General features: G+C 40.2%; 5 protein-coding genes and 1 long non-coding RNA gene across 11 annotated transcripts in view; 3 read left to right on the forward strand and 3 right to left on the reverse strand.

The window, feature by feature from the left end:
- ROCK1 (Rho associated coiled-coil containing protein kinase 1) overlaps positions 1-65,442 on the forward strand; it is an 87,487-nt gene extending 22,045 nt beyond the window's left edge. Inside the window, exons 2-34 of one of the 4 annotated variants that reach the window (XM_035316644.1) lie at positions 8,653-8,734; positions 12,805-12,905; positions 13,691-13,828; positions 15,046-15,221; positions 18,053-18,137; positions 19,743-19,887; positions 20,177-20,315; positions 21,571-21,662; positions 21,890-22,049; positions 24,652-24,718; positions 28,749-28,837; positions 30,158-30,206; positions 30,787-30,922; positions 31,264-31,355; positions 31,490-31,736; positions 33,391-33,497; positions 34,652-34,802; positions 35,727-35,887; positions 36,367-36,551; positions 37,209-37,278; positions 38,712-38,806; positions 40,442-40,607; positions 41,395-41,488; positions 42,935-43,023; positions 43,620-43,808; positions 44,353-44,518; positions 51,046-51,116; positions 55,248-55,336; positions 56,800-56,878; positions 57,003-57,264; positions 58,034-58,241; positions 62,046-62,123; positions 63,905-65,442. In XM_035316644.1, the coding sequence (XP_035172535.1) occupies positions 8,653-8,734; positions 12,805-12,905; positions 13,691-13,828; positions 15,046-15,221; positions 18,053-18,137; positions 19,743-19,887; positions 20,177-20,315; positions 21,571-21,662; positions 21,890-22,049; positions 24,652-24,718; positions 28,749-28,837; positions 30,158-30,206; positions 30,787-30,922; positions 31,264-31,355; positions 31,490-31,736; positions 33,391-33,497; positions 34,652-34,802; positions 35,727-35,887; positions 36,367-36,551; positions 37,209-37,278; positions 38,712-38,806; positions 40,442-40,607; positions 41,395-41,488; positions 42,935-43,023; positions 43,620-43,808; positions 44,353-44,518; positions 51,046-51,116; positions 55,248-55,336; positions 56,800-56,878; positions 57,003-57,264; positions 58,034-58,241; positions 62,046-62,123; positions 63,905-63,908 (4,062 nt within the window). In that variant the 3' untranslated portion in view covers positions 63,909-65,442. Of the gene's footprint in view, positions 1-8,652; positions 8,735-12,804; positions 12,906-13,690; positions 13,829-15,045; positions 15,222-18,052; positions 18,138-19,742; positions 19,888-20,176; positions 20,316-21,570; positions 21,663-21,889; positions 22,050-24,651; positions 24,719-28,748; positions 28,838-30,157; positions 30,207-30,786; positions 30,923-31,263; positions 31,356-31,489; positions 31,737-33,390; positions 33,498-34,651; positions 34,803-35,726; positions 35,888-36,366; positions 36,552-37,208; positions 37,279-38,711; positions 38,807-40,441; positions 40,608-41,394; positions 41,489-42,934; positions 43,024-43,619; positions 43,809-44,352; positions 44,519-50,512; positions 50,562-51,045; positions 51,117-55,247; positions 55,337-56,799; positions 56,879-57,002; positions 57,265-58,033; positions 58,242-62,045; positions 62,124-63,904 lie in introns of those variants that run through there. The other 3 variants (XM_035316646.1, XM_035316645.1, XR_004747968.1) reach the window with 3 other exon arrangements.
- Positions 65,443-71,427: 5,985 nt separating this feature from the next.
- Positions 71,428-90,515, forward strand: USP14 (ubiquitin specific peptidase 14). The gene is made up of 16 exons (XM_035317623.1): positions 71,428-71,611; positions 73,214-73,359; positions 73,953-73,985; positions 75,882-75,986; positions 77,130-77,233; positions 79,536-79,594; positions 81,458-81,588; positions 81,880-81,960; positions 82,738-82,817; positions 84,360-84,474; positions 85,837-85,902; positions 86,107-86,199; positions 87,150-87,278; positions 88,795-88,855; positions 89,557-89,664; positions 89,788-90,515. Exons 1-16 carry the CDS (start codon positions 71,596-71,598, stop codon positions 89,937-89,939), a joined length of 1,479 nt encoding a protein of 492 aa, XP_035173514.1. The 5' UTR covers positions 71,428-71,595; the 3' UTR covers positions 89,940-90,515.
- Positions 90,516-91,917: 1,402 nt separating this feature from the next.
- Positions 91,918-113,363, reverse strand: THOC1 (THO complex 1). Of its 2 annotated transcripts, XM_035317620.1 has the most exons (22): positions 113,230-113,363; positions 112,536-112,609; positions 112,375-112,435; positions 111,609-111,675; positions 110,627-110,745; positions 108,725-108,773; positions 108,126-108,221; positions 107,871-107,953; positions 107,278-107,351; positions 106,594-106,702; positions 105,277-105,408; positions 103,820-103,920; positions 102,225-102,291; positions 102,003-102,053; positions 101,315-101,385; positions 100,474-100,497; positions 99,959-100,054; positions 98,999-99,064; positions 96,264-96,347; positions 95,846-95,993; positions 94,365-94,443; positions 91,918-92,333 (listed from the first exon to the last, which is right to left on the reverse strand). In XM_035317620.1, exons 1-22 carry the CDS (start codon positions 113,275-113,277, stop codon positions 92,038-92,040), a joined length of 1,995 nt encoding a protein of 664 aa, XP_035173511.1. In that variant the 5' UTR covers positions 113,278-113,363; the 3' UTR covers positions 91,918-92,037. The 2 variants fall into 2 exon arrangements, with proteins under 2 accessions (XP_035173511.1, XP_035173512.1); XM_035317621.1 differs by lacking the exon at positions 100,474-100,497.
- An 18,253-nt stretch (positions 113,364-131,616) lies between these two features.
- Positions 131,617-226,452, reverse strand: COLEC12 (collectin subfamily member 12). Of its 2 annotated transcripts, none has more exons than XM_035317010.1 (10): positions 226,224-226,452; positions 215,787-215,837; positions 149,539-149,661; positions 143,365-143,463; positions 139,788-140,834; positions 137,928-138,416; positions 137,348-137,484; positions 136,435-136,544; positions 134,591-134,736; positions 131,617-133,407 (listed from the first exon to the last, which is right to left on the reverse strand). In XM_035317010.1, the coding sequence occupies exons 1-10, from the start codon at positions 226,228-226,230 to the stop codon at positions 133,388-133,390; spliced, it is 2,229 nt and encodes a 742-aa protein (XP_035172901.1). In that variant the 5' UTR covers positions 226,231-226,452; the 3' UTR covers positions 131,617-133,387. The 2 variants fall into 2 exon arrangements, with proteins under 2 accessions (XP_035172901.1, XP_035172900.1); XM_035317009.1 differs by having other exon boundaries at positions 226,218-226,452.
- On the reverse strand, positions 143,883-145,035 carry LOC118161546. The gene is made up of 2 exons (XR_004748080.1): positions 144,702-145,035; positions 143,883-144,600 (listed from the first exon to the last, which is right to left on the reverse strand). It is a non-coding gene; the product is annotated as an uncharacterized LOC118161546 (long non-coding RNA).
- A 46,551-nt stretch (positions 226,453-273,003) lies between the features above and the next one.
- CLUL1 (clusterin like 1) overlaps positions 273,004-277,836 on the forward strand; it is a 14,131-nt gene continuing 9,298 nt past the window's right edge. The window contains exons 1-3 of the mRNA XM_035316235.1: positions 273,004-273,137; positions 274,040-274,149; positions 275,460-275,608. Of these exons, the coding sequence (XP_035172126.1) occupies positions 274,047-274,149; positions 275,460-275,608 (252 nt within the window). The 5' untranslated portion in view covers positions 273,004-273,137; positions 274,040-274,046. The remainder of the gene's footprint in view (positions 273,138-274,039; positions 274,150-275,459; positions 275,609-277,836) is intronic.

Genomic DNA, 277,836 nt, shown 5'->3' on the forward strand with positions numbered 1-277,836 from the left:
GGGTGGGTGGGAGAGGGAATAATGTTAGACATGAGAAGGAAGTTGTGTGTTTTTTCTTACCATTGAATTACAGTGTTTCCCAAAACAATATCAAATAGAGCCCAAAGCTTTTCTGATGAGAGCTGAAGAAACATCAAGCAGGATGAGCTAAGCTTTGTAATGAGGTCTGCCTCCCTATCACTTGCACTAGTGATAGGGGGTTAAGGATGTTTTTAAGATGATTAAGTCCAGAAACTACCTTTATGCATACCAAAAGCATAACTGTAGTCTTGAGAAAGAAGGAAGGAAATTTTGGTGCTGGAGAAATGGAATCATTAGGTTGGAAGGGACCTCTTGATTGTATCACAGACGTACTAGAATGAGTCTAGAGGAGGGCCACCAAGATGATCTGAGGGTTGGAGCACCTCTCCTATGAAGAATGGATGAGAGAGCTGGGGATGATCAGCTTGGAGAAGAGAAAGCTCCGGGGAGGCCTTGTAGCGTCCTTCCAGTACCTAAAGGGGACCTACAGGAAAGCTGGGGAGGGACTCTTTGTCAGGGAGTATAGTGGCAGGACAAGGGGAATGGCTTTGAACTAAAAAAGGGTAGATTTAGATTAGATATTAGGATGAAAATATTTATTCTGGGGGTGGTAAGGCACTGGAACAGATTGCCCAGAGAAGCTGTGGATGCCCCATCCCTGGAGGTGCTCAAGGCCAGGCTGGATGGGGCTTTGGGCAACCTGGTCTGGTGGGAGGTGTCCCTGCCCATGGCTGGGGGGCTGGAAATGGGTGATCTCTGAGGTCCCTTCCAACCCAAACCATTCTGTGATCACCTAGTTTAATGCCTCTGCTCAAGCAGGCTCAGCTAGAGCAGACTGTCCAGGATCATGTTCAGATAGATTGAGAATTTTTCCATGGAGGGGAAAGACTACATCCTCTCTGGGCATTCTGTTCCAGTATCTGACCACTCACATCTTTTTAGTTTCTGAGTTTTATTGTATTCAGAGGGAATCTTGTTTTTTAATTTGTGCCTGTTGCCTCTTGACCTGTTGGTAGAAAACCCTGAGAAGAGTATGTCCTCTTCTTCATTCCCTCCTGTTTCATACACATGGACAAGATCTGTGAGCCTTCTCTTCTCAGGCTCTCTCAGCCTTAATAATTTTTATGGCCTTTTGCTGGATTTGCTCTCTTCTACCAGTGTTCCAGTGCTGGGCCCAGCACTCCAGGTGTAGCCTCACCAGTCTGAGCAGAGGAGAAGGATCACCTCTCTTGTCTTGCTGGCATTGCCCTGCGTAATGCAGCCCATGGTGCTGCTGGCTGCCTTTGCTTTGAGGGCTCATTGCTGGCTCATGACCGCTTTGTCCCCTGGTCCCCTGAGGTCCTTGTTGGCAGACCTGCTTTGCAGTTGGTCAGCACCCAGCGTGTGCTGGTGCCAGGGGTTCTTCATCCCCAGCTGCAGCACTTGCCATTTACATTTGTTGAAGTCCACGAGATTCTTCATTGCCAACATTTCCAGCCTTCCCAGGTCCCTCAGACAGCTCCAAGATCTGATCATTCAATTCAAAGAAACTTCCGATATTACTTTTTTTTTTTTTTTGATGCAGTTGAGGTACTAATTCTCATGTGAGTTGGAAAGTAGGATATAAAAACTTCTTATACTACTTAAATAGGCTATTTCTGTTGGTAATTTACCACAGAGATCATGCATGTATGATGGGGCATTGCGATGAGTTGTGATGAACACTTGAAAATGAAGTTCAGTCAGGTTTGTTGATTTTAAGTAGGGGAGGAAGCTTTAGTACTATAGAAATAAACAGGAAAATAGTTACAATACAGGGAACTAAACCAGGGATGGTTAGAGTTGTAGCTCTTAAGACTTACTGTGCTCTAGCCAAAAAAGGAAAAGTAGCAAAGACTTGAAGCTTGGAAAACTGCCAGGCAGTCCAAGGAATGCAACTTTTGTATGCTGATAACACCCATTGAGTGTTTCTTAGTTCTTTGAATGGTAGATAAATAGTAAAATAAACAGTTGTCTCCCTAGCAGAGTTTCAGATGGATTTAGTACATTTTTCTTTATCATATGCTTCTACTAGATGATGATATGTCATAATGAAATGTGTATTAAGTAAGGAAAAAAAAACAAACGCGAAGTAGAGCCTGTAACTGTATCCTGATAATGTAGGTCATATATGTTTGACTTTGTATCACTTACAGATCCTGAGATGATAAATTTTGCTACATTGGAGTTGCTTCCTAGAGTATATTTTGAAGCATCCTAATACTGCATTTCACTATAAAATTGCATTTTAATGTTAGTTTTTTACAGCTGAATAAAACTGGTATTAGATATATTGTAATGAGTTTTGTGGTTAGGAATGTATTTACAGAGTGAGGCGGCCCAATGCAGTCATGGTAGGACTGACAACTTGATGCATTAAAACTCTGGGGATAGGTGCAGACAAAAGTGTGGGAAAAATGCCAATTGATGTGGAACTGCCTAAGCGATTGAAGAAAACTCTCAAATTTTAAAGGAATCTTATGAAAAGAGGTTCGGGTAGCAGTCTGTGGAATTTATTGCTAATAAATTGTGTAATCATGTTACCGATAACTTCCATGTTATTGCATTCTATATGTATAGAAAAACAGCAGGGAAAAATTAAGGAAAAGGCTACAGCAGAAATTGTTCTGCTCATCTCTTCATGAAGAAGCTTACAGGAGCTCCCACAGTGGAGTCTTTCCCTTACACTGCTCTACAAAAGGGTTTTATACATATTCTTACAAAACAGTAAGATTGAGACTGGTTGATATTTATCCATCTTTTTTTACCTGATGGTGTCTCATTAAGGCATGTGGCGTGTTTGTGTGTGTGTATAACCTTACTGTTTATCTACGTTACTGCTTAAAGCTGTTCTTAAAGCGCTAGGATAGATGGTAAATGTACAGCATTATTTTTGTTCTTTCCCTGAAGAAAAAAAAAGGGGGGGGGGGGGGGAGAATGCTGGAGCCCCCAGCCCAGTGGCAGAACAAGTGAGCCCACGTGTGCTACGATGAGCACAATTTAACTCAGTGTGTGGAAAGAAGTCATGCTTTGCAAACCTAGTATAGTTCCTTGAAGTAACTGCTGAGTATGAGGAAGACAAAGCTTTTGACGAGGCTCTTCATTTGAGCTTTTTTATCAAAATGAAGTTGCTTTGAACTCGGGCTGTTTTGTGGGTTGATGGATGAAGTAAGAGTTGTGTGGTGGTTTTACCGTGCTAGGCAGCTGAACACCACAACTGCTCTCTCACTGCCCCTCCTCAGATGAGGAGGGGAAGAAGTAAAGGAAAGAACAACTCACGGGTTGAGATAAGGATGATTTAATTAAAGAGAAAAAATATTATTAAGGAAATATTATTATTAATTAAACAATTCAACTAAAGGGAAAAAGGGTAAGGGGGAAAGGCAATAACAAAACAAGTAAAGGCTATGTGGAAGTGCAGAGGAAAGAAATTACTCTCTGCTTCCCACTAATGAGCGATGCTTGACCACGTCCTTGAAGCAGGGCCTCAATGCACGTAGCCGATGTTCAGGAGGAGGACAGACGTTTTCACAACGAGAGCCCACCCCTCCCCTCTTCTTCCTTTTTCCACCTTTTATTGCTGAGTGTGACACCGTATGGTATGGAATATCCCTTTGGTTGGGTTAGGTCAGCTGCCCTGCTGATGTTCCTTTCTCACTCTTTGGCCCACCCCATAGGAGGGTCAGAGAGAGTCCTGATGCTGTGCCAGCACTGCTCAGCAGCAGACACAGCACCGGTGTGATACCACTGCTGTTCTAGCTACAAGTGCAGAGCGCAGCACTGGATGGGCTGCTGCAGGGAAAGGCAACATCCCAGCCAGACCCAGTACAAGTTGGTGCTCAGTTTACTAAAAAAATAGCGATCAGTAATGGAGTCTAATAGGCCTGTGCTGCTGCTCAGAAATAAGTGATCTAAAATGGTGAATGTCAAGATGAGAAAATGAGTGATCAAAGAATAAATTAATATTTGTTGGTTCCTGGGTGATTAAAAGTAGTAGGTGATAGATATATCAGTTTCTCTCCCATACTAAATTTGGGTGGATGTGTTGTTGAGTGTTGAACTAGCTCTGACTTATAGTACTTAGTTTTGTGAAAGAGTCGATTTAGTGTACAGTGACAGTCAAAATTACCCAAATAGTTCAGGTAATAACTTAGAACTTAATGAAGAACAGGACAGGAAACACTATGCTGCAGTGTATGCTTATGGTGTGATCACAGCTGAAATAGTATTTGCAGTTTCCTCCCAGTTTGGAAAGTATAAAGTAGAAAATAAAGACAAAACAAGGCATTGGGTGAAGGTGAGAATTGGAATCTCTCTTATACAAGCATAACTAGAAAAGAGAAGGCCAAGAGAAAAACGATGGAAGTGTGTAAAATGGTGTCATGAAGCATCTGGATGAAGTTATTGTTACTTTAGTGACTGAAGCATGGCAAGCTCAGAATGAGGTATGCTTTCACATAACCTGTAGATACATAGTTATGTAAATGGAAGTCACTTAAGCAGGTACAGAAAGTGATTAGAAAAAATGGCTGAAGAAAATTCTCGTGTGAGCTGCTAAGTACAGCACTGCAATTTCATACTCACAAATACATCAGAAGTATTGCCATATGCGGGACTTCGTCATATTCTCTTTCCTAGACATACTAATCCTCATTTTTGGAGAGGGTGTATGAGTCCATGCTGACCTTTCGTTTCACTCGGCGTGTCTGTTCTTTTGAAACTTGTAAGTGTGGTGAAGTGATGAACAAAACCAATGAGGGTATGTGGAAATGTTGGTTTGGTATGGAAGATCTCTCCGCATGTTGTACTGGTTTTCTAGTATGCTTTATTTTTTTATTTCAGGATAAAATGAGGTATTTTAAATAATGAAGATATTGATAGTTTCCTTAAACAAATGTGATGTAGAAAAGATCGTATATTAGACCACGAAACTGAGCGAAGGATGGTAGGAAGGAAGCTTTTTCCACTTTTTTATTCACCTCTGAAATACTATTACCAGAGAGGATGGAAGTGGAAATCATGTGTTTGCTTTTTCAAGCTAATGTATTCTAGTCTAACTATTAACATAAAATGAAAATGTCTGTCTGTAAACCTCAAAGCTAAACAGGAAAATTGCTCTGTAATGACTGAATAAAGTAGGGCTTAGAGTAAGCTGAAAATACCTCTAAGCTACAGTACATGTTTCTAAGAAATGCTGAATGTTCTCTATTTCAAGAAGATATATATTAAAACCAGATTTTTCCCATTTGCATGTTTTCAATGTCATAAACATAATTATTTAAATAAAGCATGTTAAATTATTGGATGTATGGCTACCAATTATGATGTCTTACTATACTGTCCTGTAAGTTCTTTTTCCTTTAAGAAGGAGGAGGATGTGGCTACTGTAGGTCTTGAAGGAAAGCTAGCCCTTCCTGTCTGTATCAGGAAAGAAGTCAGACGGTATGCTTGAAAGATTGAATGAGATGGAAACAAGAAAGCTGAGAGATGGGTTCTCTCTGCACACATCAACAGTAATAGTTGTGCCTCCTTTCAGTCAGCCTTTATTTTTTTTTCTTCTCGTAGCTGTTATTGCTAAAACTCTGCAGGATATTCTGATTTGTCACCTGCACCACTTCCAGTGGGCATTGCCATGGCACTGTGCTCCTTCCTGTTCATTCACAAGTGATATCACTTAAAAATAGCTGTGCTTCTGCATTTCCCTTTGTACTGGGACAGTTTGTCAAGTTCACAAGTTCTTCTCCTTTCGCTAAAGCAAGTGAAATAGACTACTTCATGTCTTGTTATACTAGGTATCCCAAATGCATGATTTCTGTTACTCATAAGGACTTAGCGTTTTCTACTTAGATTAAAGAAAATATCCCAACTCTTTGAACTCCCTTAAGCTTACTATTTTATTTGCAGTCCACCATTAGAATAATACTATTCTATTTTTTTCTTCAGAAAGCAGATAATTCCTTCAGTTCAAGTTTGGGAGTGAAATTTGAGAGTTAAGGATTTACAAGTTCTAAATATTGTAGCCCTTCCTCCACCTCCACCCCCTTTATTTTTTAAGAAAGATTTGTACCAGGACAGTTTCTTCTCTGGATATTGTAGTAAAGGGGAACTTGCTGTTGAAGAGACTGTTTTGAGTAAGGAATTCCTGGCCTGCAGCTCCCTGAGATGGTGTTTGTGTAATTTTGAAGTGTGATTTGAAATGCATGTGAGATCATGAAATAGTTGGAATTTGTATTTCAAAGTTTATTTTTAAGTGTTTTACTTGAAAAAGTTCACATCTAAGATCCAAAGGGGGATATTTTCGTGGTTAATTCTAAATTAAGCAGTACAGAAAAGATGCTTTTGCCTGTTACAAGTGAATTTGCATGCATCTTTATTGTAGAGCTTTTTTAAAAGACACAACAACAGCAACAAGCCTGACAATGAAACTGTGACAGTCTACACTTACTGTTTTTTTTCTTGGTAGACTTAACATTCAGAAAAGTTAAGATGCCAATTAATACTGATGTTAAAAATGTGTAAATATTCCCATTAGCCCTAGCTTGTTGCATTCAGTTTTTAAAATTTTCCCTTTCCCGAGGGAGAAAAATAAAAAGACTAGACGTTAGCTTTTGGAACAAACCTTGAAGTGAAGAAGCAAGCAGTTATACTGCCCCAGAGCAGATCAGGATTGGGAGAATTGTGTTTTGCTTTTGCTTGGTGTGTGGAAAAGTTGTGTGTCAGCTGTGGCCCCAGGAAAATGGATCAGTGCCTCAGATCTGAAGGTTTACAGGTAAAATGCTCCCCGACTTGGGCAGTGCATCCCCATCACTCGTTTGTGCTTGAGAACGACGGGAGGTGGCCCAGCGGCCTTGTGGATGTTGTGTGCCCCATGCTCCTCACAGCCTGGGACTCAACATGGAGCTACCGGTGGCCTTTGTCCTGCTGCCGTGGTTCCTCCGTTGAAGCTACCAAAGAAGGGAGATTCTTTAGTGGATTTTCTGGATGTTTACTGTGTATCTTTGGAAAAGGCATCTTTTAGTAGGTTAAAAGTTTCTCGCCAAGTTGCATTTACCCGGCATAGCTTTATTTCCACATCTGTCTTGAGTCCAAGTTGTTGTTGGCCTCTTACTCTTGTTTATATTATGGACACATTAAGTAGTTAGTCCGTTATGTTTTATCCGTTGTCATTTGCTTTCCTTTTTTGTCATCAGTGTAAGATCAAAATGATCATCCTTTAATACGCTGAGGATGCAGAAGCGAACTTGAAGTGCTGTGAAAATAGTGTGATACTTTTCTTTATCATTTTCCTTGTAACATTTTTAAGAGTTCAAGCTAAGGCACTGTATGGACTTAACAGAGGAATGTTTTAATGAAATTAACAAATAGAATAATATCAAGCCATTAAAGCAGTTCTGATTATCGTTGTATTCTTAGCCTGTATTCCTTACCTTGAATTCTAGCATGATTTTACTTCGGGAATAGTCTCTCAAAGGAAGGAGTAGTTAGGACTGATGGATCAGCTTTCAATCCCACGCTACATGATTTTATAAAAGTGGATTTTATAAAATGGTCAAACCTAGATCTACTCAGATCTGAACTGATCAGATTGAAGATGTCTGGTCTAATACCTCACTCCCAGCGGGTCAGTGATAGATAGCATGGACATGTAGGTGGCAATGGGACAAGTAAATACTGGTACTTCCCAGGCATACTTTGTTAGCATCCAGCAGTTTGTGTTTCATGACCTTCCCTCTGTTTTTGCTGTTGTGACTTACCACCTTGTTGACAAAGAAAATGCCCTAATGCTATTTATATGATTCCTCATAGTGTGACTCTCTAGAATACTCGATCGTTTATCGTTAGATACTGTACCTGTGGTTTTCAACCAACACTTCATCTAGTTCTTCTCTGAGAAGATACAATCTGCTGAAGAGTCATGTATGCCTGTTGTAAAATTAATACATAATAAAATTTACATAATAAAATTTACATAATAAATTTACATAATGAATTTTAAGTCAGGAAATTTATGGCACTTAACAAGACCTTTTGTGGGTTTTTTTTGGTCATAGGGATGTATTCAGTGAAAGATCGGTGAATTTACATGTGTATGCAGCATTAAGTTTTTGGTTTATAGCTCTGTTATCTTAATTGCTATTATTAAAAAGGACAGAGGGAGCTGATTGTTGGAATTAGCATCATCGTCCTTTTTTTTTGCCAGTGACTTCCTAATATTCAGGTGCCTCTTGTGTAATATGTTGAGACTTAACAGTGAGCTTCATTAGAACTGCTATCTGTAGTTTTTGTATTTGCAAAAAAATGCTACTTTACACGTAAATGTGGGGCTTACAAGGTTAATTGTAATTCATAGAAGTATATTTGTTTTGAGAGGGATGAAGAATAAGTTTTGAAGAGCTCAGTGGAAGAGGAGTGACAGCTGTTTCACCTGTCCTTTACAGATATATAACTCCTAATTGAAACTTTAAATATGAATAATTTCATTTGTTTGGAGAACTGATGGGGAAAACCATTGCTATCTTCTCATTGACTGGCAGAAACTTTCTTTCTAATTATTTTTAATTATTAATTGTTTTTCCAAATGCTTAACTTTGCCTTCTTCCTCCCCTCCTCCAGGATGGATTAGATGCTTTGGTATATGACTTGGATTTTCCTGCTTTAAGAAAAAACAAGAACATTGATAACTTCTTAAACAGGTGTAAGTATTTAATGTTTTGGTTACTAACTAACAGACTATAAATACCAATCAAAATAAAAGATGTTCCAGGTTTTTGAAAGGTTGTTAGAGAATTTGGGTGCATTAAGTTTTTGGATGTAAATTGTTTTAGGAGTCATATTTATTTCCCAGTCAGTACTCACACAGTTACTTACAGAAATCTGTTCGTCCAGCAACTGTGCGTCCAAGTTAATATAAATGTTGTTGCTTTCAGTGGTACAGAACCTTTGAAGAAAAAGGCTTCTATCTTTGTTCTTGGCAACCTCCTGGATTCACATAACTTGCTTTTATAATTGCATGTACTAATATATTATAAGCTGTTAACAGTAAAATGCCATAATACATCTGCAGTGTCAAGAAGTCATTTTGAAATGTTCACTGACAGACTAGAACGTGTGCTTTGTAGGCATTTTTCGTGTAAAAGGTCTGTTTTCATTATTGCCTGAGAATACTGTGTAGCTGCTATATTTACTTGTACATGCCACTGATGTGTCCGTAGAATTATTCTTTTTTTTTCCCCTTTTTAAACATACATAAAATTATGTTAAGTCACCATGGTATTTTTCATGATCTTAAAAAAATATATATATATATATCAACAGGTGCAAAACCATCTTTTGGGTTTTATTGTGTAGACAGCAAAAAGAATACTTAAAAAGTGGTAAACCATAATGTCAGCAGTTCTTCTGTTATCTGAGTTTTGCAACTGGAAGAAAACAATGTCCCTATTTAATTTTTTTTTTGTTTTTATTAATTTTTTTTTTTTTTTTTTTTTTTTTTTTTTGTGAAAGAATTTCAAAAATCACATACTGTTAATTTTACTCTTCAGATATAACTAATTTTAAAATTAGGAAGGAAATGACTTTATTTTTTAGCATTTTACTCTGCATTTTTCCACTACAAGTTTTCCTGCAGATTCTCATCTGTAATAATATTTGTAATGAATAAAGTTGATTCTTTTAATAGAAGCCATGTTTCCATAATTTTCATATTTAAAAAGCAAAAATGAAGCAAAGAAAAACACTTACTAGTTTTTTTTACAGACTACTGTCACATTCTGGAAATAACGGCAGATATGTTTGCTGATTCCAGACTTGCTGCTGCCTGTGGATTGAATGGCAAGCCTTGAAATTAAATTAACTTTTATTAGATTTTTACAAGCTTAAACAATATAATTAAACGTAATAAATGTGGCAAATATGAGGTAATTTTATTAAAATAATCTAATTTTTGTCTTCGCTTCATTGAAATTTTTGTTTCTCTTTCCAAGGCATTTTTACATAGTTTACTCAGTCCATGTGTAAGCCACTATAGTGAATTTGTGGATTTTATTTTACTTTATTCCCTATTTCTAGTAATTTACGAGTCCAGTAGATCTGGTGTATGGCTTGCTTGCATGTAAGCTGGTTGCTGGAATACCTAAGGTCAAATGTTTAACTTTTCACAATTCAAACTATGTTTGAAATTGTACACATTGTTACACGCACATTTTGTATACTTTATTTACAGAGAAGGTGTGGTGAAACTGGAGAAAGGAGAAGTTGGATTAGGCAAAGGAAATACTTATTTCAGCAGATATTTTGAATGCAGTTCTTATGTATAGTGAAGTCATCAGTTTCAGAATCTCTTCACTTGTGCATTTGGGGATGAGTGAAGGAAAGGGAAACTTTTATTTACAGTCTGATAATGAGTATATTGTAGGTGTAAATTATACCCTGTGTAAAATGTAACCTGAAGCAATGTGAAAGTGGAGAACAGACCTATTTATTTCACTTCAGACTACTTCTAAAACTGTAATATTGCTGTCTTTACTGGAATATAAAAACAAGCTGTGGGTATAAGTAGTGACCTTAGAGGGAACTGCGAAATCTAGTTTGTCTCAAACTGCTGATTTAAATAACAATAAATAAGGCTTTATGTACATACTCTAAGATGTTTAGGAAGGTTTTCATGTTAACTTCAGCGTCAATAGAAAATCATTTAAAAATCTTTTTGCAGTATTAGCTGTCCAAACAGTTTGCAGCATTATTCTAGAACTTACAATGAATTTTTACATTGCAGATCAGAATTTGCTTACTTTATTTTATGGACTGATGATTGCCATGTGAGCCTGTCCTTATCCCCTCCTATATTTATCTGGGTTTATGTTGTATGTTTGTGGAGATTGTCTTCAAAATCAGCCTTTGTTGCCTAAGGTTGTGAGGGTTATTCGCACAGACATGGAACCTCATTAATTTTCTACCATATATGATTTAAAGAATAAAGAGATTAGCTATTCAAGATGCTTGGTATGGGGACTTGATTTATTTCTGGACAACGTATAGGCTTTATCATCAAATGTCAGGCCAAGTTGGAGTTGCTGTTTTTTGCCATGGGAGCCACCCCACCTGGTCATAAAGTGTAAGCTGGTTGTGTCCTCCCCTGTTAGCAGGACATTGGGAGCTGCCTATTCAAATATGTTGCAGCCTGATAAACCTTGTTTGACAGATCTTTGAATATTAAGATAAAATCTCCAACGCTGTTTTTAGTGTAATGTGTTGTCTGAAGATACTGGGCATTAGTATGTCTCTCAAGCAGTAAATTGCAATTTTGCAACTGTTCACAAGCCTGGTTTACGTTACTTAAAAATATTTGGCTTAAATTGCTCTTAGAGTATTTTCCTTTATTCTGTTTTGGCCATGGTTGAGGTTTTGTAATTGAAAACATTAATGCATTTATATTGTGGCTAGCTTGTCTTTTCAAGAATGTAAAGGTTTTTCATTCAGAATTGGTAGACTTGCTGGTAGGAGATTATTAGGCAGTAAGTTAACAGTAGTTGGAAAGCTGTCATGAGAATTGCTGCATATCAGTTCTGTGCAGTCCTACCCATCCTCTGCTATAGGTCAGCTTTTCACCTTGCGGTGGGCAAATAGGGCAATGCATTATTTTTTCAAATAACTGAATATTTTGATCCTTACGTGAAATAATTTGTCAGAATTTACAGATTTAACATCATTTATTGAAATCAGCTTTTGGCATGCTGCGTTGTAAAGGGATGGCTTCACATTAGTAATTCAAAAGATTATTTATTTAAAAACTGTATTTGTTTCTTTAACATTATAAAATCATAACGGATCTTAATTGTATGTATGTTGCTTTTGTTTTAGATAATGACCTCTGTATATTGAAATCTAAGGGTAGTCTTCTGTTGTCTGTCAAATCTGTTTTTAAAACATGAACTCCAAAAATGACATTTTTCCTTCTTTCTCTTCCCGTCTGTACTTTTTTCTAAAGTTTGCCTAGCATATTATTTTTGAAAATAAAATACTGTTGTATAATGTATTTTATTAGGAGTGTGTCCGTTTTAGTAGCTGCTCCTTCTTTTTAGAAATACTGAAATGTGAAGCTTTTCCATGTAATCTCATGCCAGTGTTGACCCACATGGATTAAAATAGACTGTTTTAATCTTTGACCAAATTTGGAATTAGAATATCTGCCCACTGGGAGTTTGTAAATTATTGTAGTTTATAGAATGACAGGTTTATATAAATAATTACAGTGATTCCCACTGCATGTTTTAAATTAAAATCTACTTTTTTGAGCAATAGGAATAATAAAATTGCGGAATACGGAAAGCTTATTTTAAAAAAAATATAGTTTCTTCAAGCATCTCCCATGTATACTGTATGATATTTTCTCAGATGTATTACACAGTTATCCAGAAATAATCTTTTTAAGTAGATTTGCTTGCAAGCAAGATCATGCTGGATATGAAGTTTTTGCTTAGCTCTTTTTTTTCCAGATAAATATTTTAAAAGAAATTCCCAAATTAAGATCTCCGGTAACCTGATTGTACAGTAGTTACTGCATTATTTTTGTATCAAGTTTTGATTACTGAGGTAATGAGAATGAGGTCAAGCGTTCCGCAGCAAGGTTTCCAGTAGGGAGGTAGGTTAAAAATGAAGTCCCTTTTAAAGAGGAATATATCTTGCAATACTTATGAGAAATAAAAATGAGATGAATGGGTTTAATTAAATTGATTATATATGAAATGTGATTTTGCTTTCGTACAGATAAAGACACAGTAAATAAAATGAGAGATCTGCGCATGAAAGCTGAAGATTATGAAGTGGTGAAGGTGATTGGTAGAGGGGCATTTGGGGAGGTTCAGTTGGTAAGTTATGTTTCTGTACATTTGGATGTATGTCTGTCGTATTTGCTTGTGTCTGTTTCTGAATACAGTGATCAGAAGATGAAGTCTTAGGGTTTTATTTTATAGCCTTGAGCTCAATGAAATTTTGTTTCTTTTTATCCCATAGAAAAGTTTCTGAGAATCTTGCATTTCAGTACTGTCAGTCGCACTTACTTTGCTTTGTAAGGCATGCTTCTCCTGGTAAAGTGGAATGTATATCAATCATAATCAACAAAATTAGTCTTTGCCACTGTGTATGGACACTTGAACAATTCTTCAAGACTAGAAGAATTTCTGCTAGTTCACGGAACACAGCAGTCTTGTAGATGTCTTTCAGAAGATGAGAGGAGGTGTGTGTGATGTTTGTGACAGATGAACAGACTTGTTCGTGTTGCTTCATTAAACTGAGAATGGGTAGGAGAAACTAGAAATAGACAAAGTCTTCATGTCTGTGAATGATGTCTGGCTTATGTATTTAATAGGTGCCATTATTTGTGCTTTTAGAGATACACACCTACAAGTCATGAAGTTACTATTATGCCTGTGGACTCTGGATAGTTTTAGAAAGTAATTTAAGAATATTGTGTATATTGTCAGAAAATGCAATGTAATTATTTTGTAGACCTACAATATGCATTTCTTCATAAATGTGAAGAATCTAATGAAGCTTGTTAAACAGTGAAGCAGGAAAAAGACATTCAGTGATTTTTTTCATATATAAAGGTGGGAAACTAACGTGGTGTTTTATGTCATACTTGTCTTCATAGGTAAGGCATAAGTCGTCAAGAAGAGTGTATGCTATGAAACTTCTAAGCAAATTTGAGATGATAAAAAGATCAGATTCTGCTTTCTTCTGGGAAGAAAGGGATATTATGGCTTTTGCTAATAGTCCCTGGGTTGTTCAGGTATGGTGAGATTCCTTTTAAAAATATCATGGTAGAATGGTTCCATTACAGTACTGCACAACTTACATTTACGTGTCTTAGTTGTTCTAACTCCCATTTTGGTTACATTGATCTGGATCTGTCAGGGCAATACGTTACTAACAGTAGGAATTGCTGTTTGCAACATATAGCTGATATTGTGCTTTCTTCAAAACTGTGTTTTGTCTTAAATACAGGATAAGCTATTCTATTTGTTAGTAAAACTATTTGCCAGAGATAAATTGAAACTGATGAGTCTGCTTTATAGTACTTTTGGAAGTAGCCAACATATCAGAAATCTGTGCTTAAGATGTAGCTTTTGTATATTCCAATTTGTGTGTGTATATGACTGCAAATTATGCCTACTCTGGTTACGTTTTCCTCATTTCAGTTTTATCACTGACAATTTTTTGGGAGGCATCGCTGCCTTTGAAGTTTATATGGATAATGCCTGAAGCTATCATCATACATTTGTGTGCACATGTTAACTTGTTCATTTAAACTGTTCTTACCCTTAAGCATGTAAATACTTTTTTTAAGGTAGAATTAAAGTCATTCAAGAGTTACCTAAAAATCATTCAAGACTTACCTAAATCAAATATATAACTACATTACTATCTGTCTGGGAGTGATTGTGCAAAATTATTTTATGATTTTCAGAAATGTTTAAGTTACCATGCTTAAACCTACTTGCACAAGTCATTTACTGCTGTAAGGGAAATATTTTTCTCAATTGTTTAAAGTATAGGTTCACTTTCTAAACAAAGAATACATTGACTGTAGAATAATAAATATTTTCTGATAACACAAATAGAATCAGGCAGATGTTTGAAATACAATAGTTCCATGTTTACATATTTGTCAGTTGGTGTCCCGGGGAGTAAGGAAGCATCTTGTCCTCTTATGCAATGAGCTTTCTTTGAAATGATTACAATTTGGTGCAATAAATACCAAAATCTGTAACCAGAGCTCTGCTGCTTCTGTAGTAATATAGAGATAGAAGATCTGGCAGAAACTGACTTGAGATTAATTCCTTTTTAGGAGGTCTACTGGATGACGCAAAGCTACTGCAGTAATTGTAGCAACTCTTTTACTTTGTAAATCAATGTGCACTGAAATTCTGTGGACTTCGAACAAGCTAAAGATTAGACAAATGGAGCACTCCGTGACTTGTTCTTTTGTTTATGTTCTTTTTACAGTTATTTTATGCATTCCAAGATGACCGTTACCTTTACATGGTCATGGAATACATGCCTGGTGGGGACCTTGTGAATTTAATGAGCAACTACGACGTTCCTGAGAAATGGGCAAGATTTTATACTGCTGAAGTTGTTCTTGCATTAGATGCAATTCACTCAATGGGTTTTATACACAGGTGAAAAAGAAAAAAGTATTGTTAGTGTTGTTTTAATCCCAGGGCTGTCAGAATGACTTCAATTGTTTAAGGCTGTTTTAAAATTGCTGATATTACTTCATTATTATTTTTATTGCTATTTTTATTGCTACTTCATTATTATTATTTATTGCTGATATTACTTCATTATTATTTTTCCATCTTACAACTTCAAAACTTTTTGTCATCAGAAGGTACAAAGCTGAGGTGACCCAATCAAAGTAAAGGTTTTCACCAGGATGATGTTCCTCAGTTTAGGGAATAATAAAATTGTACCACTTTACCAAAAGATGTAGCACTGAAGTGACATGAACAAGTTGGCCCTCAGAATAATTCATTTTTCTTGACTAGAAAAAACTGTTTTGAGAATTTGATAGCAGTAGCATACACTATTAGTAATTATTAACTCTCAGTTCTGCATTTAAAGCCCCATCTGGCATCAGTGGCCTGCTAAGACACTGAAAAGGGTGAGGAAAATCTCCCTGCCACCTGTTTTCTTATAAGGGGCAATATGGAAAATAGGGACTTAAGTTGTGAAGGGACTTAGGTTGGTTTGATATTATGTACTTGCCCTCAAGTGGAGTGTAGTCTCTTGTCAGATAGTGTTCTCTTCTGTTGATATTTGAACTTCTGTCTGTTTAGCTTTTAACCATATTTACTAGAAGCAGGAGAAGAAATTTTTCAACTGAAAATACACAAACAGCTTGAGAAAGACTTAGTGTATATACTCTCAATTTGTAGTTTGGCCAGAAAATCACTGTTAACACTTCAATATTTTTCAAAAAAAAAAACACAAAAGCAAAGCAAAAAAAAATATATTAATCCATTGCTTGAGAAGAATCTAGAGCATCATTAATTATGAAGCTACTATGCCACATTTAAGGAATAAATTGTCTGAAACCTTAATTGTATGTATAAACTGGCTGAACCATTTGTACAGGTGTGTTGGCAAGCTTTACAAAACAGAGATTTGAAGTTGCCAACAGCACTGTCAGTCTTTTCCTCAAACTCCAGATTACTTTGACAGCAGATTTTTTGGAATTTGTTTTTAACTAGTTTACTCAAATTTGAGGACTGAACAGAAGCTGATGAAAATATGGGCTTATGACAGAGAACATGGAAAGGTCTGAGGCTGCTGCTTTTGCCTCAGCTGTTGTTTATAAGGTCTGCTTTCAGGTCTCTCAGGTCCCTGTGCCTACTGGCAGGCTTTTTGAGTGTAAAGGATTCATTATGTTGGCAGAGAAAGGACAAAGTGGGTCCCCTGTATGCAAATGGGGCATACGTGAGTCCAAGGCTGGTGGGATACACAGCGAGTTGTGAGGAAGGTAGCAAGTGTCTTGATACTGCTCTCTATCACCAGTGAAAGGCTGCAGCAGTCGGGAGATTTTGTTGACTGGAAAGAAAGAAATGGTACTCCCATCTTGACCTGAGAGGTCAAAGAAGGGAGGATCAGGGGACTGCAGGCAGATTATGGAGTAAATTCTCAGGAAACTGTTTCCAAGCACATGTGCAGGAAGGTGATTGGGAACAGCCTGCATGGATTTACTTAAGGGTAAATAAAGTGTGCCTGCCTAGCCTGATTGCCTTCTGTGATGAGGGGAAAGCAGTGTATGTTGTTTGCCTTGACTTAGCAAGGTTTCCAGTGTAGCTGGAATGGAAAGATGGTTGCAGTGAAAGGATGAGAGGCAGTGGATGACACAAGTTGCAGCAATGGTTAACTGAGCACTGGCACAGGTTACCCAGAAAGATTGTGGAGTCTCCCTCTTTGTGAATCTTCAAAAGCTGCCTGAACAACCTGCTCTAGGTATCCCTGCTTAAGCAGGAGAGTTGAAGCTGATGACCAGCAGATGTTTGTTCTGTGAATATCCAGTTATTTGTTAGGAAATAAATTGTCACTGTGAGGGTGGTCAAACAATGTAAGAGAGTTGTAGAGAGGTTATGAAATCCCCATCCTTGGAAAAAAATCAAAACTTGACTGAATTTGACCCTGAGGAACCTGAATGCAACTTTGAAGTTTGAACTGATTTCCTTATCTGTACTTTGATCAGGCAGTTGGACTAAGAGTATTTCAAAAAAATAAATAAAAGATGCCCAACCAAAATTACTGTGTGTACACTGATACGTTTCTACTGCACACCCTGAGGTGAGGTAATGCTAGGACTTCATTTCGTTGTAGTGGCCAGAATTTTCTATTTGAGGTCCCAGAAATATACTTTCACCTGAAACCGTTATATTTGATGATTGTTTTTTTTACTATGGTTCTGCTATAGTATACTTAGTACCATTAGCATTACTGAACTTTAAAGTTACTTCATGAAAACTTTCTGTGTGGAAAAGACCGTACAGCAACACTCCTTTTGGGCCACAGAAAATTATTTGTTCACATGAATATACTTCAGAAAACAGCATGCATTTGTTTCCTGAAAATAGAATTGATCCAAAATAAAAAGTTATATTTTCAAGGCTGGTTTGAGATGGTTAACTTGCAACCAGAATGGATTTCTTTTGTGTAGCTGTATCCTAGTAGAGAGGGACTTCAACAAGTTAGTGGTTTTTATGAAAACTTGAGGTTTGAGGGTAACATCCAGATTCGGTAAGTGACTTGAATCTGTTCCCACATCCATTATCATTTTTTTTTCAGTTCCGCAGTCTGTATGTGGGACATGGTACTATAAGAAGGAAGAAATTGAGGAAATAGTTGTGCTTTCATGTTATATTTTCCTTGTCATGTTACATCTGAGAAATTGTTGACTTTTGTTTTCCTAAGTTAAATTGACTGATTTACTCTTATACAAATGTTTTTCTCTTTTCAGAGATGTGAAACCTGATAATATGCTGCTAGATAAAGCTGGTCACTTAAAACTAGCAGATTTTGGTACTTGTATGAAGATGAATAAGGTAGACAATTTATTTTTTTCCCTTTGTGAAAGAAGGGCATATGTAAAAGTGAAAATAAAATACACTGAAAAAATTAGCTAGATGAAAAGTGTCCAAGATTCCATGTCCAAGTTGCTGAATTCTGATAATACTTACTAGCATAAGCTGACCTAAAAAAGGGCAAATCTGAAGGAAACAGGTTAAAAGAGTGTCACAGATTTTTGTTTTTAAAAAATGTATCTTGAGGTCATTTAAAAAAATATTTAAATTCTGTTTTAAGTACTGTGGAGCATTGTTGCTCCCTACACAAAATTCTGATTGATTTGTGCTGCCCTCCACCCCCATACCAGGAAAACAACCTGAAATGGGTGATACTTTAGTAGAGTCTGGGTAATATATACATCATGTTCTCAACCTATTCCAGGAGCTTTAAATAAATTGTTTTTTTTGAATAAATCAGCTGCCTTGCCATAAATAAAAAGCACCAGTGAAAACCAAGTGCAAGTTATGTGTACACATTCAAAGTTTACTTAAGTCACAACCAATCTAGTTCCAGTCCCCAGTGGAACAGCTGACACGTAATTTGGCTTAATACAGATTCATCTTTGATTTTGCTCTTAAAAATTATGACTTTTGAAATACAGAAAAATATCCTAGTTCTTAAGCTGTAAGTGCCAAAAATCAAGTAAAAATACTATGAAACTTTGCTGTGTATTAGTGTCACAGAAGTAATCTCATGTCAACAACACCTTACATTTTGTGCTGTACTAAGTAAACTGGTTATGTATTGAAGAGCCCAGTCTTGGGTTCCTTTTGAAAGAGGAAAGTGGCTCCGTGGGAAAGAAACTGCTCAGCATAGATAGAAGTTTAATATAGGTGCATTCTGCATTTGCTGTACATGCAACACTAAATTTGTGCATTAGCTATATTTGTTCCTTAGTTAAATATTGTGTAAGTTTTCTACTAATCCATTTCTAGGATTGTTCCAGAAGTGCCTGAACACTGGAAAGGGTCAGGTGATTGCCACTTTTGCATTCTAGATGCCATCTCCAATGCGATTGATCTCTTCTGCTAGTTCTTTGTCAAGAGCATGAGGAACGCGAAACGTTCCTCTCATCTATCACCCATTTTGAAGTCTTATCTCATTCAAGTTTCAGGGCCTTATCTGCATTGCAGTCTTCCTGGCATTAAGTATATTGTGTTGGAGGACAAAAAACTTAGTTTAGCTGATCCTGTCAGCAAAATCCTTGATTTGCTGACCTATTTTGAGAGGAGCTTTCCTTGTTTACTCTATACCCTGCAAGTATATAAGACATTTATATTGGCATGAGTAGGAGAAGCTGTGCTGTGTTTACAAGGCTGAGATGCAATTCTGGTTACTTCTTGGATATTAACAGAGGTTTTTAAAGTAACTTCCACTGTGTCAACTTTGACAAGTCCAGTGCTTTGCTTTGGCTTTAGTAGTTTAGCAAATAAAAATGTTTAATTACCCATTCAAAAAAACTCACCCATTTGTTTATGAAAGTTGTTGATTTGCTGCTGTAACTTAGGCTTCATAAACTCTTGAAAACAGCTTGCAATTTTGGTTCTTATATTTGGGCCTGGCTATTTTCCTTCTCTTTGTAGGAAGGTATGGTACGATGTGATACAGCTGTAGGAACACCAGACTACATCTCTCCCGAAGTATTAAAGTCCCAGGGTGGTGATGGTTACTATGGAAGAGAGTGTGACTGGTGGTCAGTTGGAGTCTTCCTATATGAGATGCTTGTAGGTGAGTCATAGGCTAATCAAAATTAACTGCCGTACTTAACTGCACTCTATAATAAAATATCAGTGCTGCTTGTAACTGTTTATTACTTTCTTGACATAACTTCTGATTTACTCACTGTGGTATTTGCAAAATGTCTTAAAAATAATCTAGTACAGTTCTCAAACATTTGTCCTTGCCTCTTGTTCAATTAGTTGCTTACGTTTTGTTGCATGCATAATTGAAATGTTATAAATCAAATCTACAATACTGCTGATCTACTTATTAATTTTTTGCATTGCTGCCTTTTCAGGTGATACACCTTTTTATGCAGATTCTTTGGTTGGAACATACAGCAAGATTATGAACCATAAAAACTCCCTTACCTTCCCTGATGACAATGATATCTCTAAAGAGGCGAAAAACCTTATTTGTGCCTTTTTAACTGATAGGTGAGATGTAAACCTTATTCAAAATGAAAGTGAATCTTCATTAAGAAAACTTATGTTGAAAGGACATGTCTGTATGTGTGTGTACGTGTATATCTATATATATATTTTGTGGGGGTTTCTAAACTGCTGAACAGAAGTGGAACTTTGATAGTATTGACGTGAATGCATCATAACTCTGTTCCTGTTTAGGTGCTGCTGTAGATAAGCATATGCGCTCTGAATGCACTTCTGTTAGTTGAATGTTCTCCTTCATAGGAGTTGGATTTTATTTGTCTGTTAGCTACAAAAATGTGAGAAAGTGTTAGCCTGTTGCTTAAAATACGGCAAGTCTGTCTTAAATTTAGTCAATAACTCTTTAAAACGTTGGTTGCTTAGGGCTTTAAGTCACATTGCCTACTCCGAATCAGTGTTTTGTTTAACCTGAAGCAGTAGGTACTGCAGACTGGACAGGTGATATTGTCAGATTAATATTGCCCAGTCCCAGAACTTGGGAGAGGAGTTAAGTGGTTGCTGCTGTTCTCTGTGGTAGTATCATGTATATTGGGGGAAGGGAAATGGTGCTAGGATGAGTGCTTATCAATTTAGTTTGCATGTGAAGTATTACTCCTAAGTATCAGCTATTGTTACACTGGTATATATTGCAGAGTGTGAGGGGCATGGATTCCATTGGGACAAAACTAAAGCGAACCGTGCATTTTGGGAGTGCCCCTAATGCAATCCCAGCTCCTAGTGGGTGTGCAGTCCAGCGGGTCAGGGTAGAGTCAACCCAAAGAAAGCCTGTGAAATGTTGGTGTTAGGTTTGTTTCATTTTGTGGGTGCAGTTTAGTTATACCCACACTGCTTACTAATATAAACATAACTTTTGCAACCTTTGCTTGAGACCTGAGGCTACAAAGGTGGAGGAGGGCTGTTGTATTTCCTGAGCTTCATGGGATTCAAGCAACAGCATAAACTCCTAGTAAGAGTGGAATCTAGTTTCTGCTTGACAGCTGCCCAGCCAGTCCATGACGGTGGGAAGTGTAGAAGCAGGAGTTCTTATAGGCAAGTCTTAAAACCAGATTGTGTTCTGAAATATACCTGCTGTGATGCTGTAGTTAGCGTCATCTGAGAGTTTTGAGGCATACCCATTTCATGCCATAGTTTGAGAGTTTGGCTTTTTCCCTTTTGTTGTTAGATGCGCCTTATGATATGTCTTTCCTTTGGAATGATATATTTAATCTTACATATTATACTGAAACCAAAAAACTTTTTACAGGGAAGTGAGACTAGGGCGCAATGGAGTAGAAGAAATTAAACGGCACCTTTTCTTCAAAAATGATCAATGGGCTTGGGAAACTCTCAGAGACAGTAAGTATAATGTTCTTCTCAGAGACAATGATCTGCCTTACTTTATGTATCATGTTAGCAAAAGAACTGCTATATTTCTTTTTAATGAAATTTAAAATCTTAGTTGCACTGCAGGATGGAATGAAATTTCTTAGACACCAAAGAGAAATACCCAAAAAACTCTTGGTTGTGTCACTTGAGTTATAAAATGATTACCAGCATTTAATTATTCTCCTTTTTTTTTCTAGCTGTAGCACCAGTTGTGCCTGACTTAAGTAGTGACATAGACACTAGTAATTTCGATGATCTTGAAGAAGACAAAGGAGAAGAAGAAACATTTCCCATACCAAAAGCATTTGTGGGCAACCAGCTTCCATTTGTAGGATTTACTTATTACAGCAACCGTCGGTATGTACAGACAAAGGAAACTGATGGTATATTCTCTTGCCAAGACTCCTGTCTGACTCTTACGTAAATACAAGCCTATACAGATTCTTACTTATGAGTCAGAATCCGAATAAATTACACTTTGATAGCCAGTACTACTAGTCAGCAGTACCTTAACATATTACACTGATTTTGTGAATGTTTTGTCCTGTATTAAGCATGTTACATAGTGGTGTGGCAGAAACTGAGTAAGAAAAATCTGCTGTTGTGGTTTCTAGGCAGAGCTGCCTACAGAGCACTGAAGTATCCATGTAGTTGTGAATTGGGGATGTGAATGTCACTTTATTTCATTGCAAATCACAGTTTGGGAATTTTATATAGGGATTCCACACTTCACATCACTGCAGGCATGTGATAAATTAAACCTTGTCTTAGCTTCTCTCTGGCTTGCTAGAAATACTCAGTTTTCTACTTGCCTGTCACCTGTGATAAATTCTTCTTTTTTCAAAGTGCTCATGAGCTGCAGTGAGATTGTGATGCTTTACTGTTTTCACTGTTGCTTAGGAAACTTTAAATGATATCAGTTGAAATTACATTGATACATACTTTACAGTAATAACTGTTAGGCACTGTCGATAGCTCTATCTGCATTGAAAAATCTTTAACTTTTTCTTTGAGAGATACTTTTAATTGTTGTGTGTGTCAGTCATGCTTAAAATGATCTAAGTCTTCTAGTAGACCATGTCAGATAGAGACCCGTAGATGTTAGTTTTAATGGTATTTCAGGATAGGAAAGCCTTAAAGGAAATAAATCTCTTATCCATCATTGGATAGAAGAGGAACAACTTTTCTAAGCCTGTGGTGAAATTATTTCCATCTCTGCAAAGAGTTTGATTTGTTGTTGCTTCTGCATAGTAAGGAACAGAGGGACTTGCAAGCTTTGCAGAGGGTTTGTGTGAGTTCAGCAATTTTACTTATTGTTCTAATTTTAGTCTATAATAAAAAGTCCTAATTTTTGCATTTTAGGTAGACTTTGGAATGTGCTATCAAGAAGGTGAACTAGCATACTAAAGCTTGTTAATAACAGTAATTCTTCTCTCCCCTTTTAATTCTTGGGGTGGCGACAGAACCAGAAATTTAGAGAACTTAGACTGTATTTTGCTGTTGTGGAAGAAGTCTACTAATTACTATCATTACTTTGTATACTTACTGGAATGGAAAAGCTGTTTAGAACTGATTTTGATCCCATAATACTCTGGTATGACAGTCTTGAAAAGTCTGAAATGACCATTTGCACTTGCTAAATCTCTAGTCCTAATTGTGATTCTCTTTTTATGCTGCAATATGTTAAATTGAGTATTTAGGAAAAAGTTCAAATGTCTTCCATCTGCTTTGATTTTTGTCATGCTTCAAGTATGCTGTAGAGTTTAAAGCAGTGGGAATGTAGCAACATGATGTGACTTTTGTCACTAAAGGAAGTCTTACATCCTTTTAGGATAGGATACTTTCTACAGGTGTAATCTCACTGATTGCAAACTAGAAAATATGGTGGTTTATTATTGAACTTCACTTAGAACACAGTGACTTCTGTGTTCTCTTCAGGATTCTGATTTGTTCAGAAATCTTCACGATTCAGGTTTCTTCCTGCTCTGTCTTCTCTGGTGCTCTTCCTGCTTCAGTACCACATTTTCTCTGCTCTACTGCCCTGGTGTGCAAAATATTGTGACTTCTTATACTTGAGACCAACTCCTTTCTCTATAGGGAGCTGTAACGTTTTTCTTTGTCACTTGATTGTAAGCTGTTTAGATTTTTAATTTGACCTGGGTTTTACAGGGTGTCTTCAGCTTTTATTTTGGAGGTTTTTGTTCATGTGAAAGAAAAGATGGGATGCATCCATCTTCCTCAGCTCATGTGTTGGAGATTTCTTCCTAACATAATCTGATGGGTTAGGAACCCTTCATGTCTCTCTAGATCAGTTATCAGGCCAAGAATATCACACCAAATACTGAAGGAATTCTCAGGCAGACACTTTTATTTATTTACATGACTTTTAGAATCATGATAAATAGAAATTTGTGGTATTTTTAGAGAACAGTTATGTAAAATAACTCTCGCTTCAGGACAAACTGTGTGTGGGACTCCTGGTAACTTTGGAAGCTACATAACAACACACACACACACAATCTCTGCAGAGTTTGCTTCATTACTACTTGTTTTATAAGTGCCTGAATAAATATTTATGGGATGCAGGCCAATGAGAGTGTTGTAACCATGGAAAGCGAAGATTTTTTTAATGGTTATTTAAAAAAAAAAAGAAAAGTGGTTGTGTTAATAGTTGGCAGAAATCCTTTTTTCAAGAGGTCGTCTTCTGCAATTTACCGCTTTATGCTTGAAGCCAATTTTTACAATTAATTGTGTTTATTTCAAGTAAATGTGCTCAAATCTTGAAATGTAATAAGTACAGAAGTGAAAAATCTGATTGTTACTATTTGGTTACCCACACTTCGGAGCAAAAATCCCTGAGGGTTTTATTTTTATCATGGTTATATTCTTTTTTTTTTTTTTTTTTTTTCATAACCTTGCTTTTAAACAACTCTTAAAATAACTTTTAATGTTGTTACAGGTATTTATCTGTCTCTGCAGAAAATTCCAATGACAACAGAACAGGCTCCAATGTGGATAAAAGTGTGGTATGTCTCACTGGTTTTCAGTTTTATTGTATCCCAGAAAAGAATCTGTTGCATATATAAATTCTTTGAATTTTAAATGTCTCAAACTGTTTTACTGTTTGAAATATGGGAGATAAGTAAATAAAATTATTTAGTATGGCTCACCTATCAAAGTTTTTGAAAAGACTAAATTTCAGTTCTTCCTAAAACATAAGTTTTCACAAATTGGAATAAAATAGCTGAAACTGCATACTCTTCTTGTGAAACAGGATTCACAGTTTTTATCTTTATAAATATCTAAGAGTTTGTGCAATGTTTTCAGAGTGCCATATCTATCCCAGGTGTACGCTGGCTTTGTGGTGATTATCACACTCATGGCTAGATTAGATAGGCAGGAAGCCTGGGCTTTCCAGCAACCCACTGTTTCATCGCTGGAGCTAAGGTTTCTCAGTTTCCTGTGAGCCAAATGGGAGGTGGCAGACAATATGGCAATGTGGCAATTCTTCTTAAAATTTTATTTTTTCCAAATAAAATATCTAAGCTTAGGTGCTCTGCTCCTTCCCAAGGGTGCCCCACAATCTTTTCGAATTCAGGGCGCTGAGAAGCTGCATTTGTATACCAGTTCACCTAACAAGCTCTCAGGAAAGTTCAGAAGCTCTTTCAGTTACTGCTTCCTCAGCATCTTGGCAATCAGGTTACCAGGAAGATAAGCCGATATGTTAGAAATAAGGTGTGCTTGGATTTCGTCTAAGTTCCGGTGTAAATTAAGATAATTTCCTTAGACTGCTTGATGTTTTCCAAATTGGCTTTCTTTCCATTACAAAACACAGTCAAAAATGATAATGAACTCTCAAAGCTAAAAATACATCTTTTATTGGTTTACTATGTTAGTATCTTGTTCTATTATGTTGTCCATTTAGAGTCAAAGAGAAGCAGATGTTGATGCATGTTCCTTTTTCTCTTAAACTTGTAATATGTTTTAGTGGTGTATGGTATTACCCAAGGAAAACGTGTAAAGGGCAGGGGAACTGCTTATGTATTTTATTGGGTTAACTGAATTTATTAAGCACTGAATTGTTTTGATTTATTTATGTAAGTTGATGTCTTCCATAAATTTTGTTTTCTTCATCAGTACGTGGCTGTTGGTATGGCAAAACTTAAAACAGAGCTAGGCTTGGGAATATTTTCAAATATTTAAAGCTATGTGCTGGTCTTTGGTTGACTTTGAATATAGCTATTAAATAGGCTTGGCAGAACTAGTGGGTTACCTGGAATGGCACCTGCACATGGTTAAAGAACTCTACAGCCCTGTCAGTATTGCTAGGGGTATTTGAATGTCTTCTGATTTGTAACAATTTGGGGAGGGGAAGCTGTGGAAGGGTATGGGTGATAGGTTTAAATGAATGTTAAGTCTTGATTACAGGGTACTTTTATCTCCCAGTTTTTCTCAGCTGTTTTTCCTTTCATTACATGCTGCAATGAAAACGGTAATGTTGACACATGGTTAGCAAATTAATTAGTTCTGGAAATATAACACAATGTTATCTACTCTGTCTGTGTTTTGGCATGTTACTGAGGCTCTTTTGGGAGGGATTGAGTGCCAGAAATTTCCAAGAAATTCATTGGGTTTTTCAAGAGTGTAAAACTTCACAGAACTACACCTTAAAGTTGGAGGAAAATGGAATTCAACGTCCTTTCACTGAATATCAGGCCTCTTTGAAGATCTGGTTATTTTGTTTGATTTAGTGTTACGCTAAACTCCTCTGAGCAGTTCAGATATTAAGGAGGAGATCAACAGATTCTTCTGAACTGGGTCTTCAGGTTTTTTCATTGTTCAGGGTACAGAACCAGATGCGTAATGCTGTGGTTTAACAACAGCAGCAAAAAATGGCAGCTTCAGAGGGATTTTGCTTAGCTTCTATGCTGTAGTCAGACCAAAACATGCAGGAATGCTTTTATTCTGTGTTAACTGTGACTCAGGGTTTTCGTAAGGTATTGTTTAGGTTTTAGTTATCCGGTTTGTACAAAACTGCTCTGGAAGCCTGTTGTCTTGCACCAATGTCGTTTGACTGCTCAGCAAGCTTAGGTAGGCCCCTTGGGGTACACCACTGTAAAAGCATTGAGAGAGAGACGGAAGCAAGAGGAAGCAATGGAGGTATGAACCAGTAGGATCCAGTACAGGAACACTTCAGTTGCCAGATGTCGTCTTAGTCCTGTTCCTCATCCATCCCATTTAATTCCTTTATGCAGTCTGTCTGGAAGGGGCTGTAAAATGAGTAATCAGGAAATGGAAGAGTAATTATGTTGAAACTTCTTGATCCTTTATTTTTGTGCATTACATGTGATCCCTTTTCGCTAAAGTGAGAGCTAGCCTTTAAATAGTTGTGCTTCATTTCCCAGTGGTTTGTACCAATGGGATAAAAGCGTTGTGTACTTGCAGTCCTTCCTTTTTCCTCAGTGTTTACTTTAGTAGCAGTCTCTGTGGTTTTTGACTACAACCATTGTCTCTTCCAAATGGTGTTACGTTGTATGTTGCACCAGTAATTAATACAAGTGCTGAGAAGTCTTTGTTCCAATATTTCCTTGTTCTTCCAAGGTGTTCTGGTAGGTAGTGTTAAATACGTAGAGTAAGGAATAGTAAATAGATAAAATTTGTTGTTAGTCTCCAGTTGTTATGTCTGTGTTCTTCCTCTGCAAACATGAGAGCTGCTTAAGAGTATGGAAGAAAGGAAAAGGAAGAAATGAGAAAGGATCTGTGGTTCTTGGGAGCACCATGATGCTCCTACCTTGGAACTGGAAGGAGTAGATTGAAAGTAGGGATTAAGGCTAACGCCTACCTGGAAGCACGCAAAACCAATCTCAACTATAGGTTTCCCATTTAATATGGATAAAGCATGCTATAACGTGGCTCCAGACTGTCCTAGTTTAGGACTGAACACAGGATAGTCCTTTTTGACACCCCTTATTGTTGCTATCAAGAAAGAATGAAGACGAGCGTAATTTCTCCTCTTCATCATCACTTTTAGTTCTTGTAAATGTACTTTATGGGGGAAAAAGAGGAAGAGGTGGACATAGGAGGAACTGTTCTGTTGCTCCTTTTGCTGGGATGATTGTGCAAAATGAGTCAGGCAATTGTCAGAGTTTTTGAAGTTAGAACAAGGAACAAGACGACAAAGTGTCAGAACCACTTGCATATATTGCTTTGAAGAGAATCTAGGTTAGGACTGTAATTCTCCTCTATGCTCTTCTAAGGATGCTGAGGGAAATGTGGGAAAGCTAAATAAGGCTGCAGCCCTTACCAGATCAGTGGAGAAGTTTTAGAAGAGTGAATCAGCACAGGCTTGATTTAATGAGCTTCCTCAAAGTCGATATTATCTTGTTGTTTACTGAGGATTTTGCTGTTGTTGGAGTGAAATTTCTGTGCACAGGCATCCAGTACAAGGTGGATATTTTGAGACTGCATGGAAAGAATGAACTTGTGAATTTATCTTGCTGGCAAACAGTAAATGCCATATAGTACCATTCTGTATTAACATCTGGAGCCTGTTACTCCTTTCAAACCTTAGTACAATGCTAGCTGTAAAAATTCTCCCTAACGGAGTAGAGGTTAAGAGCATTTTCCTCCATTGCTAATAATTGATACGCCTGATTCTGCTCCCTGAACTGAGTACCTGAAGATGCTTTGTGAAATATTTTCAATAGCTCATGCTAGAAAAAGAGAACTTTTAAGGCTAATAAAATGGTTCTTTATAATTTGCAGTAATACATCTAATTCTGAAAATACTTGAAATGCTAGCCTAGCCCCATGAATGTTGACGAAACTATACACAACCATAACATTTTATCTGCAAATGATATAACTGTGTAATATTAAGTTCTTTCTTGTAACTAACTTGCCTAGATTTTTAGGGGAGGGGAAACAGCTAAAAATACAGTGCTTAGGTAGAAGTAGGCTGTGATACAACATAAGTAGCACTGAATATTCTGGAATACTTTTTTGAAGTTCATCAATTTAATGCGTGTTCTTTCATGTACAAATATATATTTAAAGCTGGAAAATATGCAGAAAATGATCTATGAGTTGGAAGAACAACTACATAATGAAATGCAGTTGAAAGATGAAATGGAGCAAAAGTGCAGGTGAGACTTTGAACTTTAATTGTTTATATAATTTAAATACGTCTAACACTTGAGTTCTGTATTACTGCTTTAGGGATTACCAGAATAACATTAAGAATTGTGCTATAGTTCTCCAAGGGAGCTCCAGGCAGAGGTTCAAATCATTCAAATATTGTTTTAAAGTGGTTTTCTTGAATATATCATTAAGGAAATCCTTTGTTTTCAGTACCATCCACGTAATGCTTTTTCTGAACACTTGCATATTTAAGTTTACCTGGTATCTCTGGATTCAGATTTTTTTTAATGGGCCAAGGTATGCATTGATAAGGCTGATTTTTGAATAATGTAAAATACTGAATATACTGCATATATTGGACTATTAAAATTGTCTCTGTGGTTTCTAAATATGTGGTTATTGTTACAGAACCCCATTTATTTTCTTTCTTGTGACTGATAGAAAGAAAATCATTGGTTTTATCTAAAGGCTTGTTTCTGCCATGTTAAAGTAGCTACGTGGGAATTTGCCCACTTCTTGCAGCTACAGTTATGAACAAACAGTAGATTTTTTTTTTCTGATATCAGAATTTTTTACTCAGATCCATGCCAACTGAATTCTTTGAGTTAGCTTTTCCTTTTGAAGTCTTCCTGATGGCCTGAAAACAAAACAAACAAAAAAAGGAGGCAACACTTAGGTATAGGACACGGGAAGAGCTAAGGCTAGAATTAGGACCCTAGTGTGTAACTGTATGAGCTATTTAGGTAGGAACTGGTAGCCAAGATGATCCAGTGTGAACTTAAAGTGAGACCCTGTCCCTTACTTATGCACAACATGCACTTGCCAGTCAACTGGAGGTTTTACTATGCACTTAACTTTCCTCTAGGTATAGTACTGTGTTCTAATACATTGTTTCAACAGAACCTTTTGAATAATACTATTTAATGTTTTCATACATAGTTGTGAGCTGTCTACTATTGTATTAACCATTTTAGCTATTTGGGGAGCTCAAAAGTAGAGGACGTTTTTAGCAGTTCATCAGGGTATTCTGATTTTAATGACAGCCTGTTGTGTACATGCACTGTTTCTACATTTCAGATTTAGGGACAAAATGTGCTACCTAAAGTTTTGCATATATAATCTGCAACTAAGTTTATACTTGCTGTATTTTACAAACTATTTCCAATGAAGTTTGAATGTTTTCTTTGATTTTTAAATGCTTATTACAAAAGAGAATTAGTTAAAATGTAGCCCTTTGGTAATGGGCACAAATTATTTAACTAGAAAAACACTTGTCATGTATAATATATCCTCGTTTTACTTAAATGGTTTTCTTTTCTTTTTAGATCTTCAAACATAAAGCTAGACAAGATAATGAAAGAACTGGATGAAGAGGTAACTGTTTTTCCTCATTGAAGCCTTTTTAGTTGGGTAAAGAATATGGATAGTACTTTCACAATTTAAGATATTTCTCCCATGACAAAAAAATAACTGTTCTCACTACAAGTTTGAGACCAAATGATCACATTTCAATACATAGTGTTGGGAGATGTATATTTTTATTTGCACGCATTTTCAAAACCTTTCTGTTTCTGCATGTTGCACTGATTTAAATTGTTTCCTCTGCTAAACATTTGACTTACTCTTGTTCATTGCAGTTTTTCTGGAGTTATCAAAAGGAGTTTTTCTAAAAACTAACGTGCTGGTGATTTTCTATTGAGTCCTTATGTCATCTCTTAATACTATTTAATGGTTACTTATATAGCATGTTAAAAAAAACTTCTTCAGTAATTTGGTATATTTGTAATGTAGAAGTTTAAAGAAAACATCTTTTCTGCAAGTTTTTTAAACGGAGACACAAACTCTTTCACTGGAAATGATGCATCAGTGTCCTTAGCTAGTTAGTTGGAGAGATGCTGGTTTAGGGATCATTCATTAAAATGTACATAGAAAATGATGATGCTTTTAATTTTAGGGAAATCAGAGAAAGAACTTAGAAACAGCAGTGTCTCAAATTGAGAAGGAAAAGATGGTACTGCAGCACAAGATAAATGACTACCAAAGAAAAATTGAGCAAGAGAATGAGAAGAGGAGGAATGTGGAAAATGAAGGTATGCCATGTTGGCATGTGGTAGCTGATGAGGTATATTGTGTGTTTTTTGGGAATAATTTACTATGTTAGAATATTAAGTGCTACTGAACTTTAAAAGGGATCTTTTCAAATAGTGAGCACAAATTTTGAGTTTATTTCTATTTGAATTTCAACAAGAACATGTATTTGTCTTATTCTGTCTTCTCTACAGTGTGTTATTCTGCAGGCACAGAATTTGATCTAAAAATGTACATAAGAAAAAAGCCATCAAAGGACTTATGTGCCAAGAGTTTGAATGTGTTTATGTAAAAACTAAAGATTTTTTTAATCTGTTCTGTTAATGATGTAATTTCTCTTCAGTTTCCACACTAAAAGATCAAATGGAAGACTTGAAAAAAATCAGCCAGCATTCACAAATTACAAATGAGAAGATAACACAATTACAAAAACAAGTACGTTGTTTCTGTTCATTGCTTTCATTATTTCTTAGATCTGAGAAGCAGTTTTGTGCATTCAGATATAATAAAACTGGTTCCAATAAATTATTTTTATATTTGAGAATCTTTTTTTTTTTTTTTTCCAACAGCTAGAAGAAGCCAATGACTTGCTAAGGACAGAATCTGATACAGCAGCAAGACTGAGAAAGGGTAACACAGAAATGAGCAAGTCATTAAGTCAGGTAGAATCACTGAATAGAGAACTGCAGGAAAGGTGCAGAGTCCTAGAAGGTGCAAAACTGCAGGTGGAGAAAGATTACTACCAACTGCAAGCAGCATTGGAATCAGAACGACGGGACAAAAGCCATGGATCTGAAATGATTGGAGAACTACAGGGTAAATTTTCTCTTATACTTTTCTGTAAAAAAAAAATAATGCATATTTATAAAAGACATGAAGAGAAGAAAAGGCAATCTGCAATGAGTGTGACTTTGTAAAATAATTCCTGAAGATGTGGTCATGTCTGAGGGGCCCTTGGGAGAGGGAGTGTCAGAATCAGAGCTTGCTGTAGGAAGCCACTAAAGTCTATAGGGCTGCCCTATGTAAAATTCTGAGACCTGTGGTACAAAAATATGAAAAGCTGGTAATGCTAGAGAAGACACAACACTGTGTTATACCACCTTGGTGCAGCAGCCAAGTTGATGTAACCCTGTTCTGTCTCCTCTTGTGTTTCTAGAGAATGTTACTTTGTTCTTAAATTGCATTTGTTTTCTTTCTGTGATGCTTCCTTGTGATTTTGTAATTAAGATGAAAAGCACAGTAAGGGATACGGATCTGGATACATGGAACACTTTACCATTTATATTTATGATTCTTAGTACTACAAACTATTCGGATATGTTAGCTCATAATAGACTATGCTAATGGATACCTCACCTTAACTTGCTGTTCTAAATCATCTGTCAGCAGTACTGAGAATCACTGCCCATGAGGCACACTATCTTTTGCTTATTGGTATAGACTGAAGAGAAGTGTTGAGGGCTTTTGTGTGCGTTTGTTTTTTAAGGTCAACTTTACATTCTTTGGCTCAAGGGAAGAACTATCAAGAATCAAGTTGCCTGTTTACTATGCATTAAGTATAGTAAATTAATTTCAGTTTAGTCAGTGTATAATTCCTCTGACATGGGAGTGTAGTTTGGTACAGCCTGTTGTTAAATGTAAGCCGGAGGTACAAAATGGCATGAGAAGTCTTCCGTGCACTGAGAGAGGTGTTTTTTTTGACCACATTCAACTCAACAGTCTGACCAAAAGGGAGGTTCTTCTGAAAGGCATAGGAGCAAGGTACTTCGCTGGTATACACACAAATAGCTTTATGTATTTCAAACACTCATACAGCTGATTTTAAAAGTTACTGTGTCTAAGGTACTGAGTGTAATATAGAGTAATCAAAATATTTTTGTAAGATTTTCTTTGTTTTAAAGGAATTAGTACAGACTTTTCAGTCTAGAAATGCATAGTATTACTTAGTGTTTAATATAAACATCTGATACCTGACAGGGTCTCTTGGTAGATGGTGGGAGATTAATTAGTTGATCTATTCAGGGAAGATAGATGGTGGGAGATAATTAGTTGATCTATTCAGGGAAGAATGCTCAAGTCAGTTAGGTGAATATGTATTTCATTAACACCTGTATATCCATTTGAGATTGCCTCTGTGTAATGCATTTTATTTTACACATTAGTGGAGTTAACATTAGAAAAGGTGTTAGCATAGCACAGCAGAATTTGCATTAATGGAAAGAAGTTTTCATACTAGATATTGGGAGTGATGGAAGGCAGGTACCAGGTTTTGCATGTGATTTGTTTTCTGTGAACCATTTCTGATGGTTTAGCTAAAAAGATCAGTTTGCTTTACAATGTATAGCATTTGCATATATGAAAAATTTGAAGGCAAGAATATCTTACAGTCCCAGAAATCAATAATGGTTGTGGAAAGAATATTGATTTAAGTCGAGTAACAAATACTGAATGATATTTCATTTTTTGACAGTTCGGATTACAACTTTACAAGAAGAAGTAAAAAACCTTAAAAATAATCTCGAAAGAGTGGAAGCTGAAAGAAAACAAGCACAGGATCTGCTTAATCATTCAGAAAAGGTATGGTAAAATGATGAGGCTAATGTTCGTTGGCAGTTTTGACTATTTTCTAATAGTAATAATAAACGTTGCTAGGTTTATGTCCTGGATCCAAATCAGTTCTGTGTTAAAATGATGAGCTATATAGTGCTAACTGATTTATGATCTCATCAGGATGGTAAGGTCTTGTAGGTTCTCAGATGCTTCTTGTAGCTTTGGGAGTAACATTCATGTTTGTCATTCACTATACAATCAAGGTTCCAGACCTTTGCAAATAGCAAGTAATTCTTATTCTGCCTTCCTGACCACTGCTGCAGAGACTTGCCTCCTAAAAATCTATGAAGTGAAATTAAACAAACAAACAAAAAACGACAAAAAAAGAAACAAACAAACAAAAAAAAAAAAAACAACCTGTTTTTTGCTTGATTTTATATTTGGCTGGATCAGTGCCAGACCTTTATCAACTGTGGAGCTGAGCCATTTCAATTTTTACCTTCCTAAAGAGTGGCAGTAGCATGTTCTCCTAATATCTGTGGTCCCTGCTCCAAGACAGAGACTCAGGTGAAAAAGAATAAAAGGAAATCCTGCATTGTTATTTCCTGATGGACTGCATGGCTCTGTGTTTTGAGGTCAGGTAAAGATTTTCAGTGCTGTGTATCCTATCCAAATAAACCAGAGAAAGATGATCACTTCTGGAAGGTTAGGGAAGGTGCAAGAAGTTTTCTTTCTCATTTGGAAATATATGAAGTGGTGATACAAAGGCAAGTCCTGTCTCTCAGTGCTCATCTGATGTGCTAGTTTTGTGAGTTACTGTTAATGGCCGGGGCTGCCAACAATGAAATAACAATTGCGTTCAGGTGACAGTAATAAAAATACCTTTGTGCTCTACAGTTGTCAATGACAGTTATATTTCTAATTTAGGTGACTACTAATTACACAAATTGACAAGTTTTCATTATCTTATGAGTTTGTAGAATAGAAATTAAAAATAGTGGAGTTTTCTTCAGAGCACTGAATACAGATTTTGTCTCCTAGCTTTCTTTATAAAAGTGGAAAATAACATTGAGAATTTCTTCATAACAAGAAGTTAACACTAAAAAAGGAAGGGGGGAAATATTCCTTCAGATATTACAGAATTATTATAGAAACCTGGTAACTTTTTTTCTTATCTTTAGGAAAAGAATAATTTAGAGATAGACTTGAACTACAAACTCAAGTCATTACAAGACCGGCTAGAACAGGAAGTGAATGAACACAAAGTGACAAAAGCTCGGTTAACTGACAAACATCAGTCAATAGAAGAGGCAAAATCAGTTGCAATGTGTGGTAAGTATTTCTTGCAAGTTTGGGATAAATAAATAATAAACACTATTTTAATTGCATAACCTTGAACCACACGATCTAATAATGTGATACTCTTACACAAGTGTTTAATTCCTAATATAAAGAAAATGCATATCAAATTTATGAAACATAGTGAAAACTACAGTTTTAAATGATTTTCTCTAACACAATACCTCTACAATACAATTTCATAATGTTTTGAATAGCTTACTGCTTTTGCAATTCAGAACCTTCATTGGCTTCTAAAATGTTATTTAATCCTATAATTCTGGCTAATGCTAAATGGAATTGAAAGAATGTATTATCAAGACAGAGATGTCTTGGGGCATTCACAACTATGTAACCGCATTAAAAATACTGATATTCTACAAGGGTTGTCTCAAGTGGTGAAGTTTCTTTTATAGATAAGCATCCACGAATCAAAGAAGTGTCATGATAACTCAGTTGCATATATCAGGTTTTATTAGTGAAGGTCATTGGTATCTGCATGTGGAGTTTATAACTTTTCAGAAAGCTAAGATAGCATTTCTTTTCTTTCCCTCTACTATCCATTCATGGAAATGAAACTTTGTCTGTAACATTTCATAGTGATTACTTCAAGAAACTGAATTTTGGAATTTTTTTTTGCTGTTTATTTTTCAGTTGTCATGATAATATTCCAATGCTTTGATTGCAAATTGGAATTAATATTTCTTTTAAAATGTTTCTTGCAACAATGCCAGGAAGCTTTTATTCAGTAGTCAGCTCATCTAACAGCTGAAGAACTTAAATAGCTGAACAAGAAGGTCAGAAAAATGTTAGGGTGTAAGACTGTTTATAAATGTAAATGTAAGACTGTTTATAAAGAGATTCTTGCAGATGCTACATATTCATTTTCATTGTTTTTCTTCCCTTAATCCCATTTAGAAATGGAAAAAAAAGTAAAGGAAGAAAGGGCAGCAAGAGAAAAGGCAGAGAATCGAATAGTTCAGGCTGAAAAACAGTGTTCCATGCTAGACTTTGATCTCAAGCAATCTCAGCAGAAACTGGAACACCTTCTTGAGCAAAAGGAAAGACTAGAAGATGAAGTAAGTAGAATTTTCACTATGAATTTTCAGTATAAATAAGAAATTATAGTTCCATTAGGAAATAAAAAATAAAATTCACTTACACTGAGCTCTCTTCTAATACGTGTCTTGGTAGAACTGGAGTGGTTTGCAGGACCTTTCAGCAGACAACTTGTTCCTTTGTGAAAGGAACAACTTGTTCCATTGTTCCTTTTAAGATAAGATCAATAAAATACATTTGGGCCTTTGAAATAAACAACGTATAGTAAAGATTTATCATGCAGTGTTGTACCATTACATTCTGTAAGGACAGAAGCTTTCTGTAAGGTTGTTGTACTGAAATGTTTGGAGATTTAAGAATATTTTCATACATTGTACAATATGTAGCATCTGGGCAATAGTGTTGAACATGTAATCCATAAATGAAACTTTCAACTGCATGCAATTAGCTATTCAGCAAACGCTCCTAAACCAAAATAACTTCTCAACTTCTCATTTAGGTAAAGAATCTGTCATTTCAGCTAGACCAAGAGACGAATAAGAGAATAATGGCACAGAATGAATTAAAGGCACAAGCTTTTGAAGCAGATAACTTGAAGGGTTCTGAGAAGCAGCTGAAACAGGAAATCAATACGTTATTAGAAGCAAAGAGGTTACTGGAAGTTGAGTTGGCTCAACTTGCGAAGTAAGTAAAAATCTGAAGTAAAATGCAGAAAGTTGCTTAGTTGTACATATATTATTTTGCCTGGTTTTATTAATGAAAATAGTTGTCTGGCATACAGGCATTTCTTCCTAAACTAAAAATATTTTTAGCTGTATATTTCCTATATGTAGCTTTCAGTGTTGGAATAATCTTGTTTTGAGCTATGCTTTGGAACAGTCCTTGGCTTATTGTTTACATCACAGCATAAATGCCATTTTGTTAGAGATTTGACTTCCTTGTGGATCGAATGGGATGCTATTTACTGATATCATCTGGGTCTTGTGGTTTTACTGCATGGGAGTCAACATCCTTATCCTCTTTAACTACCTTACTCTTTTTCTTACTTTGTCTGACAACATTTTTCATTAATCATGCTTCTATCATAGCTTCCTTCAGATGAAAATATAACTCACATTTCTCCGTTTAGAGTACTACTTTTCTTCTAACTTACATAACTAAAGCAATCATCAGGGTAGAATGAAGAATGTAATTAGATCAAAATTTTAGGATAAAGCAAACTGTAGGTCTCGGAAATAATGTGTGTATATAAAATCATTGTGGGATGCTGTTTTGGTTAGAAACAGCTTTTGTCGTTTGTTCGTAGCTTTTTACACTGTTTCCTTTTTTATTCTTTCAAAGACAGTACAGAGGAAATGAAGGTCAAATGCGTGAGCTTCAGGATCAGCTTGAAGCTGAGCAGTATTTTTCGGTAAGGATCACTAAGAATCTTGAATGTTCCATTTTGACATGGAATCACTGAACAGTGGAATAATTTTGCATATTTACATTTTTTAAATGTAAATCGGAATAACGTGGCGTAAGACATCAGTTCACAAAACTGTGCTTGAAACAAAAAATGAACAATAAATTAGAGAACATAAGTATAATATTACAGACAGTCTGTTTGATATGCTGCCTTTTAGTTGTTTGATTGTCAAATTCAGTGTGTTAAGATGAATAGCTCAATCGTCTGAATTTATTAGAATAGTTGGTATCTTAACCTTGGAAAAGAGGTATTTTTCTAACATAAGTGCAAACTTTCTACAGAGTCCAAAATCTCCATATATACTGGAATATATTCCATGTGATTGATCTACCTATTTAAGAACCATAGATCCAGTAGCATTCTGCACTTAGTCCTCATCCTTCTAAAAAGATTCTCTGCACCCAAGTCTCTGAGGGGAACAGAAGAGCCTTATTCTGTACCCCATGTAGCTAAGATGTGTATTTTATGGATTTAGTGTGATATGTTCTATTTCTGTGAATAGAAAAATAGCATGAGATCCTCTGTAAGGCCTGAACTTTAAATACATCTATGAATACACACAGATCCATTGCACTTTGGGAAGTACTCTTTAAATTCAGTTCTTCCTTGGAGGTAAAGTGAGAAAAAAAGGCATTTACTACACTGCATGTCATTATAATTTTATTGTGTGTTAAAGGTTTTTGTGCATTTCTCTGTCAGTCTCCCAACAATGAGATCCAGTGCGTTGTGTCATTCTCAGTTGTCTTTTTTCACAAGCATGTAGTCTAAACATTCATAATCCAGTCTGAAAACTTAGTAAAAGTACTTTATTGCAGAAGATCAAATTTGTATGTACAGAATTAGTGATGGTGTTAATACAGTGATTAGGAACACAAGTTATTCACATTAGTAAGACTTCTGTTGAATCAGTTATTAATACAAAGTCTGTCTGTACACAAGAAATTCTTTCAGTCTAAAAGAAAAGATGTATAGATACAAAAAAATAAAATGGAAGCACAGAACAGTACTAAATAAGCTTTAGTTTGACTTAAATTTTGAGATAGGGATGCTAAAAGATGATGCAGTTGAATCCTATTGTTTCCAAGAGACCTGCTCGGTTGTTCCCTGGGTGCCTTTCTTCCCTTTTGTGGGTGTCTGTATGTGTATAATTGTGTAGAAAAACAGACTAGCAAACTGAAAACTATCCTGGTCAGATCAGGTCCCAACACAAAGGCTACCAGGAAAGAGTGTATTGCGCAGGTGAGGAGGAGGAAATTCCATTAAAGACAGTACTGGCATACATTGGTTTGACGGATTAAAACCAACCAAGCACCAAACCCATAAATTTTAGTATGGAACTTGAATAATGATTCTCTCTTTTCTGCTTTCTTTTGCAGACACTTTACAAAACTCAGGTTAAGGAACTGAAAGAGGAAATTGATGAAAAGAATAAAGAAACTCAAAGAAAAATGCAGGAATTGCAAAACGAAAAGTATGCCCATTATGTTTGTTAACTAGACATAAGTTTTCCACAGAGTGGTCTAACTCATGAAGATTTTGAATCAGATGTAAAATGTTAAATTCTTTCAACCCCAAACAGGCCTCAAAGCTGTTCTGTAACACCTTTTAAGATGGCAAATACACAGCATGTTTCCTGTGCTGACAGAGACAAATATGACTATTCATATTTGCTTGAACTTGATTCATATGTGGAAGTGGTAAAAATTTTGAAAAAGTGTTCCAGTCTGTGGTAGTTGTCCATTTGCTTGGAAAAAAAAATCTTTTTTGATTTGATTGTACCATCCTGGTAAATATTTTGTATATTTCTAGAGCCAACAGAATAATTTGAGAGAAAGATAATGAATATACTTTGAATTCTAAATTTAATGTTCTGTAGTTGCTTACAACCAAACTAGTTTTGTAAATCCAGTATTTTGTTAATAGGGGTGTACTGCTTTCTAAGTTAGGAAATAAGGAAATAATTCATCTAAGCTTGTTTTTCCAATTCATTGATTTATATGTATCCTGAAGAAGGAGATTTAGCCTTACTCATGAGTCAGAATTTCTTGAAGATAAGGGTCTCCTGTTGCGCTTCAGCATCAGCATTGCAAAATAATCTAAAGGGAGAAGTTTTTTAGTGTTTCGTGTATTTCGGTCAGCCAAGAAAGGGAGAAAGCAATGATGTGGTAATAAATATGATAGGAGACCTATCTACACAAAGTTGTCAAGAACAATATCCAAGTTAAAAAGCAAACAAAACAGGGAAAGGAAGAAGACTTCCTTCTATTCTCTGCTTTGTTTGCTTTTCTTACTATCAGTTATTCTTATAGATTCCTTCTATTTGATTCCCTCACTGTTCACCATAATCTTGTTTTCATTAAAAATTGTTTTTCATGTGTATAATCTGTGGGAACTGTGACAAACTTCAAATATACTTGAACAGTTAACTTCTACAGTAGAGGCCTTTATATGCTACAGATGTATCAAATCAATGATTCCATGGCAATACATACTTCATGGCATAAAGCACATTTTATTTTGCAGTGCAGGAAGGACTTATGAGTCCATACTGCAGTAATGCGTTGCCACCTTTATTTCCTTCCCCATGCAGTAAGCCATGTTGCATGTTGCTGAGTACATTTGACTCACGGGTGCTAGACTGGCCACTGTGCTTTACGTGGGTTTCCTTGCAAGCAAATAGAAGACCTTACTCCAAACAAGAGCAGGAAAGTTTGGCTTGTGTGCTGAACTGCCTCTCAAGCTCTAGATAGAATTTGCAACTCTTCCTGCAAAGAGTTGCATAGACATAGAACCACTATATATGTTTAGAAACTTTACCCAGTTTTACTTTTTTATTCCTTAAAGGCAGGAGAACTTGACACACCAACCCTTCAGAAACTTAGTTTCATGGATGATTGAAATTTGAATTGAATTATAGTAAGCTTACTGTTGTAGCATGTGTAGTTCATCAAAATATAACAAAAACAGGTTGTGGTCTTAATCTTATTTTTCTTAGGAAACTAAGATAATGACAGCTAACTAGATGATATAATCTGGGTTTGTTCACTTTTTCCTGAAAGTATGGAATATTTTGCATAGCAAAGGCAAAATCTTATTCCTTTTACAGAGAAACACTCACTACACAGCTGGATCTAGCTGAAACTAAAGCTGAGTCGGAACAGTTGGCACGAGCTCTCCTTGAAGAACAGTATTTTGAATTGAGTCAGGAAAGCAAAAAAGCAGCATCGAGACACAGGCAAGAAATGACTGATAAGGACAGCATCATTAGAAGGGTAAATTATTCTGCTCTAATTAATATCTCTATATATCCTCCAGCTGGAAAGATAAATGTGTATTTTAATTTGTAAGGTCTTGTGGGCACAACTGATGATTATTTCAGTATCTTAGGTTTGAACTCAGTTGGGATTTAACTGTTTTGAGTGTCCACCATCTGAACTCTCAAACAAATGTAGACATATGAAAATCTGAGGTGAAGCCAGGCTGAAAATCAAGCCAATGTCTGTAATTAGTTATTAAGTCTTTTCCAGTCACTCCTTGTAATTGCCCAATATATTTTTAAAGTCTTGTAAGTTTGCGTAGTGTTACAGAATTTTATTGCAAAATTATTTACTCTTTAAAAACAAACAAAAAAGAACCACCAGTATTTGGAAGTCTTGAGTTTTTTTCCCATTAATAAACTATTTCCTTAAAAGTACCCCTGGTACTATTTTTTCCAAAGTGACACAAAACCTTGAACTGTCACATTCAATAACTGCAATCTATCTAACTTTGCCTGGATTTATGATTGTTGTTATGATGTTGTCAGTTCTGCAAAGATCATTTTAAAAATGTTTTCTGGGACAGTGATATTTTTATCCTTCTGGTAAATCAAGACAGATTAGAAGTTTTTTTTTTATTTCAGTTTTGAATGATAAGCAGATTTTTTTGGATGTACTCAGAGTAAGACATTCCAAGTAAAAGACTGTTACAGATTAAGTGTATTTAAAATGATAGAATTATAAATACTTTTATTATTTATGGAAAGTTCTTTATTTTAAAATGTGCTTGTTTTTCATCTAGCTCGAAGAAACTAATAACACGTTAACCAAGGACGTTGATTTAATAACAAAAGAAAATTCAGAGATCAGTGAAAAAATTAGGAAGCAGGAGGAAGGTATGTCATCTTTGGAGTTTTAAATCACTTGTTATGAAGCACAAATGAACTGGAAGCATGTGGCAAAATTAAAGTGGGAATTTTGAAAGGACAGTCGTGTATATCTTCCATAGTAGTGAAATAGCTTGATGAAAAAATAAGTCATTGCTTTCATCTTGAAATTCCATGTAAATTGCCACTATTTTTACATTCTATTCCCATGTACTACCTTTACTGTTGGCAAATGATTAAAATCACAGCTTTGGTGGGCAGGAGAAAGTGATCTTCAAGGCTTTGTTTCCCTCAGTTTTTAAAGCAAGTTAGCACATAAGTTCCTGCAGGTGTTGCAGAAATGCGTGTTCAGTACAGCCTTTCCACATACTGTCTGTCTACCCTTTTCTGCCAGCTATGCACTTGAGTGCATGAAAGTTGTTAAGGACTCACTTCATATTGCATAAAATATACTTAATGAAGTGTTTGTTTCCATCTCCAGTATGTACAGTAAGGCTGCATTGATATTTCAGCTTCCTTAAGATGACACTTGAATTCAGAATTACGATCTTGTGCGTGTCAGTGGATTTGCATTTTGATTTATGCATTTGGACTATATAAGAATATATAGAACTTACAGAATATATAATCAGACTGCATATTTTAATGTACGTTGACTATGAGAGGAAAGGCCTTCTCAGTTGTGTTGCCAGTGTTATTGCAAATCTATGTAAGAAGAAGGCATACTAGAATGTTTTCCCTTTGTTCTGCGTTTTGGTAATAGCAGGGATTTGCCAGGAATAGGGCGAGAAAGCAGTTTTCAGTTGCTTGGTGTTTGTTAGTTTATGAAGTTTTTTACTTCATAAACTTCATAAGTATTTGAAAATTATTCTTCAACTGCTTGTAGTTTTTGTGGAGAAATCCTTATCAGTGAAATGCATACTTTCATAAATTTTGGAAACAAATCAGGAGACTGGCGGTGTGATACAAAGACTGATAGAATTGAGTAACCGGTGTGGGTGGATGGGTTGGAGAAGTAATATAAAGTCATTCTTTGCTTTAAAAAAGTCTTTTCCTCCATACTTTCTTATGCCTCACTTCAGAATCTGTGCTGAATGTGTGTCCAGATATATCAGTACTATTCTGTATGGCTATTTACTTAATGTTTTTGGTATGGCAGAAACATTTTTGGTAGAGCAAACACCAAGGGAGTGGAGCAACAAACTTAACAGGAAACAAACACACTCATGTTGTTTGTAGTAGTTCATCTTGATGCCTTTCTAAGATATTCTTCAGGTAATTTTTTGTTATTACAATAGCAGTAAGGCAGTAATACCTATCATTGCAAACTGTATTTTGCACTTTAGATAACATAATAGAAATACGGAGAAATAGAATGCTACAATTACAGAATTGATTAAGTTTAGGATTTCTTACCTTGTCCTAAAATCTCAAAGTTCAATATTATTTTAACAGAATACAAAATAAAAAAGGAGGAGGAAATCAATAATATTAAAATGCAATATGAGAAGAGTATCAACACTGAGAGAACTCTGAAGACACAGGTATTACTCTCTATATAGTTGAATAAATTAATGACAATATTAAACTAATAATATATCAGATATATTCTCATTCATTTTTTGTGCCACTAACTCTTTGAGCTTGAGATTAAATTTTTTGATGTATATGTATTGGTATTTACAGTTGAAAGAAAGTTGATACTGAGTACTTTTCAGGATTACTTCTAACATGAGTAAGGAACATTTATGTTGGTGACGTATTTTGCGGGGGCAACAGAAGTTCTGCTGTACTGACTTTCTGTAATTTTGGGAAACCTTTTTAAAGACAGATGGAGGTGATGGAGAAGTTGGATTTGAGGAGGAGGAGGGTTTTTTCAGCTCTTGTTTGTATTTTTGCTATTTAAAATGGGCATCGGTTTGATAAATTCAGTAACTGAGTTACACATTTTAGCGTATCCATGAGGACGCATTTTTGGTTTTGGAATTGATAGTAATGATTTATTGAAGTATAACTCCAGCATTCTTATCAAAAATGTGCAAGTCTTTGATCTAAACCTCTAACAAGATGAACTTGGAAGCTTTGTATGAAACTTGTTTGCATATATAATTTTTCTTACTGATCTTCTATTTTTTTACAGGCTGTCAATAAACTGGCTGAGATAATGAATCGGAAAGATTTTAAAATAGACAGAAAGAAAGCAAGCATGCAAGATTTGAGGAAGAAAGATAAGGAAAACCGAAAGCTGCAATTAGAGCTTAATCAAGAAAAAGAAAAATTCAATCAGATGGTAGTGAAATACCAAAGGGAGGTCAATGAAATGCAAGCGGTAAAATAATCTTAATTTTCGTCACATTATGAAGTTATCTGCACAGGAAAAATGTTAAGCTCCTAGTCCACTTGAGAAAAGGAATTTTTTTCCAGATGTACTAGTCTATGGAACTTTAGTGAGGTGGAGAACTTGGAAAGTGTGTAGCTGTCCTTGTTCTCATTCATTTTCCTTTTGTAAATTCTTAACTGTGGAAGCTATTGGTACATCATGAAAACTGAATATTGTGTAATATACAATTTATACATAGCTTTTCTCTGGTAGGCAGTGGTCTTGTCAAAAAAAAAAAAGTAACAAATATTCTACTAAAATTCCTATTAAAATTTTCTACTTCATCTATCTCTTATTAAATATTTTTTTCCTAGATATCTTTGATATTTAGCATTTTTCCTAGACTTCAGGAACATTTCTATTAGAAAAGTTTGTTAATTCCATCAAAAGTGTTTATTTCTTTTTTTTCAAATTCTAATGAGTTTTGTTTTTAAAATACTTTGATACCAAAAATACGGTAGCAAGGTAACTATGTATGTGTATATAAATACAGCAACTAGCAGAAGAATCTACATACAGGAACGAGCTACAGATGCAGCTGGATAGTAAAGAGAGCGATATAGAACAACTACGAAGGAAAATTTTGGACCTCCAGCAAGGAATGGATTCCACCAGTGTTGCTAGTCTCCCGACAGATGAAACAGATGGAAATCTTTCAGGTAAGAGAAAAGCACATTTAAGTACTTGATTTTGCTCATTCGTGCAGTTTAGGAAGGTACTGTCTGTTTTTATTTGTCAATTTCATGGCTAAGGTGCTCATATTTAAGTCTTAACTTCTCACATCATTCCTACTACCTTATGGTGTAGTATTACCATAATTTTTGTCCACTTCTGTGGAAACAATATCTTTACAGCTGTCATTATTACTGTTTGAATATAGTGACTGCAGTGTGCAATGTACAGTGAATACAATAAAGGGCCAGTATTTACATACAATCTTGATTGTATCTTATATCTTGAACCCGAAATTGCCTTAATCTTGTCTGTTGGTCATATAACACCTTTATGAAAAGTGGTAACTGCCTGTGTGGGAAAAAATAACAGTTGAAATTTCCATAATACGTACCAGAGTATGGTCCTCTGATTCAACAGAATAAAAGAAGAAGAAATAGTACAGAACAAATAATAGCTAACCATTTCCATATAGATTCAGTTACAGGCACTGTATTTTGAGACCCACTGTTACACTGGTTGGTGATTTTTCCACCCCACAATATTTGAAAAGTATAACTAGTTAGCATATTCACATTCCTGTATTTGTAGATAGGGGCAGAAAATTTTTAGCAACAATAATCAGTGCTTTACAATTTCTATATGTTGGAGCGAGGCTTATTTTCTGTGTACAGTTGTGTAATTTTTACGTCTTTTTGAAATAATAAATGCTTGTCTTGCAAATTTACATTCCGATTTCACTGTAGAAAAAGAGATTCAAAAATGTGAAATAAAATACTATTTTAGGTGTTTTAATACCTCAGTCGATAAGCAATTGTGTATAAGCAGATAGAAATATTTTAGGTGTCTCTTTTCCTGTTAATGCATCTCATGCTGCACAGATTGCCACATTCTAGAACTTTTCCAAGGGTCTTAGAATAATTGAAATTTCAGGTAGGTTATGGAACTTACTATATACTTTTATGTAGTTATTCTTTTCTGTGTCTATTTTTGTGTCCTGTCTTCCCCTCGTATATTTTCAGACGTTCATTTTGAAATCAGTTGTGTTTTAGAATGCGTTTCTATTCAGATAATCATATGGTCTGTTCTTTGTAACTTCCACTCGTTCCAAGAAGCCTTTTGTATTCTGACAATTCCATCTGTAAAAGCCCTCAGGATATTGCCATATTGTAATGTAAATATATTTTTACTTATGTCTGAAACATCTTATGTAGCCAGACTTCCACTAAAACTCAATATTGAGAATTCTTAGAGTTATTAGATTGGTGAAGTAATTTTCTTAGCTTGTACAGAAAAAAAACACCACTTGCCTTCATCTGGTAGAACCTTCCTTATTTTGTTCTTAGGAGTAATAGTATGTCAATATGATGCGCTGCTGTCTCTTAGATCTTGGAAAGTCTGTAGGTGTATGCTCTTTGTCTGCTTCATAAAGTATGTTATTTCCAGTTTTCCCTTTGGAGACATTCATAAGCTTCATAGAATCACCGGCTGGGGTTGGAAGGTACCTTAAAGATCACCTAGTTTCACCCTCTTCTGCCATGGGCAGGAATGCCACCCACTAGATCAGGTTGCCCAGGGCCTTGTCCAACCTGGCCTTGAACACCTCCAGGAATGGGGCATCCACAGCTGCTCTGGCAACCTGTGCCAGTGCCTCACCACCTCCTGAGTGAAGAATTTCCTCCTAACCTCTAAACTAAATCTCTCCTCTTTTAGTTTAAAAGCATTCGCCCTTGTCCTGTCATTATATGCCTGAGTAAAAAGTTGCTCTCTATCTTTTTTATAAGCCACATTTAAGTATTGAAAAGCTGCAATGAGGTCTCCCTGGAATCTTCTCTTTTCCAGGCTGGACATCCCCAGCTCTCTCAGCCTTTTTCTTTCTAGTGACACCAACTAGATCAGAGGTGCTTCAGCCTTCTCATCATCTTTGTGGCCCTTCTCTGGACCATGTGACAGGCTTCTGTCTGTCTGACCCTCCACTTTGATTTTTTGGGGCAGAAACTACTGTATATGCCAAGTGTTTTCAAGTCAGCAACTTTTTCATTGTTAATTAGAATATCATAATTACAGTAAGAAATTCTTACTGTCTTTCCCTTTGTCTTCTATACTTTTTTAATTTAGAGAATTGTGACATTAATATAGTCATATTTAACACATTGTTAGTTAAGTAGAGGGCACGGGAGTGCACTAGCATTATTGGCAGGAAAAGAAAGCCAGTTTTCAATGTTTAAGTATCCCATGCCATAGAAACAGGATATTGACAGAACCATAGAATGGTTAGAAGGAACCTCTGAGGGTCGTATGGTCCAAACCAACTGCTCAAGCAGGTTGCTCAGGACCACATCTGGGTGGCTAGCTGGGTGCTAGTTTCCCATCGCTTCTGTAGCATTTCCATTCTTGTTCTCAGATGTTTTCTGAAGTATTTGGTCAGTGTTTTTGGTGAGGAACTCATACGCAGACATTTCTTCAGAGCACGAATAGCTTCTTGTTTAAGACATGGATCTGAGGGGTAGTCAACAAGATTCTCTAGCTGATGCATCTGCTTTTAAGGGAAAGACATTCCTTGAAATATTTAATGCAAACAGTAGAATTACTAAATAAATAAGTATGATTTATTTGGTTTCCTGTTTTCTTAGTCACAGTAAAAAAATATCACCAGGGCAAAAATGAAAACACAAAATAATGTAAACATAGAATGACTCCATGGTTTCAATTCTGATGATGGGCAGTCTCTGGTTTAATTGAGGGGGAAAAAAGTCTTGATATGAAATGGTGCAATAGTAATGTTGGCAGCATTCCAAAGAGACCCCTGATTGTTAGGCATTTTCCACTATCTTGCATGCCAGAGGTGGAGGGATCAGGCTATTGGACAGTCTCTTTTCTATTCAGGGAGCTTAGGGTACTAGTCACCAGAGAGGCTACAAGAGAATTCATAATTTACAGGAAGAGCGTCTTGTAAAATTTTGGGGTCAGAAGACCTTGAATAAGTTCTTAGAATAAGCTCAAGGTAATAGTAAAATGTATTCTTTACATCTACATCTCACTTGGAGGTGGTCTGTGTGTCACCGAACTAAATAGCACTCCCCTTACGTTATGGTACCTCCAGGACAATTTACACTGATCCCAAGATTAGGCTTGGGTTACTCAGGTGATCCAGGCTGGTCTCTCCTGATGGGAAAGATAGAGGAAGGTCTTGTATTCACTTCTAAGCAATTCATACAATTCTCACTTTAGATAATCAATTTGGACACTAGCTCAGGTCTCGGTTGATATTAGAGTCCTTGCTGGAACAGCTGAAATCTGTGCTTTTTTATGGTGCCTTTAGAAGGCCTCTTCCTCCTGACTAGACTTTACAATCATGCAATATTAAGACTTGCTAGTGGAATTGTTCTTTGTGAAGGTAAAACTTAATTGTGAGCTTCAAGGGTTCTTTCCTGATCCTTATATGGCACTTAACCTGTTGTGAATTAGTTCTTTTAATCTGATTTGCAAGTTAATTTAAACAGTTGAGTTGTCCTGCAGTTTTAACTGGAAGACAGAGTAGTTTACAATGTATGTTTTGAAGTAATGTCTTACATGGACAGGATAGAATAATGTATGTGGACCATCTGGGTGAACAATTTTTTGGAATATGGACTGCAAGATGTTAGTGAGGTAGTAATCTCAATTTTTTCTGTTATTATGGCAAGAGTCTGAGGAACAGGAAATCCTGAAAATTGAGAAGATACTGTATTGATTATAAGGGCACCTCAGCTCCAATACAAGTAGTCTCATAAATCAATACAGTAATGGTTGTCTTTTGCAATTTTATTGAAGACGTACTGTTAGAACTCCTGTTTAATGCACTGAATCACAATTACGACAAATGAATAATAGCCATGAAGATACTTAGAATGCAAATCCATGTTCTAATATATTTGGCAGATAATTATAATAACTGTACCTTTCACAGATATTTATTTCTTCATATACTGTTTGAATCCAGTTAGCCATCAGATATTTTTGAGGCCTATCTTGTTTTTTTTTTTCTGGATTGGGAATACTGGGTATCTGTTCTGGGATTCTTTCCAAAATACAGGGAAGTTGTCAGGCAATAGGTTTCAGCCTACTTTTGGAGACAAAGCTGGAAGATTCTTTTTTTTTATAGTCTAGATAGCCCACATTTCTTTTAAATACTTAATCTGAACTCTCATAAATATTATTCTTCTGGATCAGATATTTGTGAGATGTCCAGATGAGCATTTGCAGTTGTGTTTGCTAACTCTGTCAAGGGAAATAAAAATGCACTGTAAATAGTACTCAAGACAAACCTTTGTGGCATGGCTGGAATGAAAGGGCTCATCTGCTCTTTCAAGAGTACATTTAGTTCCAGACAAATGTTGGCTTTGCTGAAAAGGAGTACATTCAGAAAATATTTCAACTGCAAGACATTATTCACAGCTCAGAAATTATTCCTCATTCAAATAGTATTTGATCACTAAAATAGTCTTATGGTGAACAGAAAAGAATCAACCAATTCACTTTTAACAGTTCGTCCACTTTCCACTTCCTTCGAAATTTCTTTCAAAACATACTGAAATAAAGTGAACTTAGAAAAATGTTCCTCCTTATGCTATCTGTATAAGCATTATAGTACCTGATGCATCTTAAAAACATGTCATTACCTGATCTCTCTTCAAATTTTCATTTGCCTCTGTTTTCCCAGATGTGTAGTGTTCCTCTTGAATCACAGTAGTCTGTAGTATATTCTTTAGCAGTGGATAATCACTTTGTTTTGCAACGGAGGACTAGAGCTTTTGAATATTTCTAAAATGTCTAAAAATGAAAGAATCTTCTCTTGATGTAAAATTAATCATTAAGGAACAAATATTCAAAATAAGGTAAGAATTAGCTGTGATGCCTGCAAACATGAAGAAAATACATTACCTGTTCCAAAGCCCCTGAATATCAAGAGCTGGGAGAAGGAGAGGCAGTCTCCCAGCACCCTGCAATTCTTACACAGATTTGAGAGGCAGGGAAGTATATTTCTTTTTTTTTTTTTCCCAGGCAGGTTTCATGTTGGAAAGAGTTCTGTTAACATGCTTTTCTCCCAGTTGGAATTTTGATAGCTCAGTGCCCCCCTCTCCCCCCACCCAGTATTTTGAGGATTTTCTGTATGTGGAGAAATGTTAAGAGGTGATTCTATTTTTTAAAGTGTATTCCACTTTTAAATATTGTATGCTGTATAGCTAATGTTGTAAAGTTGTATTTTTTTTCAAGCCTAATTTTAATGCTTTGTAAAAGGTTGGGCTGTCAGTCTTCTTGTAATTTTACAAAACAAAGAGTATGGACAATATCTTTTGCATATTTGGGTGTATTTTTCAGAGCTTACTGGGATGAATCTCACAGAATTGTCATGGATTATAAAGCGAACCAGTAGCTCATTTTTACACGAATATTTGTGGGGAATGTTTCAGCAAATTTTAGCCTGATTTCTTTAAGTTTTTACTGCTGCTGTTCAAGTTAACTAATGTATGCATTCTTTATAAGCTATGTATCTGTATTTACGCTTTATTTTACAGAATCACACTTTTATAATCATTAGAATATTACATGATTTTTAAAAAATTGATGTTTGTTTATAGTTCTGGAGTGAAAATTTTCATTACTTCATTCTTCTATTTACAAAACTCTGAGACTCCTATGCCAGTTTAGATTAGCAGAGTCAAGATAGTCAGGATAGCTTCTCAATTCTATTACCTGGCTACACAATCTTAAAAATATATATCAAAAAGTAAAAATAAACTGACAATATCAGCTGGAGGAAGTTTTAAGACCACAGTTCACCTTAGGCAGACTTAGTTTTCTTGCTGCCTTTCTTTGTGTAATTGTTAAATGAGTCGTTTTGTGATAGCAAAAAAAAAAAATGGTTATTACATGAATCTTTGGAAAACTGTCCACTGAAATTTTGAATAAAATGCTTGTCTCTTATTCTTTATATCTAGTTGATTCTTCCTGCATTCCTTATTTATTTATCTCCTATGCTTATCTTCTGTGAGTAATGGAACACCTGTGTAGCTTTGCTTGCTCTTGTGCGCTCTCCTTTTTTGTTTCCCTTGGAAAATGTGGTTCTGGTGTATTTGCTGCATCTTCCTGCTGAATATTTTCATGTAGCCCCTATGAGTGTAAATGATATTTACACTGAAAATCTCTTAATCATCCTCTATTTAAGCTGTAACACATTTTCAAAGCAAAGTTTCCCTGTGCCTGACCCTTTGCAAACTATTTATGTTCAGATGTTGGCATCAAGGAAAACAGTTTCACTTTATTCTACAGTAACTATATAATAGTGTTAGCTTGTGAAGGAGCATGAAATAAATGCTTATCTTCTTTTTATTCAGCTGTGCTTTTTATTCTGCTTTGCTAAATAGGTAATTGCCTATTACAGCATGTAGTACATTTTCCTTTCTAGTAGTAGTTTGCTTTGTGTTATTTTTATTTATTATCATTATATAATATTTTTTTTCTTTTGAACTAGAATCAAGACTTGAAGGTTGGCTTTCAATACCAAACAAAGGAAATATAAAGCGGTATGGCTGGAAGAAACAGGTACGAATGCATTTTTTCTTCCCTAACTCCTTTGAAAAGATTTTTAGGCATATAGTAATGATGGAATTTGCTTTACAACTCATCTCTCTTAAACAAAATTATTGGAGTAATTTATTGCCTAGATTTTTTTAAGAAAAAATCTAGTGCCTAGATTTTTTTAAGAAAAAAAAATCAAGAAAATTCAAGTTCAGTGTGATAATAATGTCATACAAATTTGTAACAGGTGGTTGAGGAAATGCTTTACACTGAGCATCTTAGAATCATGAATCCTCTTTGGATTCTACTTTACCTTGGTCTTCATTCTTGTTATAAAATGTCATGGATAATTTTCAAAGACATTTCCTTCTCCCTTATTTTAAAGTGGTTAGTCTCTTGAAAAGACTGGTTTATTCTCAGAAACTGGACCTCTGTGATGGAATTCCCACTCTAAAGAAAGTACTATTGTTTTTCCTCTGTAGAAGGTGGTGTGTCTGTCAGACTACTATCTGTCTGTCTACTACTATCTGTCAGACTTACCTGTTATATTTTGTGGAGAGTGAGTGTTAAACTCTACATTATTTCAACTAACAACTGCTTATAGTATTTCCCCCAGACCCTCAGATGAGAGTCAGTGCAATCAAGTACCATATTGAAACTTCTTGATTACTGCAGTTTGTAACCTTAGGTTTGTTACAGATATTTTAAGTGCTTTTCAGTTGGTTTCTAGTCACTTTGTCTTTCACTATCTCTTTATTAGCAGGACTGGATGAAATTTACAGGGCAAGATCAAAGATGTTCTTGGTGCTATATTTGAGTCAAATGACAATAGTGTTAGAATGTTCTTTAGATGCCTCAAGAAATACACCTGTTTGTAAATTTATGGGGCTGATGTAATGGATGTGCAACATGTATCAAAAAATGTTTGATAGCTAAGGCTGTTTGACTTCTGTTGTTTCAGGATCGATTTATCCAGCTTGCTGTCAGACTTTTGGCAGTGCCTTCGCCACAAATCATGTAGCTTTATTCTGCTCTGGATTATCTAAAATATTGCATCCTTTTTCTGTCAGAATACATCTGGCAGCTTTATCTACTTGTCACCTAGAAATGGGGAATATTCATTCACCCTGTGATGATTAACTTAGTAAACTTCTGATAAATGCAGCTTCTCCACTGAAAGGCTATCTGAGCTTCTTCAGGCATGCTTAGATCCTTCAGGATACTGCAGGCAGTCACTCCATTCATACTTTACTATTTTAAATAATAATTCCTGCACTTAGAAGGAATTTGAGCTACAAATAGATGCCTCTGTCATAAAATGAATCATGCTGACAAGATCCTTAAGCTAGCTGAGATTCAAACCACTGAGACACAGTAATGAGGGCCCATGTTAACTTGGGTGTGTGTTCTGTTCGCTGAACTATGCTGCATCTGAAACAAGTTGGCTTGTACTTAACCTCTTCATGTGCTGCTGCTCTAATTAGCTTTCAGTTTTGGGGTTAGTGGGAGGTATGGAACCTCAAACGTAGCCATGTCCAGGTTAATTTAAAGAGAAAGCTGCAACTGTATTAGCAGAAGCTGTAACTGCTAACCATATAAGCAGAATAATTGGATTGAAGTCTGAGTTGTTATAAATTGAATTGCCACATTACTGACTCAGATGTCAGTTGCTCTGATTTTTGTCCCATGCCCTCCGTCATTTAGCTTAAGTTAGAAAGTTTTGAGTGTGGAAAAGATTCGTTTGAGAAGAAAGACTTGAGTTTAGAGGTCAAGCTATCATTAAAATGGGTTAGCTATATTTTTATTTGGAACTTCATCCCAAGTTGAGATGATGATAATATTTTTTGCATGGCCATAACAGGATATTGAAGCTGTTGCTTGCCTTATAGTTAACTTTTCTTATGTGAGGTTGAATTGTTCTTTCACCAACACTTGAATGCAGAGTGATAACTGAGTTCAATTGCAGTCAGAATTTGCATTTGTTAGCTGTAGTCATTTTAAGGCCTTTCTCTTATCTGTGAAAGGCAGAGGTGTGTACTTCAAAGGCAAAGAAGGCATTAGATCTCTGTTGAAATAGATCAAAGGAATACAAGCACAGACTCTTCTTCTTCAGTGGAGAAAATCACAGACTCAGACCACTACTACTCAGTACTTACTCAAGTTGATCGGACTTTGTATTAAAGAATCCTGAATGAGGAGGTGAAAGCCCCTTTTGTCAGGGGGCAAAAAAAAACACGCCTTTTGTGGGTTTAGATGCATTTCAGTAGTTTATGTGTACAGCTGTAGCATGCAGCTTGAGCAACACGTTTTAAAAGCACTTTTCTGTAAACTTGTTAAGGTAACTTGCATATTCAGATTGTGAGGTCAGACTCAGTCCCCTCTAATGAGGAGGCTCAACCTGCTCTTGTAGGAGGAGTAAACGCCATTTACTAAACAGTCAGAAACCCATTCACTTACCTTCCAGTAACTGGAATTCAAGATGAACTGTTCTTGTGTTCTCTTTTCTTTCCTGTGCATGTGTGTCATGTTATACCTGAACACGGAGCCGAACTTAGACAGAACAGGCTTTTTAATTCTCTTTTAAACCTCGTACATTTAAAATCTTGTTTCTAAAACAATTGAAACTCCAGGGAGGGAACTGTCACAGCTGTCAGTGAGTTTATGCTTACGGACAGTTGTAGCAAAGGCATTGGACTGGTAGGACCTACTGAAGAGCAGCAAGCAGCAAATGCTAAAGGTCTGAATTCACTGGGAAGTGCTTAGGTTAAAGATGTTTAATCTTAACTTGCTTGTGGGTTACAAAACTCTTATTCTGTCTGAACAGCTTGCTTTGTTTTTCACATCATAGGAACATCTTTTTCCTTCCAGTACCTAAAGGGGGCCTACCAGAAAGCTGGAGAGGGGACACACTGTTAGGGGGTGTAGTGATAGCACAACGGGTAATGGCTTAAAATTAAGAGGGGAGATTTTGATTAGGCATTAGGAAGAAATTCTTCACTCAGAGGGTGGTGAGGCCCTGGCACAGGATGCCCCGAGAAGCTGTGGATGCCCCATCTCTGGAGGTGCTCAAGGCCAGGCTGGATGGGGCTTTGGGCAACCTGGTCTGGTGGGAGGTGTCCCTGCCCATGGCAGCAGAGTTTGAACTAGGTGGTCTTTAAGATCCCTTCCAACCCAAAGCATTCTGTGAAACACTCGTAATTGTGTGATTATGAGCAGCACTGGAAAGGTGTCTGCATCCTGTAGGTTGAGGACTGTATCTTTGCGCTTTTGGGGACAGGAAGGCAGATGCTGCAGGTATACTCAACATTTGGGTATTTTCTTGGAATTGGAGCCTAAAGCCCACTCCTGCTCTAAAACTCTCAGTGCCTTCCCAATAGCTCTTCCATATTCCCCAGAATCCCATGCATTCTCAAGTACTCAATTTTTTCAGTAGCATGGGATAGTTATATTAATATGTAGGTTCTTAGCAAGAGCTTTAAAATACTAAGGAAAAAAAATAATCTAATCAGAACATTATTTAATATTTCTGTTTCTTAGCATCTTTACAATTCTGGAAAGTACTTTGTGGTTTGACCTTTAAAGTGGTATGCAGCAAAAGAATGTCCATTTCTTTTTTCTTTGTCTGCAAACGTTTACTTTGCTGTCTCAGTTTATTCCTGCATCTGAAATATATACCAGAGTGTGACTTATTTGCTCTTACTGCTGGTTTGCTTTTGCTTTTTGTTATACTGGTCCGTTAAAGAGAAATAGTAGGAAAGGCTACCAGCAGTGAGTCCTGGAGGTTTCTAGACTAAGGGAGGTGTTTTCAGCTCATCAGTAAGTGATAGATTCTGTGCTCCAGGAGCTGCTCAGGGATGGAGTAACTTTTGTAGTAACATCCCAGTAGCAACTGAAGTTTGGGTTTTGTGTATACATAGACTTACGGAGTCGTCATGGGCATTTCAGAGTTCTCTGGTGAAAATACACAATCACTGTGGCTGTAGCATTGCATAGCTGTCAGTAGTATACCTGTCTGGATGATGACGTAAGTATTTGCTGATATTAGTTTAAAAACCTTACCTTACTCAGGCTTCTATATGCTTTTGGGAGTACGGTTGGGTAAATGTTCCTTTTTAAAATGCAGTTTTAAGGTGTTTTTATTCTTTCTTTCCCCAGTATGTCGTGGTGAGCAGTAAAAAGATACTGTTCTATAACGATGAAAAGGACAAGGACCAGTCTAATCCATCCATGGTACTAGACATAGAGTAAGTAAAGTTATCATTGACTTTGCATAAAGACAGGCAAAAGAGCAGTGTCTGAGATCACTGATAACAAACCTAGGCGCTTGGAATCAGCATTCCATAAATAACTCTGAATTTTCCGTACTAGTTGGAAGATGTCTGTCTGTATTTCAGGGTGCTGTTATCTTTCGTGGAAGGTCCTATGTTTTCTTTGTATTACTATGGCTAAAAGGTAGAGAGAAAATGAATTGCAGTATAGCATGTCTCTGTAGTCACCGCTTTGATTTTATAGAAGAGATGAGCCTTATTATGAGGAGGGTCAGAAACATAGGAACCTGTGTATTACATCTCTTTATGATTCAGTGTTACCTTTTATCTGTGCTGGCTAAGTTATACAGCTGAGTGGGAAGATGTGGATCAGTCTCCCTGACACTGTATAATTAAAAAAAAAATACCTAGTTTGTCCAGTTGTTTCAACTGTTGCTTTCTAAAGCAGGTCATGATAGCTGTGGGGCACACAAAAACAAGGTATAGACTTTGGTTTTGGATCTCATCCCTTTGCCTCACACCTTTTTCTTGCAGTCTGAGAAGGGATCCGTATTAACAGAGCCCAAAGCATTTTTAAATTTTCCAGATGGTTCCTATTTATTTTAAGTGAAAAAAAAAAGAAATAAGTTGTGTTCCCTCTGCATTGGTAATACATAAGGAAAAATGTGTCAAATATCACTGAAGCCCACTGCTGTTGCATGCTTGTGATGTTTGAACAGCTGACCAGCATTATGGGACATCGTAGAGTAGTAAGTGGAAAAAGGCTTTAAAATTTATGAATAGGTCTGCCAGTGACTAACGTAACAAATGTAGTGGTCTGGAAGTAATCACAAACTCAGGAAGCACTTAAGCTGCCAATTGCTTATAAATAGGAAAAGCATTATTTTCTCTTTGAGCTTTTTCTTATTCTCTTTTCATAAACATCTGTTATGGCTACTGTTGAAAAGAGAGCGTTTGGCTGGATGGACTTACAGCCTTTACCCAGTGTAGGATGATGTTTGTTCCAATTTTAACAGCATTTTCAACACCTAGCGCCCCAGATTGCCTTTTGTGATCTTCTTGCATTGATTGATTATCAGTTAATCACATGATTTAGTGGAAAAAAAAGTATTGCTGTGCTTGATATGGTTACTTCTAGGGCTATAAATATGCTTTTTTAGCAATAATCAGACTTCACACTGTTCTAAGGAAAAACTTGAAAGCCTTTTTCACAGGTAAATTTGCCACAGTGGATCTTTAATCTGATTTAAGATCACCCTCTTTCTCAGCTTTGATCTTACCTGGATAGACAAGATCTGTATGATTTTAGTGAATTCCTGAAACCATACTACAGCCTTGGAATATATAATTTTGCTTGCATAAACAGGATTTATAAGAACTTCAAAGTAATTTGACTGTAACCTTTTAGCCTTTTCTGATTTATGTTTCTTTTAATCTAGTAAGCTGTTCCATGTCCGACCTGTAACTCAAGGAGATGTGTATAGAGCAGAAACTGAAGAAATTCCTAAAATATTCCAGGTAAAAAAGAAGTGAATTGTAATTTCTGTTCTAATTCCCTTCAAAAAGTTAAGAGTTGTCTTTGGAAAAACATACAAAATATGCGGTGCTTCAGCAGTAACATGCTAGTATACCTTTTTTTTAGATTCTGTATGCTAATGAGGGGGAATGCAGGAAGGATTTGGAGGTAGAACCAGTACAGCCGACAGAGAAGACAAATTTTCTAAATCACAAAGGCCATGAATTTATTCCAACAATATACCACTTCCCAGCCAACTGCGAGGCCTGTGCCAAACCTCTTTGGCACGTCTTCAAACCCCCTGCTGCCCTGGAATGTCGAAGATGCCACGTGAAGTGCCATAGGGACCACTTGGATAGAAAGGAGGAATTAATTGCACCATGCAAAGGTACACTCATGTTTTTTGTAGCATTCCATATTCTCTGCATTTTTAGCCAGACCTCCTAACCTAAGGGATAAAAATAAAAGCACTTTAGATTAAGTGTTGTACTCCAGTTTTACGTTTTCGATATGAAAGGGAGTGTTATAGTAATACTGTTAATACTGGTTATGGACAGGCAGCTATGGAAAGCCTGTGTAGGGAAGGCCTTTCGTGGTGTAAATGATGTGGCTCTGCTGAGAACCTGGAGAGCACAAGGGTCCCTAGGGCTTTTTGCCCAGGTACTGGTCAGCTGCTTGGTTCCCAGACCATTTTCTGTCCCTGTGCATAGCCCAAGTTAGTGACAATACAGTAGCCACATCACCAGTCCATGCTATGACCTTTGAAGAGTAGTTCTCCAGCCACTTCATGGATTGGAGTGAAGATTTCTTTCCTGTGCTCCTGTGAAATGGAGCATTTGGAGTATGTACTCTGGAAGTCAGTCATGAGGTACCCGTGAAACTTTTCCAGCATAAGACTGAAATGAGTGTAAATTGTCTCATTTCTTGAGTATGAACGTTAGAATCAAGAATTTTAATGAAGAGACAACTATTGGAAAAAAAAAGGTATTTATAACTTGTTCTGCTGTTTGTCTTCTAAAAATACATAAAACGTTCAGATACAAGCATGTATATAGATGCTGTTCTTTTTTCCAGTGGTGCAACTGGTATGTCATAATTCGTTGTTCTGACAACAAATCCTAATTTTTCCTGAATCATCTTCTACCTTTTATGTACAGTGAGTTACGATGTAACTTCAGCAAGAGACATGTTGTTACTGGCATCCTGTCAAGATGAACAGAAGAAGTGGGTGACTCATTTAGTAAAGAAGATCCCTAAGAACCCACCATCTACTTTCGTTCGAGCGTCTCCTAGAACAATGTCTACAAGATCCTCAGCAAATCAGTCATTCCGAAAAGTTGTTAAAAATACTTCTGGAAAAACTAGGTGAGAAATAAACTACAAAAGCTATGGATCTTTCTAACTTAATAATAATAATAAAATACCTCTTTATAAGTCTTATTTAACAGGAAACTGTGAAATAACTCTATTGTTAACACTGTTGAACTGGTGGTCTAAATCTCTGCTCAAATCCTGAAAGGAGGAATAGACAGAATTCTCCTGGTATTCCTATATTTACCAGTTTCTATTTGGAAAAGTACAGTAGAGATGGCAATGCCAGGCTTTCCAGTGCATGTAGGGGAGCTGTTTGCATTTTTTCCCTATTTAAAAGCAAGGCTCAGTAAATATATCAGCAATGGCATATAAACGCAAGAATGATGATGATCCACATTCCTGGACTGACTCAAAGCTTGAGGAAGCTAGAAGTTGTCTACAAATGGGGATGATATGAGAAATTTACTCAGTGATTCATAAAATCACAGAATAGTTTGGGTTGGAAGGGACCTTAAAGGTCACCCGGTTCCAGCCCCCTGCCATGGACAGGGTCACCTCCCAACACACCAGGTTGCTCAAATCCCCATCCAGCCTGGCCTTGAAGACCTCCAGGGATGGGGCATCCACAGCTTCTCTGGGCAGCCTGTTGCTGTGTCTCACTTCCCTCTGAATAAAGAATTTCTTCCTAATGTCTAATCTAAATTTCCCCTCTTTTAGTTCTAAGCCATTCCTCTGTGTCCTGTCATTACACCCCCTGCCAAAGAGTCCCTCCCCATCTTTTCTGTACCCTTTAGGTACTAGAAGGCTACTATAAGGTCTCCCCAGAGCCTTCTCAAAGCTAAACAGCCTCAACTCTCAGCCTGTCCTCAGAGGAAGGGTGCTCCAGCCCCCTGATCATCCTCTTGGCCCTCCTCTGGGCACACTCCAACAGGTCCATATCCTTATGCTGGGGGCCCCAGAGCTGAATGCAGTGCTCCTGGTGGGGTCTCACGAGAGCAGAGCAGAGGGAAGAATCACCTCCCTCGACCTGCTGGCCACGCTGCTTTTGATGCCTTCTGGGATATGGGTGGCTTTCGGGGCTGTACATTGCTGACTCATGTTGAGCTTCTCATCAGCCAGAGGTCCATGGGTTTGTGTCAGAAACCACCAAGAAACTTACGGATTCTCAGACTGTTCATGCAATTTGTTAGTGTCAGGCGGGTTAAATGATGATTCCATTCCTTCTTCTTGCTCACTCATTCTCTGTCTTCTCCTGTCTCATCAGTTGTTTGGTAGAGCTATTAGTGACCCTGTGCATTAACCACGGCCAGATTTAAAATATACTTTTTTTTTTTAATTCTAGGACATTGTACTGACCTTTAACTTGCTTTCTGACAGTAAGTGTGTTCCTTTCCCCAAAAATAACTAAATAGGCAGACAGTTAGATGTGAGATCTTGTCAAATTGTCTTGTCTACAGAATGTCCACTTCTCCCAACTTCCATAAGTGTTTCCAAACTTAATTTTCCTTTAGTCCTCAACTTTTTAGGATTTATTAAAGAATGTTACCCCTCTCCCCACCAAGATTAGCTATATCTTTTACAACTTCTGGAGCTAAGTTGTATCCGCTGATATAAAATATGCATCATTAATAGTTGTTATTTAACATCTTTATTTACAATAGAACTGTTGAAATACTCCTGTTCTGTGATTGTGAAAAATATCAAGTGATTTTTATGTATCATATGATACTGAAATAATCAGAGGATTCTAGAAACTAGTTACTAAAGGCAGACCTTAAAATGTCTGCCTTTAAGAACAAGCAGATAAAAGTTTAAAAGTTGAAAAACAGGCAGATAAAGGCAATAGAAATGTTTAGAACTGGCTAAAAAATGCTGTTACTGATCAGTAAGATTTTTCAGTGAGTTTTGGACTACCTAAGACCAAAAGAAAAAGCATATTGTGTTTGCTACTTAAAGGAAATGAGTGGAATGATTTTGATACTGACTGACCATTCCAATGTCAATTCTGGGGAAAAAAAAAATCCATTTAATGTAAAATTCATTAATATAGTTTCAAGAGTTTTTAAAATGTGTTGGTGAAATGATATTAGGCAGCATCACTTACTGAAAATGTCAATTGAACAGAGTATCTTCTGAGACAGTATTCTTGGTCTGAAGAAAAGAATACATAGTATTTATATTTTAGGACGATACGGAGTTATTAGGAAGAAACTAGAATGATACAAACCCAACACAGCATATGTTTCATAGTTTAAATTGATAGTTAACCCAGCTCAAGGTGGAGAGGGTCACCGTTACCATCTACCAGCAGCTAATGTGATGCTGCAAGACTGGGATTCTTGTCACCTGCCCTATTACCGACTATAGTCATACAGGGAGTTGATAAGTAAGGAACAGCAAAAGTAGTGATTGATTTCGTAAATCAATTCATTAATTCTTTTTCATTCTGTCTTAATAGAGATGCTCTTCATGGTAGTCTTCAGCAAGACCGAATTTACAGCTAATTTCTTACAGGGTGAACAGTTGCGTATATGAAACTTTACAGTAGCTCTTAAAAGAATGGGTCTGTTTGGGGAGATGAGTTGAACGATTTCTGTAATTAATCCTGCGGGCCTTTGCCTTGTTAGAATGTTACAGAGTCATAGAAACATGGAGGTAGTGAACAGGAACTTTTTCAAAATGAGAAAACATTATTTTTAAAGATGCTAAGGCACTAGAGATAAATGATCCTAATAGCTCACCAGCACTAAAAGGAGGAGAGCTGCACACTCCTGCTTTTCTATCTTCCGTGAGCTTCACAGATTACCTCAGTAAATGTATCTGTTTCCAGCAGAGAATTAATCCAGGAATGGTTTCAATCTAGTAAAACCCTCAGAAGGAAGCACAACAAGAAAGAAACCCTTACATCCCTTCTCCCTCTCCCAGCTCTATGTCCCCCAAGCAGTGGCTTTCTGTTGGGTTAAGAAGTTACTGTGGTTCATGGAAGAGTCCAGAGCTCCAGATCTACCTCAGGAATGAGAGGAAGGACAAAGGTGTAGCTGTTCACAATACTGCAGTCTTGCATTTTCTCCATCTGCCCAAGCTTCTGTTCAGACCTTTCTTCATCACCAAGTGTGAACTCCTGGGTTCTTGGGAAGAAATAAAGCTCCTAAGTTTTCTGGCAATTCAGAATCATAGAATGTTCTGCGTTGGAAGGGACCCACAAGGATCATCGAGTCCAGCTCCTGGCTTCACACAGGTCTACCCAAAATTTCAGACCATATGACTGAGAGCACAGTCCAAACACTTAAACACAAGCTTGTCACAAGCTTGATGCTGTGGCTATGTCCCTGGGGAGCCTGTTCCAGTGTGTGACAACTCTCTTGGTGAAGAACCTCTTCCTGATATCCAGCCTGAACCTCCCCTGTCACAGCGTGACCCCATTCCCTTGGGTCTGTAAAGAGAACAGATCGGCGCCTGCCCCTCCACTCCCCCTCATGAGGAAGCCATAGACCACGATGAGGTCTCCCCTCAGCCGCCTCTTTTCCAGGGTGAACAGGCCCAGTGACCTCAGCCGCTCCTCATATGTCTTCCCCTCTAGGCCCTTCACCATCTTTGTAGCCCTAGAAGTTAATATTCGCATGGTATCCTGCAACTTTTTATATTCTTGGATTTTGCTAGCACAGGCAGTGATAAGAATCAGTTAACATTTACTATGACTGTTCACAGGGTTAGCCTGTATCCATTAGTGAACTTGGTGACATAATTAGTATGTGACCTTAGAAATCTTGTTTCTTAATGATGTTTAATATTGACATAGTTTCTTAGAACACGTGATGATTTTACAGTAAACTGTTTTACTGCTGCATATTGTAGGCACCGAGTGTGGAGGAAGAAGCATGTTGAGCATAAACAATTTAGAGAGGCACAGCTCTTGACCAGCGAGAGCGCTAGGTATGTGCGTGCTGCCAGCCTGTTGTGCTGCATGCCGGAGGCAGGTGGGGAGCCCACACACGTCACTGACGCTTGAGGAGCTGCATGAGCGGCTTTGTGCACGCTTTGTGCACGCTCCGTCCCCACTGTGTAGAGGGGAGACAGCTGATGCTGGGCTAACTGCAGCGTAACGGGGCTTGCGTGGCACTTGCAGGCAATGCGAGTGAATGATGGAAGGATTTGGAGTTATACTAGAACTTCTTTCAAGCTGTTCTTCTGTGGATGGTTTTCTGACTCTAAGACAGACTTGATGTTAGTCGTGGCCATGAACTAGACAATGGCTGCTGAGATGTAGTATGGCCAGCCTGTGCCCAGGTACCAGTACGCATTCTGTTCTGTATGTCCAGGAAGGGGCATTAGACTTTCAGTAGGAGAATTCACTTCTAATGTACCAGATGTTTAGATTATTAAATAAACTTACAGCAAATCTTTTATTCTGAACACTTCACTGGTTATTGGACAGTAGCTGAGCTAATCTGACAGCTGGTTTCCACTGTAAGGGGAGGATTCTCGTTTTGTCTTCCTTCCCTGCTCTTCTGTCGCTTGCTTCTCGGTAGGTACTTGAAATGAGCCTTTGGTCCCTTTCGTAAAGGTCCACAATTCAGTTTCTGGACTGTCAAATAGAACTGTACACTTACCTGGTGAGTGGAATCAGCCCACTGAGAAGTGTGGTGACTGCCAAAGCTGAGGAAAGGTAGGTAGGAGGGTGCTCCTCTGGGGCTGGGAAGATAAGTGGAGGAATCCTTTTCCTTTCAGGTATCAGTGAGTTGTTAGATTGGCCTCCCTGAACTCAAGTCACTGCACCCTGCGGTTCTCATCCTGACCTCTGCACTGAGGGAGTAATAGGAAAGGAGTAAGAGAAGCAGTGGTGATTTTTATGGGATGCACGTCTATCTTAGCTTTTACCAAGCATCTGAGAATTGTTTTCTTGTCAGACAGAATAGCACAGTCCAGTCTCATTAAGTCATACCTTGTGAGCAGGCATTGAATATTTTATTGAATGGAGACAGACTTTAACACACGCTTTAAGCTATTTTTATTACATTTCATTTAGATCTGATCTGGCTTTCTTTGCAGTTGAGGAGAGGCAGTACTCTACTGACTTTTTGGGGACGTGTATCAGACTCATTAAAAGGAACCTCAAATATGAGTCCATTTTAAGTCTTACTCCTCATTTTAATATCTTACCACTAATAAATATGAATTAGACATTCATAATGAACTTGCTAGCAATTGCAGTACTGCTTCTAGATCTGAAACTACGCTTCCTAGTTTATAGTGTGCTAATTTATGCTCATTGTATCAGCACAGTTGAGGTGCTTTGTTTAAATATATTTGGACTTGGGCACCTGATCAATTTAATGCATGTTTAAAACAAAACTCCTGTGCCTCAGATGAGCTCTGGCAACTGCATGTGTGTGCTCTTAGCCCTACAGAAGCCTTTTCTTGTCCTGCAAGTGAAAGAGGGTCACCTTACATTTGCCATAAATACACTCATGACTGTTTAATCTTATTGCAGCTTTACTGGTAAATGATTAACATTATCGTCTGCCTGATCTCTGTGTAAATTTAATGTTGTCAGAAATTAAGAACACTTTGTGGAGGATGTTTTTAGTGTTGTACATGCCAATTGAAAAATAACTGAGGTATTTTCTACGGTGAAGCTCTTAACATAATGCCCAAATATTACTAAACTAATTTTTGCATTTATTATTAATTGTCTGTTTTCTTCTTTCTTCCAGCTAACCACATGTACAGTGCTTAACGGAATCTCATGGGATGCGGTCAGAAAAACAGGGCTTTTTTAACCACACAGAGCAGTGCAGACAGGCTGTTGTTCCTTTCAACATAACTATCACAGGCTTCAGGGTTAAGATTGCTATTACTGTCTCCTCCTTGCTTTGGCACAAAAGCACGCTGAGGGTGTTTAATTGCGGGTTTGCCTAAAGGTAGATTAGATTAATTATTACTATGTAATGCAAGTTAAAGCAAATAAAGCTTAGCTAGGTGTATAAAAAAAAAGGTGCTGCCTTTTTGGATAAAAAAGCAAGCCTGTCAATCATGACGAAATACAGCCAACTTTCTTCATATCAGTGAAAGAAGAAGACTGTTTACCCTGTGAGGGGGATATTTATGTCAAGATGAGCGTATGAAATGGAGTAGAGGAGGAAGGTTTCTCAGTGAGAAGGACTGCAATTGCTTTCAAGACTCAAAGGTGTGCTCTTGAAGACTGCAGAACTAGCTTAAAAATGAAGCCTTATCACTTGAACTTCAGTGCCTTCACTGCAGAGTTCTTAACAGCCTTAATGCTAATCACCCACTATGGAATGGATCAAAGTGTTAAATATTTTGCATCATGCTTTACAAAATACCGATTCAGCAGGTTTGTAAAGGGGGCCGGGGCGGGGGGGGGGAAACAAGTAATTGCCTTTAATCTATGCATTTTTGCCAAGCCATACTGAATTATTTTACTATTAGAGGCATTAGAAACTAACAGTAAGGAGAACCAAGTTTGGAGGCATATTTTGGGGTACATCATTTCTATAACTGTGTAATGTATTGCCTTACAATTTTAATGATAACATACATTAAGTTAACAAACATATATGCACTGTTTGAAATGTAAATTATTCTCAGAACACTTTTACTGAGTTTTACGTTGTCCTTTTAGTGCCTTAATTTGAGATAATTGTAATATTGCCATGTCAGTAAATGTAGAAATGTACAAGTAAACAAAGGAAACCTTAAAAAAAAAAAAGGAAAAAAAAAAGAAAAGCAGAACTATTGTATATCAGTGGCTCTTACTGAACTTTAATTGGTTTAAGTATTGTAGATGCTAGATGAATTTTCTAAATTAAATACAGTCTTTGAATGAGAATTCCTCTTACAAAGGGACTGGTTCTGGTTTGTAAGGCAAGAAATGTGTAGGCAATGCAAAAAGAAAAAAAAGCATATAACAAGCTCCAGGTAATTCAGGAATTTCAGTAAATGCTGTCAGACTCTTTCTTGCTTTGTAGCAGGAATACATTCATGGTATGGGCAGTATGGTTTTATTTTATTTTATTTCTTAACCAAATACCTCCTCAGTAATTTATAATGGCTTTGCAGTTGTGTATTAAATAAGAAGCACTGGAAAACTGTTTCGTCCTTAGGACGATATGCATGTTTCAAGTGGTATTGAAAGCCGCACTGATGGATATGTAATAATAAACATATCTGTTATTAATATGGTTATGACTCTGTGCTCATTTAATGAGAAATAAAGTAATTTATGGAAGGACCCGTTTGAAAATGACTGGCATGGTGTTTTTCTCCTGACTGCATCTTACGCATCTTTCTAAGCATTCAGACATTGCGACAGGTTCTAGCAGAAGGTGCATTTGCATCAGGGGACTGAAATGTGCTTTTGCTATTCTATATGAAATAGTAAACACCGTATTAAATTTTTCATTCCCTTATTCTCCTGGCTTGCTGTAGTAGCATAATTATATTATTCAGCCACCCAACCGAACTTGCCTTGTGATTGCGAAGGTTTTGGTGTAAAGATGCTTCATCCTTCATGACGCAGAAATCCTGCTTATCTGAGGGGAGGGAACCCAGAAAAAGGAACCCTGCTCCAAGGAGGAAAAACAGCCTGTGCATTCCATGAAGTTGTCTGTGAGCCGCCCTGGGTAATCTGCCACGGTCTTCAGAGGAGTGGATGAGTAGGGACAAGTTGCATGCAAACAAGTGTGACTTTGAAGGTCACAATGATGGGAAGTGTAGATAAGTGGAAGTAGGTGACGTGGTAATTTCAAAAGGTTCCTGTGTGTTGAGCTTGCTGTAATCAGAAACGTCAGCAATTTTCAAAGCTGTGGATGAAGCATGTAGTAAGGACTACCTTCCTGACCTGCTCTAACCTCTCCTCATGGGCCTGGAGGGAAATAATGTAACAGGGTGATTAAATATATTATGGGAAATCTAGAGCAATACAGAAGGTCAATGGCCAGGTCATGCACCAAACCCGATAAATTTTTGCATTGCTTTTCCCCTTTCCTTTTTCTAACTGGCTTATCTCTACAGGATCAAAGCCTCCCACTTGAATAAATAATCTTTTTCAAAAAAAAATGTATCTTGTAATTCTGTGTTTTATGAATTGGGAAGAAAAAAAAAAAAGGGCATAAAACCTGCTCTGAATATACAATGACTGGTGTGAGGAGGAAAAAATGGATTTGCTCTACAGATTGCTAAAAAGCTCTGGAAGTGACAGTACATGCCAGTGCTGAAATTCTGCAGTTCTTCTTAAATGCTGATTTTCCTTGGGAAAAAAGCAGCAGACATGAGGAAGTGTAAAATTGTTGACCTGTATGTCTAGGATAGGTTGCAACTGAAATACTGTAATAATAAAGTCTAGACATGCAAATTACAGTTTGTGTGCTGGTATACTGATGTTGGCACTTGTTTTCTCTAAGCCAGGTGCCTATCTACACAAATTCCTATGCTTTGAATAACAAATTCAGCCAAAGGTTTCTAGTTTAATACCTAAAATCTCAACTGTGCAAGCAAGTTTTTGGGAAAAATGCTATTAAATCAATGTTTTAAAAGCTACTAAGCATCAGTTTTGCTATCTAGCAGGAAGAAAAAACCAGTTCCCTGCTGTGTTCACTACAGCTCCACTTTTTCTGTCTTGCCGCCTTTTGTTTAGCTTTTGCCAGTGTTGTTAATGATTCCTCTCTTACAGGAGTGCTTTGCTCATTTAACACAGTGACAGAGTCATCAAGAGAATGTAGAAGCTGTGAAGAGCTGGCATAAATCATCATGGCTTCATTCAAGCTGGCGAAGCTGTAGGCTTACACACCACTTGGGGAAATCAGATGTCTAGATTATTCCATGGTTTTTATTTGTTCCCTTATTTCAATTTTCTACTATTGTGCTAGGTTGAAAGCTCATTAATGGTGGTAGAATGCCCACATCTACTCTTCTTCATTTCCTCTTCAAGTATTTATCCTGAAGAAAACAGGAAAATAAAAATTAGAGAAGAGTAGCCAACTGTGGCCAAAAAGAACCCTGAATAATGGGAAAAGGGTACTGCCTCTCCTACAAGTGGGTTTTCACAGCAGCCAGAGAGGCTATAGCCAGAAGCAAGTCAATGATTGTGTGGTTTCTGTGAGAAAACACAGGCAGCAGGTGCTGAGCTTCCCTCTGTGAGCTGGTGAACTGTACTCGTCATTTTTAATGTACTTAGTATGAGCATGAAAAATGCAAATAAGGAAGAGGAGTTTTTTTTTTAATACAAAATTGAAATTAGACTTCTTGCAAATTTGTGTATGCATTGATCATAAAAACTCTGCATCTATTTTCCATCTCTTGACACTGCTTTTTTACGCTTGTTTTCAATTTCCTTCATGGTTGCTCTATTATCACTAGGGCATCAGTAGGAAACTGTAGCATTTCTGATGTTGTACAGCTTTAAAACATACTTGAAAAGAATGAGAGCAGAACAATGCCAGTCTAAGAGAATTAAAATCCTCTTCTGTGGTCTCTGCTGCCTCCCCTGTGTTATGCCTTGTTATCTGTGGAAGGAGCATGCACCCGAAGACAGATGCAAAAGGTAATGCGAGATCGGGGATGCATCAGCAAAGGCATTTGCAGGTCACATATTAAAGTATTTGGCCTGAAACATTTTGGTGTTACTAGGGAAAAAAAATGTAGAAAGAAGTCCAAGATTTCATACATCCTTAATTTTCTGCTTTTCAATGATTTTTTCCTAGTTTTCCATAATTGTGATATGTTAGCCAAGAATCTAGACCTACATACCATATTATTTTTGTTACTTATCACTAAACAAGATCCCTTTGACAATTTGGTGCCACAATCCCTATTTAGATAATCACAGAATGGTTTGGGTTAAAGACCATCTAGTTCCACCCTGGCTTTGAGCACCTCCAGGGATGGGGCATCCACAGCTTCTCTGGGCAACCTGTGCCAGTGCCTCACCACCCTCAGAGTGAAGACTTTCTTCCTAGCATCTAAAATAAATTGCCCCTCTTGTAGTTCAAAACTATAATCCCTACTTATGTGTTACTTGATAAACAGTTATTCCAAATATTTAAAGGAAAAAAAAAAAAAAAAAAAAAAACACAAAGACGAAAAGTATTTCACAGATTAGGTTCCTTTCCAAGAAGCTGTTTGTTCATATAATGGAGAAGAGTATCAACATCTATGTAGAACACACATAGGAATGGTTATACTATGTTCTTGAAACATTTTGTTTTGTCCTCTTTTTCCATCCCCCAGACATGCTCCTGGGGATCCACAGTGCAAAAAGTTTGAAAACCACAAAGGGCAACTGATAACGCTGAAATGGGAGATACTATGAATGCTACTTTAAGCATCTCCCAGATTGCCTACTTTTTTTGCCTGCCATTACATTTTCTGTATCATGCTGGTAGAAATCACACCTTATTAACCCTACATTTTTCAGCTTGTCACTGTCACTTGGGGATCAGGCGTAAGGGTGGATTTCAGGATGGGGGTGCCCAGGCTGTGCCATGCCCCAGGCCCCTATGGCAGCTCTAGGAGCTGCTACAGCACAGGGCAGCCAGGTTGATCCCCTTACGGGTATTGCTTAGCTCCCTGCGGGGCTGGAAACTTGCATACTGTGTTTTTTCAGATATCTTGTTTCTGTTGCTTGTTTTCTGGGTCCTCGTCTGGAGACAGTCAAAGCTTTGCAGTGAAGTGGAATGCTGACCCATACGTGAAGAACTTTTTCTTTGAATGTGTAGAGTGCTACAAAACACCAGGACACTGTAAAATCACACCTAAGGCACTTGAAGATTCTCTTGAGTTTAATATGCGTGGCAGTTATCTGTAAGGCAGGATTGCACATGATTGGATCCTACCTGAGCTGTGAGTACACCTTCATCAAAGCTTTTAAAACCTGGAGATACACAGACGGATTCCCAAGAACTTTATGTTCCTCACTGAAAAAAATGCACAGTTAGACATGCACGTGTCAATGTGTTGGATGAGGATAACACATCTTCCCCTGTAAAGAAACAAGAAAAGTAAACACAGTATTTTAATTCCTGAGACTAATTATCTGAAATGAAGAATACCATTTTTGTTCTACCACAGACATGCAAAGGCACCTAAAACGAGCCTTGCAAAGGGTTTGTCTTGCTTCCCCACACCTTTTGCTGTACCGTAGCACCTGCTTGTAACATCTGAGGGTGCCCTCACTGCCCGTGCTCTTCAGAACTGAGCCGATTCCACAGAGCAAAGGACTTTTGTAAACAGATCTGGACTTGCTCTCAGCAATGTCTAAATCCTGCTAGGCCTATTGGCCTGCAAGCAGGACTGTGCTAACAGCACGATGCAGCCTGGCTTCGGGAAGGCTGCTGGCTTGCATCTGGCCAGCTCAGAATGCAAAGTCGCAGTGCTCAGGCTGCTTCGCAACAGGCATGGGCATGCAGGCAGGGCTGGCAGCTCCTCTGCAAACCCAAACCCCAGACCAGTCTTCACTTCTTAGCCTCCACCAAAGAGAAAGATGCATTTAAAAATGTCCAAGTGGTCTTTTACGATTTTAATGTAATAAAGGTACTCTGTACTTCCATTCATATTTATACGTCATGTTGCACTCGTTTCTATACTCCTTACATCAGTTTGTGTGAGATTCAAAGAAGCCAGCATCGGTCTGGTTGTCCTCTCAAGGAAACAGGCACGAAGCTGTTACAGGAGGGAAAAGGCCTAAAATATCATGGAGGAAAGAAAAGGAAAAGCAGAAGGTTCCTCATCGTGGGGCGGCTGGGAAGTGTTTTCCTGCAGGTACAAAGCCCGTTTCTTCTCTTTCAGCACAGCACCCTCTAGTGCCTTTCCAAATTCTGGAAACGAGCGCTCTGTATGTGCTGGAGGTGAGACCTGATCCTCTAGAGGTTACACCACAGGGGAGAACGTGTTCTGTTCAGCTTCAGTTTTTGTTTAGGAGCCAGGAATAAATGATCTCTGTATCGGTGGCTGTCAGTATTAATAACAAATGCCTAGACTGGAAATATCTTGCATTTACACTCATGAACAGGCAGCTGTGATCTGTTCTGACTTTAATTTCATGGTTTGCAGGACCTCACCCGAGCTGGACTAAAGCTTTTCTAGAAAGCTAGCTTGTCTGCTTTAAGCAACCCAAGCACGTCCATGATTCATCATGCTTGCTGATAGCCTTTTACAATGCTTAAGTTTGCCTCAATAACTGGAAACTCCATTGTAGCTCAAGACAGAGCTTCACTTCAGCATCCCAGCCTTTGGAGCTTCTCTGTAAAACAATCCTTGTTCCCCAGAGCTTCTTCTCCTCCACACGTCTAGGAGCCTGCGATGAACAACAGAACCCGCTTTACTTCCTTTCAACGACAAACCTAAAAGACTGAAATTTCCAAGCCTTCTATGTTACAGCTTATTTTCAAGGCCTGGATTATTTTTTATGGCTGTTCTTTAAAACTGTCGACTGTTTGGAACTGAAAACCACGCTCTGAGAGCAGTGTTTATGAAGGAAATATATTTATTGGTGGAACAGGGTTGGGGTCTCCAGCGGCGGTAGCTGGGAGGGGTCTGAGGAAACCAAGAGGAGAGATTCGAGAAGTTTCATTCTGGCATTCACTTCATTTTTGTATGTTTAAGCACCAACAGGAGTTGGACTTGATGATCCTTACGGGTCCCTTCCAACCTGGGATATTCTACGATTCTGTTTTGGTTTATTTAATCGGCCAAACACCAACAGCTTTTGTAGTAGCATGTGAGGCGCATGGGCCCATGTCCCTAAACTTATTGTAGTATCTTCACAATTCTTTTTTTTTAAACTGTTTGGAGGGCTCTTGTCCACTGCTGCTGCACCAGTCCTTCGGCATGGCTCGGCAGCCACCTTTCACTGAAAATTAAATTTGCCTGGTACGCTCATCCTCCCCTCCCAACACCTGGCTCCGTACGCTTCGGGGAACCAACCCTTCCCAGACGCATTTCGCGGTGGCTCCGCGCTCAGTTCGCTCGAAATAACTCTTTTTCCCCCTATTTTATTAACGAATTAGACCCGTCACCCGTGCACCCGCTACATTTTGAGCCGGCGGGCAGCGAGCTGGCCCCCTTCCTTCCTCTCCCCCCCCCCGAGGCAGAAGCGCTGCCCCTCACGCCCACCCTCGGGCGGGTGCCGGGGCGGCTTCCCCCCCCCCCGGGCGGCCCTTTCTGCCGTGAGGGCGGCTGCTCCGCCATGACGGCGCCGCCCTTCCGCTGGTGCGCACGCAGCCCGCTGCCTTTCCGCAGCGTCATCCCGGGGGCGGCGTGGCTCACGGCCCGGCGGGGCTCCGCCGCCGAACGGACCCGGACACCCACCCGGCCCCGGCCCCGGCCGCCATCACCCGGCTGCCCGCCCTCCCGCCCTCCTTCCCCCGCGGGACGCCGCGCCGCCGCCATGCCGCTCTTCTCAGGTGAGCCGGCCCCGGGGGTGGGGGAGCGGCCCGGCCGCCGAGAGGCAGCGCCCGGCCGGGCCGTGCCCACGGGTGCCGCCGGCCTGCCGCGTGTGGGAGCCGCGGCTGAGCCCCTCGGGCTTCTCCGAGTTAAAAGCGGGAGTTCAAGGGTCGGCGGACTGGGTTCCTCCTTTTCCATAAGGAAAGTTTGTAGGGAAGGCTGCAGGAGGAGAGTCTCCGCTGGGCTGTGCTCTCAGTCGTATGGCCTGAATTCTGGTTTTTGGGTGGTCCTGTGTGGAGCCAGGAGCTGGACTCGATGATCCTTGTGGGTCCCTTCCAGCTCGGGGTGTTCCGTGATTCTGGGCGCCCAGCAGTGGCAGGTGGCTGTTCAGGAACACAAGGCTTACGAGCCCGCGTCAGGCTGGCCTGTGCAGTGACTGGGTTCTCTTCCCGGTAATAGGAAGTCTTGTGTTTGCTAAATCTTACGTATGCCAAATAATGGATATTATTTATGTTTAAAACAACAAACTAGCGGGCTGTGCAAATGAGATGGTGCTTTCTGCTAGGAATACTGAAAAGTCTGTCACTGAGATGCTGCGTAGGCTAATAACTTAGGGCAAGTCTTGTTTATTCTTCCTTATTACCCATCACAAGCACTGTGTACGTATGAAATCCTAACCTTCTTCAAAGTTTTTTTTTTTTTTTTTTTAAATTACAATTCCAAGAATTTGGTGGTGAAAGAAACCCGGAGTTGCCACAGTAGGTTTACTTAAGAGGTGCCCAGGTAGGCAGAGGGATAGGACTCTCAAAACGTGGCATTTTGGCTGCCCGCTGTGCACACAGGACATCATTGTACGCTGTATTTTGCAGGCGTTCAGCAAAACCACAGCAAGTAGATTTCTGTACGTACTGAGAGTGATTGATTAGAAGTGATCGAAGAAGCATAACTGTTCTCTAAAACACCCAATTTATTCCAGGCGTTTCTGTCATACATCGGTCGTGCTAGCCTTACCAAAACAAAATTGCTGTGCCTAACGTTTCTGCTGGCGATCCCGTTTCCAGCACTGCGAGCTACGCTTGTGTGACCCAACGTCACATCAACTCTTAATTCCAGTCCTATGCCCATACTGGGGCCAGGGCTTTGGGAGCTGCAGCCTGTGCGAGGCCACTGCCTGTGTTTGGTGGGGGTACGTTGTTTGTGCGTGCTGCCCAAACGGAGGCAGGCAATAACAGTGGCTGCCTCGGCAGTGGCACTGCCGGGTGAACGTCGCGTTAAGGGGCAGCAGAAGGTTTCTGACTTGTAGAGAAGTTTGTTTGCAGTGGACAGTGCCACGAGGTTGGAAGGGTGAACTTTGTAACTGCATGGTGGAGACTTGCCTGAAGAATTTCCCATTCTCTTAAACATGTTTGCTAAGGCTCTCAGTATACACGTTGCTTCTAGTTGCTTTGTAGGGATGCCTTTACTAAAAGAGGTCCTCAGCTTGATTATTGACCAATTTTAGAGCTGGAAAGTAATGTTTTGAGATGGTATCAAGTCCAAAATTTGAAACACTGGTTCAATCTTGGTAATTCCATCCTTTAGTATTAGGAAATAACCTAGTTTCAAAATACTTTTGTTTGCAGTTAATGTGAAGTGGGGAAAAGAGAAATTCGATGGTGTGGAGCTTAACACTGACGAACCTCCGATGGTCTTCAAAGCCCAGTTGTTCGCATTGACTGGAGTTCAACCAGCTAGACAGAAGGTGATGGTTAAAGGAGGAACTCTGAAGGTAGAGATCTTTTTTTCTGTATTATTTCTTTATCGCACTGTAACGTCATTAACAATATTTTTGAGTGTTTCCCTAGAAGATCTGTCTGTATCCTGGGTATACTTTTCAGAAATACTCTGCGATTCATTGCCTTCTACTAGAAAATATTAGCAAAAGTTTCTTGCTAAATGACTGGGAGGTACTGCTGTTCTAAAACGCTTTTGTCTCGTTTGCCCCAAAATCTGCTCTGCTTGGTGGGGAGGTTTTTTGTTCCTTTTTAATGTTCAGAATCTGAACACAACTTTCTGCTTTTTAGTTTGTTTAAGAAATGCTGCTTGGGTACTTAAGTGCTGGAGACGTACCTCTGTGCAATATAGGCAACTTTCTTAGAAAAATGTTTACAGCTGAGCAGCGTTAAAAAGCAAGTAAAGAGCTGTATTAAATAGATAGTTTGATTGTTTTTTATTTCAGTCTGACAAGACTTGATGTGTAAATTGTTAATATTTTGGAGTTTGGGATGAAGCATGATTGTATATTTAGAAATGCATGATTAATATTACTGAAAATGCTTGTCTTTTGGTGGAAAATTAACTTCTATTTCATTTCACATACAGGATGATGACTGGGGAAACTTAAAAATAAAAAACGTAAGTTCTAAGGAATAATTGAATTCTTTAAGTGCCAAAAGCTCAAACTAGCAAAATGTAAAATACCTGTTTCTCTATCAATTTTGTCTTAGCGTGTATTCTTTCTTAAAAATCAGGCCTTGATGAAGAGTAATTAGAGAGTTGTCACAGCTAAGCATTCTTACTAAGTCCTTACCATTGATTTGTAAAAATAATAATAATAAAGAATTTAAAAAAGAATAGCATCAGCAGAGAAATTACACCATCTTTGTGAAGTATTGGAGTATCTTTCTTTCTTACAAGAAACATGCTGGGTCAGATGAGCGGGTCTTCTGTGTAGTCTGTCTGTGACCATGATAATAAGCGATGTTATTTAAGAGAACTTGTGAACCTGGGCACTGCCTGCAGTCTGTTGTGCTTGTACGTCCCCAGTGTGGAGAATCCTTACGTTAGGAATGCTGAAGCTACTGCGCTGCCTATTTCCTTTTTTAACAACCCACAGAAATTCATCTCCTGTGCTAGATAGCTGTTCTTTAAAAAGAAAGCCACCAATAACGCTTATTCCCATCTTTGAATTTGTTCAAAAAGAGAGCAAAAAGTGAACATATTTGTGTTTCTTACCTATATAGTATTGTAACAGGGGACCACAAAGGTTTTTCTGTTTTTGATCGTTTTCATTTCTGTAGGTATCCTGTAACATCTGTTTGGTACAGGTTTTACTCCAGTTCTTTATTGAGCAGATTGAGTAAGTTAGCGTGACTCTTACCCTCATCATTAGTTCCTGAGCAGCTCTTAGCAGCCTGTAGCAATAAGTTGCAGCTAGAGTAGCTGTCATTAAGCAAAAACTCCAGTCCTTCTCTGCATACTGTTATGCTTATAGCTGCCTTATTTATTTTAACAGTGTTTTATATAACTTATAGGGTTTTACTTGCACTGTGAAAGCAGTTTCTGTCCTTTCAGTTGCCCATCCTTCTCCTTAGCACCTTATTTTTCAGGGCCTGCAGATACCCTTTTCTCTCCCTTTGATGTATAGCGGTATCCCTGTTGAATGCTGACAGACTCCTTTTCCTTGTAATAGTCCAGCAGGCATGGTAACAAGATTCTTTCCCCTGTGAATGTTATGTTGTCCTCATGCCTAACCTGACTGTTTGATCGGTTTAACATCCTCAGAATGTGCCAGACCAAAGGATGTTACTTCCTTTCCCAGTTGTTTTCCAGGTGTAAAAGAGAATAAATTCCTAATGAGTATTGTCAGAATACTAATTTTCACCAACGTACATCTGAAATGTTTCCCTGGAGCCTTGGCTAAAGTTGAGGAATTTTTTTTATTGTTCAGAGGATTCTGAATTTGAGATCTTTAGACTTATTTGACTGAGAATCTCAAACATTGTTTTCACTACTTTTAAATTGGAAGTCAGCTACTCAGTTATCCTTCTTTCCAAGGTATTTGTGAAGACTTAAGGGAAGGAAGGATAATTGCACTGAAGTCTTCAAGATGCTTGATCTCCAGTGGTCCATCAGAAAGGGAGCTTTTTGAACACTTAATGTTCTGGTTACTCCACAATTGTTTAATTCTGTCCTGATCGGAATCTGGAGTTGTCAGCTTCTGGCAAGCTTGCCAGACTCACTGGAAATGTCTAACAAAGATAGTGCTATGGAATCGTTCTCATTAACTGCTTTTTAGATGATTAGAAAATTACAGCCTTTTCTGAGAGAGACTGAGAGCCTGGGTTATTTTTTTCTTAATTTTCTAGGAAGGTGTACCCATAAGAAACAGTACAATATCAGTTCTGTAAACTAAGAGACAGATCTCGTTTATCTTTGGGAAAGTACATGAAATACGCTAAGACCTTAATGATTTCTTTAAAGGAAACAACTGAGCTTAAATACTTACTACTATTTTTACTGTCTTTCAAGGGGATGACCTTACTAATGATGGGTTCTGCAGATGCGCTTCCAGAAGAGCCCATTGCTCGACCCGTCTTTGTAGAAGACATGACAGAGGAGCAGTTGGCTTCAGCTGTAAGCATATTCTCAGCTTCAGTTTCTTATAAACCTTTGAAAAATTACTAGTTTTTAAGAACTTGTAGTTGCTTAAAAGTACGTTTCGAAATGGTAATTATTTTGTTGAGTTCTTATAGCTTCTTAAACACAAAATTTACATTGATGACCCAGTGATGGAAGTCTGGAACATATTTTAAAAGTCAAATAAGTAATGCTATTTTTTCTTTAGAAAATTTACTAAACTGCACACTTAAAAATAGTGTTGCTGATGCTTTTGAAGACAAATTTTGTATTGCCCTTGCTGTACTGTCGTCCAGAAATCTACCCGAATAAGAGCAGTTAGATGTTTCCTGCCTTCCTTGTATCTGTGAAGGGAAAACATGTTTGGTTTGTGGTTTTGTTTGTTCTTGTAAGTAATATTATATCAGGTAAACTTCTCTTTCCAAAATGAAGATCGTTTTGACGTTACTGGATTAGCTGATAAGTTTTCCTGTATGGGAATAGAACCATTAAACTGCTTTTTCCTGACAGCTGCTCAAAAATGCAGCCTTTTACAAAACAAAGAAATAAAAAAGTGCTATTATGTTGTGATTTATGGTTGTTTGTGAAACTGGTTAGTTTAATTATTAGTTGGCCTTCACATTTGTCAGAACTTCAGAAATTCAAAAGTTATGTAAAAAGATCAGATCTGTTGCCGACTTCTGGAGAAGGATTCAAAGAATGCTTTTGTTTCTAGCTATGAACGTCATCCCATTCAGCGTTCTACTGGAAACTTATTTTAATTAAAACATCAGTGTAGCTCACAAAAGTATTTGTGGAAATTTGATGGAAGTAGAATTTTAAGGTCAGAATTTGAATTAGATCATAAATGAACTTTTTAAGGGACTCCCATACTTGAAGAATATGCTCGGTAAGCTAAACATGCACAGGAAAAAAAACACAAAGCATTCCTGGATGTCCTCTAAAAGCAACAAATTGTGAAATTGATTAATATAATCCGAAAATGGCTCAGTAAAACTCAATAACAGAGTCTGATGGACTATTCCAGGTTTTGTGCTTCTCTGATCATCCATTTTCTTGCTAGCTAAAGTCAATTTATATATAAAAAATGGTTACACATCTCTCTCGGACCTTTAAGCACCCTTGTAAATTTTTTGGTAGATGGAATTACCATGTGGATTGACAAACCTTGGCAACACTTGCTACATGAATGCTACAGTTCAGTGTATCCGCTCTGTGCCAGAAGTGAAAGAGGCCCTTAAAAGGTAGGATTTGGTATAAAAATACCACGACTAGAATGTTTCCTTTAGCCTAGAAAATAGTGTTAAGAAGACTGTTCCACAAAGTGCCTACTATGGATTATCATAACAATACGTTTTTCTTAAAATCTTTTAAGGATTAAGCTAATGATTAATTACAGTTTATCCTATGGCTTTGCTAGTCTATGCTTTTAAAAAAAAGACTTAAGACTGTGTGTTTTTTGGAACTGGTTTTTAATGGAGAGAATGAGGTTTGCCTAGCTAAAAAATAACTCCTGTGAAGACTTGTTTAAAACGCTTAAACAAGCCCGCTGAACTCTGAACCCTCTTGTCTGTGTTAGTTCGTATGGCCTTGTTTTGTATGAAAGGAGTGTGTGGGAGTCCTGTTCCTTTGAAGAACACATCATATATATTTTAATGGCTTTGTTGAATAATGTGTTTTCATTTTTATAATATGAAATTCCAGCACTGTTGACCTTTTGGTACTTGGAGATGAAACAGGAAGCTTTGTGATGGATCCGTGGGCATTACTGTGGCAGCAAGCTGGAAGAAGCTGGAGTTTGCGTGACGTGGATGTGTAGGGAGCAGAAGCCGTGTCTATAAGAATCTATTTTATTAGTTTTGACTGTAGAGTAACTTTCCTGACTTATTTTTGTGTGATTCTGGGTTAAAATGTGGAAATGATTTTATTTTTTTTGGTGAGGAATCTACAAGAAACTCTTGGGAGAATTATAAAGATCAGATTAAGAAAGAATGTGTGGCAGTATCAGCCTGGATTTGTCCTCCAGATCAATTATAATTAAAGAACCATCAGTATTTAAAGGTTGTGAGGTTTAGGTAGAACTTTGCTGTCTTAGGGTAAAATTAATTCCTGTAAAATATGGTGCTTAGTTGGTACCTTGGTATTTGACTGGATTTTCTAAAAAATCAGTATAAACAGTAATTATTCAAATAATTAAATTTTATTCTCTCTATTAGCAAGTGAGCCTCAACTATTTAGAACTGGGAAGTTTGTTTTAAACCTTTTTCTTGCTCTTTGGTGTTGTCATTTTAGAAAAGTCTGTTTATTTCAGTGTGATACTACACTGAATCAGAGTGTTTGATAAATGTAACGTACCAAATGCCATAACGTACCCTATAAAGCTGGCAGATTGCTGAACAAGATGTGGCCTTTTTGTCTGTGGGAAGTCAGGGTCTGTACATTCCTGCTCTGTTTGCCACCAGAGAGTTGGCCTTTATTTGGCCTTCTCCGCTCAATAACGGTATGGAAGGGTCTGTGGCAGTGGAAGAGAGGTGAAAGGTCTTAAACGAGAAAACTTATTAGTATGGCTTCGTTTTAATCATCCGTTCAGTTGATCTCTGCGAGGGTATTCCCGTTTTTGTAGTGTGACAGGAGGCAAGCTTCCTGCCCATCATCTGGCAACGAGCAGAATTTTTAAAGTTCAGTCTGAGATTGCACCAGAACGCACCCTCCTGCTTGAAGGCCCCTTGGCATTATCAGAAGAGACAGTATGTTTTCCTGTAAGGGAATAGAATCATTAAACTGCGTGCTTTTCCCTGACAACTACTCAAATACGCAGGATTTTTACCAAAAAACAATATGCCATTATGTTGTGATTTATGGTTGTTTCTGAAACCGGTTAGTTTAATTATTAGCTGGCCTTCACATTTGTCAAAACTTCAGAAATTCTTCGAGGATCTGGAAATCCTTTGAGAAAGCCATCCGTTCCTCATGCAGGTGGTAAATTAAGGAAACATTTAAAGAGTAGTAGGTTCTGGTAGTGTGGGAAGATTTGCTTAGTTTTCCAGTGTGAGAAATGCCTCCCCCCCTCCAAAATGTGTCACCTCTCGCTGTTTTACTTCTGCTGTGGAAGGAGGAAGACTGCTCTCCATCTCTGTGCGTTTTATCTGCCATCTACCCTTGAAGGTTGCTTTTTTTCTTTTTTTTTTTCCCCAAGCATCTAAAGCAGCTCTGGCAAATGTTTCAGAAATCAGGTAGCTTCTATTCAGATTTTTTCTCAGTTTCTTTAAAAACAGATTGCCTCTTTGAGGCAAATGGGTCGGGGAAGTAGCATTTACGTATTCTCAAGGATGCTGGTTTTCTGTGTGCCAGTGCTTCCGTGCATTGCTTGCAGAGTAACAGAGACTTTGGTTTGAGTAAGTCTTTTCTTCCATTACTTCCATTTTAATGATTGAGGTCTTTTGATAGATATGTTTAAATCTGACTGCCACCTGCTTTGATTTAAAAAGTTGAATGCTCTTTGTGATCGAGTGTGACTACATACAAATTGCTTTTCTTCTCTTTTAGGTATGGTGGTGCCTTAAGAGCTTCAGGAGAAATGGCCTCTGCTCAGTACATTACTGCAGGTTGGTGTTTAGAGAAAAACGTAGGTTGTTAGGCTACCGTGTGATTTCCTGCCAACTAGAGATGAAAATTGCAGTTAGAGCGCTGTGTATGTTTCTTTAGTGCACATGCCTTAGGAATTTCAGATCTGCCAGCACTGGGGAGCTCACTTTACTCGTTACTCAGTGTCTTTGAAGGTTAGACTATGGCTGCAAAGTGTGCATTGCTGCATGTTACGTAGCTGCACACTGGGAGAAATATATTCAAACGTTACCTAGGTTTAGATAGAAAGCATTTGTATCTGTTACTGTTTAACATGTAGACATAAGGTCATTGGAAATTTCTAAGTCCGCTTGCGTCCATCGGCCCATTTGATCGTTTTGTGTAGAAATATTTCAGTGAGCAGCTGTAGGCTAACACTGTACCCCTAGCACATATACTCCATTGATATTTTTCAATGTTTTATTGGCTGAGCATTACTGTTAGGGCAGAAGCTGATGCTCTATCGGTGGTGTTAGTTTTCATAACTGAAAGCAGTATCTTCAAAAGGAACGTTACTCTTTACTGTGTTGATCTGGGTGCTCACGGTGTGGGAGCTCATGATGGCCCCTTAACCTCCATGTTCTAACTAGAATTCTAGTTAGACCCCTTACACTTGAACAAGGGTACAATTTTCCACTTTTTCTTTTTTCACTCTATTTCATTGCCCCACTAAGATGCTGGGCCAGGACACTGGGATTTCTACCAGTCCATTTAAGGAAAAACAAAACAATATAAGGAAGGAAAGGTCCAGTTTGTGGGTATGCCTGCTGATCGAATTTTGGGGTGGTAAGTTCAATGGTTACACTATACAACCATGCCTGCCCCTCCCCTTTCCGCTGCCTTCACTTTGTCCCTTATTTTCTTTTTAAGATGACAACTGTGCTTTTTTAGGAGTTGTAGTAGTTTAAGATCTGAGTAAATCTTAGATAACTCTTTGGTGCTGGGCTGGTCAAGAACTCCCGCGTGATGCTTAGGGCATTTGTTTTAATTGTTGTTTCATATCAATTGTCCCTCTTACCAAAGTCACTGAAAGTATTCCTTAAAGAGAGGCAGAAACTGACCTTGGTTCCTTGTGACCTTGATTCATCAGTACCAGGTGAATCATTCATTCATTAATCTATCTGCTTGTAAATTAGTGAAGACAGACCATTGCCTACCTCACAGGGTTGTTGTGAGGGTTAGCAGGTGTCTGAAGTGATTTGTGGGGGTAAAATGCTGTAGCATGGTTAGGTGAGACGTATATAGTAGTGTGTCTGGAGCCAAAAAGAAAGCCCTGTGTGTTGTCGTGCAATTGGTATCATTCATGGAATTACACATAGTTCGGAACTGTCTGCACATATGCACATGCATACTTGTTTTCCTGGGTGTTAAATAAAGCACGAGCGTTTTCTAGATAATTTAGCTGGGGAAAATGTATTTTGGTTTTGAGTAGCTGGTGGAACTTGAGCTGCTCTAGAGTATAGGTTGTGAACGCCTTCTGGTTTCTCTAGGTGTTGTCCGACTGTGGAAACGTTGCTCCTCAGTTGAATTTCAAGTTAAATCTGAACTGTTCAAAAATGTTTTTCTTTTAGCAGCCAGGAAAGACAAGGCACTACGTGCCAAACTCAGAATTGTCACCTTTTCACTTTCAAAGTCATGCTCACAAATGAGATGTTAGGTGCACCTGTTATCCCACCTGGAAAATTTCACCCTGTTTTGGAAAGATCAAACTGGGGACACTGTTAAATACACTGTTAAATGATTGATCTTCAAATATTGCTGTCATTATGCTGTTACATTTAAATTTCCTGAAATGTTTTTTTTTTTTTTTTTTCCACTTCTTAAAATATTCACTTTTTTTCAAGCTCTTAGAGACTTGTTTGATTCCATGGATAAAACTTCCTCCAGTATCCCGCCTATCATTCTTCTGCAGTTTTTACATATGGCCTTCCCACAGTTTGCAGAGAAAGGTGATCAAGGACAGTACCTTCAGCAGGTAAGGAGGATTATTAGCTTGTTCTTTGAAAATTCTGTATTATGTTGGAAGTCAAGAACACAGATATGTTAACATTCTCCTGCTGTTAAAATAATTTGTCCCGCTGTGCTTTTGTACTCTCTAGAAAAGTTGAATGTAATCCGGCTCTGAAAACATATGCTGGAATAGGGATAAATTTCCTAGTTAAGGAATCTTTACTTTTGGTTTTACAGCATGTAGAAGGATGATATTAATACCATTTATTCAATCATTCTGCCGCTAGTCACATCTAACGTTGTGTTGCTCTCCTAGGATGCCAATGAGTGCTGGGTGCAGATGATGAGGGTACTACAGCAGAAGCTGGAAGGCATAGAAGGTGATACAGTGATGGAGGTAATTGTAGTCTTACTCTACTGGAGTTAGGATTTATAATATTTTACTTGCACTTCACGTACGTTTTTGTTAAGAGTCATCTCTTCTCTGAGTTCTTTAACAAGTGTCTGTGGTCCAGGAAGTGAAATTATTTTCTGGTATGTCTGATCAGCATATTGCTGTCTGTATTATGTGGAGGAATGCTTTAGGAGTACTTTCCATTTGGACCTTCTAGGGCATGCTTTGGACGAGGGTGGTAGTGAGTCTGAGCATGCAGCAACTGGCCCTGGTAACCCATGCATCTAGCATGTAAGAGCGTTCTTTGTCTGAAGAAACATCTTTGTGCTGCAGCATTCTTAGCAACAAGAATGCTGTTCTGCACAGCAAGGTAACTTAATGAACCTGCTCAGGAATTACTTAGTTCTTCCCAAGGCTTTATCAGACTTGACTCTCTTTTCTCTGCAGACTGTTTCTGAACAGTCTTGGCAGTAGCGTAAATGTGATAGACTGCTCTGAAATTTAGATTTAGACTGATTTAACCATAGAAATTTAGCCAGGTTTAACCTAGTGGGTGGCACTTCTTGATTGAAATCTTGCTGATATGCTTTAACAGCAGAGCTATAAATGCATTTGTCTCAGAACTTTGACGTGGCATGAGGAGATCGACTAGGAGAAAATGCACCTGTTGAAAGGTGAAGGAAAAGGCTTCAAAGACTTTAAATGGGGTTATTTTGTCTGTGAAGATGACTGTCTTTACCTGCTATTTGAAGTTACATCATAAGATAATTTGTTTCACAGACAGATTCTGGAGCTGCAGCAACAACTTCTAAAAAGAAGAGCTTAATTGATCAGTTTTTCAGCATCGAATTTGAAACAGCGTATCCTAAACACTAAGGCAAGGCATAAAGAATGACAACAATTCTGTGCTTCAGTAACTGAGTGCAGGGAGGATGAAAAACATCATCCAGAATAGCGTAGAAAATAAAGGTGCTTGTTGGGTAAAAGAGGGAATGATGTATTGCAGGAGTACACAACAGTTAAAATTAAGTTTCCATATACTTTGAGAGAGGAGGAAGAAAAGTAAGGGAAATTTGCAAGAGAAAAAACAGTGAGTTTAAATACCATACTTCCTCTCCAGAAAATATTTCCAGTTATCTGCTTCAGGTGCTAAGATGCTCCATCCAAATAAAAGTAATTACCTTCCTAAATAGCATTTTTTTGGCTTATAAGCGAGTGTTGCTGATAATTTTGGCATACTAAACATGGACAAATGATGACTTGATATGAGGTTGGTTTAAGAAATGAAATTGGTTTAAGAAATAAGTTAGAAATAAGTTAGATATGTAATTAGAAATAAGTTAGAAATAAGTTAGATATGTAATTATTAAAAAGTAAGAAATTAATTCAGCTCACAACTTCCTAGTAGCTTTTTTTACAGCGAGAACAGAAAGCAGGCCACTTGGAGCATGCGTGTCATGCCAAGCAATTACTCTTCTTCCTCCCCAAATCCTGTTCCTTATTAAACTCACCATCACTTTTCAGAAAGATTTATACTGTGAACGTCGCTCTTTTGAAATACGGAAGCATCCCCTAAGGTGAGGTACTGTATCTCATAGGTTGGTAGCAATGAAGAGTGAAGTCCTTTTTTTTTTTTTTTAAGGTGTGTCGTGCATCTCTCTCTCCCTATCCCATGCTGTTTGTTATCCCTGAAGTAGCTGGGAGGAGCAGAGTGAGTAGCTAAGAAGAATGATGCATAGGCTGATGGCAGGAGAAAGGGACTTGGTAGAAAAGCTGTGTTGCAAGCTTTAAAAAGTGTTATTAAGGCAGCAACATTTAAATGCATTCAGAGCAGTCAGAAAAATATGTCAGTAAAATGAAGTGGATGAAAGAAAAGTGTTGGAAGTATGACAAAATGTTGGATGGAAAGGTTAGAAGAACATGTAGAAAATAAGGAAGAAATGGGCTTCATTTCAGTGAAGAGAACACATGCAAGGCACAGAAAGGAGGTCATGCAGAGTTAAAGAAATGGGAAGTCTGGCCAGCAGCAGGAGTAGAAGTTGTTTATAATTAATAATATTACAGAAGGGCTTCAAGACTTGATATTGGCAGCTAGTTAGTATGATCTGTGACCTGCGGGGGGAGGGGAAAAAAGAAAAAAGCAGTCCTTGGAAGCTCAGGTAGTGATGGAAAACTTAGTTTGCTATGCTGCCTGCCTCAGCTGTTGCTTGTCGTTAGTCACGAAGGAACAGACTGGTCAGAATGAATGTCTGCTTCAAATCTTCATTTTTATACTGGGAGAAGTAAAAGTACTGCGATGCACAAGCACAGGATTGTCTTACTTAAATTACTGTGCCATTCAGCGTGGTGTTTTCAGTAGAGCAGTAGTTCAGCTCTTGGTGGTTTTCCTTAATTTCGTGAAGCATGAAATGTACGGAAGCTGAAGAAGAGGAAGTAACTAAAGGAAAGGAGAATCAGCTTCAGCTTAGCTGCTTTATCAATCAAGAAGTGAAATATCTGTTTACAGGACTAAAATTGGTAAGTCATTACAGCTTTCTGTTTAATTGAAATTCTAAAGGCCTGTTTTTTGCAGTGATTTTTTTTTCTTTTTTCATTTATGCCTGACTTAGAATTCACATCTGCTGTCCAGGCTTTACTGAGTTCCAAGATTTTTTGAGGTGGTTGCGTGGATGGAAATGAACATGAATTACATGTTAATATAAAGCAGACTTCAGAGACTTTTTTTTTTTATTGGATCCTGATATGGTCTCCCTCATGCAGGTATCCAAATGCAAGCCAATCTATTCCTTGTAAGCCAGCTGAACAATTGTTTTTTACGCTTTACACAAATTATACTTTAGACTGAGCAGTATCGTGAATTAAAGATGCTGTAAATGGTTCTCCAAAAGTCAGTTTTAAGACAGGGTAGTATTTTGATTGCTGTGTTTGAAGAGGGAGAAACAAACAAGACAGGTAATGGAACAACTACATTTCAGTTTTGCAGACTGGGGAGTTGGGGTAATTTTCCATTAAACAACATCATCTGTAAGCTCTTTACTTAAATAGGACTTGTTAAAGAAGTCTGCATGTGCATTTGTATATACTTGTAAACTTGATTTATTTATTTACACATTTTCGGGAGAATTTGAAGGAGCAAGGAGAAGATCTACTACAAAACTTTGTAGTAACTGCTCCTACAGAGTATTTGTGTAAGAGTACGTTTGGAAGCAGTGATTTGGTTTGTACAGGATTGGACCAAGTTGCACGGTTCTCAGATAATCTTTGGATCTGCTTTTTATTTTTTTGAAAGAACTTGGAAGGAAAACTAAGAGAAATAGTTAATGCTTACAGATTATAAAGATTATGAAAAAAGAAACCTCACTTTTAGGCCAAAAAGGTCTTCTAGAATTCTTATGCTGGATTGCCTGTAGCAACAAATTGTCCCACCACTGACAACCAGGTCAGTCTTTCCCTGAACTCGGAAAAGGCCCTGGAAGCAGAGTATCGCCACCGATCTCCTTATATATACAGCTCTGTCTACTTCAGACTGACAGTTAAAAACTGTGCAAATATTCATGCCACAGGAAACTTCAAAATCTTCTTTCATTGTGTTCCAGGCATGGCACGACACATTCATAACCAAATCCAGATTCTTAAACTGCAAGAGAACCACATTTTGCGAAATTACGCTTTCTGCAGAGAGAAGCGTAGCAGTGTTAGGTCTCGTGAATGATGAATGTGGAGCTGAACAAATGAATGGCCATGGCCGTTGTGTCAAGGAATTTATAAATTCCTGATGATAGCAACAGAATAGATCGCCAGAGTAACATTTAGTTTGTTTGTCCATGTCATGCTTTAAGCTGTGTGTTTTGTAAGTGTGTCTGTTATTTTTCTCAACAGCGTCTTCAAGAGGAAATCACCAAACTCTCTCCGACTTTGCAGAGAAATGCACTCTATATCAAATCCGTGAGTTGCTCTCTCTATGATACAGCACAGGATGATAGAGTACATACACTACTGTATAGAGCTACAAGATGGGAGGGCTTGTTTAATTCCTTTATGTGCAAGTATGTTCCTACAATACCTTATAATTTAGGATGAGTAGTGTTTAAGGTATAAGTGATCTGTGAATATCTGAAGTAACTGTGTCTTCTAAACTTTTTTTTTTAGTCTAAAATTAGTCGCTTGCCAGCATACCTGACTATTCAGATGGTTAGATTTTTTTACAAAGAGAAAGAATCTGTGAATGCCAAAGTTCTTAAGGTAAGTTTTCTGCTTAGTATAGTTTAATTCTTTATGCTTTTCATCATAGGTAGATAACTTGCAAATTATTTACTGAATTGTTTGCTTTAAAATTACTTTTACATTATTTAAAATATTAACCGTGTAACTTCGTTGCTTGAGACAAAGCAGCTTTGTTCCCAGTTGTGATGGTACGTGGCGAATTGTGCTATCAAAATAGACTGGGGGAAGGGGAAGTAAGGGACAGAAATGATATTGCTCCAGTGTCATTAGGATTTTTTACCTCTCTCACCAGTGTTTCAGAGAACATTTAATTAAGGAGAAGGCTTTTAGTCATTGAATAGTGATCTAAATTTGGTGAGAGAATGCTTTTGCTAACAAACACTTCCTGTCTTAGTTGCCTGAGTCTTCTGATTGCCAAATGCAAGAACCAGTTGCAAGCAGCTCAATGTTCCCATCGTCCTTCCTATTGTCCTTGGCTGTCAGACTCCCAGGCTTCCCAGGGAGCAGTGGGGTTGATGATGCCCACTCTTTCCATGACGAGCAAGGCAATGGGAATTGAAGGCACATGGTAGCCAGCACAGAAGGTTGTTCAGATAACACGTAGACATTTTTTGCAAATGCACAATCTCCATGCGTTTCTTTCCTTAGGCCTGCGTAGGATTTCCCTAGTGCAAAAGTATGGCAGCTATCCAGAAAGAATCTAAATATTTATATGTGTATATATGTGGATGTCCATGGCAAATCGTGGTTTGTTTTACACCAAATGAGACATGCTTCTGTGGAAAGTACTGTAGTCCTTCACGCGAATGCTATCCGCAAAAGTTATTCTACACGCTAAAGTAGATCAAGCTGTCATTAATATGATGAGTTGCATTTAATTGGACTTAGTGACTTGGTATCCTGTGGGAGAACACTTCAATGTGGAATACTACGCTATGCTAATAATACTTGTGCTTTTCACTTCCTAGGATGTTAAGTTTCCTCTTATGTTGGATGTGTATGAGCTGTGTACGCCAGATCTTCAGGAAAAAATGGTTTCTTACCGATCAAAATTCAAAGATCTAGAGGACAAAAAAGTAAATCAGCAGCCAAAGAATGTAAGTTCGTTTGGCATTTTCATGGACGGTTTGTTCAGACAGGTCATACATCTGCAGTGCTTGTAAAAAAAAATCTGAGCGTTGATCCTATGGGCCAAAGCATTGCATGTTTTTTCTAGCTTCTCTTAATCTAATCAGATTCTTTGATCATGTACACTGCAGGATCTCTGCACTTTATGTTCTAATCAGAGTTATACGTTGATGGAATCACATTACTGATGGAGTAAAAAGCTCTTCAGTTTCATGTTACACTTGAGCGTAGCACCTTGACTCCCTTTTTGTTTATATACACAAGGCTTATCAACTACTCAGTTGATTGCAATCAGTGTTCAAAGTGTTCTGCTTGAAACAAGCGAGTGTGACCATTTCCCTCTTAAAATGCTTTTTTTTCTGAAGATCAGGGGAACTCTGACTCTGTTCCTGGTGGGTCTGCTTTGGGACCGGAGTCAGTAGGAGCAGGGTGCAGAACCATGCAACTGCTTGCAGGATTGTGTACTTCATAGGCAAGTTACTACCAAAACTGGTGCTGGGCATTACTGCATACAGAACATGGAGAGCTTGTTTGGGTAGCCAAACACCTGGGAAAATCCTGCCTTTGTGGAAAAACTCCCTCTGAAGGAACTGAGGGTTCTGGAGGCTTTCAGACATGAGAATTCAAATGTTCCAGGGAAAGAACATGTACAGTCTGGCTTAGTATATCAGAATATATGCGTGTGTAAATATCAAATGTATATAATTATTGCATTTTTAATGCTTTTATTTCAAAATGCATTAATGCAGTGTTTCTGCATACTGTTGTTATGCAGAAAGGTTTACTGTGAGCTGCACAAAGTGATTCTCTCGCTGCTTGCTGGCAGTTCGCTTCAGTGCAGTTACAGATAGCTCTTCCCTCCCTGCTCAGCAGCTGTACAAGAAAGGGCTGTACAAGGACTTGTCTGACTAACGGGCTAAGAGCCTGCCATCTAAAATTTTGGTGGTTGGCTTCATTTCCCACCCTGTCTCACATATTCTAAAACTGACTTATCACTTGCTAGCCTTTTCTTGGCCTCGTTCTTGGCAGTTTTGCTTAAATACTTGAATAAGGCTTGCATCTCTTTTTACGTGGCTAGGAGCAAGAAGACAGCTATTTTAAAACAATATATCAGTACTTTGTCTGGTGTTGTCTTGTTGCTGCTTCTGCTGCTAGCAAGTCCCCAACAAGGAATAAAATTGTGAAATTGCAGAATTGCTTTGGTGCTCCAAAACTGTAAATTTTGTAGCTGAACCACCAGGGCAATATGTGCTAAAATGGTTACGTACTTGCTCGTAGAGGTGTTACTGTCTAGGTTAAGTTTTTGGATGTCCAATTAGAATTACTGTAGAAGAATCTGTTTCAGTAGAATCTGTTCTGTTAAACAAAAATGTTTTGTTTAAAAGTGTTTCTAAACCTAATGTGGAGATAATATTTAGTAGGATTGTGCTAAAGCTTTTTCTCCAAAGCATTTCCACTTTAATTTAGCGTATTCTGTTTTTCCAGTCTAGTAAAAGTGATGGTGCACAGAAGGAAGTCAAATATGAACCATTCTCTTTTCCTGACGGTGAGTATGGGGGGACATATAGCTGTTTTAAAGTAACTTCCCATAAACACATGCTTAAATGAACCCAATAGTAGGAGTACTTGAGAACCCTGTTTATTTTTTTCTAGTGCCTTTGAATATTAATCTTCAGAAAGTGACAGAAATATAAGAACCTGAAAGATTAGGCAGGTTAAAATGCCACTCAGTTGACAAGACTGTTACCCAGCTGACAAGGTGATGTATAGGAAACATGCACCTAAGAGACATTAGCATGTAACATGCGGTTGTCTGGTGAGCTTGTTTGGAAGCTGAAATGGAAGCAAAAATTTGAAGAGCCTGCCCTGAACGCAGACAGCAGCTGATACCTAAAGGAAGTATTGGCTGAACCTGCCCAGAAGTATCACGTTTGCTGACCATGCATCGTCTGTTCAGTGCTTTGGGCTTACTGCATTTGCACTGCATCCAGGATGCAAATTTATGTCATGAAAATGCCCAACAGTGCCTGTTTCTTCAGGGAATATCGTTTCTGAAAGCTGCTGCTTTTAGTTCACAGGGTTTTTAGAACCATGCTGTAGATGGAGTTGTACACAGCTACACTGCTGTAGCTGTGTGAATGTGGCTGTTAGCCATTGTGGCTAACGTGTTACAGGTCTGCCTGCTGTTAAAAATGCTGACGTTCTTCCATGTAAGACTTATGCAACTTTTTTCCCCTTCTCCTTCAGATATTGGTTCTAATAATTGCGGCTACTATGACCTGCAAGCAGTGCTAACGCATCAAGGCAGATCAAGTTCCTCTGGGCATTACGTGTCTTGGGTTAAAAGGAAACAAGGTAAAAAAAAAATGAAGTAAAACAGCTTAAAAGAGGAAACTGGGAAGGGTAGTTAAGGGGCTGTTGAGCAGTCCTAAATTTGATGGGCCTGAATTACAAATCATCCCCTTGTTTTTCTTGCAGATGAGTGGATTAAATTTGATGATGACAAAGTCAGCATCGTTACACCTGAAGACATTTTGAGGTTATCTGGGGGTGGAGACTGGCATATAGCTTACGTTCTACTCTACGGGCCTCGCAGAATTGAAGTAATTGAAGATGAAGCTGAACAGTAGTCTTCAGTTCTGGTCATTCTGCCTAGGTGTGAAATAAATGTTGATTACTGATCACTACTTTAACCCCAGAGCTTTAGCAAGTGGATATGTAAATTTGTTCAAACCTTTTCACGTGAAGAGGGATATTGGTTAAAAACTGATCCATGTACCAGTTCATCACTGCTGGACTGGACTGCCCACCGTGCTGGTGACAAAACTTAAAACAGCTTTAACATCTTGCAGAAAAAAAAATTTTTAATGAGTCTCTCCCCCCCCCCTTCCCCCTTCCCCTCTAATGTCATCAAGTATTTATTACACACCTACTCTCACATTTGTTACTCTTGCATGGTTCGTACAGTTCATCAGCTGTCCATCCTTTGCCTTACCTGGCAGCCGTGTCAGGAAGGTGGAAGAAAAACTGTTGCCTTGTTGCGTAACTCAGTGCTGCTGCCCATAGCCACCAACCATGGCTACAATCAAGTATTTGTCCAGCCTGACCTGCTGATTCAGTCTGTTCTGTTGCTGGCATTTCATGACTTCGAAATAAATTGTGATCAACAAGGTGTCTCCATTAAAAAAAAAAAGTTCATGTCTGGATAGTGTAGTTAGTACGTGTTTGCTTTCACTTCTTGGGCCATCGCTGATGAATTTCTCAAAGCAGCCATATACCGAAGCCCCTCTGCTTTTAAGCTCTAGGGTGGGGCATGAACCAAGGAGAGGGATCCCTACATTCAGTATCTTTCCCCCACAGGGTCCCCTGTCAGTCCTGCTGGGGGGTCAGACCACTGCAGGCTGTGATTTTTTCTGAGTTGTGTGTATCAGGCACAGAGGAAATCTGTGCTTCAGTGCACAAAACGACACAAGGCAGTTCTGCTGCCAGGTTAGGGAAAGGGAACAGATCTGAACTGGGGACACCTCAGCTCTGGCCTTGAATGTACGCACTGAGAGTAGGGTTTGTGCCTTAAAGAATCAGTAACAAAGCACTAGCCACAGCTGCTTCAACTCACAGCTTTTCCTATGTCACAGGGGGCCACATTATTTTACTTCAGTGATGGAACAGGGTTCTCATTTTCTCCAAAGTTTGAAGCAGAAAGTGCAAACACTAATGCCATGCTTGTTGAATGCCTTGAGAGGAGCCTGCATTTCCATGAGCAGAAATACTGCCTTGGCCCATAAGAGGTGTTTGTTAAGCATCCCAGCACACCGCAGTTGATCTAGTGCCTTCAGTCAAAACTGAGGCTTTTGTACCTTGCTACCTGTTACTTACAGTGTGAGACAGGTGGAAACAATACAGCCTAGTGCTGTCAGCCTGTGCAGACTTGGCCTGAAGCTCCCAATGATCAAATTCCTAATACAGTTACATCTCAAAGGGGCTGCAGCCCCACAGAGTTCTCGCCAATGGCTCTGCAGCCAGGAACTTGCCTCCGAGGTAGTAGGGAACCACCCTGGAAAGTCCGCAGCTACGCTTTCAAAACTGACGTATATGCTGGAGAGAAAAGGCTTGTGATAGACAGTTTTCCAAACAGTAATTAGGGACTTCACTGACTGATGGAAACTCGAAATAGCCATGAACCAAGTTGTAAGCCAGCTACAACTCAACATCACAAAAAAAATCTTTTTTTTTTTTGCAAGAACTAAATACAACTACATGGAACAGCTTGTACCCCTCCCAAAGCCCATAGCCTTACAGCAAAACAGCATGTCACTTCACAAATAAGGCAGCTGTTTGTCCCTGTTCAGTACCATTAGAGGCGTTACTGCACAGGGAGACCCCATCCTTTGGCACAAGCACCCCCCTCTGCTGCTGCAGGTTCTTCCCTGCAGTGAACACGGTGCCTCAGAAATGCTTACTGCAGGTATGTTTCATGGTCTGCAGCTGCCCCACATCCACCTGGCGGCGCAGGAGCTGCTGAGAAACCCCACAAAGACACAGCCTCCCTTTTACGTCTCTAAAGCTTGCTGACTAATCCTTTTCTCAGAAAACCTGGACAATGAACAGTATTATTTAAAAAAGTTTTTATTGTTTATCAAACACCAAACACCTATCAAAGGGCTAATACCTAGCAACAATTGTTTTACAATTACCTCAACACAGACCCCAGTTAGCACCTGAAGGGAGTTAGCTGCTGCTTTCAGTGTCATTGGTCAGGCTCTCTGCGAGGTCAGCGAGCCCAGCTTTGCTCAGGGCAGTGATCAGGTTCTCGGGTGTTGCGTGCGCGCCCTCCTGATCCTGCCAGGCAACCAGCAGCTGCTTGGCCCTCATCCTCACGTCTTCGCTGTCCGCCTCGATCTGCCGGATATCAGAATCCTTCATTTCCAGGTAGGGGGCCAGGGCCCTCCAGTGCTCCCCCAGCCTGCTGGCAAATAACTCCATTTGGTCGCCTGTCATAGCTTTGTCCCGTTGCACCTCGGGACCTAGAGGAAAAAACAAACAAACAATAAAAATCACAGCGAGACTCAGGGAGCATCTTGAGTCGATCCTGCAAATGATTCCTCCCTGTCCTGACCCGTTTCAAACCTCTTACTCACTAACAGAATGCCATAACCCTGCCATTTAGCCCTTAACCTACTCAAAAGCTCTGCCTTCTTATAGATGTAGTGGCTTTCAAGAAGAACATCCCTTCCCTGTCTTAAAGCTTCCTTTTAAGTATCACCTGCTTGACTGAGGGAGAACTGCTAAAGCCTCAAGCACATCACAAGTGCCTCCTCCAAGTGAAAACACTATTTGCAGGTAGCCTGCAATTGTCAATACACGACTCAGCCACAGTATTGGAATACAGCAGGAGCTTTAACATTAGTCTTCTAGAATTATTTTAGCCATTTTATGGAATTTACCTAGGTAAACTTGCATAAATTTGTTAAATAAATAATAATAAAAAAAAGCTTGCTCCCCATTTACTGAGTTACTAAAGGATGGAACAGTAAACAAGCTCCATGTTCCTGTTAGCAGAGTGTGAATGGGTATCAGCTTTAATATGTGGTCAGTACTTTAAGGACTTCTGTCATTCTGGCATCAAGATTAAAAAAAATACTAAATTCTGTGCTCTGCTGAGAAGCCAAGCGATCACACAAGTGGGTTTACAAATCTGTAACTTAACATGGGCTATAAACATAGGTGGTAAACCATAGCTTACTTCACACACTTTAAAAGGAAAAAAACAAAACAAAACACCTTAAAGACTGAGTTATTTACACAGAGTCATCATATTCTTAATTTTTAATAAATAGCTCACCCTCACACCACCTGAAGAGTTAGTTGGCACAGATGGAGCTTCAGCTCCTTCCAGTGCTTTCAGTCACAGTCACTTATTTGAACTGAAACCATTACGCTGAGGGAAAGGACTAGAGGAGCACGAACAACAGAAGAACAAAAAGCACTCAGATCACTTCCGCTGTTTCTAAGCAAAATGTGCAGACCACAGCTCTCCCCTCTTTGCTTTAAGACAGTATTTAACAAAAGATGAAAATTCAACACAGTGAAACTAGGAAGGCTGTTTCAGGCAGCTCTAGGCTGAGGAGAGAACTCCACCATCAGCAATGAGACTGGAGAAGAGGCCAGGTGCTGGATGGAAGAGGGCAGCAGAAAGGGGACTGACACAGGCCCACAGGTGGCTTTCCAGTAACGGAAAATCCCCGAAGCTCAGGAAGCATGTGGGTCACCAGCAGTAGCCAGCGCGCGAGTTCCACACCCCACCTCTGTCCCCTGCCCTCACTGGATCCAAGAGCTGGTGTAGAGAGCTACAACACACCAGGGAGAAGGTACGGTGAGACGGGGGCATGAGCGAGGATGGAGGGAGGCAGATTCACAGACACAGGGGACAGGGAAGGACAGCTGAGAGCATGACACACCAAAGTTGCAGGCAAGAGACACACATGAAGGGGCTGGTTCATGGAGAGGAACAAGAGATGATATTTGTTGGGAAGGTTTCTGTCTTCTCCGTCACAGACAAGCTTTTGCCTTTAAGCCAGGCAAATGCAGTTGAAGTAAAGATACCAGAAGTGGAACACATCCGTTTCTCAAGGTCCCGTAACTACCTACCCCAGCAGAGGCAGAGGGAAGCACTCCCCCATGGCCTCTAAAGGGCAGAAAGAGGGAAGAAGGGCTGAGGAACACCCGGGGAGGTTTCTACACAGCACTGTGGATCTTTGGGCAACAAACACTTAGTAACACTAAACACACACCAGGCAGCAAAAATGGAGGAGGCCCCTAATGAAATGCTTATCCAACTTCAGCAAATAGGACACTTTCAGCACTGCAGACCATGAGACTGAGGGTGCTACGGGTGTGACCTGAAAAGCTGCACTTTTCAGTATGAATGTGGGTACAAGTCAGAAGTACCAGGGCAACCAGGACTGGTGACTTTCAGCAGAAACTACAGTTAAACACAGCTTCCACTAGATGCAACAAGAGAAACTGTGAAAATACTAAGAACATGCAAATCTTACTTTCATTGTTTTCCTTTAATAAAGCATCATTATCTTCCTCATCTTCATCTTCACCTGTTTTTATTTCTTCAGAAGGAGGCTATAATGAGAGAACTAAATATCATTGGATGAATTTGGTGTTTAAAGAGAAATTTTACAGCTCTATGATGGTCCCTGGCATGTGTGTTAGAATGGAAAATCTGTCATGATCCCATATGAGAATTAAAAATCTTCCCCAGTCTTCTGCATCCAGAACACCAGTAACAATAAAACATCATGTTAATTAAAAAACAAACAAACAAACAAACAACTAATGAAGCTATCAAATGACTTTACGGGATTCCCTCCAGTTCCTTCCACACTAGCTACAAATACAGCATAACATACACAGCGTTATTACTTTCTTAAAAAAAAATAAAAATCTTCACTCATTTTATTCCTCACTCAGGAGTTCAAGTTTTCTGCACTTTCAGACTTTTTTGTAGGGTAGCTACAGGTGGCAAACAAGCAAACAGCAGACTTTTCACTTCTTGATTTAGCTACTGATCAGACAAGATGAACAAAAGGCTCCTTTTTCTACATCTCAGTCACAGGCCTTATCCACGCATTTGTTTCTTGCCGTAATATCTGGTCCAGGACCACAGCATCATCAGGAATACTGCATCAAGTGATACGTTGTCTATTAAACAGCTCTTCCCTCCCAGTATTTTTCTAGAATTGCTTTTAGCATCTAGTTAATTCTGGTGGTTAGACAATAAAAATGCTCCATAATACAATCCAATTTTTACATCACAGACAAGAAAGTCTCAAATACGGAACCAAGGGTCCCTATCTGTACAAAATACCTGGGTTGCGTGCTAACTCAGAGGCTTTGAAAATGTTCCCCTCCCCAACCATTTGTCTCTTACCACTGTGTGTAAAGCGACCTGAAAGACCCCTCAGGCCCTTGCCTCAGAGTTGTATTGTTGACCACACAAAGCGACAATGGATTAGATTTACAGCTCCACAAGGTCTAGTTTTCTTTACATGTTTTAAAAGCTAGGGGGCTGACGAAACAGCCCTGGTAAATCTTGCTGCAACACCACAGTATCCTCAGCTGCACACGCTGCCCCTTTCCTAACCACAGCTACCGATACCATGAGCCATACCACCAGCTTACACCTGCCGAGGAAGTGGTTTGCACTACAACACGGAACCCAAGTAGCCCGGCAGAAACATATTCCTGTCTACCAACTTTGCAAGGAGTGCAGAAAAACTTGGACTACCACAGCTGTTCGTTCACAGAATACAAGGAAAAGCTCAGCAGTTAATGTTAGTCAATGTTATCTGAAACTTAGCGTTACTGGGACCTTCACAGATTAAAGCAATTTTACTTGCAATATTTCCTTTAGTGTACAAACTTTTTCTTGTGTTTTCCCTCCCCGTGTACCAAATGGACTGCAGAAAGAGACAAGCAGGAAGTCAAATGAATTCATTTATTATTATAGGATAATACCACTTACAGGCAGCTCCTTGGCTAATTTGATTACCATGTTTTCTAGATATTCTGGTAAACTCTTGAATTGTTGGTTTGTTGGCTGGAAGAAGTGGGGGCTTCTGCGTGCTAGTAGTCTTAATGCTCTCCAACCATAGTTCGAATTGTTCACAGCCCTACAAAAAAAATAAAAGTTTGCTTGGTAACAGCCTGTCATCTATAAAGTACAGAGAAAGATCTGAGGCATTTCCTAATTAATATAATTCTGTCCAAATCTACAATGTTTTTTTTTTCAGTATTACTGTGGTGGTTTTACCGCCAGACCCAGTACAATTACTCGAGTAGGGCACAGATGCACAGTATTATGCAGAACAGTCAGCTTTCTTTAACAATCCAAACACGCAAGAGATCAAAACAAAGTGAAACAAAACAAAAGATCTACATACTTGTACTTATTTTCAACCATATTTTCAGGATCTGCTTGTTCAATAGCTTCCTCAAAAAACTCCTCCAACGTTGGCATATATTCCCTAAAAAATAAAGTAAGGATCTTAATTCTACTCACAGTCTACTGCAAAATAGCTGTTTTTCAGTTACTTCATAAACAACTCAAACTTATCTAAAGAACCAGAAAAACCAAAACCAACTCACATTTAACAACTGCAAATAAGTGAAGAATCTGTTAGATACACTGTACTATGAGATGATTTACTGCATAATGACCGAAATCTATCAGGAATCACTAGCACTACCTATTATATGTACTTAACCTTTCTGCCATACTGAAGTGTGAGATTAACACCTGTAAAGAACGTTTGGTGATAAAAGAATACAGGATGCATGACAAGATTTCTGGCAATCAGGAAATGAGACTTTCATAAAAGCGTCTGCGACAACTGACTGGCAGCATCAGAAACATACTGCCACAGGCAGAGCTCACAAACACACAGGAATCTAAAATGGCTGTTTGCTTTGTGCAATTTGATAGGATGGGGTACGTAGAACAGGGTCTCTTCCCTCATACACTCACATTCCAGGTCATCTGCAACCAGGGAAAGCCAGAGTATTACTACCCCCGCTTCAGTTATTTATGATCACTAATTTTAGTTGGGAAAGCACCAGGCAGCTTAATATTGTACTTAATGATCTCATCACAGCAGCTTCCCAGACTTGCTCAAACACGTTCGTTTCGCTCCCCCTGGTGATCCCTGTACCTTCTGCTGAATGTACTTCCTGTACGTTAACACTGGAGAAGGCAGTAATATACCTGATGGGGAGGGGAAAGAAGGAGTTGGACTCTCGGATGCTACTCAGTGAGAGCACAAGTGGCAGCAGGCACAAGCCCAAGTACAGCAAATTATACATGAGCATAAAAAAAACACCACCAAAAAAAAAAAAAAAAAAAAAAAAACCAAAAAAAGAAATCAAAGATTTTCTGTGATGGTTGTCAAACTCTAGAACAGACTGCCCAGAGGCTGTGGAGCTTCCACTTGTGGTGAGACATTGAAAATCTGACTGGAGAGGGTCCTGAGCAACTTGCTGTAGTTGAGCAAGGGCGTGGATGAGGTGGTCTCTAGAGGTCCCTTCCAACCTCAGCTCTTATGTGACAACATGATTTGAAAGACAGAAGTTGTGGTTCACATTAAAAGGTCAACTGATATTTCTGTTCTCTGAACAGCTAGCGGTTGCTTCTGTAAGATATTCAAACCAGTACATAAGGAAACATGACCTAAAAGTGTAACAACAAAAATAATATTCACAATGATCAGGGACAGTTTTCTGCTTTGAAGATTACCCACAAAGATTACTTTGGCTCACAGTAACCTACAGCTCTATGTGATCAGTAGTATAAAGCAGACTCATGGTGTGTGGTCTGTATTGCTACTCCCTTATGTTTGACAGAGACATCAGTTTCTACAGGAGAACCCAGTGATCAGTCAGGGAAATTTAAAAAAAAGAAGAAAGGGGGAAAAGAGAGTGCTGGTTTCTAAGTTCACTTCGGTTTTGTTTTGAGAAACATCCTTCGCCCAGAAAACCAGTGCTCCATGTGTTTACAGTGTGTTACCAACAACACGCATGTTTAAGTGCACTACAAAACCCATCTGATTTGAATCCTAGTGTATTTGGCACCATGCAAATTTTAAAAAGCACATTTTATCCCAAGAACGGCTATCTAAAAAGAAGACAGGTAAAGAAGTATTACCCCCTTTGAATGAAGACTCGAGGAATCAATGTAAAAAAGTGAAAGTCTCTTGACCATGTTCAGTCACAGAGTCCATAATAAAACTTGGAACTGAATCCAGACTCTCTGGGACCTGCTCTTTCCTGTTAACCATCATACGTGTTCCCTCCCAACTCCCTTTTGTGTGTGTGTTGTCTGTGTCCCCCCCATCTCTTTCTCCTCTCCATGCACCAGGAATCAGAAGTTTTGGTTCCAAGCCCAACGCCACCTTTAGCCTTTGGTCTAGTAACAGCCATCCTCCGTATGTCATTCTCACAGGAAAGGAAGGCACTTCCTCAGCAGAGCTCTCAGCCTCTGGAAATGCAATTCCTCCACTCAGGACACCTGCCAGGTAGCACCTCTTCCCAGGCATGCAGCCCTCTCAGCCACTATCAGCAAAACCCTCTTTGGGAACCACCCAACTCCTTTTCCAAATTTCCACACAAGCTACCATGTCAGCAGAAAAGGGAGTTACGTAGACAAGTAGACAGTCGAGTAGCAAAGCATGTTTTCAGTATTTCCTACAATTGTGCATGCAGAAGGGATAACCAGTAGTTGCCTTTTTCTACATCTGCACTACTAGTAGATCTGCTGTGCAGTGAAACAATGCACACTAGACAATTTGATCTTATCTAGTATTGTCCTAAGCACATGCCTACCCGAAAATCATGGCTGAATAGCTTGCTAACTTCATTAGAAACAGCCTTGGCGATGTTCCTTTATTATGTAAAGTGCTTAATTATACAATCACCCTCTACTAAATGAGAGTAAACAATTGTGAAGAAAACTAAGAAGATTTCAAGAGATGCATATAATCAGCTTCTCTCAAGACACACAATGAAATGAAATTCTCTATATAATCATCTTCAACACTTACGCAACTTTGTAATAACTGTAATTCTGCATAAATCAGAGTGCTGGAAGTTAGCTTTAGACAATGATGTACTATTTCTTACCTACCTACTCTCAGATTTACAAGCTTCCATGTTATCAGGACATAGGTTCCAAAGGCGGGTCAGTTCCTCACTGAAAAAGAGGAGCATAAACACATACTGAACTCCTTCATTCTGTCATTCCACGTTCCAGCATTCACCAAAGCCAGACACACAAAACAGTGCTACACAAATTCTCTTCCCAAAGCCTTTATAATAAAGCCTGTCGTACAAATTTTGTGATAGAAGGAGTTACCAGATATTAGGAGTTACCAGAAGTGACATAAACCTTATCTGATGTTGCAAATTAGGAAAACGACATTCTAAATTTCTACTATAGTCTCTGGCTGATCTGTGGACAGGACATTTTGTTTTGATAAATTAAATAACTTATCGTTTTCTTTTTCAGAAGGGACATTGAACACTCACTGTGTAGTAACTCAGTACAAGACCTTGAGGGTCAGGACAAGGTCAAAATTTCCACACCTAGGTTGGGTGAACAGTTACAATAAAGAAACTCATTTCTCCTGGAAATAAAGTGGAAAAATGTAGCACTTGAATTCTTCTTGATATATTCTCTCCAATGGAAGTGCCATATTTCACATATTACTTTGCTCCATGGATAAAGTATCAGTAGGTGTTATTTTAAAATCCATGGCATAGATACATGTTAAGCAAAAATAAGGAAAACAAAAGGATAAAAACTGATCCAACAAGTATAAAAACACTGATTTGCAGCCTATGACTTCTGGACTATTTATAAGGGATCTTCAAGAGATGACTAAGGACAAGCCTACTGCAAGTTTTAAACCAAGTGGTACGTTTCCTGGCTATTCTTTCTTGGCAGTTCCAAAGTGAGGAAGTTTGAAAAGCAGTCACTAGAAAGAATAGTCAATGGCAAAAAAAAAAAAGAACCACCACCAAAGTAACCACCACTACAGAAATCCTATAAAGAAAAAGAAAAGTAACAACAAAAAACTCAACATACTTCCCCATAAGGATTTTTTTGTTTGGTCCTTTTCCTAAGAAGTCCTCAGGAGCTGGCCTCTTTCTTGCAGGCCTCATTGGCTTAGAATCAGGAGGCCTGAGGAAAAAAAAAGCTCTTTAATATCAAACCAGTAATATTTAAGAAAACAAAACTAAGCCAAATTATTTCAGGTGGCTTTGAGTTAAATCACAGTGAAGGAGTGAAGGCATTCAGAAGGACTGGGATTCCCAGGGTGGAAAGGAGGGGGAAGAGGACAGAGAACATAAAGTAGGGATAAGGAAAAGGATTTGCCAGACACCAAAATCAGTTCACTCACAAATTTAAAGGTTTATCAGAGTTCCAGTACAGAAAAAGAAGCAAATCAGATTTATTCCAGCAGCACATACTAAATGTGATCTACCCTGCTGCTGGGATCATCTGCACTATGATTGCAAGCTCTCCTTCCCCAGCTGCACCTGATTTCATGGGATCAGAGAATGGAGATCCCACATCACTGAGGTAAGGGTAAGACCTACCCAAGCTGAAACTCTGGCTGAGATCTAAAGAAGGAGACAGAACATTTATAAAAAGTCAGATTTAATAATTTTACATTTTCTTTTCCAATAGTTATTTCTCTCTTCTTACCGCCCCCCTCCCTTTTCTATAAATCGCTGAAGCCAGGAAAAAATGCTTCCACCTGATCTCTGCATAAAAGAATTTGTGAAAAGGTAATGACCCGTCTGCTCCTTACCACTAAGGGGCTGTGGCCAGTGGAGAGAATGAACAAGGATGGTTTGGTCACCACCTCAAAATAGTCAAGCACACATACGGAGTCTCAGGTCAAGTTTGCCACTAGTTAGTAACCAATTCTGCAGGAAATTTTTTGGTGGCGATAGGCACCTAACTGTATTTTCCTTTCAGGTAAGTGATCGCCACCAAGTGGCAAACTTAATAATTCCAGGTTCGCTACCCCATTAAAGCCATCATGCCAAAGGAATTGCTTTAAGAGGCAACCTACTGGTATATAGCAAAGTTGGGCGCTGACTTCATCATAGCATCTGCCAGAGGCAGGAAGGGAGACAACGTGATCCCCAGCCACTGGATCTTTGGTATTAAGAGGACAAAATGCTGCCACGAGACGATGAGGAATGCTCTCCTGAGACCCAGAGATGCATCTCCACCTCTTCATTGGCATAATGAAGCCTTAAAACTTTTGGCAGAAATCTAAGAGCATTCTGCACACATGGAAGGGACATTCAACAATACAAATGTCTAGGTTGTGTGCATCATTGAGTTCATATACACTGCGCATACATATTCAGAAGCTGAGCCATCATTTCAAATAAATGACAAATTTCTACTTCGAAAGAGAGATACCTTTCTTTCACAAAGCTTGGGCAGCCCTCATTTTTCCATGAGTTCCAGTTTTCTTCAGTATTTAATATATGCTGGAGAAACATAACATTCCACATTACCAGACTTTAAAGTTGGCCCCACAAATATTAATTAAGCTATTGTAACTAAGGAGAAAACTTGGTTTTAGTGTTTTTCAGCCACATATTTGAAGTTCATCAGTATAATCTTAGGCAGTTGGTTTAGTTTATCCAAAAACAGTGCACCTCCTCTCTCCAATGACTATGGGAAAGGCTTTATTTCTCTTTCTCTGAGCAAAGAAAGAGATCTAGCCAAAGGAAAATTAAAAACAGAAAGCAGGAAGACTGAAAAAAGGTTAAATTCCATTTGTGTCTTATTTCCACGTCTCTGGGCATAGTACTCCTTTCCACAAAGATATATGTAATTTTAAACAATCTCATGTATGTATACATGCACATATATGACCATTTCCACTTCTCCCCCTGAGAAAGAATAAAAGCACATTAACCAAAACATGGGAAAACGTGGCTAAAAATAAAAAGATGTTATGAGATCTCTTTTACTGAGATGAGCTAAAAGGTCTCTCAGACGTTATGTTTATGTTCTAAGAGATGGTTTATACTGATATGGTTCTTTTACTCCTTAGACACTCTAGAGAGACCTTGGTTCAGACATGCACCCAAGTACTTACCTCTACCATTTTTGAGAATCTTTCCCCATCTGGCGGATTTTCTGAAAGAAGCTATGATTGGGAGAAAAAAAAAAAAGTTAACTTTTAACATTATACTTAACAGAATATTTAGGAAAAAAACAAACAAAATGGCTGTTACTGCTTCAAAGGTGGTTAATACACTATTACATGAGGTAACTAGCTTTTCTAGGTAATTTTTACGTAAGTATCTATGGTACCAACCTGGTAAACTGCCTTTGTAGTATCTTCAATCCAAAGAGATTGTTCATCTGTTAGAACATAGTTTGAACTGGAATTGAAAAAGAAAAATCATTAAATGAACATTTTTTTTTTTTTTAATTAATGTGAAGAGTTGGCTAAACATTGAAATAGTGCTGAGGACACACCCTTTACACTACATGCTTTCTGTGCTTCCTGAGAGGTGTTGGAGGGGAGTTGAAGAAGGAACTCTGAATATGCTCTGATCTGGTCCCATGGACTGAACATTTTTTGGTTTGTGGATTTAATTTGATGTGCTTGTGGAAAATACTTCCAGGTTTAACTTCATCCAGTAGAAAGTTAATTTGTGTGATTCAAGAACACATCTTTATGTGGACCCAAAGCACAGCAAGTGGGCACAAGAACCAGACTTCAAAAGATCCACTCCTAACCTCAGCTAAAGCACTACTGTAGACAAACCACAGTAAAAGAAAGAATTAATCTACTGGCATTATATAGACACATATCTTGAGTACCTTAAAATGTGAGTTCTATATAGCATAACTAGAATTATAATGCAATTAGTAAGTAGAAGTGAAAAAGTAGAAATAAATACTTAATTTCCAAGAAGAGACCAGAATTCTTTTGTGAACAAATTAGTGTTATACCATGCCACACATATATTACACCATCCTTGACCACTGATAAATGAGTGCTTTTAATGAACTGCTGAATGAACTGTCACTGAAATGATCAGCTATCACCTCTCCAGGGCTGAACTGCAATTCAGGATACCTGAATTCTAGTCCTTCTCTGCCATTGGCTCACCTTGGTAAATAAATTATAGAACGAGGACAGTAAAATGAATCTAGTTTGCAAAGTTCTCTGAGATCTGTTTGCAAAAGGCAGTATATTACAGGTGAAAGACAGCTGCCTTAAATGTTAATCTTTTATGTGCCCATATGGTTAATGGCACAGGAAAAGAACAAATAGGAACATTTTTCTTCAGCATAACACTGGAGTACTGAGATGAAAGACAGGGCTTTGTTCTGTCCCAGCAGTTTATAAAAGGAATAGTCACCCTTGTTATTTCTTGCTGTTTTAGACAGAATTCTGCAGAACTTTAGGAAGAAACAAATCAGCAAACACTGCCACATGTGGATGGCAGAGTTGATTATATATATGCCATCATTTTGAATCTATAGGCATCCCGCACTACCTAATGGCCTGCTGCTTGCTATTAGAGAGGCACTCCTTCCGTCTCATGGCTGGCACCCATCTTAAGCAACCTCTAGAGGTCTCTGCTTCTCTGAAATCCCACCCAACTCACTAACCTAACAGAAAACTCACTGCAGGACAAGCAGATGAGTTTTTGCTATCCTAGAAAACTGCACGAAACTTGAGACTAACAAACACTAGTGTCACTGCAAGGGGAAGCAGAGAATCACACCAAAATGAACAAATAAAGAGAGGAACGAGACCTCCCATTTACTGTCGTAAAATAATTTCAGCCACCTCTTATATTTACCAGTCCAGGGCTCCACAAGTGTCACAAGAACCTTACAATGAGTAAATATAAGCACTTTTAAAATGTTTCAGTTTAATTCCATCCATATTACCTTTTAAATTTGACCTGTCCCTTCAGATACTGAAATAGTATCAGATACTGCAACAAGATGTGACGGCGAAAGTTACTGTCACTCAGCTGTAAATCCATCAACTAGACAAAAAAAAAGAATTGCACATAGATTTTAAAGACATTAAACACATAACTGAAAAAATATCAACAAATATTTTCAGATAAATGAGATGGGGACAAATTTTACAAGAAGATGATGATGGCAAGTCATTACAAAAATCTCTATTTAGTATCACCTATACTTTAAAGACAGTGCTCCACAAAGTACCCAGATAAGTGAAACTGCCATTCAGCACACTTTAGGAAAGACAGTTATCAAAACTTTTAAAGTAACCCATTCCTTATAACCATGACGAGCTGCTTGTAAAAGCAAACAGCGTATTTCTAAATTTTTCTTTTGAATTTTATACTGCTAGATTTCATAACATTCTACCTAAGGAATCATTCACTTTGAAATGAACAAGAATTTGGAAAAGCAAATATTCAAATTTTTCTGTAACTGAAGGACAGCTTGCTACCTTTTCCTATGAACTACTGGCTACGTAAGGGTTTAGATATCAGAAAGGTGTTTACCCTCATCACCAGTGTACACTGGTACACTGCTTGATTTACACCTCATGTGTTGCAACATGATTTGCATGATCTCTCATACAAAGAGAGCACTGAAGAAGGTTTTTTCAAGAAAAAAGACCTTTCACTTGTGTATTTATTAAGCAACCAATTTTATATTATTTTTAAATTATTGACACGCAAATCAAAGGCTTATGAGCATGCCTCTTCCTCCTCTCCCCCTTCCCAATCCCAGAAAGAGAAAACTTATTTTGCATTGTGACTTGCTTCGTCACATTTGCATGCACAAGTTAAAGTTCAAGTTATTCCAAAATGAAGACAAAAGTGTTAGGATTCAATTCAATACCATTTCATTTCTTAATTAACTATTAACAGTTCAAAACGCTCAATACATTTTTCAAAGCAATTTTAAACAAGGCTGTTAAGAAACAGGAAATATGGTTAACACACCAGCCAAGTTTCAAAAGCGTAATTGCAAAGACAATAAAAAAGCACCTCTGTAAATATTTACTTTAATTTCCCTTTTTAAAATGAAAACAAACAAACAAAAATGTATTGAGTGAAATAAATAAATAACAGCTTTACTGCAGACTATTCCAGAAATAGTAGTCCCTGAATCATCAACTAAATAGACAGAATCCACAGAGAAGGAATAAAATGTAAGAACAGAAGAAATTTATCTTCAAACAGCAGTCAGTGCAATGGGATAGTTGAAGAAACTGTGGAGACATTCCAAACCCAACTAGACGTGGTGCAGATCAAAACCTGATCGAGCTGAGAGCTTTGAACAGGGAGGTTGAACAAGATTATCTCCACAGGTTCCTTCTGACCTCAGCTACTTTGATTCTGAGCAAAGAGATCACATACCTTTTCACTAGTTAGGAACTTTGCAAAATATACGTGTTCTCCGCCTGTTTTTAGCTCCTCCAGCTTTTTTCGGGAAGCCTGAGTGTCATCCAATTTGTAACTTTTGAAAACAGCCAAAACTTCTTCCGAGTACTATAAAACAGAGTTATTTACCACATGAAGAAAAAAATAAACAAAGAAAGCTTGTATTTAATTAGAGAACTATAATAGATCTAGTGCCAAGCAAGTAAAATCAGTAGTGGACTTGCTATCAGCCAGTCAAAGTAACACCTATTTGCCACAGTGTACCAGTGCACAGGGGGATCTCTGAACATCATCTGTGACAGTCAAAGCATTATTTATCATTTCAGATTATCTACTCAACTGGAGCATTTAAAACATACTAAGGACAAAACGCTATGGGTTGTGAACAGTGCACAATCGCTTTCTTGTTTAGATGCTATGAAGAAAAAAGGTATGTATGATGATAGTCATGACTCAATTTGTTCAGAATACATATAAAGGTACATAAGTGAGTGTTAAGTTTGCAGTGTTGTTCTTAAAATCAATTCAGCCTTAAAACTACAATGAAGAAAATCTGTCAAAAAAGTCATCTGAAAGACTACAACCTGACAGTCATTCCCTCAACCATGTTTTATTATTAATTTTTTTTTTTTTGAGGACATGGACCTCATTAATCAGATTTATAATAGGATGTCTGTACAGATGTTACCTCTAAATTTCTACAATACAGAGAACAAAGACTTTTTTTTTTTTTAAAAAAAGTGAGCTTTTACTGTTAAATAGAAACTGAATGACGTGTGAGGAGAGATGAGTAGCTTCGCAGTACATCATTCTTAGCATTCAGAATAAGCAAAATTGAAACAGGTGGCTGAAATCAACAGCTGGTTCAAGTCATTGCTTCTATAGAGAGATCTGTTTCATTAGAATCCTATCAATTTTAGGATTCTAGTGGGATTAATATTCAAAAATAATCAATATTCAAAAGACAGACCTGGGACTAGGTAGAACTATTAAAAAATTTCTGCTTGTTGCAACTAATAAATCAGAAAAAGGTCCTTCTGACATTACTGAAACATCTGAAGTGTTTCTGTAATTAACTTATTCAAGCTTTATTAGAGGATTTACAGTGCATCTTAATATACTGTTTACTGTCAAAGGCTCACTTCAGAAACCAGCAAAATGCACTTCCTCATGTATTCCCCATTTTCAATGGCATTAACGGCTGAATTGTTCCGTTCTTGCTCAGTCACTCTTTTACTCATTCAAACAGTGATTTTCAGTTAGGATGAGTTGTTGTATGCATGCTGAGATTACCTTAAGAAAAGTTTTCCATGAGACCTTCTCATAGCACTGCACAGGATTTCTAAAGTAATCTTGAAGTGACCAGAATTTTCTATACAGGTTATAATCTATTGGAATGGAACTGGAAAAAAAAATATGGTTAAGAAAACCCATACTGAAAACACTATATTAAATTAAAGTACACTCAAAGGTGCAATAAAGTCAATAGTGAGTCCTTTTGGAGAAGTCTATCATTCAAAACTTGTCCCTAAAAGTCTTCCATCCAGCCTACTGTTCATTTTTCCATCATAAAAACACAAATGGTGAAGCAAAAGGGATCTAGGAGTTTTACACTGCCTGGGGAACGAAGAGGAGCAGTCTTTTTTCCTAAAAGCACACACAGCATGTACTCATTATCTCTGAACATGTTTTAACAGAACAAGTCTTGTCAAGATACTTGTAAGAACTGTGAAAGAATACCAGTGGTTTTCCGCCAGGGTATGTAACTTTTTCAAATAACTTGTAAACTTTACACTTCCAGACAACTCCAACTTCTTCAACTTAAAAAAAAAAAAAAACTGCTCGGCTGTATATATTCTCAAGGGGGCAAGAAATAAGTAGAATTCTGAGCACAACATTTAAGGATATTTTCCAAACAGTTCTTTCCTTTCACTTTATAAAATTGTGTTTCAATGTTTAGACTTGTAAAAAGCTCACCAGCTTGTTGGGGCTTCATCATCTCCCATTTCACCTTCTTCTACCTCCATTCCTTCATCTCTCTCCTCCGAGTGCTAATAGGAAAAAAATAATAAAGAACTGATGTAAGTGTCACTGTAATTTGTGTTTTTCATGGTGTTCTTTAGTTTTATACCTTTTATTGTACTTCAGATGAGAAAGCTTAGGCTGTTAATTTAACAAATCTCCAGTAAAATGCACAAGTCCCTATCTTAACACCATAATACAACAGTAGCGCGACTTACTTTGGAGAAAAAAAAAAAAAAAAAAAACATAGGGAAAGCTCTATTCTCTGTAGACTGTAGGAAAAACTTTTTACAGCAAGTGACGGTTCTCATCTCTCACAGTCAAATCAAGATTTCCTCCCCACCTCCCAAACCTACACTGTTTACTGTACCAAATAACGTGCCCATTTCCAGAATCAGCAGGTTGGTCTGGAAGAGGAACAACCAAATTATATACATACAGTCCTGAATGTATAAGTCTGCACAGTAGCCAATTCTGTACAAACAATCCTAGGTGCTTACAGAATTGTTTTCTGCAAAATGAGTGAAAAATGACAGAAGAATTCTCACCTTCTGTCCTAACGTGCTCTCATGTTCGTTGGTATTGAAAACAGTGACATTTTCCAGGTTAAACTGACTCTGCAAGTTGAGTCCTGCAGAAAACAGAAGGTCAATCTCAAAAGCTGTGAAGTTCAGAAGTCTGTTAGTTCAGTTCATTGTTTATGAGATACTGCTATTAAATTCTCAGAAACAGGATTTGAAATCACAATGTTTGAAATCACAATGAATTAAAGTCACATACAACATGAAATGGAAAAATCGTACCTGACTTTTCAGAAAGAGGAAACAACCTAGCCAAGAACAGCTGAATTCTTCCACAGAAGACTGTGTTTTGTGACTTTGATAATCTTCTTAGGAGATCTAAATATTGCAAAAAGTAAGTAATATTAGTATTTGTCCCTCTTTCAATTTCTCACATGCTAGACTTTACGACTTGCTAATCACATCCTACATAACTCATGAAGAGAAGCTAAGATTTGTAAACTTAAATGCTAGTAACTTCCTCAGATCAGCCACAGTTTTCCCAAATGTATTCTGTTTATTCTCTGAATTCCTACAGTGGCAAGAAAAGATTAGTTCAAACAAATCCAACTCAAATACTGCCTCTGACCGGGGCCTTGTCATTGCTGAGAAATAAATGCTTCTCAGATGTTCTTTTGTAAGTACCTCCACTGCTGAAGAGATTTCCTTGAGGTCAGGATAACTTTTACATTAATCTGCAAGACTCATGAACATACACTAAGACGAGTGACCTGCTTTTTGTTACTTATTGAACACGTTTTATTGTAAATCAAATTATTAAACTCACTTTAATCTGCTGTTCCTTAATTCCCCACCACAACCTGTGAAGAACTAGAACTCACCATTGCACATTCGTAGCAAGTAATTTTTCCCTGCAGAATAAAATGTATTCTGAAACAGAGTAAAAATATTTAGATTATTAAAGAGATAGCAGAAATGTTTTTGAGCAATTTTAATTAAATCACAAGGCATGAGCAAGTTTAAGTTATTCCTACTGTTAACTCTAAATTTCAGTTTTCCCTTAAATAAGAAACTGTTTTCACAAAAGGCCAACATAAAACAAACAACCCCACAAATTTCACGAAAGCATAAACCACAATACTTAAATGCAGTTCCCCCCCCTCAAATAATAAGGAAAAACAAAAACCCCAAACAAACCACTAAAAATTCCCACACATAACAATGAACTGCATGGGTAGGATCCTCTTTGTTCTTCCTGGACCACACTAAGTTTTACACTCATTTCCCTTATCCTTCCATGCATTATTTCTGTACATATATAAAGAGCAACACACAAAAGATTTAGAGCATTCACAGTAATAGTAGTTTGGCAGTAAGCAAAGGGGAGATGCTTGAATTAATGATAAAGAGGAGTTTGTGAATATATCGGGGAAGACTACACTATCTCAACTAGAACAGCCCGAATGTCTATGGGAAGAGGTCAAGAAATCCAGGCTAGGAAAATGGTATGACAAACTGGAACGTTCTTCAGGTATTTCTATGGAGCTGCTGACATTTATGGTCCTGGCAGTACTGTCAAAGAATGAACCAAGGATATTGAAAACCAAGATTTCTTATGATCTTGGAACAAAAATGCAGGCAGGTTACAACTTCTGTCTGAGACCCTGAATTCCCTCTTCAATGAACAGTGCCTGCAACACAAAAAGCTCAAGCAGCCTGTCACAGCAGCTCTTCTACTGCCATGGCACCACCGCACAGCAAGAACACAGAACCCTCATGCAGGCTTCAATACAGTTTGTTCAAGAGCATATATATTTTAGGGCAATGTATCCACCATCAACATAGTCACCATTGCTTCCTTGATGGAAAGCTCATTAAGGAGCTGACCTAGAGTTAATTTTCCCCCCAGTAGCTGGGATGGTGATGTGTTTTGGATTTAGGATGAGAGTAATGTTGATATTTTAACTGCTGCAGAGTAGTGCTTAAAAAGTCAAGGGCTTTTCAGTTCCCCACACCACCATGTCAGCAAGGATGCTGGGGTTTCACAAGGAGCTGGGAGGGGACAGAATCAGGACAGCTAACCCAAACTGGCCAAAGGGATGTCCCACACCATGTAGCATCATACTGAACAATGAATATGCGGTGACTGGATGGGGTGGGGGGATGTGTGGGTTATGGTGTGCTTGCAGATGGGCTGGGCATCAGCCAGATAGGTGGTGAGCAACTGCATTGTGTATCAGTTGCTTTTATTATCACTATTACCATTATTTATCTTTCTTCTCTGTCCTATTAAACTGTCTTTATCTCAACATACAAGCTTTTACTTTTTTCCTCCCGATTCTCTCTCCCATCCAACTGAGGGGAGAGGCTGAGAGAATGGCTTTGTGGCTCTGAGCTGCCTGCCAGACACCTAGAAGACCTCCTCTCCTGCAAACTGGAGAGGGGGAATCTCCTGCTGCTCTGAGGAAGCAGAGGCAAGAGAGAAGGCTTTCAAAGAAATTGTGTATCTGAAGATAAATTTCCACTGTCTAAACGTGTTGCACACTGTAGATGGAAGAGAATGTAGTTTGAAATAGAACAACCTAAATTACTATATTTTAGTATTAATTTTCTGTCCTCTGCTGCCACTTTTTTTTTTTTATTACTTTTAAGCGTCAAAACAAAACATGCTTAATGCTACAACTCTAACATAAAGAGATGCAAAGACAATTAAAATCTGTTTATAAAATTGGTTTGGGCACATAAAAGCTTTGGCGTAACATACGTTTTGGAAAAATACTTACTGATTTCCATGTAGCAACATTCTTCTCCACAAAAGTGAAAATTTTGTCACACTGATCCAAAGGCAAGCAATCCAGAACATCTCCCAGAAGTACAAAAGGGGTTGATGCAGTGCAGATACCTACGAGGACCAGTGAATATTTTGTTCAGCAAATACGAACTGAAATGCAGTAAGATGCATGGCATTTGATGGACATGTTCCCAGGGAAGCAAAAAAGTTCTCCTGGGTTTCTAAAAAGCCTAACAAAAAGCTATGGCTAAAGTATGAACCCCCACTGAAGATATTTTTGTATGCATGTACACATGCAGATGAGAGCTTTGTATTAATGTATAGAAAATGCCAAACAAGAACTGTTTTAAAAATCTCAGAAGACTCAAACAGCTAGCCTTGCATCTCACAAGCAAACTCCTTCAGACTTCTAAACCCATAGTTCTGCATACACATAAGAAGTCTGAGAGTCTTTCCTCAAGCACGTATATCCACGCCCTGTACCTTGCTATCATCTGCATTCATCATAATCATAGGTCACGTTATTCTACAGTTGATAGAACACATATGTAATTGAGCTAGACTTAATAAAACAAGTGAGTATTTGGTAGGTAATATGAACAAGTAAACAAGTGGAAGCATGTGAAAAGCTCTTTAGAAGAAATTAGCACAATGATTTCTGACACAGAAGAAGACAGTTATCAAAACAGATTCAAGTACCTAAAAAACCACATGTGTACTGACAGGTCAGTATGTGGAAGATGAGCAGAGACATTCAGTCGGACTCAGAAAAGATTCCAACACAAAGGTCACACAGGTAACTGAATTTAATTCTTATTTCACTCCACTCATGAAACATGGTTAACCACTAGCCTAAAGACCACATATTATCAAAGCCAACTGCTGAATACAACTTACAAAAATCAAGGTATTAAAATCTGGAACAACTCTACAGCCCCCCAAACTGCCAACAGATTTGAGAAAAAGATGCTCACCTTCTGTGACTCCATTAATAGCAAGAGAAATAATTGCCAGGAGATTTTCACATGGAGCTTTATTTATCTAGGCAAAAAGAACAGTTTTCAACTTCTTTATTCTGACTTTAATATATTTAATGAAACCAAAATTTGTGTTTCCAAACAGTGGTATTTATTAGAGATACCGACATGGAAATTTCAACCTGTTACATCAGACCCATCAGTTAACTGTATACAGATTTATTGAATGAGCAACATTTCTTGACCAGTTCCAGCTTTTGAAGACCCTACAATATTTACTCCGCAGACTGCGTCATTTACCTCTGAATATAACTACCCTCCATTCCACCTACACTCAAGTAATACTAACAAAAACATCCTCTGTTTCCTTTTGTTTACAGTCAGGCAGCTTTGTTACATGGTAGTAACAGATAACCCACTCCACCCCACTCCTACAGTATAATGTAGAATAATCCATATTTTTGGACTCGAATTTTCAGAATAAGCAGACTTTTGTAAGCATTAGAAAGAGCTGCTGAAAAAGGCCAACCAAGCCAACACCTCTCAGTATAGGTTGGTATCTGCCAAACACTGCCATTCTGTCCTACCTACCACACTCCCATCATCACCTGCATTAATTACATAACTTCCATATAATTCATGTTTTTTTAATACACAGTATTTCCCAATACTGCAGTAAGTTGCTGTAAAATTAACATCCTAACTAGTGGATTAAAGTTGGATTTATATCAAGAGACATGCTGTAGCAGTTTGAAGTACTTACTATTTCTTCTTCTACAATAACTCTGAAAGCTTGATCCAAGGTACACTTCTTTTCATTTTCGCTGCAAACGCAAACATCCCACATCAGTTAATAATGCTATTATTAGGAACGCACAAAAATGATCTGAAAACGGGAACCTTTTAAAGCAAGCGGCAACTTACCTCCCAGGAATCTGGTTAAATGCGTTCAGCAGCGGTTTGATAGTTTTGTTATGCAGGGCCTCTCTGGTAGAAGACTATCAAAACATAAACAAACAGAAGTTACAAAACCAGTAGAAAACTAGAAGGCTACCGAGATTGTTTCTGCCATATTACTTTTTTTTTTTTTTTTCCTGCCACCTGATGGTGGTCAGAAACGCAAAGGAACCGTGTATGGCACACTATGTATTGACTTATATGTAAATGCACACCATGTATCGATTCACAAAGGGGTCTTTGGAACAAGTAGGGTAAATAACAAGAAATACCTAGCAAATTAGTCATGTGAGGTAGCAGATCATGCCTCAAACCGGAGACAGCCGAGGGCTTAATGGTGTAAGCGAAGCACAAAGGGGTGCGCTGTGTTGTGCCTGTTGCTGTGCCCAGACACTCACCAGCCCCCCACAACCTCCCCCTGAGGCAGCAGGGTTTGGGGCGCGGTGCAACCCCCATCCCCGCTTTTAATGGCGTGCTATCTGTAGGGCCGTGCCCGTAGCACCTCAGGTGCCCAACCGATCCCTCTCCAGAGCCAGGCGCGGCCCCCCCGCACCGCCCCCTCGGCACGGCCCATCCCAAATGGCTGCAGCCCCACGTCCCCCCGCTCCCGTCCCGTCCCGTCCCGTCCCCCCCGGTGCCTGCCGGCTCCCGCGGCGCTCACGGTGAAGCGGAGCCGCGCCTCGGGCAGGCTGAAGAGCGGCGGCGACATGGCTCCGGCCGGCGGAGCTCCGCGGCGCTTCGCGATGACGCGATGGCGGGCGGTCGTTGGCGGCCGTTGGCGGCCGTTGGCGCTGAGGGAGGGCCGCCCATTTTCCGAGCAGGGGAGGTGTCGGTTAGTTAGGTGCTGTTCGTTCCTGCCCTCCTGATGGAGGAGAAGCTGCCGGTTTTCATACCCTGTTTAAGGTGCTGAGTTGGTCCGAGCCGTATACACCTAACAAGCCCGTTGCTTTTCTCTCCTCTTAGCTCTCCTTTATTAATCGCTTCTTTGCTTTTAATTTTTAAATCGCCAGGGAGAGTGTGAGATCACGTCAGTACCGAAGCCCTGAGTGCCTTGGTCTCTCACTTTGCCATTCATCACGAGTGCTTCAGCTGCCAGGTCCCTGAAGGCAGCCTGCTCTGCAGGGATGTCCCTCAGTCATCAGGAGCCTCAGAAAACATTTTGCTACATTTTCCTTTTTGTGTTTCTTTGTTTCTTGTGCACAGTAAAGGATACAAACACTCTGGTCTGTGTTTTAATTGGGTTTCTTTGGGTTATTGAGGTGGAAGGGAAGCATTTGTGTCGAGCAGCTTGGAAGACCTCTGCCTCTTCTTCCCGCCGGTTTCAATAGTAGTTCCCTATTTTAAAAATTTCTCCATCATTATTTCAACAACAACACAACAAGCCATATGTTTTTTTTATGCCCAGAATATCAATATGCTATTCATACAGCATATACAGCAATGTACTGTTCAAACAGCATATAGTTTAGGAGGTCTTGACCTGGAAGTGAAATTTAAGTGCTATTACAAATGTAAGTAACGTATTAGGACACACTGGCTTACAAATCTTCCAGATGTTTCTCAGAAAACACAAGTGTCTGAGAACAAAAGTGTCACTGTTACTGGACTTTGATATTACTTTGTACTTTGAGGGTGGTGAGGCCCTGGCACAGGCTGCCCAGAGAAGCTGTGGATGCCCCATCCCTGGAGGTGCTCAAGGCCAGGCTGGATGGGGCTTTGGGCAGCCTGGTCTGTTGGGAGGTGTCCCTGCCCATGGCAGGGGGGTAGGAACTGGGTGGTCTTTAAGGTTCCTTCCAACCCAAGCCATTCTATAATTCTAATAATTCAGACAACCCAAAGGAAGCAGAGCCTCAGTGCAGTTTCCCAGGTCTCCAAAGCACACAGTCCAGTACCTGGCTGAAAAGCACAGGCACTGCCAATTCCTTTTGTGTAGGTAGAAAAAACTAAAGTACCGAATTTTCTGCTATTGGAAAATACAATTAATTATTTGCATTTTATTAGTATTAATGACATTTGCTATACTAAAAGCAAATATTAAAAAGGCCTCAAAGATAATCTAGAAGCCTGTTTTTCTTGTGGCTCGTTGTTTTTTCTGCCAGCAGAGGGAAGCGTTTACCCAGAAAACAGAGGTGCGGATGGGCGCCTGGCTCTGGTGGCACTCTGCCAGCTGCAGGTTTGGCCCTTCGTCTATAAATGAAACAATTGTGTAACACTGCCTAAAAAAAAAAAAAAAAAAAAAAAAAAAAAGCAAAAAAAAAAAAAGCTGGGTATGGCAGGGTCGTGCCAATTCGTTTCAAAACCATGGGGGGAAAGGGCTTCATAACATTGAATATAGGCATGATTAATCATTGAATGAGTCACCTGCATACTGTGAGAATATTACCCATTTACCCATTCAGGCTTGCAAGAAAGTTTGCTTGGCTTTCTACAATGTCTTTCTGATATTTCTCATCTCTTATTTTGGTAAATTAAAGCACATTTTCAGACGAATAAAGCACTGTACTGAGTATATTCCTTGAGATTATTCTGATGTTGTCCCCCACCTCCAGAGCTGTATGAAAGAGAAACAGAGCTCTCTGAATAGGGTAAAAAAAAAAATAAAAATAAAATAAAAAAAAAAATCTACTTTTACAAGAACAGTAGAAAGCCATTTGCAAATATGCTAAGGACATACTGACAAAGTAAATGGTGTCTTTTTAGAATACAAATATTCCTTAAGCCAAAGCTGATGTTATATGCAAACATATATTATACTTATTATATAACATTATATAACATATTATACTTCAGGCTGCTAGCCTGAAGTACAACGTAACTTGTTAATGAGTATAGCATAGAAGAAGATACATTTTTTTCCTTGGTGTAGGAACAGATAAAGAGGAAGAAAATATTACTGTTGTGACTTAATAGCCACTTTTTGCTTGATACAGGCCCTGAATTTTTCCTCTGTTTAGGATGCTGTTTGTCACTTTACTATAGATCTCGTGTAGAGCGGGCACTGATGCTGAGCTGTTAGTACTCATGTTGGGCTATTGACAAAAGAGTCCGGCAAGCTGGCTGCTGTGATTGAAGATGTTTGTGCTCCAGCAGTTGTGCACCCCCGAGAGAAACTACTCTTCCCACAGCAAAATCAGCAGCATGACATTTCTGCTTGCCACTTGGCTTTGCCATACTGCAGATGCTGACAACTGATGGTTTAAAGCCATCTTCCACCATTTAAGCACAGATGCCAAACAATGCCCTGGGCTGGAAGACAAAATTGCTCTGCTTTGGGTATTGGAAACTCAGTGGAGCAGTAAGGCAGTAACAAATTAAAACATGAAGAGGAGTCAACATCCTAAAATGACTAGCAATATGTTAGAAATGTACACCATCACGCAGGCTGTCTGCTGGTATGTGCTAGGTAGCAATCTAAGGTGGGGAAGAAAAGAGTTAACACTACTTTCTTTAAAACTATTGCAAGCCAAATCAGTTTTCAGCCCAGAATTAAAAACTATTTCCAACTGAAAGTCCAGTTGGATGAAAGCAATTAACAAAACCAGTATCTCAGAACATCTCTGTGCTCAGAGGGCAATTGATAGAGCAGAGATCGCATTACCTTATGTCAATAGGTTGTGTAGTTGGAATTACAAAAAGCTTCACCTAAACCAGATGCTGTCTTTCTGGATATATATATATATATTTTTCCAAGACCAAACTGGGTTTCTATTTTAACTTCTGCTAACATTCCTGCAGAACAACGTACTCGGAAGCCTCTGAAGCCTCCGTCTCTGGTGGCAGTAGTGCCACCTAATCTAAGAACTATCTAAGAACCTAATCTAAGAACTAAGCACCAATGCTTAGTTCTCCCTCCTTGGTTGCCCTTCCTTGTGCTCAAAGAGCTCTTCTTTTCAACACTTTTCTTCGCTGAACAAGAACGCCCAACATTCAGTGCACAGGGATCAGCATGAAAGGTGGATACATTCCCTTATTAGCCTAGTTTAAGTAGCTTACCTGGTATTCCCGAACCAGTCATGGGAAGTTGCACAAGAGAGTTGCACATTGTTTTCGTCTTTAAAACAATGAATGAACACCAGAGCACAAGCTGTATTACCTTGGGTAGTTAGTTTGTAGGTGGCATCCTGCCAGCCACTTTAGTTTGTTACTGACTGAGATAAAACTAATGGACTGATGAGGGAGAAACTAGATTAAAACAAAAAAATATCCCCTCAGGAAAATTTAAGTTACATTTTTAAAAAGTGCTTAGCAGAGAATCTTTCTACATTTTATTAGGATGCAATAATTCTCTCCAGAGCATACACACAACTTTTATGTTTCTAAATCTCATGATAATATTCCACTGCGTGTAATTCTTTTTATTTTTCTACACAATTTCCTGAATAAATCGCTGGAGAATATATGCCATGTGATCCCATTCTATCATCCTGTTTACAGCACAAAAAATTCACCAATATATTTTGATGGCACTTTTCAAATAACTTGTTCAGGGTATCTAGAAAGGCTTCATTTACCTGGACTTCTGGAAGTCTGTTCCATACGTGAACCTTCTGTTTTAGTGTTTCACCCTTGTCTTTCATCTGGGACATGGGACTTACTAGCACAGTTGTCCAAGAATACTGCCACTCTGTACATAGGTGGAATATGGTCACAAATGGAAGTGAGTCTGACCCATTAATGGCCTTAATGATCAAGACCAGGGTTTGACCTTACAGTAGAATAAAAATGGGAGTCAGTGGAAGCTGACAGCATGGGGTGATGTTCCTGCAGCATGCTAAAGGTGCTTGCAGGCAGATTCTGCCCAAACTGGAGTCCATCATCTGCATTGACCCCGACACAAATAAACTGTCCTGTTCTAACCAGAGATAATGACCGGACAACTCACGGTAGCTAGATACTTGCAATTGCCCCCCAAACCAGAGCTGAATGGCACTCTTGTTTGTCACTCATTCTGCATGGTAAGCTAGGAAAATGGAGAGGAATTTATTCTTGTTGACTATTTTTTGGTCTGTTTCTAAAACTATTTCTCTACATTTTATTTTCATCATAATAATTATTAACATATATATTTCTTTACATAATTATTAATCTGCAGAATAAACGTCCATTAAATGTTTTCAAGTAGTATTGATTGCTATCTTTAATAGTCTTCCTTGAATTTGGCACGTTTATCATCATCATCTGTGTGTCTTGAGTCTCAGTTTGTGAAAGTGGTTTCTGTATATTTATATTTCAGTGCAGAGAACGTGTGTCATTTTTGTTGCCAAAAGAATTTACTAAACTTTATATCTCTATGCCACTAATACTACAGAAATCTGGCTTTTTTCAAAAGCAAGGTGTCACACATCTGGCCGCTATTCACAGTAATCATGGTATCAGCAGCTCATTCCCTCAGTCGGTAATATCTTTTGGATTATAACCTAATAAAACTACTGTAAGTTCAGCAGAGGACTTGGACTAGCCTGACATTTGTAGCTAGAATTTCCTTGGAAAATCTGTCTCATTTTGAGCATACTCTGGTATGGACCTTTTTAATTTTATTCATAAGAGCCTCATAGTTTTAGCAGCTGTTATGAAAGAATGCAGGAAGGCATTTTCTAGACCACTTACCTATGTTTCTGTACCACATGAGCCTGGAGTTACTTCTTTTACATGTTGTTGGTATAAATTTTGAAATACCTTGTTGTTTTGTGACTGTGCAGCTGAAAAATGATACCATTTTTGCAGATTCCGTTCCTGTGGATTGCACTACTGAAACTCATTCCTTCTCTCTTGTCATCCTCTTTTTGACAGTTCCTGTCAATATTTAGGTAAATACAGCTCTGCCCCAAGAAGTCTAGTTCAAACAAAAACATTAAAAAAAACAAGACTAACAAACAAAAAATGTAGCAGAAGTAAGCAACTAACATTGATCATAAGATTTTGCAAATGAATGTTTCTTTGAGGACAACTTTGTAGTTAGAAAACAAAGCTGCTTGGCACAACAGACTTGGGGCAGAGATGGAAGAAGGCAGGAAAGTGAGAATCCCAAAAAGACATTGAGGAAGAAAGTGGGAGTTAGTAAGATGTAAGGAGGCACAATCAGAGCCTTGAAGATCTGGAGGAAGAGGTTGGCCCCATGGGGAAGGGGAGAACAGATTCTTGTAGGAATAAAAGTGAAGCTAAAGGCAGTTGATCTTAGTGCAGACCATCAGCCTTCCCTGCCCAGAAATAAAAGAAATCCACCATGCTGCAAGCGTTTGTCCTTTGGCAGCCCAGTAACTCTGTGTGGGAGCCTGGTTAATGAGGAAATGGTCCCTACCCAGAGGTTCATCCAGTCTGAATAACCTCTCACTGCTACATGCATAAGCAAGAGAGAAAGAAGGAACCAGCTCTTGTAGTTCAGCCTACAGAAATACAGTGTGAAAAAGCTCTGATAAGGCTTTATGGCAGGAATCAGTGCAAAAATCTGCCCAAACCAAGACAAACTTTCTGGGAAAAGTCTTGAGATCAGAAGAAGCTGCTTAAGAACATGACACATTTTAGGAGAAGGGATACCCTTGCCTGGATGCTGTGTCATCTCTATGGACTGCTCACATGTTGGTTTCCTTAGTAAAGAATGAAGAGAAGAAAGAACAGAAAAACAACAACAACAACAACAACATGGTGCTAAAAACTGTAATGAGATATGGTTAAATATGTTAAAATAGGTAAGGTCTATAGCTAACAAATTTATTAAGATGCACAAAACCCCCTAGGGAGGGTGAGAAGGGGAATTAGCAAACTGTGTGTGTTACATCTTCTGGCTCACTTCACTATGACATCCCTTTCTACCATATATATATATATGCTGCAAAGACCATAAGGTATCAATGCCCAAAATGAGGTTTGTGAAGTTCCTTGTGCTTCCTGGACTTGCATTTTGCCTCGGCCTGCTGCTGTCCAAATGTTGTTGTAGATCATTTGTGCATGGAGCTCTCCTTTCACCCTCTCAGACTGATCGTAGCTGGAAACTGCCACCTTATGGCAACTGGTGACATTCATTAAGAGCCAGTTAAAGACAAAATGGAAAATCCAGCAGTGTCCGTGTGTAAATTCTAACTAAGGCGTGTGTCGTTGATAAACTTTGCTATCGGGACTTTCTGTTATACTTTATTTATATCAACTTAAAGCCTGAAAGAATGTTGCTTTGGCTGCTTTTCAGTACATGAAAGCTGAGCATATGTGGATTCATTGAAAGGGAAATTAGTCACTTGTATTGCTTCAGAGAATCCAATCACGTTAAAATCTCTGCAACACCAATATGCCTCTCCATGAAATGGAGAGAGGATTTCCTGTTTTGACCGTTGTCTTAATGCACGTCTACCTACTAAAGCACAGTTCACCTACTGAAGCATGGAGAAGCATTTGGAAGCATAGCCTGTTCAGTCAGAGAGTGTCTGAACAAACTTGGAACCAGGACAGTGTTTACATTTTTGTCAGCTATCTCAAAGTGCCTGCTGCCAGCAGAGTCTTTTTCCAGGCAGCCTTACATGTCACGCATTACCGGAGAAAGCTCACAGAAACCCCCTGTCCTTTAGCACTGAAAATGGTAGCAAACCTAAAGCTGTTTACTCTTTCTCTCTGTCACAGGCACACAATGTGTGCATTCACACATTGTTGTCTTATCTCCACCAGGGTGAACTGTTTCTCTAGATCTAGGGAGACCTACCGGCTCAGAAGATCAGGTATTACTGCAACTGCACAACCCACTGTGGTGATGCAACCCAAGCCCTTTCCAAGGGATGGTGTTCCTCACAGTCCCTATGACCATGACACATGACGAGCAGATGGCTGGGACAGTTATGGAAAATCTTCCCTCATCTCCCAGCAGGTGAATCTGGCTAAGTGTTGACAGATGACCAAAGTGAGTGCTAATACCCACAATGGCAAAGTGGCACTGGTTGATTGCAGAGCTCTCTTTGGCTCCGAGACTTCTTTAATGATCTCCCTACTCATCACTGGGGCAGATTGGGAAAGAAGTTGTTTTCCTCTGGTGTCCCTCTTAGATAAAGAGCCTAGAAGACAGGCTCTTATGCATCCCTCCTACAAAAGTTGTGCGAATGGCAGCCCCAGACAGACCAAGAAGAGAAAAAGTAAGACCTACTAATTTCTACTTACATGTACGTCTCTTAGCTCGCCCAGTTCCTTCAGTAGGCTGAGATCCCTGTCATCTGGAGCCTAGGTTAAGATCTCAGCCTTCCTGAGCATGTCTTCTGATAAAACCAAAGGGGTGAGTGATACTCTGGTGTCTCATTGTACATGCAGAGGACTTAGGGCAAGTAGGTTTCTCTCTTAGGCACTTTGTTGAGTGCTGTAAATTGGATGGGATGGATGTGAATGACAGAAATAAGTTAAAAGATCTCCCCAGTTCCTTTTGTGCCATATTCCTATCCAGCAATGGGAGTAGACCAGCTTACTGGCATGACAGTTCAATTCATTGCACACATCCACCCCTCCTTCAGGCTGCAGCCTAGGAATAGCAGCTAAACGAACTTGCTCAAGACACAATCACGTCTGCCTCTTTTCTAGGCAGCTTCTTACAAAACTAAAGAAAAATCTGATCAGCCTACCCACTTCTTCTGGGTCTTGGTCATGGTCTTGAGACATAGAATTTCTTAGGAAAACTGACAGTAAACAGCATGTAATGAGAATATATCTAACTTGGAGTGTTGTGATTTGTCTCCTTGCTTAGAAGGTTCCCCAGACTCTCTCACAAGCTCGGGTTCGTTCTGTATTCATTATCGTATCATTCAGATTTTCAGTTTGCTCGCATTTGTTATTGGCTTAATTGTATTTTTCTTCATGATGACACTTAGATCCTCTAACCATTCTGTTATTTTGGAATAGCTACCAGCCACTGGCTTTTTTATTGTGGAGGAATTTGTCAATTGAGTAACTAAAATGAGAGTGTTTGTATGGTGGCATAATAAACTGAGCCACTAAGCTATGGTTTTGGATTTTAGACCAGTCATTTGAGCTTGTGCTTGGGGCTGTAACAGCAACAAATTCATAACAGCTATTCAGAAACAAGGTTTCATTAGGTCACTGTTAATAACATGAAGTCTACTGTTTTTTGCTTAACTTGGAAACACGCTGAGTAAGCTGAAAAGTTAAAGCCCCCAGCTAAGGGTCTGAAACTCCCAAAGCAGCAAACATTTAAGCACCATCTGAACCAAGCAGGTAGGTCCAAAAAACATTCCTAGACAATTCTGTGCTTTGCTGGACTGGGGAAAGCAGCTGAAGGGGAGTGTTTGCTAGCAACTGAAAGGGTTGCCCTGGCTCCTGGGAGATGGGCAAGTTAAAATGTACAAAACTGGAGGGGAAGATGCACAAAATGAGTGCAAGCAGTTTACTTTCTTTACTTGCCCTTGACTCTAACTGTCAACTTCAATGAATTTGTGGCATATTTTTCCTTGTTTTCAAGTTGTTTTTCTTTCACTTCAGGGCAGGTGGGAGTAGAAAATGGGGAACTTGTTACATGGAGAAAGACAAGCAAAAAGCTGACACATGCAAAGTAATTCCACTGAAAAAAAAAGCTGAAAATATGTTTGTCTAATTTCTTTAAAGTATGATTAGTAAACTGAGGTGCCCCCATACTTCACAACAGCAGTGATAACAGTGTAGTTTCTACCTCGAAGATAAAATATCCAAACAACAAAAAATAAAACCAGGCTACAGCTTTCTATCAATCACATCTTTTCTTGTCATATATAACTTGCCAACTTAAATTTCACATGCAAATGACTTTTCTGGGGTACCCAAGGGAACACTAATAACGTTTTCAAAGCATTCAACTGAAGGTTCCCAAGATTGTTCAGCTATCTATTAAACTCTGAATTGACTAAACATAGCCCCACGGGGCCTTTCGTTCAGATCCAGAGCTGGAAGAGGAATTTCTATTTCAGCAGCAGCTAGTGGAGCCAACCTCTTGCTGCAGTTCTGCATCTAAATGTATTTTAAGATCTTGGTCTCTTCCTCATGAGGAAAAAGTAAATGACGGAGAAGGGCACTGCAAGAAAAGCTATATGAAGCAGAGCAAAGAGAACACACATTTTATTCCAGCTCTTTGAGTAGGGACGATTTTTGGCACAAGGGAACTCAAGAGGTGCTGGTGAGAGATCGTTGTCCTTCCCAGAACAGTGGGATGCTATTTGCAGCCAGTCAGTGCTGCGGTAGTCTCACTGCTCCTGTGCCTCCTTCACATAGCCAGAAGGTACAGGCTGGTAGAGATGGCCTTATTTCTACAGTACATGTATAGCAATATCGAGAGTTTGTAATTTTCTCATTTTTTCTCTGTAAATAGCATAGGTTTTATTTTTTATTTATTTATATGTTTATTTATTTTTTCTGCGTTTGCAAAAGGAGGAGTAGGATCTACCTCAAATAGCCCTTCTTCTAAATCCAGCCTTATAACTTCTGTCTCAGGGTGGGCTTTTCATTCATTGCCTTACCTAAGGGGAAGATGTAATTGCTTTATTCAGCTGCTGTCTATTGGGTAAATGAGGCAAAGAGTCATTTGATTATAAATATTTGGTGAACTAGAGGAATTTTCTAGATGTTTTTATGTCTAGTCCATCTTCCAGTCAACTTTCCTAAGGTCATTTGCAGGTGTTCTGCAGGAACTCACAAAACCTTTCTTTGGCTGGCATATTTCATCAACATCTGTAGTGAATAGCCAGCAAAACTGGGGTGAAGAGTCATTTAGACATTGATCAATAGGTTCGGTGATATGTTTAAAGCCAAGCACAAGTTTAAGTGATTTAACACAGCAGGCCTTCAAATCTTTGCCAAATGTCACCCAGAAAATTGATGGTAGCACCTGTATATCCTATAATTTTGCCAGGCTCAGGCTTTAATTATCATAGGAAACTACTGTTTAATTTACTAAAAAATTCAGATAAATTGGGAAGAAAATGAGCTGTTTTTGTGGCAGACTGCTACACATGGAAAGCTTCTGTGACATTACAAGGTGACACTCAGTCTTGCTCACTCCCATGAAGGAAGGATCCTACAGACTGAGTGTGTCTGATGAAATTCTGTGAAGTAGGGGGGTAGATGTCTTCTGGGTAAATTCTCTGTTATCAAGCTATACAATTTTTAAAATAACAGATGAATTTTGCCTGGTTTAATGAAAGGTGATGCGTATTAACATATCTCTTGATTCCACAATGAATGCAATAATTCTACAATGAATGCAATAGCATTCGGTAAATCCCTTTTAGACATGGTACAGCCTGTTTTAAAATCAGTATTTATTTCAATTAAAGCCAATGTTTTAATGCAAGATTGTTCTATGGCAGTTTGGTAAAAAACAAACAAACAAACAAACAACAACAACAAAAAAAACACGTAGGTGGCAATGAGGAGGACCAATGAAGCAAATGTTCTTGGCAAGTTTTGTTTCCTGTGGCAGCCAAGGCTCTGCCCTACAAAGTGCAATGGCCACCTCCCAGTCACTGCGTGAGCACCCCTAAAAACAGCAGCTTCTCCAGCAAATTCAAGAGCTGCGGTGTTGTGCTTTTTTATTTCATTATGATATGAACCACACTAAACCAGATCAAAGTGGTCTGTGGTGCTCCATGGCATTTGTGGTGTGTGCCAGGCACCCTCGGATGTCACCACATTACAGGTGCAGAACTTCCCCGGGTACCTGAGATGCTCATACAAGGGTGGTTTATGTGGCACTGCATGAGACCAAGCCCTTCTGAACTGGCAGCTGGAGACGATGGCCCTGAGCAATCAGCACCTATGAGTAAGTGCCTGAACAAATCCCTTCCTCTCTGGGTTTGTTTTCTCAGGCAGAACTCTCTTTTAAGCAAAAGGTGTTTGAAAAAGTGTCCAATTCTTCTCTCCCCCTCCAGTTTTACACCGCTGTGACTCTTGGGATGTGCCATCTCTTGCTGAGGAGAAGAGCACGGTGTCATCCCTCACGCATTACCCATGGCACGAGGAGCTCAGAGCCCAGAGTCTGGTCAGAGTGTTGCAGGAGTCAGCTCCAGATGGGTCTGTGTAGCCTGTTACATGGTCTACACTCTTTTTCACTCTCTCTGTGCTTGAAAAGTGAGCAATATTCTTGGCTTTTTTTGCCCGGTTTCACAGCCATATGTTCATTCAGTGTTTTCACCCTGGCTTGTGTGATTACAAAGGAAATAGTGCAGTAGCCCCTCAAATTGAGGGAAAAAAGCAAATCAAAACACACCTCAGTCTCCTTAGCCAGAGTGCCAACTACCACAGAGCTGAGGAAAATGCAGAGCACATGATTTTGCTGCATGTGAAAATGAAGGGAAAGGAAATGAAAAAAATATACCACCATGTCATTTAAAAATGTGTACCTACAGAGTTGAAGCAACCACGAGTGATGCTGTGCAGATGGTTTTTCTCTTGCCAAGGAGAAGTGTAGTGGGGCCAGAGTCTTTTAATCTGTCATATATATAACCTAAGATTTACAGTTGGAATCAGACTTGAAAATGTAAATGGATTTTCAATTGCAGAGTCTGCTCCATCATAATGGCTTTCATTCAGAGCATTGTCTGGATAGAACAACAGCTGTTCTGCCTGTGTTTTTTTTTTTCTTGTTTTATTTTATTTTTAGACTTGTCTCATATGTAAAATGCCAGGAGATAAATGCAGACTGGGAAACCTCGTGGTGATGTCTGCTAAATAAATAAAGTGCTCCCAGTGATACTTGAGTGGAACGATGTTTAAAATGTTTTCTCCCTTATTTAATATTGCGCAACACGCAGAAAGAAAGAGTTGATTTCAGCTGGTCAACAGCTCTGATCAGGACTTTCGACCAACTTTCCGCTCCTGACATGGCTATGCTAGATAAAATGCAATACACAGGTCTTATCTGCCTTTGGCATTAGCTTTTTGCTTGATAGCACCAGCTGCTGACTGCTGAGACTCCCCTGAGGGCTCCAAGTTTTGCCTCTTAAAATTAAAAATTGGGAAAAGCCGGTGGTCGCTCATTTAAAAACGATACACTTAAAATTCCTACCCAAGAAAAGCTTTTGGATATTTCAAGTTGAACCGTCCCTGATTTTCCATTCAACAATCATCTGTTTTCCAAAGCCAAACTACCTTCTTTGTGTTTCAACAATTCCTCTTTTTCAACATCTGTGCATTTATACTGCTGTTTATTGTTATTATTAAAGACGCATGTTTGACTGTTCATTAAGTGCACCTGTTCAAATGCAGATACCAATGAGAGTTTGGTACTAAAATAGGAGTTACGAGCCCAAATACCATTGCGGACCTGTTTCCCACTGCACACATTGTTTTGTTGCTTGGAGACCTGCGGTATATTCTTGCTTTAATCTTTCTTCCAAAGCCTAGCTCTGTACTTCTAATACAGCTGGAAAACTAGAAAATAGTCTGCGTTTCAAAACTTGTGTAGGAGGAAAAAGGACGTGTAGGAAAAAAACAACCAACCACCAAAACAAAAGTCTCAGCCCAGCTCCTTGGGGACTCGGAGCCAACAGGAATTTCTGTTTGTGCTGGGAAAGTAGTGCACAACTTTGGGCACCAAATGAATGACATGCTTCTCTCGCAAGGCAAGGGTGTTTTCATTTCCCAGCCGAGAATGGGAATTATGAGAACCATGACAATGCCCAGTTATATTGTTTCTGAGAAGAGAGCTCCTCTGTGGTTGATCTTACTAGAAACCACTATGAGAACATTAGGGTTTGTTTTACTCCTCAGTCATTCTCCAGCTATTTCTCTTAGCTATTTCTCTTTTCTGTCTGTCTCTTTCTGTTTTTCTGTTTCCTTTCTGTCTTCAACTCATCTCTCTTTAAATTTTTTTCCTTCATCTTTGGCAGTTTTTTTTTTTTTTTTTTCTTTTTTTTTTCTTCTTTTTTTTTTTTTTCTTTCTTTTATTTTTTCTTTCTTTCTTTATTTTTTTTGCAATAAGTCTGTACCTGGAGTTAAGTTTGCTTCCACAAGCAGATAGCACTAAGCTGTCTACTGTTCAGATGTTCTCTGCTGCTCATGCTGTTCTAACAGGCATTAATCCAGGAACATTATTTGCTTGCTACAGTGGGACACTGCAATGCCAAAGATGTTTTGTCCAGTTTCCACCTCCAGGCTTTTATTTTGACATGAAAAAAAAAAAAGACAGAAATACATTGTTACTATTCAGAACAATAATTCATCATCTGTTTTGTATGAATGTGGATAATAGAGATGGAATTAAGGAAATGTCATCTGCAATATGCCCAGACTTCTGAATGAGAGGGATTCCCGAACAAACTTCTTCCAAAGTCTCATTTCAGATGTGCAGCTTCCACACGTAGGACCTCTGGCAAGGCTGGCAAGAGCACGACTGCCAGCAGGGCATTTGGAAGCAACTCTCGCTGCCTGGAACCACGCAGATGTCTGAGCCTCGGATTTGTGCCTCAGCAAGACAGATAGATCAGAGAAGCTAACCAGGAGAACCATGTTAAACTCTGAACTGGAGATTTTAATCCCTTGAAGATCAAGGGCCAAAGGATGACCTAAACCTAAATTCTGCTCTGGTGTTTAACCAGAATAAGTGCCCAGAAGCTCAGACTGACAGACTAATGTTTCAAATGCATTATAAAACGTGGCATTATCTTGTTAAAAAAAAAAAAAACAACAAAAACAAAAAAACAAAAACAAAAACAAACAAACAAACAAACAAAAAAAAAACAAAGCACAAGTACTTCTAACCTACTCCAGTTCAGCAGGAGACCAGCCCCTACATCCATTTTGCTGCTCTCTACCCTCTAGCAGTACCAACAAGACAAGAGTATGAAAACTTCCACCACTCAGCGAGAAGCATGAGATGTCCTCAGATAATCCCTAGTGGGGCTGGGTGGTAGAATCAGCGCCAGGCTCTGTCATCAGGGCTCCCGGGCTGGTCAGGAGGACGTGTTTGTTCCCAACCACCCCTTGCTGCGTCCCAAGATGAATGGCTCCAGACTGACCACTACAATTGCACGGTAGTCCCGGGAGAGAAGCTATTTAAGCTAAGGGACAGCGCTGGAACCAGAACAAATGTGTCTAAACTGGACATAATTGCATTCACGCTGGTTATTAAAAGAAGGTTCCTAATAAAGTTTTTGAAGAGCAGCCAGAAGTATTAAAGGGGCAAAGAAAAACCCCACCCCCTAATTATTTTTAAAATAGAACTTGTCACATTCTCTGGTTCTCCGGATGAGATATTGATGTTGGTCTGCAGAGGAGTCAGTAGTCTCAGCAGTCCTTTAACCTGCTTTCCTGTGATCAAGGGGTCTCTTGGTAATTTAGAGCCATCTTATCCCTGCAAGGCATTGCTCTCTGCTGGGCTGATGCTGCTCTCCTGGGATCACACTGAGGTCTGCTCTACAAAATAAGAGCAGAAACAGCAGCCTCCCATATGCATGGTGATGTGGGAGCGATGCCTCTCTGATTACTTTAGCATCGAACCCCTTCCTCTCAAATCGAGGTGTGTGAAAATTAATGTGCTCTCTGCCAATATTGGTTTCATTGGAGAAAATTGCCTCTAGAAATCACCTCCCCAGCATAAGGGAACAGACTCCCCAAACCAAGATATCAAAAAGAATCATATGCTTGGAAATCTTTTTCCCTCAGTCACAAAACGAGGGTGGCAATACTTACATGCCTCTGGGAAGCCTTTTGGATGAGAAAATCCTATCCACATGCAAAATATTCTCCAGAAAGAACATTATTTGCCTAGTGATTTGCTCTTATTGTTCTGGTATTAAAAAAGAAAAAAAAAATCTACACAAATTTCGGAGCACTACACAGGGTTTATTTTGAAAAAGAAATCAAAGAATGTTTTTTTTCATCTCTGAGCCAGATGGAAAGAACAAACAAATGTATTCCATCCTAAGAAAGGAAACACATGAGAACTTTCAAAAAAAAAAAAAAAAAGCCAAGTATTTTTTTATTTTTATTTTTTATTAAACAACATGGAAAAAAATGAGTGGAGATGATAAATGAACAAATAGGCTCTGGTTTTAGGAAGGCCTAGGGTCTTGTCCATCAGGCACAATGCTTTTTGGCCTCTAAATACCCAAATTACCTTTGAGTGAACATTGGGTACACACCAGGAGCTGTATGGCTGCCTCCTTGTCTCACTCCTAGCTGGGCCATGGGCAAAGCGAGCTGTCCCACCATTATTCTGGTTCTGTGAAGGCTCAGCAGTGCCCCCACCATGGTTTTCCAGTACTTAAAGGGTGGCTAGAAAGGGGATGGATGCCTTTTCTTCCCAAGGAGGAGCCACATGGAGAGTATAAGTTGTGCTGGGAGAGGTTTCTTGATATAAAAAAGGATTTTTTTTTCCCCAGTGAGAACAATCAATCACTGGAACAACCTCACCCGGGATGTGGTAGAGTCCCCATCACTGGAGGTTTTCAAGCCATGGTTGGACAGGTCCCTTCCAGCCTGGGCTGTTGTGTGTCCTGGGCTTGAGGCAGTGCCAGGTGAAGGTGGCTGTGTCCCAGTGTTGCTCTTTACCAGCAGATTAGGAGTGAGCTTGGATGCAGCACACATCCTGCTCCTGCAGCAGCCTTGTGTTCACAGAGGAGCAAACATCTCCAGGCGCACAGAGACCTCCGCAGAACGGGGGTGGGAAGCAAAGCAAAGCAAATCTGGAGGCTGGGGCCAGAGACATTTTGTTCCCTTTGGATGCTACATCTGCCTGAGATGCTGTGCTTCTAACCAAGGAAGCTGCACTGGGGAAAAGCAGTTTTGTTTTCTCACAAGAGGATCAGCTCTCCCCCTTAGCAGCCTTTCCCCTACTGGCTGCGGAGCTGTTTCCTTTGACAGCCAGCATCCGCGCTCCAACCGGCTCCTCTCCTTGCCAGTGAGCAGAGACCAATTCCTGCTACTTGCTAAAAACAGAGGAGCCATCTGCCAAGAACAGAAAATTAAAAGAGGAGGTCGGCCGCTTGAGAGAGAGGGAAGTAGCAGGATCAGATTAGCTGTTACAAACAGCCCGTTTAAAGCAGACCCGATAACAGCTAATCTAAGGTCTGATCCTGCTCGACCAAGTTCAAGGCATCATTCATGCAGGGGCCCTTCTCGTCACCTTCTTCCATCAGGACAGGGAACTTCCAGAGGGAGCTCAGATGCGTTTTGTCCTGTTCAGCTTCAAAACCAAGTCTTTAGCATCTAATGTACTGCAGGAGCAATGCACTAAAATTTCAACTAAGGGATAAAATAGCCACAGTCATGCTTGGAATTAGGAGGGTGTAAGTGAGAAGAGAAGCTTTAATTCAAATAATGGTCATCAATTTGATTTTTAATGCCTATGACTGCTTCTGGCTGTTTGTAGGCACAGCTCTCCATGTGTCTCTTGGTTACAAAAGCATGCGCAGGAGTAAACAACTTTCGGTTCTACGTTTCCACTTAGTGCTTCCCTTATTGGAACAGATGCAGGTGTCATTTGTAGACATCGAAGAGGATGAAAGTTTTGATATTTATAAGCTCCAATCAGCTGAAGGTGATTCAAAATAAATTAATGAAATGAGTCAGAAATGGACTTAAGAGATCCAGCACTGGATGTAAATCACAATGATTTTGCACCCCCCTCTGCCTTCCTCTCCCTTTCCTGCAACACTCAGAGTGCTTGCCAGGGGATATGGACTTGCATTTAGTTTGATGTAAACCGAGAAAAGGAACGATGGAAATGTGTACTCAGTATGCCAAGTTACAGTACTCGCTCTTAAGAAGGAAAGCCAAAACTCTAGCTGGGACAAAATGATTTCCTATCACTTAAAACTTTCCATACAACCTGCGCTATCACTCAGACCATACAGAAAGCAGATTTAACAGGGATGTTTTCCAGACCCCATGTGGCAGCTCTGACTTTTGTGACAATTTCTTGGCCCTTTCTGGTGTCCTTCTTGCATCCTTGCCAATCTCTTCTGTCTGTGACAGGTTCTTGAGCAGCCTTAACGCTCTCCCAGTTCTCCCAGTGATTTCAGTCTTTGTTGCCATTTGACACCTCCTCTTGCAGGATCACCGGGTCAGGATGGTCTGTCTCAGCCCTCCTGGCTGCTCAAGCCAGATTCTAAGGATGACTGAATGCACTAGGCATGCAAATGTGGCATCCATCTCCAGCCAGTTTTGACTAACAGCTACAGTCTTTGCTTCAAATACACGGAGAGTTTAGAGCAGGCACATTTTGTTTCTCAGTTAGAGGTGGGTAATTAGAGCATTATTATAGATAATTACAACCCAGCATTGAAATTCACCCTGAAATAAGTATTTAATTTATAAACATGTTGCATCTTTAAACTGTCCTAGTTCAATGGTTATTTCCATACTAAGACCACCCAACTGCCTTTGATTTAGCTTAGCTGCTACGCTAGATTTCAACAAGCGAAGCAGCTCTGGCTGATGAACAGCCATTCCTGTAACCTTACAGTGCTGTTATCACTGCACAGAAAACCTCTTTAGAGGGAGTGGAGAGCATGAGGTGACTCTTGGATTACCCGATCTTGAAATGTACCATCACTCCTATTGCTCAAGGAACAGAAGGATGGTATCAGGGTGAGAAAATGGTGTATCTGGGACTTGCACAGAGGTTTGTTGTGAACTTCTTGGGTGGATATGGGTCCATCACAACAGTAAAAGGCATAAAGAGCTCCATCTAACGTGGTAGATGCTCAGATGGGCTTATTTCACCTAAATGCACCAACATCCAGAATGAAGATGGAGGTGCTTCCCTAATCCAGTGTAGCTCTGGAAAGCTTCATTCACCATGGTTTGTGAGGCTCTCTGAGCATGCAGAGTAATAGTTTTGTACCTCGTTATCCAAAAATAGCAGCTTAACATAATCTCCATAGACATTGTATAATATATATGTAAACACTACAGCACGCATCTACGCACAGCTCCTAGGGCCAACATGACAGGGCGTTTGGCATGAAACATGATGAGAAAGCCAACAGAAAAGCCTCAGGAAAAGCAGAGCATCTCAAGAAAGGCCCTGCCTCCAAGATGGAGATACATGGTCTGTGTAGCTGCAATACACAGACCTTTCACTTATAATTACATATTCCTGTCTCACATGTAGTATATGTCACAGGATGGATTCCCAAATGTAACATTTTGTGCATTTTCTTTAAGTAAGTTGTACTTTAGAAGTCATTCTCTCCCCACTCTCACCCCCCAAAAAAATGAACACTGGAGGGAGTGTGGGATTTCGGAAAGCAGCAGCCTTTAATTGGATGTTCTTAGGAGCAATATTTGAAAATCTGAAGTACAAAACCTTGTCTCCTTCCAACAGAGCTGGAGTATTTCAACAAACTCATCTGCATTCAGCCAAGGTAAACGGCAGGTCAGGAGGCAAAGGAAAAACAACTCTCCAGCAGGAGAAGCCAAAACAACTTCCCTTGTGGTACAGAGTGTGGCCATTCAAAGAGCATGGAAACTGTGAACCAAAACCAGGGTTTCTGCTAATGAACTTCAATGGGTCGCTAATTTTTTTTAATTCCTGATAAGCAGCACTGCTGCCTAGACAACGGCTCATGGGACTGTGGAGGAAACTGTCTGGTTGATGATATCATCTCATTTAGCCACACTGCTTTCTGTTTGTAGCATATTTTATTTTCTGGTTTGTTTGGGAGAGAAGTACTGGTCCAAGAAAATAGAGAGATCAATTTACAAAGTACTTTGGAGAAATGCAAGACTTTTCTGAGTATGGCATGTTTTTATTACCAAATTTTGAAATCTATCTTGAAAAGAAACATATTTTATTTAGTATGTGCAGCTCTTTTGTTTCTGTTTCCATAAAAGCCTTCCCCTGGGCTTGACTTACAATGTGGGTAGCACCTATTAGGGCAGGATTCCTCGCAAACAGGAAGAAGGAATGAAAACATTTGAACTTTTGTGGCATTTCCTCATGAGTGAAACAAGGCTGGAAGGTAGGCAGGAAGGCAAGAAAGAAGGAAGGAAAAACTTTTATTAACAAGGTCTTTGTGGAGTACCCTGATGGAACACTGGCTGAAATCAGAGCTACAATGAGTATCTAGTCCTTAGTCAACTTAATTGTTACACACGCAGACTAGATTGCATAAAATAAGAAAAACACTACCTAAAATCTGTTTAAAAAGTTATTTATCCAGAACAAGTCATCTGGGAAAGTACAAATATTTCTAACTGGAAAAATATTTATCTATAGCTGAACTAGGCCTGGTAGCAAACCTTAATGATTTATTAGTACCTTTATTGTTTTCTTTGGCCCCTGTGCACTATATTTATAAAAAAAAAAGTCAGTAAAAAAGAGAACAATTGTAAAAAGCAAATATTTTGTACAAAAATACAAAGTTTTAAAAGCTCTTAAAAGTATATTCCATATTATTGATAAGAGTTGGACTATATATATATATTTATATAAATCTATATATTCGTGTATCTGTATAATTTTCCTACATTTGGGATTTTAGCGAATGAAACATACTGTGTACACAGTTGCTTTATACATTTTTCTATAGATGAGTGGCCAACAGTCTTACTCAGATTGACAGAATGTCTTCTTCCAGAAGACAAAAGTTGCTTATGTATGTGGTTACTGGTTGGGAAGAAAATCTGTAACAGAATTAGTCCAACAGTATTTCCTGATGCTGTGGGTAGAAAGGCCTCAAACAATTGCAGGATGCTGAAGAAGAGTTGCTGCTGAATTCCTTTATGCATTTAAACCAGTTTTCAGTGCTTGCTTTTGTTTTGTTTTGTTTTTAATTTTGTAGGCAATGTTGCTCTCTCCCAGGATTTTCTTTTTCTTGAAGTAAATTTCCATAATATGTAGGTATCTGTTAAGTCACAGCCTGTTACGCTCCAAATATTTGCCCTACAGTACAAGAGAAAAAAGAAAAACAAACAGAAAAACATCACATAAAAAGCTTGTGAAGATTAAACACATTTCCAAAAAGAAAGCTTACTGAGAGCACGGTATGTTAAAAATTTAAGTGGACTCATATGCAGTATATGTAAATCCTGGAGGATAAATATTTGTAAACCATGAAGTTTTGCTAAAATAACAAATGTATGTAGGAAGATGAGGGCACATTATGTTGCTACTTACATACAGTCCTTCACTCTGGACACTCAAACAGGGTTATACACACACAAAGCTTGTTCAGCACTTTGTTTTGTTTTGCTTTAGGGGGATGTTTTTGTGGATGGGATGTATTTTTGGCACTGGTTGACATTTCCATCTACCTTCACTGAAATTCAGCCTACACATTTGCAACCGGAGCAGCCAGGCACTCTTGGCAAAGCAATGTTACATCAGGCTGTGCGTAGGCGGTAACAACTAAACAGAGTACCACCCTGAACACAGTTGCTACCTCGCTCTGTGATGGCAGGGCTGGGCTCTAAGAAGCCACGCGAACCACCTGCACTCTGCTGTTTGCAGAAATGCCTGTACATCCAGAAAGAGAACCCCTGTGGCAACCACCTGGGTGACTACTTGGACACATTGGCCATTTATGAGCCCTCCACTCCAATGGCCATTATTTGCAACAGAGCAGTTGCTCATGGCACTTGGACACAGCCTCTCTGCACTATGGGATCTCCTGGCAGCATTGCTGGTGGGAATTTTAAGACCTCCTTAGCAGTCACCAAGTGATTTGTATTGCACGAACTCTCAAAACAGAGTCTATTTCTTTTTGAAGGCTGGTTTCTGGGCCACCCTAATGGCCAGATTTCCCCCCTGCTTAGCCACTGCTTTTATAAAAACAGCTCCCATTGTGGCCAGGGTCTGGAACACATGTGCCAAACTATGTCTGAAATTTTAGGCACATTTCAAGTCTGCAGGAGATGACCAAGATATAGAACATGCCATGCCTGCAGTCAGTCTGGACGCTGCTTCCAGAGTGCGATCAATCCATCATCTGCGTTACACAAAGTATTAGCACTGCCATTGCAACTAGCTTTATGCCTGGATCATGTCCTCACTACCTGTGCAAAATTTACTTGAATTTGCCCTGTTATGGATAGGGTGAAATAACCAAACCAAGTGCCTGTCTTACCTTTGTCCATGTCTTTTTCGCAAATAAAATTGTTAACATCTTCACAGTAGAAGTCATTCCAGAGCCCAGCATAGATTAACCCAGCACAATCTTCCCCTGGCCCATGCCCATGGCTCCAGTTATCAGGTTGCCCGTTTTTCCAGTTTCTTTCAATAAAAAAAAGCAATAGATATTATTGCACAATGCGACACACATGACAGCTTTTCAACCACAAGAAATTAACAAAAACATCATGAGATCTGTTCTGAACGGGAAATACACATTGAGACAAACAATACATGACTCTTGTTGAAAATGGAAAACAGATGTATAACAGAGAAGGGAATCTATTCAGCCTCGGGCTGCCAAAACAAAAAGACCTAAAATTAGACCGATGAACTTTATTTCAGTTTCTGAATGTACATGCACATACAGTGGGAGTGCTCTGTGCTCCGTGTGCATCGTTCCAAACCTGCAAAGTCTGTGCACTTCATTCCTGCCAGCAGACGGTACTGCGGCGAGCCGGCAGCTCGCAAGCACTGCAAACCACGGCAGCACGGTTCCTTCTTCGATGTCTGCACCGAGATGGGCCTCTCAGAAGGCACAGCAAGGATTTATTTGTTTTACGGATTGGTGTTTCAATAGGAAGTGAACTTTTGAGCTTATAAAGAATGTACAAAATATGTATCTACATGTCTTTTGAGATTATTAGCCTTGATGGTGAAACTTAACCCAGCATGTAAAGAGCTTACAGCAAGTGCTTCCTCATCCTGTTTTTGTTTGACAAGCGAGAAACACTTCCAGCCTTGGGACTTAAAAGCTCCATTTTCCTGAAGGAACAGGTTGTTGACTGGAGCTTGTGATTGCTGGCTAATATGGTCCATGCTCAGCTAGAAAACATGCCTGCCTGACACATAGCGTCTTACCAGGCACCTGGGAGGACACATGGCTTTCCAGAAATAATGAAATACTTTGAAAATCAGTAACTGACAGCTCTGAGTTTATTACAGGGCATCTAAAACCATGGGGTGGTGGAAATCTGTTGAAAGCAGTGGCTGAAGTGGAAATTGGGCACAGTGCTGCCATAAAGAGGAAGAAAAATGAAAACAGGGAGGGAGAAAAAGGGAAAAATATTATGGCTCATTTGAAATGCATCTGACTTTTTCCATGTTTCTCATCAAAATGAACACCAATGAAATCACAGCTAATCATTTTGTAACATCTGACTAACTGAGCCTGTTTTTCTGCTGCACAGCATGCTCAGATCTGTAAACTCTTCAGTCTGCTCCTCGGTATTAAAAATTTGGGTGGTTGCAATCTGTTCCATTTAGGACAAATTAGGTGTAGCCCTAGGATTCCTGGAGAGCTGCCAATTCAGTTCTCAGCTGGCCAAAGCTTAGACACCCTAATTTCATGCATTTTCCTTATGTTTAATGCTTTCCACTTGGATTTGGGCTTTATCTGAAAGCTGGTCATTTTTTATCAGAACGAGCACTCTATTTATAGCCAGTTGTAATGCAAATAAGGAAAAATCAAACCAAGACACAAAAAAGACTGTGCTTTCCATCTTAACTTTGTAATAAAAGTCAGGAGCAAATGTTTTGGCAAGAAACACTGTGCTGTGTAGTTATGTGATTCTTTCATTCAGTGTTCAGTTTTCCTCCTGGCAAGGAAATAAAGCTGTGCGCATGGAGAAGGCAGAGAGAAAAAAAAAACAGTTCAACAGCACCCTCAGTGAAGAATTATTTCATTGCCATCTACAAAACTCTGGATTCACTGGATAATTTCTAGATGCTGTTTTTAGAAGTGTCAGCAAGAGTGGTAGCATCTGCAGATAATAAACACTATTGTTTTTATTTACGTACGTGTAATCTGGTAAGGATCCATCCAGCCATCTCCATTCATTTTCCTTCTCTGAATCTGTAAGTCCAATCCAGAAGCTGCCTTTCCCTGAAATCTGCCTTTTTATCCATTGCTGTGGAAGGAAGATCTTAGTCCATAACATGCAAACACAACAGTCTTTGGAGCTAATAAGATACTCTGGCTTCATGAACATCTTTGCTATCAGAGCAGGAATGGCCAGAGGAATTTTTATAAGCTGAAGATAGGTTTCAGGAGTTTGCCTTGTGACCCCCTGCCTAGAATTCATAGTGCTACCTGCAGGTGCAGTAGAGGGGGCTAGTCATCAAAATTAGATTGACATAAAGTCACAGCCAACATCTTATAGCTATAAATTGAAAACAAACAAACAAACAAACAAAAAAAACCACCAAAAAAACAGACAGTAAGCAATTGTATCTTGACGTTCCCACTGCCACATAGCCACTGAATAATTATGTTGAACAGTACTAAAAGTACAGCAAGATTTATATAGTTATATTAAAAACACTTGTGTCACAGAAGTCTTAGGCTACATATATTAAAAGAGAATTTAAAAATAAATTATTTTCAACCCTGCAGACCTCCCCCCCATTTTGGATAATATGCAAGGCATACTGGACTGCATCTCCAAAGGTTCAAACCTCCAATTCTCACCAGCCTTTCTGTGCGCTCTGTTCCCACCACCTTCAGGGTTAGTTGCTCTGCTCACACTGTCCTTCTGCACATGGAATAACTGCTGAGCAGGCAGAAGGTGGATAAAATGCTAACTGGAGTCAACCACTGTGTCTCCTTCACTATATGAATTCATGATGCTTTCAGCTTCCCACTTGCCCTGTGGCTTCCACATGTTAAATAATCTCAGAATCTCCTTGAGAAAGAGAAACAAAACCTAGTTACCTGTTCTTCTTTGTTGTTTATGATAACCAAGTGTGATGCCTTCTCTTCGCAGAATAACTTTGCCTCTTCAAAGATTTCTCTTTCAATTGAAAAGTAGTAGCACTTTTCTGTATAGTTCTTCCAATGAGGAGAACAACCTATGACGTGAATTTTTCTGCATTAAACCAGTTACTGAAATCAATGAGCCAGTGGTAATTTTCTGCATTTGGCCGATTATAAATGGAGGATCCTACACCCATCTACAACGTGCTGCCATATAAAATACTTAGATATCATTTGAGAATTTATTTACCAAGGTCCTGACACTGTGAAATCAAGGTTAAACTGTGTGGCCAAGGCAATTATTTATTACTCATACAACTGATTTTTCTTTAGCTGTAAATATTAACTTAAATCAGATTCAGGTCATACATATGAAGATCAACAAGCATAGCTTCATTTGACAGGGCTCTTTATGACGAATCTCAAAGATCGAGTCTAATGTAGCAGAGGTTATTTGAACCAGTAACTCTGGTGTGCACCCTCTGCTAGATATATTTGGATCTCAGTAAAAGATACATGTGGTGTTTCAATAGCTTACCGTTAGCCTCAGGCACCGACGTAGGTTCACTCTGTAGTGCCATTGGCATCCCGGGACCTGGTGGCCCTGGTGGTCCAGGTGGGCCCTTTGGACCAGGCAGCCCAGGGACTCCAGGTAGCCCAGGTAGTCCTCGAGGTCCTGGTACTCCTGGCTCTCCCACAGTTCCTTGTAGGCCTTGAAATCCTGGTGGGCCTTGTGGCCCAGGTGGACCATCTTTGCCTTGTGGCCCTGGTGGCCCTGGGTCTCCGCTTGGTCCAGGCAGACCCGTCTTGCCAGGAGAACCTCTCTGACCTTTGGAGCCTGGTGATCCTCTTGAACCTTTCCCTCCTTTTTCTCCTGGAGGCCCAATTGGCCCAGGTGGACCCTTTTCACCTGCAGGTCCTGGTGGTCCAGGCTCTCCTTTTTCTCCTTTTTGTCCTTTTAGGCCAGCAGGGCCAAGAGGACCTTGTGGGCCTCTGTCACCTTTAGGTCCCCTTGGACCAGGAGGGCCTGAAATAATGTAAGCAGTCAAAGTGGGGATACAAACAGACAACAAAACAAAAACACCACTCGGGGTCCTTGTTTGATATACCTCAGACCAGTGACACTGGGCAGCACTGCGAAAACTGGGCTAACATCTACTTTGAACAGTAGTTGTAAAAATACATCTGCTTCTCAGGCATTATACACAATTTCTCTTTCCTAAGCCTACATGAAATACAGGATTCAGAAGAAAATCATCTGATGCACCTTGTCCTGTGAACTGGACAGTGCCATGATGCCGCAGGTGACCAGCTGAGGTGCCAGTCCCTACAACACGTGTTCTGTGCTGGTTGTTCATGCTCCCATTCCACTACACTCCTTTTTCCTCCTTCCTCTCTTGGACTACAGGACTACAGCATCACTCCTGTAACACCTTCTTTCTTACTCTGTCAGTAACGGGTTAGCAAAAAGAGACAAAAAAGATGGGAAGTGTGGAATAGGACAACTATGGGAAAGGCCAGTACTATTCATTAGTTGGCAGGTTATAACAGGAAACAGAACAATACACATAGTAGGAAATGGTAATATTGTGGTAGTTTTTCATTTATAAACAACAAAATAATTCTGGATTCTGTTCATGGATGAGTAAATACTTTGCATATATATACATATTTTCAACATCATTTAAAATGATTTAAAATTCTTCAACTAGAGTCACTTAGACCTGGTTTAAATGAAAAAGCTTAAGGTTACTGACTTGCAATCTTGGCTCTAACTCAGGCATAGTCTATTTGGAACAACAATTTTTTTGTTTATGATTAGATTTTAAGCCTGGCTGCTTCCCATCAGGTTGGCAATATGAGCAATTTTTTTCATTTAGCTGGGAGAAGCCTCCTAAACTTGATGCTATTTATTTTTGAAGAAAATAAAGTATCCCAGGATTCGAAACTAAGCCAAGTAGGATGTTTTCTGGCAGACTAACAACTGGCTTAAGTAAAACAGCAACTTGTTTTTCAGTAAGGGTGGACCTTTCTGGGAATAGTCCAATATATATTTTTAAGCCATTTCCTCCTTAGCAAGGATTGGTTTTTTGAGGTTCCACACCTTCACTGGCTTATTTTAGAAATTAAATGAAAAGAAGATCCATGCAGTCAGTCAGAAAAAAATTTTGCTAAGTCAGAACCTTCTTTCATAACGTCCCCATTCTAGGTATGTAAAGAAGTCATAGGAAAATTAGTAAGGAAAATTCAGGCTACATATACATTTCCAAAATTTAGTATTAGATAATGGAAAACGCCAGGACTGGGTACCAACATGCACTGAATTCCACAGAACTAATGTATTGCAAACAGGAATTCATCAAAGACTGTTATGGTCATCACTAAAGAACCTGCATACCTTGTAGGATAGTGAAGTTCTTGATGAGCTGGCCGTGTTTGGAATCTACCAGCTTCATTTCTTCCATGATTACTGACAAATTCGCAACTTCAACATCTAACCTTGACCTCATCAAATCCTGTTGCATCTTCAGAGATGCAGAGTCTATACGAATATTGGCTAGTGTGCTGTTCATAAAAATCAGCTCATCTGAATGTTTACTTAAGGTGTCTGTACAAGTTGTCCTGACCTCATTGAGATTGCTAGTCAGTGTCCGTAGATGATGAGCAGTGTAGCTGATGTTGCTAATGATATTAACTATATCAGTCTCAAAGACCTGGAACCTCTCTTCTAGCTGGTTGAATTTGGCAGAAGTTCTGTTTTCATATTCTTTATGCTGTTCCTGGAGATCCTTCAGATTTTGTTCGTTGGCTTGGGCAATTGTGGTGATGTTCTCCATTTGCCCACTGAAAGAGCTGAGCTGATTGTTCATGTCTTCAAGTGTGTCATTATTCGCTTTTGCTAATGCTGAGTTGTTGGCAGCCAAAGTCTGTAAATTCTGTACTTTTTCTTTAAGCCAGTCAGTGTCCTTCCGGGCCTGGAGGACAACCTGCTGCAGATTTTGAAAGTCATTCTTTATTCGTAGAATAGCCAAACTCGTATCTTCCATTGACTTCTGCAGGACACTGATAAGATTTCTTTGTTGTATTTGTGTCAGGTTTAAGTTGTTGAGGTTCATGATGACCACATTATGAGAATGCACTTGGTTTTGCAAATTTGTTTGGATATCACTTGTGTCTTGTTGAAGATTGTTGATATAGCCAGTATATGCCTGAAGAGTCTTATTGACACTGATGATCATGAAAGAGTTACTATCTAAGGCACTCCTCATTTGGCTCTGTCTATCATCTAGAACATTTCCAGACTCTTGCAGCTTCTCCAGTGTATCTTTGTTTCTGGTAGTTTTCTCTGCAATGTCATGCAGCTGCTGACGAAGAGCCAGAATGTCAGATCTGAAGCTAGACAGTTCAGTGTTAGTATTCATGGCTTTTTGTCCAGCTTGGTCATCTGTTGTACAGGGAAAAAAAAAAAAGGGGGGCAAAAAAAAAAAGCTTTAGGATGAGTTTTTTAAAACACAGTATTAAAAATTACAATATATTTTAAGTACAGTAGGGCTATCCAATGATTTGTCAATAGAACTTCTACAATACATTTTCCAGACAAGAAAAAACCGTAAACAAAGTTTTGTCACTAGGCAGAGTAGAAGTCAAATAGACGAAGACCTTGTGCCTTGCTGAGGTGAGCAAAATGGCGATTCTATTGTCATATATGGGAAACCCTACTGTTAGAAACAATGATGAATATACACAGTCAAACAGTGCTTGCATTTGAATGAGAACTGAATGGTAAACAGAATTCAAAATACTAAAGAGGGATCAGAAGGTTTATGTTTTGAAGTTACATATGGCTTTTACTGAAACCTCAGAAGTAAATTCTAGCACTTCATATTTTCTTCCTCCTTTCTCTGCCAGGTGCCATATCTTCATAGTTTCATAGTACATATATATATATGTATATATATATAAAAATCTTGGTTTTAGTTTTAAAATAATTCTAATACCTATTTTAAAACAGTCTGGCTAGAGACAAAAGCTTTGCCAGCAGGGTACTCCAGACATGACAGGATATATTTCCTTTTTTTTTTTTTTTTTTTTTCCTCTCAAACATACCACTATTGCTTCTAATGACATTTCTTTTGCTGTTATTGTTTCCTCATGTTCTGTGTTTCAGGAAGGCAAAACCCTAATCATTGAAGAACATCTCAGCTCTTGCTTGCAGTGCTCTACAGTATTCTTCTGGGCGCTTGTCCGAGTGTGATTAAGCTTTTGAGGCTGCACAGCTCATCATCCAGGACACAGAAACCAAAGTAATAAGCAGTCAACACTCACTTTGAGGGAAGATTCCCTTTCTTGACCTCAATCACTTCCCTCTGCTACACACAGTCCATATATTTTTGTCCCATCTAAGTATAGCTATATTTTTGAATTACACTCAGAAGTTCATCATTTCAGATGTCTCCAAGAGAGGGTAGGATGGTTTTCATAAACTATTAATATGGCTCTGTATGGAGCTTTCTCCTGTGTTTGTATGAGTCCTGATGGCTAACAGCAAATGGTGACTTGTGAGAGAGAATTCAGTCTGAAGTGTTTATGGAGCCTTTCATGGGTGGACATGTTCCCAAGCACAGTTCCTCTCCCTGCTATTTGTCTCGTTCCAGGATCTTCTCAGCTCTGACTCTATGTTTACTTCTCAGTTGCAGCTCAAATTATATTGTGTTCCTCAGATCTGACAACTGCCAGGTCCACATACAGCTAATCCCTGAAGGCCTGTCTTTCATTTACTACATGCTGGTATCCTTCTAACCCTACTACAGTTCTCTTACCTTTATACCACCCACAAAACTGCCCTGTAACTTTTTAAATTTCCTCAATAGCAAGTCCACTTAATTGGGAACTGACTGTCCTAAGCATCTCACTGGCCAACCATCCAGCAGTGTGTGAAAATGTCTGGGATGAACTGAATCAAAGGTGCTCCAAGTTGCAATTAATTTAATCAGAAGAAAAAAACACAAAAGGTTGCATGTGATTTAAGGTGTAACATTGACTTCTATGTATGTATCAGCAAAAGTACATGCCACTGAATTATCCCGTGTCTTTGAACTAAATGCAGTGTGTAAATATTTCAGAATACAGGCTTTTGTCCCAAGGAAAAAAGCTGTAAAAATTACAATCAAGCTGCAAGTTTGTCAATTTTAGAAGAGCTACATATCTCAATATATGGTTTATGAAGCTAAACAAAATTTATTTCCATAAGCACAAGCATGTATGTGCATATCAATACTTATATAAAAACTAATTATGTAGACTCAAAGTCTATGTACCTATAAGTTGATAATAAACAGCTCTGCTGCTTTTCCAGACAAGAAAGAAAGGTAGAAATGTAAATATAGCGAGTAGAATCCTTACTCATTATCTTTTTCCATCTTCCTGAAATTTGAGAACCGTAATAACACTTGAGAGACATGAACTCATAACAACCTTGTGTTTTGAATTCCCTGAGACACTTTTTATGGAAGTTATCAACTTGCCTCAGACATAAGAGTTTTGAACAGCTGACTATTTCTGCACCCCTTACAATGGCCATGAGTTTTGAACCTTAAGGGCTAAAACAGCATCAAGATAACTAGCTAACATACTCATTTTATGCAGAATGTCTTGTTTCATAAAACAGCTCCATATTTTGCATTTCTAACTCAGAAGACTCTCTCCTGAGGACAACTTTTAAGTGTGTATTTAAGTATAGATGATTTCAGAGTGATGTCAGGGAACTGTAAATATTAAAGTATTCTTAAAATGATGTCCTGGGTAGAGGTGGTCTTAATTTTATTAAGTGTTTTCCCAAGTACTTGAGAAATTGGAATAGAAGTGCTGTATCTTGTCATAGCCATAGTTTTTTTCTGACAAATTTCTGGCCACAGTCTTCCAGGAGAACATCGCAAAGACAGAATACAAAGGGGCTTTGATAGCATGTAGATTACCTAATTTCTTCAGACCACTCTCCACCTCTGTGAGCTTTTCTGTGTATCTTCTGTGGGATGTTTCCAGGCCACCTGTCACATTGTCCATTTTTTCTACAACTAGGGAAAAGAGAACAGTGTGTTATGGAAAGAAGTACAATTATGAAAAAAGTCTCGTAAACTATAAAGCAAACCAAAAGAACACCACTAATATGAAACAAAATAAAAGTCTGAAAATTGCCTTGCTTGCCACTACACTCTGCTGTTCTGTGAAGTGTTGAAAGATGAACTCCTGTCTGCTGGTGGAACCCCACAGTCCTCCAGTTGTTCACTCTGACGACAGTCACCACGCATTGTTTTTGCAAGAGTAATCTTCCTTATGAATGAGAAAATCCCTCTTTGTGAGTTTTCCTCATGAACCACGTCTTTTTACGCTACTTCCATGTTTACAAGCAGTGTTGTGTGGTAAGCATAGATTGGTTGCTAAAGGCTCAGACATGTGAGAAGACGTCCTTTTATTTTGCTATGAACCATCTCTCCCTGAAGAGACTTTTTTCTTTTTTCTTTCCTGAGCCTTTTAATCATTAAGAATTGCCTCCTGGCTAGCAATCTCTGGTCTGAGATAGCAGTTGGAAGACATAATTATTAAATACTGCTGGGACAAACTTTTAAACATCTTGATAATGGTACAGATCACTCAAAATGGTCTTCAGACCATTCTGACTCATTAAGATTGAAATGGTGGCCAGTCATCAAGTGCAGATTTATGGCTTCCGCCGATGAGCTCTTTATTTTGCAATGTCTGAGTCATTTTCTTGTCACTGAGACAATCTGATGATTTGATGGAATTGATATAGAAATGGGAAAAGAACAACAAATAAAGAGCATGGATTGGCTTCTAGCGATGAGAAGTATGTAGTGAAATGTTTGCAAGGCTAGGAGATGCCTTCAGCTTCCACACCAAACCTACTCTAACATGCTTTTGCATTCAAACCACAACCAGGGGCAGAAACTTCTCATCCCCTGATTATTTGGTGCTTTGGTTACACTGGGAGCAGAACAAATCTGTACTAACCCTGGGAGAGGCTGCATGCAGTATCATGACAGCCCTCCCTTCAGACAGAAGAAGGAAGGTGTTTCCCACATTTTTATTTAGCAAAACCAATTCTGTAGGCCTGTGTGGGGTAGGGGATTCCACTAATTCTTTCTGTTTGTGAGGAAATCTGCAGCCATGAAATTGGATCATAGAAATTTTTGCTACGTAAGGAATTGTTTTTTACTAGAAGTGGAAATTTAGGGAATATTTTGCTACTTTATGAGGAACCACAAGAATCCTGGACTTTTAAAGTGTAATCCACCAATTGCTCCTTCTTCATTAACTTTTGCCCTTGTTTTTTCTGACTATGGGTACCACAGATACACAGCAGGCTTCTAATGCTTCCCAAAACCAACAGGACAAACAGCAGACCAAGATTATCTCTGGTGTAACTACTGAGGTAAGTGGAGTTGCAACTGAGAAAAAGTCTCAAGATTTTCAGAGTGACCAAACATCCTTCAGTGAATTACCTTCATTCTCCCTTCTGTGCTGCTAACAACCCCAGTAAAAAAGAAGCTCTGTGTGTGCACTACCATAGAGTCAATGTGCAGATTTCAGTGTTTGAGATGATGGCAGCTGTCCCGATAATCACCAGGCTGCAACAATGGATTTGCTTTTTCAAGGGGGCAATTGCTCAATACCATCACCTTTAGAAATAATTTTTCCACCCAGTACAGCACTAAAGTTTCACTTGTCTTCTGCCTATTGAAGGTACTTGTCAGAATACTGTGTGCCATTTTTCCTAAATGAAGCCAGAGCTGATCCTCTCTTTGTCCTACCTGACTGTCTTCCAGGCTAGAGCCCAGATCAGCAGAGGTCCTTCAGTTACTTCTCCTACTCCACTGATGCACATATCATATACGGTGAGCGTGTGGACCACACTTAGTGTTTCTCTCTGGCCAGCTCTAGGCAACTCCTTGTTCAGTCTGTGATGTTCTGCTTTGTTTATGGATAGTCACTATGAAGGATATGGCTCGCTCTGGGCACTCATAGAGGACCGAGTGAAAGGATCTGGATTTAAAAGCAGTGCCACTCCAAATGTTTTTGCTGAATCTTTGCCTTGGCTACCAATGTCACACTGCCTATGTTAATACACACAGAGTGTAATCCTCATCTGTTTGCTCCAGTTATGCAGTACACTTGGAGTTGGCAAATGAATATGTGTAACAGCAATGACAGGAAAATGTAGTTACTTCATTTTGCTGTTCAAGTGAGTGACAGCCTGTATTTCAGATCTAAAGTTTGTAAACCAGAGCCTTTACGCTGTCCTATAGCAACAAGAATGTTGTCATGGCTGAATGAAATCTAACACTGGAAACTTATATTAAAGCATTCCCCTGAAGAGCCCAAAGTAAATGAGAGTATAGAAATCCTATCAATATGTAGTAGCCTGCACTGGCAGGTGGTGAGAGTGGATGGAATTGCAGATACAACAGCATATGGTATTTGCATTGCCAAAAAGAAAGAAAAAAAGCCCACACTAAAAAGACTGAAGGTATTCTGTAGCATGAATGTTCTTTGTGTAAAACAGTCCCAAATTTTGTTGAAGCAGCAATTCAGTCAGACGCCTTACTGGTATTATTGACAACTGGCTGTAGCATGTGTGGAAGACCATGCCTGGACTTTGTCTGAGATTGCATATGATCACTGTTAAAGGGTCTTTCAGTCCCCAGCACCTTGCAGAAGGCAGAAGCTTTTAATTCTGCTGTGTACCTGGGAACCAGGCAGAAGCCCTGGATCAGGAGGGGCTGCCGTGATGCTTAGCAGGAAGATGCTAGCTTACAGAGGCTGCAAACAGAAGGCTGCTCACAGGGTGGTGATTTTTGTCTACATGACATTAGGCTGCTGATGTCTTACCCAGATTAACTGATGTCGAGTGCAGAGTTAGTTTTCATCAGGCAAACCATTTCCTTTATTTTAATTGTTTTCCCTCAGAGGGCAAATCTGTATGTATTTGCTTTATACAGGGGCAGGATCTTAGCCTCCACTGTCAAGCAAATTGCGGTCCTGGGGGTCTGGACCTTTCTCCTGCCCAAACTCTCTCCCCAGGCATAAGCTGTGGCTTATTTACCTTCTTGCAGTCCTTCCTGCTACTGCCCTCTGGGGAGAATGACTACAGGCCCATGGTCAAAGCTGGTTTTGGCGCTCTTGCACTCAAAAGCAGTAGCATGGACGGGCATCCCATTATTGTGAAGGCCTTTTCTGCCTGGCCGCCAAGCCAAACCAGTGACTGCAAGCTACCAGAAATTCAAACTGAAAGCATGGTAGCTTCCCTTAATGGAGTGAGTCACAGAAAAACCATTCACCTTAACCTGACACTGTCTGATGCCAGAAAAATTATAGCTTTGTATTTTCACATTTAACTTAAGAAAGTATGTTAAAAAAATTACAGATTCCTTTATTAGTGTTTTAAAGAAATAATTTAATATTTCTTCCAAAGCAAACTAATAGTAAACTCATTTTTTTTTTTATTCCTTCATGACCTGAATATATAATTCATGTTTTGGTTTCAGTTTTCTCCAACCTACTATGTAATTTTTACCACCAATTTAGAGGTTTGTTCTATGTTGACTTTGCCTCCCATTGAGTTATTTTTTGTCTGCCATATTTAATCCACTGATTAGTAGTTTTAACGTTTTAAATCACAAAGGGTATCTAAATACTATGTAGGAAATGAAAGTTTTAAAAGTAGTTTGGGGCTTTATAAACATAAGTGTGGGAGGCAGATTTAATGGAAACTTAGCTAAGAGACTGCAAGAATCCCTGATGCCAGCAGAATTCCTTCTTTCAGTGTAATATTGCAATAAAAAAGACAAGCCAAACTCTGATGCAGAGGGGAGAGTTCAAGAGCTTTATAAAATTTTATTTTGAGTTTTGTTCTTCCTTTAAGGCCTAATTCCTTCCCAACTAAGAAAAATATTGCAGCAATTCCTTTGAATATGTACCATCAGCTGGGGCTTTGTGTAGCTCATGTTTTCCCTGCAAATTAGCGCTTTAGGCACCATGGAGACAAAGCTCTTAAACTGCAAGGTACAAAGGATGAAATTAATACCTGACGTATGTCCACTTGCTGCTTTGGAGTTTCTGAAGGGATACTTTGGACCAAAAAGAACTTTTTTTCAATGTATGCCTTTCTCTTGGAATTCAGGTGGGGCGGTTACCAAGATGTCTTAAGGTCAGTGAAGATGTGCATTATCCCTGTTCCTATATTCTTTTTTCCCATTTCTATGGGTGAGGAAATTATTTTGTCCTTACCCTGAATAAATGTGGCTGTAACAGAAAGACTAGTCCCTGGTCAGGCACAAATAACTAGTCAGAGCAAGAAGCAAGTTCAGAACTGAGTGTAGCAAAGAAGGGGCCTCAGGATGAGAGCAAGGCTTGTGGAAAAGACGGTGCTGCAGGCCCATGGAGAAAGAAGCTGGAAAATCATGGACTGAAATGAGGAAGAGAAACTCCCAAAGAGATTTTTTTTGGACAGTTTCCTTATTGCTATTGCTTCCTACACATATAGGAGCAAATGCTTGCCAAAGCAAGATACAGAGCAATGGTCCCTGCAGCTTGATGTACTGTTTCGGATGCCAAGTGAGGTCTGATTCTCCTAGTAAGCCTCAGAACTGACAACCATGTAATAAAACACTCTTGAGGAAAATTCTGCTAAATCCCAGGCGTTTAGTGTCTGGGTTATAGCCTGGAAAGATCCTTACTCGCTGTAAGCAGAGCTCTGCAGATTTATACCTGCAAAAGGCCTAAGTTTGTCCTTCCCTAGTCAGTATAACCAATCTTATCCTCATAGATCAAGAACAATTTTTAGAATCCTGAAGAATCTTTATCCTCAGAATCTTACTTTCAGAAACCACTTACACATTCTTCAGGAGAATATCTGAGCAGTTATACTGCTTTTCTTACATTTTATTTTAATTTACCACATTCTGTCTGCTTTATAGTAGAAAAAGAATATATCTATTCTGATAGAATATTTGCCCTTCACATTCTCTCATCTCCCTTGTTAAATATTCCACGTAAAGCAAGCAGTTTTCATTTTCTTCCCACTCAAAACTGTAGTGAATCCTCTCAAATTAGTATTTATCCCTTTCTATTTCTACAGTTTCCTTTTCTTTCTCTGGCAAAGGACCAGAGGTGATGTCAGTTATGCTATGCGCACAGCTGTTGGCGGCACAGGACGCACTGCATGCTAATCACATGAATATTTGACCCAGCTTCTTGGAGGGGTTTTGAAACTACAATAGAGAGTTCTATTGAAGCAGCTAGTTTAGAGCTAGCCTAGTTTTCTCCACAACATGCTGCAGCGTCCTACTATAATGCTCAAAATCATGTTATTCACTTTCTTTTTCTTTCAAGAACTTCACATCTGATTTATTTAACTTATTATAGCTGTGACTGCACAACAAACAAACATTTACATTGATTCAATCATAAGAATGTCTAAGTTGCTACAATTCACTAGTCCCCTTTAGGTATGGGAATTTTAAGCTGTGCTTTCCAATGTGACCTCCTGTGGACTTGTAAAAATGAACTTTTCTTCATTGCTGGGTTGCTAAACTGTCAGAATCTTTGAAATTACTGTCAAAAGCTTCTAAGCATCTTTGTTCATCAAAATAATTGTAGGTAACTCAATAAATTGGCATCTCTTGCTTCAATCTTTCTTGCAGATTTTTCAAAGTAATATTGATCCTACACTTTATTCCTGTGAAAAATATAATTACCTTAATAAGACTATTCCTGGCCCTCCCACTAAGAAGGGTATTTGCCTGGAAAGGTGCTGATACATGTAAGAGGGCTCAATGAAATTAAGGCATAGCAAATACTGCAGAGTTTTGAGTCTACTCCTTCATGGTGGAAGGATGATCAGTTTGTTCTAACCTTTTTCCACTTTTCAAATTTCTAATCTAATTTGAAAACTTCACAATTGTTTGAAAATGAAAATATAAGGCCAAGGTTTGTTGCCATGTGTGTACAACAAACCACATTGCCAAAGGTGAATATTCAAGGTGAAAATGTGGTAAATTGCTTATCAAGTACATGCAAATGCTCTTGGATGCTTGACTGAAAGAGAAATGTTGTGCTCAATTCATACATACCTTTATATCCCAGAATGGCTACTGTAATTGTTAACAGGGCACATAAAATATATAATAAGATGATGGAAAACTTCAGTGCCCAGTTATTTTTACACTTGGTACATTGAGTCCCCTCCTGAATACCTGCAAAAGAAGATTTAAAGAATTTTAAAACAAGGGAAAAGGACACATTGCTGGTTTTATCTTCCCTTTTCCTCTCCTCCATGTTCTAACAAACAAAATATTTATGTAAGCAGATGATAAATGGGTGTCTCTCTGCCTATCCTTCCAGGATAGCCTCCACAGTGGTTAAAGCATCAGCTCTGTGATACAGTCACTTTCGGTTTTAGGCTGTGGAAAAGAAGTAGGTTCTTTGCTGGAAAAACTGGAGCTTTCCTGGGAGACCAGACTATTTTTCAACTCTGCTAATAAGACTGTGGTGAGCTTTGGAAGTCAAGTGTTTATCAGTGTATCCTCTGTCAGGCATCACACCACGGCAGCTCTTAGCATTCAGTCAACCTACAGAAGCAACAGGAGACAGTAAATGCTCTGGTAGAAGGAAAATACAGAAATAAAATAGCTTTGTGGAAGTGTGATAGGAGTACAGGCCCTGCCTTGCAACCATTACCACAAATGCCTGCTCTGTGAACACTTTCTTTCCATAATGAGATTTATTTATTTATTTATTTATTTATTTATTTTTATTTTTATTTTTGGAGAGTGCTATTTCCAAAGAGAACGAGGGCTGTTATGCTGGTAAAGCTAGTGGCATATCCATACCAGCAGAAGAATGCTGGTGAATTTTCCCTTGTAGACATGATTAGGAAAAAGTGCCTTAAATCAATGACATAAAAAAAAAAAAAAAACTTATTATTTTAAATTCATGTTTTTTTTTGCAGAATGCTTTGATATCTTTAAATATATCATGGAGCAAATACTCCTCTTAACATATTCCTCAGGAACAGGTTGAGAGTTTTGGAGGCATTCAGTTACCAAGAAATTCAGGAGAAACACGAATGTGTAAGAACAGGCAAAATGCACTGAAATGAATGGGCTGGATTTATTCCTCCTTATGACATGCATTAATAGGCCAGGATAAATGCAGCTTTCTGTGTCTGTCAAAATATGCATCTCTTTGATATTTTACTCTATTTGTGAACTATTCGGGGAGTCCCACAGGAAAGCTTTAAGTTCTAATAAATTCTGTGTACCAGATTACTTAACTAATCAAGACTTGCTCTGTAGCTTTTTATGAGTAACTTATACTTCCCCCGAGGCCTAGCCCACAGCTGATTTTACTTTTCCCAGCTCATGCCCTTCTGCAGAGCTGTTTTTATTTTGTATTTCTTAAGAGAAAAGCACAGGCCTCTTCCCCTGGGGTTGTTGAGGATTGGTGACCAACACAGCACGTTAAGTCAACCTTATTTCTCAAAGAATAGCATCTACTGACTTCCACAGACCTGCGGTACCTGAAGGAGGGATGAAGAAACTGGAGCAACTCAGGAAGAGGATTTGTGCAAAGTTTATTTGACTAGGCCTTTTTCTCAATGCCCTTTGCACATATACTAGCCATGGAAAGGCAGAAATGCCTCTTTCACAGGTCAACCTGCTTTCCACATTATGTTACCTCATGTTTCCTAAAGCTTTCAGCTGTGACGACACATTTGGCTGCCATGTGAAGAATGCGATGTCACAGATTTGGGTTACTTGAGGTTTCGGCATAAGACCAGTTGGGAACAACTGGTTCTCTTTTTCAGGAACGGTAGGGGAGAGAAGACAAAGCCACAAAGGAGAAATTGGAGGGGAAAAGCTTTACTCCTCCCCATGAGGCTGAGAAGAAGAGGAGCTGGTGCCCACACGGGCAGTTGGAGAGCCTGTTTGTCACTGCTTGGACTTGGAAGACTGGTAACTTCTGCAAAAGAAAAGTGTAGAGTCCATATTTTGATGATGACATTTGCTTATGGGTTCTGATGTGTGAGCTGTTTTCCTTTGTCTGGTTGATAGTCTCAAGGAGTTTGCAAGTGAGTTTTCAGCAAGCTCTGCTTGTTGAAAAAGCCAGAGAAGGAAAGAGCAATTTTCTAAAGTTTTGCAGTATGCATTCAGGGACTGAAACTGGTTCACAATGGTGTCTGGAGCACCGTTTTGCTATTGGGCTCATTGAGGGCTGTATACTGTGTGCTGAATGCGAGGTTACTCCTCTGAAGGGTTTAAAATTCATATTCCCAAACTCTTAAGCCTTTGAACATCCCACATATCAAAAAACACTCAAAGCTTGCAGCACAAAGCACATCAGATTCACCTTCTAAGCTGTACAGATAACAGAAAGCTTGATCCTCACTATTTCAATGTTAATGGAAGCAGGATCAAATCCTTAACTGGGAAGACTGATAGACTGCAGAGCTACAAAGCCCAGAGAGAAGCAGAAATCAAAACAAAACCTTTGACAGCGACTACACGTAGAAAAGTTTCACTTGATGGCAGTCTGATATTAAGATTACTCATTCTATGACATGACCTGCTTTCTGTCACTGTACTCCAACTTCCTGGGTAGTGTAATGAGCTGAAGCAGTGTTGATGTCATTGGATATATCGCAGTCCTGCACCTCGCATCATGCGTGCTCCAGTACATCATAAGGATCTTGTTTCACTTGTCTCAGTCCTCTCTAACACTGGTTCAATAAAAGAGCACTTTGGCTTTTTGGAACTTTTACTTTCAGTGTATTTCAAACAGACAGCAGAACAGTACCCCAACAAAAGCCAGATCTTTCCATCCCTGAGCAATCCAGCGCTGTTGGTACCAATAACATAAACACCACGGACTAAAGTGATAGCACAGGCTAGAGCAATTCCATTAACTAACCTGGGCTGGAACAGTGGTATAGAAATGCCTGCTGGTGCTTTCTGTCTGTCAGCTTAAAACTGTGCTTGACTGTCAGCAAACCCCCCAGCCCTCATCTAATGGGCCCCAGGTCCAGGACTGCAGTGAAAAGCCAGGGAGCCCTGACAGGTTCTGTTGTTTTCCTTTTCTAGATGGACGCAGTAAAGTTGTCTAGAGCCATGACATGTACTCTTTATTGCAAATACATAGCCCTTAACTCTGCTGATAATCCCAGTTGACTTTGTAGCTTACTAAACATGTAAAAATTACTGAAGACAGAGGTACCTTGAAGAAAGGTTTTGGAAGACTCTTTCTGATGTCTTTTTGTGCAACTAAACAAAAGAGACTATGAGTAAAGGTAAAAGCCAGGAGTGCAACCCTCTCTGTATAGGGATGAATTATAACGCAATCGGGGCTCCACTTCCTCCCCAAGCAAGGAACCTGGCTTCAACTTGCCCAATTGTTCTTCCCCGCTCCGTGTTTTGGGACCAATCCCAAATAAGATTGTTCTGATACAGGAAAAACATTTAGTCCACACTCTCAGGACACTCTTATTTATTGAAGGGTTGCTCTGAAAAGACACGATAGCCAAAACATTATGCAAGAACAGATGGGAGGTGGTTTGAAATGTTCACTGTGATTACATAACACCCAGCAGGTTGGCATAAAAGTACAGGTTCATCACAAAAGCTCAGAGCCAAGTCTTGAAGCAAGCCACACTTGGGCTTTAATTTGACAAAATTTCCACCAGAATCAATTGCACTTCTACCTACTTGACTGCTTGTTTTCATGGCTCGCTCACAATGTTGTGTTCTTCCAGGAGATGTGTAACATCTCATCCAGAAAGCCATATAGTAAACGTACAGGGAGAGATTCTGCATGCCCATCCCATTGCTAGAACATACATAAAACCTCCAAAACTGGGTTCTTGGCTCCAGCCTGCTCTTCTTGGTTTCTTGTCACTGCTTCTAGCACAGCATACTCCTCTCTGTGTCCCGTACACATGGTTTTAATGCTGGTCTGCTCCCAGACATTTGTCACTAACTTCAAAACCCAGGGAGCCGAGGTCACTTCCGCACGATGTGCATTTCTCACCGCTGATTTGATCAACGTTTAATAAATATCAGATGGGACATGATGTGCCTTGTTTCACTGGACACATGCTTTTTTCCATTCCCTTCCCTGACTTATTTTAATAAAATCTCTGGTTTTTCTATCTCACTGTTGGGAAGACATCTGGCCAAACAGACAGCGACCCAGTACAAAGAGATCCTGCTGGCTCACATGCTTTGGGGACCCCTTTCTCTGCAAACCAAGATGGTCACAAAAAATATGCAAGTGAGACATCCCCCTGTTACTAGGCTTTGTAGTATTTGTTTTTATAGCATTGCATGCCAGTGACTGAAGACTTTGTTCTCACGCAGGGGGTATACATCTGCAGATGCCTTTTGGGCTCCAGATAAGCAGAGGTTTTGCTGGGGGAGGGGCTTTTTGTTTGTTTGCCTTTTTTTTTTTTTTTTTTTTTTACTGTTGTTGTTCTGTGTTTTTTAATGGGAGACCAAATATCTTTGCTCTTTGACCTGCAGCAGCTACTTTATAAAATACCTAACTCCTCAACTATATTGTGCTTCAGGAGCACGTCTCTGAACACTTGAGGATGATATGCACACACATTTTCTTGCTGAATAATTCTTTTAGAAGTCTTTTCCTCTGTGTTCTTTTCTTGGCTCTTGCTGCAGGATCTTAGGTGGCCCCATAATAATATTTCTGCTAGCAAATCAGTTTTGACAACGATGCAAGGTTCCCTTTGCAACCCTGACAAAAAATGTACTGATAAGATGATTGAAGAAATGCAGTACAGGAAACGAAAATATGTACATTAGTTAGGAGGAGTTTTCCCCAGGGTGATTCATTGCAAAGAGATAACATCCCTTCCAGTTCGGAAGGAAGACTTCAAGCCTGGTTTGCTGCCTTCAAATGATAAATTTCTCCAGGATAATGTTTTCAAAACTGATGAGCAGTATATCTAAGAGCTGTATTTAAAGGCCCTGAATAAACTATTGAGTACATGCAACATGTAGGTAAGAACCAAATACTGAGAGGCACTTAACAGGCTCCCACTGGGTGCTGAACTCACTAGTAAAAGTAGATGATCCCATGAGGAACCTATCTCTAGGTTTAGATAACTAAAACTCTTAAAAACCAGCGGTAAGTGTTTAAATTCACATACCTACGTGCAATAAGTAAGGTGTTTTTGTTGTTGTTTTTACAAATAAGCATGATTGGGCATCAGGAAAGGAAACTTGTCTTACATGACTGAGAGGATTTTAAAATTTTGTCATGTGAGTGACCACATACATACATACATATATATATGCATACTGATTACATAAGTGTATATACTTATACAATACATTCACACATATGCATATGTGTGTATGTATATGTTTTTTAGAAAGAAGCTTTTTTACAGACACAAACTCAGCATACTACTTTAGCACACTCAAATGAAAAGCAAATACACATCTTTGGCAACAACAAACCTCATGTAGCTTTGAGATTACTGGATCCAGCCAGCCACAAAACTCAAAGTTTTTGTCTTCTTTTCTATGTGGTTTTACAGGTTATTAACCTACCCTTCATGGAAACAATTCCTGTGATCCTCCATGAATGGTTTAGCTGCAGTCAGCAAAACAGATGATTCTATGGCTCCATATGGCTAACTTACCTCAGAAAGCAATCATTCTTTATAATGGTTATAAATGGCAAAAACTCAGACTGGTTCATAGTTCTTTTCTTCTCTCTTTCTGTTTTTTTACACCCCCCCCACCCACCTTTTTTTTTTTTCCCTGAGTAAAAATCTCCTTGCCTTAGTTTGGAGTATGTCCTTGCACTATAAAGGCCAAAACTTGAGCTAAGTTCAAATAGATACCCTATTTACCCCCTCCCGTCTGATGGTCCATGCCCACACAACACCAGGTTATGGGATGGGTAGAGTTTAGCATGAGGCTGCTGCCCCGGTAAGCACAGCATGGACTGAAGATTCTCCGAGCAGCTGCCCCTTGACCGCATGGTGCCACTGCCCCTCTCTGTGACCTAAATGCTGCCTGACGACCCCATCCTAGGGATATGTGCAGCTGAATGAGTAAACTTTGTGGTTATTGCAGGATAGGTCTGCAGGAGCCCTTAAGTTGCAAACACATCTCTGGGGCTTTGCTAGAGAGAGCTGTCAGCCAGCGAAACCAAGACTCTTGGTTTATTAGACAGAAGAGTAGTGAGACTACCAAATTGTCCCTGCTGCCACACCCTGCCTCACTCCTTGCTCAGTCTCTTGCCATGATTTCCTTTCTGCTCAACCCTGAGGGGCCCATGGGTGCCATCCTTCCTCCCACATCTACAGTCTTCATGACAATGGTCCTGCTAGCCCAGGGGGTGTGATGCAGGCTTGTGATACAAGGTGGATGGGAGCAACCTGCGCGACTCCATGCTCAGATTTTTACTGTGCCATTGGTAAAAATACTCAGCACAAACATGCTGTCATTTGTTCTGGAATTCAGTAGTTTCGCTTCTGTTTTTCTAATCAAGTAGGGATAAAAGAAAGCTTTGTTTATTTTGGAAAGGTTTGTGGTTATTTATTAGGAAGCACTCAAAGCAGCTAAACTTAAAACCAAAGTGGTGGGTATGTACTCACCTCACTTGTGCCAGTTTTCCTGTGCCAGGTGGAAAATCATGAAATACGGCAGCAAGGCTGTGGCTGAAACAGCCACTTGATATTTTAAGTAAACACTGCAAGACACAGTGCCTCTTTCTTCATAAATTAATAAATCAACAGACCAACCCCAAACCACTCTGTCCTCACAGGTTTCTACAGGGTCTTGCACAACCTGATTGCATGAATAAGCTCTGGAGGGAAAAAAGCACACCTCCAAAACCTGCTCTGTGAATGGGGGTTCATTCCTTGAAAGAGCTGTGCAATTCTTTATGGGGACAGTGATGATGGTTCCTCTGATTTTATCATGAGCTTCACATTGGGGACTTTTCTTTTTCACCTGAATATCCGTTTCTTGCAGCTATATAGTGATGAGAGGCGTTCAGATTGCATTTTAGAACAGCATGTTCTCATACTCTTAAAAAAAAAAAAAAAAGAAAGAAAGAAAGAAAAAAGAGAATAAGTCTTTCTGTAAGGCCAGAAGACAATAAAAGAATCCACCATTGACAGGGCTTTTTCATAATCTTGCCCTCAAAGAGCCATCGTCACCACTGTGGGCGCAATGCTTGGGCTGGGGCCAGCAGGGCTCACCATACCCCCTGAAGCTGGAGGCAGATAGGAGAGGGCAGTTTGTCCAAAAAGCCTGGGGTATTTCAGTGGAGATGAGGGGTTTTCTTCTCTTGGATGACTTGGAAAGCCCCCAGCTGTGATGATGTGCAGGTTGTAGCCTGAAATTCTGAAGGCAGGAGAGGCAAAGTCTCCTCCCCGAGACCGAGTCTGTCGGAGGTAGCAGCCGCTTCCCGTAAATCCATAATCCCACATCTGACATAATAAAGAGTCTCAGAGGGCCAACACTATTATCTCTGGAAAGCTTTCAGCCTAAGAAATACTTTATTCTATGTAATGTACACAAAGCCTTTCATTACAGGAGGGGAGAACCCTCATTTTTGGCCTGACCATCATCTCCCACTTATTTATATAACCCAGCCAGCATTTTCCCTCTGTCTTTGTTCCTCTTCACAGCAGACCAGAGATTCACAATGAATTGTCAAAAATCCTAATTATACACTTCAACAACCATCACCATTTAATTATATACCATCACTAAACAATGTCCTACTGTGATTAAACACCAAATATCTTAATTGAAAGGATACAAAAAGCCCAACCACAACACAGGGTGAACAAAGACTGCTGAATATCTAAACTGTATGTTATGCAAATATTATGGGCAGAACTGAAGAACTAACATGGTAGATTTTAAGAACAATCACAGATTTGCAGTAGTTTAACGTCCAGCCATAGCAATGTGGTAAAGATATCACGCTACCAGAGGGTCCAACATCCCACAGACTATTAGATTTAAAGACACATCTAGAGCTTAACTCAAACCAGAACAAAAACCAGTAAGTGATTTGCTTTTAAATAATCGTCTGGAACAAGAGAGATGTGTCTGCCCTCGGTTAATGAAAATCAAGCAGGAGATCACTCAGTGCATGCCTCTGGAACTAACCCCAAAAATCTAATTAAGCTTTTCAGAAAATGATAAAAAAAAAAAACACCTGGATCAGTGAAAAGATAAAAAATCATGTGTGAATTAAAGACCTATTCAATGACAGGAAGACAGCCACAATACATCATAGCAAAAAGCCTTTCTCAAGCTGTAGCCCAAACAAGAGAGTTTTAGATTGACTCGCAAGAAGATATACAGCCAGAGCTATAGCGAGATCAAAGCCAGATCTTTGGCTTGTTCAATAGTCTCCTAAGACAATCTCAGGATATTCCATCCAATGAGTTAATTAAAACTAGACTGAACAAAGACTTAGCAAAGTCACAGAAGGGATATGTCCTTCAGAGTTACAGCATTTAGCCAGATGGCAAAGTAATGCCATTTCTGTCAACATCTGGGCCCTCTGTTCTTAACTAAGCAAGCTTCCTTATGAAACTTAGCTCCTAATTAAGGTGGTATAATTTGATGATTAATGTACATAGATTTGCGCCTTAATTCAAATTACATTAGACTGAAAGGAGGAAACTAGGTAACAGACTAAGTATATATTTTCCCTAATATTCTATATTTTTATAACACAGCATTTAGGTGTTAGTAACTCTAGCAATGATGTTAAATTAACCGGTAGGTAGAAAAAAATAATAACTCTGTGATTTGTGGCTGTTAAGATAAATTTCTTTAAGAGGGCAACATGATCTCGGCTGGGGCTGCAAATGTGGTTTGTCAGTTTGTGGTGAAGTCAGCCAGAGCACAGGTGCAAAACACATTCTCTTCACAGGAAGCTTCCACCATTGGTTTTACTAACTTTTACTAACTTTCTCCAACTTTTATCATCATTTTGAGGACAGTGCTTAAGAGTGATAGGTCAGATCACCGTTTTACAGTCCAAAGAAGAGCTTGCCTTCTCCAAATGAATGGTCCAGTCATACATGACGAGACAACAGCTCCGTATCCACTGATGCTGCCACACAACCTATTCCAGCTATCTACAGAAATTAAACTTTTTTATGTGCCTGCACAAGTCAAATGGGAATACTTGGAGCCCATCTGTTCTGTGAAAGTTTCTATGAGCATGTGCACGTGCACATATGCACTTCTAATGCCGTCGCGGCAGGTCATTCATTCAAGCGTATTAGAAAATCCCATGTGTCTCCGTAAAGTGCTTTTAAACTCCTGCAACACATATGAATGTAAACCAATTTTCACTAGGCAGGAAGAAGCATGCTGCATGCCCTTCTCATTCATCAAGCTTTTTTCTCTTCTGCACTAGCTTGTGGAGCAGAACAAAATAGAGTTTCAACCATACTTGATGTCATAAAAATGTATTTCTCTTTTTCCATTATGGAAAATACAGAGCTGCTTTTGATGAGGCTTTCAGGAGGAAAAAAAAATAATTGCCTGCAGGCTATGAACAAGTATATCCAACTTCATGCAGAAAAGCAAAAGTTTGAGAAAGTTATAAAGACTGTGATTAGTTAGCACTAAATTGCAGATATCTGTATCTACAAATATACATGTTGTTACATGTTCCAACTGGAATTTTGTGATGAACAACTGTCATGAACAGAATTGAAAAAAGTTAATGTCTCAAGTAGATATGCAGGCCTTTATCCAGCCTTTGCTGGACCTAGTGGCAAGGCTTCTTTTGCCTTCATTAGGAAGCATCCTCTAATACAGGAATTGCCTCTTTCTGATTAAAACGTCTGTCTGAGGACATTATTTGGAAGACTTATGTGTAGGTAAAAAATGAGGTGAAGCTGTTCCTATCAGCGCTATGTACTTGACAGTGAAACAGGCGCCTAAGGGGAACGTGACCAGGCAGCTGGACTTGGGCCCCAAAAACAGAGAGGGCCTTGAGGAAGAACGCAGTAGGACCTCACAGAGGGATGTGGTGCAGAAAGCACAGCACGTTTATGGAGGCATGCTCTACTGGTTTATTTAATTATGGTCATGAATGTAAATTGCCACTTCTGACTGACCTTTTCCACAAAAATATCAAGACTGCATGGCTGAAGTACCTGAATGGAGAAGAAACGGTGCCTGCAGGCACTGCGTTGAACAGAGCTTGAGGTCACAAATCCACTGACTGTAAATTCATACCTCATCTCCTAAGGCTACATGTTCAACCACAGGAGTGAGATTATGTCCAGACACAAACAGCGCTCCTCTGGAATGGTGCTGCCTTACTCCTCTCATCTGAATTGAGAACACAGTGTTAAATCACCAAAGGCAAGGGGCTGACAGGGGTAGGATTTATTTTTCACCTTACTGTTCTTCTAAAGCCACCTAAGGTATGGCTTTTTCTTCAGAAATATTGCAGTCTTGATAGAAGAGAAAATAAAACCTGTTTCCATCTCCAACCTAACCAACCTCCCCCAACCAACCTCAGTCTCTATCTCCTTTTCCTGAATCTTATCTTTTCAAAAGCTGTTTTTCTCCATAAAGCTAGATTTCTAGGCTAAAAGGAAGGACTGTGACCGATTTCAGCTACCACCTTTCAGTTTTCTCATTCACCTCTCCCCTCCTCCCCCCTCTCCTGTCTTCTCCATGCCCTGCACTGTCTCCAGCTCCTGAGCTCTCCCCATGTCCTGGCTCATTCAATTTCACCAGCATCCAATTTCCTGGATAAAAAGCAGACTAAGAGTGAATTCCTCATGTGATCAGAACATTTTTCACAGTTGAGCCAGTGTGCAATGGCTGTGCAATGTAAGGAGCAACAGCCCTGATAAATGGGGTGTTTCCACCTAATACCATCACAGTTCCTGTGATTTTTCCTGCTTAGTGTTCTTCTCTGTATTTAGAGAGGAAAATTTATTCTTCCATACATTACTATAACTTCGTGCACAAAGGTAGTGCAGGATTAGCATGGCTGACAAATGCAATTCTTGTTTTCCCTCCTAATAAAGAAGCAAGCAAATTTACACCGTCTTGACAGACACTGAAAATAGAATAATTAAATTTGCTCATTCCAAGTGAGGAAAAGCTATGCCAAATGGCACCCAGAGCACTGTAGTCGCAGACAAGGTAAGTGGTTAGCCAGGAGTTCAAGGAACATACTACCTACCCATGTAGCACCAATCTACCGCCTTCCTAATGCCAATGCAATCACCACATTAAAGAGATGAAAACTCTACTGCAAACACAGAAACACAAAAGTTGACAAATCCATCAGAAGCATTAACCTACTAGATCTGTTCTGTGCATGCCTGCCTTGTAACAACCTGCCATTTTTAGGTATCGTGGGAAATTTGTTAGAGCACCCCAACAAACCAGTCGACATGTTGCTATAGTAACAATAATAATAGCAATAATAATACCTGCAATAATAATGATCTTCCTGAAACATATACCCCTTGCTGAATTTGCTAAAAACAACATCTTTAATGCTTTGCTAGGGAGCTTATGAAATCATGGAAAACCAAGTATTTGCAAAATATTCTGAATGGAGCCAGGGAATTTTAGGGTCTCTGGCTTCAGAGCAGCATGTAGGGGAGTGGTCTGCTATGAGGCCATGGACTCCTGTGACTTCCACATCTGCAGAGGCCTCAGGTGTTAACCAGGCGTTTCAGGCTCATTGCTACAAGTCTTATCAGGGAATTGAGGTTTATGGTGGGAGGCTTAAACTGAACCAAATGCTTTTCTTATTCAGAAGGACAAACAGAGAAATTAGATTTTGCTACCAACTTTATTTGCTTTGATTAGAGTTGAAATTGTAAGACATTATTTTTTTTCTCAGTTAATTTGCAAATATATATTAGAAGTTTTTGAGAAATGTATAATAATTAATCATTATTAATCATTAAATCATAATTATAATAAATCATATAATAATATAATATAATCATATAATTAAATCCTAATCATAATTAATCATTAAAGTAGAAAACAACAACAACAACAAAATAAAAACCCAAATCTTAGCCTGTGCTTCTGTGAAAGCAAGCCAAGTGAAAGCAATGTTTACTTCTTTGGAAGGACACAGTTCAGCAAGAAGGAGGAAAGGAACGGAGAATGATGAGATGTGTTCATTTTTTGATTTTAAAAAGTTATTCTTCCTGAAGCTAGTGCCAAAGTCTTTTAGACTGCAAACCTAAATGTCTGCCTTATAACTTACTCATTGGTTTCCAGTGTTTTTCTATCATATGTTTACCTGGTTAAAGAATGTTGTAGTCCTCAAATAATTGTTGTAATAATCAAGTTTCCATATTTTGATATGATATACCACAGAAAATAGAAGGAAAATGGACCCTTTCTTTACTTAGAAAGGTATCAAATTTGTACACAACTATGTCAAGCCTGAATTTGTTTTTCAACTCTTATTTTTTTGCCAAACACCAAGATTTATTGTTCCTTCAAGCAAAAAGAGACTGGAGCAAATCTGGGGTCAATATTTAATTTCAGGGTCAATACATCCTGCTTTTTCACTCCAAAAGAAGTCAATATCTGCTGTTATTTATGCCATACTCTGCAGCTGCTCTTTGGAACTCCAGCAGAGAAATACATTGCACCCTTGACCCATACTCTTTCAACCTAAGTGTGGAGACACTATAATTTATTTGCTCAATGCAAGTGTCAAATGTTTTCTGTAGATCACTGCACTAAACACTCTTGTTTCTTATCATGATTGCACTTACACAAGTGTAACCTCTTTTGCTACCACAGAGTTGCACATAATTTATATCAGTGCAGGTGCATCACTCAAACCAGGGAGCTGGAAAATGGCTTTTCTTCCATAAGCTGAAAGTGTAGAACAAGAAGAGCAGGTGAAGCAGCCAGCCTGGCAACTCAGTGGAAACTTTGGAATAAAAAAATGAACACATAGCACTATAACCTATTTAAGAAAAGTCTGATGAACTTCAGAATAACTCTTCCTTATGTCTTCAGAGTCCACAGACACAAAGTCCCTGTACTGCTCTAAGCCTTCTAAATAATAGGCTGAAAAATAATTTTAATGTTTAAAAGTGAAAGTATTTCTAAAAATATCTGATTCTCAGCAGTTTTATTTGACTTTGAGCGTTTATTTCTTGGCTGGTTCCTTCTATGCCAAGTTTCAGCCCAATATGAATTTTTCCATGGCTGAACTATATACTCCTGAAAAGCAGAACTGGAAATGTTGAAAGCCATAAACTATAGCTAAAGGCTCATGTCACAGACAAGATCATGAAAAGCAGAGCTTTCAGTGTGAGCAGAACCATTAACGTGAATTTGATGAAAGACGTATTGTATTTGCTAAGCTTATGTCCCACATCAACTCCCTGTACTCTGACAATCTTACACAAAGAGCCTCCACGAAGAAGAAATGTTTGTTGCACACAGAAGAGGTAGCCTTGTCACACAAGGGTATAATGGTTTTTACCATTCTGCTTGCTCTTGTTCTGCACTACTGGCCTGATCCACAAGAAAAGTCAGCATCCTGTTCGCTCACATGAAAAGACGCATTACTCCTTACATAGCTTACGTAAGACTTTCTTTAATGCTTGAAAACAAAAACTTTCAAAACTATTAAGGTGTACGAGTGGATTCAGCTCCTTCATATCCTGTCACATGAATACTGTTGCTTACTGGCAAGATCAAAGGTAAAGTCTCTACAGTTTTACAAGATGAATGCAGTGTAATTAGAGCACACAGTTGCACACGCAATGCAAATATAACAGATTAAACCGCTTGATAAATATCCTGGTAGCTCTTGTGTCAAAAGACAAGAGAGGATACACCCAGTGAAGGCGCTGCAATCCTGTAGAAATTTTAAGGGTGGTAAAATTTGTTAGGCAGGTTCTTCTCTCTTCCACTCCTTGTTTTATCAAGAGTTTTATTAAGCACAAGTTAAAGGCACTTACAGACATTTCCTCTAGGTCTTTTGCCAAGGTGCATGAGCAACCTCAGGTCAGGATTTTGCTGTACATGGACAGAAGCCAGAGGACCGAAGAGCACTTTATTTTTAATCATTATTTCATTAGTTACTAAACTGCTTAGCTGCTTTATAATGTTTTGCACTGTCTGAAAACGGCATCCAGCTTTGTGGGAGATCCTTCTTTGGCCTCTCTTGGCTGTGGACACAAACTTGGTAAGGTTTCCAAAGGAGCACAAAACTTAACACACAACTAATGAGGCATACAGGGCAGCCATTCAAGCTAGCTGAATTGCAGGATAAGCTGGGACCACTTACAGAAAATGACTGTCTGCATGGCTAAAGTATGGTAGGAAAAAAAAGTATAAGCCTTGCGTGCTGTGTGTGCTTGGAGAGCAGTGCCTCCAAGAAGGATAACGACAGGTGAGAAGATAAGAAAGCTAACAAAGGGTTCCCACTACAATGTTATGGCAAAAGAGGGCAGATCCAGCTTCCTGGCCTGCTGCAAGGAGCTGGAAGTTGGACAGGCCTTAGGGAACATGGCGCTGATGGACAGCCAGCTTGACACAGGGAGCCCAAAAGCCTGACCCATTGCTGCAGCTCTCCAGGCTTTTTCTACTGGAGACAACACCTGCAGCCTGGACTGCTTCGGTGGCTGTGGGCCAGGCACGTTATGCATAGGCCATGAGAAAAGGCCTTCTGGAGTTGGTGGCCAAAGACAGCTCCTGGTGCGGTCAGGAGCCTCCAGAGCTGCAAACTCCAAGGGAGCACATATGGGAGGGGGCTGCCATCAAGCCATGGATGCCCATGACCCCTACATCCATAGGATGCAGTCTCAAAGTCTTACTTGCCATTACCTTGCTACGAGTCTTATCATGGGAACAGGGTTTGCAGTGAGAAGCTTAAATTGATCCAAATGCCTTTTCTGCTCAGAAGAAAACATTTTAAAGAAATAAAAAAAAAATAAAAGGATTTGGCTGTAGACTCTGGGTGCTTTAATGAAGCACTGGTACTAAAGGGCACGTCTGTGAAGAGAAGGCATAACATGAACCTCTGGCTACAAGTTAGAGGTAAAAAGATGCCTGTTGGAAATGAAGCAAAAATTCAGGCAGTGGGGGTGATTACAACTGGAACAAATTACCATCACTGGGGATTCCCTGTATTTTAACGTCTTTAGATCAAGCCTGTCTCCTCATTCAAAGGATATGCTTTGGCCAAAAAACAAGTCATTGGACTTAGTACAGAAGTAACTGGATATGATTGTACGGCCTATCATACACAAGAGGTCAGAGCAGTTAAGAGCTTTGGCTCTAATCCCTACAAATGGAAATAGGTGTGTCTTTGCTTTGGCCTGCTGCACAGAAAGCTTATGTATTTAGGGGAAATCAGTGGTGCTGACAAGGTGTCTCACTGCCCTGAGAGGGGATATGCCCTTGCATATAACTTAGCCCAGAATGAAAACGGGGAGCGAGCAGATTATCCTCCCAGATGTTTTATGGCACTGGATGGGGAGAGCAGATGATAAGGGTCAGCGTAGCTCTGTATGCTGGAACACCATAGCATTTTTTTTTCTTATAAAGCATGTGGTAAGTCTGTTTGATGAAGAAACAAAAGAATGTGAATCAAAAAGAATAAAGGCTGGAAGCTAATTAAAAGCCTTTTAGCTATTAATACAATGGGAGAAACTCCCTGGAGATAGTCCATTATGTTGAATCATGGGCCTGTTATACTACCAGAAGATGTTGAGAGCTTTGGAGAGAGATTTTTGGTCCCATTTGCTTAACACATTCCCTGTTAATTTGCCCTGAGGGTGGGCACCCTTTTCAGTGTGTGACCTGGCCATTCTCAGGCAGGGTCTCCAGTCACACAGGTAACTGGAGAGACAACAACCAAATCAAGTAAGTATGTGTCTCTCAGCTAGTGGTGAAAGGACACATTTCTGATCTTTTTCCTTCTTTATTTTTTTATTCATTTATTTATTTTTAAAATAAATGTACAGAATCCAAGTCCTGAAGTTGACCTTTCCAGTCTGCAGGAACTATTTCAGAGTAGCTCACCAAATTCTGGAGGGAAGCTTTTTCTATCAATGTGTAACTTCTTCCTTGAAAAGCACTCAAAGTATATGGAAAAATATGAGAGAAGAAGAATGTCTCAGTCAATTAATACAGAATGTGAAAACATATGGTACTAAACCACATGTACCATGACTACACAAATCAATGAAAATTTTCTGATAATGCTACTGGCTACTAAATGGCACAATATGGGAAGTAAAGGTTTAGGACCAGGATGGGAAACAGTAGCATCCTCTGGAAAACTGGAAAGTGCTAACTGCAGGCTTGTAGAAGCTATTCACTGAAGTACTGTTTAAGATTGAGTTCACCTGATATTCACAAGAAAACACTGAGATCCAGCCAGTCCCTACAGTCCCTACCCTGAACATACTGCCTGCTGTATTTACACCCCTTATTTACAGCAATAAAAGTCAATGCTGCATTTCAGGACAATTTGATTACATCCAAAGAAGGCAGAATTAATGATATAATACATTGAGTACTGGAAGATTTCTAGGACTACTGGGCAACTGTGCACACAGGCTTAAGCATTAAAACCTGTTTTCTTGCAAACTTTCTGTTGGGATGGTTCCCTCAGCTTGCAAGGAGAACAGAGATTGATGAGGTTTCCTGTCAGCTTTTCATCATGTAACGAGTACTCAGTGCATCGGCCTTTCACAGTCAAGAAAAGTGTCTCCTTGTGAGCTCCAACTTTCATTATTCACCATGTTCGCCACAGCTGGGGGAGTTCACATTCATGCTAAGTTTTTCGGCAGCCTGTACTACTACCAGTTGATGTACTACTGTTTTTTTTTTTCACCATTTTGTCTAGTAGGCATCAGAATGTGGCAAGCTGAGCGTCCACTGCAGACAAATGGATCATATAGTTTGTCTGACACCTACTGACCGATAAAATGCCACTGTAATACTAAGGGTGCCTTAAATTAACAGAGCGGCATTTCAACAAGGTTGCTTAATGTGTTGCAAAACAAAATACCAAGGGCCTGTGTCCTCTTAAGTTATCTGAACAGTACCTGGCAACCTTACAAAGTAGAAAACATTGCCTTGAATTTTCATTAAGTCTTAGTGTTTGGATTCATTGCCAGTTCCCATTGGCTTACTCCATCTTCAAGCTAAGTCTCAGATTAATCTGTTTTACTTTCTTATAATAGCATGGCCAAATTCTCTTTGTACTTGCTCATGGAGATTCAGAGTCATTACTGTCTCACAGATGAAACTTAAACTCAAATTTGGCATGCTGATTGCTGCCCATTCCCTGCTTTTTAGCTCTTTTTTTGAAAAAGAGGATGTACCGTCCTTCAGTTTTGTAGGACACAGAATGCTACAAAAAACACGGCTTCTAAAATTTGTATTTTCACTTTGCTTGATCAAGACTCTTTTTGGTGAATGTATATTTATTTAAACAGATTTAATTTGTTTAGCAGCTATTGGACGCTAGAACTCAGCTCTAAAATATTATAATGACTTAGGATAACTTTCTGTACTGTAAATTCACCTAGTAAATCAAGTCTGGTATTCATATGGCCTTGCAGATGTGCCAACTCACTTGCAGCTGTAGGCGCTCAGAAATCTACTGAATTTGTCCCTAACTCTGCAATTGTTTGGTAACACAAAGTATTATGACTGTCAAGTGAACAGATTATTCAAAGATGTTTTGTAATAAAAGAGTTCCACGATATCTAGCATAAAACATCATCGTTGGTAAAAATGAGGAGAAAGTGGAAATTAGTGGGTTTTCTAGTTCTGACCTTACTGCAACTTTTCAAGTTTACCTTCCTCTGCCTTTGATGTGCTAGTTAGCGAAGCAAGCGTTTCTTCAGTATGGCATGCCATGCAGATCTAATTAGAATATTAAAAAAAGGATGTTCTTGTGCCACGGGAAAGTAAAGCACTTCCAGGTCCAGGTTCAGGAGAAATACTGAAGAAACAGCCTGCATTTAAAAATTACCTGGGAACTCCTAGTGAAATTGGGACCACTCATTAAAGAAGCAGGCTAACATTAAATACATGAGTAGGAGGTTAACTGAAGTTGCTGGTGGTTCAGCTCTTTTAAAATTTGGTCTATTATTACTATTAAGTCAGTTCCTTCATAGCCAAGGTCTCTGTTTTAAGACTACAGATTAATCCCACTTCCTTACTTATTTCTGTCAATCAAAAAGTGACTGGAGTTCCTGATTTTGGCAGAGCGAAACAGCTCTAGAAAAAGAAACCTACATACCTGGTACAAACACTGAATTAATGGGAAAATCTATGATTCAATGACTGCAGAACTGAAAAGATAATAAATCATTTTTTTCTATAATTTTAACATTTTTCTAACAAAAATTCTTTACTTTAGTCACAAAATTTTTGCCCCAAATTTAGATATTTAGCATAAGCCAATTTTCAACCCCAAAATATGTTACATTGATCAGATTTGCAGTATTCTGCTACTTTTGTTAGAGTAATTTTAAGTGTGCTTTTCTGCATTTACTCCTTTGACTTTAAATACAGACTGACTGTCTTCCTTAAACAGCACAGGAACAAAAATTGACCCACAGCAGGTAGGGTTTGAAACATCTGGTCCCTCTACTACAGAGGTACACCAAGCAAAGCCATTGCCACAGGTTTTCTTGGAAATTCCTGCCTTTCTGAGCAAATTGTTTCTGCTGAACCAGATTCTCAACTCTTTTACATCAATGCAAATCCAGAATGACTCCAGAGTTGAAACGGGTTTGAAAATTGAAGAAAGGTCATTGATTCAGAACAAAAATAATGCTCAAAATCAGCTTCTTTCTTCTCAGGATCAAATCTTTCAGTAGCCCTTTCTGGTTCCCTGTCGAGGCAGTGCTTCCATCAACACCACTGGGGACTGTGCAAATGTCCCCCCCATCTGTGGGGACGCACGAGATCTAGCCTGGGCCATAGGGAATATTACTAGGAGAATTATTGCAAAGTAAAGCTTCTCTGCTTGGTCACTGTGCACTGTGTATGATTGTAATGCCTCCTGTTCTTCCTCCTTTATATGTGTTGTACATGAGAAAAATATAAAGGCTCACTGAACAGCTTTAGCAATGAAATACATTCAGAATGCTTCATAATTAACAGCACATCATTCAGTCAAGTGAGTATTTATGAGAGACTGAGGAATAGTGTGATCCCAGCTTTCATCCCTCCATCCTTACCTAGCTTTCCTGCTGCTCCAGTCCCGGGTCTCTCTTCTAATTTAGCTAGCCAGTTTGGTAGGTATCGGAGAAATGAGAACAGGACTCGGATAAATCAGCCCTCCATAACCAGACTTTGAATTTTAGCCAGAGGAGGTAAAAATTGAGTGACTGACATGGTGTCACTCACTGAATAGTCACTTCAGTCTACTTCACACATCCCTATCTTTTCCCTTACAAACATCCTGAGAGCTCTGCAGGTCTCTGACACTCCACTGACAGTACCTGTCACACAGCTAATTTCCCCCATACGAACATATAGACAGCTAGATATTACACACCGCTTCTTTGGTATCCTGCCTGCCTCTGCAGGATGTTTCCTCTGCTCAGGAATTTCAGCTCTGCGTGATAGCTAATGCTTTGCACAACACGATTAAAACTGTCAGAAATCCCTCCTTGTAGGTATCCACAAGAATGTGTTAATTTTCCATGTTGTTTCAAAGGGGAGCATATCAATGGCTCATTCCTTGCCGGTTTATGAATAAATCTGAGGTTTTTAACTCAGGCTGAAGCTGTCATTAAGTCTTATAGGTTCGTTCTTTAGAAGTTTCTACAATGTGCTTTCTCCACATTCTTTCTGCTAAAATTTTGGACCCCAGGATGGCCACCTCTCGATTCAATGATTAAAATCCCCTTGACACCAGATTCTTTACATTGCTTTCTGACCTCTTCCAGCAGAGCACTGCAGCCGCTGCTAACTCCTTTTCCTCCATCTGAATCTTTCGCATTTCCTGCATTCCTCTGCTATGTGTCTGTTCTTCTCACCTTCAATTCTCCATCTCCATAACACATAAATTGACCTATTGGTAGCTCCAGAGGTCTGTTTATACCCATCTCCTGACACCCGAAGTCTCTCTTCTCAAACCCTGTTCTTTCTTCCCATCCTTTCCCTTGCAAAACTGAAGACATGCAGTGGGATGTTGGGTCAGCTCTCTGTCTCCTGGTCCTTGTGCACAGAGCCCCGGCACTGCTCCATCACCTCCTGCTCCCTATTCCTCTGCAGGAGTCCCTGCTGCCACTGAGACCCAGCGTCTGTAACGCACACGCATCCATGGCCTGGCTTTCTTCTGAGTTTTCTCTTGTGTCACGTACATCCCTGTGCTTAACCTGGAAGAAATTCTGGACATGGGCTCTACAGTCAACCTGGAACCTGTTGCACTTTGAATGGTGTAACCTCAAGTGTATTATGAATGACTTGGTGAATGCAGCATTATAGTTACTCTGCTTGGAGTCCTGACAGTGAGGGCCTTTGAAATGTTGCAGAACAAAATTTGTAAGCAAAACAAAACAAAGCCCTGAACCCTCCAACATCTTTCCCTCTCGTCCCCTCAGCCCCCAAAAGAACAGGAGATAAATAATTCACCTTTTTCCATGGCAACACCACTTCAACAAAGACTCAGAGGAATATATGCCTTTCCAAAATCACAGAAACAACTCTCGTATCATGTAAGATGTCTGTGACAGAAATAGATGTTGATGGTGTATTAAAAGACAGTTACTACTGCATTGAGAAACTCGTTGACTGAACATTACTGTTATCTTTTGTATTATACTGGCAGCCCACCTAGCTGTTGAAAGAGGACACATCAAAGAGGTGCTGAGCCAGAAAGAGCCTGATGCAAAATCTGTATTCATCCTTTCAGATGACAATATAACCTCTAACAGGACTTGTGAGGATTCGGGCAATATGTCTGTACAGCATAAAACACCTGGCAACTGCCAAGGATACTCGGAAGGGATCAGCACAGCCTGTGGGTCTTGAATGTACGGTCAGGGCTGGAAGCCCCAGCAGAGGAGGAAAACCTGGGAAAATACAGATGAGACAAATCTACAAAGCAATTGGGTTGTGGGGCAAATGATTTAACTTGTCCACTATTAAAAAATATATATATTTTTAACTAAATATAAAAACCAAAAGCCCAGTCACGCTGGAGAAAGAGAAGACTGTTTTTCAGCAATAGGATGGTGGCAGAGGGGGTAACCTCTAAAGCCCGTCAGTAGGAAACTCTCTCCTTGAGGAGAGGACAAATGCAATGGCTGGACTTATAACCAAGATTTAGAGATGTGGTATAACTGTGTCTGGTGACACTACTGGAATTACGTATGTCATTTTTGCATCCACTCATTGAAAACCTGAAATGCAGCAATGGCTTGAACAGTACAAGAGAAAGGATGATAAAAAACTGCTTTAAAATGAGGGGCTGAACAACCTCTTTTTATTCAGTTAATCAAAGATGAGGCTTAGGTGATATTCGTGTTTTGTTCATAGATGGAAACTCTTTCTGATAACACAGGGCTTTCTAGTACACAGTTACAACAAGAGCTAATGTAGTGGGCAGAGAAGATAAAGATTTTCCTAGCAGACACAAGCCGATGATTTTTATCAGAGATGATGATTAACAACAGGAAGCAATGGAAAAGACATTTAATGGATTCTCTGTCACATGAAGTTTTAAAATTAAGGCTGGATGTCTTTTAAAAGACATGCCTTACATCCAGAAAAAAATTTATGGGCATCATTCAGCAATTATTCTGTCTTCTATTCTGCAAAAGGTCAGATGACATGGTCATAATGGTCCCCTCTGGTTGTAAAGTTATGAGCCTTTGCATTTTTAAAGCACTCTAAGCTCTTGAAAATTGTTAATAGCAACAGACTATATGATTATAAAAATGAGTCACTGTCTAGATGGAGAAAAGGGTATCTCACAACAGCCAGTAACCAGCTGCAATGCATATAGGAAATGGACTCAACTGCAAACAGTGAACATTCAGTTGCCACATGGATGTTTGTACAAAAGACTCCCAGAGGCCTCCTGAGCCGTGCTAGACTCTTCTTTGGGATGAAGGAGATCAGAAAGGAAACAATTAATACTGTATCACACTCTTCCCCTTTGTGCATATGAGGAGATTTTTATAAGATCTCAGTTTTCCTGTTGCACCAGTAGTCACCCTGGCTAACTCCCTCTCACTTTTAGTAACTGTGCTGGGACTGGTGCTGGAAAAGCTGTGTGGGTTGGGCTGGTTACATTCAGACTGGCAGACACAGGACTCGAGTGTCACCACAACCCCACTGAGTGGGGGCTCCCAGCCTGAAGGCCCAGTTGGCTCTTTCCACGCTCCAACCAGGGGTGATCTGCATAGGCATTGTGCATCACCAGGGCACTGTGGAGTTCAGCATTCAAATAGCTGTGGATGCCCCATCCCTGGAGGTGTTCAAGGTCAGGCTGGATGTGGCTTTGGGCAACCTGGTCTGGTGGGAGGTGTCCCTGCCCATGGCAGGGGGGTTGAAACCGGGTGATCTGTAAGGTCCCCTCCAACCCAAACCATTCTGTGATTCTGTGACAGTGTGCTGGTGTCACAGTACACAGGCAGCCATTGCTGGTCAGGAAACCCATACCCAACAGGTCAGTGCAGTTCTGTCAGGAAATCCAGGACAAAGCAGAAACCAAAGAGGCCAACACAGATGGGTATAAGACAAACGATGAGCCACAAGAGTCTTTTCATTTCTAACCCCCTCCCACCACAAGCAGGCAGGTGGAAACTCTTCTCTTCCTTTGCTATTTTAGGGAAATTCTACCTTTTTTTTTTTTTTTTTTTTTTTTTTTTTAAGTATTGTAAGGCATCAGGGTATTCTATTTAGAAGGGAGATCCTAAAAAATGCACATGAAATTGCTTATTTAAAAATTAATCCTGAAAACTATTTCAGTATGCTTCAGAAGAGTCACTGTGGATAACAGACTCTTTTCTTAGTGAGTGGTCCACACTTTGTCTTTGAGCCCTATAACAGCTTTTATCCCAGCTTTCACTTTGCCAGAGATCTTTGCAACTGAGAAAAGTATTGACATGTAGTTTTTTTGAAAAGCTAATGCCCCAAATGCAATTTATTTCTTTTAATTCATTTGTATATTATTAGTGAAACTCCAGATCTCCTTGAGAAAGAGCAAGTGATCTGTTGGTAAGAGCCTTTAATTTGGGATGCTACAACAGATTTCCTCTGAGACCCTGCAAACACACCATCCTACAGGACTGCTGCTTCCACGTCTGTCCTGCTAACATGAAAGACAGTGCTGAGAGCCCCACGTTAACTCTGACCCCATCCCTGTGCTCACAGCACCACAGAAGTAACACTGCTGAGTACCATCACTGCACCAGTATAGATGCGTTGTTCACACTGGTGTAACAATTTTGGGTCCCACTGACTGGCGTGATGAAACACATCCTTCGGTGCTTAAGTACCTTAAAAAACAAAACAAAACAAAAAACAACAACCAAACAAAAAAGCTTATGCATATATAAGTTTTGAGAAAGATTTTGGAAAGATACTAGCATAATGTAAAATACACTTAGAAAGTATACAAGTTTCTAATCTTGCAAAATAAAGTTCCAGTCTTCAGGTACAGACTCTCAGAAAACTTTGCCTACATTATCTCACTAGCCCTCACAAAAACTGAAGCATTACCTTCATTGGATACAGCTGAGTGGCTCTACTGGGAAAAAAAAAAAAAAAGGCCTTAACGATGTTCAAATATCAGGCTTTCTGAGTGGACCATAAGCCAAAAATCTACTTGACTTTCCCCCTCTGCCTCCCTGTCTTGAAAAGCAAACTTCACATCTGCTTGTTATCAGTAGTTATCTCACAGCACGCCTCTGAATCATTTAGAAAACTCAAAGCACATGTTTATCCCTGCTGAGGAACCAGTCATTATGATGCTATTTACAGGCCCTTGGTGACCCAAGCTCACTACATGGTGTAGAAAACTGCCAAAGATTTTGTCTCAGGGGTTCTTGCTGCTGCTAGGTTTAATTACTTACCACCAGCTTTTCAGCCATAAGGTTGTACTCCCTCCTTTCAAGCCTCACTGAGGCATGTCTGTGTGAGGACTTGTGGGAAAGCTAAGATAAATCAATTAGACATATGAAGCATGTTGCACGTGAATTGAAGCAAGTTAGGTCCTCATGTGGTTGCTCTTATCCGGGAGAATAAAAAGGCTTTCACTTTCCAGCTTCAAAGCTGAGACATTTTATAGTTGTGATGTGCAGCAAAAAGCAATGAGGGGCCAGGAAGAGATGCCGATGTTCTTGTGTAAAAGCATCTATATGTAAAATTAAAAATGCTGATTGATTAGCGCTGTGAAAGGATGATATGTCCTCTTGAGACCAAAGTCTGCTTCTCACAAAACACTGTGCACACAACCCCCTCACGGGCATTTGTATTCAGATAGCCAGATGAGCCTTGTATTCCTCTGCACAAGGATAAATACCTACATGACAACGGGATGCTCAGATTAAGCCTACTCATTGTGGGACACAAAGTTTGATACAGGGCTAAGCTTCCACTGACATTCAAAGCCTCAGGCCATGTGATAACTGTGCAGGGTCAGCAGCTTTGCTCTCAGTACTTCTGATACTCAGAAAAGCCATTTAAAGGTCTAATCTTACAGCCAGTATTCAGCTTGTAACTGCTCCTTATACCAAAAATAAAATTCTCATCACTGAATCCAGACTTTTGCTGTTCTGGAGCAAAAGGCTAAAGATACTGGTTTGCCCTTGCACAAAGAGGGGAAATCTCTTCACATTATTTTTCTTAACCCTCTTCAAAGTCTGTAGAGGGCTAGCTATACCTACTTTTTTATGATTTTGAGTCAAGATAAAGCCTTATTTTTATTATTATTTTTTTTTCTGTCCATTGAATACCTTTAGCAGTGATCTACCTCTAGCCTTTTTTTTTTTTTTTTTTTCCTTTCATCCAGAAACATCAAGAATCCCAAGACAATCTCCTTGTCCTGTTTTGCTAAAGAAAAAGATAACATCATCAGACAGGGGTGGTGTAGCTCCCACAGCTTTCAGAGAATGTCTCTGTGAGAGGGCATACAGAGAAGGGACCTACAGTGCTAGACTCCAAGTCGTAGAGTAAGCACACGAGATCTCGTCTGAAGCTGCTTACCGCAGCATATCTGTGTGATGTACTAACTATAGAGAGAGACATCCACTATAAATTCTGCAGAGAAGTTATAAGGTGCCTGCCATCTTTTTAATTTAACCAAAAACCTAAAAGAATTAGTGCAAAAAAATAATACTTCAGCAGATTGAAAACAGCTGAATGTCACTGAGATATCCATTTCTTCATGTGGAGAAATATCTGTAGCTGACAACTTCAACCACACGTTCTGCACGCCGCCTCGTTTCACACTGCGGGGGGGATGTTTATATATCCACTCACAGGAGTTATGTTCTTTAAAGCATAATATAGAGAACTGGAAGAGTTTAGAGAGAAAGCACTTGGGTACAGGTAGGTCAAAACCAAAGCTAAGTCTAACTGTGCCTAAATTCTCATGTTCCTATTACCACAGTAGTGTAAAATATTTGACTACAATTAACATTTCTGGCTTTATCTTGAGGAAACCATGGAAACCTGGTATTGGATTAAAAAAATGCTTCAACTAGAGATAATAAGTACATACAAAATATCTGTTCTGCCATATAAATATATAGTAAAAGTTCAATAAACATTCCACAGTGGTTTGACAAAACAGACTTTGAAAAAATCAAATTAGAAATGAAAAATGTGTATGCAATTTATTTTGCCCATCCTAGCACCAATGGTCCTGTTCAGCAAGTGCTATGGGGCTTCCACATTATTCAGAGTCAAAATGTGCATGTCAAACCTGCCTTCAATAAAGTTGTGCAATACGGTTTTATTTGCTTCTCACTTTCTGGCTTGGGCTTGGGCTAACAGTTTTTGCTGAAGTGCAGCTTGGCCTGGAATGAAGCTCCAGAGACAGGACTGAAAGGTGATGATGGACTGAAGGGGTTGTTTCCACTGCTGTTGAAGACTCTCATTCTTCTTTCATGTAAGAAGCTTGTGATTTGGAAGTGGCACCACCCTCTTGGTTATGTCACCAGAGTATTTGCATCATTGAAAGATATAGTTCACTGAAGGTTTTACAACCCTTTCTTCAGGCCCATGTCCTGCTGCAGTTAACCAAAGCTTTCTACTTATTTAAATTTTCTTCAAGATGTAACAACCGCAATGTACTCAAGCTTGGATCTACCCCTGAAGATCACTCAGAGGCAACAGCTGCCTCACACTGGCTTCCCACTTGCTAGGAACTGCTCACCACAGGCAACGTGTCACAACAACTCTTTCAACACACTGCACAGATCCACATCTCTCATGTTTAACATTGCATTAAGCTGCAATAGCTGAGATGAAGGGAAGATGCTGGAAGAAGCTATCTTGCTTAGGATGGACAGCCAGGGGTTGATACATAGAAATATTGGGCAGCATCTCTCTTTTGGGTATGTTGCTACATACACTGATTCCCAAGTCTTTTAGAGATGGCCCTCACATCTCCCTTTCTCCTTCTTTAGTCCTTGTGTCTCCTTCTGCACAGACCTCCTCCTCGGGCTCCTTTGGTGCCTCTCTGACTTCCCACCATATCTTCTTGCTGGGCCCTTGCCTGACAGTAAGGCAAGCCAACCTCCCCACAGAGCTGGAGGATTTACTTGGGCTGGGCTCTGCTGTGTTGTGCACCATTGCACTGAGCAGGAATGGGTGATCCACAACTCAGGCTGCATGTACATTGCTCACCTTGACAAACCAGGCCACGACTCAGAGAAGCCACCAGGGGCATGGGTGTGATTGTACTGAATTATCCCTCAAAGCATTAAAAGGTGGAAGGTCAGTACCAGGCAATGGTCATGTGAAAGATGTGCCAGACACTGGAGAGCCAAGGCTGAGACACCGCCTCTCAGAGCTGTCCTCTAGTCTCCAGTTCATCCAACTGCAGATTCTAGCAGTAAACACCATAATGGAAAGACTGACATAAATAAGCAAGGATAGGGGCTTTAGGACTACAAACCAACCTCTTTTGCATAAGAATGCAACCATAACTGTTTGAATTTAGCTAGCCCTTGTTTTGATCTGGATGCAGCCTGTTTATACTGCTTAATTGTAATCATTCCTGTGGCTTTGTTTGTTTGTTTACAATAGTACTTGGGAGTTTGGGAAAATGTTGCAAAAGATTCAGATAGCCACAGTGGTGGTTATTCTTTAGCCTAATGTTTACAGGAGAGCTTTAACATACATTGCAATATTGTAAAACTCCAGAATGTCTTTGCATAGTTTGTCAGGATAAATCTGGGACAATTTGTGCAGTGCTGAGAAACAGTCATTTCTGGTAGAGTTGTGAGATGTTTTAGTATCTGGCACACAAGACATCACCTATTCAAAGATGACAGCCACACTACCAAGAGATTCACATCAGTTCATTATTAATTAACTTCTACCATCATGAAAATAAAAGTTAGAAGATCAAGAAAAAGAAAAAGAAATGAAAAATAAAACAGATGCATTAATTATTTCCAATCCTTCGTAAAATTAAATGAGCTTTTATTATTATTATTATTATTTACTGTAGGACTTTTCAAAAACAGTCCAGTTTTATGTGCACTTCATAAACTGGGAATGAAGGAAAGTAGAACAAAAAGGAGTCACCTTAGGAAGCTGGTTGTTGCACATACTCTTTCAGTCCTCATCTCATCTCTACATAAAGTTTTAGCTGAACAGCTATATTACTGTCTAATTTAATTAGTTCCTTACTAAGAAGTGTGGCTTAGGGAGTAGAACTTCCATCTTGTCACTTTCAAATGAAAGCAATCATCTGTCACTATTTATTTCTTTTTAACCATCTTCAAGACCCTTTCCATTTTCACCTCTGAGGACAAAAATCACTCTGAAAATAAAATTCTAACACAGAATCATTCCAGTTGGAGGGGACTTCAGGAGGTCTCTGGTCTAGCTCCCTGCTCCAAGCAGGACCAGCTGTGAGATCAGACCAGGTTGCTCAGGGATTTGCTCAGCTGGGTCTTGAAAGCCTCCATGGATGGAGACAGCACAACCTTCCTGGGCAACCTGTGCTGCTGCCTGGCTCTCCTCAGCGTGAAACCATTTCTGCTTATATCCCACATGAACCTCTCTCATTTCAACGCATGCCATTGTCTCCTGTTCTCCCACCACGCACCACTGCGGAGAGCCCAGCTTCATCTTCTCCGTTACCTCCCTGCAAGTACCAGGGGCTGCTGATAGGAGCCCCTTACGCCCTCTTGTCTCAGCCCTGGTCCCGCTGGCTCTCTTCTCAGAGCCCCTGACCATCTTGATGGCCCTCCACTGAAATTGATCTAGTTGACTTTGTTTCCTGTACCAAAGGGCTCAAAATTGGTTGCAATAGTCCAGATATGATCTAACAAGTGCCAAGTAAAGAGGAAAGTCACTCCCTTTGATCTGCTGCCTGTCCTCCTGTTAACACCCAGGGCCCCAGGTCCTCTTTTACCCATCTGCTCCTGAACCAGGCAGGGCCCAGCCTGTTTCACTGCCAGATGCTCTTCCTTCTCAGAGGCAGGACTTTGTGTTTTTCTCTGTTGAACGTTTTGAAAATAGTGTTGACCCATTCCTCCAGCCTGCCCAGGTCTTTCTAAATGACAGCCAGTTGAAACTCTGATGACACTCGCTTACCCCTCTGCTCTACCCTCATGAGGCCCCACCTGGAGTACTGTGTCCAGGTTTGGGGTCCCTAGAACAAGAGGGATGTGGGGCTGTTAGAGCAGGTCCAGAGGAGGACCTCGAGGATGATCAGAGGGCTGGAGAACCTCTCCTATGAAGAAAGGCTGAGAGAGCTGAGGATGTTCAGCCTAGAGAAGAGAAGGCTCTGGGAAGACCTCATTGCAGCCTTCTAGTACTTAAAGGGGGCTTATAAAAAAGATGGAGAAGCACTCTTGGGTAGTTAATGACAGGACAAGGGGGAATGGTCTTAAACTAAAAGAGGATAGATTTAGACTAGACATTAGGAAGAAATTCTTCACTTTAAGGGCAGTGAGGCACTGGCACAGGCTGCCCAGAGAAGCTGTGGATGCCTCATCCCTGGAGGTGTTCAAGGCCAGGCTAAATGGGGACTTGGCCTACCTCATCTAGAGGGCGGCATCCCTGCCTATGGAAGGGGGTTGGAGTTAGATGATCTTTATGGTCCCTTCCAACCCGAGCCATTCTATGATTCTGTGATTATGCATGGTGTATTTTCTAAAAGGTATAAAAGTATTTAACTCAAGATGTAAATTCTCTGTTGCCTGAACCTGAAATTTCCTCTCAGGATTGCCCAGGGTTTCACCCTGCTTCTTCTTGTCTTCTATTTTGTTGAACCTCAGTGTGCTGAGATTTGTAGCCCCGTGTTCCCCTTCGATATTGAGGACTGCTCTGGCTTGTGGTGAAATATCTATCTTACACTTTCTTCCCTCTTTGTTCACATCTGGAATGAGGCATGATGTCATCAGTACGGTATGTCATCTGCCTCATCTCCCCTGGTAAAAATGAGGAAATTTGCGTGATGCTCAGCATTCATTTGAAAGTCCTAATGCAACATGAAACTGCTCAGAGTGGCTTATCCGTTCTGGCCACTCTGATTTATCTGCACCATCACGCAGCTCTCTGGAAGGATTTTAACAGTCATTGCACTGCTCTTAGAAAAAATAACTCATCTCATTCACAAGTTCTCATTCCTCTCTGCCCTTCCCCTTGCCTCAAATCCCATTTCTGTGTCTTTAAAGGTGAATTATTTTTTTGTTTCCCTTTCATCCCAGCAGAGAGATGGCCCCTTTTCTGTTTCAATGGGATCCGGGCCTTCCTGCTGCAGCTGCTCCCTCCTGGCTGCCAGCCGACTCTCTCATCCAAGCTTACTCTTAATGAAGTTTATTTTTCTCTGTCTTACTTGTTTCATTCTTTGCATTTTCTTCAGGCTGGACCTCTCTTAATCAGCCTTAGTCTTAGCCCTTTTTCTTTCAATTCAGCCTTTTCTGTTCTTCTGGGTTTGGGAGTAAGGGAAACAAGGCTTCCTTGAAGAGATTTACTTACTCTCTTTTTTCCGATTTCCTTACTCTTCTCTTCCTTTGCCAGGGAGGTCAGGCAAGTTCTGACCCTGAGTAATAGTGCAAACTGGAACATTTGTGGTTGCAACAGAAATGATTCTTTAATTAATTAAATGATCCAGAAATGACAGAAAGAAGCCAGCAGAGCTCTCCTGCCTAGTGAGACCTACTGCACTAAATCTTACAGTGCCTTCCCAGCTGAAGGTCAGGGAATAAAGTTGTGACTCTTGTACCATTCTCCTTTTTCTCTGCATTTCACTTTTATGGGGGCTAAGGAACTATAACATATTCAGCCTCTTTGGGAAAACCAAAGACTTCAGGGGACTCTTACCTGTTCTGGTCAGGTTTTTCACTTATCCAAACATGCCTAGAGCTGTAATTTACCCACTAAAACAATTAGTTTCCTATTGACAGTGATTAATTTTATTAGCAGAATCACACCAATGCTGCTAATGTGATACCGAAGTTTCTTCAGGATGTGCCCCCACAAGCTGCTGTAGTCATGCCCAGCATTATACACCTAACAGGCATACCCATTTCAAATCTGCATCCCCCCTGCAGAGTGATGATATTTGAATAGAAATATTTACGTATTCTGACAATTCAGCCTTCATAGAATTCCTGGCTGAGGCTAGCTAGAGTTGCTCAGTGAAATGATAATGTTTATGGCAGACATCCCTTTACTGATGTGCAGTCAGTCAGCAGCCATAAGAGTCAGATATATTTATCTAAGTGGTCTCATCCTTCAAAACTTAAAAAAAAAAAAAAAAGAAGAAGAAAAAGAAAAAGTAATCATTATAAAAATAATTCTTAAATCTCAAGTTGTGCTGTTGTCAACCCCTACTGTGTTTCATGTGAGTCTTGTTTATGACTGAAGAGTCACAGACTTAAAATATCTGCAGGGCACTACAAGAAAGGATTATATGAAATCTTTGCTGGAAGGAAGTAGTGCCTACATTTGATCCTACATTTGATTTCCACATACCATTAAGTCCCATAGAAACAGAATGTGGCCCTACAGTTTCTATCTGAAATGTTTTAAAACCATATTGGCCTCAGTGGGGTCTGAGAATTTGCCCTATATGTAAGAGAAAGAAATACTCTATAGGAGGCTTTTTCGTCTGCTTAACATGTGTTCATAGAGACAGAGCCACATTCTCTAGGAATGCTGGGGTCAGTGAACCAAATAAATGATTTAGGAAAAACACAGTGCAATGTCAAAACACCATTTGCTTACATGGTGGAGGGTTGTCTCACCAGCTCTTTAGCATCTAAGCTAACTGTTCTAGCAATGCCAGCTGGCATAAAACCGTGGGCTGACCATTCTGATATTAAATCATGATTACTGGAAATCATGAATAAACCACATAGAACTGGTCCTTAATTAATAATCATATTTGATCAAAGCCCCCAAGTTTACCATGCAAGGTTCAGTAGCCTCCTTTTATGAGTAGCAACACTTTACCACGCCATCTGCAGAAGAAAGTAACTGCATTTAACAGAAGCCTCTCTTTATTTAGAGCTGCAGGGGGAACTAATTAAAGGTAACTGAAACCACAGCTGCTAAAATAATTATATGGCATCCAAACTATTTTGGAAAGCTCTCATTGTTTCTCAGTGTAACATATGCAAAATATGATTGGAAACTTACCATCATCTTAAACAACATAAATGTGGCAAAAGATAAACCTGGAACTCTATATGATACTACTTACACAGACTTATGTAATGCTCATGTATGTTTTATGTGTACGTACACACAGACACATAGGCATATTGTATAAGTGGATCTTTTATAGCACTCTTACTAGCTGAATATAATGTTGAAGACTCATGAGAAAGAAGGCATTATAAAACTGTAATTGTAAAACTGTATATTGGCATTATAAAACTGTAATAAAGAGATTACTTTTTTTTTTTTTTTTTTTGCAAAGCAAAGCATTTTATAATAACACGTGGAACTGTCTGTTGGAATTAAATGCATTAAACGTTACTCAACCAGTCTTCAGTTAAGAAAAAAAATCTTTCAATCATTTTCACGTAACAAAAAGGCTTGCACTTCATATATACACAAAAGATGGCAGTACTGATGCTTGAAAAAAGATTTTCAGACAAGGCTTGAATTATTCCAAACTCTAGACTCCACTGGGAGTTCATATTTGACATTTGCACAAGGATGAATCTGTTAAAAAGAAGTAAAATCAATTGACAAAAACCACCAGAAAACGACTCTGATTTTGTCATTTGGACCTTATTCAAAATAAGTTATTTAAAATGAAGAAGGACATTCATTTGAATTCCCTTCTACTTTAACTGCTACTCTTCAAATGACGGTCAGCATGATGATGTTTTGGTCCCTTTTTTAAGTTGATTAATACAGTCAGGTCTGTAAAAGGCAGGCATTATAATAGACTGATTGTAAGGAGGATCTGTCTTTAATTTTACAAGCACATTATTCTCCTTACATCCAATACAATGTTTTTTATTAAACATACTAAATGTTTTGGGTTAACTGTTTTGCCTCAGTAAAAACATGATGAATTCATGCAGGAGTACATGGAACTCCCCCAAGGGTGCACACCTTCCCTAACTTTCCAAAACCCATTGCTGGGCATTTCCAATGCCCAAACGAAACTGTTTCAGACCAACAAACCATCAGCTTATCAAGGAAGAGCTCCTCCATATTCTCCAATTTCTCTGGCTCCCCACAGCCTACAAGACTCATGTCTGAGAATCAAAGCAGAATGCATCGCTGTTCTCCCATGTACTCAGCTTTTTTTGAAACAAGCAAATTCATGTGCTCATTGACAGTCCATACACTTTTAATTTTGGTAATAAAATAAAATAAAATAAAATAAAATAAAATCCCTTTTTGTGGAAACTGAGTGGGAAAACATTTGTTCCTTAGCCTCTCTGCATAAAATAAGGTAATTATAGTTGTCATCATTCTGCCTTGGTTCAAAACCTTACAGTTTAGATCTTCCTGGGATTAACAAACAAACAAACAAACAAAACTTTTATGGTTTGAAATCACCAGTCTGTCAAATTTCAAAAATTTCCACAGAGGTAGAGACAATTTTGACAAATCCCTGATGCAATCACCATGGCTTTGCCCCTATTCCACAGAGAATTGTGATAGATTTGTTATATGCTGGCATGACCCCAAATTTTTAAAACCCAGTTCAGAAAGGAGAATTACCTTTCACGCTCTACTGCTTACCAACTTCTTTTCATTAAGGCTTTCTCTTATTTGTCTTCCCAGGTTCTCTTACTCATACTACCTGTATGCTTCCACACCATAGTAATATCCCCATATCCATCTCTATTAGCTGACTAGCACTTCACTTTGGGGGAAAAAAGTGTAGCAGTCTACAATACAGTTATCACAGAGTTTATCAACAGTAATTTGCTCATAGCCCTGCTCTTCTAAGTGACAGCCCAGACGAAATGCAAATATCTTAGTAGCATTCAGCATCACAAAAACAAATTATGACTAGACATGACTGGACATGGAGAAAAGGAGATGAGGCCACAAATTAGGAAGACAACAGCTGCATTTACCACTTTAAGCAATATGTGGTCAGAAACATCTAATGCCAAAAGACAAAAGTACAAATCTACAACTCAGGTATTATTTTTATCATCATACATGAATGTGAAAGATAGAAATCTATCACAGATATACACAGAGTCTGACTGCTTTTGAAAATATTCACTTCAGAAAAATACTAGGCAATAAATGGACTTTAGGGATAACACATACCACCATATACCAGAACATCCAACAACTCTTAATATCTAAAGCATGACAGAAAAAAAAATCACACCCTAATGAACAACTACAAGCAAATGTTGAGGAAATATGTGAAGAATGAAGCCGATTAGTTTGCCGTAACAGGCAATGAATAGGGCAGTAGATAAACCTTCAAAAGTCCTGACTAAAAGAATTCCCCCTTCCAAGCCTGCTCGGAGGGGGAGAGAAATAGCACTCAACTACACTCACAGTGTGAAAGCAGAAGTTCCAGATAGTCAAGGACTGCAACTCCTCTTATGTGTCTTAGATGGCTTAAGGTAGCATTCAGACCCAGATGTGACCATTTTCACAAAGCCATTTGCCTCAATTCAAAAAAAAAAAAAAAAAGTAATTTTTTCTTGTTGTCCTCTTGTACATCACGCATGATGGTACAGCTGAGGAAAACCATCACAGTAGCCAGCACATTGGCTTGACGTGAACAATGTCCTTCCATTAGTTTCCACCGGGCCTCAGAGTAAGTCACAAAGGCACAACCTCTTACAAGCACTATATCACCTAAAGGCGCAGATACAAACCTACTGTGACTTTCAAAAGTGCCTTAACAACTAAATCCTCCCAAAATCAAAGAAGCCCTAAAAGACAAGTAAAAAAATAACACCTTGTTACATTGAAGGCAAGCATGAATTAAAAATGTACATTTTTTCAGGATCATCTAGTCAAATAGTCTGTCAATACAAAATATGTTCTGTACACTTTCTATTCTTCTTCTTTTTTTTTTTTTTTTTAACTTGTTTTTCATTGCCATTCTTTCAGAACCTGTCCGAAACCAGGAATCAAACAGGCCTAAAAGAGTTGCATGGAAGCTATAGATAAACTGTATTAGGTCTGCTCTCAATTACATCATATCTGGAAGGAGTGCAAATGAAAACCAGACTGAGAGTCTGGGTATTTTACGTCTCAATGAGACCTCAAATTTAGATAGTTTCAAGAATATCACATAGGAAATGTGACTGATAAAAGGCTCAGAGATTGAATGGTCTCATCAAGTAGTCATCTTCATTTTGACTTGACTGAAAATATCATTCCCCATCTCAGATAGTATGTGGGTCACACCAGTGGAAAGACATGTTCACCCTGGTGGTGCTCCTTCAAATCAAATCTGTTAAGAATGACCCTGACATACCAGAAGTGTTGACTGACAGCCTCTTTCCTTCAGATACTGTAGAGGTTATGCAAATCACTGTATTTACGAGCTGCTGCACAAAACTGAGCCAAGTTTGGTAAAAAACCACCCCTCCATTTCACTGGCTCATGAGCCCACCCAGAGGAACTGGAAACCTCAGACAATGTTCCTTTCTTACGAAATGAGAAAATTCCGTGCTGAATTCGAGAAACTAAAAAATAGATTAACTTGGACTTCTAGGGCAAGATATTTATGTTTCAATTGTTTTTTTAAAGTAACAGCAGATAGTGGTTTCCATTTTCCTTGGAGACATTTTCAAACAGGAGAAAGGGGTTGAAGAGTGAGTTACAGCCTGTGCCAGCAGAAAGGATTAATGTTGTCAAGATGCCGTGATAAGAATTATGGTACTTTCACATTAGGATTTGGGATTGGAAGTATTGAAAGAGGGCCCTGACAGAGAGAGAAACTTGGAGGCTGTCTTCATTTTCCCTGCTATGTGCTTGCTCATAGCTGCCCCTCTTCATACCACACTAAGCATTAGAATAAAGAAGGTGCTGATTTTAGTTTGGAAATCAGCTCTAAGGCAAGCAAATATCAATGAAATACCTCTAGGTAGTTGAATACATTCTCCAAATTCCCAAACGTGGAGGAAAATGTCCAACAGACTGATAGCATTGAAAGGAATGTATGTCTTCTGCGGAGTTAAGCACTAGTTCTGCTTAGAAAAAAGCTGGGAGAGGACAAACATTTGTTGTAGAAGACAAAGCCACATATATCTTCCCTCAGCTCTGCACGCTCTCCATCTGATCACATTTTTGTGGAGTGGGTGGTGAGGGCGGCACGCCATGTATTTCAACCGCTGATCAGTGTAAAGGCTTACTTCAGATGATAGCCAGGAGTCCTGATTATGTATTGCCTCGTGAGACTGAGGCGGTTCACTATAACCCTGTGGAAATGTGTGGGCATCCTCCATGCTACGTTAGCCACACACAGAGGGAAAGATCAATCCTTCCAGCAGGCTCAGGCAGCACACTGTGAAAAGCAATGTTCTTGTTCTGGCAGCTTTGACCCACAAGCTCTCATGCATCTGCCAATATGCTAAATATTCTAACCACATAGAGGAGGTAAGAGGGAGACAAACCAGCCCTGTGTAACTTAGGTTACACGAGGCTCTGCATCTTTACAGCAAAGAAAACTGTGCATGAGTAAGGCAGGCTGCACTTGCCCCACAGAGGCTTTAGGACAGTCTGTGGGCTTCTTGTAGGCTCATCATGAAGTCTGTGGGAGCATGCTGATCAGCATCTAATCCTGAGCACCCGGGCTTGGGGGACCTACCTGGGGTGCACCCTCACCCCGCGGCTGCCTGAGCCCAGACTAGGCCAACCTGGGGGCTACACCGGCAGCAGGCACAGATGGTGCTCCAAAACCGTCATATGCATGACAAAAGGACATTCAGAGTCTTCAGAAAGTCATCTACAAACAAAGGGAAGTTCACCTGTTGAATGTCAAACTGTGAAGCTGGGAAGTGGGAACCTGTATTTGTGGGTAAATTATTAAAACGATTGATGGAATTGAACAGTTCATTTATGAAGTCAGTCCTATGGCTAGTTGTGCAACAAAGGCATTCAGAGAGAAATAACTTTGAGTAAAGAATGAAAATATTGCCAAAAATTTTGAGTAAAGAATTTCTGATGACTAACTTGACATGTAAATTAATTCCATAAAAAGGTGATTTGGCTAAGTTTGGAAGTCAAAGGGAAGGAAAAGAAGCATGCAAAATGTTGGCATTTAAGTAGACTCATAAGTAAAAGACACATGGCCATAGATGAACAACAAACTCCTTTAACACACCAATTTTCTAAAGAGAGAATAGCTACAGATACGTTGAATGTTTTCAGAATAGGCTCCTGTGGTTAGGATCTTAATTTTTGTAAAGTGAAAGAAAAGTAAGATGACACCTAGAAATGCAACACTCTGCAGATAAAGTATATTTAAGGGTGGAAATTACTCTAACTATTGAAATTATTATTGTCTCATGCACAAAAGAGAATACAGTCTTGAAAAGCCATCACGTAGCCTCTTTTGAGCGGCTCAATCCTAACACAGCTGGCTGGATGTGCCAAGCTTATTTGCCCTCACTCATCTCCCCTGGGCCACCTGAAGCACCAAATGTGTCCTAGGACCCCTGTTTTGGCCAGGGCTATGGAGTGGGTCACCCTGCACCCAGCCACACCGATGACACATGGGACAGCTACTATCAGCACCTCTCCTGTAGCCGTAGGCATGAGATGTGTCTTAAAGACACGGGAGAGCAGGGTGTTACCCACCCAGATGAGTGTTAGGGCTAGGATGGAGCTCCTGAAAACTTGGCTTTTCTCGGCTTAAGTGAGAAAGCTTATGAAACAATAGAGGCACTAGTAAATGATAATAATTAAAACACATTCAGATGGTGACAAATGAAAAGGGATGTTGGAAGTCAGAGAAGAAGCATGATTGTAAGGCAGTAGCTAAGCTTCCAGTTCTTACAAAAACAAGAGAGACGCTATGAAGGATGCCATATTGCACTTGGCTCCTGTCCTAAAATAATTCCACATTATAAATATTTGACGCAGCACTTAAGACCATTGCCTCCACAGGATTTAATGTAGTGTAATGTAATACATCTGTTTGCTACCCACATGGTATGAAGAGTCTGAATGGGTAAGATATGAACAAAAAACTCAAAACCATATTGTGCACTATTACTTCTGTGTTTATCATGCTACACTTATTAACTATTGAGTTAAGAGAGTGAAAAATGTTTCATAATACCTGAGTAGCACAATACTATTCCTTCCTTCCTTCCTTCCTTCCTTCCTTCCTTCCTTCCTTCCTTCCTTCCTTCCTTCCTTCCTTCCTTCCTTCTTTCCTTCCTCCTTCCTTCCTTCCTTCCTTCCTTCCTTTCATTTATTTATTTATTTTTTAAATCTACAAGACTATCTCAACTCTGTTCCTGCCTTGACTTTTTGTACTGATGAAAAGTATTTGGAAAAGTTGTGCCTGGGCACAACTGTGCCTGGGCAGAGCCTGGGCTCTGCATTTAATGTGAAAAACTTTGAGTGCCTGTATGTAAATGTAGCAGCGTAAGACAGTTGTGGTCAAGTTAGAGGGAAATATGTCTGCTTTTTATGTCTTCAATTTTGGTACTAAAAATCTATTCTCATTGGCTTACACAACTAGAATAATTGTGTATCAAAGACGCGTGTTGAACAACTTAAAAAGCCTTTCCATCACCCATATTGCAGGTGACACTTTCTTATTGCACTTGAAGGCTTGCCCTACTTTGGTAGTGAACTCCTGTGCTAGTTACTTTCTTCAGCATCCTTTCCAATTACGCTGTATCTTCCATAAATCATTAAGTGCTATAGTCAAAGAGAAAGGCATAAAGCCACAACTTGCATTAAGAAGCAAGCAAACTAATGTACAGGCAATACTTAGGGCACCACACTGTGGGACAGAGTAAAACCTTTCCAGCTCCAGAAGATGAAGTCTCTCGTCATTCATGTTGTGCTTTAATCAAAACATTTTTGTGATGTGGTAGGCCCAACTAGTCCATCAGTATTTTCGAAGGGGTGGATCAGTTTAGATGCTCTTTTTCCCTTTGAAAATGTCACTGCTGAGCTTCAGAGACCACCCATGATCTGGGAAGGGGCACAGCTCCTTGTGCTCCAGCACTACGTGCCTCCAGAAAGCAGGAGATGGCCAGGAGACACGGTTCTGCCAGGAGCTACGGCTGTGCCGGGCTCCCAGGTCTCACCCATTGTGCATGACACATTACTGAGGGCTCTTGGGATTTATTACAATGGATGTGCTTGGTAACTCAATATCTCTGTGATGATCTTTTCCTATGTCTGAGCCACAACTTTTTTTTTTTTTTTTTTTTTTTACCTTAAGTCTGAAAGCTGCTGATGAAGCAAAACACTGTTTTCTTTTGTTTGTTTTTGGAATTGCCTTGGCATCTCTTGGAATATCAAAATGAGCAAAATCATTTAGCAGAGAAAAACAGATTTAGGCACACTTTGGCCATGCCATTAACTTGACTCTTGTACTACATAACTTCTCATAACTATGCCTCATCTGGGAAAAGACACAAATCCACTGCTTGTGGGAAGCTGGACAATTAGTCACTCTAAATGACAACTTATGAACTAGAGCTAAAAACTAACCAGACTGGTAAACAGGAATTGCAAGGCTGTGATTTTTGCTTCTTTACCCAGAGTTTCACACAGCTGAAATAAATGCTTAATTCAGCCCTTCTTTAGCAGCAGTTGACAAACCAGGGGTGGCTCCTGGAACCACACAGCTTGCTCACGGAGCTCTATTAAATCATAAAATGTATCAGTTTTGTTTGCCTGCACCAGTTGTACCCCCAAAAAACTCATATTTACAAGTTCATTCATCCACAGCTTGGAGATATATAGGTTTCAGTCAAGTCAACCCAATGACCAGAAATGTAGCCAGTCATTCATAAACAATTTTCTACTCTAGCGCACAAGAGCCTGATTCAGTAGCCCCTTAAGCCAACAGCACTCCTCCTGCAAGAGCCAGGAAATCAAGGTACCAGCATCTTACGTAAAGTATTATTTTTTTTTACACTGGACGTTTACATTTTTCCTTAGCAAATAACCCATCCATATGTACTTGGTTACGGTCAAATTTCTGATTTCACACACACTGTGGGCAAATGCTGTGGTCAGAGGTTGCTAGGAGCATACATATGTAGAGCTGTTAGTCATCATGCTCCCCCCTCTTTGTAGGGAACATAATTAAGAGTATATTATTCACTTCTTTTGTTTGCATTACAGATGGACTTGGCTGGGAGCAGCAGGAATGAACTTGAAACTTGGGTCATGAATTTGGATGATTACAAGAAGGATCTCAGCTAGCATATTTGATCTCTTGAGTTTCGAGGACAATTAGAGCAAAACTGAGCAGCTTAAGGTTTTCTTTAACTAGCCTCCAGTCTGCAATGTATGGGGGTTCAGACTTTAAATCAGTTCTTACATAATTCACAGCCCTCTTTTCTTTTTCCATCGATATTACTATTTCCATTGAAAAATATTTAGTTTTTAGAAAGGAGGGAAATGTGATAGTCATTTATTGCCCCCACACTGCTAAGAAATTCCATGCTTTTATGTGCAGGAAGCATTGTGTTGATTTTGGCTTCCCCATGGGTTAAAAATCTTGTTTAAATGTTGCAGAATCTAAATGCTCTTTGAGGTTTTTCTGCGTTGTTTTATGGAAAGGCTTCTGCCTGATTATTTACAGATGCTGTCTCTGAGAAAGCCAAAAATAGTCCTTTACTAATTCAAAATTTAAACTAGCATTTTTATTATTTTATTGTGTAACCAGGAACTCTGCTCTGGGCACCTCAGTTTGAAGAAGGCAACAGAGGGCTTCGTCGCACTGTTGGCATTGCATGCAGTGATTGCCATGTAGCTAACTGCAGCTCCGAGCCTTGGCAGACCATAGCAGGGTCCTCTCCTGCAGAAATGCAGCCACCAAACCATCTTGCAGCACAGACTCCCCAGGTTACATGGCCATGAAGGAGTTGCATTTTTTCAGGAGTTACTTCTCCCACAGTAGCACAGGGTGCTTAAAGTGACTTTAGGAATTACGACAGACTTAAAGCCATGCTGCCTTTCTGTGTCTACCCTGGCTGAATGTCAGTAAGGGATTTTTTTTTTCAGCAACCTGTGAAATGCTAAGATGTATCTCGATCTCAAAAAAATGAGAAATGTTGCTCAGCCTGCTCAGCAAGCATCTCATGAAATGCTCCTCCAAAGTTTCTTTTCACTTCTTTAAGGTCAAGGAGAGTCATACATGCTAACAAGGGGATTACGCTTGTCAAAGGGGAGCCAAAGAGCTTGGATTTCATCCTTGCCAGTCTAAAGACAGATTTTACTTTCTATTCTCCCAGCAGCAGCAGAGTTGCACTTTATTTGCTGACTCAAGCGACTGCTTTTCTATACTACTTCTAGCATACACCTGGCTGGTGGGTTTTTCCACTGATCTTGAGACCCACGCTCCAGTGATTCTAGAGGTTGGGGAACAGAACAAACTGGTGTTCTTCGAGAGGGGTTACCAACCTTTATTTCTGTCTCTCCTATAGCTACAATAAGTGTATGGCTCCAAAGAGCCTGCATGACTCCATTGAACTCAGCCATCTCTCCAAATACTGCGTTGCTTGATGGTTAGGAGGGAAAGTGGTATGTCAAAAACTCAGCATTGCAGTAAACAAGAAGATGTGCTACTCTGGTAACTATTTTGGTAACTATTGTTACCAAAAGTTCTGTGTAAAAATAGTGTTGATAAAACGTATGCAGATGTAATTTTCTGCCTGTCAGCAGGTACTAATGCCAGCTGAGAGCTGCTCCTAACTCAGTCTCTACAAGCGCTCACTTGCCTACTACAACATGGCTTGGAAACAAAACAGGGGGTCTTGGTGGACCACCAGTTGTCTCTATCTACAAGTGAAGTAACACACAGGTACAGGACAAACTCTGTGGGTCTAAAAGTCTGTCTTTTCACAGACGTGTAATCTGGATATCTTTCAAATGTAGGACTTGGGAGGTTTGTATTTATTTTCTCCAGTTTAATGTCTTACCTGAAAATGGCATAATGGATTTTCTGAAAACAACAGCAAAGTTCTCTCAGGTGATTTCTTTAATGACTTTTTTAGTCAGTACAGGACATGCAGTACTTCTGTAGTTTCATTTAAAAACAAAAACAGAAAACTGGACAATGCTCAGTTCCTGCAGTCAAAAAATTCCTTCACCTGAGACAAACACAGCTACCACAGATGATCAGAGAGCTTGGTACATGGGCAAATATATTAGGCTCCTGTTTGAATGTAATAAAATATTATTGCTTATTTTGAATGGCAGAAACCTCTTTAGAAAAAATAGCATTTTAAGGTCTGAACTTTGTGCAAACTACAGATCTCTCCCAGATATTAAACCACTTCATAACAAAGATCACAAAGTCAAACTTGATTTAAAATTGAGATCTGATCTCTCCTTCCTGCAATGCAACTGAGCTTGGATTCCTACCAGTTCTGACTGGATGCAACTCGTCTTGAACAATGGTACAACTGGCATCTGCTCCCCCTGAATGTGCTATCAGTTGAGACATGGGACTGAAATATGGATTAAATACCAGATGGGGAAGAGGGAGGCATTCCTAAAGGATGTATTCTAGAGAAGCTATTATGTATGTAATTAAAATATAATGTCCTGCGTAATATAGTTAAGGTGCAACCAAGAAACTCTGCTTGGGGGCCTAGAACCTTCTGGGGAGTCTTACTAAAGATCATGCAGTGAAAAGACCTGTATGATACATTTAGTCCTGTACAGTTCCTCAGCCACAGCACAAGGTGGCCTTATAGTTACTGCCTTTATTTCGAATAACTACATTTTGAAAGATACTTTACATGAAAGGTAATTTGCACTGCTATGCTACTTTTCATTCAGGGATTTTGCAAGCTTTAGAAATATCTATAAATTTCCCTAGCAGTGCCATTCCCCACCACTGCTGCAATTTAAGAACCTCTCACAGTAGTGATAAACTTTCAGTAACACTTTCACAAAACTTCTGGCACATCTCTTGGGTTACAAGTTAGTTGTTAAATGTGTTTTGTATTTTATTTCCATTCTGAGGTCGTGGATCTGAAATATATTTGAATAAAGATGTCTAATGTCCCATGCAAGTTAAGTGGATCCACTTCACTCACCTTACTTTGTCGCCAGCTCCCTTGCCTTCGCCCTTAGAGGTGAAGAACCATACAAGTGTGGTAAATTAAATGTTCACCTCCTTACCTTTCCAGATGGACATGTGTCCCCAACATGACACAGGCATTCCCACCAGAGATAGAAGACCATCAGGATATCCTGACTCTCCTCCTGCCCCATATCAGAGCTCAAATATTTCTCTAATTGCTCCACAGGTTCCTCAGGATCACTGATCTGCTGCGACTGCAAGCATATTCCTTGCCTCTGGGCTTCAGTTTCCCTTCCTGTACCAAGTGGATGATGACATATTTCCCTTGTTGAAAAGATCAGTGATCACTAGGAGATGAGCAGTGAATGTCTACCGTTGTTGAAAAAAAGATTTTCATAAAACCTCTTAATCTCTCCTCACCTTGCTGATGAATATGCAGTTTTCCATGATATGATACCTGAGAAACCAGAAGATCTGTGTTGGAGACAGACTGATTTCTCTTTTTCTAATAAAAAAGGAGTGGCTAGCAAACATCTTCTTTGCTTCATACATCTTTAATAGGTCAAACGGATGTGAAAGATATAACTGAGCATCTTCCTCTGTAAATATATGCTGTGAGAATGATATTTCCTGAAATATGACTGGGTAAAGAAAATCCCTTCATGAGTTTTGAAATCTGGTTCTGAAAGAAAAATTGTAGGATAATAGCCTCCGATGAAATAATAATAACAAAAATAATAATGACCAAGATATTTCCCTAATTCTACTAGCATTATTTTCATCATCATTGCATTCAGTACTTGTGCCCATTGGCCCTACCTCCTATGTTATTTCACTGTGTTGGATCACTTAAGGTATAAACTAAACGCCACAGCTATTTTATTTCTTATTTAAAAATCAGGAAGATTCTTTTGACAGCTATACCAACAGGGAAAGCCTGCACAATTGACTGAAAATTTGTGTTCTTTTTTATCATTTTTATGGTGGATTAACACTGTTACTGTCAGCCAACAGTATTGCACTGATACCAAGAACATTAAGTGGTAAATCAAGTGATTCACTTTTGAGGGATTTTTTCCCCTAATCTTTTCATTTAAATGTTTATAGGTCTCCAAGTGCTAAGAGGAAAGCTGTCCAAAACTGAGTGCTTGAGCACAATTACACTGGCAAGACTAGTATCTAGCCAGAGCCTAAAACCGGTCCCTTAAATCTCCTAGTGATCTGAGCCCAGGTGCAAACAGCACATTGGATGCAAGTCAGTAAGAAAAAAATCTTGGTATTTTACGTGCCTGAGGATTAATTAGCCTGCTCAGGCCCTATGGCAAGGATTGAGCAGCCGTGGCCCCGAATGCTGTGGGTGCTAACTGAAGCATGTTTGCTTGTCCCTTTGTTGCACCACCTGATGTCCATGCTGGGGGCTGCCGACAGCAGTCTGTCTGGCTCTTACTGGTTTGTTTCAGAGGGCCAGAGGATTCCCCAGGCATTTCACACCTATTCCTGTGAGAAAGAAGAGGCACCAGCCTGAAATGTCTCCCGTCTTCACACGTCCTGGACATATGCTCAGTATAGACTGCAAAAGTCTCCTGCTCTCCTGAGCCAGGCAAGGTTTTGGTTGTCGTTAGTCAACTCCTCCTGTGTAATCTCAGTGTTTCTTTCTCATACCTGGAGAGAATTTTAAGCCAAAATTAATGACCCATGGCTAACATGCATCATGGCTAGTATTTCATTGGGACTACATTGCTGCAAGCAGCAGTCTCTGCTGATCGTCAGTCCCTGTCTTCCTGACTATGCCATACTCCTCCGTGTAGCTTACTAACTCGCATTACGTGTAACATCTTTTGTTGTTTAGCACTAATAGGATCCAGTTGAACTATGCATAATTACATCCAGGTCTGCTTCAACGGATGGCTTATTCCCTCTGTCAATGATCTAATAAGTAAAGAGACATACCATAAAATGAAGAATGAGTAATGCATGCTGAGGTGATTATTATGCTGTGGTGCTCATGCTAACAGCTGGAAGAGATCATGGATTACAGAGACTACATGAGCTTTGGGATGGCCCCCGCAAAACATTTTCAAGAATCCAGAATTTATTTCAGTGCCCAGGTTAACATATCTTCCCATGCTGCTCTATCCTTCCTGCAAATGACTGTTTCCTTCACCCTAATTCCTGCATCCCGAGGAAGGCTGTTTAATCTTATCTTGGAAATACGCTGTGAAGATGGGAGAAGTGGAAAAAGCCTGCAGCTCACAGTCACGTGTAAACAATAGTTAATGGCAGGTCCAGGAGACAAAATTCTCTCCCATCAATGCCTCCTTAATTCATTTAGCCATGATGAAGTAAATTCAATAGGAAAAAAAAAAAACGAAAAAAAAAAAACACGAGGCTGTGCAAGTTAGACTGGTGAGATAGACCAAAAGCCAGTTCCCCAGTTTGACAGGGCCAGGGGTCATGCTCCCAGGTGACACATCTGATGGCTTTCTGGCATTTCTTCTGAACGCCTCCTCCCAGCTCAGGTTGTGGCCTAACCAGCCATTCCCGTTGGCAGGGGCAGATCCAGAAGCACGGCTGGCTGACTGCAGGCACGGGGAGGGGGTGAGTTGGTGGTGGCTGGTCCTCCAACCCCCTGTTGGTGCTTCATCCAGAGATGGAGACCGTGGACTGAGGAAGAGGCCTGCATGCTGAGCGCTGCCTGGGATATATGCTTTGTACAGCTGTGCGAGTCTCAGAAGTGTGAAGACCACCCCAAAAGTGCTCTGAATAGAAGAAAGAATGGTGTAATCCCAACTCCCCCACATGTAAAGGCACCAGGGGTTTAATTTACATGGAATTGGCCCACGGGCTAAATATCTTATTACTATCCTTTGAGAACAGAGGGAGCCATCACAGGGTCACCCGAGGAGCACTGGAGCCAGGAGTTTCCATAAAAAGCCCACTGCAGCTTGGGGAGGAGATGGGAGGGAGGGAGGGAGACGCCAGAGTGAGCTGAGAGTGCTCACGCTGGGTATGGAGGCTTCTTCCCCACCAGCACAAGCCTGCAGCACACGTGCTGGCAGAAAACAGGGTGCAAAGGCTCGAGCAGCCCAGTCAGCTCAGGGGAGCTCTTGTCCCCTGATGACCTCCATCACCCAGAGTGATGCACGAGGGAGTCAGCCCCTCCTTTACTGCTGCATGCTGAGCCAAAGGCAGCTATACTTCACTAGCCCTCAGCAGTGAGCACACCTGAAACTGATTCTTAAAAAGCTTCCTCACAACTTAATACCTCAAGTCCCTGGCTGTTCCCTAGCTCCTGTGAGTTGTCCAAAACCTTTTGGAGAGGAACACAGCAGGTCAGGAAGACTCCTTCCAGTCCTCACCAGAAAAAGCAGAACACTTATCCTGTTTGCATTACATGTCTTGGGAGCTGGGGCACAGAGGACCTCAGCTGTAAAGCTGTACATCATAAAATCTTTGCAGCCAACTCCTGGGCTGCTCCATAACGGGCCATGGGAGCACTCAGTGCTGACCTCCCTCTGCGAGCTGAAGCTTTCACGGCAGTCGCTCAGAGAAGGCAAACACAGCCAGCATCCACCTACAAACAGCCAGCAGGACGGGCTGCGAGCCTTCAAAAAAATGTTGAATCTCAGTACAATATAGAAGCATGATCTGTCCAGCTTGCTTTGCTATACCTGGCTCCATCACATTCAGCCTAATTCAGATGGAAAACTAGGCAGAGCTGATGGACTCGGCTGCTTGAGTAATCCAAGGGAAGGCTTTCGTCAGGGTCAGCAGGCACTTTGTCTCTTTACACAGTCCCAAAACAAAGATATAATTGAATACCATGGATTTTTGTCTGGAAAAAACTGCATGAGAGTCAGCTCTCGCTGTTCTCTTCCTTCATAATAAAATTCAGTTTGTTTATTTTTGCTGAAAATGGTCTAACCACATGAAACTCGGTTCTTTGATAGGAGCACATTCTACAGAAATAATAAGCAGCCTCTGCCATCATCTCAGGTGGCAAACAGAAAAAGTTAAATATCAGAAAATCCACTAACTTAACAGTTGATTTTTCATCACAGTAAAATTGTGTTTTCAGCAGGTTCCGTCTCTGCTTTTAGAGGCTTTCAGGAAAAACACTATTCCTCTGTTCAGGACAGGTTACGCTCCTGCTTTGCCACAGCTGCAAGCCCTGGTACCACCTCTGGAATTTGTACAGCCTGAACTGGTTTGTTTATATTTGCTTACAAGGAGTTGAGTAAGCTCTCAGAAACACTGATGTGGAAGCAAAGTGACACCGCAGAAGCCCCAAACTTGCCTCACCCCTGCCAGAGAGGCCGAATTAGCTGTAGTACAGTCTGTGATGCTGCTGCAGCAAGGAGGCTGTCAACAAGTTCTCTTACAGCACACAGTGCTCAGGGCCAACACAGCCGTGACCTGTGTGGGAAGCTGAGCAGTTTTGCAGCCGCAACCAGAGCGCTTGATGCTAAACGGTTGCTGATCTGATCAGAAGAAACGGGAATGCTACATGTCTCCCCATCGCCCACTCCCATGTCCTGTTCTTCAAGTTTTAGAGAGTTATTTATTTTCTAAGGCATACCTTGGCTGCAACCAGGAACTACTTTGAGCTCTACTAGATAGCCTCTGAGATTTCTGCCTGTGCACAATAGTCTCAGATTATATTCTGATACACAAACTGCTCAAAAACAAATAAACATGAAGTGACCAGAAACCTCTCAGAAAAAATGTCCCAGTGTGGGTTCCAGGTTATAAAGTTTATATGAGAGGAAGATGACCGATATATAAAGACTCTCCTTGGCCTGTGCCAACAGATGCAGATGAAACAGAACCTCAAAAGGTGAAAAAAACCTGTATGAATTTTCTTGGATAATACTTCAACCTTCTGTTTACTAGATGTTTACAAATAGGTCTAGAAGCAGTTGGCTGCTCAAAATAAAGTTTGTGGAAAGCAGTATCACAGAATTGCAGAGCGGATGAGGTGGGAAGGGACCTCTAGAGGTTACCTGCTCCAACCTCTGCTCCAGCAGGGCCACCCACAGCAGGGTGCCCACGACCACGTCCCGGCAGCTTTTGAAAATCTCCAAGGAGGAGACTCTACAACCTCTCTGGGCAACCTGTGCCAATGCTCCACCACTTGGACAGCACAGAAGTGTTTCCTGATGTTCAGATGGAACCTTGTGTTTCAGTTTGTGCCCTTTGCCTCTTGTCCCGTCACCAGACACCATTGTTTTTATATAAGAGTTAACAGAATAAAATAATTTATTTACTACTTCTTAAGACTTGAGGACTCAGCCGTGTAGTGGGGAGGCTCCCTGGAATCACAGATGCTCACAAAATCCTGCCTCAATATTCACTTGCATCCTTCTGTCCTGTTTCTACTCTGTTTAGGCCTCCAGTCTAGAAGCCTGCAGCGCTATCGTGCTGACCGATGCTGTCACATCATCCCCTTGGCCCACAGGGTATTATTACCCACTCATTGCTTATCCCAACTCCTGAGACCACGAGCACTTTGATACCTACACAGTTCTTAGCATGAGCTAAGCAACAGATGCTACCAAAACCAGCACCATTAGTAACAGCAAGAGCCCATCATTTAGATACTAGGAAGGGAACAGCAGGCATGAAGCCTTTTAGCCACTTCTCAGCTTTCCTGCACATACGCAATGTATAGTTTCTATAAATGGAGCAGCAGTCTACAATATTTTTAGAGCAGCGCGCTGCTGATTAAACCGTAGTGAAGAATGTGACACCTTTTTTTGGAAACTAAACCCAGTGGAAGTTTGCAGTAGAATATTGTGTCTATGGAATAAGGCAGTTCCACTTTGAAAGATTTAATTTTACAAACATTTTCAAATCTTTTAGGAAAGCTAAAATAAGCTGTCCGTGTTTAAATTTCTGGAGAAAGCAGTTACAAAGAACAAGCATCAAAACATTCTGTAAAACTGAAAAATTGGTTTACTGAGTTGAAATGCGTTTATTTTGAGGTAACAAAAAAGGGAAACAGTTGGACAGGATTTCTTGCTAAATCGCCGCGATACTCCACGAATCTCTGGCTGAGGAGCCCAGCCTCCTGGTGAAAACTGAGACATAGTTCATCTAATCCATTTTCCCCATGAAATAAAGAAACATAATTTAATACCAAAGCAAAATAAAGTGGAATAGCTCAGTAGTTCAGAAATTTTGAAATTTCAGTTCAACTGAAGACTTTAAAAGAAAGCATTTTACGATCTTCCTAGATGATCCCTTCTACAGCTGCCCCTTGCTGGTGGGGGAAGAGGGAGCAAATCATGTTGTCTTTATTCAGGGCAGCAATAAAAAAGAAGTTAAAATACCAGAGTTTTTTCTACAACAAAAGAATCAAAGTTTTTGACAAAGTCTAGTATTGGAGCAATATGCCAACACTGCATTCTCTTTGAACAGAATTATTTGGATATAAAAACAAATGAATATACTTGGAATTCAAAACAAATTTCAGCCCTGTGCAATGCAATCATATTTGTTGCATGTTGCCCCAGAAGTGAGACCTAAATGAGAGAGGTAGCTGGTGCTTAGAAACTTCCACAACACAGATACACGAGCGATTAACCATGTTGAAAACAGACAGAGAAAATATCTTTTCCACCCAGTCTTTTATTTTGCTCCTGGATTCACCCCTAAAAGAGGTGACGTACAACAGTGTCTATTGTAATGACCAGGGTGAAATTCTGGATCTTCATCCTGTTGCATTAAGGCCAACCTCTAAGTCACAAGAGCCCAAAGAAGGGGGAAGTTACTTCATGTTTTGCCAGTGCAAAGTTCCCCACACCTTTCTGCAGACCCACCGGTGACAGCCGCAGCCAGCAAAAGGATGGCAAAGGCTCTGGTCTATGTCAGCAGCTCTTGTGCTGCTCTGTACAAGGGGAGTGGTGACCACGTGTCAGCACTTGGTGCACTGACATGAAAGATGTACCTGGAGAGGTACCCATGCACCAAGAGTGAGGATCAAGCCAAGGTATTCCAGTTGCTTGGTTGATGTGTGCCATCGTGGCTACAGGATTTGCTTTTGAGCACAGTTTTTTTTTTTTGTTTTTTTTTTGTTTTTTTTAACCACCCATTTCTTTCCATTTAAAGCTTTCCTTATGTATTTTGATTCAGACATTTCAGCCATAGAGACTCTCTGATTTTCCCAGTGCTACAGGGAGCCACAGGCCTGGTTTAATCAGGCTTTGGAAAAGCAAACTTAAAGATTAGTGCTTCTGCACAGATGACAGGAGTACTGCACACCAACATCTGGGTGAGGCAGGTGGTGCATGAAAAGGAAGAACATGACAGTTTGTTATTTAAACATGAAAACTGTGTTTTGAGAAAGTATTTTCAAAGTTGTAGCTAAGCAGAGATGAAGACGTTTCATTCTATTTGCTTCTTCTACAATGTGATAAATACATATGCTTTTTGTTTACTGATAGACTGAGAGTATACAGAGTCTCCAAAATAGTATCTGAGTTACCTGATGGGTACCTAATGAAGACACCAGTCTATAAGCCTTATTTGTGAAGTCTTGGTGTCCAGAAAGTGAAAAGTGCAAATCTTCTAGAAGAAACTGTTGTAAACTAGAAGAATTTATCAGCATCTGCCTCCTTGTATCTGAAAAAGCCTATGCATTTACAAGTAAAATTTTCCCAACAATCTTCCCCTTTGAGACTTATCACTCCACCACAGCTTATCACTGACACCAAGCAATGTTAGAATGGCTTGATTATAAAAGAAGTCTTGTGTTTAAGAGGAGAACATGGCAGAGAATTCATTATTTTGCTTGTGCTCTATGAAGAGAGGGTATTGAAGACCTACGTTCTCAGATATGCATGAATATGAAAATCTGCCTACAGGTATGGGGTGACAAGGGCATCCTCTGCCCGGGGGGCACGAGGGGCTCCCCACTGCATGGGCAGCAGGACAAGCAGTTGACACGGCTCCTTCTTTGCCCCATCTCACCAACCATTTGCGATCCTTGCTCTGGGGTCCTGAATTTAGGCCAAAATAAATGGGAAGGAAAAAAAAAAAAAAACAGCAACACGTTTTGGGACAGGGGTATAAGACAGAAATATTTCTCTAGACATTTTTTCTTTTCATTGGCAGCCACTGGCCACTGCTCACAGGTCTGGTATTTCAGACAAGGTCCCAGTGGAGACTGCCCAGTGCAAAAGCTGCAGGTGAGGCAGGCAGGGCTGTCACCACCACAAGCATGGTTCCACTTTGCAGTCTATATGGTATTTATTTGTCTTCATCACACTAAACACATATAATACTCTAATCCCCACCCCCCCCCATATAAAAAAAAAAATATATTAGTACTATGTTTTCCAAGCCAGTGATTTATTGTGACAAGGATCCTGTTTGGCCAGCCATGCCTCTGCAGTTCCTTTAAGTGCAGTATCACGAGAGGAAAGCCCATCACACTTCCTATTATCTAGAATTCTTACATAATGGAGGAAAACAAGCTCAGACTCAAAATAACCCCAGAGCCCTGGACCAAGGAAAAAAACAAAACAAAACAAAACAAAAAAAACAATTAACATTCCACATGTTGAAAGAATGTAAACAAAAATGTCATCATGGAGACATGCAGAAAACTGGTGTTACTCAATCTGAACGCTGCCAATTCTCCATCTAATGAGTTGCTGAATCCCGCGACAATCAGAAACGGCTCGTGAGAGCTTAGGGAACAACAGCATTTGTTTTTCCTTCTGATTTCTCCTTATTAAAAGCTACGGGGAAATCACTGAGTTAGAAAGACAACCTCAATTACTCTTAATTGCTGTCAATTCTGGTTAGCCCAGACCACGCTGATCCTGCAACGAGCAGCAACGGGAACAAAGCAGGTGCTCTCTCCTACGGCCTCTTCCCAGCACACTCCCAGTAGTTGCAATGGAGATGCCATCTAGTGAATGGCTGGAAGCATGAGCTCGGATGAGATCATGATGCTGCTCATGCTCATGACCATGCTTTGTCTTAAAAGCAAGGCTCTCCCAGGTCAAGGACCATGCAGGGACGTGCACATGGCCTGGAGGAACAGCTATGTTAAAGTAGCACCGAACTCCCCTCTTAAATCTAGATGAATACAGAGGACTGCCTCAAGGGAGCTGAGTGAATATTGATGCTTTTTGGAGCAAAATAGACTGTCAGATAAGCCTGGTCCTTGCTACTTCTCCTTCAGCATGTACATGAAAGGAAGTTGGAGTGTAACTAGAAGTAACTAGTATGGTTCTTCTATGCACAGCAAGAAATGCAGACAGAGAACAGAGCTGCAAGGTGGCAAACTCTTGAGTTATCCAGCTGGTTTCTTTTAAACTTTTCCCCAGTAAAATCTAAGAAAATATCAGAAACATACAAAGTGGGATAATACATATTAACAAATAGAGAAGAAGGTTGATACAGTTTTGAAGCATAAAACGTCCTAAAACCAAGTTCAACTGTTGGCCATTTTATCACCCAGTCATCTAGGACCACCTTCAACATCTCTTTTACTCATTAAAAATTTCTGAAACAGCAATGTGGATGTAGGAACGTCCACCTCGAATCAGCTTGTAGTAAATCTCAAAATAAATAAAAGGAAATATTACTATTGCTCAGTGAGAAGATCTAGAACTAGATTTTTTTTTTTTTAATGTTATTTATTTTTAGTAAATCCTACATGGGCCTGATAGGATTAACTTTACTATTGCAAAACTCTAATACATTCACGGTGAGATGCAAAAATATTTTGACACTATACCAGTCTTAGCAAACACTTGTTTATTTATTCATACGTGTTCTTGAACTGGGGGTGGGGAGAGAAAACCCTATGTTATGTACTGGATATCATAATAATGTGAGCTGTGCTCATTTCTACAATATGTATAACAAAATACAAAGGTGCAAAATTAAAATCACAGGATCACAGGGTAGCTGAGGGGGGAAGAGACCTCTGGAGGTCACATGGGCCAACCCCTGCTCCAGCAGGGCCACCCAGAGCAGGGTGCCCAGGACCATGTTCAGGTGACTTTTGAAAATCTCCATGGAGGAGACTCCACAACCTCTCTGGGCAGCCTGAGCTAGTGCTTGGTCACAGTCAGGTACAGATCCACAGAGATATTTAGGATCTTAAAACATACTTTGACACCTTATTTTCTGCAGGAGGAGCCAGGAGACTTCCCTGGCAGGTGCTAATGGACAGCATGGCATGTGCTGTTGTAGATGAAATGAGTCCTATTCACCGAGAGCCTGACTCCATCTCACAAAATACCATGAAAGTATATGATTGGTCTTACTGTGATTTCAAACAACATACTTATTTAGACCTTTCTGCATGAACATCATTTAACTCCCTGTATCAGAGATCAGGATGACTCAAATCCAAGCAAATCATTTCACACTTGGACACCGGTAGGGACCACGCTACTTCACTCAGTGGAGCCCTACCTCCTTACAGTAGATTTACCTGTGACCTAAGCACGTAACTCATGAGAACTAGTCAGAAGGCTCTCCAATCCCCACACGTTCCTTAAAGTCATTTAAAATGTTTATGAGAAAATTGTGTTACAGACATGAATTTCCAAAAGAGTTTGAAGTAAGAAATCCCATAGAGAACCATTTCTCTGCCTGGTGTACTACAGCTGAACTGCCTAATCTGTATTTTAAGGCCTGGGTAATCTGTGTGGAAAATGCAAAATCCTCATAACAGATCACAAGCTGAAGAGAACGATGGTTTGCTTATCTGCCCTAGGAAGAGCTGTATATAGATTACAGATCCTCTCCCTTGTTTTTTTTTTTTTTTTCCACCAAAACTTTCCATACACCACTGTTCAAATATTTCAAAGAAGCCACTTTGACTTAAATGTCTAGTTTACTGGAAATCTGCTGGCAACATCCTTGTGAGTTGGTTTGAAAAACAAGCAACGTAATCTGCAAATCTTTCAAGCAGCACATTTGTAAACGAGGAAGTTTGCGGACTGCTTTCCCTCTCTCTTAGTAGTGGTCAGCTCTGGCAGCGAAACACTTTGAAAAACACACAGCCCGCGCTAGAAAAAAGATCAAACACTGACCCGACGGCAGGGCCAGCTCGCTTCAGTCTCACAAGGAAGAAGAAAAAACAAACAGAAAGCGAAGATGACTTTTTGTGGCCCTGGCAAGCCAGGGCGATGAGGAAAAAAAGCCGGAGGGCATCACAGCAGACGCACCTGAAGAGGTGATGCTGCCTTGGAGAGCCACGGGGCTGTGCCAGGGGTGAGCACTGAGCAAATGCCACACACCTCCCTGTCCCCCACATGCCATTTTACTCACTCGAGCTTGCGATGCCACGCAGACCGAGTGGTGCGGAAATGTGTGCGTAATGCACTTTTCTCTTTAGGAACACAAAGCCTTTTAACAGCTTTGGAATTCAACACGGAAAAAAGCATCCCCACCCAGCGTCTTAAATGCCATGCGTGTTTCCTATGGGATTTTCCTAAAGGGCTTTGCTGGAAGCTATACAAACAGCAAGGAGTTATGTTTATAGCCCCGTACATCCCTTCTCAATGGGCACAGCTGCAGCTGACCCTCGCTACGCGCTCTCCTGCTTGCCACGCTGCTCTCCGGAGCTTGCAAGCAAGGGCAGCCAGCACCCACCGACTTAGGTGGCATGACCTGTGAATCAGCAAACTCTCCACTGGGATTTGGGTGGCTGGCCCTGCAGAAGTGAGTGTCGGCAGCAGCCCTTGCCCTGCTGACACAGCTGCACCGGGCTCGCGCCCATCCATGCCGGATCCGGCCGAGATTCGGTTATGGAGCAGAAATCATAACAAAGGCAGGAAACAGGTCAGCACTGCCCAGGCTTCACGCCTTCTCCCGGGAACTCTGCTGGTTTCCAAGCTGCAGATGTTTTTAACCCCGTCCTGCAGCATGCCTGCCCTGCGCTGATGAAGTCAAGCACAGCACGTAAAATAAAAGCAATTCCAAGCAGCGCTGGAGCAGTTGGAGCAGGGATTTGCATTGCTTTGGATAAATGGGCTCAGAAATATGAACTATGCTGAGCAGCATCCAAAAAATTGTGGATAAACTCTCACGATGCATACTGCAGTCCCAGAGCATCTCACGCACATTGCAGCATCTTCCTCTGCTCTTTGCTGCTGTCAGCACTGCACTTCAGCACAAGGCAGGAGAAAGACCCATTCAGGTTTCCTAACTCCAGTGTCCACAAACAATTGTGCCTATGGCAATTTAGAGATTACAAATACATTTTGAATATGGATCTGTAAGCAAAAGGAGAGAAAAGTGCCTGCAAAAAAAACTCCTTGCTGTGAATTCGCCCAAGTAAAGGCGGCAGGAACAGAGAACTGTCCTCAGGGCGTATCTGCAGTGGCTGAGGTGGTCCTACAACACGTCGCTCCACAAAGCTCCCATAACTGGTGGAATTTGGAGGAGTTTCTTAATTGAATTTCCACTGTATTAAAAGCATCTGAAAGCTATTAAAAAAAAAAAAAAGAAAAAAAAAAAAGACATAGGAGTAGCGTATTATGAAAACCCAAACAAACCTCAAAACACACCCACCCTGGAAATGTCTCCCATTCACAGCTTCACTGAGTATTTTCTTTTAACTCACCACAAGTCTTCCCAGAAGAACAACTGAAAAGACATTAGAGATTATTTATTTTTCTTTCTAAAAGAGTGTTTTAGAAACCTCCCAGAAGGGGGAAAAATAAAATAAAGTGATTATAGTGCCACATCAGCGCAACCAGAAAGCTCCAAATCGAGAGAACTGCAGTGATGTAAGTACTGCTTTGACATAGGCTGCCTTTTAATTTCACTGTCAGCTCTTCTGCTTCCCTTTACAAAGAGACTTCCCCTAAATCTCTTCTAGGCCACCTTGAACTCCTGCTGGACAAATCCTTATTCTTGTAGCTCTTATGGTTAGTCTGAGTTTTGATTTTTTTTAGGTCATCTGGTTTCACGCATGTGAAATTTCTTTCTTTGCAATAAATGACGGACTTCACAAGGAGTCCTCTTTCCATTGGAGACATGATTAGAAGCTCAATTGCTATTCAAACCAAGTGCAATAGAAAGGGTTTGTTGTGGCAAACACAGCCCCACTTCTCTCTAATAAATCACAGAACCGCTCACAGTAGCCTCTCGCATAGATGGCTGAGAACAAAATTCAGCCCCATAACGCCGCATTTCCCAGAGCCATCTGCCACGAATACGAGCTGCTCAGGAGTTGGGATGCAAAGCTGCGGCAGAGCCACAGATGTGGCCATTGGTGCAAAGGCAAAACACCAACCAACAGCCCCCATCCCACGTGCCAGCAAGTGGAGCAGAAATGTGCTGGGCAGAGGGGTTAAAACTTGAGCTGCCTTGTATAATCCCAGCCCAGAGTCAGGGTCTGCTCAAGCAGGAGGCCAGCTGTGAAGTTTATGGGTTTTTCAGGGCACTCTGACACTGGCAGGCGTTTCCTCCTGCTACCGAATTTCCCTGCCACATCGTCTTGGTGGGCTCAGTACTGAACCTGGGGCTGAGATCTGCTTTTTACCTTCTGCTGACCCACTCCAGGCTGTGGGCAGAGCAGAAGGACAGGAGTCACCTCTGGTCTGCTCCTGCTGTCACTAGAAAAGAAACAGCAGAATGTGGGGTTCCCTTATGGCACCCCAAAGCAGCATCTCCACAGAGCACCACACCTTGAGCTGTGAATGGCACAGAAACGAGAGGGATCTTCCACAGAGGTGGTTTCATGTGCAGATTTGGAACCTGCATGGAGTCTGATTTGTGAGAGAGGAAAGACCAGCAGGGATGGAACAAAGTGGGCTAAATTACAGACCCCTGAAAAATGGTCTGTATTTGGTTCTGTTTGATGACCCAGATAGACGTGTCTGCTCCTCCTCAGTTTCCTCCACTGTTTTGATTGGTTCAAGTCCTCACACACATTCAAGTCATTATTTTGACACCTTAAAGTTTTCTCCTAGTTTTAGCTAACGGTGACCAACTATTTAAAAAATGCACCAGTTTTAGATATTTTGATATTCAGGAAAGATTTTTCAAATCCTCTGCAATAAGCAGAAGAACCAGATGTTGGTTTGTTTGCTTCTCCTTTCCTTAGAAGTGAGCCATGCTGTATATCCTTTAGTCCACTTAATAAAGAAACTTCCCCTAGCCCTGAAATACACATATGGTCATTTTTACACATCTGTAAAAGAGGTTAAACACATAGTATTAATCACGCAGAAACCTGTTTTCCGAAGGAGACAAATAAGTCATGGAGCAATGCTTAACTGGCCTGTTTTAGGAATGCATATATGCAGCATCATTCTGTGTGGTGGCAAGATGATTTCTAAAGTCTCGACTGGGGTCTTGGAACAGGGTGAGAAGGACAACCAACCTCTCAGGGTTTTGGCTTTCCTGACCATGGGAACAACACGCCCAGAAACACACTTGGAACATATTTCCAGATGGAACCTACATGACTGCTAAACGTCCGCGGGTCTGGGTTTTGTATATTTGAAGTTGTGCTGCTAGGTAGTCCAACACAATGACCCAAATGCAATCTGGATGTATTCATATGAAACAGAGCACATACATTTAAATATAAACATCCGCGCACACGGATGGTGATATGCAATAACTTCTGGGGAGAAGCGACTTTAGCTGTGCACAGATGCTACATTGAAACTTGACAGTGGGTGTTCAGATTACTCTGGCTTCAGCCTGTGCAGAATGTTAATTAAGGACAAGAGCTCTTCCCCTCCAAACTTGAGTCTTCCAGGCCAGATTTAAAATGAAATCATTAGTTGCATGGGGCATTATATGTCGTATTTCCACCCAAAGCAATTAACTTCCAGGGAGAAGGGAGGAAGAAAAATATCCCTTGGCTCTGTGTATTACTTAATTTTTTGTAACCAGATTGCTCTTCGTTAAACAATAAAGCAGAAATGTATATAAGAAATCTTCCAGTTACCAGTTGTCCCTACACACACAGATGGTCTGAAATCATGCCTTAGCCTCTTAACAAAATATACAAGGCTAGTGTTTTTTCTGCCTTTGAACACAACCAAGTGGACTCCATTGACCTTAACAAGCCTGGCAAGTGAAAGCTTGCATGCCCATTCCCAGGCTAACTCAGAATATAAAACTTGGTGGAATTTTCCATGCTCCTGGCCAAGACCCTGCTAACAAGCACACAGAAATATGTTACATGAAGAAAATCAATCGGCATTTTCCAAACTTTTAAAACGTTGTGTTTTGAAACATATGTGGTGAAGCCCTGCTGAGCAGATCCTAGTGCCCTCATGTCCTTAAAAGAAAACCTGCCTGCCTTGCCCATTCGTGGCATCACAGAATGGCTTTGAGAAAAGATGCAGTTGCTACTAGGTTGAGTTAGGCTGGACATGAACATCTGGACAAGACTGTTAACACAGTATCTCTTAATGAGCCTTAGCCAGGCTGAAGAGAAGGAGACCCCTTTGGTCTTGTACTCTAGCTCCCACAAAACCTCCAGCTGCCTCCAGTAAGAGCCACTAGCCGCGCCACGGAAAACCCAGGCACGTTTTATTTACCTAAGGCATCCATCTCTCGCACTGGCCGGGTGGATTTTCCAGGTGCATTCCTGACCGAGCCGAGGAGCATCTGCAGGACACAAAGCTCTCTGCTCCCCGCTGCGCAAGGCCTCCCCGTCGGCTCCAGGCACCCAACAAGGCCTCTTCCCGCTCGCGCCTCCCTCCCATCGCCCGCTTCCCCGGCCCTCGGCCCACCCGCTTCTCCCGGGCTGAAGCAGGACCAGCAGAAATTTCTCGGCTCCCTGCCTGCTCTGCTTTACCCATATGCAGAAAATTAATTGAGACAGGGGGAAATTGTATTCCAGCTTTCCTTTGGCTGAGCTGTTGCGCTGCAGCACAGTGGAGTTTGATTTAGTTTTTAACCTTGCGAAGCAGCGTGCTGTTCCTTGTTAATGTCTGCAACAGGCAAAAACAGCCCACAAAGCTTTGTGAGACTTTTTTTGCACTCTCTCTCACAAGTTTCTTTCCCGAAGCATTTGTATGCTTTCCCTAGTATTTCTACTGCATGTAAAACAGAGAACTGGAGTTGAGGATCTATACAGTCACTCCAATGGCCAGGGATGAGAAGCTCTGGCTCAGCACAGACGCTCCTTCACACAGCCTCTGTCTCTCCTTGCCACTGCCATTTGAAGGACGGGTGTCTTTAAAGGCTCCCTAAAAGCAGGTGAAACTAATCCCAGCCTAAGCCCTAAATTAAGATTTCATAAGGAAGTCAATCCTCGCACATAAGATTTTCTCCCTGAAATCACCATGGAATTTGCCAAGTACAACAAAATGATATACTGCAGTGATGGTGTCACCAATCCCAGGATGCTGGCCAGGCTCAGGGCTGCTGAGTGTGAAGGTGGGAGAGGGCAGAGACCACCAGGTCTGGGTCCAAGAGAAGCTTGATGTAATATTAGAAGACATGTCAAAACTCTGTGGCACCTTTGTTCCTAATCTGACAGCTAGGGGCTTGTTGCATCAGGCAGCGCACGTGTCTAGCAACACGTCTGTCAAGCTGAGTTGTGCCAACTGTTTGTCTTGGTAGCTGCTAAGTAAAACATCCAGCTCTTTGCTGTTAACATACTTGCTGTTCACAAATTGCTGACAAAGTCACGGCAGCAGCACTGCTTCACACCAACTGCAGCTCTGAGGACTCACTGGGATGCTGAAGAGCATCTGCCAAGAGCTCAGTGCCCTGCCAAATCAGGTTTGGCATGTCAGTGTTAGACCTCCTGGATGTTTTGATGAAAATCCCAAGAAATAAAAGGCACCTGGGACACAAATGCAGGCAGCACCTAACAGGTAGGGGTTTTATGTTTGAGTGCTGCTAGGTATATCTAACAACATATCCTCCAGGCAAAACTGCATCCCCTGCCACAGTGTGAACCAGTGTGCCTCTTCCAAACCTGTGACACCAGCAGTAAGCACAGCACTGCAGCTTCCTGGTGTGGGATGACTCTGAAGCAGGTACAGAAAAGCCATGGATCAGTTAGGCACATCTGAGCAGTTACAGCCTTACAGTTAGCATCGGGCTGTAAAGAGCAGAGTATGGCAGCTGCTGACTACAGAGGCAGACGTTTATTCTAAATAAAGCTCAAGAGGAGTTCACCAGAAACGTTAGTAGTGTTGATGTGTGCTACAACTACAGGGCAACACTGGGAGAGCCCACCAACAGGCATCTCCAACTATTTTATCTTCCCCTTCCTCCTTGTCATGGCTTCTTATCTTAAATTTTCATTTCCTACATAGTTTTTATGTGTTGCTCCTTTCCATGGAAACAGCATTGAGTGCCAAAAATATGATTCTTAGTTTCCTTCCATGGCATTAATCTTGTAAGTAATTGCCTTATGAAGCTGAACAACCCAAAACACAGCCTAGGTGTTTTGGCAACAACCGGATGCTAAGTGCTTCATTATTTGTCCAGCTAGTTTACAGGAAAATAAATACAAAATCCCCAGGTGTTGCTTTCAGTGTAGTCAGCATTTTTCATTCTGTTTGTAAATACAACGCTCTGTTCAGCCCACACACCTATTTTATAGCCCTAATGAAAACTAGAGAGAAAAATTCACACATAGTCGTGACCATGCCACCTTCCAATGCATCTCTGGGAAAGGCAGATATTGCCTGAGCAGGTATGATTCCAGGCATGCAAAGGCAATATAGGAAGAAACACGTCAAGAATTTTAATTGTACTCAATTGGAAAAAAAAACATAAAGAAAAACTAGATTGCCTACAGACCAGCACACAGCTGGAATGACTTTGGTCACCCACTCTGCTGCTAAGAGGCCTCTTTAGGGGCTTGGATTAAGAGAAGTGCCTTCAGCCAGGCACGGCAGGACAGGCTGGAGAGGGGCAGCTCCATGCCCATCGACCCCAACAGCTCTTACAGCTCCAGGCTACGTCAGCATGGGACACATAGCTCTGTCGACTTTTTGGATCTCACTACTACTGCCTGACGCTGATGGATTTGTCATGGTGCACCAACTGTTTTCTATCTTTACCAGCACAGAAATATTTGGCAGTTTTGTATTTGCGGTTGAGATATCTCAATGATAATCTGTTTATCAGCTGTGCCTTCTACATGGGAAGAGACAGAAGCTGCTGACAGAAGAGGGACACAGCCAGAGGTATGCAGGCACCTTGACAACAGCTCCCTGCATATATTCCTCTTTATTTTTTTTATCTAGAGCTCAGCTCCCTGCTAACTGCCCCAGTACTCTGGATACATCCTGAATTGAAAAGAAAGACAAAGAAATTCTTGCACACGCAGTGCCTGTGTACTCCTCAGCCCCCAGCATCAGCCCCAGGGCAGCTGGCCATGCTGGGCTTACCTGAGGAGCCATTGTAATGGGAAGGGAGGCTCCAAATGAAATGTCTTTGCCTAAAATGAACCGCCATGCTGACACCACCACACAGTGTGGGTTTAATTACCCCAGGACACATGCAGACAAAATCCTCTCATTTGATACGCACGGCCAGATCACTGACCTGGAAGTGACATGCCAGACTTTCCTCTGGCTTTCTGAGTAACAGTGACCCCTGACTTTTTATTAAGCCACACAATTGCATGCTGCAGGCAGACACATGAAAGAATGCCCAGAGAGGTATGTGGCTTGTGGCACCTGAAATCCCTTGCTGGTCGTTTACAAACCATAAAGAAAAGTTGACAAATTCCTAGAGCTTAGATTTTTATTTATTTATTTATTTTCCATGTCAGGGGCTTAAGGTTTGTGTGGATATAGCTCACTACCGGACTGATGCCAGACATTTTTCTGTGCATGTTATTATAGATGTGAACAATGGCCTGGATTTATCCAGGGATAAAGGCTAAAATTATTCTGTCTGTGCAGTGTTAATGAATAAATGTTATTTATGAACTATCACAAAAATCCAAGTCACGAGTTTTAAAAAAGCTTACCATGATCATGTTTGAATTGCTATTTATAGACAGGAAAATAATGTATTAGTTTAAATCATTTTCTGAAGAAGTCTTCTATCTCAAAGTTTTCATTTTTTTCACTGTAAACTGTTCATAAGGCTTTCATCAGCAGTTAAACTCTTTAAACTCCCCAGTTGTATCCTATCACAGGAATATACACCAAAATGATATACAGCTTCTCTCTGTGTAAAATATTATAAACAATATAAAGTGAGAAAATAGTTATTACATGGATCAAGTTCAGCTGCCCCTAAGACAATCATCGTGGAAAAAATATATTTTCTAACTATGTTTTAGAACCTGTGTCTGTATTTTTTTTTCCACCCTCATTTTAGTATAGCAGATTTCATTAGTGTGTGGCAAGATGATTTGTCCATTTTTGGCCCAGAAATTCCCTAGTTTTAATTCTTGGAGCTGGAATGACGGTCAGGAGCTTTGTCGTAACTGCATGGAATGGCATCACTACTCAGTCATCCCTTGCACACCCCATGGAAGGTGAAGGGTCCTGACACATTGTCCTGAACATGGGTGATGAGATGGGCCCTAATATGGAGGACTGGCCTATGGCCTCCAATTCTGGCTTTGTTTTTTGAGGGCAAAGGCTAATTATCTCACACAAGCTGTTTAGTCTTCTGCTTATCTGCAGATAGTGTGCTGGCCCTATCTTTTGTTCTCTTGGGAGGTTTCTCATCATAATCATGGCTTTCAGTTCATTTCTTGAATGTTTTCTGGAACATGAAAAATGGGCTTGTACCAGTTCAAAGGCCATTCCCTTTGGTTTTGGTTATTTTGTATTGTGATACAGCTCCAAACTACTCCATGTATATTTGATGAATAACTTCACATTGAAATTCATACATTAATTACCCTAACTGTAGGATTTAAGTTCTAAAACATTAACACAAAGGAACAAAATTCACAGTTGTCTATACGTCTTTCACCTGAGAATGCTGCAAGTTGGGAAGGTCAGACCTGCCACCTCAAAGTCCATTAGTTCCCTTTAATTCTCTGTATCTGTAACTAAGACCTGAGCTAGAATCTCAGAGGAGAGTCAAAACCTGAACATAAAGAGACCTCATCCTGATACCTACCATCTAGAAAATTAGCCCTCAAGCTTGAGCATCCCAAAAATGTGTAATTCTGAAAAGCAAGTTTTGACCTCTCCTCATTCCTTCCCAAAGAGGGGGTAAGGGGTGTAAAACTCTGATTGAAGAAAGGGTTAAGATCAGTGGCAATCTGGCAATCCAGTAGAGGTTTGCCAGTGGAGAGGCACAGCTTGTTATCTGGAGCAGATAACTTCAAAGCAGCCTCAGCAGTGACTGATGATGAAGTAACAGTGATAAGAAACATGCTTCATCGTTTTCTCACTGCTGCAACCTGAAGCCATGGGCAGCAGAGCCACCAGCCAGTGTTCTTCTGGCAGCATCCCTGCACATCTGGAGCATCTATCGAGAAGAAGCAAACAGTCTCAGTCAGTTGGAAAGAGCGTTTTCCTCCACCTCCCTGACCCCCTGCAGTGAAAAGCGAAAAAATGCTGGTGTGTATTTTCCTAGGATCTCGAGGCTGTCTGCATGTGTGCTGATTGTTATTTAATATGTTACTGTGTTGTGCTTAGCGTGTTTGGATTAATATAACCGGTTAGAGTTCAGTGGACTAAAGAGTTGCATGATAAATTCTCTGAAATCAGCTTATCTGAGGAGGAGGGACAGAAAGGTTCAGAAAAAGGGGAAGCAGTGCGTGCTGGCAGGATGATGCCAGCTTTTCAAAAGTTTCTTCCCCAAAACAAGTATTGCCTGAGAGTGCTTCCTGCCCTTCACAGATCTCTTCCTTCCTTGAACCAAACTACAGGCTCCAGCAACAAGGCAGCTAATAATAACTCCTCAGATGAACTCGAGGAAAGCAGTTTGGTCAAGGCTTTGCGTGCCAGATGCTGACCAACACATTTTCCCAGCTGCCAGCAGTGACTCACCACAAGCCATGTTCTTTATGAACAAGTTGTGCTTTAGCCATCTCCCTCTCGGAACACATTTTGCTTCAAACAAGGTCTCCCGCTTACAAAAGATGGAGTCAAAAGCACGTGAGTCATGGTCCTCCTGCCCTGTCTTGTGTTAACAGGGTGCACAGGGACAACTCTGGTCACAATATATTCACATAACTGCTGTGTGATGGCTCCTGAAACAAACAAAATAACTACAGCTGTTAGCAGTGCTCGCTCCAGTGGCTGTATACAAAAAGTGCTGAGATTTCTACAGCATCACCCAGACAGGACGGGCCTCCTTTCAAAATAACCTTCTGGATTATCAAGGGCTTAAATAACAAACTGTGGTTCTTTCCTTGGTCTTCTCCAAGCGTAGAATTATGGAATCATGTAGGTGGGAAAGGATCTTCAAGACCATCAAGTCCAGCTGTCAACCTGACCCACCAAGTTCCATCACTAAGCCACATCCCTTAGTGCCATATGTAAAAACTCTCAATGGTATGAAAAGAATATTTCATCCTTCCTCTTCACCAATGTTAGTAATAGCACTTTTATCCTTTATCCTTCTCCTTTTATCCTTAACAATATCTTTAATTACCTGAATGCTCCCAATATTACCTGCTATTACAAGTGAGGTAACACAAGCTGGGACAGCAGGCATAACACTTCCTACTGGTCTCAAACTACTTGGCTGTATCTCGGACCTAATAGCACTTGTTGTGCTCCACTGCAAATGTCTTTCTGGTTGGTCAGCAAATTTCAGGTTTCCAAAAGCTGTGCACATCACCTTCCTGAATGGAGGTGCCAACGCTGCTGAAGGCATATGGCTCCTGCTCCCCCTACATGTTGCTTGGAGGGTGGCTGGAGATGCAGCGGTCCCTGTAGAAATGGGAATGTACCAAAGCAGGCTTTCTAAAGGAGGGGAAATAAGCCTGTAGGTGGGCTGCTACCTTTTGTGGGTAGCACCATGATACCCAGGGCAAAGGAAAAATAAAGGGAGAAAAGCAAGTCAAGACACAGAAACCCCATCAGGTCACAACAGCTATTACACTTACTGTGAGCGTAGTGGGACACGCACGCCTTGCTGAAACCTCTCGCAGTTCACTGCAAGAGCATGCTGACATGGGGTGGTTAGTTAGTGGGCAACACAGAGGGAAGCTGTTTTTATAGGTGCTAATGAATCCTAATATTTCTTATTCTCCTCAGCTGGAGGTGACAGAAATGAACAGATTTTTTTTTTTTTCCATTTCTGAAGATTTTTTTGCTGTTCCGGGGCCTAGTCCAGAAAAAAAAAAAAAAAAGGCAAGAAACAAACTATGTGCAGCCGTATGGCAGGAGTTTCCAAGCCACAGATGCTGTCTCTGTGGTTGGCTGACCTATCCAAAATAAAGCTCAGCAGCAGGGAGTGGTGGAGTAGTTCAGGGGGTAGAAGAGGTCATGCGAATGTGATCCCCACCTCCCAGCCACTGCAACTCCTTATGCCACAAGTGTGTCTCCCCTTGCTCCTCTTGGGCTGGAGGGAATTACTGACATTTTTTTTTTCTTTTTTCTTTTTTTTTCTTTTTAAATTCAGCCTGCTTCTCCTATCTGTTTGCCAAATGGTGTTGTTGAAAGTGACTCCTGTTCCAGCCTCGAAGGATGCTGATCCCTGTTCAGAGACACATGGCCCTGCTTTCTTCACACAACAAGGCCATTTTCAGTGAACAACCATTTTTAAAAATTTGACTTACATTGCTTTAAGATTTTATCTATTTGGAATTTTTAGCTTAAGGTGTAGTTTATAAAAGGTTACTCTGCAGCGTATTAAGTCCAACCTTTGGGTTAATTCAAGGGTAAATACAGGCAAAAAAAGTTCTCCTACATCAACAGAGGCCCAACAAATAACTTGCTCAATCCTTGAACACCACATGGGAGAGTTTAACCAGATACTGGTTAAATCAAACACACCCAGATCATCATACCCCCCAGATCACGAGCAGATAAAGCCATTGTAAGGGATTATTGTTACCAGGACTGTTTTTTGACACCAGAATGCATTCATACTGTATGCTTTTGCTTCTTTTTTTTGAGATCAGTGCACAGAATAGTTCCTAGCTCAACTGTCATGATGAATTTGGAAAGCCTGCAGAAAGTCCCATGCAACTGCTCTGGAGATACCTACAGACCATGCTTGTGCATCGTTCTGGGGCCTAAGGAAAGCACAGAAGATGCTTCAAAGGCTTGGATTCTTTTTTTTTTTTTTTTTCTTTTTTACAGCCAGCACACTTCTCTGTTGAAGTAGACATGGTTTTCATAACACTGTTTCATGCAATGATCCAATAATTAATCAGTTTGTTTTTCATCACAGCTGCAGCTAGGCAGACATCAGACTGGATGTGATGATGGGCCTGTACGTATATGTTTCCATGCTGCCACTAAGGGAGATTTTAATAGTAGTTGCTTCACTTAACATAAGCACTCAGCAGCAGTGAACTGAAAGATCTGCTGTCACTTACCAAACCTCTTGTAGCCAAAGGACTGCACCTCCTCCTCTTCTGCGAAATCGTCTGGAGAAAGAAAGAAATAGCAGCAGGTTACTACTACCACTGGAAAAAGATGGGATGATTTTGTTACAGGTGCACTAGCTTTGCCCAAAGAGGTGAGATCCCATAAATGGTGGGACACAGAGCTGACAAACTCAAACAGATGATAAGTATAAAAACTGTTTCAGCCCTTTTGTTCTCATCTTCACCAGCTACCAAGCTGCAAAATGCTAATAATCACAAATGTATTTTGTCGGAAGCTCAATTTCTCTCCACTTCCTTCCAGCAGCAATTACACAAAGGAAAAAGCTGGCATCAGCAGAAGAAATACACTCACTTCTTTTTTTTTCTTTTTTTTTCTTTTCTTTTTTTTTTTTAGAAAAAAAAAAAAAAAGGATGTTTGTGCTTGTGCATTCAATCTCCTTCTACTAACCTGACCCTTCCTTCTGCTGAGGCAGAGGGAAGCGAGAGCCCTGCCTGCTCCCTGAACCAGGTTTTACCCAAGCCCAGGTTGCCCTCAGATTCCTGATTTCTAGGGGGAAGAAGAAGAGACCCACTCCCCTTCCTGCATGCACCATTTCATGTAGTGGGGAAGCCTCCAGGGCTCTCTTAAATCAGCACCTTAGGCATCACTTCTCAAGGGGTGCCAGCCTGCCTCCACGCTGTGGAAAATGCCAGGGGCTGACAGCAACCCCTGCCCTTCGAAATCCATCTGCTCCCACGCTTTCACTTGCATTACAGTCTTGGACGAATAGACTCAAAGGTGAAGAAAAGATATGGTCCTCATCCAGGCCCAGCAAACTCTAAATTGTTCGGGTGTACGACCAGGAACAAATCTGACCGGTGCCTCCCTCTGACATGTTGAAGTCTGAGGAAGATGTTGCCTGATGCAGCAAGGAAGTCCCTGAAATGTGTCATTTTGCACAATGTCACCCTTTGCTCAGATAGCACTTTTGACAAAACAGCTCAAAACTTGTGTTCTTCACCAGAAATTACACATTTCACTCACTGTCAGAAGTGCTTTTGTCTATCTTCAGATGGACCCCCCATTTCAGACATACAATGCAAGAACCAGTGGAAGCTCCTTAGGCAAAACAAACAAATCCTGATCTTGAAGCAGCAAGAATCCTTAAAAAAATCCAGCACCTCACAATCATACCAAACCTTATCTGAAGACAAGGTCACCTGACAAAACATGACAAATCCTGACAAACCAAGCAACCATCAACAAGCAAGCCTCTCATCCCAGCAGTTAATTACTCTGTAAAAATCTTCCCCTCTTGCAAAAAGATAAAAGATGCACAAAAAAAAGATAGCCCCAGAGACCTCATCTTCCTGCCTTCCCTTGCTAACACAATCACCTCCTGTTTCTCTGGAGGGCAATGTGGTTTATCTGATCCACATCCAATATATGCAGCCAGGCTGTGCTTAGATCCCATAGCTTCACTCCACACCACAACTCCAGGGTTCTCCTCCTGGGCCATCATCAAGTGCCTCCACCCCAAGTGCCTGTGACTTCTGATTTTATGGACAGTGTCAGAGATCAGAGTGGAAGAAATACATGAGTTTTGAGCACCTGTGGCTGATATTAAAAAAAAATAAAATAAAATCTTTTTTACATCAGTGCTGCCCATACAGTTGCACGGGGCTGCAACTGCTGTACGAGTTTTGTTTGATGCAGCAGAAGTCAGAAGTTTGAAATATTTTACTTGAGTTTTAATTCAACTTTTATTGGTTCCAAAGAGGATTGGAATGAATGCAACATATATATAGATTTATATGCAGGCAAGGAATATCTCCCTGGGTGAAAAATCTAAAGGGCATACTCCTCCTTGAAGCAGATAATAAAGTGATATCCATTTTCATGTCCCAGGCAGAATAATTTACTCCTTAGTGCTGGAAAGACCAGCCACAGTATAGGTATAGGCTGGTCTACAGAGCTGCGGGCTGAAAGAGAGAGAATCTAGAAGAAGAAAGTTGAAGAAAATATAAAAGCTAGTTAGAATGCAATTTCTTATTCCACTGACTTCTGCTGAGCACTAGCAGAATGAAGGCCCATTAAAAAAAACTTTGGGTGAAACAGAAATGCACGTAAGCAGCCAACTGTATTTAACCACACAGGAGAAGGACCATTGGAGACCTCCTGTTCCATCAGGTTTACAAGAGTCTCCTTGGAGGCCTACAACAGATTGTCACATGGAGTTTACAGCAAACTGCTGGAAATAAGTGACTATCTGTAGCTGAGCAGACGTACCTCAAATATTGTAGGTAGTCAGCAAAAAGCAAGAGCTCTGATCCCCCCTAAAAAAGGCTTTGAGATATTTTGGCAATATCCACACTACACCGAGTACAAATGCCAAATACTACTTGCCTCCCAGTTATAAATTATTACTGCAACACCTCTAATAAATACAGTTGTAGAGTTAAATAAGTTACAGTACAATGCTTCAAGGGAGTGGAAATTATAAGAAGGCAGTTCAACTGGGGATTAACACAGCGAACAGAGGGAATTCATTTAATCTAAAACAAATTGGACTCTCATTTGATTAATTTGCTAGAGGCGAAGCAAAAATCTGTTGACTAGAACTGTGTAATTTCTGGTTCTTGTTCTTAAATCTTAAATAAATTAATCACGGGCCACTTCTGAGTCAGCGCTGAGGTCAAGTAAGAGAGAGCTGGCTTGGTGCCAAAAAGGATGCTAAATCGGCCCTGGGACTACCCAGGTCCTATAACCACTGCACTGCTCGCTCCCTTCTGGAGCAGCACAGGATCTGAGAAGTCTTTAGTGCAGCATGATTTTAGGGAAATCGTTTCCATTTTATCCCTTTCCTTTAATGGGTGCCCTTTTGGCATATGGGAGGTGTTTCAGAAAGCAGCTAATGTACATGTCCAGCTGTCACCTTCTAACAGTACACCTTCCTCAGCCATTTCAAGATAATTAACTTATAGAATCATAGAATCATAGAATAATTGAGGTTGGAAAAGACCTCCAAGATCATCTGGTCCAAACATCACCCTACCACCAATATTACCCACTAAACCATGTCCTTAACTAACATATCCAGCCTTTCCTAAAACACCACACCCCCCAGGGACCGTAACTCCACCACCTCCCTGAGCAACCCTTTCCCAATGCCTGACCACTCTTTCTGAGAAGAAATGTCTCCTCATTTCCGACCTGAACCTCCCCTGGTGCAACTAGAGGCCATTCCCTCTTGTCCTATCACTAGTTATCTGCGAGAAGAGGCCGACCCCCAGCTCCCCACACCTTCCTTTCGGGGAGCTGTAGAGAGCAATAAGGTCTCCCCTGAGCCTCCTCTTCCCCTAAACAGACTAAACAACCCCAGTTCCCTCAGTCACTCCTCTCAGGACTTGTGTTCCAGGCCCTTCACCAGCTCCGTAGCCCTTCTATGGACACACTCCAGGGCCTCAGTGTCTTTCTTGCAGTGAGGGGCCCAAAGCTGAACACAGTACTCGAGGTGCGGCCTCACCAGAGCCAAGTACAGGGAACGATCACCTCCCTGGCCCTGCTGGCTACACTATTCCTGATACAAGCCAGGATGCCATTGGCCTTCTTGGCCACCTGGCTCATGTTCAGGCGAGCACTGACCAACACCCCAGATCCTTTTCCTCCGCACAGCTTTCCAGCCACTCTGCCCCAAAACCTGTAGTGCTGCATGGAGTTGTGGCCAAAGTGCAGGACCTGGCACTTAGCCATGTTGAACCTCCATAGACCTCAGAACTATAGAGATGTTGGGTCGTGTGCTGGCTACAGACACACAGCATTCAACTATTCCTACAACTTTTCTGTGTGGCAAACACGGGTTAAAGAAGGAACCTTTGTTTCAAGTCTTTAATCAAGGAAAGGCAAAAATGTTCCATGCTAAATTTCAAAATCCATGGAAATATATTTTGGGAGAGAAAGAGGCATCCGGGCTGAAAATCGTTGCGCCAAGTTTCACCTCAGATTTTAGAAGCTAATTTATAACTCCCTGAAAACTGGATTTACAGCACATTACAACTTACCCCTAAGTACCATGCTGGGAACTCGGGACTGTGAGACTAATTTGCAGCAACAATGACATCCAGTATAAGAGTTTCCTTTAAAACAAATCTCTCTATAATGTGCATTCTCAAAGAGCTTTAATCGTTAAGGGTGCTGCATTTCCCACCAGCTTAATGGGAGCTGTATAGTTATATACTAGAGCAACTCTGTAAAATTCATTATAATATTATCAAGAAGGTTTTTTTTGTTTTGTTTTGTTTTGTTTTTACCATTTGACACTGTGCCCAGTAGCTGAAAATAATGGTATTCCTCTCTTTATCCCATAAACCAGCATCAATGCAGAATGCTGCTCAGATGGGTGCATAAAGGGTGGCCGGAGGGACTGTCTGGAGCATCCTAAAGCTGTTTCTGCTCACCTTCTCCATCTCAGCCCTCTCACTGGGCTTGTCCACTTGTGAGGTTTCTGTAATATTAACATGTGTTCAGACAGAAGAGCACAGTGAGCACCAATATCTTTCTCATATCACATTTCAAAAGCTTTTTGAGCAGCGACCAGATTTATATGCATTTCAGGTCACTATTAAAGGAACCTACATTCAAAGTGCTGACCTAGAGGTGAAACTGAGCCAGCAGAAGCACGGCAAGCAGCTGCAGCCTTCAGATGTTGATGACTTCATCAGTCTAATTGGTTTGCACTGGTTTTCATAGCTTTTACTCTGGACAGTCTCCTACTTGTGCTAACGGGCTGTAACCTCTCTGTCTTCACAGATGCTTCACTTCACTTGTCTTCTTCTTATGATTTTCTCCATTCCCTTTTCCTTAAAGATGCTTTTCATATTCAAGTCTTTCCCCCTTTGCTTCCATTTTGACAAGCTCTCCCTCATAAAAACCCAACCCACGCTGAAAACCCTTCCCTACTGATGCAGTCCCGAGCCATCACGTTGCTGTGGCTGGCTCTGAGCTCAGCACCAATGTTTTCCATCCGGTGCTTTGCCTCCTCTCTGAGAGAGCTCCTTCGGACAGGGATTATATATATTCTGCATCTGCAGAGCAGGCGGCTCCAGTTGGTCTTTGGAGAAGCTGAGGCAGAGGTTCAGCTGAGGCAGCCCTGGAAGACAGCCCACCTCCACGCATCCCCAAGCATCCTTTGGGATGTCGCTTCATCCTGGATCCTGGCAAGGAGACTGAGGCTTTCCCCCATCCCTGTCCTTCAGATATGGGAACTGGTCCGCTGTCCGTACCGCAATAAAGCAAGAGGCAAGGCCGCAGATCATAGACCCTCTCTTGAGATTTACAATCCAAGATTAGGATTTTATCTCCCATCACCTAACACATGCATAAAGCAAACAAACAAAAAAAAACAGTCATGGCAAATGGGAGCATTTCAATGTTATGATCTTGGTGTACACCCCAAATCCTACGGCCAAAAATGTGAGAGCTCACAATAAGAATGAAAAAAAAAAAAGAGAAGAGTAAGAGACACAGGTATAAGAATGATGGCTCTAGTTTTGCTTTTTAGGCACAAAATGAAGAGAATATATAGTTGTTTTTTTTTTCTTGAACAAAAGTTGTTAGCCCATGAATGCTGCAGAGCAATGCTGCACTGCTGGGGCCAAGACCAGCTGCACTGTGCACAGGGCTGACCTTAGAAGTTAAAGGTTTAAATCATATCATATTTCAGTGTAATGATTTAAGGGCAAACAGATCTGTTCTCATTAGTGCGCTGAAAACTCTTGCCTCCCTGTCTGCATGTTGGAGGAGGCAATTAACAAGAGCATTAAAACAGTATACGCATTCCTGAACAACATACTTCTATATTGCCTCCCATAAGTCATCCACTTTGTTTCCTAGCGACGTCCCAGTCTTCACCTCAAATTTATGCACCTAAAGGGATTGCAATTTTAGGTGGAAGCAGTCAAACTCCAAAGACAATTCATCTTATGCTGATCCCTCGCTCGCACAGACCACACTCAGATTATTAGGAGGATCATGTTCACTTTCAGTGCCTGCTAAAAAGTGCCTTTATTTTGCTTTCCGTGAGGGAAATTTCTGTTTTGACACCAGAGAACCTCAGGATAAGGAGTGTTTTGTGAATCTGAAGATAACTGGGCACACATCCTTCACAGCGCTGAATTGCCTTCATCCTTGACATTTCTTCCAGCTCCCTTTCTTTCTTTGACTCTGTTTTTGCTCTGCAAGCCCTGTATCTCCGTGCAGGAGTGTTTCCCTCCCTACCTGCTAGCCAAGCCAGCAAAGGTGTTTGAACCTATGAGCACAATGGCCTTTGAGCACGGATGTAAACCAAGCGTAAAGCAGCCGTGACAAAAAGGGCTCTATTCAGCTCTCAGCTGTAGCAAAACCAGCCTAGAATAAATTCCTCTTCTCCAAAGCAACAGAAGAAAGAGCCATGAGAGATTTTAAACAACTACCTTCCTCACGCAGATCGACTCCCCGGTGCTATTGTTGGTCCTACGTGTCTGGGAAAAGTAGAGTATTGAAAGCTAAGATGCACAGTCACAACTTCTTACCAAAAATAACCCTGTACTAAATAGCTTATATGCTAATTCTGCTAAAGAACCATTACTGTTGTACAGTCACATTTCTGCTTGTGCAGTAACAGATTTCCCTTGTATTTTCACAGCTTCTAAAACTCTGCTTTCTTTCATCTATGTGGCTAAGGAGAATATCCTTTGACACGTGCATGCCCGATCATCTTTCTCACACACACATTTAAAATCCTCCGTTGCTACCAGCCAATTCAGGATACGCTGGCTGTATAGTAGCATTGCTTGGGATTTGTTCTGCGTTGTATCACACATTTATTATAACTGCTCATGCCTTTGAACTTCTGTAGTAGGGTCCTGTGACATGTCCAACACACAGCAGTCAGAGCTTTTGCATATGTTTCATGTTTATGTCACTATATTCATATAAACTCTGTTATAACTGGAGTAAGTAGAGGTTACTGGATCACTCCACTTCTAATCCTTGTTTTTCAGATGCCTTCTGGCTTCTGCAAAATGCTCTGGACTGGATTTTTTGAAATTTGCAGTTTGCTGTTCTATCCAGGGAAGACCTATTTGCAGACAACCATTCATTTGATTTCATGCACAAGAAGATTAGAGAGGGAGAGAGACACGTTTCTCCAGCATTCAAAAAATAGCTTTATTCTTTAAAAATAGCAGTGGCATCAAAATGGTTTGGAAGACAAAATCTGTCAAGAAGGCAGACATCATATAAACAGATTATTCACTTCAAGACTTTTCAAAGCAGTCAGGAGAGAACAGGAGAATTTTGCATGCACATTCAAGTGTTGAAGGCAGAGGTTTCCCCTGCTGGTTACATCCAGGCTCTAGGTTAAAACACAGAGAGTGTGGTTTTAGCACTCTGGGCTGATTTCTTATTAATTGCCTGATAAAGACTACAATGTGTAAGGCAAACAGGTAAACGGGGCCAGCTTTAGTCCGCTGAAAACTCTCTGGATGAAGCAGACAGGGCTGCCTTCGAGGCATCCACGGTAAGGAAGCTGGGCGGTGTGACCACTTCTGCGGCTTTACTGATTGCAGCGGCACACAACCAAGGACAAACTTCCCCTGCCGTTTCACTCCATGCATTTTTATTTTTTGAATGAGACAAACTGCACAGGATAGCGCATTTGGTCAGACACTCGTTCCCAAGTATAACACAGCTGGCTTTTCCTCTGCCATGAGCATCGCTCTACAAGCAGCATAGCAAGGTGCCTGCTCAGGCAGAGAGAAAGAGGTTGGAGGAGGAGGAGGAGGATCAGTGGAAAGAAGCAGCTGGGCTGCCTTAGCCTTACCGCAGAGCACTGCTGCCACCCCGGAGCAAGACTCCCAAAGAACCACCTTGACTGTGCCATCAGTAGTCTGTCATTGCCCAAATAAAATCCACATTTCAAATGGCAAAACCACAGCAGCCACGCCTGCACTGAGTACAGATCTGGTTTACAATAGAAATTACAAAATAGATCACGGATATATAGAAAGAACAACATGTTTGCCTGCCTTAATCAGGCCCAGTGTTACTAAACATGTGGTGCTGTTTGACTACGAGGAAGCTGTTTTCATTTGTTTCCTGGGCGACAAATACTGCTTCGCACCCCAATACATAACTAAAGCTTAGAAGAAAACTTATAATTTGATAAAGACACACCTGACACTAAAGCAGTCGAGTCCCTTTATAAAGTACATGAATTATTATAAAAAGTATCACAAAGTTTGTGAGCTCATTGTAGTTTGCTGGAAATAAAACCGCAAGAGTATTAAGCATAAACCTCAATTTATTTTACTGACTTAAAACATAACACTTTACAAATCCCAGCAATGGAAAATATAATTTATTCCTTACAGATACTTAGTGATGTAATTATTTAGATATTCCTCTGTTCTCCAGAGAGGGAAAATACAGAGACAGCTGCAATCAACAGATCATTTTGTTATTGAGAAAAATGTGTAGCTACACTGACTTCTAAGGTCCTACAATTATCACCACCATCAAGTTTAAAGAGAAAATGTGAAAAAAAATAAATATGCACCCAGAAAAGGAAAACACGGAGTCAGAATTCGCTTTGGCTCTATAGCTTCCGTAACACCAGCAATGGCACTTGACCCGATGATTTGTCTGAAGGCTTTCATTTCTCTGGTTATTAGCACAGTCATGTCCTTTTTTGCATGTTTTATTAGTGATTTCTGTAATTCTGCAGGGAGGGGAGAATAAGATGGCTGTGATTGCTCTCAGGGAAGCCGACTGGCAAGGGCTAGCAGGCAGAATGAAGCATCTCCCTCTCACTAAGGCGCAGGCATCAGCACGTGCTCACAGCAGGGGTGACATCGCCCCTCCAAACGCCACTTCTCCACTTTGCAAAGAGCACCGGAGGCAGAGCAGAAGGAGACAGTAGTTGTATTATGCCAGACCACGTCCTACACCCGCTTACAACTCCAGCAAAACGCTCGCTGGTTTCAGTGGATTCAAACCCTGGTTCCAGGTGCCATGCATTGCAGCACGTGGCTACCCAAAAACATTACTGCTGTCCTCTGCCCTTTGCCTCCCCCCACACAACCAGCATGGTCTCAGCCCCAGCAAAAACAGAAAGGAAGGCTTTCAGTGCTAACACCTGTGGTCTTATATCCCTGGATTCCCATTGTTTTGGTTTGTTCCTGCCATTACGCTTACGCTGATAACCAAACTTTTGGCATGAGTGCCCTTATAAATAAAGAACATTATAAATACATTATTTTGAATGCATTGTGGGGTCCTGCAGAGAGACTGTCACAGGGCCAGAAGTAACTTAAAGGGGGGGGGGGGAGGCTTGGAAAAAAAAAAAAAAAAAAAAAAACCCCCCCCCCCCGAAATAAATAAATAAATAAATAAATAAATAAATAAAGGCTTCTCCTCCCTTTGGGCAGCTTCTCTGGCAAGTGAATAAATAATCACATCATTTGGTGTCCCAGGCTCTGGAAACTCAGTGTAACTATCATGATGTTTACTGCCCTCCTGGCATCTGGAACCAGCCCCTGCAATCCAAGCACAGGCACACTGGTGCCCAAAAGCAATTTTCTTGTGTGTATGTGTGTGTGTTTTTTTCCCTTCCACCCTTCCAGTTTATTTTTGTCTCCGAAGCAAAACGAGACCCAGCCCTCCCCAGCTCCCCCGTACTTCCCAAACTTTCCGGAGCGTCCTTTGATGTTCTCATTGTAGCTATCGCCCGGTGTGTCAGGGCTCTCTGCCTTTTGCTGTAGGGCTATCAATTTTCATAAGCAGAAGGCTTTCTTGCAACCCCCCCGAATATATCTTTACTAGGCTACGGCGTAGCGATTTGCCGTGTTTATTATCAGCTACACCTCAGTCACAACTTTTTAGGATGGGGTCAGCCGGCAGCAGCGGCACGCTTCACCCATTTAAAAGGAGGAGGGTGGGGGGAGAGGATGAGGGAAACAGGGAAAGAAACGAAGTTTCAGCTTTAGCAGATGCAAAGCGAAGCCCGAGTATTTTCCAGTCGGTGGACGTCGAGGAGAAATATGCCAAATGCATTTCACAAGCCAGTTTAAGCCTCCGCTGGCACCTAATCACTGCCAGATGTTCAGCAGCGACACCGCGAACATCGCGCAACGCCGGCAAAAAGAAATACAACATTAGTAATAACAGACAGAAGTAAAGAAGTAAAAGAGGGAGAAATTCAACTCCTCGGCACGCCGCGGATGGGGAAGGGGGGAAATAAAAGGAGGGCGGCGGGGGGACACCGGGACGCCCCGTTCGGGGTGAGGGGCCGGGGGCTGCCCGGTGCCGGTGCCCGGTGCCGGTGCCCGGTGCCCGGTGTTCGGTGCCCGGTGCCCGGTGCGGTGTGGGCGGCGGAGCGCTCCCCCCGCTGCCGTCCCTACCTTTACCTTTCATCTTGGCGCCGGGGCGGCTCGCATAGGACGGACGGGGCGCGGCGGGGGGTGGCTGCCTACAGCCGGGCCATGCCGGGGGCCGGGCGCGCCCTCGCCGCCGGCCGTGCCGCTGCTCATACACGCCCGGCCGCTGCCGCTGCCGCTGCCCCTGCCGCCCGCCGTGGCTCCTCGACCGCCGGCGGCACCGCGATCTCGCCGCCAGCCCCGAGCGGCCCGGCCCGGCCCCGCCGAGCCGCGGCCCGGCCCCGCCTCCCGCCCTCCGCCCCGGGGAGAAGGGGCCGCGGCCGGGGCCGTGCTGGGCCTGAGGCGGGGCCGTGCTGGGCTTCGGGGGGGGCGGGGGGGGGGACGGGGCTCGCTGGTCGCCCGCCGGTCACTGGGAGTCTCTGGTGTCACCTGGTGTCACCTCGTGTCACACCTCCCTGCCCCACACGGAGGGAGAGGGGGGACCTTTGGGTGAAACCCCAACGCCGTGGGTGCGTGCGCCCATCACTTGGGAAGGGGCTGCGGGACGTGCCAAGCTCCTGCTGGCTCCTGCTGAATTCCATGGGGTCGTGGACTGAAGGCGGTGTGTGGATATTTGTGGGGTCGGGGATAGGCAGGCCAGGCGTCTTTTGTTTCTCAAGTTGTGGATGCTGCCAGGAATAATGGATCATCTACTGACTCCTGTTTGCATGAAAGGCACACTGTGATTTTCTGCAAACCTACTCTTTTTTAGTCTTTGAAGGCAGTGATAACAGTTTATGGTCCAGCTTTAACGACTAACATCAGTGTCAATGAAGCACAGCTCGATCAACGTGCACTGTTTTGTTCGGGGGGTGGGTGAAGTCACAGAGGTGTCAGAGAGGCTTTCCCGGTGCAGAAAGGAGATGCAGGCAATTTTGCCTCAGCTTTGCAGTTGGAGGTATCACAACCTGTTGAATGTGGGGATGCCCAAAGAAGCGTTTGTGCTGTGTGGTCTTTTCAGCCAGTTTCTGGCTCTGATGGGGATCACTGTGTACCGGACCAGTCATGGGTCAGTACCCCAGGATTAGTTTAACACCAGGTCAAACAGCATTGGAAACCTCTCAGGAAGGTTCTCACCTGAGCAAAGAGCAGAGGATTAAAATCACCAAAAGTAACCATTGTAGAGAAAAAAAAATTAAAGCCTGGATTTAGAAATTCAAATCCCTTCATTTGTTTTGATACCTTGCGTTGACAATCACTTGAGAGAGTTTTGCTGTCTCAGAAGCGGTACCTGTTCTCTTGAAGTGCAGTGTTGCTGAAAATACTTGTGCACCAGCTGCAGTAACCATTTGGTACTTTAAAGCAGGGTTCAGATATCAAAGAGACTTTACCCAGCTTTTAGTTTGCACACTGGTAGTTGACTGGAATATCTATTTTTGGTACAAGTCATTAGTAAAACACTTAAATCTGAGTGTAGTCATAAGGTGGTTAAGGATGTCCTGTAGCAGAGTGTTGGGTTAGGACAACAGCACTCAGAATGGTTATAGGACCAATTAACGCTTGGTCACTTCTGTGTTTTATTTTGGATCCTAATTTAACTTACAGTTTTTGTTTTGAAGAATCAATATTTTTCAACTTCACAAACTACAAAACTATCCTGACTCTGATCCAAAGCCCATGGATATGTTTCCAAGTAGAAATCTTTCCACTAATTTTCATGGACTGGAGAAATCCGATAATGAAGCCCCATTTTCCAAAGGAAAACTACTTCTATTTGAAAGCCAAGTGCTGAAGGAATGCATGAAAAGGAAAAGGAAAGGGAAAAGGAGGAAAAGGAACATTACTTTAGAATTGTGATATCAAGGAATGGACAAAGAGCAGGAATGTGCAGGAATTTAGGAAATTCCTCAAAAGCAGTTACTGATAACACTTTTAACTCTTCAGAGATTAGCTAAACAAGCAATAGCAACCAAAAATTGCAGAGACTTAAAAGTCTGTGACTTATGAATTGCTCTGTCTGAGGAAAACATGTTCCTCACTACCTGAAAGAGAAATTATGAATATTTTGAAGTAATAGAGAAATTTATGATTGATTCATTATGTCCCAAATCTACTTCCATTCTCGTGACTTTAAAATAATTAATAATTATGGACACAGTGGGAAACTTCATATATCTAAATTATGCTTCTATATTCTCTTTTATTCATATAACTTGTATTTCACAACAAATTTCTTATACATTTTTCTTATAATTTTTTTATACTTTATGTATTAAAATGGTTGATGATCTTCTACTCATAAAATTTTTAAACTGTGTTAGCAAAGAAATTCAGACAAGCTGTGAACTCTATTGTTTTCACTTTCATTGACGCATTCACTCCTGTTCATGTGTCAAATTTTTCCTCTGAACCCAAGTATTTTATTTTTCTGTTTCTGATGTGTTCCTTCATTCTACTGACTCATCTTCGTCTGACAGAGGAAAGTAGAGCTGTCACCACCATTATCAACCCTAGGGCTAATGAACCCACAAAAGAGAAAACCAGACTGCTGATGGTTTTTGGAAATGGGGAAGTTGATCAAGCATAATTAATGAACCTATCTTTATGGAACATATACTCTCTTCATCAAACACAGTTTGAAGAAACAGGAGAATTCTGGAAAATAAATAATAATTAAAAAAAAACAACAACACACCAACAAACAAGCAAACAAAAAAATGGCATGGTTGTACTGGGTTGCAAGGTTTTGGTAGCAGGGTGACTGCAGGGGTGGCCTCTGTGAGCAGAGCCCAGCAGCTGCCCCATGTCAGATCAGAGCCAGCTCCAGCCGGCTCCAAAAGGGACCCGCTGCTGGCCAGAGCCGAGCCAGGGAGTGATGCTGGGTGGGCCTCTGGAAGAGCTGATTGGAGAAAGGAAAAACAAATAAACAAACAAAGAAAAAGCCTGCTGTGCAGCAGCAGCTGAGAGAGAGGAGTGAGAAGCAGCCCTGCAGCCCCCCAGGTCAGTGCAGCAGGAGGGCAGGAGGTGCTCCAGGCATGCAGCAGCAGTTCCCCTGTGGCCTGTGGAGAGGCCCCTGGTGGAGCAGGCTGTCCCCCTGCAGCCCATGGGTCCCACATGGAGCAGATCTCCACGCTGCAGCCCATGGAGGAGCCCCCGGTGGAGCAGGTGGATGTGGCCTGGAGGAGGCTGCGGCCCATGCAGAGCCCCCGCAGGAGCAGGCCCCGGGCCGGAGCTGCAGCCCGTGGAGAGGAGCCCACGCAGGAGCAGGAGGTCCAGGGGGAGCTGCCGCCCATGGGGGACCCGTGCTGCAGCAGTTTTTTCCGGAGGGATGGACCCCAGGGTATGGAGCCTCGTGGGAGCAGTTCTTGAAGAGCTGCTGCCTGTGGGCAGCCCTCACAGGCTCATTTCGGGAAGAACGGCTTCCTGTGGGAGGGACCCCACGTAGGGCAGGGGCAGAGAGGGACCGTGAAGGAGCAGCAGATGAAGCCTCAGGGACTGACCGCAGCCCCCATTCCCTGTTCCGCTGCAACACTTGGGGGGAAAGACGTAGAAGAGGGTGGATGGGGAGAAGGTGGTTTTATTTCACTTTTAGTTTCCACTCTGTTCTGTTAGTAATAGGCAATAAATTACATTAATCTCCTTTATGCTGAGTCTGTCTTATCTGTAACAGTAATTGTTGAGTGATGTCCCTGTCCTTATCTCAACTCATGAGCTTTTTTCATCATACTTTCTTCCCCTGTCCTTTTGAGGTGGGGGAGTGAGAGAGCAGTGTGGTGATTCTTAGCTTCCCATTGGTGTAAAATTACTACAATACTTTAGAAGCACTGGCTTTAAAAATCAGCAAGAGCATGTCTCTCCCTATCCCTAAATGGACTCTGCTCTCCAGCCTCTTCTCCACTGTTTCTGTTTCAATTGCCTTCATACAGTTTCCCAAATGTCCCCAAATGTCCAGTTCTTGGTGGATGAGCACTCTAAAAGTGATGGTCTGAGTACTTCTGATGAAGATCTGTGTTATGTTTAGTTTGGCTATGAATACCCCATCCTATCTTTGGGCAGTGTGTTATACGCTACAGTTTTCTATAGGGCTATTGGAATCCCCTGGGGTAGGATACAGTGAAGGTACAGGAGGACAGTACTGCAGCAGGCAAAGCTGACAGAGATGCAGCAGTCCCCGTGGCACTTCCCACAGGCAACCTGCCAGGAATATTTTGTTGGAAGTGGTATCAGAGGTCCTAGGGTTTGAACCATTTTTGAGTGGAATAAGATTGCATTTCTGGGGCTGCTAAGAGCTGGTGTGGTGGTCCTGTTGGTTGGGCATCATTCCCTTTCTCTTCCCAAGCCCTGTGAGCATTGTCCCCAGTCCTGCATATTGAGCTTTTTGTACTTTCTTTTATGTTTTTCAAGTTTCATTCAAAGCCATGGCATTTGCCAAGCACAGTTCCACTGCCTCTCTGGTTAAACCCACCAATCTTTCTCAAAGAAAAAGTTTCAGGCATGTTTTCTTATTCTTTCCTTTTTAAGAACCTACATGTATTTAATCTGTGTCCTAGGGAAATCTACATTCATGATAACACTTACTTCTAGGGACTTTATTGTTACTCTAGTTGAGGACAAAAACTATGAAGCCTGTTTTTTAATCCAGTAGCAATAATCTAACAACATTGTGCTATTGCAAGTTCGCCATGGCAGCCTGTCACAAAGTGATCCCGCATTGCATCCAGGGTCTGCAGGATCTAAACAAATTGTCCTTGTTTAGAAAATCTTACATTCATTTAACATCTCAGTACACAGAACTATTACAGTTTATTCATGGAATGGTGCAATAAGGTACCCAAGTGAGAACTTGACGGCTGCTGTGGCATAGCGTGACCTTAAGCACTTGCCAACCAGGTGTTAGGTGGTCATGTTTTCCTTGCTACAGTCTTCTCTTGAATAGCAATAAGTTCATTTATAAGATTTCACACTCACTTCTACTCTGCAAAACATGTTCAAATTTGCCAGCGATTCAAAAGAAAAGATGTAAATTTTATCTTCCTATCTGTATTTTTGAACAATTTGTGCAAAAATTGCTGCAGTGATATTAGAACAAAACATACATGGTTCCTGCTCACTCCTTTTCCATTTCACAACAGTCCATTACTCTGACCTGGCTCTTTCCTGTACCCCAGCCTCCAATTTTTATTTTTATTTTTATTTTTATTTTTATTTTATTTTATTTTTTTCAGAATCCCTCCTTTCTTTCCCAACCACAAGCTATTTGGTGCGTCTTAGAGAGGTGCTGGAAGCTGTGGTCCATGCATGTAAAGGTATGTGTGCCATTCTCTTTGAATGGCAGCCTTCTAATTGCCTGAGCCCACATGCAATGTTCAGGGCAACGATTAAAAACAAATCTGAAGAAGAATTGAATGCATCATTGAAAAGAATTGCATGTGATGCAGGAACCATATGTGGGAGATCATTTGTCTGAAGTAAATACCATTTGGGTTCAATACAAAATGTGCATTTGAAAAGTAAGAGTTGAGTATTATAACATATTTTAATGATAAATCTTTTTCTCCACAACAATTTCATATTGTTGTTAATGACCATTTTGGATCTGTGCCCAGAGCAAAGATATTATCCTTGGATCTGGGTAATGAGTTTGTAAATGATCCTGAACAAATGCTGAAGTTATTTACTAATAATTTTGTTAAATCCACAGATGAGCCTTGTCTTATTCTGGGTAATTAGCATCATAATTTGAAAGTATTTATTTATCTAGACTTGCTTCTGACAAGTGAGGTGTTTTTGTTTGTTTGTTTGTTTGTTTTCCTTTTCCTGTTTTGATTAATTGGGAAGCTGAAGAAAATTCTGAAAGCAACAATACACCTGGTTATCTTTTAAGTATGCCAAAGCTACTCAGAGAGGCAGACTTTTTTTCTAGGTATGTGTTCGAGGTATGATTTGAATGTTGATCATGTGAAGGCCCAAGTGCCATTTTTTTTTATTATTTTCATTATTTATTTATTTTTCCTGTTGATTGGTGTGATCTTTTTCTTTTAGAAGTTGAACTTCCTGGAGGAATAACATGACAGGGCTCTAGAATGGACTGGATGGTTATATTGCCCTACATTTAAAGAAAAACAAACTGCTGGAATGCAAAGAAAAGCACAGTTATGACTATTACCTGCAGACAATATTTATGGACCACTATTTTTCATATATATATATTTTTGTATTTGATGAAACACACCATCATTATGTTGTTGTTGTTCTTGTTTTGTATTTTGAATGAAGGGTGATTAATTCCAGGTCAGAAAGTTTGGGAAATTGTATTCTGGCAATTTGTAGACCAATTCCCTTACACAGTATTTTGTCAAAATTACTGAAAACAACTGTAGCTATTGCATCTGCTGAATACTTAAGCCAATAAAAATTGATTTTTGTGCACCAAGATTTCATATAATAAAAAGTAATTCCATTACTGCTAGAATGTTTAACTGTTGAAGACAGCAAAACCAAGACCAAATAATTACTGCCAGATTTTATTAGGGTGCTTGCAGAAGTAGCTTTTTATAGATTAGCAATAACATTTTGTTTGTTCATGGTGTTGATTTATTTCAACACACAAAGTAAAATAATTCTGATTTCCTCAGAAATAATTTCTCACTGCCCAAGGTCTGTTTATGTCAGTTCTTTGGCTGGAGTATATCAAAATAAAACTGGCCACGGTTTGACTCATGTTGATGGAAGGAGGTAAAGATCTTGCCATGTTTTGAGGCTCTTCAAATGCCAATGACATTCCACTTCTGGTTATCTTCAGTGGGAGCCTGCAAGCAGCAATCTCCTATCAGAATTTGTCTCTTTCAGCCCAGAGGAGCATCCTTCAGTTCTGGTTACATGCCATGCATTTTATCTACAGTTCACAGATGGGTGGGCATGTTCAGCATGCTCCTGTACAGCTGTGCAAGTTCTTCTAAAGTTAAGGTGATGTACAGAGGTCTTTGTAATGCCATCTGACACTAGAGAGAATGGGAGCTGGTGTAGGCTAGTTTTTTATCAGACACCAGCATGACACGGCATTCAGGTGTGTCCTCTCCCCAGTTTATTGGTTATGCCAATGTAGATCCACATAACACATCGAATTTTATGGTCTTTCTGACCTCTCACCTCAGGCCTCAGAGTTAAACAGATGCTAAGCGAGTGTGCCTTGTACACTGCTTGGCCACAGGAGATGAACACAGCAAGAAAAGCAAATAAAAAGACAGTGTATCCTCCCTCCACTAAGTTAATGTTATTACAACGTATTTTGGCTCTTCAGCATGAGTTACACCCACCAGGACTCCCTGACGCTTCAACAAGTGGGTGTAAGTAGGTCCAAGGGAATATTGAATTACAACTCCTCATCTCCGAGTTTAGCTCAAAAAGTACAGAAAAAGACTGAAAATCTAGGAACACCATGATTCCAAATGTAAAGTATTTTGCTTACTACACAGAACACATCTGTGATGTATGTAAATTACTTTTTATAGAGACTGTTGAACCTTTGTAGTTTTGCTTGTTGGTGTATAATGACGATAAATGATAGTCAAATGACAATAAATGATAGCCACCCTAATAAGTATTTTTAGTTGTGTTTTTTTTTAACCACATTTACATTGGTCTTTTTTTTTTTTTTTTTAGACTAAAGAGTCCTCAAACGGAACAGAAGAATCAAATGATAGGTAGTGATAAATAGTCCCTTGCATATTGCTTCTGAGTTTGTGTTATCAACAGTTGCTTCCAATTAAGTATTTCTATCTCCTTACAGATAAGATTGCATGGCATTAGATGTTCACTTGAATCATTAATTAAAGCTTTGGAAACATCCTGTACCTTTTTCATTTTGTCAAACTTCATAAATAACAAACACAAAGAATTACTGTCAAAGAACATTTCCAAGGTTGTGAAATCAAGCACTCAGGAGCTAGCAAATGTCAGAAGAAAGATTACCTATGTGACCTTAATTTACCTGAATGTGTTTGGGATCATTGACAAGACATATTTATTCCTACAGATAAAAAGTATTGATATGGATGTTAGGTTACTGTGGTGTACTCACTTTTATTCAGTACAGAGAAGAGACTAAACCCATTTAGTGAACACCCATTCAATATTTTATCTTCTCTTCATTGTTCCTCTGGGTCCCATTCACTTCAATATTCGGGCTATGCTCTGAAGATAAAATTACTGATTTCCTCCATGCCTATCATCACTGTAGCATTTGTATGTTTCACAAATGTTAATTACACTTTGCAAATGTCTTTCCAAGCAATAAGGAGTATTATTACCTCCATTTTATAGGACTGAACCATAATAAGATTAAAAATAAAAGTTGTCCTCATGTAGGCAGTGCTTCATGTTAAACTTTTTGATTTCTCAGGGTTCTTAGGGTTACAGCCAACGTTTAAACTATGGACACAAGGGCACCTTCCACCTTCTACTCTTAAGCTAAAAGTCTTAATCAAAACTTCATGAGGATCCATGAAACTCAGCTACACATTATGCTGCCTCTGCCCTTCCACTCCCTGTTTTCCATGTTTGTGAACCCTACAGAAAGCAATCCTGACATACTCTGAGCCAAATCTCACGTGTGGATGATGGAGAGATTGGGACATTTGTGTGCTGCAGATGGCACAAACTCTGCAATCCAGCTACAGTCACACACCGTATTTCACAGGTTTGCAGGCTAGATCCCATTGACTTCCATGGCAGGGTTAAGTACTTGGACCTTCCAAATGACACCATAGGATTCCTGTCAGGATTGTAGAGAAAAACATGTGTAGTGACAAGTTAGGACAAGCTGGTTGTTGGTGAGTTGCTGTGGTGTCTTAACCTCAACCAGCAGCTCAGCACCCACCCAGTTGCTTGCTTGCTCCCACCCAGAGGGATGGGGGAGAGAACTGGAAGGGAAAAAGTGAGAAAACCTCGTGGGTTGAGATAAAGACAGTCTAATAAGTGAAGGGGAAAAAGAAAAAGGAAAAAGGAAAAAAGAAAAAAGAAAAAAGAAAAAAGAAAAAAAAAAAAAGATGCAAAGGCAATCACTCACCACCACCCACCAGCAGAGTAATGTCCAGTCAGTCTTTGAGCAGAAACTGCTTTGGAAAAAAACTCTTCCTGTTTTCTTGCCGAGCATGATGCCATATGGTGTGGAATATCACTTTGGTCATTTGGGGTCAGCCACCCTGGCTGTGTCCCCTTCCAACCTCTTGCCCACCCCCAGCCTACTTGCTGAAGGGGCAGAGTGGAAAACAGAGGTGGCCTTGACACTGTGCAAGCACTGCTCAGCTCTTGCTAAAACCTTGGCGTTATCAACACTGTTTTGGTCACAAACTTAAAGCACAGCACTGCATGAGCTGCTATGAAGAAAATGAACTCCATCCCAAGCAGACCCCACACAGTCACTCACACAGTGACTCTCTGGGGAGCACACAGGAACCCTCTGGCAGAGTCAGTCTTGTTCTCTAGCACTGAAGACACTAGCTTTGAAAACAATAATTTCTTTTTTTTCCCTGCCTTCTCTCCCTCATCCCTCATACACACTCTTCGACCTTTAAAACAAGTGACTCAGAGCTCTTAAAGACTCAAAGTCTTCTTCGCTATACAACTCTGTCGTTTGCATCTTGCCTCTGTGCTCTGCAGACTTCCACTGGGAAAGAGGAAAGGCCATCCCAGATGCAAAGATCACCTACTCACCAAGTTTCAGGACTGTGCTCTAAAGCCTGGGAAATTAGAGTTTTTAAAAGAAAATGTCTGCTAGTTTTTAACATCGGCAACAATATATACATTTTCCCCTAGGTTCTTTCTTGGAAATGACTGAAAAAAATTCCCAAAAAAAAAATATCAAAAGAGATCCAAACAAAATCAGCCAGAGGCATCCAGCCAGCAGGAGAAATTACAGCTAGAATGACTGAATTTTGGCAAAGCTCTAAGGCCCTTATAATGGAAAGTATTGGGTAACTTTCAGTAAAAGGCCAAAAACAGTTGAGGAATGAAGAAAGAATGACCATGGTGGACAGAGATTTTAATCTTCCATCTATCATGTGGCCCTGTAATGGGAAGATAGAGCCCAAAATGTGTTTGGAGATATCTATGGAAAGGACATGGGGGAACAAACTGACTTTTACCTTTCTCTTGTCACTCCAGGCTGTCAGGTTTTCTGAAAGGCCAGCAAAACTTTGTCCCCAGCAGAGAAGTGAGCTTCATCTACTTGAGAAATGTATGAGAAATTACATACGTGCGCTCATATCTTTCTGAAATCCATTTAAGCTTACCCACAAGCCTACCTGAGCAAAAGATTATCTGTGCGAGCTGTTTGTGGGTGACAGTGTTTAAGGACACAGCTGGTCACAGGCAGCCCTGAAATTCCCGGTCCCCCGTCATGTCCTCCCCAGTTCCGTATTTACCCACTGCCTTCTGACAGACGACAACACCTTTCTTGGCAGCTGGTTTTACGTTAGCCATCCAGACCTACCAGGACAGAAGATAGACCATCCTTTTCTCTACTTGGAGGATGACTTCTCAACATGCAGCTGGTTTGCAAAGTCTCATATACACGTGGACAGGAGATTCCATGCGTTTCAGTTTAAATTTCAGCAAACAAGCACTGTTACTAGCCCGTTTCAATGCAGGTGCTCCAGTGAAGTACTGGGACTAAAAATAACTCCCTTATGATCTGGCAACACATCTGCAGCTGTTCAGATAGCTCTCTGTCCACTGCAGCCCCCTTTCCAGCCTGGCTGATGCACAGAGCTTGTGAAATAGGGTGACCTGCGGGAAAGCCCCAAAGCAGATGGAGATCGACCTTAAGTGGCTGTAGTTGGCAAGGACTGTTTTCTGAGCAAGCAGTTCTGTTGGATGACCTGGGAAAAAGCTATAGGATGTGGTCCCAGACAGGCAAAAGCACAGACACCAAGAGCAATGCCTCTGCTCCATATTACTCTCCAGCTCTGCTGTTACCGCAGGGACAGTTGTGACGGAGAGGGAAGGGTTCTGTTATGCATTGATAAAATAAAACTTTGAAGGGCAGAGGTTGCATTCTGCCATTTGTGATTCTGTTTTCTTCACTGAAAGAGAACAGGTATACTCCTTGACAGAGCAATTTTTGGTCAAAACCTGCCAAAATCAGCATGAGCTGCAGGACAAGTATGGGAACACCTGTTCATTCAATCTTTTCCCTTATGATTTGGAGATCTCTGGGGTTTCTGGGCAATGGTGAACCACAAGAGTAGGGAGGAGTGTGGAGCACGAAGCAGCAGTAGACTGTTCAGCCCAGGTGTCATATGCAGTGCAAGCAAGAAACATTTCCCAGGCAATGAAAACAAGACAAGACACCAGAGGCACCACCTGACTCCTGTTCCTGGAGGCAATTTACAGGTTCAAGTACAGAGGAGTTTGGTTCTTCTGTTGCCATTTAATATTCTGAATTTAAGGTTACTGGTTTTGTGTTGTATTACTTTCTATAACATACTTTAAATTGGTAACCGGCAGCTGGTCTGATTGCGATGTTCTTTTTTTTTTTTTTTTTTTTTTTTTTCCCTTTGAGATACTTGCCTGTGCAATAAACCCCCATTTTTCTACTTAGTAAATGGATCTTGTCAAAGTACTTGCCAAGAAACAAATTTTGAAATATATGCAGAAATGTTTTAAAGAAGTATCAAAGAACAAAAATCACTTGTATAACAAAATTCTAACACAGAATCATTCTGGTTGGAGGGAACCTCAGGAGGTCTCTGGTCTAGCTCCCTGCTCCAAGCAGGACCACCTGTGAGATCAGACCAGGTTGCTCAGGGATTTGCCCATCTGGGTCTCAAAAGCCTCCAAGCATGGAGACTGCACAGCCTCCCTGGGCAACCTGTGCTGCTGCCTGGCTCTCCTCAGAGTGAAACCATTTCTGCCTATATCCTTCATGAACCTCTTGCATTTCAACTTATATGATTGTCTCCCACTCTCCCACCACACACCACAATGAAGAGCCCAGCTCCACCTTCTCCATTATCTCCCCACAGGTACCAGGGGCTGCTGATAGGAGCCCCTTATGCCCTCTTGTCTCAGCCCTGGTGCCACTGGCTCTCCTCCCAGGGCCCCTGACCATCCTGATGGCCCTCCACTGAAATTGCCCTAGCTGACTTTCTTTTCTTGCACCAAAGGGCTCAAAACTGGTTGCAGTAGTCCAGATGTGATCTAATAACTGCCAAGTAAAGAGGAAAATCACTCCCTTTGATCTGCTGCCTGTCCTCCTGTTAATGCAGCTCAGGAAGACACTACAAACTTCCTTGCTGCCATGGCACACTGCTGGCAACTCTTCATCTTGCTGTCCTCCACAATCTCCAGGGCCCTTCCCACAGAACTGCCCCCTGGGGAGCCAGTTCCCAGCTTATCCCATTGCAGTAGGTTAGTCCATCTCATGAGCAGAATATTCTACTTTTTCTTGAATTTAAAAATATTTTGGTTGAGCCATTCCTTCAACCTGCCTAGGTCCCAGCACTGTTCCTGTGCACAGTGATTAGATAGTTTGGTTTCACCTGGAGACTTAATGAAATTGCACCCCATCACCTCCTCCAGGTCAGTAATAAAGGTATAAAATAGGATAGACCTCACTTGTAAGTGGTCTCTAGACAGGGGGTGGAACCATTAACCACTACTCTTTGAGCTGGATATCCGGCCAGTTTTTCACCCATCTAAGCAGTCCACCCACCTTGACCACAGCATCCCATCTTTAAAACAAATATCCTGTGGGAGACCTTGTCAAAAGCATTGCTAAAATGGAGGTAAATGACATCCACCGCTGCTCCCCCATCCTCAGGTATGGTCGTTTCATCATCAGGCACTGAGGTTGATCAGACATGAATTATCCTTTGTCCCCAGTCACCTTCTTCACCTTTATCTGCCCAGAAACCAACGAGACTTGCTAAAGGATTTTCTCAGAGTTCAAAATGCGGCTTACAAGCCTGTAGTTTTACAGAGTGTTCTTCTTGCCCTTTTTACTATTTGATGCAACATTTTTTGATGCAACATTGGGTACTTCCTCAGTCTCCATGACCTTTCAAAGGTGATAAAGATGTTGTACATCATAACAATCATAACAACACATCATAACAATCTCCTCTGGGACCCTTGGGCAAGCCCTATCTGCTTCCATGGACTTGTATGCATCTAGGTTTCCCAAGAGATTGTAAACTCAATTATTTGCCACTTCTGAGAGGCTTTTTTTTTTTTTTTTTTTTTTTTTTTTTTTTTTTCCCCTGGCCTGCTAGGCTCAAGGGCCTGGGAGACCTTGTTAGTGAAGAAGAAGGCATTGCTTGGCCTTATTTGCATCTGCTACTATTGATTCATCTGCTGCATTCAGCAGTGGGTCCAGCTTGGAGACTGTCAGGTGCTCCTGACAGTGGTCTTCTCTCCCTTGACCTTACCAGCCATGTCCTAAAAAGAACTTGTTAGAGATATGCCCAGGTTAATGTACGCTAGGTGTGGGACATTTGTGGCAATACTGAAAGGGTGCTTTGAGGCAGTTTGCTTTGGCCCAGCTCATAGAAGCAATAGCATATGTTGTAGTGAAGGCAGGACAGAGTGAATCTACTACGAAGCCATACATTTCTGTTTTCCCCTGCAAGCCTCCTTCAACCAAAGGGCTTAACTTTATGTCATTGTGTTGTTTTACACATTTATAGCATTTGTGTTTGCAATTAAAGAAAGCTGAGGCTTGTAAGCCATTCACATGTCATGATGGTCCAGATGCCACTTCTTTCACAGAAATGAAACACAGAATGCAAAGTTTTGCTGGTGGTTGATGTAGCTCTTCAGTCCCACGGGAAAAGGGAGGGAAAAGTTTTGAGTCATTCAAAACTAACCACGGGGGAAATAAAAGCCCCATCTACACTCATTCCCAGAGAGAAATTTGGGGTTTGGATGAGATATAAGAGGACTTAACTTGGGGGAAAGGACTTCCCAGGCTCTGCTGATGGAAGAACCTTCCAATGTGCATATGGATTTTGTCATTTCTGTAATTCTTCTAACTCTGTGTTTCTCATTTTATGTGTAAGCTGTCTGCTTCCCTGCCCCTTCCCTTTTGGCTCATTTGTCTTTGTGTAGCCTTGCTTCAGCAGCAGCTCATTGCCTCCAGGGATGAGGGTGAGAACCGGTTGTATTTGCTGGCTATGGAAACAAACATTAGCTTGCCTGAGAGGAACTGAGCTGCTGCCAGCAAGAACAGTCAGCTAAGTGATCCTTGGACTCAACTGTAGCCATCTCTCATTTCCTCCTCCTGGAGGGAGTGAGCTCCTTCTGCCTTACAGTGCTTTCTGGTAACTCTTCCTCATGCCTTTGACCTTTTGTATTCCTGGGGAGAAGGAAAGGGGCGTGGAATTACAACCTCCAATTTAGAAAAAACATCTTCCAGAAGAAGTGACAATGGTGATGAGCTAACAGATGGAAAGGCTCTAAAACTGTATAAGCATTTGGAGAACGGCATTTCCCTGCCTTGACAAAAGTCCCAAGTAGCAACAAGGCCATAATGCCAGTCTTTTTAGCCACACATTTGGGTGCTTATCTGGGCTTGCTCATGTACCCACTTCGTTAACATCTTAGTTCCAAAGTTTTAAAGAAGAAATAATTACAGTAAAGCCTCACTTTTCCATTTATTCAAAACAAATCATCTTGTTATAGCATTTGAGGTATTTGAGTGGGAAGAGTTATGCTTTTAGAAAGGAAATCAGTGATAGCCCAGTTTCAACTGATTTAAATGCACTTGCTCTGCAGAGTAGGTGCCTGTGAGGAACTTGTTGGAACAAAGCTAAATCAATAACATGTGTTTTGCATAAGTTATATGGAAAAGATGGAGTCTGTAATCCTTTTTACGTCTTCTCAGAATATATTCCTGTCCCAATTCAACTTCTGACCTAGCAAATATGAAAATCCTCTCTTTTCTGATGCCATTTACAATACATAGTCCTGTGTTACGTAGGATGGCCACGATCCAGCTTCCACTATCCAGCTAAAAGCAGACACTCTCCCATGACCCCTCTCTTTTCTGCACCTTGGAACTCTTTGCTGACTTTGGTAGTTGCCTCAGAAACACAACTGCTGCAGGAGGTGATTATCCTGGAGATAAATTTGTCCGTTGATATAGCTGTGTTGGGAATCTGATCACCAGACAAGAAACGTTGAAATAGATTTCTTGTATGGTGGGATCCAAAGGTGAAGAGTGCAGCACTGGGATACGATCTGCTTTGCTAACCACGTAGGCTGCAGCGTTTTGTTCCACTGGAAGCTTTTTCAGGATGGTGGTGATTGTCATAATGAGGTTTTCTTAGCAAAAGGTAACTTGAATTGGAAAAGTCTTGTGAAAATGAGACTGCAACTAATAATTGCAAAGAATGAAGTGAAAGGTCAATCTTCTGTATGTGTTCAGTTGAACCTTATTGAGTGGATCATTTTGTGACAGCTGAAATTGCACATTAAAGTCTCCATTCCTGGTGATTTGTGGCAACTCGATGTGATGCTGGTCAGACAAAACACCCTTACGACTGATGTATTCAGGCAGCATAAAATGTTTGCTTGGTTGCAGACCCTGGTGTTACAGAATCAGCAGAATGACTTCAGACCCTCATAGCCCTGTGATCATGAGTTTCTTGTAAATGACCATCTTTAATTGTCCTGTAATCTTCCTGCAGCAGATCTCATTTACACCCAAACCTAGACAGATGTGCAGCCCGTGCAGGGCCAGCTGGCCCCGCAGGGCCAGCCCAAGGGTGGCAGGTGAAGAGCCTCCTTCATGGTCCGATGTGCTAACTGTTCTGCGGGAATTAATTGGTCATGCAGCCAATGCTTTTGCTAATGTTTTTCCTGGCAAGGGTGAACTGAAATGGTTTGTATGTAATTACACAGTTTTACCTCCCAATTATGCTGATGGGCAGCATATTTGGCCATTAAGAAATCTATATATAATCTTACACTGTATGTGGTGATGAAATATGAATTGATATTGGAACAATCACTGAATTCCTTCATGGTTTATTAATACCATTGTGAATTTAAGCAGTTTGGATTGAATACTTACTTAGACTCACAGAGTTTTATAGCCATGTGGTGCTTTGTAAAGAGGAATATTCTTCTAACTTGTCTGTGTAATACCAGTCCTGATCAAAAGATGGAATTTATGTGCTCAGGAAATTTTGCCTTTGCAAATATGATTTTATTCTGACTCAAAAGAGAGAGTACATGTGAAATCTATTTTCTCTATCCCCACGGTTGTCTTTAAAATTGTGGTTTAAATTTTTAAAATATTTTCTGTGTTTCTTGCTTTATGTTTTTACATATTTACATCGATATTTATTAATGTAGGCTTTAGTATTTTGAAATCAGTATATGACTTCAGTGGCACTATATTTTATTCTATGATTTTAAAAAATTGTTAGTATTAGCTTTTGTTTGCTCGTTGAAACATTTCATCTTGTAGATGTAAATGTCTCCTATTTCTGTAGGTTTGAAACTGTTTATCAGATTGTTCACTTCCAATACAAACAGGAAATACTTGGATGGGAGTGACATACCAGTTCTCTGCAATAAACAGGAGACACTGTGATCAAGGAAAGTTGTTTCATTCAGTGTCATATATAATCACAGTAATAATTTAAAAAGATGATAACCCCCAGTGAAGGAATAAAATATTTCATCTGTGATATTAGTATGTACTACATTATGTTATGTTGTCATGCCAACTGCACTGGTGTATAACATGTCGTAAATTACAGAAGTGATTTTTAAATGGATGGAAGGCAAATAGCATCATCATTTCAGAATGCCAAAATTAAGTTTGGTAAGGTATGACAAATTTTATTTTCTTGCAATAGTCAATGCTTGTGCTGAAAGCCTTTGGGAGTGGAGTTCATTTATATCAACATATTTTAAAATGTTTAAATTCTGATGAAAAGAGCACTACTGTGTTGGAAAACATTTTGACAGAAAAGTCAGCCAGTATTTTAGGTACTGTTCTGAGACAAGATGGCAATTTATTAAAACCTGCACATGCAGGAAATGACCACATTTCAAGGATGCATGCAGATGTAGATGCAGATATTGCTGCTTGTTTCCTGAGAGGCAGAATGAGCTGCCACTGAAGTCAATGGAAAAGATCCTATTTACTTTTTGTCTCTTACAGGATTCTGCATTGTTTAATTCTTTAAAAGCTGTTAAATATTTACTTCACATTCAGCTGCTCTTTGAAGAGGCTCTTTTAGAGCACTTTTACTACTTCTGCTCTTCTGGTGGTGGTTTACCATCAGGAAGCTCTCCTAGCTCTAGAGAGACGAGTAAGGCACCATTTTACAGACATCCTTTACTTTAAAATTTCACATGCAACATCTTGGATACCCAGAAAGCTGTCACTGAAATCTTGGCCCTGCTGAAGTCAATGGGATATTTGCCACTGTTTGCCACTGGTTTCAGCACAGACAGGATTTCACTGCATGTCAAGAGGATTTCTTTCTCTTTTTTTTTTTTTTTTTTTTTTAATTAATTAATTTATTTTTTATTATTTTATTGGCTGAAAGCAAAGCTGTTTAAATCCAATACAGTTAAACATATGATGGGTTTGGAAGTGTAACTCCTCTTTGTATCTGTATTAGAGGCAAATTTTGTTGGAACCTGTGTGTGATCATTGCAATCAGGCATCAGAGTGATCGCTGATTCATAACAACACACAAAGCTGCTTGAAAGCCAGAGTATCCCATACATCTGCAGGAAATAATCCTGCAACATTAACAACACTGTGGAAAAGATCGAGGCAAGGCCATATACAGGGAAAGCTGATTTTATGTGGAAAACTGAACAAAGTTCAGTCATACTCTCACTCTTGTGCCCATAGGCTGATGCTGACAAGCATGAGGAGGGACAAATCCCTAAACTGCCTATACAGCATTCAGGGATCCAGACATGAGTATCCAAGTGGTCTGGTCAGGACTCCCTAACTGGTAAGACAAGGGATGCCACCTATGAAGTCCTCTCCACATCTTCTGGTTTCTTCCCAGGTTGGTGACAACGACTTGGTTTTAGATGTGCTTCTTCTGTACCATCCAGGAGTTGAGAATAATGAGTTACTCCAGCATGTCCCATTTCTGCATTTCCCCATCTGGTATCCTGAGGAGTGGCCCACAGATCTGCTGGGATCTTCATGGACTGCTTCCCCTGCTGCTCTGCAGGTGGTTGCCTACCTTGACTTTCCAATTCCCATGCCTTTCATACCAGCCCTAATGTTCCTGTTGCTGTCCTCTACATGTTGATGCAAAATTCAATAGGCTTTCTTCGTCTGAAGTATTTTGAAGGTCTATACAAATTTCAACTACTTGTGAATAAATGCAGCCCCCTTTTTCACTTTTTTTTTTCTTTTTTCTTTTTTTTTCTTTTTTTCCTTCATTTTGAAAATGGCTCTGTTCTGATGTTAAGATTAGCTTTCCCTCTCAGGAAAAAGATCCATCATAATAGATAGCTTGTCAAGACTGCAAAACTTCACTGAATAATTCCCATGTTTATATATATTTTTTGTATTACGTCATATCAAGAGGCCTCCACAAGACATATTTCTATGAGTTTATGTTAAAAAAGAATCATCTTTCTCAGCTTAACTGTTTGGCTGTGTGATTAAGAGACACACATTTGATGGGGCCCCGGGTGCTAAGCCCTGTGAGATGAGAAAAAGGTATCACTTTCCATCGAACTGTAAACATCCCATACTTTTTAAAAAGATCTTGGATCAGGGGACAAGAGAGCAGAGAGGTATCTTAAATACATTGTCTAATGGTTAGTGTCGTTTTAGCTTTTTATAGATAATTGCATGTGAAGAACAGTGAAGTTGACCAAATTAGAAACAAAACAGCTTACTATTGCAAGAATGAACGAAGGCTTTAAAATGAAATGAAAGAACAACCTTCCGCCCACAGAAACCAGTCCAAAAGTAAGATTTTGATTTATTTGATTCTACACATATTTTTGTCATTAAGCTTAGTAACATATTCTAAACTTTTGCTGTACTGTTATGCATGCTAAGCCACTGATTCCCACATGGTGAGCTAATGGCAAAGAAAACACTTGTGTCACCGCAGTTGTGGAAAAGAGAAAGTCTGAGGCAGAGGCACAGAAGATTTCAGTGCTCTCTCAGACACTTTAACGTACGTGAAAATGCCACTGTACAGGATTTCTGTGCTCTTCTTCCCTGTTTGAGGACACCTGTTTTAGTCACAAGAGCAGAAGAGAGGGCAGAATTAATGAAATCCACAGTAAGGATTAAAAAAGGGAAAGGAAAAGATAGCTAAGATCAGCTAAGATCTTTAATTTTAGACAGCTAGGCATGGTTAGCAGGGCAGTTTTGCAAGCAATGAGTCAAAATTGCAGATGTCCATGAAAAAGAAGAAGCGAAGTTGTTGATAGCAGCACTGAAGTTGCATCAGCTAAGCACATGTGTGTGTACACGCAAACATTGGGATTCCCAGAACAAGCCTGTGTAGCCTGATACGGAGCACGTTCACATCTGTGGGAATTCCACCACTGCTGGTGGCTGCCCCAGCTCCTGGCCTTTTCAAGAGAAGGGGCTCCTTGTGCTCTTTCTTATAAGCAACGACAACAAATTGCAATTGCTGATATATATGCCAAGCTGTTCTCATCCTTCCTTCAAGTGGGTCAAATGATAATTTCCAGAAGGGTTTCTGTAGGTGGGTGCTACATATACATTAGGAGTTGGATATATAAACATTGCTTTTATATATTTGTTTGTTTGTTTTAAAGCTTGGCTCTTCTACAGAGTTGTGCTTGCTCAGCTGTGTCAGTGCTGGGCCTGAAGAGGTGCAGACCCTGACAGACGTGTGTCCTGCAGAAGCTCTCCAGTATTTCCTAACATCCACCACCAGCAGCTTCCTTCAGAGATGGGAGAAGAGGGCCGCAGCAGCACAAGCCCTTGAACATTGCAGTCCTCACCCATGCTCACACAAGGGGCAGTTCACTGCATAATAATCCTGGCAGGTATCAACTCCTTCAGGAGAATGTAAGAGGGATGCTGCTCCATCCAAAACAAAACATGGTTTCATGTGCATAGATGCCCATCTTCACTTACTAGCAGAGCTATTTCATCAAAGTTGGCCTTCCTCCTGGTGGATTTCAGCAAGACTTATGCTGTGAAGTGTGCTTAGCATATGTCTTATCAGAAAGGAGCATTCCCAAACTGACAAATTTTGCCAACAGACTCTGTGAGTATTTGCAATGTAGCTCCATTAAGTCTTTTTGCTGTGTAAACACAAAACTCTGTTTACCACTGGAAGTTGTGTCTTCACTAAAGGTACTTGTCTGTGTTTATCAGTCCTCCTTACTTAGTAGAAGTACCATGGAATGATTTGGGGGGAAGAAAATCCAAGGATCACCTTGTATAGCATTGCCAAAATAGTTCTCACTACAACCAAATACTAAGGCTAAGCTTCAAAAACACTGATTAGTTTTATTTTCCCCCCTTTTGCCTGCTCCCTTATGTGCATCTGTGGGAATATGTGTGTGTGAGTTTTCTTAATTTTTCACAATTGTTTCACAGTCTCCCTTCTGAAGTCTTGGAGACCACACATTAAGGAACACTGGGTGTAGACTAATTGTAAGACTTTCCTAGGAGCACGAATTTAGCTTGAAATCCCTTCTGCTCTTTTTTTTTTTTTTTTTTTTTTTTTTTTACTTCTTCCCACAAGCAATATCAAAATGCCAACAGAGAGACATTTTCCATATGGGAGCATCTTTATCTTGCATTATCCAGTGTGCTTGCTTGCTGGAAGGGTACACCCATGAGGGTATGAGAGAGACAAGTTGCTCTGAAATAAATTAAGAAGAGCTTAAATTAATTTTAATTAAGATGAGCTTATAGCATAGCTGCATCTTGATAATGCAGTTCCCTTCTATTTTCTCTTGACGTTTTACCTGCAGTCCTGGCTGGGTGAGCTACCTTCTGCTGGGAGCACACACAGAAGTACTGCAGAGTAAGGTCATGACTGAGAGAATTGGTTCATCTTTCTGAGTACTTTAAGGCTAACCACAGCAAAGGGTGAGATCGCTGAAACACGGGCGGTGTAGCCATGAAATGTCATGGGAAAAAAATGAAGAAATATGTGCTTCATTGAAAATATGTATGTAAGTGTTATGCTCCCTCGAAATAAAGTAAATGAACACACCACAGAAATAGTGCTTCATATTTCTGTTAAATGTGGGGTATTTGTTAACATCGTTAGACAAACACAAAGCCAGATGGCTTCGTTTGGAATTGTTATATGGTGTTCTTTTTCCACTGTGCCTAACAAAAAATCACTTATGAAGCAAAAGAAAAAAATAAACTTATATTACGTAACTGTTAATTCAGCTTCAAAAAAAAAAAATAGAAGAAAGGAAGCCTTTTGGGAATCCCATGGAAATATTATTGGATTGTTGCTGAAAATTTATTGCTTAAGACAAACATTGGATTAAATGACAACTATTATGATGGCACCTTTGTGGCCAATGCATGTGTTCGTGGGAGAGCAGTTAATATTCCCGGCAAAGCAGCTCAACTTTTCAGAGAGGCAAAAAACTTTACAGGTTTGTCAGAGGCAATTGGAACTTTCTGCAGACTTGCGCCACTGGAAATGCCCAGGAGCTGTGGGTTCCTGCAAAAACATCCTGCTACCAACACTTTCCTAATCGCCACCCTCTCCCAGGGCACGTAGCACAGCCCAGACCCCCCAGTCTTCCCCTCCCCACATATGCTGGGTAGGGACTGGGACTCATGGGGTATTGCATGTGCTTCTCCTTGCATGTGCAACTTGTATGTACAACTCCTTCACCAGCCTCCCTAAATAATAAGGATATGAGCTACCAGTGCCACAGCCTTGCAACATCCATGAGTACCGGCACTGTTGCATGGTGAACGATGGAAACAAGGCAAAGAAGAGCCGTGTGTCATGTAGCATGATGGTGACAGGGCCAAGAATAAACCTAGACCTCCTGACTCCCTATCTTGTGATCTCACCACTAGACGTCTTCCTGTTTGCCTTTGAAAATGTTGACAGCTTACTGGAGAGGAAAATCTACAAACATTACACATTCCTCTGTCAAAAAAGGGGCTTTGTTATTTGATATAGGAACTCTTTTAATTATTGTGGTAACTTTGCAGCATGAGGTCAAAAAGGGCAAATTTGTTAGCAGCATTTATTAGTGATCTCTCCACGGGTAGCGCACAATTCCAGAAGAACTGGTGTGACACGCTGGAGTTGTTTTACACAGTCCCATTTGAGAACATTTTAATAACATGCATCATAACTTTTTAACTGGAAATGGTGAAATTGGTGCTGATCCAGTGAGAAATGACCTGATTTTTCATGCACCGCTTGAATCAACACCAAAAGCTGTTCCAGCTCCTGTTTCTTTGGATTTTACTTTCAGATGGAAACAGAGGTACACAAATCCAAAGTGAGTTTTTCCCTGAAGGAGCCAAGAATTTAAATGAAACTTTGTACACCTCCATCACTCTGACTGCACTTCAATAGTTTGAGTTTTTGGATAAAGGCAAACTTATTAACAGGATGGATTAGACATCTGGATACTTGGTTTAAATGTATTCATTAGTCACAATATATATATATATTTTCTCATGGGTATTTCTATCAGATTTATTCACAATAAGCCATTCTTGTCACTTCTTTCTAATGGCAACATGAAAGAGGTTAGAACTAAACTATACCACAGGCAAAAGCTCTCTCCTCTATGCACAGTAAATGCACAGTAATAGGGAAAAAAACATTCAGTCATGTAAAAGCATTATATGAAAATTATATTCAAATTGTTCTCAGTCTGAAATCAGAAGCAAAATTCTGTCACTTTTTTTTCTTCTTATACCTGATAGGACAAGGTACATTGGACTCAGCATTCGTACTAGGAGCTTATACAACCTGGATTTCTTCTTAAGAAAAGTAATGCGTCAGCTTACGTCTAACAAGCTGAAACACACATATTCAGGAATTTTGCATCACTTGCAGAATACCCTGGGTATGGGTTTATACAGGAGCTGAGTCTGCAATTCAGATGCACCATGTCATCTGTCTCATCCTGGGTGCTAGCAGATCCCCTGCAAAGCACAGAGGTTTGCAGTGTCAGGGTTCCCAGGCATTTGGCCATGCAGGCTGCTGTAATTGCATTGCTACTGTGGTGTCCTCATGCTAGAGCTTGGTGAGTTCTTCAGAACTTCCTAGTATGCCAGATTGCTAGGTTTATACTACAGGGGACAGAGAAACAGAGTTAGGGCATCTCAGCTGAGCAAACCCTTTGCTACAGGCAACTGTTTCAGGTGCCACAACTACTACAGCTTTATGTTCAAGAGCAGGGGGGCTGTTGGACCTTGAGTCCCTGAATGCTCCCAGCCTGCCCTGTGAGGGTCTCGGTGGTAGGCCATGCTCAGGCTGCCTAGCCCAGACTTTTAGCCCAGGTTTCATGATTCCTTCTTCCCTTGAAAATACTGGATTCTGGGATTTGGCAGCCTCAGGCTGTAGGTGGTCCAAAGGGCTCATGGAGCTCTTGAACTTTGGCATCATGGTAGCAGCAGTGTCCTTCTTAAGCACTGGATTTGTCCTGAACATCCTCTCCTGGCAATGCAGTCTTCAGGGGTAGATCTTTATAACCAACCTTACCTATTCCCAAAGAAGCTCATGGGGCTACACACGAGCTGAAGAGTCTCAGCTTTAAACAGCTAACCCCTGAAAACCTTTATAGCCGTTGTGGATGTTTGCATGAACATAATACCACACCTTCATGAGAAGGGTTTGCTTTCTGCCTTCTCTGATCTTTACACGTGAAATACTTTAGATCTTCTATATCATATAGCAAGGTCAAGCATTTTAATTTATGGAGGGTCACGGTTGCTACTCCTCTTAAACACCGATGGAATTTTTCAATATCCTTGAAGTAAATCCCCTTTTCAAAACAGTAAATGTTAGCATGACAGTATGTCAAACACGGATTTGTTTCAAGATTATTTACGTACAATTAGACAACTGTGCTGGCTCTCAGAGAGAACAGTCAGCAAAACCAACATTATTTGAAAGAGCAGCGGGGATGGCTAGTGCTTTAGAATCCAAGGAATGCAGTTTTCATGGATTCCACAGCCTTATGAGGTGCCACAGAGCTAATGAATTTGTTCTCTAAAGGTCTGTTTGGGCCTACGTGCAACTAAATTTGAAAGGGTTATGTTTTGTAAGGAAAAAGCGAATAGCAATTGCTCCATGTGAAAGCCTGTGGGATGGACATTTTCACAATAAGATCTGCACATTTTCCATTCTTTTTTTTTTTTTTTTTTTTTTTTCACTTTTACTTTGATGTATGCATACATGTACTACACAGATAGTCCTCCTGGGCAGGGCAGAAGAGGGAATCGGCTGGTAAGCAGCTCCGCGGAGTGAAATGGCCAAACACAAAAAGGCAGCTAGTCTGTCTGAAACTCTGATCTGCTTAATGGCACCGCTAGCATTTCTGCACGCTGTGATCCTGACTCTGAAACTGCTGTTCCTTAATAAGCATTCCTTGTAAATCCTTCCTGCTTGGTTAGCTCTTTCCTAAGTGGGAAGCAAAAGGTAGAGCCTGTAGTTATGTGCAGGGAGGCAGTTTTTAAGGAGGCATTCTTTCTGATGTGTGTTTTCAATAAAATCTTAATTACCCTCTTCACTAAATTGACATGCTTCTCTTTGTGGGCACGATGTAGCTCAGCCTGTATTTATGAAGGGACAGCTGAGGAGCTACAGAGCCCACTCAGGAGTTTAAAAATGGGTGTTTGGATATCTCTTAGGCACACATGGAGGGGCTGGGTTTTGGTTTAGCATAACCTGACAGAGCAACGGCAAACCATACGTGCAGCAGTTCCTTGCCTGTACCAGGGCAAGAAGCAGGCAGCAAAGCAGAGAGCTCCTGGGGCAGAGCATCTGCACAGTCAAATAATGTCAGCCTGGACACTTCCTTCACCTGGGCCACAGCTCTGGACAGGGAGACGTGGTGCTGCTTCTGCTTCAGCTGCTGAGGTGGCAGCTCTGGATGGCGAAGTCCTTCCAGGGAGCCCTGGTGAGTCCCCTGCCCCTGGGAGCAGCCCTGCTCTCGGGGAGTGCAGTGGAGGGTCCTGCAGGTCTGGTAGGATGCAGGTCATCTTACAGGGAAGTAAAGTGTGCAGGGGAAGGTCACTAAAGGAAATGTTTTAAATGGCATAATTAATTTGCTGCATACCTGTCCCGTTTTCTCTGCAGAGTAAGGAGTCTGCATCCATTGTAGGAGAGGCTGCAAACAGAAGCAGTTTTCTGGGGCTTGCTACTAGTTTTCAGATTAACTAAATACAGCCCTTGAAATCACTGATCTATTTACAGTAACCCAATGAGTTTATCTTGTTTATTGTTTTCAAAATTTAACATTTCTGCTTTCCCTCTTGAAGATTAATTCTGTGAGACGCTGAGTTGCACACCCTCCTCCCTCCCCCCCCCCCCCCCCCCCATTTTCCCCCCCATTACAATCAGGTGGGACTGGGCTTTACATGGATGAGAGCAGATAAATGAAGAGCCAGGCAGGGAGGCAAAACAAAAAAGAGACAGGAAATCATAACATTTTAATACGTGTTACAAGGCATTTTTCAAACTCAACCTGAAGAGAAAAAGGGTCAGTGAAAAAGACAGTAGATTCTCTTGCAGATTTACAGATTTGTATTTACTTGATAAGTTAGGTAGAGTCTTACTAAAACATTAAAGACATTTTTGTACTCAGCGTTCACATAACGATGTGGAAACAGATGCCAGGAACGGTCTCAAGGGAGGAAAAAGAAACAGTGAACTAGGAAATGAGGCTCCTGTTAGGGCAGATAATTAGAATATCTGAAGAGTGACAAAATTCCAGTGCCAAAAGGGCTCCATTTCACATCATGGAGGAGGTGCCACAAAGATGGAATATAGCAAAGAGCCCAGAAAATTGCTAGTTTCTGTTAAGCCTGTTGTGGTAAAGAGCCCATAAACCGGGAAATTTGCTTCACAAGAATAATCTCTCCCTTTCTGGTCTTATCCAGTTTGTGTTTTTGTTACTTGAGTATACACCCTTTGCAAATTTACAAGTAGCCTTTTTGTACCATGGGGCCTCACACCACCTCGAGCAAAAGACGTCTTAGGTGCTCCAGAACTAAAATGCACACAAAATGATCCAGACCCAGGACCACTCCAGGACTGGCTGTAGACCTGGGGATTTCAGCCCTGCATGAGACCCCCTTGCACAAGCAATCTGTCTTCTAAACTGGGGGACCTGGGGTGCAATAACCACCAGGACTTATTTCCCCCTCAGAAGCCTGTTCTTTACCCCAGGTTGTGTAAGGGCAGGGGGAGGAGGAGGCATCTGGCTGCAAGGAGCAGAAGAGCAGGAAAGAACAGAGGCTGTGCTTTGCTCTGCTCCATGGAGTAGCCCTGCCCTGGTCCATTTGTTGTGCAATCCAAAACTGCCTGTCAGCAGCGTTATTTATGGCAATGCACAGGCTGAGCTTAAGAATCAGGAAGCCAAATCCTGCTTCCCTGATGTCATTCTCCACCCAGACTTTTAGATTTTCAGCCTGATTTCATAACAAAATGAATCTTATGTGACTTCTGCAGCTTGTTTGTATGACCATTATTCTGCCTGCTCTCAATCTTTTCTTGGTAACTTCATAATGCAGTTCACCAGTTTCAGTCAGATTTGTCAGAGGGGCACAGGGCTTGATATTTAGTTCCTAAATGTTTGATCAAACCATTTGTCCTTGTAGAGAAATGAGAGCCAGAGGGGCATCTGTTCCTCAAGGGGAGGCAGACAGAGCTCAGCATTTGTTCAGTCTGGAAGTGGCCACCTGACCCACCCACTTGTGTGTGTTGGCTGGCCAGATGGCACGCACACAGGTCCAGGCCAGGCACAGCTTGGCTTCCCAAAAGATTTAGGGGCACTGCAGGACACTGGAGGAAGTTATCTGTGTTGCAATGGTCGGAAGCACAGGCAACGTGAGAGGAACTGAAGGCATGGGGCAGAGCAGGGTGCTTGTGAGGACACAAAGGAAAGGGAGAATGCAATGAGACACATAGAGGCTATGGGATGCAAGTCTGTGGTCCAGCCCCTATGGAGCAAACCAGCCATCGCGGGGCTCCTGCGCTCAGCACAACCCCATCTACATCCAGCTGAAATCTGAGAGAAGTGGCCATACATCAAAAGCAAAACTGAGCACTCTTCATGACTGTATATTTCTTGGCATAGACAAAGCACAGGAGATAATCCAGACGATGCATAAAGTCACAGATATTAGTTCAAAAGGGTTAAGGAAATGCGGCTTTTGACTTTAAAAGCTCTAAAGGATCCTTAAGGGTGGAAATAGGAATAAGAAGCGTCCGGGGACATGTCAGTAGCTGAGATGATTGCATTCCTAGTAATAAACCAAGGGGCTCTGATTTAATCTATGGAATGACCAGACACAGAAGGAATTTGAGTGGAATTTTTCTGCCTGCAGAGCAGTGGATGGAGCATGCAGGATGAAGAGCGTACTGAGAGGGGCACAGGGTTTTTGAAAAAAGTGCTGTGGAGTTTATCTAGAAACTCAGAGAGGGGCATGCTTAATTAGAAAGGACTCCTAGCTTCCTTAAGTCCCAAAATGTCTCTTACTCACTATTAGCAGCTCAGCAGGGGTGGTATGATACAATTACTCATTAGGTAAAGGAATGTCAAACCTTTGCCCTAAGAGGGGACTAAGCTTGTCACTCAGACTCAGCCCTGCATCTTTTCATGAGCCTGAGCAGTACTGAAACAAGGATCACGGAGCCAGGCTCTTATTTTCATTTTTATTTATTTATTTATTTTTATTTTTTGAAACAAAGAGTTTGCTCCTGCTTCTATGTGCTGAGCTGTTGTGCACGCACAGTCCTGCTTGCTCCATAAGACTGAGAAGAACTAGTCTCATCTGTGTAAGTTCCTTTCCCTCATGAAATGCATCAAGTACATTTCCTAACAAAATCATCAGCTATGAGTCTAATAACCATATTTTATATTCTGGGAAGAGGGGAAGATGCAGACAATGAAGCTGCATAACTTTGTGGCTATGTCTGCACTAACGACTCATCTTTTGTATTGTCATGCTGGTGTTACTGCAGCTTCTGTGGTTTAAGGCTACAAGAGAGGTATTACTTTTTATTAGACCAAATATTTAATTTGAAAAATGGGCAAAGCTTTTTAGATTTGTGTCCTTTTTTTCAGCTGTGGCAGCTAGGCTCGTAAAACATATTTCCTCTCTCTACAAGTCCTGCTTTTCTGCTTAAATCTCTGCAGACTAAATACTGCACTGACTTACAGCACATTCAACATTATTCCCGTGTGTCACTCTTTTCAATGACTAATAAATAAAAATATCAAGTTAATGTACATCAAAGGCATTTAGAATAAAATCTTCAAATTAAACGAGAACATATGTAGCTCATATATCTTTATTTGAATAAAGAATATGGAAAAACTAACAAAGTGTACGATTTCAGCTGATCTGTTTTCCTCAGAAAACTTTGCTGAGTAAGACACTGAAATGTTAAACTTTGTTGCTCTTTCCATTTCTGTTGCTGAAGGAATTTTCTACAATACTGTTGAATGTGTGTTGGGAAAATAATACTACTTTTATTATTATTATTATTATTATTATTATTATTATTATTATTATATGACACTGATTCTCTTTTGTTATGCCAGAGATTTAATGTTTCTTTCGACATCGCAATGGCTGTTTTTGCAAGGATTGCCTGGGACAGCAGAAAAACAATCTTGCCAGCTCCTGTCCTCATACACAGAACAAAAAGCTGACAGACACCAAGCAGTTTTAATGCAGCTTAGGTGGGTAACAAGGAACTAAGAAAATCTCACAAAATTCTCATAAAGAGACTAAAAAAAAGGAAGCAAAAGTTATCCAGAAATAACACCACCCTGTCTGGGACCAAACCAAAGAGCAGCATCTGAGATTTCTTTGGGAGGCCACTACTTGGGATCAGGTGCTCCTGCAGGACACATTCTGCAAGTCGTTTTCTTTCCCAAGACCTGTATGGGACTGCCTCTGCTTTCCTCACTGGAAATACCACCAGAAGGACTGAACTTGCTGCCTTTGCTTTTTCAAGGACTCTTGAGTGGGCAGGAGAGCTATTTCCCCTAGGAAAGTGGGTTATCTGTCAGCAAGTGAGCCATCCCTCCGCAAACACTAGCTCTTTCAGAGCAAGGCTACTTTTGTGGAGTCCTGTGGTTTCAGATGATTTCCACAAAAATCTCGAATGGTTGATTCCCCAGACAGCAGACTGATACTGTTCTTTGCTCGGTATATCGAAATCCAAGCCTGAGCCTGGAGAACAGGTACTTTCCATCCCTCAGTACTTCCTTTTGTACAAGTGGTTACAGAGGCACTAGCATTAAACTCTCCTGTGACTTCCTTATGAGGTTGCCCTAGTTAGAGATATACAGAAGAACAGATTTTGCTTTTTGGAAAAACAGTTCAGAAGTTTTCAGCTAAAATGCATTATTTTCATCATCCAAACAGATAGAAAGAAAACACACTTAGAAAATATGATGAAGAAAACAGTGAAGCAGGTGGCCTAAAACTCAGAGTTATGGAAAATGTGACAATGGGCAGAAATACCTTAATTCTGGCACATCAGGCAGTGTAATTTTTCCTTTCCCGACCAATCTGGAAGAAGCTAAAATTCAGTATGAGTTGGGTGTACTAAGCAGTTTTTGCTCTATTACAGCTAGCACTCCAGGCAAAGAAGAGCAGGACAGGGCACTGCAGATGCTCGGGGTTACTTGAAGAAGAGCTAACAAGGAACTAGACACCACAGTGCTAATGTGCAGCCACTGTCGTCTGCTAGCATCACCACACAAGCACTGAGAGGCAGGACAGGGAAGAAAACATCTTGTTCAATGGAGGGAATACAAAGAGCTGGGCAAGGACAATAAACTTACCTGTATAATGGATTTTTGGTCAGAAGAGCAAATCCCCCTGCCAGTGGGACTGCCAGATAATTTACGAACATTTGAGGAACACTTTTGATTGCAGAGGCTATGAGGATGTCTTGCAAAATCTGCACTGGCAAGCACAGCTACATAACTGGATTCCTAATATAATTGCCTCCAGTTGCAAATGCAAATATGTTTTCCATATACTCACAAAATGGAAGCTGTCTGTGAGTGAATCTCTGTCATTTTACCATCGTTGTCCTGGCTATTTGGAATGGATAAGAAATGGAAGAGAAGAACCTTAGAGGGCCCATTTAATAAATGAGAAGTAGAAAAAATATGTGCTAAGGATATAGATTTGGTATTTCTGGCAAATGTCCACCTTCAAGTGGACTGTTCACATGATATGGATAAATGTTGAGAGTTGTTGACAAAATTGTATTTTTCTGTTTTCTCCATAACATGAAAAATCCTTTTCTTTTTTTTTTTTTTTTCAGCGAACCCAAACACTGAAGATTATGTTTACCAGCAAATGCTATTTAATTGCAAGCAAATATTACATCAGTCGAGTGAAGTTTACATGCATTCTTTTTGTGTGTGTGTCTGAAAAGCAACTGCTTTAAGTGCACATAATAGAGTAAATGCTTAGAAGACTGTTGATACACATTTCTCTTTAATTTTGACTAGTGTTGAAATAAGTAGATTGTGAGGCTTTATTGTGTAAACTGCTCTTTGCTCTGACAGCAGTTATAAGTAAGCATGAATGAAGGATATGTGAGTCCTGATGAAGGATATGGCTATCTCAGCCCTAAATAACATTTGCAGGATTGTCAGAGGAGTGTCCTTCATATGGGGTTATATGTGTGAAGATTTTCCTGGCACAGAAGATAAACTCATATTGTTTGCTCATGGCCTTTGGGTAGAAGAAAAATATATTTTGTTGAAGAAGTTTCTGCCAAAATGTCTCTATGTTCATTCCTCTGAATGAAAAAGAAATATCATCTGTAAGTTCTGAAGCTAGAACAGGAGGGAAGATCTCCCTTTAGCTGGGGGGAATGGAAGAAGAACTTCCTTTTGTGGGTATAAAAGCATGAAACTTTCTCAGATTTAAATATTTTATTTTTATGCCTGAACACTGAAAACATCTGAGAGAGAACTTTGTCCTGGCCCTCCAAACATGTGGCAAAATGAGGTACATAGCTTTCATTTCTGAAACCACTTCCGTTATTCAAGAAATCTGGAAGTGGGTTCTGGACACAGTCTGACATTAAAACAACTAAGATTTTCTAATGTCACAGAACATGATTTTTTATCATTATTTCTTCAGTAAGCATTCCATTCTCAATTTCATATTTCAGTGCATATGCTTCTTCAGTGATCAAAAACCCTAAGTCTGCTCACATATGTGAGAACTGAAGCCTTACTTATCGTGGGTAGTGAGAACAGATGTTAGAGGTGGTTTCAGTGGTAGTAAGTCATTTATTACCACTCTGACCTACCTGTAACTGAAGTAGGGAGCCCTTACAACTTATTTGATAGCACCTCTTATTAATCCATAGCACCTTTAAACATGCAGCTGTTTTAGCATAAACACTTCAGACAGATGGGGAATTGTCATCTACTTTTTTTTTTTTTTTTTTTTTTTTTTTTTTTCTCATTAATGTTCCAGGAAATTATGTGCATGTTACAGAGAAAAATGAGTCTAATCTCCTTGAGGTCTCCAGTTGTGGAAATTTACAGCTGTAAGAAACAGTTGCAGTAAGAAATAATACTACTAGAGGGAGGATATGAATGCTAAGAGATTGCAGCAAAGAACTGTGGAAAAGAGTATTAATTGAAAAAGTGAGATCTGAGTGCCCTAAAGCTCCTCAGCACTGTGACATTTGACAGGGATCATTTGTCCATTTGATGCTTCCATGTTCCTAACACAAGAAAATGTTTCTCTTATAAAGGTTTCAGTCAGCATACAGCATTAATCTTTTGCAGTTATGCAGGCTAAAATGAAACCCTCTCTCCTGTGCTCCTGCACACTGGTGGCTTACATAGATGCTTACCTGAACACCAGATACTTGGGACCTTGGGACACTCGTCCTAGTTGCTCACCTGTACAGTTTCAGTCACATAAAGATCATAAAGATAGCAACTCTCAGCTTCAGTTTGTTTCCTGGCTAAAAATAGTGTCTAAACATCAGTCGTTAGGTAAAAAAAAAAAAATATAATAATAATAATAAAAAAGGCCTTACGTTGTGTTTTACTTGGGCTAAAGTTTCAGAAACTGAACCATTTTCTAGGAGAGCTGAGAATGAGAAAGTACTGCTGGGTAAGTGTTCACAGGGACATGCCCAGTTTTTTTTTTTGCTACAGATCATCACTGAGGGAAGCCATACACAGAAATATCTACATTTCAACTCCCTCTGGGAACCACATACAACACTTTTCAGTAAGAAAGAGAAGAATCTGTCACAAAAAGGAAAACTAAACCCAAATGCTGTCAGTGGATGTCCTCATCCTGATCTACATTCTTTACATGAAGCATTGTTGGATTAAATGGTTCATGATGTGGATAAAATAATTAATGAACAATGATGGAATGTGAGTTCCAGGTAACTGATTGCATTTTGGACATAGGTGATTATTTGCATTTATTTAATCTGAAAATATAAAACCCGATTTTACCTCTTTTCCAAGTTTTATATCCTTCTTCCATGAGGCTGACAGAAATCAAAAGTGCCTCTTTGTTTGCTGATTGTCTTAATTTCATCAGATTGAATTTAATATCTGAGCTAAGATCATAATTTGTCTGATAAGTACTCTATGTAGGGTGAGCAATGTACATAGTTTTGATACAGATACAATCATATTCCATGAGAATGTCAACATCACTTCAGACTCCACCTGGCCAAGCTATAGCAAAGCAACTGTCCTCCTGCAGAAAGTAAAATAACAACATTTTCTGAAAAAGTCTCAATTTCATGTGTCCCGTTTTGTTCAGCTGGGCAGAATACTCCTCCCCAGATTTAAGAAGTATAACATAAATGACAACTATTGTATTTTCGTTTTGGAACGGTTCATCTGGCTTAACCTCTTCTGTATGGAAATTTGTACCTGCCCCTAGTATTCCAGACAAAGATTAGTGGAATAATGATGCTGCCTTCACTATTAATAGTATGAGTTCAGGCTGATTAGTCAAGCTTAACCTACTTGTTTTGATAAGGTCTTAAAGTTTACTTCATTTTAAACAAGAACAGAAATCTCCTTAATGATGTTTATTAAGTATTTTCTGTAGTGGCAGTGAAAAGATATGAATAGCTCAAAGGTGCCAAACAAATATTTTAAAGTATACTATGCAAAATAAGTGACCTCTGTCTGGTTTGTTTCCTTAGATTTAGTGAAAATTCCCCACCCACGTAATAACAGGAAGAGATCCAGCATCAAATTTCTTTGTTAGGAGGTGAGCAAGAAATATTAAGTATTTACTACTCAGAGGAATTAGTCATAAGCATCATTTAATGGAAGGATCAGCTTTACTATCAGGAAACAATAAGCTGTGATTATGTAGAGTAAATATTAATTAAATGTTATTTAACTTTGAAGAAAAGAAACCTAAACTTTAAATGCAAGTCCAGGGCAGATGTACTCAAGATTTTTAAGAACTGCAAGTCCATTTATTTATTGAATGAAATGTGCTGGCCAAATACTTTGTTTTCCACCAGGTTTCCTAAGACCCCTTCTCTGCTATATCCTCCTCCTTTAGACAATGACAGCTAAGGAGACAATTAAGCCCTTAGGGGAGGAATGTCACCAGCACAGGTCAGGACAGGAGCCCTTTCATTTCATAATGCAGAACAGTGGCCGGTGGAAGGACACTTCCCCCTGGAGCTATGGCTTTTTAAAATAAAACTATACGAGTTCCTGTGCAGTTTCTACAGCTGTTCCTCGTCTCCCCTGGGCTCATCACCCAATTAGGGAAAGTTTTTGTGGTGAGTAACAAGATGTGATATATCATGCCATACTTCTCCATGTGTGTTGTAGCTTGTGTCTACACACGCATCCTAGGGCCAGTCCTCTGACTGTGTAGGTTGTGCAGACATATCCGGGTTTGGTAGACAGGCAGGATGGCAAGCTGAAGCTCACCTGTGTTTCATGTCAACCTGGAAACAGCCTGGACCCAGAAACTGGAAGTGAAGACAGCTCTGATAACTTACAGATTGCCCATGCAACCTCATCTGCAATGAAAACATTACTTATCAATCTGAGAAGCCACATAGCTCCATAATGATCCAATTCTTCAACCACAGATCTGAACTTTCAGCCTGAAGCTTATCTGCCCTGACTTGTAACAACAACCAGCCTGGTGGAACGGCACTGAGGAGCATGGAGAGACTTGGCTTTCGGGTCTGGTGAGATGGGGAAGGGGCAGAGGAGGAGCCGTCTGTGCAGCCGACCACAGGCGACTCGGCTCCTGGGAGTAGTGTGCTGGAGGCAGTTTCTAACATCTGGGTTGAGAAACAGCTGTGATTTGCTGATCTACATAATTGAGATGCCTCCTTGGAATTAAGTGTCTCCAGAGGCAACTCAGCATCTGAGCAAATTAGACAATCAGGAAGGATGTGGGATTGAGATAGATGGAAGTCAGGTCTCCCGTCTCTCTAACTGTGTGCTAAACGTCTTTCTTGGGTGCCTTGCTTCCTTGCAAGAGATTTATAACAGACAGCATCAGTGCTGCAGTCTCCCGGGATCACCATGTGGAAGCTAGTAGCTTATGACTAATCCTGTGTCTCTGGTCATGGTATTTGAGCTGACAGACATGCATCCATCTCTCTGTCAGTGCAGAATTCTTGCCCAGGAAGTGTTTCCAGCCCCTTGTCCAGTCTCTGTCTTCAGACATAAAAATTTCCCTTTGGACGCCATTCCAGTCCAACAGTGCCAGGATATTTCCCCTTACATTTAGGCTTGTTTTTCACTACTTTGATCTCTTTGTGCTACCCCCACGCTGTTTGGCTATCTCCTCAGCTGCCAGCCCCCATGGCACTGTTCCAGCATTTCACTCCATAATCGTGTATCAAACGCTCAACTTCTCCCGTTAAGCTTTTCTTGAAAAAGCCTCTGCCCCTGGCCTCTAATCAATATATATTCTTGAAGAGACTCTGTATGAAAGCTTTATGTGTTTATTTCCAACATATGGCTTTTCTGTCCTAAATGCTACATTAAGTAGCAAGAGGAGTAGGAGACAGAGGAGGCAGGGATCAGGAGAAAGGAAAGCAAAAGAGATAGAAATATTTCACATTCCCCCAAAATGCATGAAACTGTGTCTATCACTTCACAATTAGAAGTGGGATTCAGCTGCCTTTCCAAAAAGTGTTTTGAAATGGATGCATAGTTTTTGCAGTTTGTAGAATGCTATGACTAAAATGCCATTTCTAAAATATGTCATATAACAAAGGCCACCTTTGCTGGATTTTTATTTTACTTTATTTTATTTTTTAACCAGGGTAACTTCCTGGTTATCTCTTATTAAAAAGCTTATCTCTTATTTAAAAACAAACACACTACTCTTTGGGTGCATCCCTCTAACATACACGAAACCTGTCTTTCAGTCCTACATGCCAAAGTTATAATTTGTAATGATAATACAACAATTACAAATAAATAATTGAAAACAAATGCAAACAAAGCAAAGCTCACAAAAAGGGGGCAAAAATCCCCCTCTTATGAAAGCAGTTTACCGTCTTAGCCAGAGGTAAATTTTCCAGACCATTATTCTCAAACATACAGAGTCCCTCTGTGTGACCAACCACTTAATTTTACACTCCCATGTACATATGACACTGACACGTACATACGTAATGTTTCACGTTCTCTCTTGCTTGCTCCCTCAACATACCCCATGCCCATGACTGTGTCCTCTGCTCGCCAGAGCACGAGGCTGACCCAGGCCTTGGGCTCTACACGTGGCCACAGGCCTTGCAGTAGCTGGAGGTGACACACCTTCAGCTTCTGCTAGGCCCAGGGCAGGCTGTACCACAAGACAATCCTGAGGACATCAGTACCAAGTCCTTATCAATTCAAGGGTCAGACTTGTGCTTGATCCTGAATATCATCAGACTGTCCACATTGCCTACAGCAGTGTTTGAGCTCTGGTTATTGTCCAAAGCAAGCTTGCAGCTAGAAAAATCTAGGACAAAGGGAGGAACTGGAGCTTTCTTTCGTACAGAATAAAACTAGCACACTGAGGCAGACAGTTCAGCAAGTTAAAGTCCACATTTTGGTGAGGCTGACAAAGATAGGATACATGTAGCCACAGAGACTTAAACTCTGAAAAAAAAAAATGGGGTGGTTATCACATTTGAAAATCAGGGTGTTTGTTATCATGCCTGGTTAGCCAGCTACCTCCGTAATGTAATAGACCAGCATTGAGAAAATTGACCTTATACGCTTTACAATTTTTTGTCTTACCTGTGAGAATTTTGAATTGCCAAGTAGGGCAAAGTTATATCTTGTTACTTTTGCCTCATGAATTCCTGAACATTTATATTTCAAGGACAGAAAGTGCAGAAGACAAATCTGCTGACAAAGACACAAAACTTTGCATGCAAATCTCCCTTCTTGTGACTATTCATAAAGACATGAGTGTTGTCTAGATGCTTGTTAAGGCAACTTTTTTCACCTACAAGAGGTAAAAAATTACTTTTTTTTTTTTTTTTTTTAACTCACATTCCTAAATATCTTATTATTTACATTTAAACGGCAGCCTCATAAATACTGTATTAACGCCTGTCTTATAAAAATGGTGAATTTATTTGTAAATATGCTTCTATTTCTCAATGTTTTTATATCCCTGCATAAATCAAAAAAGAAATGCAGCTTAGTATTTAGCAAAAATCCTAGCATTTAAACTAGGATCATCTCACTGCCATGAAAAACACAGGAGTCATAAACTGCAATATTTTTTGGGGAAAGTACATGGTTAATTACTCTCAGCTCTCTGTTATGTCTTGGGTCTAAAGCTGAGAGCTGTCATACTGAAACTTGCAGGAGCTCTGGCTTAAAACTGCTGCAAAATATTAGTGCTATGAACTAGATCCTTGGGATTATACCAGCTGTGCTTCTGGCCCAGAACATGACTCTTTTTTCATTTAAAATCCAGCCAATATTCATGTAAATTATGTGGGCTGATCTCAGTTTTGTTTCGGGAAATAAACTGTGGTGAAACAGTTTTTCTCCAGTGGCTGAATTCTGCAGCAGCTTAGACTGTAATAACCTTCTCTCCTAGGAGCAGCATTCAAAGATTTCGCTTCAATGGACCTTTCATAGAGAAAGGTGATAAGAATATGCCCTGAAGATGTCTTTAATTGAGCATTCACACATTTAATTTCTCTGATGATGCTATTGTTAGTCTTTTCTGAATAGCTCTATTTGTGGTCATATAGGTACATGTATTTGTTGGAAGCTGAGCTGCATTCTCTTTAGACTCCTGCTGACTTGGGCAGAGGCTGTAGATTGAGCTGAAGTCTTGTTCACGTACAGAGAAGTCAATAGGAGTATTTCCAGGGACTCTGATGGGCTTTGATGGCCCTGGCCCAGGACAAGAATTTATAGTGGTTGCAGCCAGAAAAAACTGAATGAGATCATCCAGCCTGATCTCTGGTTAATCACAGAACGTGCAAGTTTTATCCAGATATGCCAACACTGCAAAAACATTTTTTTTTTCCTCAAGAGATTGGAAAGTGTGTGCCATGGTGAGGAGAAATGGAGGTGCCTTCCTCACTGTGCAGCACCCTGGCTGCTGGGACTGGCTCAGGCACGATGCTCCCTGGTGACCCTCGCTCCATTGACAGCCACAGCTGCCAGAAAAGACTGCAAATGCTGGCCTGCGTCATCCCCTCACAGTGTGTGTGTGTGCACTTCATGCAGTCTTAAAAATAAATACGGTTGTAGTAGGTTAAATCAAGAATGCATGTAGCACAGTACTACTTCCAAAAGTAGCAGATGCTTACAAGAAATGCAAAAAGCTGGGCAATATAAAATCATCCTTCTCTTCATCAGTAGTTTAGGAATCTCTTGAACCAGAGGATGGAGCTGGACCATCATACTGGACTAATCCAGAGGGATCTCATCTTCAGGAACTGCCTTTTTATATAATTATATATAGTTTATATATAATTATATATAATATATAATATTATATATATAATTATTTATATTTTTTATTTGTTTTTTGACCTCATTTATTTTGTTGCCAAAATCTGGATTAATCCCCTTTTTCTTTTAACATATTTAATCTCATTTTAAGAACTCTGTGTGAGGGTAAATCCACTTCCTTCTCATAAGCTGTCTCAATATTTTCCTCACAGCTATGAGGAAATGTCTTATTTCAAGGCTGGATTTTTCCAACTCCAAATTCCCGGTGCTAGATCTTATCAGGCCTTTGTCAGCACACTTGAAGCAGAGGATGGAAAACAGATTTTTCTCTTTCCCTTCCCCTATTGTATCGTATCCATGTTTAAGTAGTAGCCATTTAGATTTTTAAAATCCTGATCCAGGGGACCATTTAAGCACATGATTTACTTTAAGCACGGAAGTAATCCCATTGACTTCAATGGGACTACTCTCAGGCTAAAAGTTAAATGTGTGGTTAAGTGCTTTGCTTGAATAGTATTTAAGTTCTTTTTAATTTCTTACTCGCTTTCATTCCTTGCTCATGATACTTGATCTGTACAATGTGTTAGAAGCACAGCATTTCAAGTAAATAGTTCAACATGGGATCACGTAGGTCACAACACAGCAATTTCCATTGCAGCTTTTGTGTAGCACTGAAGGAATTCTGACTGATGGATACCAAGGGCTTTTCTGGTGTTATTTTCTCTGAGGAGCTAATGCTCTTCATTCTTGCTAATTCCCTCTGCTGCCTGGTTTATTTGTTCAGCAGTGCCCTAAACAAGAAAGGTTTCCTTCAAACAATAGGCTGCTTTGCACTGTGTGTGTGTGGTTTACTGAATCCAGACCTAGGGAAAATGTGCTGGTCTTCAGCTGGTATGAATCAGTGCTGTTTGCAGAGATGAGGGAGATATGCTTATTTACATCAGCTAAGGATTTGACCTGCTGCCTACTGTGTTAATATACAAATGTGTGCATATGCACAGTTAAACATACATGACCCGGACAGATGAATAGGCCTTCAACAACCTGCTCTTGGGATATGAGATATCTTACTAGAGATGCCAGGGCAAAAGAGTGAAATGAAAAATTTCTTCCTGAGGTCATGTAGGAAAATATGTAGTATGATACTATCTTCCAGTGCCTTTAGCGAAATATTTTTGATTAATGTTAGCAACAAAATCACATCTATACTACGGACCTCCTAAAGCTTTCTAGCATGTAAGGTGATTCAAATGAATCTGCTTTATTTCAGAATTTTTAGGATTAATCACTGACCATTCCTATGTCTTACATACACATGACCAGGTGCTCTGGCTCCTTTTGCAGACAAAATGAAGTGGCCATTTCAGATCAGCCGAGTTAGAAAGTTAAGTACTGCCTAACTTACGGTTTCAATTACTTTCTGAAGGTTTCTATATCTCTCTGTTGACCAGATGCAGAGCAAAACCCCTTCTGCAAGGTGCCCAGAATGTGCAGTGAGAGTACATCTTAATGCATAGTACTAGCCTTTTACTCCAGATTTTTGTCAGCATTCCAGAGTATAACCTTTTTTCATGAAACTGCATATCAGTAATTTGCATACACTGACTATATTGGACATAACAAAGATTCAGTTCTTAAAGAACTAAATAAAACTCAACTAGAATGAGCAAATGCCTCTGCTTTTCTGTCCAGTTTCCACTTGGAACTGGAATGATCTTTTTACTCTACATCTCCATATCTTATGAAAAACTTAGTGTAGAGGTACAAAATTGCTTTCAGTTGCAGAGGAGGTATCTCAGTTTTCCAAAGCTCAAGAAAACCAGTGAAGTATCTAGTTTTAACACTTTTGTGAGAAAACAAATACGTTCCATGTAAATGCACAAATAGGAGGCTATTTAATATTGTTCCAGCAGCACTGGAGACAGCATTTTCTCCATTGTGTTAAATAACCAAAATGAGCCTATCTTCACAGATTTTTTTTTTTTTATTTATTTATTTTTACATACATTATCAATAGGAAACGAAATAAAAACATCTGCATCAGGAATCCTGGCTAGGCACTATCCAGAAATGAGGATATCTGATACTGTGCTGGACGTTAATAAATACAGCTAACCCAAAAGCTAAGTGAAAATCTAGAAAGACTTTGAAGTGTTAGAGTCTAATCCCGAAGTAAATTACTGTGCTATGTTATGCTCAGTTGGAGTTTTCCTTTATGTTTTATGACTTTAACACTTGGATTCAAGTTTTCAGAAAGATGATGATTTAGATGTGGTAACTGCCATCTTGTCTGACTGCAGATGGTGCTAGGAAATGGTAGACAGGAATCTGTACAGCTTGAAATAATTTCTAACGCAGTTATGCTCTAAGTGTGAGTGCTCAGAACCTGCCAACTTCCACGCATGCTGGAAGTTACACATAACCATAATTAGCAGACTATCTATGAATCCCATTTTGGCCTGTGTCATACAAATATTAACAGGAAATCAAAGGGTAGTTTAGGTTGGTAGGGACCTCTTGAGATCATCTGGTCCAACCCCCCTGCTCCAGCAGGACCACCTAAGGAAGGTTGCCCAGAAACATGTCCCATCAGGTTTTGAATACCTCCACAGATGGAGACTCCACAGCCTCTCTGGGTAACCTCTTCCAGTGTCTGACCACCCTCACCATAAAAAGTGTTTTCTTGTCTTCAGATGGAACCTCATGTGTTTACTTCATGCCCAGTTCCTTCTTGTCCTGGCACTGGCAACACTGAGTCTGGCTCTCATCTTCATTCCCTCCCACCACGTATTGATACTTATTTATAAGATCCCCCTGAGCCTTCTCCAGGATGAAGAGTCCCAGCTCTCTTGGCCTCTCTTCATATGGAAGATGGTCCAGTCCCTTACTTATCTTTATGACCATTCACTGGACCTGACCCAGTGTGTCCACGTCTCATGTACTGGGGGGCCCAGAACTGGATCCCACACTCCAGGTGTGGCTTCACCAGTGCTGAATATAGGGAGAAAGGCCCATGGCCTGCTCCCATGGCAGTCCTCTTCTTAATGGAGCTCAGGATGCTGCTGGCAAACACTTAGAAATAAGCCAAGTCATGCTGAAACTGCATGTCATATCAACAGGATTCCTCTGTCCCAGTTTTAGAGATCTACCTTTAGGTTAGTCTGCTACATTCACTTTCTACTTGCAACAAAAATAGGGTCTTCCAAACTGTGACTCAACTAATTCTGAGGTCAAGGTCTACAGCAGGTCAGTTCAACTGTGGCTTAGATTAAAGCTTTCGGTTGACTACAAAGAAAGCCTCACTCATTGGCTGAGGTGTACACTGTGCACACTCAAATCTGAACTGAAAAGTCCCATATACTTTTCTTGTCCTTAGTATTTCACAGCACCTGTAAATGTCTTAAGAAAATTGAAGCATCAGCAAATTCCCAACTTGGCCCAAAAGGTTTCATACCAGAGCAGAAGGAAACAGGAGTAAAGAAGAAGGATTTTAAGGTTTATGTGGGTGTCCTGTGCTGCCACATGTGCATCTTCATGGGCTTTCTACATTTTTGCTGTTTGCAAGAATGAATTATCTGTTGGTGGGGAATATGGAACTGTATTTTACTTCATATATTTCCATTTGGAGAGGTTGTCCCCATCAATATTTCCCCTGGCATACCTTGCGCTCTTTCATGTCTCACCTTCATTTCCTTTTCCATCATTTTTATCTCATTGCTAATTCTCATTTGCTCTGAACTCTGTCTTTCTTTTTTATTCTCCTCCCATTTGTCAGGTCTCTGTAATTGATGTTGTTTTTTTCTCAGTTTTAAAAGGTCTGAGTTCTAAGGCAGCTGCACGGGGCAGTGTACTAGTTATATAAAAGGACAGCTGTAAAAACATGTGCAATGGCAATTAAGCAAGAACTGTTAGGAGCATGAAGTCATTAATTCTAATTGCAGTAATACTCTTCTTAGAAATTGCTTCTAATATCTGAAATGGAGAAAAAGACAACTTCAGGCAGCATTCCAGATTTACTCCTTCCACTTCCGTGCTACTGCGAGCACGGGGGCTGTGTTTGTCCTCTTACTGGTTGCATTGAGGAATTGTGATCTTCAGACATCCCTCTTTGGACTTTTGAACCCTCAGGCACCAGAGCCGGTTCCACTTTAAATGCAGCAGAAGCAAGAAGCCAAGTTTCTAGCCAGAGGATTATTCTTCACCAAAGCGATTTCCAGTTTTGCTGAATATTATTAAGGCCCTATCATGAATGATTTCAATTAACTTTTCAAGAAACCATCGTTTTCAAAAACCATCGGGGCAGTTAGCAGCATCTTCAAGATTTGTTCAGCACCTCACAAACTACGCACTGATAATTCATTCATCTTAGTTTCATTAAACTCCAGAATTGTTTCCAACTAGCAACCGCCCTTTAACTAGCTGATACAGAACTGAATGATGAAGATATGCTTAAGCAAACCAGATGAAAACACATGAGGAACCCTGTTCCTTTCAGTTGCAGGCTGAAAGCTGATATATTACATGTCTGCATGCAATAAAACTTTTTTGTTTTAATGTTCCTAGGGAAGCTTGAAACTAAATCCTTGCAAAACATCTGGTTGAAAACTTCAGCATTTTAATATTAAATGCTTCCTGAAATCTGTTTGTGTAACTGTACCATGCAGATTAGCTTCACAAATTTATAATAAATTGTTTCTAACTCATTTTGTTATCCTTGCACCGACTTTGATATCTCCTGTTGATAACATAACACCAGTAATAGTGCTACTCCAAGTTCAATAGTTAGCTGATATCTCAAGTAAAAATTCTGAAGACAACCACATAATTTTTATGTTTCAGCTTCATACATTCTTACATTCAACTCTAAAGCTTTCATTCTCTGGTCCTTAAAAGTATTTAAATCCCTTTATTTCATACTTTTGTCTTCCCAAATACAGCATTCAGTATCTTGCTATCACTTACTGGCATGATTGGTTCCTCCTTTCTGTGTAGAGGCTTTGGATTAAACATTAAGAAACTTTGCACAACTCTGTGAACAACAGATGTCACTTTACTGCTGGGACTGGCATTTAGAGCCTTGTGTCAAAGCCCTGGAGTGTTTGTGAAAAAAATTCAGCAGTGAAGTGGAAGATTTTTTTCTACACCTCCTAGTCTTCCTGAATGTCCATGGATAGACAAGCAAAAGGAAATCAGTCTCATATGTTTTAAAATGCAACAAAACTTGTGAAGATGGTTCCTCCGGCATCAAAAGCTTAATAGTTTCAAATAAAGACACATTAATTAGTGACGCACTAAGCTATGCATGCTGATTTCATGCCTTCGGCTGGTTTTGTGTTTGCGTGGAGCACAGTGCAGGGCCCTATTGTGGCCTTGCCTGACCCTCCTCCAGACAGGGTAATCACATCGGCGTGGCTCTGAGCTGCGGGGCTCATGAACTTTGAGATTGTGTCAGGCTGAAGATATGTACAAGATATTTACAAGATATGTATCTTGATCTAACTCCAGCTACATAACTTAGGGTAGCCTCAGCTCCTTAGTCCTTCCAGCATGAGTGAGAGCATCTCACTCTCCTGGCTAAAGAAGGAGCCTTGTTTCCTAATTTCAACTACTCAGGTAAAGCTCGAAGTCAGACCGAAGGAGGGCTCCCATGGCCTCTGAAAGACAGGAGAAAGTGGAAACCACTTAGGGGCTCCTGAAGTACTGGAAAGCATTAAAACCAGAAGAAAACAAAATAAAAACTTCAGTTCCTATAGCCTTACAAACCATACTAACTGCTAGCAAAGCCTTGTGCGTGCTTTAGATTAGGCGTGTAATTAGACAATAGGCCCCCAGTAGGATTTAATTTCAATTGAAAGCACTGGAACTAATGGTGTGCTTACAAATAAAGCTAATTAAGATTCGGTAGAACTGGGGACTATTCCATAGAAGTATCAAGAGAATTAATGTTGATGTATAGCACTTTGCATGGCTTGTGAAGGCTGAAAGCAAGTAAACATGCTTTCAGCATGATCATTAAATGACTGGCCTATCTCAGGAATAAATGTGAAAATGTATAGTAGAAAACAACTCTTCCAAACAGCAAATAATTGTACAAATACAAAACCGGAACAAAATCCCACAGTTAATGTATAACACAGGAAATTCCATTTCGACATATTTCTTGATTCTTAATCCTGCCAGGTGGAATGGATCAACAAAAAGGGAGAAGTCACAGTACACTGTAAAAAATGTTATACATTTGTGGAGGTCATCCAGTAGGACAGAAGGCAACTCCAAAAATCAGCTTCGAACAACCATTGCTAAAGTTCAGTTAGGTTCAAGTTTAATGTTGATCTGAATCTTTGCAATTCTTTCAGTTTGAATTGATTAGATTCTTGCAAAAGCCCTGTTTTTCTGCAAATCCCTTTTCAAGTTATTTTCTTATATTTTTTTCCAGTGTATACTTATTACTTTCAGTAAATATACAGCAGTACTCGAATAACAGTTGGGCTGGAGAGAAAGAGCCTTTTCTCATAAGGACTTCTTCAGACTGTGTCCAGTATGAGTAGCTGTTACAAGACTATATCATAAGTTGAAGTCGCAGCAGGAAGCACTGAATCATCTGCTTGTATTAGCTTGTGAAATAATAAGCATGTCAGTAACATAATGTGATGACATGGCACACTATGGGTGATTGAATCACTCAAATTCAGAAGAAAATAACGCATTTGAACATGACAGCTGATATAAAAATGGGAGATATCCACAATGGGTCAGTGCAAAACAGATTTGAAACATTAAAAGAAAATAGAATTGATATTTGATATGTAACATGAAGTCATAATTTTTGAGATTTTTGTTTAATTAAATTCAAAATGGAAACGTGAGAGAAATGATTTCCAGAGTGAGCACTACCAGTAATTACCTTTCAAGAACAGAGTGTTGGGTTCCCAAGTGCACTTCAAAGATTAGTCCAAGATTAATTTCAACAGGCATATTAGCTATAGATAATTTTGTCTTCAGGTTGAAATTTCCAAGGTTTTTTATACATCTTATTTCAACCTTCAGATATATAAAAAAATAACATTGGAACAAAGAACCAGGATTTTTATTTTATTTTATTTTATTTTATTTTATTTTATTTTATTTTATTTTTAAATGAATAGATCTATATAATAATGCCTATTTCTGTTTGCTTACATTGTGGGTATAGTAAGACATGAAGAATAACACCCAAGACAATGCAACACACTTCACAGTGTTCAAAATCAACCAAATTGAGAAAAAAGAGCCTGACATGCATGGGGCTTCATGTCTCAGCATTGGCTTCAGTACTGATTTCCTTTAAGGACTAGCGTTCCAAGGTGCATGGATGTGTTTCACTGTGGACCCACACGGGCAATCAGAAGAAGAGCAGTTCTGAAAACAAGCCATGGAGTCGGTGCCTGAGGCAGCCTCCAGCATCTCCACACTTTGGCAGGGGTGCTGGTCTCCCTCTCCATGGGTCTGAGGCTGGCTGCTTTCTTGCAAATTGCTATGAGCTTTGGGTGATGTGTTGGACTGCCATTCTTACTCTAGTTTTCTCTACATTGAGTCAGGCTGCTCCTGGCAGGGGATTGGAAGTCCTTCAAGGGTGCTTGCTTAGTATAGTCACAATATATAATTTGAAATATTTTGTGCAATGATGAATCTTGGTCAAGAAGTCAGCAGTATTTCAGTGAAGCAGCAAGTCATACATATTAAAACAAAAAAATGAATTCCTCTCCCCTCCATCATTTTCAGAAAATAAGAGTGGAGCTGTCTGAATATGTAATGCAAGTTGAGGACTTGCAGTGCCCATTAAAAGCTAATGGGTTCTCCATTCTCCCTGACATGTTTTTAATAATAATAATAAAAAACTGAGTCCCTTGCCTCAGCAGCACTAGTCTTACAGGACCTTGACCATCAATCACCAGCTGACTCTTATGAACTACAAGGTAAACAAACAAACAAAAGGGATGTATTAAAACTGATGTTACGGACCACTAGCCACATACATCTACTTTCACTGTCCCCCCTTTGACTTCAAGGGAGTACTGCTGGTGAACATCACAGGTGTGGTATGACTTGCCAACAATACTTGTGCATATTTTATATCAAGCATCTGCTAGCATTTAGGTATCTCATTTCAAAGTATCTAAAACTTCATGCAGCTCAGATCCCAGATGTACTTCAGACACATGGGTTTACTGAAAAAAATCATTAAGGGGGCAAAACACCCAAACATCAGCAATAATGACGTACAAAATGCCAAGATTTGTTTGTCTCATCTCAGACTCTACTCATATGCCAGCCCGCACCTGGGTTCCCTAATTCTTTCAACTTCTGTATCTTCATAAGGAATATGAAGAAAGCCGTGATGTAATTCAGTGTTTTTATATCTGAAGAGATTAAATGTTGGAAGCTATTTTTAGCCAAACTAATTGTAATAATTTCACTAAGAACATAAGCTGCAGATGTCTCCTAAGGTAAAAAGCAAGATGACTGAAAATCTGTAAAGTAGAGAGGACTCCCGAAAAATAGCAGACCCACATCGCGTTAATTATGTAATTCTATCCAACACTCCCCCTAGCGGTTTTGCCCACACGGCTGAGCACGAAGTCCCAAACAAGCAACCCCCCCAGCCCAGCCTAATGACAATATGTCCCATTAATAGGATTAAGTACCTTGTCATCAGATAAGTCGAACATGGCAAAATCCCTGTCACTCTGAGCAATTAGATCAGAGTACAGCCCCAGCCCTTCCTGACGCGGGCAGCAATTTTTCAGAAGACGCGTTTCGGTATTAATGGTAAATATGCTGGTTTTTAACTTTCCTTTGGTAACGGGATTGTATTTCTTTGCAAAGTTAATCAGTCTTTAATTATAAATGTAAAGGTAAAATGTGCAAGTGACTGCAGAAGTAAATCCAGGATATAGATAAATCCCGGCTCGTCATTTACATATGCACTTGCAGCTGATAATTGCATCTTCCAGAAGGCTGCACTGCCTAACAAGAAGGAACGTAAACACCGTGTTTACTTCATGACATGAGAACTATAAAGTGTAGTTGCATAGTTTCTAAAAAATAAACCTTTCTCATGTAACTTTTTTTGGGAGGGAAATATAGCAAAAGTATTTTTTTTTTAATAAGATTTTCTTTCAGTTGCTTCTGTGTTTACTTACAAAAGTGATCTAATTTCCAGCTTCTTAGCACACCTATTACTGCCTTTGCTATGTTAAGTATTATCCTGAAGGACAATAAAAGCGGTCACATATTTGGAGATAAGGAGGGGAACAGTAGTCTAGAAATTTCCTTTTCAAAACCTAGCAATGTTTAGCATGGATTCGTGTATAACATGAACTAACAATAAAAAGAGTAAAAAGATTTTAGTGTAAGAGAAAAGAGACAGACTGAGTTTCATAATCTTCCAGTTTTATATTTTTGTGTCCTGGTTCTATTTCGCCACTGTGTAAACTCAGTGGAATTGATCTATTAGTATGAACAAATACAGTACAAATGAGGTCACCTTCTTACTCATGTGTTTTTACTAACAGTGGCATTTAGGAGTATATTATAGATCTGAGAAACCATTGTTAGAGAGTCAGAGACAAAAATAAAGGTACCTGTATTATGCTTAGTAAAAATTACCTAGGCATTTGGCCATCACAAAGACACTTACACCTAACTTTATCAACCTGCTTCTTTAACAGAAAGACCATGAAGTCCTCTTGGGTATTTCTAATATATGTGCTCTGTCTGAATGGTCACCAGTGTGCACCGACAAGGCAGGAGGAAACAAATCTCCGGGACAGCCTCAAGAGTATGTATGCATTTCTTCTGGGGGGTGTGCTGGAAGCCGCTGGGCCCAGGGCTCCATTCAGGCTTGCCCTGGTGCACTTTGACTTCCATGCTTATTGCAGTCAAGAGATTTGTTTTCATGTGTGGAGCTTAGAAACTGTGATATAGCTGAATTTTGCTGAAGCAAAGCATCCACACACACAATGGGAAAATAAGAACAATTGAGTGAGAAACTAAAGGTATTAACAGAGAAGCCTCCTGTGACAAAATAAACTATTTACATCTTTATAGGTTATTTGGTCCTTCATAGATCATTAGAGTTTAAGCTGAACCCAATCTTTGCAAAAGTTTATTCCAGAATTATATGCTTAGCTGGAAGAGATTATTATTAAAAATAATTTAAATAAAATGACTTAATTTAGGAAAAAAAAACAAACACAACCTTACAACAGATGTTCTGTGTATACTCACCTCTAAGCATGGCTTTATTGTGTAGGTAGGAATCCCAAGAGAATCAGGCATGAAATATTTCTTTGCTTCTGTCTGTTTTAATAATACTTCTGTGACAAACAAAATGTTAGAGGAGAGGAATAGAGATATAATGGAATAAATGAATGACATATGTTTTTGGCAGTCTCATGGTAATGTGCCCTTTACTTGTTTTGTATAGCTCCAGTAATATTCAGGGTATTTCTGCACAGGGAACACATACAGATAAAGAATGTGCACTTATAAAGAGATTCAAGGTGCAAAGTGGAGATCAGTCTGTCCTTTCACCAAAACTCTGTGGGTGTTACCTCACAAGAACTCTAGAGATTATATTTTTAGGAAAGCAGGTTGCAGGCTCCTGTAATCTACATTTTCAAAATAATAAATGAAACTCCCGCAGATTGATTTCAGATCAAAAATAAATAAATAGATTATGTCATCAGGAAACTAGTGAGCAACCCTTGGAGACACCCAAAACCCAGGATGAGGTCCTGAGCATCCTTCTCTAGTTGACCCTGCTTTCAGCAGGTGGGTTGGACTCAATGACCTCCAGAGGTGACTCCCAACCTCAACTATTCTGGAGTTCAGTGATCAGAAATGGGACAGCCAAGCATATAGCTTGAGTTATACACAGCTGACCATTGGCAAAGACTCTAAGCCAGATTCTTAATTGATGGAAATTGCCTTGGCTCCATGATCTTCAGCACTCACTGTCCCAAGGTTTGGCACTGCAACTGTAGGGAAACAAAGCTGGTTTGCTTTCCTTTGTCATCTGTGTGTGACAATTTGTGCTAGTGCTAAAATTGGATTGAGTCACTCTATAATTTTACTTATTTATTTTAGTGTTATCTGAAGTTGGAGAGAAATATGTAGATGATGAGGTAAAGAAAGCTTTGATTGGTATTAAGCAGATGAAAATTATGATGGAAAAAAATGAAGATAAGCATGTAGATCTGATGAAGACCTTGAAGAAGAGCAGCGAAGAAAAACAGGTAACAAGTGCATCCATGTTTTTGTTTATTTGTGTTTTATTTTTTATTTTTTTTAAAGTTGTGGCTATTTTTAATCAGAAGATGAGTCAGGTACTACATGGACCTAGCCTACCTTCTGGAAGTGGTATAGTATGCTATTATGCTAAGGCCAAAAACCAACCCAGAAAGTTGGTTTGCATATGAAGAATGCAAACCATATTGTAAATGCGTTCTGAGGAGCATACATTTTTTGTGCAGTCACAAAGCAAAGCCAGGAGGGATGGGAAATCCCTGCTTCTGCTTTTTCTCACCAGCAGAAAAAAACTCTCACAGTAGGTCTGTAGAGGTTCTCAATGTATGGATCCTTGAACCAGGAGCTGGGACAATAGACATCCTTTTCTAGCCTGGACTCACGCTTCTAAAAAAGTTAAAGTATTAGTTCACTTTTGCCAATTTCTTAAGAAAGAGGTTGAGTGTTTGCAGGAACCTGGCATATTGAGGCTTCAGTTCTGACTGAAGCTCTGAGACTGCACTGGAGTAAAGCACTGAATGAGACCAACACCTGTCTCACTGGTGCCTTTTCCAGATTTTGCGGTTCTTTCAAAATCTAGAGGTGGAGAGTTTCCATCGTTCCTCAGAAACACAGCTTTCTAACTGAGTGCCATAGTGTTAACTTTTCCCTTGTGGCTGAATTTCTAAATCATTTCTAAAATGAAAATAAAGGAGCGAGCAGTAGACAAAATGCAGCTGAGTTACCACAAGTTAACACGTTATGTTGTCTCAGCCCATCCTGGTTGTAAGTTAAAACATGTCATCTGACACCATCCTCCTTGAGATTTGGGTTTTTGCATTTTATTCTGCAATTGTTTAGTGACAAGAAGAGTCCTAGACATAGTCAAAGCTGGTGGTGACCACCATGTGAAAACATAGATGTTCTGCAGTAAAAGGAGCCATGAAATGCTCTGTGTGGACTCAAACATTATTTAGGAGAAAGATCTTGAGATTGTAACATCCAGCAACGCATTGAATTTATTTTTTTATTGCTTTTATGGTGCATTCCTAGAAATCACCTCCTTCACTGAATGAAGTCCAAGGCAACTACAGGCAGCTTTGCAAAGGTGTTCAGTGCAGAAAGTCCAGCTGCTCTGCCCTCCATGTCCTCATACACTGCAGGCCTCAAGGCACTTCCCAGCTTGCTTTACAGACTTCAGACCAAATAATAATGCTCTCTAGAGAACGTACGGGGGATTAGAGGAAATCCTAATGTCCTGGTGCAATGCCTAAACTTAGAGCAATGTTCTCAGATGATCCTGTGAAGTAGAGAATACTGTATATTAATATATATATATATACAAAAAGATCCTAACAGTTGCTTTTAGTGAGCTTGAAAGAATATTCAATTTTGGCCCAACTTGGAGATTAGTTTGAACTACATGTATTAGCAAGTCAAAAAGCTCCTGGTAACTTGCTAACATCTTTAGAAATACCACTGTGTTCCCATTATTGAATCCATTGTTGGTTCTTACTGAATGATTTCATTTGCACAGAACTTATCCCCAACAGCAAGAGTTCATAAAACACTGAATAAATATATTTAGAAAGAACAGAAAATAATTAAACATCGAGCATGAATACCAAAATTACTAGCTCCACCAAGCACATTCTGACAGATTTCTTCTTTTCTCAGAGACTTTTCCCTATTGAAATACTGCCAGGAAGGAGTAAGTCTGACCGATTAAGTATTGCTGTCATACTTAGGAACAGCGTGAAATAGTGTTTGGAAACCTAAAGTATTAAAATATGTTGCACTGGAAGAAATAAATTTATGATGTGCAATCTACTTTAACAAGAAGAAGTTTTCTGTCTTTCCATTGTCCTGTCTATTCTAAAATGCTTCTTCTAATCATTGCTCAGCTTTGTGCTGTACTGGATGAAGAATGATCCAGTAATTAGAAGCAGCATTGCAAAATGCATCTTGTTTCCATTTGGTGTGGAAGAAGTACCTCACACTTCCACAAGGGGGGGAAGAACACCCTCACTACAGTCTTCCCATTAGTATAATCCCAAAGAGAAGAAAAAACATACTTTTGAATACTTCTGCATTAAAGAGAGAATTTATGCATGGCAAAGACCTAGCTTCATGAAGCATCACAGGCCCTTACAGAACAGAGCAAAGTAACAAAGAAGACTGTTCTTCCTTCCCCCTTTTCCTTCCTTCCTTCCTTCCTTCCTTCCTTCCTTCCTTCCTT

This window comes from Oxyura jamaicensis, chromosome 2 (assembly GCF_011077185.1).
Source record: "Oxyura jamaicensis isolate SHBP4307 breed ruddy duck chromosome 2, BPBGC_Ojam_1.0, whole genome shotgun sequence".
In the NCBI taxonomy this organism is placed as follows: Eukaryota; Metazoa; Chordata; class Aves; order Anseriformes; family Anatidae; genus Oxyura; species Oxyura jamaicensis.

Coding starts and splice junctions, on each gene's coding strand:
- USP14 (XM_035317623.1), top strand. Junction 75,987..77,129: donor AGGAGCAGTTGGCTTCAGCT/GTAAGCATATTC, acceptor ATTTTTTGGTAG/ATGGAATTACCATGTGGATT. Junction 79,595..81,457: donor TGCTCAGTACATTACTGCAG/GTTGGTGTTTAG, acceptor CTTTTTTTCAAG/CTCTTAGAGACTTGTTTGAT.
- THOC1 (XM_035317620.1), bottom strand. CDS start 113,277: ATGTCGCCGCCGCTCTTCAGCCTGCCCGAGGCGCGGCTCCGCTTCACC. Junction 108,774..110,626: donor ATGTTGCTACATGGAAATCA/GTAAGTATTTTT, acceptor ACTCTGTTTCAG/AATACATTTTATTCTGCAGG. Junction 107,954..108,125: donor TCCTCTTTCTGAAAAGTCAG/GTACGATTTTTC, acceptor TGTTTTCTGCAG/GACTCAACTTGCAGAGTCAG.
- COLEC12 (XM_035317009.1), bottom strand. Junction 140,835..143,364: donor GAGTGGTCTGAAGAAATTAG/GTAATCTACATG, acceptor CCTGTACAACAG/ATGACCAAGCTGGACAAAAA. Junction 137,485..137,927: donor GTCGGTGCCTGAGGCTAACG/GTAAGCTATTGA, acceptor TTCACGTCATAG/GTTGTTCTCCTCATTGGAAG.